Source organism: Nilaparvata lugens, chromosome 2 (assembly GCF_014356525.2).
Source record: "Nilaparvata lugens isolate BPH chromosome 2, ASM1435652v1, whole genome shotgun sequence".
In the NCBI taxonomy this organism is placed as follows: domain Eukaryota; kingdom Metazoa; phylum Arthropoda; class Insecta; order Hemiptera; family Delphacidae; genus Nilaparvata; species Nilaparvata lugens.
In genome coordinates this window covers 41,485,556-41,773,913 of record NC_052505.1, presented here as the reverse complement: position 1 = coordinate 41,773,913, position 288,358 = coordinate 41,485,556, and the positions used below count along the sequence as shown (strand labels likewise).

The window sequence follows — 288,358 nt, the reverse complement described above, 5'->3', positions numbered from 1 at the left end:
TTATAATAACTTAATTTTTACATAACAAATTTATAGACATTTTTTATCTTTTACAATAATATGTATAATGAAATATAACTACTTTTTACTTAACTATGTAAGTTAGTCTACTGTAATTTAACATTTTGAAAAATCTCTTGAACTGAGTTGATTCTAACTTACTGTACTACTTGTTTATTTTAACAATAGCCTAAGTAATTCTGTTAATTCTTGAGAGGAGCTGCTCATCTTTCTTTTATTATTTTCTTCTTAATTTACAAGTTTTTTGTTTTGTAGCTTATATGAATCACAATAATTTTTTTGTGAAAAAGTTGCCGTATTCAAATAAATTATTGTTGTAGAATTTTTCAAAGCAATAGTATTTTTTACATAGGCACACTTTATAAAAATATTAGTAACCTTTGTAGATTGTATTTTAAATAGCATTTTTGTGAACATTTTTAAACTAATATTCCTGCTAAAAGTTGTAGCCTAAGCTTAAAGATTGTTAAAAATCCTAATAAAATGCAGGTATAAGTAAATACTCTTTTAGTATTGAATAAATTTTAATTGTTTTAAACCAATATAATCTAATTCTTCTGTTTTTTTAATTAACTCTAATTAACGTTATTTTTTGTTTTTAGCTGGAGGTGTGGGAAAAAGTGCCTTAACTATACAGTTAATACAAAACCAGTAAGTTTCTAGATACTCTTGTAATGTAAGTTTCTAGAATCTCTTGAAATTTAAAATGCCTTCCTTTCATTTTTACTTTCCTTGTCCTATTAGCATATGTAAGAAATGAAAGGAAAGTATAGCTTTCCGAAAAAAATTAAGGTAGGCCTACCCCAATTTCTAAATTGCTATACGTTTCAAGGCCCACTGAGTCCAAGAAAGTGTCTTTTTGTTGTAAAAAATTGTCTGTATGCATGTGTGTGTATGTGTGTCTGTCTACACGATATCTCATCTCCCAATTAACGGAATGACATGAAATTTTGAACTCAAAGTCCTTACAATATAAGGATCCAACACGATCAATTTCGATCAATTTTTTATCAAATTTATATCTAAAATAGTCATTGATAAGCTCTATCAACTGCCTCAAGTCCTATATCTGTAAAAACTTCAGGTGCTCCGCCCCATTTATGCAAATTTGGATTTTAGATTCCCAATTATCAGGCTTCAGATACAATTCAAACAAAAAAATCCAAATGGAAAAGAGTGAGCATGAAAATCTCTACAATCATTGTCCAGTAACATTTTCACCTAAAATCTATATATAAAGGCCTAAAAGCGAAATGGCACTCACTCACTGACTGACTGACTCACTCACTCACTCACTCGCAGAACTAAAAATCTACCGGACCAAAAACGTTCAAATTTGGTAGGTATGTTCAGTTGGCCCTTTACAGGCGCACTAAGAACGGATTTGGAAAAATGTAAACTCTAAGGGTGGTTTTTAAGGGTTTAAAGTTCGTCTTTTAGCATGTATATTCTTCTTATTCCAATCTCTTAATAATTATAATTGAAATGTCCATACCATATGATAATAAAGAACTATAATCTAGAGAGACAGTTGTTCTGGTAACTAAATTAATAATTTTAAGGGTTGGCATTAAATTGAGTTGACTTTGTTAGGTTGGCACCAAGTTGAAGATTGACATGCATTGATTGATTGAAATGAAAATTGATTGGGCACTGCTACTTCAATCAGAGCTAATACCTGGGAATTACTAGCCGTCAGGCTCATTTCCAAAGGTATGCCCAAAATCTGCGTTTTTTTAGCGTTCACTCAGCTTTATCGAGAATAAATATACAGAAAATGCTCAAATTTAGCTCAGCTAGGGTGTAATAATGTTGCGTTAGAAGGAATTTGAAATAACGCCAAAAATTAGCAGTTTTTTGCGTTTTCTTAGTTCTTTCATCAAGTAATAGACAGATAATGTTCAAATTTGGCACAGAGGTTTAGCTAGGGTCTAAAAATTTTGTAATAAGATGACTTTGATATTTCATCAAAGATAGGCCCAAAATCAGCGTTGTTCCAACGTTTTTCACAGCTTTTCTGCGTTTTCTCAGTACTTTGACATTCTGATGGAATGAAGCATGCTCAAACGGAAAATGTAGGCGAGCAAAGCGAGCCCGCTGATCTCATTTTTGGACGATCCAGTCGAGGTCCAGGGGGCGGAGCCTCCTGGCTAGACGGATATGGCAAGCGAAGCGAGGCTGACGGCTAGTTGAAAATAAGCTCGAAATTCGAGAGAATATGATTATTCAATAGCAAACTGTTGGCAACTGTTCATTCTATTAAATCATTTACTATGAAAAGATAGCAGACGTCGTGTGTCTCCAGAGTTATTGTCCTGTCACCAGCTGGCTCAGGTCTTTGAATAGTAGACTTGAGATTCGCGTGAACACTAGCGTCAGGTGATACATTTTCATAACGACAAGGAAAGTTGTGTGAGTGCACCAGATTTTTTACTTTGAACTAGCGTATAGCTGAATTAAAATTAATACTTTACTCATTTTACGTAATCTTAACAGTTTCTGTGTTTCAAGTTACAACATAATTCCTAGGGATTTGTCACAATCTAAATCAAGCTTAGTTTCAATTCAGGAAATACTTAAATGGTTTCGGGTTTTACTTGTCTTTGCTAAGCAAGATTATTAACAAGGTGGTTTCAGGACCACAGGGAAGTGATATTGAATTTCAACCATTCCATTATAACCACAATCGTAATTAAACATTACGATAAAATAAGAAAACTGCGAATACAGTGCCCAAGTATATGAATTAATTTTTTTTTATTTAGGCCTATTCTTGATTCCATAAAACGAAAATGATGTTGAGTACCAGCCTCTTGATGTATTACATCAATTGTGATTAAACACTTCATAAAATACGTTGCCGTTCTCGATGTTTTCTCAATGATAAGTTTTAATTTTTACGATTTATTGCGTACTCAAATAATAATCTCTTAGATATAAGTATCTTCCTAGTCGCTTGAAAAAACTAAAAAAGTATTATAATTTTCGGTAAAGAATGTTTGATGCGGAAAGAAAATGCTCTGTTAATATTCGCCGCCTCTTTCTCCCATCAGAGTATATCTGGTCCACTCAATACGTCAATTAATATTATTTTTCTGTTTGCTCAAGTCCATGCAGTTTTGTCATAAAGTCAGGAGAGATTCTAACTTTTGTCAAATCACCATTTATTCTAACTTACATTTTCAAAAATTCGACTGAGTCATTGTCAATATACGCGTAGTAGAACCGTTCCATAATTGAATAAAAACACAAATATGTTGTCAAATTTTACACTGTTCAGTGTAGAATTTGACAACATATTTGTGTTTTTATTCAATTACATTTTCAAACTAATCAACGTACTCTTCAAAATACTAATATAAACCTAATCTAATACTAATATATATATACTAATCAAAACCGCAATCCCATGTAAGTTGATTCATGGGTCTTATAAATAGCGATTGAAAAATTTGGATCTTTTATTCTTCAATAATTTATAGGCTAGGATTATAAAAAGAATTATTGATAATATATATAAATGGTCCCTGCTGCTACAATTGAGTCTCTGTGCGTACTCTGTGGTCACACGACCGTTGGATTCAAAACTGCAGTCTGTGCTCGGTTGAGAAAGGAGACTCAGTCTCCGAAAATTTCCCCCTTTTCTAATGTAAGTCTTTAAGTGTTTTCAATCTATTTATATCGTGTCTCCTGTTATGTGCTATATTTATTTATTTATATACTGTGAACCCTCAACATAAATGATAGCTTGGGGCTCCAAACCTTCTCGTCGCCTTATTCACTAAATTTTTCTAGCGCTCAAATCCCAAAAAAATGTGTCTACCATATTCATTTGTAGTCATTATACGGGTCGCCGCCAACCTGTCTCCCCGACAACTAGTCTCCTCGCTATGTTGATCACAGGCGTCAGTAAATCCCCTGGCAAAATATACTTTTGCCGTCAACTAGTCTCCCCGACAGTAAATCCCCTACTAGAACGAAGGAGCTTAGTTGTCCTCACACGCTCACGAAAACTAGTCTCCCCGACAGTAAATCCCCTGCTGGATAGACCTATGAGGGGTCTGGTTGTCGTGATCGTACCCGACAACTAAGCTCCCCGACAGGTGATACCCTATTAAACATTGAAACCAGCTTGAAGCGGGCGGGGAAGTAGTATAATTACAGACACTGGTTCACACATTCTATGAATTAGATTATTAGAAGAAAATCTTGTTGATGTTGTCGCTTCTATCACTGCAAACATAAAATTGAAAAAATAAACTATTTCTCTTTCCGAATTCAACTGACTTGGAAATGTTCCTTATTAAATTGGCAAGCATTTTCAGAATGAGTTTTTACGTCTCGCAAATGATTCCTGCATGTATGTATAGAATATAACATATCATCAAGCAAAAACTCTGATCTATTGTTTAGTTTTCAACTTATGGCATTCAAAACTTTAGATTGAATCTTTATACTCTCATATTTTTGTTTTTCCATGTAATGTAAATTGTAGCAATAATTCTACTTTGATTTGTCACTGTTCTCTTTTTAAAAACGATTCATTAATTTGTAACTACCAAAGTTAATCTTCATTTTTTAATATGGTATTTTTTACTAATATGAAATGTAAAGGGTTGTGTGGCAGCGAGTCCTAACTTCGACCTTAGTAACTTCGACCCCGATAAAGACGGGTTCGGTGAAGACAACCAAGCTCCTTGCACTCTAGCGTCAACTAGTCTCCGCGACAGTAAATCCCCTACTGGTTCAGAGGGGACTAGTTGTGGGGACCGTAGACGACAACTAAGCTCCTCGGACGCTGACGACAACCAAGCTCCCCGTCAGTAAAGCTCCTCTCTCAGGAGCTCAGTTGACGCCGTCAGTAAATCCCCTCGAAAGTGGTTTTAAAAGGAGCTTTACTGTCGGGGAGCTTAGTTGGCGCGTTCCCTATTTTACATATTTGACTGTATTAACGTAATTCTTTGAAATAAATATAAAACCTGCTAAAAAGGAGCGCTAACGTATGTGTTTGCTTAAACCCCTGTGATTTGATTTAGCCTACATCTTCAATGACTGTCATCAGGCTTCCCAAAGTATTTACATATCTATATATATATATATAAATTCGAAATGGCACTCACTCACTGACTAAGTGAATGAATCAGTGCCAATTCGCATTTGTATAATACCGGGTGAGCATAAAATATTGAACACATTTCATAGGTGAATAAAAAAATAACAAATGAGTGTACTTACATGAATATTGATTTATTGAAAAGCCAATTTCAAATAGTTTTATTTAGAACACATGAAAAGTTCAACAAATTTCTACATGAGCACCTTTTGTTGCACGTAAAATATCTAGACGATATTCAATTTCACGCCAAACATTGTCGATTATTTCTGAAGTGATGTCCTGAATTACGGCTACAATTCTTCGTTTTAGTTCGTCAATATTACTTAGCTTCGTTGCATACACCTTATTTTTGACAAATCCCCAAAGGAAGAAATCGAGTGGTGTAATATCAGGGGATCGAGGAGGCCAGGAAATCGGTCCATCGCGGCCAATCCAACGTTCAGGAAATTGTTCATCCATGTAATTTCGAACATGTAGACCCCAATGTGGAGGTGCCCCATCTTGTTGGTAGTTAACATTTGGCTGTCGATATTCGATTTGTGGTACTGCATACTCTTGTAGCATGTCAAGATACGAAGCACTAGTCACGGTAGGCTCGGCGAAAAAGAACGGGCCGATAACGCCATATGCAGCCAACGCACACCAAACATTAACCTTGGGGCTATCACGTTCAACCTCTTGAACAACATGAGGGTACCCCAAATCCGACAATTATGACGGTTAACAACACCGTTGACATGGAAGGTAGCTTCGTCAGAGAAGATAACCTTTCTTAAAAAATCATTATCTTCTTCAACTTTGTTCAGAATTTCGACAGCGAAATTGTACCGGCGTGGTTTATCGTCTTCTTTAATGTTATGCAACAATTGAATTTTGTACGCATGCAATTTTAGGCGTTTGTGTAGCACTTTCACAATTGTCGACTGCGGTATGCCAAGTTCTAAACTCGCACGACGAGTCGATTTACTTGGGCTTCTCAGAAATGCTTCCCTTACTCGATCGACTACTTCCTCGGATACAGTAGGCCTGCCAGCACCTTTCATGTGCAAAACATTTCCTGTGTCTTTAAATTGTTGATACCAACGTTTAATGAAGTTGTTAGAAGGAGGATCACGGCCATACTCTAAACGAAAACGTCTTTGAACAGTAATAACCGATTTGCTTTCGTGAAACCACAGAGCGCACATAGCTTTCTCCTGCACGGTAGCCATTGCTCAACTGAGGCACTGTCACCCCCACCATTGAGCCGACTGTGTTTCGATGAAGGTCATCACAAATTATAGCAGGTACACCAACGTTTGCCACAAAAATAGGCGCGCTACTATTATTTGATATTTTTTATTCACCTATGAAATGTGTTCAATAATTTATGCTCACCCGGTATAACATACATACTTTGGAAAACATTTCTGAAATAAATTCATTCTTGAGAGATTCAGATATATGAATGTTTTGTAAGCTCTCTACATCATTTCTATCTCAATTTTCAAGGAACTAGACTGAAATACAATAATTATAATATCTTAATAAAGTCTCCAATTGGGAAACTACTTAATAATATTTTTTATTCATTGTGATGAAATTAGATTTCTTTGTCCTGTGGCTGTGCTTCATAATACAAATCAACCTGTTATTGAATCAAGACAAAGTATCTTTTGATTTTTTGACGGAAGGAAGCAAGCGCAAATGAAAAATGCTGGTTTTATTTCTGGAAGATGCAGTCGGGGGTCCAGGGGGTGGAGTCCCCGGTCGGGACGGATAAGGCGAGCGAAGCGAGTCTGCCGGCTAATATTAATATAAACTGAAGGATCACATCCCATTCCGTCCAATGTTCACAGTGATAACTGCACTTATCCAAGTTCTGCACGTTTCTCCCCGAAAAACTTCTCACTTCTTGAATCAATTGTCTGACCCTTAATAGATGCATGTTATTAAATTGGAGCTGATGAAGATGAATAGTTCAAGTCTAATGAAGTCATATATGGAAGCCAAAGCAGCAATTCTCTGTAATGTTCCAAGAGTCTAAATGTTATATGCAAATCATTTATAGAAACACAGTGTTAAAATGTTATTGTAGATAAAATTTGCCTATTGCAATATTTGAGTTTTAAAACACTATTTAAGTTCATAATGAAATAAGCGCAATTTCAATTATGATCATTTTCTTTTTCAGCTTTGTGGACGAATATGACCCTACAATTGGTGAGTCACTTGTTCTGTTTAGACACTTAGATGCTATCCAGTTATTAACGCGTGTATTTGGGCTTGGCACTTGCTGCATGCATCATATACTAATTGTATCAATTGAGTTGAATGGCCTATACAAGTTTATCATATTTGTTCATCGTGCCTCAAAATAGGTAGTCTGTTGGACATTGAAAACTGAATAGTATCTTTTTAATGTTTGATTCATTATTGCCAATGTTTTGGAATTCTATGAAAAATATCACTGAATTATTCGAATGAACTCCTGTTTCTCTATCTTTCCATTCAACTCAGCTTTGATAGTTTGAAAATTTCAATACTACAAGTGTGTTTATTATTTATTATTCAATTTTAAATATTATTATTCTATTCATTTTTTTTTTGAATATTTTAAACAATATTTTATTTGAAAGGGTGCCTTCCCTTTATTTATTTGTCCTCCGTATTGCATTCTTTTAAATGCTCAATTATCGTTTTTGTTGATTGATTTGGAGGTCATTTTAAACTCACGTTTTATTGTTGTCAATTTTCTCAACAATCTTGATATTATGTTCTGCTAAAGAATACAATTTGCGTCAATCATGTTAAGAATTGAATGTTTCATTTTTGAAGAAAAATTCTAAGGATCTTTTGATGTTTTTGACAGAAGCTATTAAAATTGAGATGCAGTGATCTTAGCGAATAGTATAAATGAATTTTCTGGAATGTATTTGAATGTTGATCATTCATTTTTTTCGTGCGAAAACAATTAGTTTTTTCTCGAAATCAAACTTGTTATTTTAAAATACTGTATCAACTGCAATGCCATGATGAATTGATTTGATATTACTTCATCCAGTGATATTCATCATACTTCACCACCTAGTGATATTCATCATATGTATTGGTAAGAGGTATTTTTATCAAATTTATTGTAGCTCACTTTCAAACTTAAACTTAAAGTAAAAAGTGAATGGTCACTCTCATCTTTACGAAAAGTAACGTTAAAAGACCGAATTTGAGTGAAATGTCCTCAATGTGATTCTTATTCCTAGAATAATACGATAATTTAAGGTTGTCCAAAGGCAAAAAAAACTTTCTACTGGTGATATCTTTCAAAGTTTTTCGATTTGTATACTATCAAGCTATCAAAATGTAAAAGTTCTCTCAGGGAAATTTTCTCAAAAATAAATATTTTCAGAAAATGTTTTTTTTATTCAATCAACAATAACCTACTATGAAGAATTTATTCACAAAAAGTAATGATCGGAAAAAATGTTTTCTTAAGAAATTTTTTTTATTTTGATAGTATAAAAATCTAAAAGCAAAAAACACTTACATTCTTTGGTGTGGCGACGGCCGTTTCGTGCTGGTATTGAACATTCTCAAGCTCGACAGAAACTAAAGTATTTAAGGTTATGAGGGTGAGTATTTGGTCAGAGTGGGGGTGGAGGGGAGTTTTGGCGGTTGATGGAGGTGGATTTAAAAGAGTTTGTCGAACAGGGTGTGGGAAGAAAAGTTGATATGATCATTGAGAATATGGTTTTGCTGTTGTTTGGTGTATTTGTATATATCAAACTGTTCCAGTACATCTAATTTTCTGTTTTTGTGGAATAGTGGAGTATTTCAAGGTTATTGTCTATGTCAGGGTGTGTGTGGTCAGTGGAGATAATGTGTTCTGCAAAGGTGGAATGGGAGGAAGGGTGGGTAATGACTCTTGTGTGCTCTTTGAATCTTAAGTTGAAATTTCTGGCTGTTTTCCCATGTAGAATTTACTGCAATCTGTACAATTCAGTTTATAAACTCCTGGTCTATTGTGTTCTTGTTGAGGGGTGTTGTGTGGGGACAAGAACTTCCTGAGTGAATTTGTGGTTCTGTATGCAATCTTGTATTTCATTTTCTTGAATGATGCCGTTTTTTTTTTTTAAAGTTTTACTGTCAAGGTATGTGAGAGTGACGAATGCTGTGTGAGTGTCAGTGTTGTAGCTGTCAATGTTTTGCAAATTGTTTTTGTTGTTTTGAATTTTATGTAATACAGTAGTTTATCAATCATTGAGGGTTTGTATCCATTTTGTTGTGCGATATATTTTATTGTGTGCAGTTCAGTGTTGTAATCTGTGGTTGTCATTGGGATATTTATTAATGTGTATAGCATGTGGTTGTAGGCTGCTAGTTTGTGTTGGATGATAGGGTGGTTTGAAGTGCAATGGATTGTGGTGTCTGTTGTTATGGGCTCTCTGTATATTTGAATGTTTTGAATGATTGGTTCTGTTTTGTGATGGTGATATCCAGCAAATTTATGCTGTTGTTGATTTCTAATTCAAGTGTGAAAGTCAAATTTGGGTGTATGCTGTTGAGATGGGTGTGTAATGTTTTAGGCTGTCTTTTGTTTTCCCTGTATAGTATTAATATGTCATCTACATAACGGAACCAAGTGAGTATTTTATGGGATTGGATGTTTGATTTGGGATCATGGTTGTGTAGAATGTGTTTTTGTTCCATAGTGTGAACGAAAATCTCTGCCAGTATGCAAGAAATGGGTGATCCCATAGGGAGGCCATGGGGTTGAAAATAGAATTTACTATTGAATTCAAAATAGTTTTGTGAGGTTACAAGTTTGGTGGGAGTTATTATTTCTTGCATGATGTCCTGTGGGGTGTTGTTTGATTGTAGCATTTCTTCAAGGTATTTCAGTGTCTCTTGTATAGGTACATTGGTGTACAGATTGGAGATGTCAAATGAAGCTAATGTTGAATTATGTGGAAACACTCAGGAAGTTCTTGTCCCCACACAACACCCCTCAGCAACAACACAATAGACCAGGAGTTTATAAACTGAATTGTACAGATTGCAGTAAATTCTACATGGGAAAAACAGCCAGAAATTTCAACATAAGATTCAAAGAGCACACAAGAGCCATTACCCACCCTTCCTCCCATTCCACCTTTGCAGAACACATTATCTCCACTGACCACACACACCCTGACATAGACAATAACCTTGAAATACTCCACTATTCCACAAAAACAGAAAATTAGATGTACTGGAACATTTTGAAATATACAAATACACCAAACAACAGCAAAACCATATTCTCAATGATCATATCAACTTTTCTTCCCACACCCTGTTCGACAAACTCATTTAAATCCACCTCCATCAACCGCCAAAACTCCCCTCCACCCCCACTCTGACCAAATACTCACCCTCATAACCTTAAATACTTTAGTTTCTGTCGAGCTTGAGAATGTTTAATACCAGCACAAAACAGTCGTCGCCACACCAAAGAATGTGAGTGTTTTTTCACTTTAAATTAAAATACTATAGTTATAATAATAGTGAAAATAAGATGGATAACCAACAAGGAATCTAAATAAAAGCTTTGAAAAATATCACCAGTAGAAAGTCTTGTTTAGCCTTAAGATCATATTCATATATTTAGTTTGTGATTCATAATTTTGTTAAATTTTTGTATTTTTCAGAGGATTCTTATCGTAAGCAGGTAGTGATCGACGGTGAAACATGTTTGTTAGATATTTTAGATACCGCTGGTCAAGAAGAGTACAGGTAAGTTTAAATATTGAAAAGTTGAATAATATAGTATACAGTTATATATACTTGATATAAAGTTTCTTGAATTTAACCTTTTACAATCAACATCCACCAAATTTTTCATCTATTTGAAATGTTGGTATTTCATCAAATCACACTTTCACAACAGTAGGCATAAGTCATACATGTTTTCAAATACCGGAAGCGATCTAAGGCACTTAGGCCTACCGCACAGTAGACCCACGCTAATCCTCGAAAAACAACCCACGCCTTGGGACGTTTTGTAAACCATTCCTATAGAATTTTTCATAATCAATCAGCTGACAAGTGGATTACTGTCAACGCAAAGTGAACCCACGGTAGCGTGGAACATGGCTACCTCGACAAAAGCCGAGTATAGCCGAAAAAAGCCGACAGAGTATAGTTTGTAGGTATAAATAAAATAGTTTATACATATTGTAAGACAAAATTAGTTGACACCTAGGTGCATATATGAATGTGAATAGTTTATAACTAGTAGTTCTGTGAACAGTAGACCTCGCGCAGTTATAAACCACAGCCTCCTCTTATACTGTCTATCAGAGTAAATCCTGTCTATATGTCGTCGGCGAGATATATGTGTGAAATGGCTGTTGGGGTTGGTGTATCAAAAATGCAAACATCAAAGGCTAATCTCCTTCAAGACATACTGGCAACAGGTCAGCCCGAGTTCAAAGCAGAGAAAGTTCGAGAGACAATACTATGTTATTTTAGTTATCAATTGCATGCAATCAATAGTTCATTTAATAGTGCATAAAAATCGCATTCAATGAGGCATGCAATTAATAGTCAACACAGCAGCTGTTTTTTTACCAAGTTACATTGAGATATTGAATCGCATGCGTCATGGCATGCAATTTATAATCCACTCGACAGCTGATTTATGATGAATAATATTCTATAGTCTGATTTTCACTAATATTGGCGTATGAAGGAGGCTCCTTTTCCTTTTATATTGTTCTTGAAATTCATAATTTCCAAAAGCCTTGTATATACGTCGACGCGCAATTTAAAAAGGAACAACATTATTGATGCCACATTAGATTAATCGTCCTTCATTTTGAAAAGGACTTGAACATTTTGTTATTATGTGTGATTGGAATTCTCAAAGACATATTTTGCATACTTATATTATCCAGTTCTACCTCATGATTAATTTGAAGTGTTGTACGTCGCTGAGAAATATTTGAATTTGATGTCAATGTTTTTCAAATATCGTAGAATTAAGGGCTTGTTGAAATACTAGTTTGGTTTCTGTTAGTGGAAATTTCCTTACGAGAAGGTACCACCTAGTCTTGATATATAATTAAAGCCGCCAATGTGAGTGACTGGGATGAAACCTCTTGGTCTTATCTGAGTAGAACCCGGAACCTCTGGATCTAGACTGCTTTGCAATCACTTAATCCAGAGCCTAATAGGTATAAGGATAGGTATAGGATAAACCTTCTACGTTATATTTTTGCGTAAAAAATTTGCCAAATCAATTTGGCAAAAGTCAAACTTTTTTAAGTCTGTGCAACAGGCTAAAAAAAACTTCTTACTGGTGAGAACGTTTTTCGATCTGTATTGGCTATTAAGTTATCAAGGAAACAAAAAAAAGTTTTCTCAGGAAATTGTTTTTCTGGTTATTTCGTTTTGAGATATGAGCGCCTAAAGTTCCAAAAAATGACCAAAAATAACAACTTGGAGTCATTTTCAGTAATTTTTTAAAATCGAATAACTTCCTCAAAAATTTATATTTTGACGATTTTCTATTAACAATGTCATAAAGAATTTCAAAATTATAAAAATATTATCCACAAAATTCCATAAATTTAACTTTTACCGAATTTGAATTTTTGTCCCAAATATTTAAACTTCAGGCGCTCATATCTCAAAAAGTAATAATCGGATAAAATTGTTTGCTGTGATAACTTTATAACTTGATAGTATACAAGTCGAAAAACTTTAAAAAATATCACCAGTAAAAAGTTTTTTTAGCCTGTTGCACAGGCAACAAAGGAAGAAAATACTCGTATATGACGTGCGTGAAAAAAACTCTATATGTTTCCATGTTGCATCTGTGCGAAAACCGGGAAAATTCGAAAGTATCTTTACTGTAGATGTTGAGGTGGATTCAGTTTCTACCAAAGTTCATTGCTCTTATAATATTTATATGAAGTGGAAAAGTAAATAGAGCTAGAAAAATTCCTGAACGTCAAATAAACCTCAACATCCGTAATAGGAGTTTACTTGGATATTCCCTTGTTTTAGGATCGTTTGAATTTTCAGGTTATACAGGTAAATATGATTTGATTTCCACAGTGAGGCTCGGTATTTAAATTATCTTCTTTGGAAAGTACTGGATGTTAGAGATATGGTCCAGTCACTATAAATACATTGGTGCTTGCAATATATATTTTAATTCTGATTTTATAATATATTATTTGGATACTTGAGAGAAATCCAGAACCAATTTTTTAATTGGTTCAAAAATTTCCTTATGCTAAATACATAGTGGTCCAAAAATGAAGTGTAGTACGATGAGATCCGAGTATTGTGTCAAAAGTTATATGTTTGAGATTTTGATTCTTGAGATGTCCTTATACGCGCCTCTTCACTAGGAAACACTGAAATGAAATGCACCTAACGGGTGATTCTCATAGAACATAATCTCATGAACTTATGTCAATGTGCAAAATATCAATGTGAGGACAATGTGGTTGGTGATGATGGTCGAAGCTAAAAATTAGGTGTTTTCACAATACAAGGAGCATTGTTTTCAGGTGTTCCTAGAAATCTATATGAGATAGAGCGCTATACCTGGTCTCAGATTTGTAGAGCACAAAATTACGCCCAGAGGGATTTTGTATTATACAGTTAAATGGTAACTAATAATCGGAAGTTATTGTTGATCAAAAACTAAAATTCATTAAAAAAATTTTCTTTACATTTTACTAATTTAAAAAAGATTATAACTCAGTACTCATTGGAGATAAAGAGTTCAAAACGATCTTATTTTATTCAAAATTTTATAATCTATAAAAAGGCGAGTGCAAATTTTTCTGTCCGTTTAGTGGATTTGGCGGTAATAGCTGAAAACTGAAAAATGAACCGAAAATATGGCACACTCTGTATATAGCACAAGGAAATTTTGCATGAAAAAATTGGTTCTGGATTTCTCCCATGTATCCAAATAATACCTTATAAAATCAGAACCACAATTCTAAATTGCAAGCACACACCCTTTTTATATCTATATTGACTGGACTAATATGAATTATGTTATAGTGGAACCATTTCTCCTGTCTGATTACATTAATTATTTCCTCATAAGTCGCTGAGTCTGGACTGGACTGAAGAATTTTCTATTTCCAATTCAGGAATGATCTTGTATGAATAGATATCTCAGGGAAAAATTGGCTTGAACAGTGAAACTTCAGCAATCAGTTACCTATATTTTAATCAGAATAACTTCAGATCATATTCGTAATTTTTTTCAGGTATGATTGTTGTTCGGATTTTTTAAAGAACAAGAATATATTAATCAGTAGATGAAAGATGGAGAATAATCATTAATGTAAACATTTTAAATGTAAAAAATAAATATACCAATGCAGAAGTATACGGCTTCTTAAGAGTGCACTGCGCGATAGCAGTCGGCTTCATCTTCTGATATTTTTCATTCAATAATTTAAGCAGAAATATACTACTACAAGTTCAAACATTTTTCAAATCTTAAGTAAGGTAATATTAGTAAGAAGTATTAGGCCTACACATTTTAAATGGCAATAGACCCGCTACATTGTATAATTCATCCTTTTTTTGAGAAGATCAGATCTGTTGTAAACTGTTGGACGTGATGTGTTTCAAAAAGAATGCATGATTTTACGGTTTTCACATTGATCTTATGGGACTATCCTAACTGCTTTGGTCGACTTCTACTGCAAAACTGTTGGGTACGAATACCGATTAGGCTGGGGGATTAGGGGAACGATTGTTGTATTGAATGGAATGCTTGCAGAAGAACTAAACTCAGTCTATGTTGATTCTTCTAAAGACTTTTTCTTATTATTAAAAAGCTTGAAAAAGAAATGAATAATTTTTGGCAGGTTAGCATTAGCATTTTTCGATAAAAGCACTGTTTTAAGCTCTTAACTAAAAACATTATTTTTAATTGCTGTTAGTATTTTTCTTTATTTGTCCTCAAATTTCCGCTTGTGGTCATTCTATTATTAATCATATTTCTGATTTGTTTTTTAGTGCCATGAGAGACCAGTACATGAGGACTGGAGAAGGGTTTTTGTTAGTATTTGCAGTTAACAATGCAAAATCATTTGAAGATATAAGTAATTATAGAGAACAAATCAAAAGGGTTAAAGATGCTGAAGAAGTACCGATGGTTTGTAAGTATCTGACATAATACATTTTTTTTAATCTATAAAATAGCCTACTTTGAATTATTTATTAAACAAATCAATCAGACCTATCATCTCATCAAAGTTAGGGTACGATTGCATTGCATACAAACTCGCTCTAGTAAATGATTGCGTGAGCACCAAGAAGTGAACAAAATGATAATAATAATAAATCATTTTATTTGTACACGGTATTACCATACAAATGAGTTGGGTATAACAACTTCAAACAATGACTAAATTATACTACATAAACAAAACGTTTGACAATAGATTAAACTAATAACATGAGCATACTAATAACAATTATAAATTTGCATACAACCACGAACAATGAAAGTACCCACATTACAATCATTAAACAATATTACTACATTGAATTAATTGCTACATTTCTATCGAATAGAATCGTTATTGATTATGTAGCCCTAATGATTTCAGAGACCAAAGCATCCTTCCTTGCCAGTGCCTTTGTAGTATACTGATAAACATGTTCAATTCTCTCAACATTAAAATTAGATAATAAAACCATTATTTTATCAACTTTCTGAACTATGTTATGAACATGATTTGCAATGTACTGAATCCTGAGGTTTCATAAGAGGGACAAATAAGATGAAAATGCAGAGTTGTTTCTAAGTGTGATCCACAAGCGGGACATATTTTCTGCGGGTCATTTTGATACCTCTTACCATTAATTTGGATGAATGTACTTTTGCTGATAATCTCAATTGTGTTACTCACTGAATCATTCGAATTTGATGCTGAAAAGAAAGCTGTTCTCCCAGTACCGTATCAGAATTGAACATCCTATACAAAGGAGACATTTGAGAATTGTCAGACCTACATCCATCCTCTTCTATCATCTTTACTTTACTTTACTTTACTTGTTCGTCACAATTACTGAACTGCATTAAGGGAGCAACGATCCCGCAGTATATGACACCTCAAAGTTTAATCTAATATCTACCATCCCTCCTATTTCAACACTACAGATCCCACATAACATACATCAATCAAACACTATTCAACAAGGAAGTCTGCTAACCTGTACGGACACAATACAATAAGGAATTCCCTGAGTGTTTTTTTTTTGAACTCCTTCAAGCCATCAATTTCTCTTATGTGAGATGGGATTGAATTAAATATTTTCATTCCCATATAAAACGGGCCACTCTCCAGCAGGCTTAGTCTGTGATGTGGGTAAACAAAACCTCTAAATCGAGTATTATGGGGATGACTCACCTGGTTCTCCTCATACATTCGTCTATTTTTAAAAACGAAGATTGCTAAATCTAATATATAAATAGCAGGAGCCGTCAGCAATCTCTTTTCTTTAAAATAAGGTCTGCAAGAGCGCATTGTATTAATCTTATAAATTATCCTAATGGCTTTCTTCTGCAGTATGAATATTCCATTATTCTCTATACTTTTTCCCCAAAAAATAACTCCATATCTCATAACTGACAGATTTTCATCCTCCCTGAATGATTATAAAATCATGTAGTAAAATCACATCTGTTGAAGTTCCGATTTGATTCGATGCTTTTATTATTAGATATTTTCTTCTATGGTAAATTTCAGTTCACTTGTAAACGGTTCACATGATCGCGCGGTGTTTGCTGCAACACATGCGTAATCATTCACTCGCGCAAGTTTTTACTTTACTTGCCCTATTGCCGTAGGTAAGGAAAGTACGGTATTGCTTTCTGAAGAAAATTTCATTTTTTTCGGAAATTTATAGCCTTAATCATTTTTCATTCACAGTCCATACAGTTTTTGTGAGAAAAGGTGTAGTTTTTTAGTGGAGTGTAATAGTAGTTTATAAAACAGTTTTATAATAGGGATCTTTAAAGCCCGAGTTAGATGTAGAGTTAAGACACAAGTGAGCAAGCGTAGCGAGTTCTCTGGAGTACAATAGATTATGTTATTGGTCAGATCAGCTGATTTCAAAAGTTTTCAACACTGGATAATCCTGCATTGTGATTGGTTGATACCCCATTGCATAATGTTCAAGTTGTTGCATAAAGTTGCATAAACATTAAAGCATTGTTTTGAAAATCAATTGCAAAAAGGGAACTCTTAAGGGGTTGATTGTAATAATTTGCAATCATTGATTTTGTAATCAGTTTACTTCACATTATAACATGGTCTTAGATAAAAATATTTACATAACCTTAATTTGAACATTTTATCAAAATTAGGAAGATGGGAAGTTTTGGACTCTTATTAGTTAGTTAACTAGTTAAGTTAGTTATGATTTATTATTCAGTTATTCAAGTTTTAATTTCAGTATATTATTTCATGTTTCATTTTAAATAGTATCGATACTGAGATTCGATTGTACCTTTGGTGCACTCAAAATAAAGTGTTCCCATTGTTTGAATAATACTTTTTATAACATTCACTTTATATAAATGTATCAATCTTATCGTAGTTTTTTTCAGATATAACAGTACCAATTCTTCAACATTGGGTACTTTATTTGTTTTTATTCCTCAGTAGATATTCTTAATTTGATAATTTTAATAGATTGGCAGTTTTGGGTAAATGTTTTTGCTTCAATTGTATATGGTTATAAATAAACATGAATATTCAGTTGGAAGGGATGGAAATAACCTAATTTGTCATAAATTTAATTGTCATATGCATTAATCTCTTGTACAATGTGTTTGTTGTACTCTTTTAATTAGATTAGAATTTGTTTGGAACCTGTTTTAGAATTTCAATTAGATATTTAGGACTTGATTACTAATTTGTGTTGTATTGAACGTTTCAGTGGTCGGAAACAAATGTGATTTGCCGACTAGAGCTGTTGAAATGAATGTAGCTCATGACATTGCCAAGCAATATGGAGTGCCGTTTGTTGAAACTTCAGCGAAAACTAGGCAAGGTGTTGATGATGCTTTCTACACTTTGGTTAGAGAAATTAGGAAAGATGTAAGTATTGTCTTGAACTTCAGTAGATGAAAATTCAGTTATTATAAGTGTCACTATTGAAGCTGCTATATCAAGTTTTGGGATACTCAGAACCATCAATGTAATTTCTTTACAAATATAAACTAGTTAATACTGAAACTGTTATCTAGTTTTTATCATTGATGTAATGAACAGTTTTGGCTTAATAAAATTGAATTGATACTTGATGTAAAGCTCTTGCAGCATTTAACAAGTCAAGTGATCATTTTAGTGGTGGAAAAAGTGAAACCTTATGGTTTTCGGTCATTCGTTTTAGTTTTATGAGAGGATTGTTTTTTTTTTTTGAAAATTTATTGTCTGTTAACGTTTAAGGGGTGGTTTGTAATATAAGGTAGATAAGGGCGTTTGAAGATCATCCTACATCAACACCAAAAACAAATGTCATGACGTATTGAATATCGAGAAAAATTGGTGGCTCATAATCAATACTAAAATAAATAATTACTATTACTATACTTCGATAGGTAATTTTAAAAATATATTAAAAAAATAAAAAACTCAATTTTTTGGTTGAAAAATATCAACTGTTTTATTTGGTGATTGACAAGTAATTTCAACTATTAGGTTTTGTAGAGTAATAAATTTTAAAAAAATATTTCAATCACTTGATAGCCTTATTCAAAACTTATTAGAATATGAAATTTATTAGAATATGGCACAGTTGTACAAAAGCCTGTTAATTTTTAATCATGATTGAATACCACGAAAAGAGAATGCTTTTCCGTGAATAATTGGCTCTCATTGCATTTAATCACGATTAAAATTTAACAGGCTCTTGTGCAACCGGGGTTAAAAAGGTTTGCATGAAAAGTCAAAATATTTCATAAACTACTAGCTGGCAGGCTCGCTTCGCTGGCCTTATACGTCTAGCCAAGGGGCTCCGCCCCCTGAACCCCCGGCTGGATAATCCAGGAATAAGATCAGCAGGCTCGCTTCGCTAACCTGCATTTTTCATTTGTGCTTTCTTCCTTCCATCAAAAAGTCAAAAGAGACTTTCAGGCTCGATTCAATCACCAGTATTCTATTAATTAGGCTATGTAGTGCAGGGCTGTTTTTTTTAATTTATTTCACAATTGGTTCAAAGGTCTAACTTGGTTAGGATATTATGAGAATTATTGTATTTTAGTTCTTTGAAATTTGAAACAGGAATGATATGAAAAGCTTACAAACATCCATATCTAACCGTATCACGTATGAATTTGCTTGAGAAATGTAGAAAAATGCTTTGAAATAAAGCATATGTTTATATGTTTGCTTGTTTTAATGCTTAATGAAATACTTGAGAAAAGAAACGCTCTAAAACGCTTGGAAAACGCAGTAAAAGCGCCTATATTTGTCGTATCTTTGGCGTAGTTTTGAAGTCCTCCCAAGACAAAGTTTCTAGACCCTAGCTGAAATTCTGTTCCTAATTTGAACATTTTCCCTCAATTGATTCTTGAAAAATGTGAACAATCACAGAAAAACGATAAGGAACGCAAGAAAAACGCAGTAAAACGGCGTATCTTTGGCGTAATTCTGAAGTCCTCTCAAGACAAAATTTCTAGACCCTTGCTAAACTTTTGAAGGGAGAGGGAGAATTTGGGGGTTCTAGCTCTACTTGGCTACATGCTCCTACAAGTTTAAAAATCCACACTGCTTGAAAATTCATTTTTGTACACTACTTAATGATAAGTGAGCTGTTTGGTTCCAGGATAGTAATAATTGATGATATTTGTTTGTTTTTTGTAATTTTTCTATTCCAATGGTTTTTAATATTATTGATTTTACTTTCGAATATTGGACAGATTTCGTGATATTTGGTCTTTCTTCTTCAAAAAGTGTCGTTAAAGCTTAGTTCCCATTCCGGCAATTGGCAATACATAACAACACGCGAGTTGTGCCAGCTTGTTGAGCGATTTTTACAACTTTTCGCCTATTTTTCCCATTTCGGCGCAAACTGCATGAAAGTGGGTGCAATGAAAATATGTAAAAGTAACCACAACTTCCTATTTTTTTGGTACCTATTTTTCGGAAATCTGACTTTTGCGTTTTAGTAGTTGGGGGTGCCAGGTCCAAAACTGAAATCAGAATCTTTTTATCTCTATTCAAAAGAATGTTAGAATTTCAAAAGAAAAGAGATGAGTAATCAATTGCGAAATAGGAAACGGCAACAACACTTTACGGCAGATTGGGCTGTCGCAATTGTTGTGGAGAAACTGCCCAGTTGAAATGTTGTAGACCGTTGCTACTAATTCGAACATTAGTCATGATGCGTTGAATTTGTAGTAATGGAAACAAGGCTTTTGTTAACATTGAACATAATAAATCCCAACAATCTAGAAATAAATTGTTTAGATGATTGAATAGATTGTTAATAATTTTCAGAAGGAACAAAGAGGGAAGGAGAAACGCAAAAAGCCCGGCAAGCGAAGAAAGCACTGTCACCTATTCTAACTCGTGGCCAACAGCAGTCGTCAGCCTCGCCTTGTCCAGCTAACGCTTTCTTCTTCCATATATTTTGTAATGTGTCTACTTTTCACAGTTGTACAGAATTGCATGCAAAACTACTTGAATGCAACTCGTGCTGGAATACGAACAAAATGCCCCAACATTAAACTTGGCCGGCTGGGCTACTCATCACTGCCAAGATAGCACTGGTCATACCTGGATGCATCTTGATTGTGGACAACTCAAATAAGATTAATGATAGGTATTTTGGCGTGAAATGATTTAAGTGAACAAGTGGACTCATAGTTCTTTTATAACGACGCATTTGGTATCACATTACTAGCTTACAGCTCTTTTTATCGTCTTTGTCATCATAGTATTTAAGTACTTGAGTCGGCCAAAATGTTGATGAATACTAATGCAATTTTACTATCCAGTTATTGTTAGATAAACAAATTGTAATTATATTCTAATAAATGATGACTAGCCTAGTGGAGGTGAATAGACCCTAGTTAGGGACTGTGCGTGTGAGAGCGTGCAAGCGCTTGTCTCCATATCGTTAGTGTACTTTTACGCACACTCTGCACATTTGAGAACCAATATATTATGTATAAAATATGTACAGTTTTTTATAAAAATTATTATATTCTAGAATTATTTAATGAAATTGTATATTATAATAATGTATATGATACAGTAGATGATTGATAGTTCAAATTTGTTCAATATCCATCTACAAGAGAATATACAAATGTATTCTGCGTTTTAAATTTGATCATTTCGATGACAATTTTTCAAAATGCCTGATCATTGAAATAGTTTATTTTTAGGATAATTATACTTTATTATAATCTGGTTTATAATAATTTTAGCTTACGTTTTAGAATTTTATATGTAAGTTAAATAATAAACATGACGAAATTTGTACAACTTTGTTTTTTAAAGATTTTAAATCTTATTAAGTTTGAGAAAACCAATGATGAGCCTCCTTTGTCGATATTTTCGGTTGCCTCAAATTCTCATAAGTCGAGGTAAGTAGAGAGTATTACTACTTACCTTTGTGATTTTCATTCTTCTGAATAATTACTAATTTTTAACTAAGCTATAATTAATATTTTTAACTGAGAGATTATACAAATCTATTCTATTTTTCTGTAAGTTATTAACGTTAAATATTCAGAGTTGCTAATTATTCTACAACTTTGGAAAGCTCAAAGTTGCTTTCTTGTATTTTTTGTATTGTGTTGTTATAATTGTGTTTTCCATAATCAGAATCAACCGTAATTAAAATGAGTAAAATTTGTGAATTTAAGCACAAATTTGTAGGTACCGTAAAATTTATATTTGCTACTTAGTTCATTTTTAATTGTTATCTCCCTACATAAACATTTTATTTTTAAATCAAGCTGTGCTATTGCGTAGTACATCATTTTTGTTATAGATTTTCTAATTTTAGAGTTTAATATATATATATTTTAACTTATTACTGAGTTGGCTATATTGTCTTCATCTATTTATAAAGAAAATATATTCCATGATTTTAGAAACTCAATAATCATTTGTGTTTCCCTTGAATCTGTCTATTACTGTAAATATTTTTTTCTCTATTGGTGATCCTTACCATAACTATTTCTAGATGTTTTAACATCTAATTCATTGTCGATAATTGTAAATTTTGAATGTTCTAAAAACAATGGGGTTTCTTCCCTTTAGGTTTTTCATAGCATGGTGCATCAGTACGGCATTCACGCACAAACAAAAACACACCTTTAAAGGTGTGTCCACACATGCCAAAAAGAACCTCAAACAGCTCAGTGAACCGCGCAGCGCACCCTGCAGCAAACCACTCTGCGAATTTTCCCAAAGAAGTTGGTCGTGGTGAATACTTTACGATTCCAATAATGTAACATCTGTTCTGTTATAGTAGTTCATGCAACGGTTTTATCATGAGTATTTTGATTACGAGTAAGATGTAGGCTAAGTTAAGACAGGAGCGAGTCAGGCCCCGGGCTATAAATGGGCAGACTGGGCATTTGCCCAGGGCGCCAAATTTTTGAGGGCGCAAATAAGAGATTAAGAAAATAATTTAGAAAATCAAAATACCAAATAAAAAACTGTCACAATATTTTCAAAAATACATAGAACAGAACATGTAAATATAATACAGGCTACCGGAAATTTAAATAGTAAGATTCATGAGAATTATAAGCTGATATCTCTTTTGAAAATTTAACTGATATGATTTAAATACCATAATCTCTGCTCTTGTTCAAAAAGAGTCACAGAAAGAGACCATACCACAATCTGCGAACAAACTTTATACCTCCTACCCTAATGACATGAGAAGTGAATTTGAAAATGAATGTCTGCACTTCAAAATGTATGGAGAACAGGAAGAACTAGGTGGAATCCATGACGTGTTTGAATAAATTATAGAACATGGATTGAAGTTTACTTTCTCAAATCTTAAAGTAGCTGTTGGAATGTTTTTCTAAGCAGAGCAGTTACCAGAGAGAGGATTTTCCGCTTTGAATAGTCTGAAGAATGTTAAGAGGTCTACAGTTTTGTTTTTGAAAGAAATGATCTTGTTATTCACTTCATAAGATATGAGTGACATATTTGCACAACAGTCGGTTAAATTTTAACCGTGATTAATTCCAATCAATCCGAGGCGATTTTGAAAAGACGGCTTCTCTGATTGGTTCTGGTGAAATTAATCACGGTTAAAATTTAATCGGCTTTTGTGCAACAGGGCCTCAGATTATTTGCTTTTACATTATAGTAATAAGGGGGGCGCCAGTAGAGCATTTGCCCAGGACACGATTCACCTAAGCCCGGGGCCTGGAGCGAGTGTCTTATGTATCCCACTAGTGCTTTATAGACCGAACAAAACCGTTGCATATAGGCTAGCGAGAAAGTTTCTCAAAAATAGTTTTAATTACTTTTCCAATTGCCAAACGTACTCGGAAGAACGTATTTTGGGCTCTGAGGAGTTTCAAAGTCAAGGATAGCGGCTGAATATTGTGCCACCATTATGCTATCAATAGCTGGGATCAACAAAAACAAAATACAGAACGATTGAAAAATTCAGCAACTGCAAGCCACATGATTATAAATAGTGAAAATAACAACCTTGCCTCGAATAATCCAAGCAGTGTTTCATTACAGCCTTTCTAGATACAATCAGCTGCTTGCTTTTGAAATAATTCAGTTAAATTAGGCCTATCTTGTAATGCTAGCCTTCAGCATACAATTTGGTACACAATGCATACCATGCAGCCGCTCTCCTAACTTTAAAATTCCTTGGAGACCAAAATACGTTCTTCCGAGTACGTTTGACAATAATTGGAATAATAATTTCAATTATTTCTGAGAAACTTTCTCGCTTTCACCACCTACTTATTTTTTGAAACAAAAAAGTTTCAAGCATGTCGAAAATTCCATGTTTCCTGCTCGAAATGTCTCTACATTGACGAACATAATCATTAATTAAAAAATAACTGTAGGTCGGATAAAAATTATCCAGACACCAATAGAAAGGAGGCATTCTCTCCGTTAATTTGATATCAAATTATTACGCATTACGACGCCACATGATTCTGAAGAGAAGTGATATTTAAGAGAAAAACAAATCTTCGCGATGTTTCCAATTTTCATAAAATCCAAATTTCCTTTTAATCCTTCAAACCTGAAACTTTTTTAGCACTACTAGGATATCGGGGATGATATTCTACATCAAATATTCTGACGTTGAATTGTAAATTTGAGAAAGTTGCAATTTTACACGAATTTGCAACCTTGTAATTTCTTCGGATGGAGGGCCAAGTCTCAACTTATTTTACACAGACTATAGGTGCTTTTCGAAATACAAGGAGCATCTTTGTCAGGTGTAGGCTACATGGAAATCTATATGAGATAGAGCGCTCTACCTGGTTTCAGGTTGTAAGCACAGAATTACGCCCAGAGGGATTTGGAATCATACTTTCAAATAGTGACAATATTGTTCATTAATCACAGCAGTAGGCTAGACCTGTTTTTTCTATATCCATGTTCACTGAGGAAAGAACAAAGTTGAATTCAAAGAACAAATAAGTTATTCATTCTTGTTTTCTGTGCCCATGCTGTTCCGTATCTAGCAGTTTATTAGTTTAATAAAGTTTAGACACTTACCAGTAATTAGTGAAGTGGCAATTACGTGTAAAAGGGGCTTTTACCTGTTTTTTAAGCATCCTTGATAAATCTCATTGGGATATCATCATAACCTGCTGACCACATTGGTTTGATTGAATCAATTATATTGATCGGGACTTCTTCGTCAATTGTTTGGCAAATGAGGTTCATTTAAGCCTGTCATATTTTGTGTTTTGTCAATTTGCGTGCTAGCATTAGGCCAGTTTCACACGGCAGAGACCTCGCTCCTGGAATATCATATTACGGAAGATCATATTTCATATTTTGCAGCTCTCCTGTACTTTCACATGGGGATCTTACGAATAAGCCGACAGATCTAACAACTCCGCCGACGTTTGCTCAAAGTATATGACTCATCACTTTTTCTCAAAGTCTAACTTCCTTAAAAATATAGATAGAAGATTTCTGATTTCGGATTTGGATTCAGCGACCCCAAATTCTTTTAAGCGTAAGTCCCATTTTCAAAAATACCCGAAAACAAGGGAGTTATAGCTGTTTTTAATATAGCTTTCCATTATCATATGATTATATAGTACGTACTAAGATAATAATACTCCTGCCTCACAAAGGGGCAGGCAAAGGTTTTAAGAAGTTTTTGAACACCTGAGAAGTTTATACATAAACATTTTCAATTTTTAAAAGTTCTAGTTTTCCAAAAAAATATTGAACTATGAAAAGATGAATCCAAATATGAAATCATAAATCATCTCCACTCATCACCCAATAAAATAGGAGGAAAAGGAATGTTGTACAGTAAAATTCACTGAATTTCAATTGTCATTCAACAATCCAATTTATCAGGTTCAAATCGTTGAATATCACTTTAAATTCCCAGCAATTATTGACTATTTCTTTTTACAATCAGAAAAATCTATTATGAACATACAGTATAAACATTGTGCTGATCTGAATCGATCTATGGTAATAATAGGAATTGAAAGAATAGAAAATATCATGGCATTCCAAGTAGTGATGTCTGTGTATTAGAACTGCTGAGTTGATAATGCATACTGAAAAAAGTCATGAATAGCTCAGACCAACCTGGCCTGTGATGAACCTGTATAAACAATTCATAGAATTCTTAGAATTCATAGGAACGGTAAAAAAATCAATTTTACGAAAATCGATGTACATGTAACTGGATTTAGAAGATCAATACGATAATGTTCTCTATCACAATTTAATCATAGAAATGTTTAAGTGAAAACGTTGGGCGCAAACCTTCTGCCATGAGGAGACAAATACATTTATGAAAAGCTTGATAGCTTGAATAGTGATCTGATATTTATTACACGTTTTTATTCTAAGACATAATATGTCTTAGACTAATTTTTAATGTTTCTTCAATCGGCAGGAAAACTTTGGTTTTTCAAAGTTATCTTACTCCCTTATTTTGGGGTATTTTCAGAAATCAAGATAAATAACCTACCAAATTTCCTACACGAATACAGTGTAAGTTGTATTATAATAGCTACAGTACTTACGTACTGTATAGTACAGTACCTGTTCGTTTTTACCGTATAATTATATGATAATAGAAAGCTTTATTAAAAACAGCCATAACTTCCTTGTTTTCGGATATTTTCGAAAACGGGACTTACGCTTTAAAGAATTTGGGGTCGCTGAATCCAAATCCGAAATCTTCTATCTATATTTTTAAGGAAGTTAGACTTTGAGAAAAAGTGATGAGTCATATACTTTGAGCAAACGTCGGCATAGTTGTTAGATCTTGCCTCTGCTTGCCTCGAGGGGAAAAGACGTGACAAAACGAGGTTCCTGGATAGGAGTCACCATGTGAAAGACACGATTTGACTCAATGTACTTCGACAAAAAAACGTGAACACTGTTCAGTGTTCAAGTTGCACGTCTCCTATCGTGTGAAAGAGGCCTTAGTCAGATTAGGAATGCTTATCAACCATTCCTATAAAGAGAGTATTTCAGCATATTTGTGACTTCATAATATACATTACATATGTATAAGGATCCTCTATATCTCTATCGTTTTAATTGAGTACAATATTATTGCAGAATCTGTCCTTTTTACTAGCGGTCCGATTGTTCACTATTTGCCAGGTTGTTTTGTTGCTCCCTCCACCAAAGTCGCCAAATCACTGCTATCATTCTTCAATCTCAGTCCGCAGAATGTATCGCCATAGGTTGTTGGGAAATTGGAAGATGTCATTTTACCGTTATTTGCCTCATATCATCCAAAACAGCTTGTTCATTAGTTGCTTTACATTTTTCAATTGACGATATATAATTTGAAAATCATACAATATAAGTATAATAATATGATAAGCCTCTCTCAAGTACTAATCCAATAGTAACTAACTTCAGTTTCCAAGAACGCGGAACTCGGAATGCCTGACCGCTCCCTGTGAGCAGAGCACGCACCCTAAACAAAAAGCTGTACCTGGTCTATAATAAGTTGAATGCTGGGAATTCAACAGTTAAAGGAAATCAGTAATAACAGTACTAAGGCAAGGTATAACTACTATTGTATTTTTTTATAATGGATTATCAGAAACAAGTAATATTATGACTAATCATGTTTGAAATCGGTTTCAATATTAGAATTATTTAACAGGCGGCCACTTCCATTGGTTAGGTGGGGGATCAGCGATGAGAGGCTCCCATGGCTTCCAAACGAGCATTTTCCTAGCCAATTGCAACTCATTATCAGCCTGAATGACCAACTCTTCTGCTTGGCCACAGTTTATTTTGGACTCCAATTCTGCCACATTTGTTGTCTAAGAACAAAAAGAAAACATTACGTCAAAAAATAAATACCGTAAATAAATCTAACAATAACAAATTAGCGTAGTAAAAAAATCATCAATGTTGATATTATGTAAAAAATAGTATGATTTGCTTTGGTGCAAACGTTATGCGAATTGGTTCAGTATATAGTTCCCAGTGGATGCCATCAATATTGCTAACGTTTTTCACAAATATACATTATAAATAGAACATCCTATCATTTTTATCATCCAATTCATCATCCTTGAATATTGTATTCAATTACTGCATAACAGTATAGTTACTATACTATAGTACATTCAAAATGAGAGCTAACTGAGAAATATGAACTGTAATACACAACCAATACATAGTGGTCATTTTTTTCAACCTCCGATCAGATATTATATAACACAAAGCATTAGAGAGCTTCGGGTTCACCAAGGTGAGTAGTGTGTCCTCCACACCAAACGCCTGTGATCGGCCCTGCTAGATCCAGAAACATGGCCGCCTCAATCCCTCCAAACTCATTTATTTGTCAGCATAATAACAAATAAGACCAATATTAATCAAAATAAGCATATATACAGAATAAGATAGAAATTAACATTATACACCATATATACTGAATGATACAAAAATATATGTTGCATCCCTTTTTAAGCATAGCTTGTGTTGAGGGATGGTGTGTCTCTAAAGGCTTTGAGTAATTGTATAATTGTTTCCAATAATGTAATTATTACCGGCAGGTTAACGCGTGCTACACAAGGGTCTATAGTATAGAATATTTTGAGACTAGGCCCTCCAACCAAAAAAATTACAGGGTTGCCAAATCGTGTAAAAATGCAAATTTCCAGATTAACGTAAGAATAGGATGTATCCCAGTAGTGATGAAAAAGTTTCAGGGTTGAAGGATTAAAAGGAAGGAATAAAGGATTAAAAGGTTGAAGGATGAAATTGGAAACAACATGAAAATTTGTTTTTCACTTCTCAGAATCATGGGGCGTCGTATTGCGTAAGAATTATATGAAAATATCAGGGAGAATGATTTCTCTTTTCTATTGAGTGTCTGAATAATTTTTATCTGATCTACAATTTTTTTATTAATGATAATGTTGAGACATTTCGAGCAGAAAACATGAAATTTTCGACATGCTGGAAACTTCTTTGTTTCGAAAGATGAGTGTGTCTTAAAATCGAGGAAGTTTCTCAGAAATAATTAAAATTATTTTTTCAACTGTCAAAAGTACTCGAAAGATCGTATTTTGGTCTGCAAGAGATTTTAAAGTTAGGAGAGCGGCTGCTTGGTATTCATTGTGTACACAATTGTATGTTAAAGGCTGACAATTTACAAGATATTTGACTGAATTATTTCAACTGCAAGCTGCTGGTTGCCATGAGGAAAGCTGCATTGCAACACTGTTTGGATTATTCGAGGCGAGGTTGTCATTTTCACTATTCATTATCATGTGGCTTGCAGTCGTTGAATTTTTCAAGCGTTCTGTATTTTGTTTTTGTTGATTCCAACTATTGATAGCATATTATGGTGACACCATTCAGCCACTATCCTTGACTTTGAAACTCCTGAGAGGCCAAAATAAGTTCTTCCGACTACTTTTGACAGTTAGAAAAATAATTTCAATTATTTCTTTCTCGCTTTCTTCACCCACTTATCTTCTGAAACAAAAACTTTTCTAGCATGTCGAAAATTTCATGAACAATAAACGAAGAACAGTCTCCAGCTCCGAATTTGACAAATCATTAATAGAAATAATAAATGAATAGGAGCTTATACTGTACCCTGGAGTACACCCATTGAAACGGCCAATTCTGGGCTCACACCCCACCAACTCCGACTTTGTGTTCTACGATTTTAAAACATGGTGTATTGCTAGCCAATATTGTAACTCTATGGATTATTGTTATATAAGAGCAAAATCATTTTATTTTGAGTTTAATTTCAATCACTATTATTTTTTAAGGTGCATACAGACGTGCGCGCTTCGCTCATGCGCACCTAACAAACTTGGCAAAATCATTTTGTTGCAAGAGGCGCGTTTGCGCACTTTGTCGCATACTGGGATAACTTCCAGAATGGCCTACTGCAGAAACCAGACAAGTCTAAAAAATCGGAAATTGCTTTTATCATATTTTCTGATTCTCAAGACCACGATATGTTGAATAACCGCTAAACCAGACATCTGCCATCTATAGTATAGGAGTAAAGCCATTTTTAAACTCACTGTTACTGCAGATAGCAGTCATGTCCTGGACATGTCTGCCGTCTGCATTTAACTATGTATGAAGTGGCTTATCAGATACAGTAGTTCATGCTTGCTTAATCCAGCCTGATAAACAGTTGATAAATCATTGTTCAGTTCAAACAACTAATATTTGATGATTGAATTTATTAAACTATGTATGAAGTGGATAATCAGATAGTTCATGCTTGCTTAAGCCAGCCTGATAAACAGTTGATGAATCCTTGTTCAGTTTAAACAACTAATATTTGATAATTGAATTTATTAAATTTCTAACCAAAATCTTATTTCATAAGCATGATTAGTAAGCTACAGTTTGATAATAGTAGCTCAACATTTTAATTTATTTTATTAATAAAGATGTGAGATTTGGAGGTTGAAGTTGTTGGAAAACAAACTCGTAAAAGAAAAGTGTTTTAAATGCAGCAAGTTAGAAGAGGAACATCATAAAAACTGCGAAGGTTAAAGGAGATGAGCATGTTAACTGGGCTGGACGAACTACTAAAGCAAAGACACTCTCTGAAGAGAAAGCTTACTATGAGAAAAGGCCAATAAATGTGAAAAAACGGAAGACTTGAAAAAGACGAGATTGTACATCCCTGATAATGAGAAGAGTTTCTGGTATGAAATCTTTCTGTGGCCAACTGAGACTAATGTTGCCGATGAAGTACCTGACTAATGACTTGTTATGGTCTGTTTCATGAATATTTCTATTTCATTATGTAAAACCCCATATTTCCAAATGATTTCAACTCTGTAATTAACTCGGAAAAAATATTAGAAACTTTTTCTTGCATTTTAAACTTTTTTTCACATTATTACCGCAAAAATCAGATATATCCACAAAACAAATACTAAACAAATTGAAAAATAATGTAAAATAAGTGTACCTGTCACAAAATTACTTATCTACCAACCAATTATGTGTCATATTTTTAAAGAATTTTTATAAATTGTGCTTAACAAGAAAAACAGTTTTTCGTCTCTTCTGAAAAGTTAGTTTTTTGGTATGATTTCTGCAGTGGACAATCATGGGAACACGAAATTGGAAATATTGAGTTTCTGATATTCCTAATTCCGCGTTTCCGTGACAGCTAGTTGAAGCTATTATTGTGCATCCTTTCGTGCAGGCTGTTTTGTAATATGTTACATTTGATAGAAAACAGATTTAACTTTCAAGACATAAAAGTAGCATGATAATAGTGGTATACAAATGGAATGGAAATTGTAAATGAGTGCTCATTCCTTCTTTTATACCTTTCATAAAATTATCATTATATAAACTTGGAATTATGAAGTTCTTTGAACTTATTACAGTTTTAATCATTTATATTTAACTTACAACTAAATAAAAAACAACTGTTCATTAATAGCATGTAATTGTCATTTGATGTAATAAAGACAGATATTTTTTAGTAATTTAATTATTTTTTGGAATATTTCCCTTGAATTCCCTAAGAATACTTTAACAATCATAAATTATATTTTACTAACCATATTTAACCATTATATTGTCACTAACCATGAAAAAAACCTTCGATGAGTCCGGGTTTCCAATAGTAGTAATTTCAGATTTCACTAAACCGTGGAGAAAAGCGAAATCAAAAGCCCTTGGTTCAATGTTGGTGATTGGTTAAAAGTTCAATTCCAAGTTTAGTTCAAACTGTATTAATTTGGAGAAATCGACCCTCTAGCTCTACGCTTAGTCATGGGATTAAATCCCACCAAGAACATGGTTATCTATCTGATTTCATATTACTGACGCAGGAGCTGAGGCATCATCCAGAAAATAAATTATATAATGTCTGGATATACTTACACTTTTAACAACATCCAAACGTGTTTTTACAATTTCTTCGGTGTGCTTTCGGTATGCAGCATTTTCAGGCATCTTGGCAGTGACTGAGAGTATTTTTGAATAAATAGAAGTCAAAATTTTGTGAGGCTCATTGAGAACCTTCATACCAGTTAAGCCTGTGGTCTGAAAAAAATGAATGAAATCAACATTTATATCAATTGATAAACTAGTTATTGAAAGTTTCATTTCCAGTATTAAAATTATACAAACATGTTGTAGAAGACAACAATGATATCTGTAACTAAAATAGTAAGAGATGGTAAGATCTTTAATTTTCCATAAATCTATTACCAGCCTTCGAAACGGATGAATTTTGATCAACAGTTCACTATAGTTACATAACTATCATAACAATGCCGCAGGGTTCCACCTTAGAACCAACATTTATAAGAATAACCTGCAAGGTAACAGAGGATGAGCTCTTGAAGTGTTAAATGTATATAGACGATGTATGTCCAAATGTCATTACTGATTTCAACATCAGAGAAACTGCTTCAGAAGAAAATAATGTGAGTCTCATTGTGGATTGGTGTAATGTTATAATAATTTGTAATGTTATATGTAAAAGAAATTTTATGATAAATATATGTTATTTCAAGACATGGCTTGTACCAATTTTAGGAAAAACAAAAACTTCATCACTGATAGTTTGATTGGTGTAGAGGGTCTGTCAATTAGGGATCACAAAAAAAATATTTTTGTTTCAAGATTCACACTCACTACAACCTGTGAAAACGTGTCAGAATTTTTGAAGAATAGAAGAGTTAGTGATCTAACAGTTAAGAAACTTGTTTCAAATTATCCTGACTCTTATGCTTCATTCAAGGTTGGTGTTCCTGAAAGTGAGTTTGATGTTGTGTACAAGGCTGACTTTTGGCCAAAAAATACCTACATTGCAAAATATTTTGCAAGGAAGCTAAGTGGCAACAACAGTTTAAACTTGAAGACCACCCAAAGAATAGTCAATACTTAGTTAATAGTTCTCTTACTCAGTCAAATCGTAACTGTGAAGTAAATTTAAATGAGAGTAGGAAATCAAACTTGTAATTCATTGGAATACTCAAGGCGTTATTAACAAATAAGATGAACTTTATTGTCTTTTGAGCAAGTATAATGTTGATATATTTTGTATCTGTGAACATTTGCTGGCAGTGCATGAGCTCTCTGAACTCTCAGTGATGGGATATTACTGTACTAGTGCTTATTGCAGACCTTCTGGGCGAAGAGGTGGAACGGCAATTTTTATAAAGAATGGTCCTGTTGGTTCTGAGATCTCCTACCTCATAGATATGTCTGTTCAGCGGGTGTGTGAGATTTCTGCAGTTTTAATTGATGATCTAAATATTATCTGCATTGAAGTTTACAGAGTTCCAGAAGAGAGTAATTTTGAAAACTTGATTGATATTCTTTGTAGAATGCTGGACTTGCTCAATTGCAGGAATAAATCCAATGCTTCAGTCATCCTCTGTGGTGACTTCAATGTAAACATATTGGCTCAATCTAGTTATACTGTGATATTGAATAATTTATTACATAGCTTTAATCTCAATTTGATAGTCAATGAAGTAACGAGACCTGCCTATGTTGGACATGAATTAGGTTCATGCATAGATAATATAGCTTCATCTATTCATAGGGATAGAATTATTTCTGTAAAAGTTGAACCGATGGTAGTCTAGGATCATTTTGCCATCATTTTCCATGCTATGTTGGATCTGGATTCTAAAGTAACTTATGATTCTAATTACAAGTTTCAGAGTTCTAGGAAAATTATAAGGCCATTGACGTATTCAAATATTCCTTTATTCAAATCGCTGATTATTATGATTAATTGGATTGAGATCTATTCTATTGATTCTTTGGAGGATAAATTTATGTTTTTCAATAGAGAATTTTTAACTGCTGTTGAGCTATGCTTTCCTGTTAAGAATGTCAAGTGCAAGAAAAAAGCTGCTCCTACCTGTAAATGGTATAATGATAATATTAGACAATATTAAAGAATGACTGTTTGCTTATGTATGAGCTATTCAGACAATCAGATTTGGTTCATTACAAGGATAAGTATAATTTATTAAGAAACATTATAAAGTGTCAATATGAGCTATAAGGAAATAAACTAAGGTTTACTAAGGTAATATAGGTTTACTAGGGTAATCAAGGTTTACTTTCTAATACTAATAATTCATTTTGACACTTGATTAGCCAATAACGGTAAAACATAAAAGTGTACTAGTGATTCAATGTAATAATTATAAAGCTATCAAGTAACTCTGTAGAAGTAAAAGAAAAGTCTTATAATTATAATTGTAGGATCATTTTTATAGTTTTGTTGATTTCTTGATCCATTCTCGAACAATAACAATTAAAATTCATTCAAGGTACCTATATATATTTTTCAAAATCCAATTGAACTTAGCAATCGTAAAAGTATAATGAGGTCATTGCATTTATCTCTGACTCGCTTTTAGGTTTATTTAACATTTTGTGGTAGCAATGCAATTGGATGTTTATCAGAGTGATAAAAGTGAGTTTCTTTATGAAGTAGAAATACATCTTACAATACCCGAAGAAACAAATACTATCCTCCAATTCAACGTATTTTTTTCAAATAAATTTGGAACGTAGGCTCCCATAACACTCAATTTAAAAGTTATTCTTATATAATTACTGAAATCCCAATTTCTTCCATGCCCTGAACCCCGAAGAAACAAATTTCATATACTAGAACCCCTGCACTATACGAATGCTAATATATTATGTTCGCATTATTCAGCAACATTACATTTGTATTAATCAATACAAAAATGGATCTAGAGCCTATGTCAACTATAAATTAATCATATCATGCCTAATATTATTATTTTTTGATGGTGTTCACTTGTGAACATTGTAATGGGAAGACATTACATGTTTGAAAGTCTATGGGTGTATAAGTTTGTAATGCTTTATACAAATTCTGCGGTTTAATCTTGTATTATATGAAATTGATTAAAATGAAATTTTGTTATCAGTACGTAAGCTCAGTATTGCGCTAGAACTCGTAGAGAACGGACGTATAGTGGAGTAGTAATAGTGTAGTGTAGAAGTAGTGAGTCAGCAGTTTGTTCGCGATTAATATTTATTAATTAATTATTAATTCATACAAAAAGTACATCATAAAAATTATAGGGAGAGAAAAAATAAGGTAGCCTTGTGCTATTCCTCTCCCAAATTTATATAAGGTTACACATAGTCCAAAATACGTTAAGTCTTGTAGTTGTTCACTTCACAAAATTTTCACAATGTAAATTTTTAAATTTAGATGTTTTAAAACCAAACTTAGTAATAAATTTCACATTATTATCATTAAAATAATAAATATTCACATTTTAATGAAATAATTTTGAAGGCCCGAAAATCAAACTTAAATTTAATAAAAAGTGGAACAAAAATATTGCATCGAGTATCGGTCGTCAACCGCGGTATTTTATGCAAGCAAAGCGACCTGCTTTTCGCGGCGGTAATATAGCTCCGTTCGCGTTTCCGTGTGCGTGAGTGTTGATTACGAGTGCTGTTTGACATGTATGGTAGCGAAATCGCACTATGTCCGACTTAGTGAAGCCACCAAGTTTTCCTGCATCAGAGCAAGAAGAAAGGGAAGCCACTAACGAGAGCATGGACACCAACAACATGGAAAATACACCAGAAATCCAGTGTTCACCGGATCAATACATAAAAGCAAATAAACTCAAATCTTCAGCCGAGCAGGTACTTTTCATCGCCTGGAAGGAATATGATGAGAAGAGGAAGGAGCTAGAGAGAAGCAACGCCGAACTCTTGCAAAAAATGCAGGATTTGGAAAAAAGATTTCTCAATATTGAGAAAAAGATCCATAGCCCACAGCCTACTAGCTCAGCAGCCGAGAACTACTCGACAAATGAAGAAGAATTGGCTAAATAAACTGAATGGATCAGAACTCGTACTAAGCGGGCTACCAAGAAGAGGAAGCTTAGCACCCCATCGCCAGAAATCAAAAATGAGTCTGCAAAAAAGAAGCAACAAAATTTGAATAATAAAATCACTCCTGTGGAAAAACCAATCAGTGAGGAGGAGAAGAGGAAGAAGAAAGAAATGCCACCACCGCCAATCATTGTGGATGGTATTAAGAATCTGAATGTACTTCTTACGAGTTTGAAAAAAGTGTCACCAGCTGACAAATTTAGGATTAAACTGTTAAGTAAAGAAACATTTAAAGTAAATGCAGTTGATTCGGAAACTTATCGGAATATTACCAGAGAATTGATTAAAGATGGGCTCAACTGGCACTCCTATGAAGATAAACAGTCGAGATCAATAAGAGTGATGATTAAAAAGCTTCATCACTCTTGTAGTACAGAAATGATTCTGGAAGATTTGAAAGTAAGAGGATTGTAAGTTCTAGAAGTTGTAAACAAGCTGAGGTGGAAGACAAGAGAACCATTAGATATGTTCATGGTATCATTCAGCGCGGAAGAAGATATAAAAACAGTATTTGAATTGAAAAATATACTTGGCTGTAGAGTGGAAGTTGAAGCATTGAAGAAGGCCAATCTGATACCGCAATGCAAACGTTGCCAAGCATACGGCCACACTCAAAAATATTGTAACAAGGAGCCTAGGTGTGTTAAGTGTGCAGGTAAACACCAAACAAAGGAATGTTCGAAACCCAATGATGCTCTACCAAAATGTATTCATTGCGGTGAAGCACAGAGAAGAGCAAATAATCACCTCACTACAATCTAAATTTCAGAAGTTAGAACAGAGTAGACTACTGAAATCCAAATGATTCATTCACTAAAACTAATGGAATGGAACGCAAATGGATTGTTACAACGGCAACAGGAGTTCTAGACATAGAAAAAAATAGATATATGTCTTATATCTGAAACTCACTTTACAAATCAATCGTTTATCAAATTCAAAGGCTTTAAGATCTATCATGCTTTACATCCCAGCAATGTCGCAAGGGGTGGGAGTGCCATCATTATCAGAGACAATCTACAACATCATGAAGAAGTGAAACATGAGAGTGATAGAATTCAATTGATAGGTGTAGCAGTTCAAGCAGTAAATTATCACTTCGTTGTTGCAGCTATTTACTGTCCTCCCAGATATTCCATCAGAAGAGAGGAGTATTCGACATTGCTTGATATGTTAGGAGAAAAATTCATTCTTGGTGGTGATTTCAATGCAAAGCACGTGCATTGGGGATCGCGCTTAACAACTCACAAGGGAAGACAGCTCTTCGAAGCAATGAAAGAGATGAGGTGCGAAGCTCTTTCAACTGGTAAACCAAACTACTGGCCCACCGATACGAGGAAAATCCCAGATCTCATAGATTTCTTCCTGACAAAAAATATATCAGTTAATTATTTGCATTTAGAGGATAGTTTCGACCTTAATTCCGACCACTCACCCATCATTATGACTCTGAGTGATTCAATTCTACGGAAGGAAAATACTTGTCCAGCGTTAGCAAATAGCCGCACTGATTGGGATGGCTTCCAACAGATGCTGGAGGAGAGAATAGAATTGAACTCACCATTAAGGAACGAAGAACATATTGATCGGGAGTTGGAGAAGTTTGTGACTGATATCCAACAGGCAGCATGGTGTAATACCCCACAAATCAGAAGAAGAACCACTGGAAATAATTACCCTGCGGAAATCAGAGAATTGATTGTTGAAAAACGAAGAGCTAGAAGGAGATGGCAGCAATCACGTTCCCCCCAAGACAAAAGAGTTTTGAACAATTTAACTCAAGAACTAAGGAGAGAGATTCAATGTATCAAGGAAGAATCAATTAATAGTTACTTGAGAAACTTGACAGCAGAATTCAGCACGGACTACTCACTCTGGAAGGCAGCTAAAAAAATAAAACAAACCATTCAACAATCTCCTCCTCTCAGAAAGCAGGACAGACAATGGGCGAGGAGTAGTGATGAAAAGGCACAGACATTTGCAGATCATCTTGTAAACGTTTTCCAGCCAATCAACTCAGGTGAAGACGAAACTTTAGAAGCGGATGAGAATATCTTACAGCCGAATCAAGAAATAATGCGGGTCACAGTAGAAGAAGTGAAAAGAGAAATAAGAAATCTGAATATCAAAAAAAAACCCTGGATTTGACATGATAACCGGCTCAGTCCTCAAACACCTACCAAGGAAAGCAATAGTGAAATTAACAAACATTTTGAATGCTTCTTTCAGACTAAAATTCGTACCAGGAATATGGAAAGTAGCAGAGGTTATAATGCTACTGAAGCCAGGTAAAGAGCCACATGAAGTATCATCATATAGGCCAATATCATTGTTACCGGTCCTATCCAAGTTGTTTGAAAGGATTTTACTTAGTAGGCTGAAACCAATAATTGAGAGACAGCACATAATTCCAAATCACCAATTTGGCTTCAGAGTGAAACACTCAACAATAGATCAAGTGCATCGGCTTATAAATGTAATAGAGAAGTGCTTAGAAGAGAAAAAAATTTGCTCAGCAGCTTTCCTTGATATAGGGCAAGCTTTTGATAAAGTATGACATGAAGGTCTCATTTTCAAGCTCAAAAAAGTGCTACCTAAGCAATATACAGATATATTACAATCCTATCTCACTGACAGATACTTTAGGGTCAGGCATGAAAGTTCATATTCTGATTTGAAGGAAATTAAAGCAGGAGTTCCTCAAGGCAGTGTTCTGGGACCAGTTCTTTACCTACTCTATACCAGCGATATTCCCAGCCTTGATGAGAATACTACAGAAACATTTGCAGACGACACAGCCATATTATCAGTAGACAGTAATATACATATTGCAACAGAGAAACTACAGAGATCCATCAACAAAATTCAAGATTGGACTAGAAAGTGGAGAATGAAATTGAATGAAACAAAGTCGATTCACATCAATTTTACCAATAAGAAGGACCTGCCCATACCAATAACTATCAACAACCAAGTTGTACCATATGCTAATGATGCCAAGTATCTAGGTATGACCTTGGACGCAAAGCTTCGCTGGAAGGCCCATGTCAAGAAGAAGAGAGAAGAGCTTGGAATCAAATATAAGAAGCTGTATTGGCTGATCGGAAGAAACTCTGTCCTTTCAATCCGAAACAAAGTACTTCTGTACAAACAGATATTAAAGCCAGTATGGACGTATGGTATACAACTTTGGGGGTGTACCAAAGAAAGCAACATCAATATCATTCAACGTTTTCAAAACAAAGTGCTAAGGAACATTGTGGATGCTCCTTGGTATGTCAGGAGCAGCGATCTTCATAGAGACCTTCACGTCGATCTGGTGTCCACCGAGATCCAGAGGCATGCGGAGAGGCACGAGGGGCGACTGCACCAACATGACAACGTCGAGGCGATCCAGCTGCTAGACAATGGAGGGTTGGTGCGGAGGCTCAAAAGGAGGAAACCGTTTGAACTAGTGTAGTGCTTGTTCAAGTAGTGTCCAGTGAAAGAGCAGAGCAGTGATTGAGTGAATCTAGCTTCTATAGTGCAGTCAATAAGTGTACATATTAATTAAACAATAGCAGTAAGAGTTTCTAATGAGAAATTCACTGTTCAATTTTTCAAGTAGTAATTTAGGATAGAAAAAATTAGCTCATTAGTCTTTAGACTAGATGGCTATGGTATTGACCAATAGAAAAAAAAGTACGTAAGCTTATAGTGTGTTATGATCTAATGTTTTCGAAATTCAAATTCATTTATTTGCCATAAAATAATACAGATTGATAAAATAAATATTTTAACTTACAAAATGGCACTACCGGCAAAGAAAACTTGTGCGCCGGCAGTGAGTTTGAGCAACTAGGTACAGCAAACATGTCAATAGAAAAAAAGAGCTAATTCAAACCACTAGAATAAATAAAACTATGGAAACCAGGTCACATCTCAATACTTACAAACGATAAGACAAAGTAACAAAATCATAGTTTGATAGACAACTTTCAGATAGTAAAGGGGGAAATAATTTGAATAAAACATGATAATAAAGAGTTGATGAAAAAATAATTATTGTTCTATTATACTTATTCAGAGAAGATTTACAGGAGAACTGACAGTTCAAGAGGCAGTTTCGATGATTTTCAGCAACCGTTCTTGTAGGATTTTGTTTCTTTCTATAGGGTTAATGATATATAATTAATTGAATAGTTCTAATCAATTCCTATTTTTACATTCTATTAGTTTATTATAGTGTTCATATAATGTACTCAATAATTTGATTTGAATAATTTGATTTACTCAATGACTACTACTCATGATTTGTAATATTATTATGATTATGCTTCTGTTCAAGTAGGTCTAAACTAATCAACTTGCATTCAAAAATAAAAGGAACCCAATCTATATTAATAATTTTTTTCATTTAAATTTCTTTATATGAAGAAAATAGAGAAATTTTCAACCAAATTTCAATCTAAAAATTAAAGTTTATTTACCTTTCTAAAACCTAACAAGTATAGTTACTGTTGATGTTTACAATTTTTCCAAAATTCAATCTGCTACTTTTGAAAAGTACGGTACCGTAATGTAAGAATTGAGCTTGTGTTTTGTTTCAATAATTGTTGATTCCTCCACAATCAAGTTCAAAAGAAAAGATTTTAGAAATATATGAAAAGATTTTTTCCAAGAATTTCTATAACATTGGCTTTCAAGCAAAGAATAATATAGGCCTACTGTAATACAGTAACCAGTCTAATTCAGTATAGGCCTACGTGATGTTCTCTTGTACGCTTCACTATCAAAACTACTTCCCAAATAGTTTCCAGCATTAGCATTTATAACTATGATGAAAATCTCAAAAATAATATTCTTCATAATGAAAAACAGATGTCAGCAAACGTTTTTTCAACTTTTATAACGTAATCTATACAAAGCGAAATGGCACTCACTCACTCACTGACTGACTGACTGACTCACTCGCCGAACTAAAAATCTACCGGTCCAAAAACGTTCAAATTTGGTAGGTATGTTCAGTTGGCCCTTTAGAGGCGCACTAGGAACGGATTTGGAAAAATTTCCAAAGATACGACCAAAATGTGCGTTTTTCTAGCGTTTTTTTAGCGTTTTCTCAGCTTTATCGAGAACACAAAATGTTCATATTTAGTATAGAAGCTCAGCTAGGGTGTAATAATGTTGTGTTATAAGGAATTCGAAATAACGCTAAAGATACGCCCAAAATTAGCGGTTTTTTGCGTTTGGGTGATTGAATCGAGCGAGGTACTTCGACTTTCTGATGGAATGAAGCACGCTCAAATAAAAATGCAGGCGAGCGAAGCGAGCCCGCTGATCTCATTTTTGGACGATCCTGTCGGGGGTCCAGGGGGCGGAGCCCCCTGGCTAGACGGATATGGCGAGCGAAGCGAGCCTGACGGCTAGTAACTGAATAAAATTTGTGTATAGGGGTAAACTGAACATATCGAAAATCATAGAGAAAGGTTTTCCAAAAATGTTTGAGCAAAAAACGGTAATATATATTGAATTATTATCAAAATACAAGCGATATAAAAGGACCATGAAACTTTCGGTTGTCATCTTGTTTTCAAGGTGTTTGCATGTGATTTCGACTTGAGTTCTGGACTTGTTGGTTGCTTTTTGCAGAGACAAACGAATATTCAGAAGACTAGAAGAAATATGATGTTCTCTTTGCTTGTTGCTAGTTCTAGCAGACAGACAGACAGGTAGACAGACATTTCAACAATTGATTGGTTACGGTCATCTGCAAACTAGTAGGAATGGTTGATGCCTTTGTATTTGCACTTCTATTCACTCACTCACTTTCTCTCCTAGCGCTCTCGCTTCTCACACTGTACTGTTTTTAGCAGAGAGTATAGAATGTTAAGATTCAATCCTCACTGGTTTTCAGCCCTTGCCTGGCTAATGGGATGGGCTTCCAGAGCTGACATCGGCCGCCTCTTAATAGGCCCAGGACTGATCAAGGATTAGTCTAGTGATCAGCCCTCAGGACAGACTTCTAACCTGACCATTCTATGAAATTTTCATGTGTACTATTTATTCCAGTTACAAATATCCTCAATTTTGAGTCTGAATGATATATTATACACAATTAGTGTAAAAATATAGTTTCAGCTTGTTTTTTCTTGTAAATACATTAGTAAACGTGTCAATTTGGCCTTTCTGATTTGCCCAGTTGCCGCATGAAACGTATAATTAAGGTTATATGCCTACTGAGTTATTTAAATCATGATTAAACTATATCATATAGACATTACATTTAGGTACCTGAAATGCTGAACTTCAATCATTTAAGTCACTGTTGAGTAAACAATATATTGCAAATCCAGTGTTTTTGATTACGGCATTCAATAACATCTATTCTGTATTCTGTTTCTAATTCATCAACGGCATTCATTGAAGTTGTTCTACAAAAATGTGAGTAGAGATGTTTCGGGGAGTTGAAGAGCTGAATAACTTTTATTGAAGTGTAAATATTTATGTTTCAAACCTAATGGATACATTATTGTTTTGGAAATATAACCTTAGTATCAGTAATAAGAGTAACCTAACCACAAAAGTAAATAAAGATATAAAAATACTTGATTCCTTGATCATAAATATGGTCGATAAATGTTTCCAATGTCTTCCAGTTAAAAATATACCGGTAGGTATCTCACACATAAAAAATCGTTCATGATAACTTGAATAGAAGTAAAATACTGATATTGAATACTATCAAAACTTCTTGTCTATTTACTGTTTGTTATTCAATATCTCACGGTAATAATCAGCTGTTTTACAAAAAATCCCAGCCAGCAACATATTCAGGTTTACCAACATTTCTTTTACTTTGCCGCACTCTACCGTCATAAAGCGTGTTATCTATTTTTCCTACAGATACCTTAAAAAGTGACCATTTCTGCACTGATTGCAGGCTGCAAAGAATCACTTTTCCGCTCTAGTGTGCAAAGTATTACTACTTTGCGTACTCCAGATTTGCAGCATGACAACGCAAAATATTTAGTAGGTTATATGGAGCACCAGTGCAGGAAAATAAAAATTAAGTTGGTAACAATGTATGTGGTTAGATAAGAATCATCAATGGCTATATGGCTACATATTTATGATAAAATCCCAATCTAGAAATCCAAAACAATAATAATGTTTATCTAAGTCATAATTAAATAATAACTTCTCATCATATTTAATAATAAATAATGTTTCTTTTCTATTGACAGTAATAATTATTTCAACTCCAAGCAATGAGAATGTAGCAAACACACATTATGAAATTCGAATTTTCAGGTTAAATAATTACCGTTTGAAATCCATGTCAATAATATTAATAAAATAACATTCGAATATACTACAATAAAATATTTTCTGTTGTCTATGTTATTTTATAAATATTTTTTAGTTTACTTATAGTATTTTTCGGTAATTCTAGTTAACCATAAGTCTAAATATCTGAATACTGTTTTTAGCTGAATGAAACGAAGTATGATTCTTCCCGCTAGGTCGCGCGCTTGTCGGTTCAGCCATCCCAATGAGCTGTTGGCGTGTATTTTGAATGTGAATTTTTTGTTCTATCTGTATTTTTTCTGATTCTTGAATGAATAAAAATGAGAACTTTGGCTGAGAATTTTCAACTACAATTGAATTATTACTTTTTAAATGAATTAAGGTTGTTATTAATATCAGCATCACACACACAAGCATTTGATGGATTTCAGCCATCATTTTACCCATAATTACCCACTTTTCATATTCAATGGTAACTGTAGGAAAAATTTAATGTGAAATATGTGTGCAAAGTTCCTCTGCTGCACTCGCCTACGGCTCGGGCGTAAACGTTTCTTTCGGTGCAGCAAACTCACTTTGCACACTAGTTGCACAAATAACTATTGTGTTATGTTGCAAATTTGGAGTGCAACAAAGTTTTTGCCGCACTCAAATCTACATTCCCGCACATGTGCGAATAAGGTATTTTGTGTACTATAATTGATGCGGGAATGAGCACTTTTTTGGGTAACTGAAGGGAAATGATATTTCTTATTATCTTGACATTCACAAACAAGATAATCCTGTATTAAATTATTTCTCTTTTTCATGTATTACTGTTGAACAGGTGTATAATTCTATATTATCTCTCAGTGATAGTGCTTGTCTTGACGTTTACTATTTAAATTCATGTTTTATGAAATTGGCTGCACCATTTATTTGTGAGGTTTTTTGTTACCTTATTAATATATTAATAATATTTGTATTAAGGATGGTGTATTCCTTTGTTGAAAAAAGGTTCATCTCTGAATTACAACAATTATAGGCCTGTTTCCATTATTCCTATAATTTCAAAGATATTTGAGATGGTACTCTATAAGCAAATCATAAGCTTTTTTGAAAGTAATTCACTGTTCACAAATAGTCAATTTGGATATAGATCTAAAAGAGGTACTCATGGTGCTATATCTGAATTCATGAAAAACTGTATTAACTAGCTGGATGATAAGAACAAAGTTTCTAGTAGGTTTCATGACATGTCAAAGGCTTTTGACACCATATCTCATGAGATTCTGGTAAAAGAACTCCAGTTTTAGGGGTTTGATGATGTGTCTATTAAGCTTATGATTTCCTATTAAGGTGATAGATTTCAGGCTTCTTTCTATAAGGGTTCTCTTCATCATTTTTTGAAGGTTCAGACAGGTGTACCTCAGGGTTCCACACTTGGACTTATAGGTACTCTTCATTATATTTATACTAATGACTTGCTAGCTGCTATAAGTAATGGAGATTTTAAGGCTTTTATGTTTGCTGATGATGTGGCCGTTCAGATTAAGAGTGAAAAGATTTTTACCAATTTGAATGTATTGGGGCAGATTAATACAACTATTGAGGACTGGACAGCTGCTAAATTCCTTTGTCTCAATAAAGATAAGACCCAGTTGTTAGATTTTGACTTTGGTTGTGAGACATATTTTAGTTATGTCAAACTTCTTGGCATCACATTGCAGAGTAAGGTGAAATGGGAAAATCATATTTTTTCATTGGGTAAGAAAATATCTAGATGCATTTTTATGTTATGTAGCCTAGATAAAGAAAAATATTGTTAGCATTGATGTGTTGGTAGCTGTATATCATGCTTACATTCAGTCACACCTGTTGTATGGTATTTTGGCATGGGGGAGATACCAATATGAAGAAACTTTTTGTTTGTACAAAAAAGGGCCATAAGGATCATTTGAAAGTAGATAGTAGAGCACATTGTTGACCTCTGTTTGAAAAACTAAATATTATGACTGTTTATGCTTTGTATGTGTTTGAATGTCTGATGTATACCAGAAAAAATCTATCCATCTTACCCATGAATAGTAATATTCAAAATCATTTTACAAGACAAGCAGAAGCACTTAGATTAACACAGTGCAATTATCATTCAACTTTAAAAAGTTTTGTTGAATTTGGAAAGAGGTTATTTAATAAACTGGCTGCTCATATTAAAATATGTGACATTAATAGTTTTAAGGTTTCTGTTAAAAAGATTCTAATTGACTGCTGTCCATATGGTTATGAGGATTTGTGGTGATGTCTTTGTATTTTCTTAACTGTGATATACCTGTTTTAAAAATGTTTCTTATATTATATAGAATTTGCAGATCTTTGTCTTATTTTTGTATATATTACGATGTGACTGTGATGACTATTAACGTTTATTGTTAAATTTTAGAATTTTTTATTGAATTGTTGACTATGTCTTGCATTTTTGTTAAAGTGTTCTGACAATAAATGAATCTTGAATCTTGCAGTGAACTTGACATGAAATTGTATTAATACTTGTCGTTAGCAATAAATGGATTTTTATTTTTATCAGAATGGCATTTCAAATAGACAGATCCTTCTTACTCAGGGAATAGAATGGGGGGTTAAGTAGTTCATATCGAAGCATTCTCTTGAATAGTTTTCCTCTGAAAGTATAGAGTATTTTCAGAATGAGTGCGTCTGGGTAGCCGCACTCATGTGAATGGCTGTTTACATACATACAACACTCGGAATAGTCCTCCGATTGGCTGAGCATCAACTGCTGCTAAGAATTAGCCAAGCTAAGGACAATTCTGAGTGTCGACCAAAAACTGGTAAGAGTGAAAATGTTGGTCTTGAATCAAATAGTAGTAAATCAAACGAAACATAGTAGTAGTCATGAATTTGGCCTCTTGCTTGGATTAAATGGAACCAACTTCTTAGAATCTACCAAAGAGTAGAGTACATAGTGACTTAATTTTTTAACAGTGGCCAATAATGTTCCCGGTGTATTGGAATGATGCACATCACTCTTTCTAGAATATGATCACATTGGATGCGTGTATGTGCAAGTACTCTTCAGATCATGCATGAGCCAACAAACATAACCTGGAAAGAGCCATTGAAACTCGTTGTGACTTGGTGTATCCACAGTTTTTATTGGTTTAAGAAATCCTACTAAAAAATGGCAATTTTTAATTTTGGTATTTCTCACTGAGGAAGCAGTTTCAAATGTAATTCTGTACAGATACGTATTTAGGTGTAAAGTCAGTTACCGGCATCATGATTTTTCAGGAGAGCAGAAACAAAGTTCAAAAAATTCTGTATGAAATTTATTATTCATTATTAAAAATATTGAAACGCTAATCGTTGTCCAACATATTTCTTCACATGTTTACTGTGGCTGCACTTTAGTATATGGGCCGCGGAATCTAGCATTGAGACCTACATAGATCGATAGAGGAGATCAAGATGAGATCAACCATGTATAACATTGTTGTCGATTTCCAAGGATTAGCTGAAAAAACATGGCGGAAAGTTCAAAATTTTTATATCAATTTTTATTCTTTATAATTTTTTATGGCTACAATATGTTTTAAACTAGTGCAATCTTATGTAAAAATTGACGAGGAATACAATGAAACTAATTTCAGGTTCGTAGCTTCAGTAGTTTTTGAGATATTGCAAAAAAATTGCGAAAAAGGGCAAATTTTTTGTTTAAAAGAGGTGAACCTGTTTTCATGGTGAATGATAGGTATTTTAAACTATTGGATTTAGTAGAATGATAAATTCTAAAGAAAAAATGTCCAGTCACTTGATTGCCTAAACTCAAAATTGTTTGAGATATTTGGGCAAAAAAATATTGTAACTCCATTTTTGCTACCTAGGAAAAACTTAGGTTAGGAAAAGCTTAGATTGAGGAGAGCTTAGGTTAGGAGGAGCTTGGATCAGGAAAATCTTAGGTAGGGAAAAGATAAGATTAGGGAAAGATTAGGTTAGGAGAAGCTAGGGTCAGGAAAAGCTTAGATTAGAGAAATCTTGGTTTAGGAAAAAAGCTTAGGTTGGGAAAAGCTTAGGTTAGGAAAAGCTTAGGTTAGGAAAAGCTCAGGTTGGGGAATAGCTAAGGTTGGAAAAAGCTTAGGTTAGGGGGAGCTGGGTCTGAGAAAAGCTTAGGTTGGGGAAAGCTTGTGTTGGGAAAACTTCTATTGAAAAAAGCTTAGGTTAGGGAAAGTTTAGATTAGGAGAAAGCTTAGGTTAGGAAAAGCTTAGATTAGGAAAAGGTAACATTGGGTAAAGCTTAGGTTTGGGGAAGCTGGGTCTGAGAAATCTTAGGTTGGGGGAGCTTTGGTTAGGAAAATTTAGATTAGGAAAAGCTTAGGTTAGGAAAGGCTTAGGTTAGAAAAAAAGCTTAGGTTTGGAAAAGCTTTGATATAGGAAAAATCTAAGGTTAGGAAAAGCTTAGATTAGGAAAAAGCTAGGATTGAGAAAAGCTTAGGTTGGGGGAAGCTAGGTTTGGGAAAAGCCTAGGTTAGGGGAAGCTTGGGTTAGGTAAAGCTTAGGTAAGGAAAAGTTTAGGTTTGAGGAGGCTGGGTCTGGGATAAACTTAGGTTAGAAAATGCTTAGGTTAGGGAAAGTTTAGCTTGGAAAAAGCTTAGGTTAGGAAAATCTTAGGTTAGGTAAAGCTTGGATTAGGGTAAGCTTAGGTTAGGAAAAACTAGGTTTAGGAAAAGCTTTGGTTAGGGAAAGCTTGGGTTAGGAAAAGCTTAGATTGGGAAAAAGCTTAGGTTAGGAAAAGCTTGATTCAATTCAATTATTTCTACAATCTTTTAAAGCTTCTAAATTTCATTGAAAGCTGTATAAAATGTGATCCTCAATATCGGTCTGCACTATGGCTATGCAAACATATTGTGCTCTTCTAAAGCTAAAATACTACATTTTCTTGTATTTTTTTCCATATGTTTTAATAACACAGGCCTACAAAAAAATTTTTTTTGGTGCCCAAGTTTTTGAGCTGATTATTACTATGTTTGAGGCGCTGAATTTAAATATGAAACCCATTTTTTTCTATCAGCTATACTTTTTTAGATAAGGCATAATCATATAGAATGAATATATAATTACCCGAAAATTAATTAATAGTTGGTTCCTTCATTGTTAGCATGTTCTCAATGTTTCTTTCAATAGAATTCTATACAACTTGAATAAAATATACTCTTATTTATGTATTATCATAAATATCTCGGAATATTTTCATCTCAACCAATGTTTTATTGTAACAGATGGCAGCGCAAAAAAGTTCATTTCTTCAGTAAGCTACCAGTTCAGCTTACAATGTTACTATATCAGATACTATATCATAGTTTATATACCAATGCTTACTGTAGTACAGCTGAGTTGTTAAACTAACCTTACCTAACTAGTGCTGCTATCTATGGGTGTTGCTTTCAGGTAACCTTTCAGCTTCAACTCTGATTGAGGTTAGTTGCAAAGTTCTGACTGTGGAGGCTTGTTGTTTATTTACTTTGTGTAGTATTCAAGTGCAGATTGAAGATTTCATTGAATAAACTTCATGTTTAAATTGTTGTGTGCTTTAGATTGATATATACTAAGACTGTGTGACTGTGTTGTAGTGGTTAAATATGAGTTCCAGTAGAAGAGGTTGTATAAATCATTTCAATGTGTTTTGCTACATATGTGGTGAGTATACATTTAAAGAGAACAGAAAAAGTGTCACAGACTTTATAAAGAGAGCATATCATGGATACTTAGGTGTCAGACTTGGTGACCAGGAAAAATCATGGGCACCTCATATTGTCTGCAAAACGTGTACAGAACATTTATGACAGTGGACGACAGGAAAAAGGAAAAGTCTCAAATTTGGCATTCCTACGGTTTGGAGGGAACCGAGTAATCACATTGATGACTGTTATTTCTGTCTAGTGAATATCACTGGCATCAACAAAAACAACCACAAAAAATGGAATTATCCTGATTTAGCCTCAGCAAGACGACCAATCCCCCATTCAGATGAAGTTCCAGTTCCAACGTTTCACCAGCTACCAGAGCTCTGTGATGATGAATGCACCGTGGATCTACCCTCTGAAACTTGTGATGATAGTGAAAGTGATTTTGAGGGCACATCATCATTGCCTCAACGTTTCAACCAAGATGAGGTCAGTGACCTTGCCAGAGACCTTAATCTTTCAAAAGAAGCTTCAGAGCTACTTGCATCAAGACTGAATGACAAGAACTTGCTGGAAGAAGGTACCAAAATCACATTTTATCGTACAAGGGAAAAAGATCTGTTGCCCTTCTTCTCTCAAGAAGACAATTTTGTTTTCTGTCACGATATTAAGAGCCTCCTGGAAAAAATGGGTCTTCCTGATTATTCTCCAGATGATTGGCGCCTATTCATTGATAGTTCCAAGCGGAGTTTAAAGTGTGTTCTTCTACACAACGGTAACAAATATGGATCAATACCAATTGCTCATTCAACGAAAATGAAAGAGGAATATGATACCGTAGCTTTGGTATTGAAAAAGATCAAGTATCATGATCATCAATGGGTGATATGTGTGGACTTGAAAATGGTGAATTTTCTCCTGGGTCAACAAAGTGGATACACAAAATATCCTTGTTTCTTGTGTCTGTGGGACAGCAGGGACAAAAAAAACCATTGGGTGAGAAAAGAGTGGCCTGAGAGAGAAAATATGATTGTTGGGCAGAAGAATGTTATCAATGAAGCTCTAGTTGAACGAGAGAAAATCATCCTGCCTCCACTGCATATTAAGCTAGGCCTAATGAAACAGTTTGTAAAGGCTCTTGATAAAAATGGACCATGTTTCGCATACATTGGAAGAAAGATGCCTCAGTTGAGCACTGAAAAGCTGAAAGCTGGTATTTTTGATGGACCACAAATAAGACAGCTTATGAAGGATCCTACCTTCGTCAATTCCATGAATGAATTGGAAAAAGGTGCATGGACATCATTCGTTGAGGTCGTAAGACATTTTCTAGGCAAGCACAAAGCTGAGAACTATGTTGATCTAGTGAACAATATGCTCACAAGCTTCAGAAAGCTTGGCTGTAACATGAGCATTAAAGTTCATTACTTGAACAGTCATTTGGATCGGTTCCCTGGGAATTTGGGAAACACCAGTGAAGAACAAGGCGAAAGATTCCATCAGGACATAAAAACTATGGAGGATCGCTATCAAGGAAGATGGGATACTCATATGATGGCAGACTACTGCTGGAGTATGAGAACAGACTGCTCCAAGAAGCAACATTCTAGAGTGTCACGAAAAAGAAGCTTCAGAAGTGTTGAGTGACTTTACTATAGAGATCAAATAATACTTTTCATTAAGATCGGGTAAAGAGATGAGTGAGGTAAAGACAGGTTTTTTATTGTTTCTGCAATTATTTCTATAGTTTATTTTTTCCTTTATTGACCTACAAAATAAAAGAATATATAAAAAACCTGTGTTTGATTTATTTGTGTATGCTTCATTAAGGTTACTAATATTGCATAATATAGGGCATATAGGAAAAACATAAAAAATTGAAAAATTAAAAAAGTAGAGCTGTTAGAAAAAAACTAATGACATATTTGAATTCAGCGCATCAAATACATATATAATCAGCTCAAAACACTTCGGCACCAAAACCACTGTTGGGCTGTGTAGTCTATTAAAGTTTTTAACCTCAAATCTATTTGAATGAATTCCCTGTAAAAAATCCAATGAGATTTAGCCAATTTAGTAGTCACTGAAAGTAGTAAAAAAAAATTAAATATGAGAATTGTAGAATATTGAGTGTGCAATTTTTTTTATTTTCCCAAATATATTATCTCGAACAATTTTGAGTTTAGGCTATCAAGTGACTGAACATTTTTCCTCTAGAATTTATGATTCAGTAGTGTTCAGTAAGCTTGAGTGTGTGCTAATTACTGTGGAGAGTGTGTGGTGAACTGTTTTTTCCATGACTACTGATTTTCTGTGTTGCTCTCTTCGAAATATTGATAATGATTGATTGTTAACCTAAATCTCTGGGTCATACAAAGTAGTTTGAAAAGTTTTCTATCGGATTGGGACTGTTGGAACTTGTTGCTAATCACGTCTGCTGCCGGTTATAGCGAATGAATGGAATCAGCTGATGGCAAGTTGTAATCTTGAGGTACCGTTAACAAAACAACAACAACAACAATAACATTGAGCGTTTGACAGATAGCCTGTGACTCTCTCTTGTTTTTCGAATTAATATTTCTCATTTCAATTCTTTTCGTTATTTCTTTGGTTTGCGACTTTTATCAGTTCCTTCACTAAATATTATTGAATATTTAACTTGTCACTCTTAACTAACTTTATCCTTAAAATCAGGAGCTTCCTTATTCACGCCTTGAATGCTCTCTAGGCAACCCCTTATTTTCCTTCTCATTTCTCTTTTTGTCTCTGCGTGATCACAACTTTCGCAGACTGATAGAATTTATTGCTTGGATTGTGATAGAATACAAAAGTCTAAATAATAATTGAATCTTCTGTTGATAATTATCTTTATAACAGATATCATGTCAATTTACATTTTTGAAACGAAAAAGGGAAAACAGGGCATAAAGGTGGATGGATTCAGCTATAGGAGGGGTAATATTTTATCTAATGGTCATATCTCATGGCGCTGTTTGACAATTGGATGTTCCGCCACGGTGAAAACTGATAGTGAGATGAAAAAGGTTACTGGAAGTTCTGGATCTCATAAGATCACGTGATATGGGTGTTAATACACCAAATATTAGAACGGTTAGGGATGACGACACTCAAAGTATTCGTGAGCTGGAATTATTACAACAAAGAGATGACCTCATAAAATATGTACAGGATTTAAAAAATGAGGTAGATCAGTTAAAGTCTGAGAATTTGAGTCAAAGTCAGGACTTAAATGGGATCATTGAGTCACTCAGGGATGAGAATAACTCTCCAACGGGGAGATTACAATCAATGTCAACTTCTATTGAAGCGCTGGAGGCAGACAATGTGACTCGTGAGAAATGAGAGAGTGTTGGATCGGGAAGAGACAAATAAATGGAGGTCTCTCTATGACGAATTGTTTGTTAAGTCGGGAAAGTGTGTGAATGATCAATCCAAGAATTTGCTGGGAACTAATAAGATTTCAAACAAGTACAAAAACAATAGTATTCCAAAGAACTCAAATATTGGGGGTAAGATAAAAATACATTACTTTGCTGACAGTCACGGAAGAAATGTCTAGAGAATTCATCAAGAATGACTACAACTTTACTTCTTTTGTGAAACCGGGAGCTAAGTTTCAGGACGTCTTGCCGAATGATTTTGAGTTTTGGGGAGAAGGACTCTGTTGTTATTCAAGCCGGTTCGAATGATTTTAGTAGTAATGAGGCTAAGAATGTTCTTGTGGCTCTGAGGAGGAGTTTGGCGGCTCTCTACAAAACAAACGTCTTTGTTCTCTCGATTCCTCTACGTTATGATTTGGCTGACTGGTCGTGCGTCAACGTGGCAGTAAGGGAGACGAATAGTGAGATTTTCAAAATCTGCAATCTTTACTCTCACGTGAAATTCATAGGCATTAGTGATATAGGACTTGGATTTTTCACAAATCACGGAATGCATATGAATAGGCTTGGAAAAAACTTGTTAGTGACAGAATTATCAAGTACGTTAAAGATCATTTTTCAAAATCGAATTTGACTGCACCTATTTCTCTTCCATGTAAGGTCAACCTCATATCATCTATTGAAGTTTTGGAATGCACAAAACAAAGCGTCTCTTCTAGTATTTTGGCAGATAATTTAAACTCTTAGCAACTGACAATGATTTATCATCTGCAATTATTACTAATAGTGAAAGGACTGATAATATTAGTAAAAATCTAGATAATAATAGTTCTAATATTACTAGTAAAAATCTAATTGATTATGGAGTAATGACAGACAACAGCAATAATGATTTGTGCTTAATTCACTCAGAACTCATTAGGCCTGAACCAATTATGACTAATAATGAGGTTAATTTGTTGTCTTGGAATTCACAGGGTCTTATTAATAAAATTGACTATCTTGAAATAACTGCTAAAGAAAATAGGCTGGATGTGATTGCAATCAGTGAGCATTGGATGAATGAAGAGGAAATGAATAATATTAGTATTGGAGACTTTAGAACAGGATAGCATTATTGTAGATCAAGTCACATCCGTGGTGGTGCTGCTATTTTTATAAATAATTCATTTGTATTCAATGAACTGAAAAACATACAAGATTTATCAGTTGAAATGATTTGTGAGGCTTGTGCGCTCAAGATACCTGAAATATTTGTGATTGTTTTGTCTGTCTATAGACCATATAGTAGGGATGTAAATAAATTTAATAATTTTCTAGTCATTCTAAATCAAATGTTGAGCTTCCTGTTTACTTATAAAAAATTTAATGTTATTCTTTGTGCTGATTTTAATGTTGATTTTAATGTTCAGTCTAGTCAAAGAGATGATCTGATTAATTTATTAATAAGTTTTAATTTGCATGTAACTACGCATGAGATTACAAGGCCTAATGATACAGGTGGCTCATGCATTGATAATATTGTAACAGACATTCATCCATTCTAGTAGATAGGAAAGCAAGATTGTTTACACTGTTTTTTCAGATCACTTTGCTATAGGCCTTAAACTAAAACTAGAAAATGATAATAATAAAATTTTAAACAAAGAAGTTATTTTGACTAGAGAATTAAATAAGAGCAATATATATATATCTTCCTAGAAAGTCTTCAACAAACAAATTGAATACAAGTGTATGAATTGACAGATGTCATTGATCAGATTCGTGAGTTCCAAAAACTATTCATGTGGGCAGTAAATTTGGCTTTCCCATTGCGTAAAAAAATAAAAGCAAAAGTAAATAGAAGTAAAAATAACTGGTACAGTTCTGAATTACGCAAGTTGAAGAGTAAATGTGAAAGTCTGTATTATTTACTTAGAAATTCTCCTAGTGAAGAGATGAAATAAGAATACCTTAAGTTGAGAAAATATTATCGCTCTGCTATAAAAAAGCTAAGTTAAATTATAATAATTCAATAATAAAAAATAGTAACAATAAGACAAAAGCAGCTTGGAGAATAATAAATAATAATATTAGTGTTAATTGTAAATCAGGTAAAAATGAATGCAACATGACCGAAAATGAAACTAACAGGTTTTTTCTAGATAAAGTAGAACAACTTAGTAGAAGTATTCCTGAGAGTAATCTCAAGCATGACTATTATATCAACAAAGTTCCTAAGCCAAAGGTTTGTTTTGCGTTTAAAGACTTCAAGGTGGAAGAGGTTTTTGCAGCAATAAATGATATGAACAATTCCAATACTCTAGATATCTATGGATTAAACTCATTCATCTTGAAATTGGCAGCTCCAAATATTGCAGAGGTGTTGACTGTAATCTTTAATAAGTGCTTGAGCCTAGGGTTGTTTCCGGATGATTTGAAAAAAGTCAAGTTAATACCAGTTTATAAGAAAGGTGTTAGATCGATTATTGATAACTATAGGCCGATATTTATGTATAGTTTACATAATATCAAAAATTTTTGAAAAACTTCTTTACGCTCAATTAACAGCTTATTTTGAACATAATAGACTACTCTCTGATAACCAATATGGTTTTAGGAGGAATCGTAGTACAGGCGACAATGTTTTGAGGCTTGTAAAAGAAGTAATCAACGATCTGGAAAACCATAAATATGTAAAATTTAAAAGTTTTGATATGACCAAAGCGTTTGAAACTGTTGATCATACTATATTATGTCATAAACTATCTTATTACGGGTTGAATCAATTGGCTGTTGACCTTATTTATTCCTATCTTACAAATAGAGTACAGTATGTTTTAAAAAATGGCGAGTATTCTAGAGGTGGAATAGTCAAATACGGCGTACCACAAGGTTCCATTCTTGGTCCACTGTTATTCATTGTTTATATTAATGATTTGCCTAATATTATTAACTCTTGTAATGACGATAGTGCTTCGTATTTGTTTGCAGATGACTTAGGTTTGAAAGTAGCTAATAAGAATAAGGATCATTTGTATTCTAACATACTGAATAATACCTCTAAAATTGAAGATTGGTGTGCAGCAAACAATTTGAGCATTAATTCCACAAAAACAGAGGATATAACTTTTAGCTTTGACAGAAAAATTAATGACATAAACTCAATTAAGTTTCTTGGCGTGAAAATTGATACCAACCTGACTTGGAAATGCCATATAACATATATTTATAAAAAAATCAACAAGGGCATCTTCCTTTTACGTAGATTATGTAATATTGTAGATATGTCTGTTCTAATGAGTGTCTACTTTGCCCATATTCATAGCCTTTTGCTATATGGAATCCAGCTGTGGGGCAATGGCTCAACTACTGACATCTTGTTTAAATGTCGAAAGAAAGCAGTAAGAATATAATTTGCCACAAGGCTCCTCGTACTCCATGCAAATCATTATTTATTGAACTCGGACTATTAACACTGCCATCTTTGTATGTATTGTCATGCTTGATTTCAGTGAAGAAAACTGAAAATGAATATGATGTTAACTCTAGGATACACCAACATAACACTAGACATAGGAATAATATAAGAGTCGAGTATTGCCAATTTACAAGTTCTCAAAAAAACTGGCAATACATGTCAATAAAACTTTATAACGTTTTGCCTGAAAATATCAAAAGAATGAGCTTTAATAGTTACTGTAAATATTTGAAAAAAGTACTGGTCAATGAATGTTTATATAAAGTTGATGATTTCTTTGTAATAGATTTTGTAAATTGATGTTTTCTGTGTTATTAATGACGTTGTTGTAACATTTTAATGTTGTTTGACAATAAATAATTTGATTGATTGATTATACTAAATACAATAGTTTTAAATATCTATCAATTATCATGAAAAAAGTTAACCCCTTTTAAAGCAAAAAATTTGCACTTTTCTGCACATTTTTTGCAATATTTAAAAAACTACTACAGTTACAGCCCTGAAATAATTAGTTTCATTGGATTCCTCGTCAAATTTTACATAAGATTGCACCATTTTAAAACATATTGTAGTCATAAAAAATTATAAAAAATAAAATTTGATATAAAAATTTTGAAATTTTAGCCATGTTTTTTCAGCTAATCCTTGGAAATCGACAACAATGTTATACATGGTTGATCCCGTCTTGACGTCCTCTTTCGATCTATGTAGGTCGCAATGCTAGATTCCGCAGCCTATATACTAAAGTGCCCCCTTTACTGTGTCCAATAATGGTTTCTCACATATTGACATTTTTTATATAGGTGTAAACAAAAAAAGGGACGACTAATACCCTTTGTATCAAAGTATTTTATGACTTAGCCCTTTTTGATCTTGATTTGAGTTGACTTGTATCATTTTTACCAATACCTATTAGATTTATTTCCACCTTTCAAAGGTTATGAGTTAACTTGTATTATTTATAATATTAAACATTAATGTTTTTTTTAGATTTATCCATTTTACCATGAGAAAACTCTGAAACAATAACTTACCACTTACACTTAAGTTATCTATACTAAAACAGAGCAAATTTTTCTGAATAAGGACATGTAGAAAAGTCAAAATCGACATTTTGTGACTTAAACTTTTAACCCCTGACTTGACTTTTTACTTATCAGTACAGAATTTTATTTTCATAAATCTAAAACATACCAACTTGCGACCAGCAGCAGCCATTTTAGCTAATATTTATATTGAACCAGAAATTATAATTTTTGCACTCCAACCGACAATAATAATATTAATACATTTGAAATGTTAATGACCTACAAAATAATTAATTAACCTATAAAACTTCAATATTTTTTGCAGTTTGTCTTTGTACCGCAGAAATGAGAATGAGAAGAGAAATGCACAATCGCAAAGACAGCTGGTTCAAAGTCAGCTGTTTCCTGTCTATTGAAGACTGAAATATTAAAATAACTTGGTGGAAGGAAGGTGTGGAGGAACAGTTACCTATGCTTCCCATGCATTGGAAGTGTAGTGCGTTCGGCCATCTTGGCATACACACCTTCAAGCGCTATTATTTGAATTCTTATAAGCAAAAAACAGATTCAATCTTGAAATAGTTCTCTTACTTAACTTCCAACAATACTCGATCGTTCACTCTCATAAAGAGACGTATATTTTCAACATATTATTCAAAAGTAATTTTTTTAAGTTAACTAGACATTAATAGTAACCTAAACTTAAACGTAATTTTGTAAACAAGTAAAAAATCTTAGGGTTAGCAAGCCAGCGCTTAGCCCACTCGGATACGGTCACTCCTTTAATGACTGTAATAAAGCAATTTTGAGGATTTAGTTAATATTTTTGGTCATAAAATGTAAAAAAAAGCCTAAGCCTTTTTAAAAACATTCCGGTATCAAAAATAACGCCAATCAAACCAGCTGTTAGAATGATATCTGTTTAGCTGATATCAATCAGCTAAATAGGTGGTTTCGTTGGTCTCTTGTGCACTCCAACAGCTGATATTGTCAATTGTGGTTGTCATTTAGCAAAGTCTAGGTGATGTTTTTGAAATCAAGAGACAATAGATGCATTACATCAGCTGGAGCTGACAGTAGGTTACATCAAGTAGAAAAGACCCACGAAACCGCCTAACTATTTGCCTATTATCCTACTATTATTATTTGCCTACTATCAAGTATTTATAAAATGTATAGATTTTACATGAGTCTACAATGTTCATGCATGCACATGAAACATTTAAGAGTTCATCAGAGGCTAAGCAAGCATGTTCAACGAAAATCATGATGGTTCTAACTGAAAACATGAATATAACTTTGAAATATTGGATTAAATTCTATTATTTTACACATAACTGGGTTAGAGACTAGGTTAATTAAAAAAACAATTGGGTGAAAAATAGGGATGCATGTATTTGCAATAATATACATTATTATATTATATATTTTCTACTTGTAATGTTCTACAAATTACATTTTCAAACTATACAGAATAAGTATCTTTGCTTCTTATCAAGTTCTATTTCAACTTAAAATTAGAATGAATTTTATAATAAAATACAAAAATTCATACATTCTTACATTTTCAATTGATTAAAACTAAGACACAAGTTGAATGTTGTCAACTTTTGATTAAAACTACTTTTAATTTTTGAAAGTGAAAATTAGTGAGTGTTGGAAGTGAATAATCTTGGACATATCCTAGATTCAGAAATTCACTGTAATTCAGAATCAAGACGTTTTAGACTTTTGTGCCTTATCTAGTAAGTGTTTTTGTATTTCCTCAAATAAATAAATAAAAAAGTCGACCATTCAAAATGTTTCTAAATAGCCTACTTTTTAGCTGAGATTCTTGATTTCTTTCAACTTCATATTCAGTTTCTATGGTAGTATATTAGAAAAAAATCAGGGGTTAATATTTTCTAATGTACTATTATAGACTCAACAAATACCACGACTTAACTAGTGTAGTGAATACCAATAAATAGTCTAATCAAATTACTGTAACCTTTATACATATTAACTTGTGCATAAGGGTATGGTTACAGCTGGAGCAAGCTTGCCGTCAGGTTTCCTTGCTCCAGGTTTGATACAATGTTAAACTTTTGGAGCCAAAAACATGCAGCACGTAAAGTTAAACATTGAATCAAACCTGCAGCAAGGAACCTGACGGCAAGCTTGCTCAAGCTGTGACCATACCCTAACTTGGATATTACAACCCTTGAAACGTTATTAAATGAGTCAGTGACTGTCTCTTCTTCCTGCAGTGTGACAGGTCAGCTGTCCTCCTAGCCAAGTAATGTAGCCGAATATCTATATACTTGACTACAATGCACTTAAGTAGATTGGTCAAGTGGCAGGAGCCAATTTCTTGTTCAGTACAGTGAACTGCAAGGCTATCAAATATAGCAGTATTCACACATTTCTTCATTACTTTGGTTGCCACTTGATTCACATTCAATTTGGTTACCCTCCCATCTGATACTAATCGGCTATCACAACCCTTAGTAACAAAGTAAGCCCTGAAATATTTTTCAGTAAGCCTGCAAACTGCAACTACATCGTCTGAGGGGTGAATTAATGCACCTTTACTTTTAAAATGAACAAGGCCAGTATTTGAAGTTTCTTTCTTCAGAGAATTAGAACATTCACCACACAAAAGCTTCTTCATCAAATACTTCACCACAAATCCTCCTACATATTCAACTATATCCTGAGATATCTCAGATAAAATCAAATCCTCAGGAAGTGAAGCATACAAATGATCAAAAAGAGGATCAATTGTGGCATCCTCATCAAGAGATCGCTGTCTCTCTGATGTTAAGTTGATATTCATCATTGGATTTGCAGTAGGAGGAGTGGCAGAGCTTGCATGTAGAATGTGGATGCTTTCCATGGGAATAAAATTTCCAGATTTCAAATCTGAAAGTTCTGTGGCAATGATATTTTTTTTCAATGCACTCACAAACTGGATGGCCGTTGGGTTGTTATTCCAACCACCTTTGGATCGAATCTTGGCAAAAAGTAGCTCAAGATGATCTTGACTTATTTTGTACATAGGAATATACTTCAACACTTTCTTATTTAGAATGAGTTCTTCATACAGCCCAATGGTACATAAAAAATACAGACAACAAAACCTAAAAATCCTATTTTCCTATTACTAGTTATTACTTGAGAGCCATCAACATTTTTCAATTTCTTAATGTAATCAATTAGATAGAGCATGATTTCCTTATGTGATTCATAGTTCTCTTCACATAGGGCCTTCTTCCCAGCAAATGATTTGACTGAACGTGAGTTCAGGACATCAAACAAAAAATTGAAATGTCTCAGGAAGATGGCTGTGGCTTCACTCTCTTCAAACCCAGCAATCTGCTCCACACGACAGTAATCAATAGCCACTGAGACCGATTCACTCAGCGTTTGTGCAGCCAACTTCACCTTCATCTTTTGGTCATACCAATTAATATGACCTTTTGTCAATTTATTTGCAACATGCAAGCCCTCAGCTTCCTGAACATTGTACAGTTTTTCAATGAATTCAAATTTTATTTCTCCTTCACTGCTCAGAAGGATCTTCTGACCAATGGTATTTCTGACTAATTTCAGCATGTGACATGGGTCCAGAAATACGAATACCTTTTCACCAGTGTCTGGGTGCAAAAAAAGCCATAAATAGACTATTTTACACTTATTGTGAAACTTTGAATTTTACTCAAAACTCAACTGCTTCAACAACTAAGAAAAATATAAAAATTTGTAGGAAAATTCATAATATGGAAGAGAATATTCTACCACTCTTTCAATCAGCATTCATTTTTGATGCCATGCATGAATTTCATAATGAGTATTCAAGCAAAATTTGATAAATGAAACGATAAAAGGAAGAAGGAGGAAGGCTTTACTTGGAGGAAGGCTTCCTTCCTCCAAGTAAAATAAGGTCCAAGAGGAGAAGGCGAACCAAGATTCGAAGGCGAACTTTGGTGTCACATTGTAAAAATTTTATATCAAAATCCTTAGCATAATCAATCATTCAACTTCAATTTATTTTGTCCACTCAAATAAATTGATTCAATCGTCAAAATATTAACCATTATTTTTTTATATTATTTTGTCATTGCCATCTCGATCATACTGTTAACTGTTCCAAGGAGGATAATAAACTGTTCCAATACTCTGTTACAGAATGTAGTATCTGTTCCATTTCCAAATATTATGGAAGTTTTACTATGGAAGTTTTGAATAAATATTAGCCTACAAGCACTACAGACCTTCACCTTCCAGTCTTATGTTTAGTTAGGACCTTATTATGTGATGAAAATGGAATTTTATTTAGTATTATACTGTCAAGTATTTGGTGTAAGTGCACGTCCAGTGCCAACATACCTATTATCAAATTTTTGGTAATCCTTTCCTGTACTTAGTATCCTGTTTACTAATTAAGTGTCCAATACCAACAATTAAACTTTCAAAATCGTCACTTGACATTCTTAAAAAGTTTTTTACACTGCCATCGCATCTCAATTCTCCCGTCAAAGGATCTGTATCATCTCGATTCAAATCATTTAAAAGATCGCTGCCGCTATACTTTGCTCTTGCCTGCAATGAAGGTCGAACCCAGTATCTTCTCGGTTTTTTACATTTTGATAAAATAACACACGCTGCCGCAGCAAGAACAACCTCTTCAGCACTCGACATTCTACATACTGTCTGATTTTCTACATACTGTAAAGTTTAGTTGCAAGTTGCAGGTTGCAGACCTAAAAACAAACTATGTGCCCAGGTTGCAAGTACAAGTTGCAGACTTCCATCGGCAACTAGCGTCTGCAATCGAAGTTGGCAATTTTTTGTTGCCAACTCCGGTGTAAACGCGGCTTTACTTGACTTTAAGTAATCATGTAATTCTCTGGTTCCAATAACATTATAATAGAGTCCATTCGATTCATAAAGAACTTCAAATTCATCCATGATGTTTGTTTACGTTCAGAAAGAACAGAAAAAGTAATCGGTGGAAAAAAGCGATGAACAGATCAGTGAACGAACCGGATGTGACGTAATTTTTTTTGAGTTAGAACGATCAGTGCTTCGTTCAGAGCCACGTTCACTCACCGATTTCATCGTTGACTCACCGATCAGTGGCTTTGAACTCAACTGTAAATGCGTATGAAAGATGGGAAGTCTATGGAACAAAATGGCGACTGCTTGTACCCAGTCTAAAGCACGTGTACCCGTGCCTTAGGATTATGTCGTCATACACCAAAGTTCTATCTGGTTCTTATGACGTCATAAGGACGGTCAGTTTGCAGGACGGTCACTTTGCAGGTCGGTCAGTTTGCTGGTCGGTCAGTTTGTAACCCCCCCCACCTAAGCTATGTATACTATGTATAATCAAAAATCCAAATCCATAATCCAACGGCAACAAACCGCATACTTGTCAAGTGTTGTAGTGGTTGTTCATTATTCACTTTAAATATATTTAGAAATGCTTTTTGAAGCTCACAGTATTAATGCGGAACATAAAGATTTAATACATGATGTCGCTTACGACTTTTATGGCCAACGGATGGCAACGTGCTCAAGTGATCAATTTGTTAAGGTTAAGTATTCAAACTTTCAATTTTATAGGCTAACGTTACTAATTACGGTACATTTGTAACCGTCAATTATTTCTTTCATCATATTATAGATATTGGAATTATTGATAGATTAAATTTCAAGTCACACACATTGAGCCTAGAATATTCTGCAATAATATTTTTAAGGTACTAGGGTAGGTTAGGGAGGTTAGGTTTTTAGCTCTTAAATGACATGTTGTGTTGATATATTTAGAAATACAGTACCTAAAGAGCTATGATAGTGCTACATACAAAATCGATAATGAGTAAATGTTTAATAATTAAAAAATAAAATTGTATATGTGACTAATTACAGGATAGGAAATTCATGTCTGAACTACTGGTCTGATTAAGGCTAGTTTTACACATATTCGGTTGTTTTGTTTTCTGCAGATTCCTATAAGTAAAACGGTAATTCGGTATTGAATAGAAACCGCATAGAACCGAACGTTCACTAGACACTAATAAATTCCATCAAGTTTCAAATTCGTTTCACACACTCTAGCGAGGGGCTACTTTCACACACATTCGTTTCGGTTTGCTTTCTGTACGTTTTCGGCCAATTGTGAAACGCTGATTCGGTTACGAATAGCAATCGCATAGCACAGAACTCCCCCTCAACACGAATAGATTTTATGATATTCGAATTCGTTGCTCTTGCTAGGAAACAAAAATTCTTCCAGACACGCTTGGTTTTTGTTTTTATTTTAACCTAATACTATGATTATCTGTTTTAAAATATTATGTGTCAAAATCATAATATATGGTCAATTCATTTTAGTTAGCCTAGTTAACTGGATGTCTTTTTTTCGCAATGAATAGTTTGCTAAAAAAATTAAAAGACAAATTAAAACTTGGGGAGAATTATTATTATTTTATTTTCCCATAAAAATTACATGATTTCATCTATGGAAAGAACAAACAGATAGCCTAAAGGTTATGTAACTTACCTTAAAAACGAATGCTTATCGTAGGAGCATTAGGCCTTCAGTTCCTATAATAATGAAACAAAAACTTGGAATAGTGAAATAATACATCATTTCAAAGAAAATTGAATGCTCTACAAACCTACGATAAGCATTGATTTGTATGATGCATTATTGGAGAGTTATAAGCCCTGAAAGAGCAAAATATTGCATAAAAACCTGTTATTTTAACTATTGCACACCTCCAAGAGAGAATATCTGGGGAACTGTTGGGAATATTATAAAACTACTCTAAACAAAAAGAGCAGAAAATTTATCAAGCTTCATTTTTAAATACTTTTACAAAAAGCTGAAACATGCAACTTTTAAACAATCCTCATATCCTCAACACATGAGTTAGGAATGGGGACTTTTGATAAATTCTCCTCCTGACTAGTCTCCCAAAGCCAAAAATTGTGTACAAAACATCCCTCCAAATTCTTTAGTCAATTGGTCTATTGTTGAAAAACTGGAGATCCACACTCAACACTAAAGCTGCTGCAACAGTTGTAGGGAAAAGCGTTAAAGTGTGAAATTATAAATCAAATTGATGAGAATTTAATGCCCTATCTATAAGCTCATAAACAGCATGGATTTTTCTGATCGATGTTTAAAAAGTTTTAAGAGCAAAAATATAAAAAAATTGGAGGCAAACAAGTTTTTTTCAAAAATTATACACCTTCAAGAGCGGATATCTCAAAAACTAGAAAAGATATAGAAAAAGTAGTGAGATGAATATTGTAGGAATGGTGTCAGCTTTAATTTTGTATAAAACAGTAATATCCGTAAGGTACACAGTTTTTTGAGTAATATGCGAGATACCTAAAAATGGAACAATTGAACCACCTCCACCCCCTTAGCAGAAGAAATAGAAAAAAAAAATGGTGGCAAACGTGTTTTTTTTTCAAAAATGTCACACCTTCAAGAGCGGATATCTCGAAAACTAGAGGAGATATGGAAAAGTTGTAGAATCAATATTGTTGGAATTATATAAGCTTTAATTTGTTACATGACAGCCAAGTCGTTAAGAATCATAGTTTTTGAGTTTTATGCGAGAAACCAAAAAATGGTACCTTTAAACCACCCCCACCCCCTTAGCACAGGGGTTAGGGGTTGGGACTTTTGATATGTTTACCTCCTTACTACCCTAAACAGAATTGCGGGTTTAAAAATTTTCTTCCAAACTTTTCCTTGACTGGACTATCAATATCATCCTCAATTACCAGATGACTACGAAGCGGTTTAATAAACTTTTTTTTTATCCTGGCATTCCTCTATCTCTGCTGGTAAATGGTTATAAAAAGTTGTGGCCAAAAAGAGAAAGAATTTTTTAAAAGCTTTCAATTTATTGAAACTCTATCATCCTCAAAATTTATTTTTTTCCACTTCTATCGGAGAATTTTTTTGAGAATGTTTTGTAAATATATACATTTCTTATTGGCAAAATATTTAAAATAGAATACATTTTATTTCACTTGCTCAAAATGCAATACAATATGAATATAATTATAGTACCTACATGGTATATATTTATGTATTATACAATATTATTACAAAGCATTGAAAAAGTATATATTACATAACTAGCATATTACTTATATGTTTATAAAAAAATAATACTGTAAATTTATAATTTGACGAATATTCGATATGAATATTCATATTATATTTTAATATTTAATTTGATATGAATATTCGTAAATTTTTCAAATTTCTGGAAAATATAAATATATTATATCAATTGACATTGCACAACCATAAAATAATGAATTATATGCATATTGATGCAAGTGGAATAAATACTAGCTTGCAAAGTGAGAGAAATATCACTTGAGTGCAAGCAGGTGTCGTTTGGTTCTTCAAGCGCGCGCGCACACACACACACAGACACTTTCACCCATTACAAAAATTATAAATGCCTAATAGGACTTAAATTTTGAGGTACAAAATTATTCAAAGGGTGGATAATCAAGCTCAATGCAGCACAATAAACCATTCCTCATCATTTGAATGAGCTTCGAAAAGCCAAGGCTTCAGTTTTGATTTGAATCTTTTGAAGGTTCTCAAATTTTTAATTTCTGCAGGCAGAATATTGTAGAACTTCGGCCCAAGAAATAGAAAGCATTTCTGAAAGAGAGTACAGCTTGCTTTAGGGCATCTCACCAATCCCAGAGTTATCTGCCGCGTTTGCTGGGAATGGTTACTCTCAATCATGGGCTGACCATAGCTTCCACTCATCCTGTAGAATAGAGCTAGGACATTGAAGATGTACATATGTCTGAGAGGCATTGCATTTATCCGCTTGAAGAAAGGGAAAGAATGTGTTTGACTGAGAACTCCAAATATAACTCGAACTGCTGATTTTTGTAATGGAATTATTATTGATTTGAAGTGAGAAATGTATGTTGAAGCCCAGCTTCTAAACAGTAGCAAAGTATGCTCCATTCTTCTTTTATTTGAAATTATTCTGATGAATGATTTTTGAAGAATAATTGTTGGGCGTAAGGTTGTGAAATATGTCCCTCCCCATAATTCCATTCCATTTTCGAATTTATCAACACATAGTACAAGTATCTCAATAATTTCAAATAGCATACCGAACGTAACATAATCAAATATTCTTATATATTTGATCAACTTATTTTTCAAGAATGAAACATGTTTCTTCTAATTTAATTCTCAATCCACCTAGGTATTTAATTTCATCAAATTTTTCCAAGTTGAGGCATTCGCATTCATCCGAATGAAGTGTAAAGTACAGGCTGTGATACTTGAGTGGTACTGCGAATACATGCTTCTTTCTAAGATAAAAAGTGTTATATTTAGTCTAAGGACTCATCACCATTAAATTAGTTGTGAACCACCTTCTGAGGGCATTCATGTCCTTTTGCATTCTATCTTGTAATTCTGGTAAGGAATTAGCTTTGTAGAAAAGAGCTGTATCGTCAGCAGAAGCAACCAATACTCCATGAAATGATCCATTACATAGACTATTCAAATATATAAAAAATAGCAATCCAGATGATACAGAACCCTGGAGAATTTTAGTTAGAAAGTACTCACATTATTTCAACAACTGTTCATTTCGTCTAAATAGCATAATTTTTATTGCAGGTATGGGACCAAGATGAACGTGAAACATGGAACTTGACTGCGACTTGGAAAGCACACAGTGGCTCAGTGTGGAAAGTGACTTGGGCACATCCCGAGTTTGGACAAGTACTTGCTACTTGCTCGTTTGACAGAACAGCAGCCGTATGGGAAGAGATAGGTTTGTTCATTTCAATCACTATCTTAAGCCTTGGCATCATCCTCATAAAACGTCAATAACTTATTGACTCATTAGAATGCTTAGTGATAATTTGGTCTGCTACCAAACCTGGTTTTTTAACCTGGCTTGCTAACCACCTTTTCTACTCAGTTGGCGAATTTTTTGAGGATGACCTACTGGGCTTGGTCTAGTCAGGCTGCCATCTTAATATTTTAGTTTTGTGTGTACCGTATATATTTATTAAATTCATGTCACGACTGCAACGTATCCGGTTCTGCTGGCATTGGTGAAGAAGGAGGTAATTCAGGTAGCATTGGATTCTATGTTGATTATATTAGTTGAACATTCTAATGCTGATTCAACGTAATTTATATAATGCTATATTTTATCAATAACTAGTCTAGTCTAAGAAAAGTTTGGCCAGTAATAAATGTAACTTTTTTATTTTTGTTACGGTCAACTTAGCGCCCACTAGCAGTGGCGGGGACACTTGATTTGATATTTGAGTTCTAGAAATTCCCAATTCTGCGTTTACAACATGCAATTGGAAAGTCCACAGATGGACAGTCAGAAGTAAACATGTAATTGAAAAGTAACTTCGAGCTGCTGTGTCACACTAAAAAAATAATTGAAAAAGTAGAAAGGATTCTCCTGTAGGAATTTCCCCAGTCTTCCCCTCAGGTAGGCTCCTAGCAGAACAGAGCAGGCAGCTTGTTGAGGATGTTGACTGGCTGGTAGGCTAAGCTGCTCTGATTCTCCCCAATCTACAGTATGTGAGGTTCAGCATATGCCTGTTCCTAGTCTCATGCTGATGAAAGTCTTCTCAAGTAGACATAGCATCTAGGTCAAGAGAAGCTCTCTGCTCTCATAGCATACCTGAAAATGTAGAGGTTGAAGACCGTCAGAATACGTTCCCTCACAAATTGTGGCTTGATAACACAATGTGCACATCATTCCCACTTGTATGAGTGTGTGTCGCACTTCAAAGTGTGTAAGAGTCAAGTGTAACTATGCAGTCTTGAGATTTTCCCCGGCTGCTTGGTAATAAAAAAAAATATTATAATCTATTGTCTACAGTATAATAAAGGAAAGAATCGGCTTAGACATGTACGGGATCGGAAATACATGAATGACGCATCATCACATCTGAACTACTGAAAACTGATTTTGCATGAAGATTCTGAATTTGTGAGTCCGAGTATGGACATACGTTTTTTCATTGCTATTAATCAATTAACTATAATTTAATAATCAAAACAAATTTATTCAATTTGTGATTCAAAATTTATGTAACTATAAAAGCCCATAATCTCCATGTTAGTCCGTAGCTTAGTTAGTAACGAGCGCAATTCTTAAATCAAAGATTGCGAGACCTATCAGTCATTTTTTTCTGTAAATTTTCAACTCAACAAGATTATCCACGTAATTTTGAACTCAATGGTCAAATATTATTATATTTTTTAGGTTTTCTGGAAATAAGGAGATTTCATTTTACAACACCAAATTGTTCCCGGTGCAAAGCACAATTCATCTGCTAGTGAATAATAATAGTAATTTAGGGAGTGTTGGTGATGCTGTTGTAAACGGAGGGGGCTGTTTCTTCTCTTCTATAATATTTACCAAAATTATGCTATCAAATCATCTACCGGTATTTGAATCCTCGATTGGTTGGGAGCTTTTAGTGTATTCGTTCATTCAAATGCACAGATTATCATCATTATCATAAATTGTCACCTATTATAGCAACTATAGTAACTACGACCCAGGAACTTCATTGAAAATACTTTTAAAATTTAACCTCAGGTTTATTGAACTAATCAATACTAATTAATAAAATCATGTCTCATCTCAAATGTTCAAACAAAATAAAGTGATTCAGCAATTGATTCACAAAAAAATATTCAATTCCAATCTACACATTTTGGGAACCTGCTAACTTGCTGCATTTAATTCGGGCCTCGGTCATTCTATGTAACTAAATTTTGAGTTATATAAGAAAACAACAAAAGTTTGGCACTCACCATTTCAACAATATTTAAACTTTACTTTTGAGAACACATAATCCAAAACTCAATGAACTCAGACGTTATGAAACTCACTACACTCTACTTAAATTCACGCACACAATTAACCTCTTAATTTTACATCTACTAATTCTATCTAATTCGGACTTTTACTAAATCAAAATTACTGATTACCGAAAAAACGTTTTAATTTGTCCCTCTGGATGGGTAACAGACCCATTCAGAGGACCGAGGCTCGCACACCGTTACATCATGTTTTCCCGGTTACGTCCCAATTCGAACTGAGGCCTTTTCACTGAAAATTATTCCCCCTCCACGAGCGTTGAGCATAACTTCCAGTGGAAAAGCCAAAGCTGCAAAAAAGGTCAATGGTCGTACAATTCCCAAATACAGTAGCTTTTTCGACAAGAAATTGAAACTGCATTTGAAAAATGCACGAAAATTGCTTTAGTTTCGACAACTAAGCAACAAGTTAGCAAATTCAATAAACATGGTCAAATATTCTCACATTAAAATCTGAAAGTACAAATCAAAGTTCATTCCAGTTCAAAAAACTGAAAAATAGGACACAAAAAACAACTACGATATACCCACTCAATTTCACACTATTACACTGTAAACAATTCATTACAAATAAAAAATTTAAGGTATCGATAAATTAAATTAAGGTATAAATTTATAATATTGAGAACATAAGTAGTATAGGGATTTATTTTTCTCAAGAACAGGAAAAATTTGATGAGATGTATCTGTTTAGTTGGCGAAGGCACAGGTGTTGGCGAGCGGGGAATGAGACATTGGGTGCGGCGCACCAATCTGGTGGACTCTCGTACATCGGTGACGGACGTCAAATTCGGGCCGAAAGCTCTCGGCCTGCTGCTGGCCACCTGCTCGGCTGATGGCGTCATCCGCATATATGAGGCGCCCGATGTCATGAACCTCAGCCAATGGACTCTGCAGCACGAACTCTCCTCCAAACTATCGTTGAGCTGCCTCACTTGGAATCCATCGTTTTCTAGGTAATGCCTTTAATGCTCGACTTAATACCCTTAATTATTTGTTATTGATTGATTATAATATACCTGACTTAATTTCCCTAATCAATATAATATTGTAACTATAGCAGGTTTTCATATGGATTGAAACTTAATTTCTGGAAGAGTTTGTGATATAAATCTTTCAAGTGATTGCTAGCCGACTAATAGTTGACTCAGCTGCTATTGGCTGTTCTGGGAATCAATGAGACAATGGTTGGGAAAGGGCGTGTGAGAGTTGATCTTTGTTTTGAGTTGCAAGAGCGATTCACAATATCTACTTAACATCATTGTCCTAAACTAAATTGAATAAAATCACAGTAAGTAATTCAGTGTGAATGGGATCATTGTGAACGGCAAATAAGAGGTTTTGTGGAATTATTTAATACTAGCAGGTAACCCGTGCTCCACAAGGGTCTAACTAAAAACTTAACCTACTGAAATCTTGAAGAATTGAAAATAGGTCTATAATCATCCTCGGTAAAATCTATATGCAAAATTTATCTATATGAAAAATTTCAATTTAATCAGTTCAGTAGTTCAGATGTGATGATGCGACATTCGTAAATCTCCTTTCCCCTACATGTATAGGCCAATTATTCCTTTATTAAATTATAGATTGATATATAGATTTATTAGTATTTTTGAATGTGATTATACGGTTTGACATTATCGATGTGTGGTTTTCGCCATTCATTTTTTCTTTAAATTCTCATATGACAACCTTCCAATTTAAAAAAATGGAAGTTGGATTTAAGATGGAGGTTCCAGGATGGAACCGTACAAATTTTGATGCGACAGAAAAGTAGTTATTTTATTCGAATAAGATCACCAATCAGACCTACAGTTGAATTTCCCTTTTAAAAGAAATATTCAGCTGTTTCCATACTTTTCACCAATCCTGTATATAGTATAGATATGGGAAAAGAGGATATATAGATAGAAGAAAAATGAGAAGATAGAAAATAAAGCCTTTGAATACACTACTTTATGCATGACCACTCACAAGAAAACTTAGGAAAGTATTTAACAAACTGGAAGCATGACGAATTGGAAACTTGGAAAACTGGAAACTTGACGTAATGAAATAAATGTCTTATAACCATCCTCGGTGAATTAAGAATCCATATGCAAAATTTCATGATAATCAGTGCAGTAGTTTAGACGTGATAATGAATTTCTTATCTCGTACGTTTGTAAACCAATTCTTTCCTTTGTTATATTATTTATAATTTTTACAAATAGTCCAGTCAAATGGTCGTTTTTCAGGAAACAGCCCCGAAAGAATTTTTCTCGACGGCTCTATTTGTATTTTGGGGCGCGGAATTCGAATCTGAAATTTGCTGACACGCTAGAGGGCGGCTTCACCCCCAAAACCCCCAAAATTTCGGACTTTTTCAATTTTCCCATTTTATTTCGTAAACCTTGAGTTTTTCAAGAAAAATCATTCTTGACGAAATGAAAGATAATAAAATTTCCAATAAATTGAGTGGTCGCGCAGGATTATACTATTTTTGGTTCCGGAGCTACGAATTTTCAAAAAAGGGGTATTTTTGAGGGGTTTTCAAAATTATGCAAACCTACCAATTCTACCCTATACAACTTGGATATTTTTCTAGTATAGATCCAAGTATAAAATCACCCATCACGTGAAAGAACAATTCATTATGAACAGGATTCCTTAAGAATTTTCGAATTTAGTAGTGGTGGGAGGGGGAATAGACCCAAAAATAGAAAATCATGTCCTACAGCCAAAATACAAATTTTTTATTATAATACCTTTACAAGGCCTTCCTAACAAAAAATACATATTTCGGCTGAAATCATCTTACGAGGGTTATTTTCTATGAGAATCAACCGTTAGAAACATTTAATTTCAGTATTTCGTAATGGGGGGGTATAGGGACATAAGGATATGTCAAGGATCAAAACTTTAAACACTCATAACTTTTGACAGAATGATCAGATCTCCTCGTACTACAGCTCATTCTTCTCAGCTCGTCAAGGTTCAAAATCATGTATCATAACTGAAATTTGATGAAAAAAATAAATAAATCCTCCTTTAGTGTATTTTAGCCCCTATTTAAATACACAGAAAAATTGCCAATTTCTATATTCAAAACTGTGTATCTCGGTAACCCGAAATGATGAAAAATGGTACTTGATCTTGATTTGAAGAACAGAATCTCCTCTTTCATGTGAGGTAAATGAATTTTGTAAAAATATAATCGTGAGGTAAGATACGTTTGATTCAAAAATCAATAAATTTGCGATATTTTCCTCATTTTTACAGTCTCGACAGTTTCTCTATAATAAACAGTCATGCAAGATGTGTTTTAGGCAACGTAGCTTATAGAGCATGTAATTCTCTTCCATTTGAGACCAATCGCAAGTTTCTATCATGTATCTTACTCGTTTTAGAGACTCTTGAATAACAGTAAAATTGCAGAAAAAATGAGGAAATGAAAATAATCATTTTTTCAATTAGCTGTAAATTTTGAACGGTTTTGAAATCAGAAAAAGATCAGAAAATCAGATTTGTGGGAGCGGAAAGAGGAGAAAATTCTCTACAACCTTGACTATTTTTTCGATTATTTATCTGAAGTGTTTCACAAGATACGCAACTTTGAATATGCGAAAAATTTTTGATACGTTAATCATTTCCACAAAACCGTCGAGAAAAATTCTTTCGGGGCTGTTTCCTGAAAAACTACCATTTGACTGGACTAGAAGAAACACTGATCGGGAGAGAAAAACTAAGGATACTCCTTTTACTATTTCTATCCCAAATTTAGATAACATTTTATAAGTCCGAAATAGGGTTAGGATTTTACTTTTCTTATATTTCATGGAATATAGATGAGTCATCACTTTCATACGCTCACAAGCACCAACCTTGTTATTGTTGACTTTCCTTTTGAAGAACAGACCTAAGACATTCTCATTTGAAACACTATGTGTCCAATTTTATTAAAGTTCAGAGTTTATCGACTCCTGTTGCCTCAATATAGTAATAAAAATAACCAATTCAAGTAACAACGAGCCTTTCTGATTCTTCTTGTACTTTTTTGTACTATTTTCATGATTATGACCAATGAAGATCGAAATTTTAAGATAGCTCTTGCATATAGTAGCTATATAGCTCAGTATATCACAATGTCGGTAAAATTCGATTTGTTTCATATTTTATTTACAACATTTCTGATTAGTATAGATCAATCACGGGGTTTCTACCTCAAACTCGTATTAGTAATATTATTATTACGTACTCCAGTGTCAAAACTTCGAAATCTATGCTACTCGTGACAAAATGAACGATCCGAAACTAGATTCAATTTTTCCTAAGAAGTGAATAATGCCATTCATCTTCGCCATTCGCCATTCATTTTCATTGTTGTTTAAAGAGTGTTGAATCAACTCCAGAATTAATTTCTTATTACGGTACTCCCAAAATTATTCTTGTTAATGGCTAGTTTGTTAAATGAACAATTAAATTTTTAAGTAAAAGTTATTTTCTCGAAGCTACTATTCCATTGTGGAACATGTATATTCGCAGAAGATGTTTTTCCTGTTGTTATCGATATATCCCTAATATTAGAGAAGAGATAGATAGATATATTTCTTGATCCATGAAACATCTAGAGATGCATAAGATCACGTCAAATATTAGAACACATAAATAATAGAGTACAAGTTATGCTTATATGGTTTCAATGGTTGTAAAGCATCACAGGTTTATGCTGGATTCAGGTAGCTGAAAAAATTCTTCAACATCATAAAAAGGGTTTGAGCAGAGCCACGTATGTAGTTTTTTTTTTTTGAACTGGTTCCCATGTCTCTAAACTTGAGGGGCAATTTATTAAATAATTGTCTACCCATTATCAGATGACTGGACCTTAGCCTCTCCAGACGGACAAAAGAAATGTTGATGTCATGCCTATGTCGAGTATTTATCCCATGAACGTTCGATCTAAATTGGAGCGTTTCCCTACATTTGTGAGTGTGAACAAGGCTTCTGAATGTATAGAGATTCACCACCGTAAGAATGCCAAGCTCAACAAAAAGTGGCTTACAGTAGGCTAGTCTATCAGCTCTACTCATCATTCTGATTGCTCTCTTCTGCATTATCAATACCTCTCCAATCTTGGTTGTGCATTACACCAGAACATATCCTAAAATCGACTGGAACAGAGATTGTGAAGTTGTGCTCCTGGGGGGGTTATCTCTTATGATAGAGTCCCACGTTATGAAGCTATTGTGAGAAGTTGTGGATTGCAATTCCTTCACAGATAATACAATGTTTCTGGTATTTATAAGAGCAGTCTCTAAATTCCCTCTTTTGCGAATAAATTCACAAAAAATTAAGGCCTTCCGGCTCGCAAAATTACTGGGTTCAAACCTCAGCTCTAGCTCAGTGGTAGAAACATGAATTTTATAAATACAAATAATCACCATAAGGTTCAAAGACCAGGGATTGATAATTCTTACCGCTGCTTCTATGAAATTCTTGAAGAATACCAGTAAGGAAATTAAAAGAATATTTGATGACTGATTATCAGTAACCATGTACCACTAGAGAATAATCAGGACCAACTATAGTTGTTTCTAGTTGATTCTTAAAACGCTCGTCGTGAATACAAGTACTCACCAATATACCCTTTCAAAATTCCTTAGAACTTACAACGCCAGTTCTTGAAGCTCTCTGGATCCTTATATGATATAACTGGAACCTTATTAATATAATTTCTTAATATATTTGTTCTGGCTGATGAAATGAATATCATCAAAGGATGATAAATATTGAGTGCTCTGAATAAGGTTAATATTATTTGATTCTATGATTTTAAGTGCTGCTAAATATTTGTTGGTACCAAAACAGCTCAAACTATATAACACGAGATGGACTAGGATAAAATAAATTTCTACGATTTGTATGCTGACATAAAACACAAAATATATTCCCACAAAAAAGATGTGCATAAGATATTCGATAAATCTATAATTCACTTAAATAATCTACTTTTAAAATCTGAATAATTATCACAGGCTTTGCTAATATTCACAATAATGAGTTTCAAATTCATAAATATATTATATTTAATACTGGTACTTAGACTTCCAATCAATACAAAATTCTACCAATAAAAACCTGTTCGGTCTATAAGTTTGATATGATATACTTGGTTCAATTACAAAATTAATATTTAATAAATTAATATTCAAACATGAGATCTCAGGGCTTTTAATATGAATTCGGGCAGTGCATGGAAGTAAGCTTCCTACATATAATAAATAAATTTATAAAATGTTCTTGTGAACTATGTGATATTGTTCAACACGTGGTGACTCTTAATTTTAATTCAAATTAATAGGAATAGCGCTTTTTTATTAATTATTACCCCACTGAACGTAGAAAAATGAGCTCATTTGGTTTGACTTATCACTCACTGACTGAAGTTCTAGATGTCCTCGTGGATTGAATTAATTATTTCCAATAATTAATTAGGTAGGCTCCTTTTCGTCACTGCTGGGCTAACGCGTGATCCAGATTTTTATAAGTTTCTTTCGAATTAAAGCTATTTTTATGGGAATCTTTACAATTACGAACTCCTTGACAGCACTGAGTTCACAAACAATTAACATTCAACAAACATACATTACATTTAAAAAGGGTTTGGCTTAATAATTCATTAAAAATTTTTTAAAAGGAAGAAGAAAAGACCCTAAACTCCATGTGCATCCTCTCCGGTCAGGATCTTAAGCCAGAAGAAGGAGGTTTTAGAAAAATTTTGCTTCTTCCTAGAATAATTCTGTAAGCTACTCTCTGATTGGCCTTCAATTTAATAGACTCAATACAATTGGTTGCCTTGGGAATCAGGGCTTCCTCGGCTTTACAATAGAAAAAATTAAATAAAAGAAGTTTTCATACAAATATATGGAGTGTTTATCTTAAATTGAATTCATAAATAAATCGTAACATACGATTTTAATAGATAATACATTTAGTTTTTATATGAGTTTTGTATACTCTTGATTTATCATGCTTTTTAGATTATAATAAATATTTATATAGAAATAATAGTTATTTGTATTTCTACACATCGACTTCCTTTAGTATACATAATATATCCTTTATGAGTGAATTTTATATGATTCAACCGTCATATGGGTTGATCGAATAATCAGCTGATTCGTTCAGTATTGGTTCTAATAATTATCGATTTATCCAAGATCGACTAATTCTTTTCAAAACGTAAACAAGTAACTCTAACCTCAATGTTCATGCATTTTATTTTATTTTTTTGTAATCCGCCAATAATAATTATGCCGCTTTATAATTTTTTGATCTTACCAATGGGTTCTCATAATTATTAAATCACAATAATACATGTTTTCTTATCGTTGTTGATAATGCTATTACTCCTAATCGCTAATAATACTTGATTTGAGTTGATTTACTCTTTGGATAGGTCTAACCTTCTTTCCATTTTATAGTTCTATTACTTTTATTGGCTCATTTAAAAATATTTGGTGGTTTCAAATTACCACGTGACAAGATAAGTATGAAGATTTCACATAGGTACTCAAAAGGAACACATGACATCAAACGCAGCAAAAGGAAGTTCACTCGAGACAACCTGTCCAAAACTGAATCAATATGAGGAGCCCACGACAAATCCCTATCCACAGTCAATCCCAGAAATGTGGCCTTATATTAGAAATCAAGGGGTCGCCCATAATATATGGTTTTAAACTGAAGACAACTGACTGTGTCAATAGAAAACCATTAGCTGCAAACCAATCAGATACCCGTCCTATTGCATTATTGGCCCCTTCAACAACCGTCAGAATATCACGAACATTATTTCATCCGCATAAATAAATAAATAAATAAATAAATAAATAAATATATATATATATATATAATATATATATATATATATATATATATATATATATTGGCATCCACATTATAAGGCAGGTCATTTACAGCTATCAAAAAAGCAGGGGCCCAAGAGGATCAATGGCATTGGTTGTTGATCTTCCCCTACTTAAACCAAATTGGGAGCCTGTGAAGATGCCCTTGTTCTCCAAGAAAGAACTCAGCTGCTCTTAAATGATACACTCAAAAACTGTAGCCAAGACAGGGATGAGTGATATTGGCCGTTAGTCTGCCGGATCTTTTCTGTTTCCCTTCTTGAAAATTGGACACTTTCGGGCAATATTGAGAAAATCCGGAAATGCTCCATCCTTGAAGCAGGCATTAATGCAGACTGATATGCAATATGATAGATATGCTATTGATGATGACAGAGGAGATAATTAATTACTAACGACTTGCTATGTTTTCAGGCAACATCCCCCAATGCTGGCTGTCGGAAGCGATGAGTCAAACCAGTCTCTCGGCAGCAAAGTGCTCATTTACGAATACAATGAGAACTCGCGACGATGGGCGAAAACCGACTCAGTGCCGGGCGTGACGGATGCTGTTCACGACATATCGTTTGCTCCGAACCTGGGTCGCAGCTTCCACATGCTGGCCATCGCCACCAAAGATGTTCGCATCCTCACTATCAAACCTAGACAGTTTGTATTATTTTTACACTTACATACTCAAGAATCATATTAATATAATACGAAATAATAATTCGAGCTTATTTATTAATAGGAACTTAACTTCTTTACCTACAAGGTATATATTTTAGCTTATTGAATTTTTGTTGTATTCAATAATTTATCCTTCTATTTTTGCTGCTCGCACCATACGCATAAACCTACTGAAAACTCATCGTCAAATAGTTGTTTTTTGGTTGATAACCGTTAATTTATTTTTTTCTACAACTGCGCGTAAAAAAAGAATTTACTCAATTCTCGTAAAACAGCTTATTTCTGAGAAGAATCTACTTTCTCGCTCGCCAACCATCCGCGCATGCGCAGTAGATTTTCTTTACGCTCGGTAATCATTCGCGCATGCGCAGAAGAGTTTCTTTACGCTCGCTGATCAGCTGATGGTAAGCAGCTCGCCAAAAGGTCAGATCTTAACCTAAAAAGTTGGTAATTGTAACTCCGCCGATATAAGTAATTTAACAGGTTTGGGCAGTTTACAAAAAAATTTTGTATGTAATTCGGTCTACTGTTCACAGAACTACTAGTAGGATAGGATAGGATGGCTACACTCAGAAATCAATCAGCTGATTTATTTCTGAGTGTAGCCATCCTATCCTATCCTACTAGTAGTTCTGTGAACAGTAGACCTCACGCAGTATTCTCATCCACATGTACCTGATTGAAACTATAAACCTTATGGAAATACAGCAATAGACTGGCTTCTCCATACATCTGTGTAATCACATGTCAGCTGATTTATGATGAATAATTCTATAGTCTGATTTTTACTCCAATATTGGCGTATGAAGGAGGCTCATTTTTCCTTTTATATTATCCTTGAAATGCAAAATTTCCAAAAACCTTGTATATACGTCGACGCGCAATTAAAAAAGGAACATACCTGTCAAATTTCATGAAAATCTATTACCGCGTTTCGCCGTAAATGCGCAAAATATAAACATTTAAAAATTTAAACATGAAGAGAAATGCCAAACCGTCGACTTGAATCTTAGACCTCACTTCGCTCGGTCAATTATATTAAGCGAGCAATTTCTGTATATCTGTTTATATTTATATCTGGTTATATGTTCAACGGATCTCGAAAACGGCTCTATCGATTTTCACGAAATTTGGAACATAGTAGGTTTATGATATAAAAATTCGATTGCATTAGGTCTCATCCTTGGGAAAACTCGCTGAACGACATTAAAAGGATAATTCATGCTTGGCTGAAACAGCTGGGACATTCGTCGTCTGTGGATAGTAAAAAGTGAGCGAGTGATTCTGTGGAAAATCAATATATCGCATCCCCGAAATTCATAAGTTGACGTATAGCCAGCTGTAAAATATAAACACGATAATTTTAGAGAATTGTGTTCTGTTTATCAATAAATAAAAATAACGAGCGAAGCTCAATATTAAGCGAGCAATTTCTGTAGATCTGTTTATATTTTTAATATCGTGGCACCGACCTTAGCTAGTTATTTTTATTTACTGATAAACAGAACACAATTCTCTGAAATGATCGTGTTTATATTTTACAGCTGGCTATACGTCAGCTTATGAATTTCGGAGATGCGATATTTTGATTTTCCACAGAATCACTCGCTCACTTTTAACTATCCACAGACGACGAAAGTCTCAGCTGTTTCAGCCAAGGATGAATTATCCTTTTAATGTCGTTCAGCGAGTTTTCCCTAGGATGAGACCTAGTGCAATCGAATTTTCATATCATAAACCTACTATGTTCCAAATTTCGTGAAAATCGTTAGAGCCGTTTTCGAGAGCCGTTAAACATGAATAACCAGATATAAAGATATAAAAATAATCAGATATAAAAATATAAGCAGATATACAGAAATTGCTCGCTAAAAAATTATAATATCGGGGGTCCGAGCTTTGCTCTGGAGTGTAAAAGCATAGAACATTTTTGACGAAAGATTAATTTATAGTTTATATTTATTTATTTATTCATTTTCTCAGTCGTACAATTATTTTTACAGTTATATGAAGAGGCACAACAGGCTTATGCCCAAAACTGTCCCTTTTCAAATTTATACTACAGTCCAAATCAAAATCTAGGTTAAGCTACTATCACTCATCAAAATAACAATTTATTCACACTTCAAAAATCAAACACATCATCAATTATTACAAATAGATACGGTATACTATGTCTTCGATTTAGAATGATATACTATGTTTGCTACAATATTTGTTAATATACTATGTACTATTCTACACTAACAGTATCTAGTTACTATTTTAGACTTTCTGAAGTAAACATGTTTTCTAAAAAAAGATAAATAAACGTAAATAAGTAGTGTTTCTTGCTGAATTGTTAGTCCTTCCCCAATCATTTTAAATAATTGTGTTCCGTTTATCAATAGTCAATAAATAAATAACGAGCGAAGCTCGGTGCCCCGATATTAGTATATTAACAAATATTGTAGCAAATATAGTATATCTATTTGTAATTGATGATGTGTTTGTTTTTTGAAGTGTGAATAAATTTTTATTTTGATGAGTGATATAGTAGCTTAACCTAGATTTTGATTTGGACTGTAGTATAGATTTGAAAAGGGACAGTTTTGGGCATAAGCCTGTTGTGCCTCCTCATATAACTGTAAAAATAATTGTACGACTGAGAAAATGAATAAATAAATATAAACTATAGGCCTAAATTCAATCTTTCGTTACAAATTTTCTTTGCTTTTACACTCCAGAGCGAAGCTCGGTCCCCCGATATTGATACTAATATAGACATTCAAGTTCCATGATGGCTAAGGCTTATAACCTCTTCATTGGCGACAATATTTTATGTATTTATTGTTTTGTAGTCCCATATAGTCTAGTCATCGGAGGGTTAAAAAGGAAAAGTTTGGAAGACAATTTTTGACCCCGCAGTTCTGTTTAGAGTAGTAAGGAGGCGAACATATCAATTTTGCAACAATTATTTGACAATTTGAGGGGGAATTTCTGGAACACAATTTTCGAATTTGCAGCTCAATTGGGACAAGCTCTAGGAGGCAAACATAGCAAAAGTGCGCATCTGTAGCCCGTCTGTTGAAGGCAGAGAGTATAGAATGTAATAGAGCTGCCTTCCCGTAGAGTGGAGCGTGCTCGACCCCCCAACTCTGGTTGGACCATATCTTCAGTTCTAATAAGAACATTGCAACAAAATTAATTTCCATGTTTTTCTTACATAATCCCCTACAATTTCATTCCATTTCCATGTCTTCCCTATAATCCACTATAATACCTTTTTATTTTAGTTGCAAGTGTTTGGTAGTTATCAGTGTGCAAGCTAAAATGGTTCAATATTCAACGTTTGCAATATTTCGGGTAAAACCTATCTCAATGGGGGCATGGGACGGTCAAGCTAGAACAATACAACTGCGAGACCCTTTGGCAGGTAGATTTAGCACATTTTCGACCCTTGTGCAATGAATCGTATTCCCCCATCCTGTTAAGTTTAGTGACGTTATTCCACACTTGGACTTTTACTGCTGGATTCCCATTTCCGTGTTCTGTACAAGTCCATCAAAGTTATAATTTCCAACTACAGTATTAGACAGTAGCTCTGTAGCTCTTGATGTAACATGGAGTTCTTGCAGAGCTTATCAAGATGCGACAAAGATCTAAACCGTGAAGGCATATACCAGTTTTTATTGATGTACAATCGAATTGCTAATCTAAGGATATTATGTTCGTCGTGTAGTAAAAACCAAAAACCCTGCAATTAAATGGTGTGTCTGATTATCAAACAACTAATTTCCTTGTGCTAATTGATATTTTTTAAACGATACATATTATGTCGAGTTGTAAGTTTCGGCCAGAGTGGTGGATTTTGGAGTAGGCTATGAAAATATATTTTATGCTACTAAACCTATCTGGATGGGGGCATTTAGAGATCTATTGTTCGATATTGGTTGAGCATTGACATGGGTTGACAGTTATTGTTTTCCATTCAACCAGCGTTGAAGGAGGGGTATTGTTCTCTCTTGACCGTTCCATGCCCCCATCCAGATAGGTTTTACCCAATATTTCTATTCTCTTCAATAGGCTAATTATGCAATCTTCAAACAACAAAATGTTCATAATAAAACTTCTAGAACACAGGGAAACTTTCAAATTGATATGTAATCATATGTACTTAATGATCACAGAACAACAGATTGTGCGTTCAAACGAAACTAATAGCTAATAGTCAGTGATGGATCACTGTGACTCTGCTCTAAAACTACATTTCACCAATATTATTCTATTACCTCTATATAAAAATGAATGTATGTTTGTGTGTTAGTTAGTTTGTTTGTTTGTTCCCTATAGACTTGAAAACTACTTGACAGAACGGCATGATACTTTGGGGATATGTTGTGTGAATATTGGGGATGGCTTCTGACCAGAAATTTCAATTAGGGGGCTAATATTTATTAATTATTAATACATTTTACAGCCCCATGTTTACGAATTTGCCGGATCGGCTACCGAAGAACGGGAAGATGATAATGTTTCTAGATCACAAAAAATTAGCCCACTTTTTCCAAGCCTGAATAGCCGAGTGCTAGAGGTTCAAATCCCGTCACAGTCAACTTTTATTGCTCCAAGTTTTCTACTTTACTAATTTTATTAATCATCATGTGTGTAATCATAATGTTCCTATTAAAGTTTTATTTTTCAATATTTTAGGTTGGACTTCTATTAGAAGCCGTTTCCCGTATGTTCTTTTTTGACATGCGAAAAAGTTGATACACATGCTATGAAAAATGAGTAATGAAAGTGTTATTGATTTTAGAAACGTTCAATGTGTGAAGAAAAATCCCATCAACAAGCAACATCTACAGAGAAAATTAATTTCTTTATGAAAGTAGAGAATTTAATCTATATACATCAAAATAAATGTCTGTATGTGTGTTTAATATTGCATGAATTATACAGTTTTGATGTATTAATAGTATTTAAAAGTTTATAAAGTTATAGAATTGGAATTGATATTACTGAAAGTCGCCGTTACTAAAGGTTGGTTTTGAAACAGCTATATCTAATATTTAAATTGAATTCAATTGTATCAAAATAGGCTAGCGCGCTTCATTTTTTCCTCCTCTTTCAAAAAAAAGTAATTCAATAACTTCAATAATTACTGATATAACTGGGGTAGCTCACTGACTAGAAGTTTGCCTTAATTTCTGCCAATTGATTTGTATGTGAAGATATGAATAAGTGAATTTGAATGCACATATACAAGTACCGTGTAAGAACAAAAAATATAATATATATATATATGGTACTGGTTCTTACAATATTATGCCCGGTTTGTTAGACTCCAGTTAGTGTGACATGAGATACATTGACTTTTTGGCGATAAGAAGTTCGCCGGGCAAGCTAGTAGAACTATGAAAATATAATGTAAGCTTAATTGATATTCCAGTTGTATTCAGTTCCTGAAATATGATGTATTCTGGCCAGGCCACACTCATTAATTTAATGATTTTTCTTACAGGCTTTATTTACATATAACTTATTACATTAATTTTACATTTAACGCATCATTCAAACTTCACAATACACACATAGCTCTATAGGTATATAGATTCTGCATATAGTTGAATAATATAGTCCGGCAATATTTTTATTGACCTTTAAAATGAATAAGTTTTATCAGTTTCTGTCTGATGTTCTGTTACTGGATTTTTTTCACGTATATATTTCTTAATCCTTATTGAAAAATATATTTTCCCTATGGACTCATTGAGCCAATTTTTATGATTATACTCTGTTTCTATTGAGTGATGATATGATTCTTCAAACAAACTGATATTTAAACAACGTATTGGAAGTTTGTTGGTATAGTACTTCATATTGCTTTGGAGCATGACATTTGAAGAGGCTATTTTGAAAATTGTCTCGCACATTCTACAAATTATTCCTTTTTCGACTTTCTAGGAGAAAAAATCATAGTTTGACAAAGGCAAATCTATAAATTATTTTTTCTATGAAATGAGTAGTTATATAGCTGAAAATCAAACAAATTCGGAATCAAGCTGGCGATGAATAGTGTAGAAAAAAACATATATAAATACAGTACATATGTAAATCATGTATAATAGAGGAAAAGGTGTCTGTGAATGAATATGTCAACTCATCAAATCCATTCTACCATTGATAGTACAGTTTCAAGTAATGATGATTTTATTATTTCGGCTCTTCAAAGAATAGGCATGTTGTTGTTCTGTGGCCACCAAGTATGTATTATTATGTATCAATGGAAAGGTCTTTTCATGCACTACAAATTCTATTCATAACATTTTCAAGTTGAACGCTTGCATAATTGTTCATAAAATGAAATGGGAGTATGTGCAATCGTTAAATATTATATTTCGATTTGTACATGGTTAACATGCAAACACTGGCAGCTACGATGAAAAGGTATGTGGCTTTATTTTTAGGTAATAATGTGAGAAAGCCATCGAGATAAATTTATGTTTCAATATTCTCATTAGAACTAGATATATGGACAATTCGCTTAACGCTCGCAATATAAAGACTTGAGACGGCTTAGGCGAGGTATCCAACCAGAGAGTTGGGGGGTCAAGCAGCACGCTCCTGCTCTGCATTCAACTATGAGCAAGGCAGCTCTATTACATTCTATTCTCAGTGGTTAGGTTAGGTAAGCAATCGCTAAGTTGACACTTTTTGCAAAGTTGAAAACTTCACCCCTCACATTGAAGCTGTAGGTTTTAGGTATTCCTCCTTATACGGAATAGTTAGGTATTAGAAGGCATTGCAGTTGACAAATTCCTTTTTCCCACAGTTACCTTGAAAAGTGACCATTCCTGCACTGATTACAGAATGCAAAGAATCACTTTTACACTCTAGTGCGCAAAGTATTACTTAGGTTATATGGAGGATTAGTGCACAAAAACAAAAATTAAGTTGGTAACAATGACTGTGGTTAGATTTAGATAAGAATCATTTCAATGGCTACCCTACATTTATGATAAAATCCCAATCTAGAAATCCAAATCAAGAATAATGATCATCTAAATCATAATTAAATAATCATCATTCACATATTCTCATCATTTAATAATAAATAATAGTTCTTTTCTATTGATAATTACTATTTCAACTGCAAGCAATGAGAAAAGTAGCAAATATACATTATAAAATTAGAATTTTGAGGTTAAATGATTACCGTTCGATATCCATATAAATAAAAATAATAAAAAAACATAAGAATACTACAATAAATTCAATATTCTCTGTTGTCTATGTTATTTTTATAAATATTTTTTAGTTTACTTTGAGCATTTTTCTCGGTAATCTGAGCAAAAGTCTAAATTTGTGAATCCTGTTTCAGTACTTTTTAGCTGGATGAAACAAACTTAGGTACGATTCTTCCCGCTAGGGCGCGCGCTTATCGGTTCAGCCATCTTGCAGCCATCCCAATCAGCTGTTGGCATGTATTTTGAATGCGAACTTTTTGTTCTATCTGTATTTTTTCTGATTCTTGAATGAATAAAAATGAGAACTTTGGCTGAGAATTTTCAACTTCAATTGGATTATTAATTTTTAAATGAATTAAGGTTGTTATTAATAACAGCATCACACACACAAACATTTGATGGATTTCAGCCATCATTTTACCCATAATCAACAACCACTTCTCATATTCAATAGTAACTAGGGGTATTCACAATGTTGTTTTAGCCAGCTAAAGTAGTGCTATTTGATAACTCTGGATTGTGAACGCCTCATCTAGAACCATCTGCTATAAGCTAACTGCTGTAGCGATCCAAGCGGATAATTTGTGTAACTTGAAGTTAGTTTGAAACTTAGACCAGTTATAGAATAGACAAGCTGGGAAGTCTAGCCTCTGAAGCCAACATCTACTGCCTTATCGCCCTATCGTGACGTCATCATCGCATAGAAAACTTTTAGATTGTGTCTATTTCAGATGAAAGTAAATTATTATTAAATTTATAAAAATGGTAAACTCCCGCTGCGCTCCCACTGAAATAGACACAATCTGCTATGGAAAACGATGTAAACAAACTCTACAGAAAAGTTTTCTATGCTGACGTCACGATGGAGCGATATGACAGTAGATGTTGGCTTCATCTACTTTCAATATGAATATACAATGGGGCGTGTCTATTCTATAACTGGTCTACGGTTTGAAAAAGTAAGATTATAAACATATGGCTGCCGTATTAGGAAAAGTTTAATGTGAAATACGTGAGCAAAGTTCCTCTGCTGCACTCAAGAAGTCATTCGGGCGTAAACGTATCTTTCGGTGCAGCAAACTGTCACTTTGCGCACTAGTTGCACAAATAACTATTTCAATTGGTCTATTGTTGCAAAACTGAAGATTTTACTCTCATCACTAAAGCTGCTGCAGCAGTCGTGGGGAAAACTTGCTTTTTTCAAAAATGTCACACCTTCAAGAGCGGATATCTCAAAAACTTGAAAAGATGTAGAAAAAGTTGCCAGATCAATACTGTAGAAAATTATCTAATCTTTTTGTATACAATAGCCATGTCCGTAAAATGCACAGTTTTCGAGTTATATGCGAAAAACCAAAAACTGGTACCTATGAACCACTCCCTAACCACTTGGCACAGTTGGTAGGGGTGGGGACTTTTGATATGTTCACCTCCCTACAACCCTAAACAGAAATGCGGGGTCAACACTTTTCCTTTCATACCCTTTTTTGAGCATCCATTGCCTGGACTAATACTGCAGTTGTAGAAAAAATTGTAAGTAATTCGTACGTAAAACGTCTTTATTGCTTTAGAGAAATTATCGCGCTCCACTAGGTGTCGCGCTATAACTGTTTCGCTCAAGCTATAGAGTCGCGTTACATGCTCTTGATACATAAATAGCTATTACAATCGTATTATATTTGTAATAGACTATTTGAATGTTGTACCAGGGACGTGGTTTTGCAGAACGGCCAGCCACGATTTGACATCCAAACAGTAGCCCAGTTCGAAGACCACTACTGCACAGTGTGGCGAGTCTCATGGAATGTCACTGGCACAATTCTTGCTTCTTCGGGAGATGATGGCTGTGTAAGACTGTGGAAGTGTAAGTATGTCTCCAATCAAAATTCAAATTTTAATGTTGTATCAATCATAAAAACCACTTGAGCTTTAGACGTGGGTGAAAGAAGAATCGGGAAGGATGATTTGATAGATGACAACATCTTTAAATGAATTCTGAACCAAAGAGAGGCGAGTTTTAAATTCATAGATGATATTAAGCGGATTCTGCTTCTCAAGTGGTCATCCGTTCAAGAAGAGTATCAGGCGCATGCCTCTTATCAGCCAAGCGCTTCCATTGTGAATATTTTATGGTTACATCTCGATTACTCAAGTATCTTCATTGTTTCGAATTGATTACAACTCTCACTCGTATCATATTAAAATAATAGGTAATTAAGGCTAATACAGGGCTGCCTGTATTACCTGTTCGGGCATTCGAAGTTTTTTTCTGTGGAATTGTATTAATTTCATGTAATTGTACTCACTTCTTCTTCAATTAAGTTTTTTCATCCAATTCAGTTGACTGTTGACAAACAAGTATAAATTTTCGCTGAATATTTTGATCTTTATTATTCGAGAGAAATATTGAATGTTCGTCCAAACTAAAGCTTTTATTCCAATCAACTGTAAAATAATATGCGAATTAAATTATGTATAGTTCTACAAACGGCATGTTAACCATAATTTGAAGAAAACATAGGTACTAATACATTTTTCATACCTCGTTAACGATCATATCTCGATAACGATTGGGGCTCAAAATGAAATGAAAACGGCTCAAATCAGCTCAAAATGAGCTCAAAACGACGGCGTTGAAAAAGTTTGAGAGTATTTCAGTGGAGAGCCACCTTAATTGTATTTCTCATGGGATAGGGCTCTCTGCCAGGTTTGACTGTTACTTCAAGCCAATCGTTTAAGTAGCTGTTTTAAGTGAAGCTATGTGGCCGTAATTCAAGCTGGAGTCTCCCCGTTTAAATGGATACATTTTTCAAGCGTGAATCCAAGAAGTTCCACAGAGTAGCAAACAGATAGCGCAGTAAATAATAATAATAATAATAATAATGTTCGTATGATTTTTTTTGATAAGGGGTCCTTGACGTCAGTTTCATCTCGCTGAAGTAGGCTATATAATTTAAGCCATCAATGGGTCTCACTGTATATCAGCCTGGACCGACAGTTTAACGCGCCCATCCAATAACACGGGAGTGATCTGGCTAAAAACTTTTGTTCATATACGGGTAGCTTGAACCCGGAACCTCTAGTATGCTATGCAAGCACTAAATCCACTAGACCACGGATCAGCTCTTTTCTCTATTTCTATTCTATGATTTTAATCGAGATGTAAAATACCTGTGCTTTGCTTGTGCAAGAAGAGTTGATTTTTGATTGTTGTGATATCTGTTTGCAGGTAACCAGATGAACAGTTGGAAGTGTGTGTCGGTGTTGAAAGGCGATGGCAGCCAGGCGAGCACGATGGCAGGTGCTGCAGCCAGGCGAGCACGATGGCAGGTGCTGCACCCACGGCGGCTGCACCGGCGGTCACCTCATCCGCTCCATCCAGGTATTTTAAGCTGGGCAACATCACCCATCCAAGTCAAGTCCCTTGGCACTGACCATATCCATGCATATGTCAAAACCTTTTGGATTCACGTTACATCATCTTCACACAACTGTTCTAGGGCAAATTACCCACTTGTAAAAGTATTTGAAAATCGAAGGACTTTCTCATTGGACATATTTCACACTCACGTTACCGATTACAAGTCAATATTTTGATATCTCATCAAAGTAGTAGTAGCAGCTAGATTGAGACTGATAATTCACGTTGGCCTTCATCTTTTCAAGAAGCTCAGAGTTTCCAGTATATTACAAAACTATATAAGAGGGTTCCTGATGTGTTGAAAGGACTTGTTAAGGTGCGTACAGATTTGAATGCCAGGAACATGCGCATTTCACTTTTTATCAGCTGATGCTACACTTATTTTAAATATGTACATGTACATATCTGATGTGTACCTTACTGTTTATGAACAAATACAGATATAATCAGCTGATGAAAATTGAAATGCGTCTGTTCGTGGCGCTCAAGTCTGTACACAGCTTTAGAACTTGAGTTCATTTTTTCAATGGACTAGAAGTGTTGAAATAATGATTCTGTTGGAAACGGTAGCTTAGATGAAAAGAAGTGAATGTCGACATCCACAGAATCTTATTTGCCAATTCATAAGTTATTAGTACTAAGACCGATTCATATTTTTTCTTATCTAGTACTACCTTTTCTCAATCATGTTTCAAGAACCTCCTTACTTAAGTAAATTGGGTTCTTATATGAAACGACTGTTAAAGTTTTTTCTTTCCCACTCCTGTTACAGTCGTATCAGGTATTATACTAAGTAGCCTACGTCTTCCATTGGATGAAAATAGAGCCAAATATTTACATATCGATTTTTTTAAAATTTGTTTCTCAATCTGGAATCCTTGTCTGATAGTACTAATGATATAACTTTAATTTTTGATAATCTGTTATATAATACATATTATATTCTTCAGAGCTTTCAAAGAATTTCGTCAATTGAAAATGTTTTAATCTCATCAACGAATCAATATAGAATATTATAGTAAATATTTTAGATTTCAAGAGCTAACTTTAGCAACAATTGAACAGAATAATTGCATTATTACCTGATTTACAGTAAAATGTTATTGTATTATTTGTATAGTTTTCATTACTATTTGCTATTTTCGACATATTACTGTTTCAAACTGAGCTGTAGCTTTTATAAGTATCAATGATTTCATCTACGATGATTTCAGAGATTGACTTATTAATAATTATGCAATACTTCACAGCTTTGTTTGTTGGTCGATATTTATATTGATCCTATTCAAAAGATTACATTTCCAACCTTACCTTCCATAGTCGTGTAGCATCAATATCTTGTCATATCTTGATTCATCTTTAAAATCTGAAAAGTTATCTTATTGTTTGCTATTTATTATCAATATGAAATTGAAAAATCTTTCACTGAATTTTCTCCCGATGTATTAATCAGAATGTAAGATTATTCTTTCGTTTGATTTGCCACTACACTGCCAATACACATTATGTAGATTTGTAGACCTGATAATGAACATATCGAGTACATTATTATTGTTCATTATCTGTATCATCAATTACAAAAGAACTTATTTTCATACACGTCTTTAGAGAGACCACTATTGTTTTTCGGGCCATTAGTAGATTTTGCATGATTTTTCATTTTATAGTTTGTATTTTGAATGTTGAAGTAGGTGAGTGTTATGGAAGGTACTAATATCTCTGTAGATAACTAAATGGTAGACATTTATAATAATTTTAACAAATCTTTAGCATAATAACTATTATGTCATTTTTTTCCGTAGAAGAATCGCAGGTGTTTAATGAACTTCAATTTTCACTAATGCTATCTTTGAAGTCAATTAAATTTTTAGAAACCTTCTAAATTATCAAGATTACTCCCTTAAAGATCAAACCTTCGAATGGAAAATTTGTATAGCTTTGTTCAATAATGATATATTTCCTTGGAAATCTTTATTTGAATACTTGCAGTCATTCCTTTTATTAACATCATAATTTTTATCGGCATTCTTCTTATTTCTGAATACTTTTGAAAACGCTGTGTTATTATTCATACCATTCTCCTATTTATAGCACTCAAACTCATCATCTAAATATCATCTAATGTAATATAAATAATTAAATTAATATAAATTTCAATTCACTTGTTCGAAATAAAATTTATCAAAAGCTGTTGATCCTTAGGATGTACCTAACCTATCCAAGGTTAGAAAGCTGTTGTTTAGCCAGGTACCATTATCACCATTAAAAAGTGACATAGAGCTCTCAATTTAATTTTAGCTTATTTTATTGCGGTATTTATTATTTACAAAACAAAACTGATGTTCAAAAAGTAGTTATTCTATCCATTGGTCACTTTAAAGAATGCCGAAACCTTTAGGCCTATTAAAAGTATTTATATTTCATGCAGTATAATAATGTTTGAATTATAATTAATCATCTACTGATTCTGATCATTATTTTTTCAATTTATTAGCTTTTAAGCTAAGTATTTTAAAACATTCTGCTTGTCATTTTGTTTACATGAATGTATGTTTATAGAATTAAATTTATCATGCATTTTGTAACTATTGGAATTCTTATTGTAGCAATAGTTCCCACGCATTAAACATACCAGGATTAAGTTGAGCTAACACAATAATTCAACGTGATATTTTCTAAATAAGTTATCAAGAAAAATAATTATTGTGATCTGTGAAGAAATAATGCAATATTAATTAATGGGCTGAATAAGGGAAATTTTATACTTGAGCACAAAGGTTGCCGGACCTTAGTTTCAGCCCCAAAATAATAATACTATTTTCTTGAATTAAAAAAAATATCGAGAATTTTGCTCGCACTGATACCATTACTTGGTATTCATACTGAGTGCTTATGTTTAAGTGAATTTGGTATGAAACTTCTTCACGTTACGTTAATTAAAATATTTAGAAAGTAACTGAAATTAGTTACTATCTAAAAATGCTTAATTAGCTTTTCTGGCAACATTTTCAAGTTCAACATTGAAAAGTTAATTGATGGATCAATGTTTAGCATGTTTGGTGAAAGTTTCATATTGCAACATAAGCTGTCTGCATGGCATTATTTGTTTCCATTGTTCATTGTTAAAAGTAGAATTGGTAGTGAAATGTGTTGACTGGTTCTTCCTTTCTCTGTTATCAACATATTTGTCTTTGTCTCTATTGTGGAAGGGTTGTATATGTTATCACGCTATGCTTTGATCTTACAATAGGAATTTTTTGAAACTATTATCTCTCAAAAAACCTTCTCGTAAGATGTTTAAAAAAACTGTTAATAGATCCTCACGCCCACAACTGCGAATTGCATGATGGCGACAGGAGCGGGAGAATTTTCAAGGCGTAAGGCGTGGTTGTGTTGAAAATCGTCGCCTTCATGCAATATTCGTAATGGTTTGCGCAAGAAAATGTATCACACATATTTCTTATTTTTGAAGTTTACTGTTCTAGTTTCAAGTGTTTTGCTTGGTCAAATCCATTGGAAAAATAAAATTCCCATTGCTTTCTAGACTTTACTTCTTATTCAAAACTTTCCATGAATAAGAATTATGATGGTTTTAGAATAGATGCTAACTATGATATTTTATACTCTTTTTGACATTCATATTCTCTTTTGTTGAACAATTCAAGGCATGAAACAATGTAATGCCAAACTTGAATAACCCCCAAAAGAAAATGCTTTTTTTGTACTGAATGAGAATATAGCTTTATTATATTTTATTTTTTCCCGAAGTGAGACAAGAATAAATTTTTAAAAGCGAATTTCACTTCCAAGATTCGGTAGAATCCTTTCAATATTTATTTCTTGGAGCTATAAATGTAAAGCGAATTTCACTTCCAAGATTCGGTAGAATCCTTTCAATATTTATTTCTTGGAGCTATAAATGTAAAACATTTTGCCTCTTTGAAGAAAGAGTTTGAAATCTATTCAAGAAATTGGTCTATTATTGTAGACCAATTTATATTATTCCACATCTATAGTTCATTTAAAGTTATTAGGATTGATCTATATTCATCTGCTTGGCCTTAAAAAACAAGTTCTTATGTAAAGCTAAGCTGTACAGCCAAGTTTTATTCTCAAGCTTTAAGGTTTATTGATTAGCCTAATTTATTACTGACAACCAGTACTATTTTTGAAAACTCAAAATGCGTGATAAATCCTTATTTCGTAGTTGGTATCACTTCTCCTGAAGAGGCATTGTCCAGTTAATGCCAATATTAATAGTAATCGTGTCCACAAGTAGCGGTAGTCATGCGTACGGGGACAGTAGCTGCTATTGAAGCGTCCAGTATCCCATCACACGTAGACAGAATGTGGACAATTACTGGCCGACATTGAATATTAGACATACTGTCGCTGTCTGCAGAGGTATATGAAGGTCTTGTGTTTTTGTTCTATCTTGATTATCATTACCTACTACCTATTTGAATGCATCAAAATGCCCTCGTCTTCATCTATTTATTCATTTATTTGGACCGTGCTGTCAAAATCTTTCCATTGAAATCCTGTCAAAAAGATGTCCATATAAATCTTTGGGAGAGGAACCCAACTATTTATCTCTCTATTTACCTCTAAATTGAGTTGGAAAATAGTCCATATTTTTATCGGTTCAAGATTATTGATCTCTTTTATGTCTATTCACCTACATAGTTTTTTCATGCCAGTAAATCAGGTTATATTATATCTTATTGCATCTGGATTTGTTATTTCCAGAATATTACACTATTGCAGTTAAAGTGTTGTCCTTTTCTAAAGAGATCTGGATAAATACCACTTTTAATTCTGTACACACTAATTAATACTGTTTCAATTCCTACTTCTATCTCAAGTATTATTTTTGCCTCTTGGATAAAAGAAGTGTACTTGAATACAAATCAATTATTTTCCAAAGTAGATGAGCTCAGTCAAGATTTCATACTTTTGTCATTATTGTCAGTAATTTTAATAGATATTCTGTTTATTTATCTATTCCCTTACACGTTTATAATTCATTTATTAAAATTGTATTTATTTAGCTAATCTTCAATTCATAAATGTGTTCATGCATGCACAAAAGTCACTTTAAATATACTATATTATAATATATATATATAATATATATATATATATATATATATACAGGATACACACGACACGGATAGATTAAAAACACTTGAAAACTTACATTTAAACGAGAATTTTCGTTTATGTATATATATTCAAGGTTGAGTGGTGGAGAAGACAAATCTCAACTCCGCTTAATAAAGAATATTTTCATAACATTTAAGAAAAGAAAGGAAACTTTTAGATTTTAAACCCTATTAAATACTTTAATCATGAATACTTGATATACAGGGGGAAGAACAGGCTTTGCCTGTTGATCCTCCACCAAATTATAAAAAAATTGTGTTGTGTACGTACTGTGTACAGTAAATTGTTCCAGTTCCAATCGTAAATAGTTCCATCACATGACTAGTGCAAAATGCTCCCATGGAACGCCATTTCAAAATCGTTGGTTAAAGCTTTTGGCGCGCACTTATAAAATTGATTTACAACAAAATGTGTCGTTTACTAGCTGCGTGAATGAAGAAAGGCGTTTTTACAAACTTACCGTCTAGAAAAGTGTGCATTCATTACTTTTTTCATTCCATCACTCTCAAAATTTCTATAGAGAAAAATTCATTTAAAGAATGGTTATCAAACATAATTTTGATGGTTATGTATTCTATGGCTATGCTATGGTAAACAAGCTATCAGCGCATGCGCAGAGAAGCAAGCAGACTACAAATTTCAATCGACCAATGGGATAGTTGGAACTGTAACAATTTACCACGCTTCGACTGTGGGGCAGGAACTTGGAACTGGAACTGGTTTCTGGTACAGAATCTGTCAAAATTCTTCCCATGGGACGCGAAACTTTTTACCTGGTAAATTGTGAATCGGACAATTTACCACATTCTATGTAGACAGAACGGGCCCATTGAATCAATAAAATACTAACAATCTAGGTTCACAGACAATGAAGAAGAGCCTTTAAAAGCATATTACCTGATTTCAAAGTTTAGTGCTACCCAATGAATAGCATCCTATTGAAAAATGAAGGAAGAATTAGGTAATGTAGTGGTGTGTTGTGGTGTTTGTGTGAATAGGAAGGTGGCCGAGCCGGTGCCTTTGACCAGCCTGTGGCAGCCTGCCGTCATCAAGGGCCGCTTCACCAAGAGGACGTGGATCGGTGCTGACACCGCCCCCGCCCCCGGCTCCGCCCCTCCGCCTCCCAGAAAGTGAACATTCATTCAGTTGTACTCGTCATTTATTGTGCGGTTGAAACGCTTCTTTAGTGAGATTCACTATGTCAGCATTTATTATGAATGGGTGAATCAATGCTGACTATTTGAAGTGAATGAATATCACTATAACTTAATTTTGACTACGAACTTCTGCTTAGTAGTCTCCTACAGTATTTTTTTGTGCAAATCGTGGTAGAAACCATGGGTTATAGTTGTGTAGTTTTGTGCTCAGCATACTTTTTACTACTTGAATTATTGATGAATTGTTTGAGCCTACATGGAGCACTTGTTTGAACCTGAATGAAGCGTTCACACTCTGATGTTGAGGAAATCGTCAATGTAACTCAGAAGCAAATCCTAGTTTACATTTCCGTGAAGAATAGAGTTTTTAATATTTATTGATTCATAATGAAAAGCTTAGAACAGATGTCGATAGTTATTTTCCAAAGTAGATGAGCTCAGTCAAGATTTCATACTTTTGTCATTATTGTCAGTAATTTTAATAGATATTCTGTTTATTTATCTATTCCCTTACACGTTTATAATTCATTTATTAAAATTGTATTTATTTAGCTAATCTTCAATTCATAAATGTGTTCATGCATGCACAAAAGTCACTTTAAATATACTATATTATAATATATATATATATATATAATATATATATATATATATATATATATATATATATATACAGGATACACACGACACGGATAGATTAAAAACACTTGAAAACTTACATTTAAACGAGAATTTTCGTTTATGTATATATATTCAAGGTTGAGTGGTGGAGAAGACAAATCTCAACTCCGCTTAATAAAGAATATTTTCATAACATTTAAGAAAAGAAAGGAAACTTTTAGATTTTAAACCCTATTAAATACTTTAATCATGAATACTTGATATACAGGGGGAAGAACAGGCTTTGCCTGTTGATCCTCCACCAAATTATAAAAAAATTGTGTTGTGTACGTACTGTGTACAGTAAATTGTTCCAGTTCCAATCGTAAATAGTTCCATCACATGACTAGTGCAAAATGCTCCCATGGAACGCCATTTCAAAATCGTTGGTTAAAGCTTTTGGCGCGCACTTATAAAATTGATTTACAACAAAATGTGTCGTTTACTAGCTGCGTGAATGAAGAAAGGCGTTTTTACAAACTTACCGTCTAGAAAAGTGTGCATTCATTACTTTTTTCATTCCATCACTCTCAAAATTTCTATAGAGAAAAATTCATTTAAAGAATGGTTATCAAACATAATTTTGATGGTTATGTATTCTATGGCTATGCTATGGTAAACAAGCTATCAGCGCATGCGCAGAGAAGCAAGCAGACTACAAATTTCAATCGACCAATGGGATAGTTGGAACTGTAACAATTTACCACGCTTCGACTGTGGGGCAGGAACTTGGAACTGGAACTGGTTTCTGGTACAGAATCTGTCAAAATTCTTCCCATGGGACGCGAAACTTTTTACCTGGTAAATTGTGAATCGGACAATTTACCACATTCTATGTAGACAGAACGGGCCCATTGAATCAATAAAATACTAACAATCTAGGTTCACAGACAATGAAGAAGAGCCTTTAAAAGCATATTACCTGATTTCAAAGTTTAGTGCTACCCAATGAATAGCATCCTATTGAAAAATGAAGGAAGAATTAGGTAATGTAGTGGTGTGTTGTGGTGTTTGTGTGAATAGGAAGGTGGCCGAGCCGGTGCCTTTGACCAGCCTGTGGCAGCCTGCCGTCATCAAGGGCCGCTTCACCAAGAGGACGTGGATCGGTGCTGACACCGCCCCCGCCCCCGGCTCCGCCCCTCCGCCTCCCAGAAAGTGAACATTCATTCAGTTGTACTCGTCATTTATTGTGCGGTTGAAACGCTTCTTTAGTGAGATTCACTATGTCAGCATTTATTATGAATGGGTGAATCAATGCTGACTATTTGAAGTGAATGAATATCACTATAACTTAATTTTGACTACGAACTTCTGCTTAGTAGTCTCCTACAGTATTTTTTGTGCAAATTGTGGTAGAAACCATGGGTTATAGTTGTGTAGTTTTGTGCTCAGCATACTTTTTACTACTTGAATTATTGATGAATTGTTTGAGCCTACATGGAGCACTTGTTTGAACCTGAATGAAGCGTTCACACTCTGATGTTGAGGAAATCGTCAATGTAACTCAGAAGCAAATCCTAGTTTACATTTCCGTGAAGAATAGAGTTTTTAATATTTATTGATTCATAATGAAAAGCTTAGAACAGATGTCGATAGTTATTTTCAATGAATATTGTAGTGGTACAGTACTACCAACATTGATGATAGCTCAAACTTTCTTCGAAATGTTGATGTTAAGCTTAGTACTCAAAACCATGTGCATTGAAACGATTTGTTGATCTTTTAGATCGTGGAACTTGAGCAAAACCATTTTAGTGTGACTGTAAGGGGATATTGGTCTCTAATACTCCAAGTGCCGGTTGCACAAAAGCCGGTTAAATTTTAATCGTGATTAATTCCACGAGAACCGTCCTATAAAAAAGGCCTTCTCTGATTGTTTCTCGTGAAATTAATTACGGTTAAAATTTAACCGGCTTTCGTGCAACCGGCACTATATCTGCTAAAATCGTATCATATTAGAAATGTTAGCAAAAATGATCGGCTCAAAATAATTTTGAAAGTATCATAAGTAATCTCATTCCTCACATTTCGAGCTTCATTTCATTCAAGTAACGGCGCCATTTGAAATTCTCAATTAATTATTTATGTATTATATTTTGTGAAATTTCTCTGTTATAGTTAGAATAAGAACGATGAATTACTTTCAAGCGCAAATAATTTTCAAAAAGCAATCAAAACAAACCCATGAATAATAATAAATTAAGAGCTCCTGATTTTGACTTTTTTATAGGACATGTGTATTGTTAAAATATCTCTACCCAGTATTATTTTATTTCCATAGAAAACGTATCTATTACTTACGGTACCAAAAATCAATTCCTGCCATCAATATTCAACATCAACTATTCTGTTCTATAGATGAACATCAATCATGATTCCTGAATAAATAATATGAGGAATACTTTCAGAACATGGTTCAACTAATTTTTATTCAATATCAAGGTAACTGTATTTTTGTAAGATAATTTTACATATATTTGTGAACTTTTAAGCTCATTTCGACAATCGATTGAATTCAGATTTTTAAATAGCCTTATTCAAAACTTAATATTTGTTGGATTTAACTTATTCAAGTTTTAAATAAAAATTATTTACTGTATTAGGTATTTGAGTTTGTAGCGTGAATATTGATTTTGTAGAACTTTTCCATAATTGAAGAGACTTGAAATGTTGTAAAAAATCCACTTTATTTAAATAAAAATTGATATTTTACAGGAGCATGCTTTCGTGGCTACTGCAACTTACAGCTGCTGATGATGTGTGAGCACACACGAAAGCATGCTCCTGTAAAATATTAATTTTTATCTAAATAAAGTGGATTTTTGACAACATTTCAAGTCTCTTCAATTATTTGAGTTAGGTAATAGATTCGATCTCAATGCTTTTGAGTATCATGTTCTTTTATAGAAAAAAATAGATTAAATCACGTATTCTTTAAAAACGGTTAATTGAAAAACAATTATTGATTTATGATTTTCAGTTTCAAATTACTATTAATCATCTATTGTTTCCATGAAACCTCATTAGGCTGTGCAAGAGGCTAACAACTTTTTTGATTTAGATGGCTAACAACTTTTTTGATTTAGATACTATCAAGTTATAAAAAATTAGAAGATTTTCTCTGGAAATTTCTTCTGGTTATGATTTTTTTAGATATGAGCGCCTAAAATTTAAATTTTTGAAACATCATTTCAAATTCGGTTTAGAATTGGATACTCTTTCCTGAAAATATAAATTTCAAAACTAATAATAACACAATCTATTTTTAGCCATTTCTTGGAAATGGAATAAGTTTCTTAAAATCGGTATATTGAGGAATTTTTCAAATTCAATCAAAATTATGAGGGATGTATCCACAGAATTTAATGAATTTATAACTCTTACCGAATTTGAAATGATCTGTTTCAAATATTTAAACTTTAGGCGCTCATATCACGAAAAGTAATTAGGCTATCAGAAGAAAAATTATGAGGAATTATATTAGTTTAATAACTTGGTAGTATCAAAATAAAATACTTGAAAAAATATCACCAGTAGAATTTTTTTAGACCTTTGCTCAGCCTGAAGGCTTGTTTCACACTTAAGCCTGGTTTTCATTAGTAGAGTTAGTGGTAGAGTTCCCTAGGCAAGTACTAACTTAGTGTTAGCATATGGCCCTTAAGGTACCCAATTTAAACCGAATTACCGTTTCAAACTTATCGGAATAGACTGAAAACAAACGGAACGGAGTTGTATGTGTGTGAAACTAGCCTTAACGTTATAATTGGTAGATGTTCTATTTTGGTACATTACTAGACTTATAAGAAGGGTTGTCTTATCTGTGTTGCCACGCAGCTCTGCCTTTGCCTCATGGCAGGGGTACATCCGCACCGTTCTCATTGAGCCAATAAATACTAGTATACTGTTAGTATAGACTGGCCCTATCGCAAAACGCTGCGTTGCAACACACCTGTGTTTTACGTTTTAAACAATAATTTCAAGTGAATAGAAACGGTTCCTTAATTCTATCAAATAATCGTTAGTATTCATCATTTTAGACATTCATTTTCATTAAAAAAAAGTATTATTGTTGCTGTTTCGTTTTGTTACAAAATCTGTAGATATTATAGTCTTATATTGTAGAGAATATTTAACAATTTAATCAATGTGAATAAGTGTTCATCACACTATTTTCATACTGCTGTTTATATTCAGTTTTAATAAAAATTCTTCACAAAATAAACAAGTTACGTATTTTGAATTGCTTTATTCCAAAACTGATACTCAATTTCAATTAATAACTTCGTGAAATAGATAATATAAAAAACATTTCAACATTACTATTTATCATTGGTAAATAAAATATGAAATGGATACTGAATAAATTTTATATAGCTAACCATGAAATTTATTCATTTTTAAAATGTTCAATATTTATGTACAATATTATACATTTTCTTAATTTTTTTACCTTGTTATTCCATGGTAATAATGAATTTTCTTTGATGCAAATTTGATTAATAAAAGTTTTTTTCAAGTTGCATTCTTGGTTGAATTGTAAAAATGTTTTTTCCTACAGTTACCTTGAAAAGTGACCATTCCTGCACTGATTACAGAACGCAAAGAATTACTTTTCCGCACTAGTGCGCATAGTGATTACTTTGCGTACTCCAGATTTGCAACATGGCAACACGAAATAGTTGGTGGGTTATATGGAGGATTAGTGCACGAAAACAAAAATTAAGTTGGTAAAAATGACTGTGGTTAGATTTAGATAAGAATCATTTCAATGGCTACCTACATTTATGATAAAATCCCAATCTAGAAATCCAAACCAAGAATAATGTTCATCTAAATCATAATTGAACAATCATCATTTACGAATTCTCATCATTTAATAATAAATAACAGTTCTTTTCTATTGATAATAATTATTATTTCAACTGCAAGCAATGAGAAAAATAGCAAATATACATTATAAAGTTCGAATTTTGAGGTTAAATAACTAGTAGTTCTGTGAACAGTAGACCTCACGCAGTATTCTCATCCACAAGTACCTGATGTCAACTGTTTTAAATGTTAACAAACTCAGTTCACGTTTGAATTTGTATTCCATAATATGATATAATTCATCCAGTTCCGTGATGATCTTTCTATCTGATGAAAATTATTTTTTTAGAATCAAAAATATTATAACTTCTCCAGCATTATTTAGTTCATTTGTTTATTTTTATTCACCTATCAAATTAGTTTTTTCGAATGTGAGGATATTGATACTGATGGGCACGCATAATAATACCATGACTGCAAAACAAAATATTGAAACCAAAAACCTTAAAGCTGCGATTAGACCAAATTTATTAAAAAAATGTTAATAACTCAATCCTTAAAGATTAAATTAGATTGAACATAACGTATCATACACATGATGAACATATGTGTTTGTCAACTTCCGTTAAATATAATAGAATCTATAAGGATTAAGTTATAACCATTTTGTTAATAACTTTGGTGTAAACCCAGCTTAAAGATGCATACCTCTTTGATGTCTTTGATTGAAACTATAGACCTTATACAAATAATACAGTAATAGACTGGCTTCTCCACACATCTGTGTAATCACTTGTCAGCTGATTTATGATGAATAATTCTATAATCTGATTTTTACTCTAATATTGGCATATGAAGGAGGCTCCTTTTTCCTTTTATATTATCCTTGAAATGCAAAATTTCCAAAAACCTTGTATTTACGTCGACGCGCAATTTAAAAAGGAACATACCTGTCAAATTTCATGAAAATCTATTACCGCGTTTTGCCGTAAATGCGAAACATATAAATATATAAACATTTAAACATTAAGAGAAATGCCAAACCGTCGACTTGAATCTTAGACCTCACTTCGTTCGGTCAATTACCATTCGATATCCATATAAATAAAAGTAATGAAAAACATAAGAATACTACAAAAATATTCTCTGTTGTCTATGCTATTTTTATAAATATTTTTCAGTTTACTTTGAGCATTTTTCTCGGTAATTTGAGCAAAAGTCTAAATTTCTGAATCCTGTTTCAGTACTTTTTAGCTGGATGAAACAAACTTAGGTACGATTCTTCCCGCTAGGTCGCGCGCTTGTCGGTTCAACCATCTTGCAGCCATCCCAATCAGCTGTTGGCCTGTATTTTGAATGTGAATTTTTTGTTCTATCTGTATTTTTTCTGATTCTTTAATGAATAAAAATGAGAACTTTGGCTGAGAATTTTCAACTTCAATTGTATTATTAATTTTTAAATGAATTAAGGTTGTTATTAATAACAGCATCACACAGACAGACATTTGATGGATTTCAACCATCATTTCACCAATTATTACTCACTTTTCATATTCGATGGTGACTGTAGGAAAAATTTAATGTGAAATACGTGCGCAAAGTTCCTCTGCTGCACTCAAGAAACCATTAGGCACTCGCCTATGGCTCGTGTGTAAACGTTTCTTTCGGTGCAGCAAACTGTCACTTTGCGCACTAGTTGCACAAACAACTATATCTCACCACCTTACTAATAGATGGTACGGTTAGAGAAGCATTAAAAATAATATGGTTTTAAATTCTCCAAAACATTAATTATTATTATTATTGGAGTTTACTTTTTCAAATGCTGTTACCATACCATACCCTATGGCGCTACAGCCCTCTGTGGGCCTTGGCCTCCGCCACGATTCTCCTCCATTTCGGTCGATCCTGACACAACTCTCTCCAGTTTCTCACTCCCATCACTCTAAGGTCCTCCTCCACACCATCTATCCATCTCTTTCTTGGACGACCTCTCCTTCTAGGTCCATCTATTTTTCCATTCAGTGTCGCTATTGATTATTGAAGCTCTTTGAAGCCTCTCATTATCCATTCTCCATACATGGCCAAGCCATCTTATTCTCTGGGCCTTGACAAATCTAACAATATTCTCACCCTGCAGTGCTTCCTCTACCTCTGCATTGCTCCTTCTCCTCCATGTATCCGCTGCTACCCTTACCGCACCAAAAATTTTCCTGACAATTCCTCTCTCAAATACCCTCAATGCCTCTTCGTCTTTCTTAGCCATTGTCCATGACTCAGAACCATAGCATACAATAGGTCTGATCAGATTGAATGAAAAAGACTAAGATATTGTCAAAAAACCACTGATTCATTGAAATTAGAAAGACCGGTTTCGGTTATTACACCATTGTCAATCTCTGATAAACTCATATCTGGTAAACTGGAGTTTATCAGAGATTGACAATGGTGTAATAACCGAAACCGGTCTTTCTAATTTCAATAAATCAGTGGTTTTTTGACAATATCTCAGTCTTTTTCATTCAATATGAATAATTACCACAATATCAACTTCTCAACTACACAAAAAGTGAAAAAAAGGTCTGATCAGAGTTTTGTAAAGCCTCATTTTACTATTTTTACCTAATACTTTTGATGTCATTAGTCTCTTATTTATATATATATATATTATATATATATATATATTATATATATATATATATATATATATATATAATACGTTTGAAGTCCACAAACAGCAGATGTACATCCCTGTTATACTCTGTACATCGTTCTAACGCTTGGCGCATGGTAAATATTTGATCGGAGGTTCCCCTCCCTCTTCTGAATCCGCACTGATATTCACCTATAATTTCCTCTGCATATATTGAAATTCTGTCCATTAATATGATTGAGAATGTCTTGTAGGCCAAATTTAGTAGGGTTATGGCTCTGTAGTTGCAGCACTCCTTCTTGTTTCCTTTCTTATATATATGGGGACAATGATTCCAACATTCCAATCACCTGTCATCACTTCCTCTTTCCAGACTTGGCAAATCAGTTCATGCAGCTCCCTGCTCAGCCCTTTTCCACCATGTTTTATCAGCTCAGCTATTATCTGGTTATTTCCTGGAGCTCTACTGTTATTGAGTCGTCCAATAACACTCTTTACTTCATCATGAGTAGGCTCTTCCACATTAATTTCCGGTCCAAGAAAGGTTCTATTTTCTTCATCCTCATTTCTCTGTTGTTCATTCAGTGCAATCTCAAAATATTCCGCCCATCTATCCAACACCTTATCTTCCTCTGTCAAAGCATTTCCATTCCTGTCATTGCAAATATTCAATTTTGGCTGGTAACTTTTGGTCATGCTTCTCACTTCCTCGTAGAAGGCTCTGTCATCTCTCTTCTCTTGCTAGGCTTCTATGTTTCCCAGCTGTCTTTTTAATGATTCTCTTTTCTTTCTTCTACATGTTTTGCTGGCTTCTCGTCGGCTGTCCCTATAATTTTCATAGTTCTGTCTTGTCCTCTGTAGCATTCTTTGCCTGTCTTCATTTCTTCTTTCAATCCTCCTTCGGCACTCCTCATCATACCACTCTCCATTTCTCGTTTTAGGCTCTTCACCAATAATTGTTTCTTTAGCAGCTTCCACCATCGCCCTTTCCATGCCCCTCCAGTGATCTTCCACAGAATGTCTCCAAGTACCCTGATCAAGCTTTTCCTCCAGCCTCTGTCTGTACCTCTCTCTTTCCCGAGTAGCTTTCAATTTTTCAGAATTCCATCGGATTCTTCTTTCGTTCTGACATTTGTTGGTTAGACAGTCTTTCTCTCACCTTAACTCCAACTAGGAAGTGGTCTGTCTCACAATTTGGTCCTCTTAGTGTTCTAACATCAATCACCGATGATGCATGTCTTTTATCAACTAGTACATGGTCAATCTGATTTACCTGATCACTTCCCGGTACAGACCAAGTTCCAAGGTGGATTCTTTTGTGTTTGAAGTAAGTACTTTCAATGATCATATTACAGGAGGCTGCAAACTGTCCCAACATTCTGCCATTATCACTTGTTTCCTCATGCAATGAAAATTTTGCGGCCACATCCGCCATGAAAGTTTCTTGGCCAACCTTAGCATTGAAGTCTCCTAATATCAGTTTCATATCATATTTTGGAGACTCTTCTACAGTTTTCTTCAGGATGTCATAGAACTCTTCCTTATCATCATTACTTTTTTCTTCAGTGAGTGCATGTACAGATATTATTGTGATGTTTCTTAGGCGACATTTAATTCTCAATTTACAAATTCTACCAGATACAGGGTCGAATGCTAAAATGTGCTTTTTTAGTTTTTTGTTTATTATGAAGCCTGTTCAGAACAGTCCTGTTCTAGTTTCCGGTCCACTATAGTACATTGTAAAGTTCTATTCGTCAATTCTTCCTTGGCCCTGCCATCTAATCTCTTGCAGAGCCACGATATCCAAGTCAAATTTAGTCATTTCCTCTGCGATTTCCATCATTTTACCTGGTCTAAGCATAGTCTGAACATTCCAGGTTGCCAGCTTCAGATCTTTTTTTGCTGCCTTCTTTGCCCTCCCTGCGCATCTTACAATGCCATCTCCCAATACTGTCCCCTCCTGGAGATCCGAATAGGGGACTGTTTTACCTCCAGGAATATTTGTTGCATCAGGACCTGTCATTCTAAGGATCGCCGTTTGGCTTCTTTAAAATTTGTTTTATACAGTGTAGAGTCTTAACTTCTACGACCAACCCTCAATTTGGAGGACCAGAAAAGGAAAAGGAAAAGAAGAAGAATATGGCCAAGGGAGGCCGACAGAAAGAATAAAGTAAGAATGGCACAAAGCTAAGTCAATGGAAATAGTGCCATTCTAGAAATTTGAAAGTTCCAAAGCATATAGAAGAGAAGAAGGGAGAGGGAAGAAGAGCTTTGGAAAGGGGAGCTTTGGAAGAGTTTTTTCAAATGCTGTTACCTATATTTAAAACAGTGTCAATTGATTAACCATGTATTTTCTATTCCAATTTTTTTTATTCAGAGACGATGACACATGAATCAATAAGGCTTCCGCTGTTTATGTTTGACTTATTCAAATCACTTGCAATGCAATTGAATGCAGTATGAGAGAATATTTATTATCAGAGAATAATTGATCATTGGAATTTCCATCGAATAAGGAAAATTATATTCATAATCATTTTTATGATTACGGTTACCGTACTTAGAATTTAGACATCCGTCTCCATCACAACTACACAATAGCCTTCATGTAGCCTAAATGCTTATAATTTAATACATTATCAAAACCGTATCACTTCTAAAGCATGTTTGACGTCTATGTACAACGCCAGTTATATTATTTTAGATTAGCTGAAGTTTTAAATTAGATAATACAATGTCAGAAAATTTTCATCTGAAACTAGATCATGAAGTTTCTAAAAATAATCAACGATAGACCTACTGAAACTCTCCTTCTGGTGAGATAAACACTATTTGGATCATTGTTAATGAATCATTCACAATAGGGTACCACATTGGGATGACTGATGCTTTCATACGCGCATCCACAACCACCTCCGCTTCGATAGATATGTTGTCGTTATCTCATTTTCTAAAGCTCATAAATAGTTTTATCCTCATTGCTTCCATTTCAACTTTTTGACCAGTTTACATGATCTAGTTCCAGCTTACATTTGTTATTGTAATTTCACTTTCAATTACACTTACTTAAACGTTTATTGCATTTCCAATCCATAAAATATCATTTCAACTGAAAGTTGTCTGGGGCAAGTAAGGGAAGCACACTATGTCTTACTGGAAAATTATCGCAAGGCTGTGCATTTCAGCAATTATAATTTTGTCAAAAGCACAATTTTCTATATCAACAAATGAAAAGGTTCAATCCAAATCTTCAAACATCGTTAGTCTCTTTCATCCAGGTATGTATCACATTACGGTATTCAATAATAACTGAAAAGTAATGAGTTATATTGATTATCATCAATAGTTGTTATCATCACTGTATAATATTATATTTTATTTCTAGCCAAACAATATGCGATTGAGAGTTTGTATTATGTAGTTATAATTGATTCAATCAAAACTATGTGCTTAACCAGAAAAACTTGTCACAATAAATAACTGTCACATAAAACGTTTTGGATTTCGAAGTATTGATCTATTTCTCGATTGAGTCTTAATAATAGTTGATTTATATAGTTTATCTGTGTTAAAAAAACTTCATTCCATTCATTTCCCATGATTTTCTATATCCATGCTATGATGGACCAGATAGGAAAGAATAGCATCTGTAAGTTGCTAGATTCTACCACATCTAAGAAAAATAAAATCACTATTCCAATTTCATTGAATATATTCTGATTTGAAGTCGTACGGTACTTTATGAGATGATTTTCTTGGATAACTATCAGTTTTTTAATTTGCAGATTCATTGTTGAGAAATCACTTGGAAACAACTGAAGAACCATCTGTTGAGTTCACACCAGAAGAGCCATTCCATCAGCCTAAACCAACAACAGGTAGACCAGTTCATAGACCGACTAGGAAAGGCGCCGCCCAGCTATATTTCGGTAAGTTGAATTACAAATAGTAGAGATCGAGTCACGGGAACTTGTAGAAATGGAAACGGTCTACAACATTTCAACTCAACAATTTCTTGCGCCAGACTAATGTGCCGCACTGATCAGGTCACTCATTGATAGGATGGGCACCTTAAACTTTCGGTCCCGGCTGAGGTATGACAGTCGTAAGGCCCATTGACATTGTTCAAAACATGAATTTAATCATATAAAAAAAGGCCCATATACTTCTGTATTCATGTTGCGAACGTGTTCGCATGTTTACACTTGTGATGGATAGCCAAAATTGTATAGCAAACTGCACGGTGAATTGTAATGGAGGTCGCACTTTTAGATGTTACAGGACATTTATACAGTTCACAGGCCAAAGCAACATAATAATCTATCTTCTATTTCTATATAATAAAAGAGAGTAGGGTTGTTTTTGTTCGCATCAAAACATGTTAACTTGTGGATTGCATACCGGAAAAACGGTTATGATTTAGATCTCTAAATTTTACACATAGATTCTAAAAATATCAAAACCGTGTACCTCGAAGTCCAAATTTCAATTTTCTTTCTAGATTTTTCAGAATTAATGTTTAAATTTGATTCATGGAACATCATATGGCATACCTACATTGTTGTAGATGTGTTTGTATAAAGAAAGCTCATAGAGAAATTGATATGCTGGTTACAATGTGTTGTAACAATATGTGTTTCAATACAGGAAGCTCATGTTTCGATACCGGAGTTTTGATACAAATGCTGGCAGCTTATAGCGATTGTGATAATATTATATTATTGTGAGTTGTTAAGTTTTGAATAACAACATTTTATTGATTCTCAATATTTCAAATTTTCGGAAAGCTCTTTTTGTCATCTTTAAATACGATATTAAACACTAAAAATCATCTACCATACAACACTACCGCCGCCGGTACGAGCGGTGAGTTAAATTATGTAAGAGTTTTGATTTTAAATGAAATCAATACAATAATATAGGCAACTTACTATATTATTTTGCTGACAAATTCCTAAATCGGTTAAATATTGACAACTTTTTCTTAACATAAGAGATGTTTTCAAGTATGATGAAGGTTAGGCACGGTACCCTATGTAGCCTACTGAAATCCGTGTATCAGGATCGAAAATGTGTTGAACCCAATTGAAGAGCTATATTATTCAGCTTTTTGAACAAAAACATTTTAAATAATACGTGTCGGATTATTTTGAACAAAGTGCTATAAATAATCATTTTCTAGCTATTTTGGGGGGCGAATTCAATCGCAGTCCAAAATTTAACAGCATATTTGAATATTGCCGGCAATTTATTTGTATCACTTCATAAATAAATGCAAAAATTAATGGATATCGTTATGAATCATCAGACAGAAACGAATTGAATCTTTTTTAAATGAAATATGCCACATTTATTTCCATTCTATCACTGAAAAGATAGGTAGGCTACGGGATGACACAAACTGTTCCAGTAAGAGTAAGGATAATGTGATGGAGGCTATTAAGGTTGTTACAAGACAATCCATTCCAATAGCACTTGTGGGGTAAGGGTAATGAGCTCGGCTTCAAAGTGAAAGATACTAGGTTCGAGTCCCAAAGAAGTTTCAATTTTTTTGTTCTCAATTTTTTCCCTCAAAACGTACTATTATCCATATAAATAAAAATCAAGCCTCAAATTTTGACGTTCAATAACTTTTTCATGTATGCGCCGAATTTGATGATTTTCTTAGTTGTGCTCATTATGTTTAGGATCAGGTTTATGGCCTATCAAATTCATAATCCGACTTCAGGACTCTTTCCTACGGCCCTTCAAAGTTTACATGTAATCCTTATGAGAGAAGATTTGTGAGCTGGCCTCACACAGAAATAAAAATCACCTGTTATAATCATCGTGTCATCCAACAGCCATCGGTAGATCTGTTTTTCTATTCTTTCTTTCTACTGATTCACAAAATTTCAATTCTAATAATAATGTTTAGATAATAAACATGTTTAGAATTTTAACATGAGTATAATTTGTGGATTTAAGTGAAATTTTTAATATTTTTTTGTGATTGTGAAGGAAGATTTTGGTTTGGATTTGTATTTTGAAATTAATTAATCTGATAAATCCAAAATTATTGTAGTACATACATTTTTTGGACTCAAAATAGTTTGTGAATTAAGTTATTATTTACATAACCTCTAGACCGTGTATTCCAAGCAGTTTTGGGCGAATGCCTGTTGTTTTTACCTGCATTGTATCTATTGTCTATGAATAAATGAAATGAAATGAAATAATGCCGCGGTGCGAACGACGTCCAAACTTGGGTCGTAGAATTCGGAATGCTGTAAATTTAGAATATGAACGGGAAAATCAGCAGCAAGGAGTTATACCATTCAATTCCCCAGCAAGATGCATTTAACTATATTTAAAAAATACAAACTGCTGTACAACTAGCACATAGGAAGTCCATATTGAAATATAAAATACTTATTGATGAATAATTTTCATAAAAATATAGTGCATCAGATTAAGCAAAGACAAAGCACACCTGAGGAGGCGCGGCTTGGTGATACAAAGTGTTGATCTTATGGAGATTGCCTTATTACACTGTTCCACACCATGTCCGAATCAGTGTGTGTGAATTCTTCCATTCAAACAAATAAGCAAGAAGCACCTGTATGCAAAATGCCGCATCGCGCCTCCTTAGGTGTGCATCCAGCTAAAGTTAGATGCCAGATACACAACTATTCAACTAGAGGGCGAGACAACATTGACTTTCCCTACTCTAGATTGGCTAAGCTGCACACTTGCTACCCAATGCGCGCATTAAAAATCTACAATGGACTTCCACTGCATGTGCGGGAGCTGGAGGTGAGAGTGTTCAAGAAAGTGCTCCGAGAGAAGCTAATTAACCTCCCTCTCTATTCTTTGAGTGAGGAGGAGATTGTATGTTTTGTCAGTCTCTTCGATCGGCCATCTTGAAATTATTGTTAATATTTGAACTTTTGTGTTTTTATTAATCGACAATGTCTTTCCGGTATATACACTGGTCACAGACAGAAGAAAAATTGAATTGAAAAGTTTGTCATGAGATGCATTAACTGTTTGGCGGTACGAAGTTCGCCGGGCCAGCTAGTACTATAATAAAGGAAGTAACTGGCTTATACATGTACGGAATAGGAAAATTATGTTTGACACATAATGACGTTTTAACTACTGGACTGATTAACTTGAAATTTTGCATATAATATATGCAATATATTATATTCTTAATTAACCGAGGATGGTTTTAGGCCTATTTTCGATTCTTCAAGATTTGATTACATCAAGTATTCAATTTGTCATCCTTCCAGTTGTTGTAAGGAAGCAGCAGAAAATTTCTTTTAAAAGGGAAATTAGAAGATAGGTATAATTGAGAATCCTATTCGAATAGTAAAAACAGGTTTTCCGTCGCACTCAAATTTTGTCCACCATTTTTAAACCGCCATTTTGAATCCAACTTCATTTTTTTAAAATTGAAAGGTGGTCATATGATACAGGATCTCAAGAGAAAATATGGTGAAAACCGCACATCGATATCTCAAACCTCTCAAAAGGTATTCTAATTCAAAGATACTGATCATCCATCTATCTATCATCTTCTATTCTATAACGAGGAAAGAACTCGCTTATACACGTGTAAACGATAGGAAAGTTACGCATCATCACGTCTGAACTACTGAACTGATGTACTTTAAATGTTGCATATAAATTCTTAATTAACCGTGGATTCTTATAGTCCTATTTTCAATTCTTCTAGATTTCATTACGTCACGTTTTCAGTTTGTTAAGTTTCAAAACAGACCCTTGCGAAGCACGGGTTACTTGCTAGTATTATATTAATAAAATTTGCTGAATTTGTTTCAAGAACATATTTTACTATGTTATGAGTCAAATTATATTTTAACATTCCTTAAATTTATACGGTAATGTTATGGTGCGGCCATGCCAACATGACGATCATAGATTACATAGGGGAATATTATTAGTAGCATTCGTAAAATGTGTATCCTAAGTCACCGATGAATAAAACACTATTATACATTGTATATGTTATATATTTGAGTAGCCTACTGTATTCTAATCTCTATTTAATATTCTAGGAATCTATTTTATTGGAGCCGACAACTTCCTTAGGTGATAGGTGTTATATGCTATTCCAACCGTTTAAGGAAAAATTGGTAGCACGGCAAAATGGTACGCCCTGGTGTGGGACTGAATCACCACATTTGTTCCAAATGTTACCCCTGTGGTGGGACAGAATTACAAAATAAATATATCCCAAATGGTACACCATGAAATCCCTGGTTATAAAAATTATTAGTAGGATAGATATCTTGATAGGTTATGAATGGTTTGTTGCTGAGTGGGAAATCAGTTCAAGAGAGATCAAGTCCTAATGAATATATTATCTGTGCAGACTAGCAAAATGGCATACAATATGAAAAATATTAAAATTGATGATGAGTAATAGCTGCCTTAACACAACTGTTTGATAAGCAAGATGCTAAGTTAGACCAAATGTTTAAAAATCAAAATGCTAGATTTGATGAGTTAAATGCTAAATTTGATAAGCAAAATGCTAAGTTAGACCAAATGTTTAAAAATCAAAATGCTAGGTTTGATGATATGAAGCAAGAATGTACTAGCATTAGACTAGAGCAGGTTAGTATAAACCTTCTATTGAAAGATGCACATGAAAAACTGAGTGACAATCATGAAGATGAAACAAATTGAAGCATGATAATAGTAGTGTTAAGATACAGGATCAACTCATTCAAGTTTCTGACAATGTAGGCCAAGTTACTGTTGTTGAAAAAGTCAACCATAGTGAGATAGTAGAATTGAGTAAAGAAGTAGGTAGGGAGTTGTCTTCATCGAAAGTCAACTATCAAGAAAGTACTATTGCTACATGGAAGGTTAGGAAAACAGTAAACAAATCGTATGTTTCTATGGATCAGATTACTACATCAAAAGTTAGGAAGATTGTAAACAAAGTGAATGATTACATGAGACAGGTTTCTGTGGAGGTTAGGAATAATGTGAACAAAATGAATGTTGCTTTGAGTCAAGTTGATGAGTTCAACTTTCAACTGAGAATTGAAAAGGTGTATGCAATGCACTCTCAAGTGAACATGACGAACTTTTATAGGCAAAACTGCTTGGTTGAAACTAATGAACCCATGAATAATAAAATCATGTTCTTGAAGAAAACAAAACGCAAAGTCTCCATTGATGTGCTAGTATTCAAAGGTTGTTTCAAGTTGCTTATTTACAAGATGATGACAGTGAATCACATGATGAAAGGGTATTCCCCAACACACAATGATTAGGAATCCTGTGTCATGCCGGGATTCAGAATAGCAATGACCGTAAATACTACGTATGGTAAGAGTCCATAATTGTATCTTTTTTCTTTCCTGTAGCCTATTTTCTTGGCCCTTAATCTTTTCAATTTTCGATTCTTTCCTGTCTTTGTATAATATTCAGTAAATTTCTTCTATGAAGCATATCTTAACCAATCTTGTCCATAGTCATTTAAATTTGTAATTTTTCTGAAATAATTTTGGAAGTTGAAATAGTAGCTTATTTCCTAATCTTTAAATTGTTGATAAAACTTAACTTTTCTAAAATCTATCCATTGTTGTGTAAAGAATTGTGTGCTTGTGACATATTTTTCATCATGTATCACTTATGTGAAGTGTATCAATTTTGTATGTGTTGTTTTAGGGAATTTATTTACCCAGTTTTCTTTCTCTCTTGTTTGTATTTTTTAGGGAATTTATTACCCATATTTCATCTTGATCATCTTTGTATCATAATCTTGAAATGTTATACTTATTATACAGTCTTTAAATTTTAAATTATTTTAAAAAATAATTGGTTCAATTTAAAACGTTTTGTTATATTATTAATTGAAATAAGTTTTTGTGATTGATTTTTTTTTTTAAATTTTAAATTTGTTTGTTCTATAAATTTTGATATGATTGATTATCGTTTGAAATGGATGCTGGAGTGTATGTAGAATTTTTAGTGGGGTTGTTGATTAGAATTTTGCTGGTATGTGATTGTTTTTTGAGATGGAAACCCATTATTGCCTAAAGAAGGAATAACAGAGGTTATGACTTAGAGAGGCAGTAATGAGATAATATTTTTGTGTTGATTAATAATGTTGATTGCCATAGATGCAAAATGATGATTAATTATGAATATTGTTTGCCTTTGAAGCAAAATATTATTGATGTTTTGGATGGTTTCTTGTTTAATGATTGATAGTAAAGTTTTGTCATGAAATGTAGTTTGTGTTTAGAACATTGAAAAGTCGAAATAAACTATAGTATCCAACAAACGATGATTAACAATATTAAATAATTTGCTTTTTATACAATTTTTTTGAACAAAATTAAAACTAAATAATTTTGAAACCTGAATGATAAATCATAAATGTGAAATGAACATGCTATAAATGAAATGTTATATTAAATAATAATGAAATGCAAATATATTATGAAATGATTGAATAGAAGACCAAATGTCTGAAATTATTGAAATATGTATTGAAATTAAATTTTTGTTGTGTTGTTATGATGTTTGTTTTTACAATTTTGATAATGATACAGGGTGTTATGAAATTATATTCTATTTTGAAGAATGGATTAAAATTTTGATATTTGAACAGTGAATAGATGAAAATGAATGATTTTTTTTTTTAAATTTATCATTGATATGTCCATATTTCACAATTTATGTATTGCTGACTGTATAATAAGATGTTAACAAATTTCAATTTCATATATATTTAAAATTAATTTTATGTGTATTAGATTGTATGGATAGCCTAATCAAGTTTTTCTTCTTAGTTTATAAGCATTTTAAGATAACAGGTACAGCACAGACATTAACATTGAAATAGTTATCATGTGAATCTCGAAATCAGTAACAAGTGAACGCCATGAAGAGTGTTAAGAACATTTGGGTGATTTTCAAACTAGTGTGACATAACTACGCCAATATCTACGCCTAAATCTACGCTGCGGCCTACACTAATAACTACGCCAATAGCTACGCCAATGCCAAGATCTACGCCGATGCCTGTGCTGATGCCAACGCCAATATCTACGCCGATGCCTGTGCTGATATCAATGCTGCACCAATGCCAATAGCTGCGCCAATGCCAATGTCAACACCAATATCAACACCAATAACTACGCCAAAATCAATGCTGATGCCTACACTAATAACTACGCCAATATCAACACTAATAACTACTCCAAAATGCCAAAATCTGCGCCAATGCTGCACCAATGCCAATAGCTACGCCAATACCTGCGCCAATGCTGATGCCAACACCAAAATCAACGCCGATGCCTGTGCTGATATCAATGCCTGCGCCAATGCCAATAGCTATGTCAATGCCTGCGCCAATGCCAAAATCTGCGCCAATGCTGCACCAATGCCAATAGCTACGCCAATACCTGCGCCAATGCTGATGCCAACACCAAAATCAACGCCGATGCCTGTGCTGATATCAATGCCTGCACCAATGCCAATAGCTATGTCAATGCCTGCGCCAATGCCAAAATCTGCGCCAATGCTGCACCAATGCCAATAGCTACGCCAATGCCTTCGCCTGTGCTGATGCCAACGCCAAAATCAACGCCGATGCCTGCGCCAATGCCAATATCTGCGCCAATGCTGATACCAATGCCTATGCCTGTGCCAATGCTGATGCCAATGCCAAAATCAATGCCGACACCAAAGCAATGCCAATGCTTATTGCTGACTCTGTATCTCAAACTTCAACACTACTGCATTACCTGGAGGTAATTGCCATCCATGTTCACATTCACAACTTTGAATTCAGAAGAACAGTCACAGTATCATGAAAGAATTGATTCAAAAAATCCTCTCCTAAATTATTCCTGTATGCAGAACTCTAAACCTTGAAAGCTGAAATATCAAAAAAAACCAAACCTTACCTAAGTTAATCCTCACCTAAATTAATCCTGTATGCAGCGTCTATCTCTTTTCCAAAAAAATGAATTACATTGTCATTTCAAGCCTGAAATGTACATTGTATAATTACAAATATGATACAAAAGTTATGTGACTCTGTATTGAATTTGGAATGCAGCCGTATACTACAAACATGAAGGAATGCTAACTGAGATGTCACCTGTATCGAGTTTGGTATGCAGCAGTCGACTACAAGTATCAGCCCAACACTACGTGCATCCAGATCAGCCCAACACTTAACGTCATCACATTGGAGTCACACTTAACTGAAATCATACTGAGTGCCTTAACGGACTGTTTTCCAAAATGTGCATCAATAAAATCAACTGCGTAAATAGTGAAAGAAATGAACATTTTTTGATTTATTGAAATTTTATGTGAAAATTAAATGTAACAATTCATCAATTCATTTAAAAAATAATAATAATAATAAATTTTTCATTCAACATACTAAATTTTTTTTATGCAATAAAAATTAAATTTTTCTATCTATTAAATTTATGTGCAATTTCAAAAAACTATTCTTTACATATTAAACTTTCTGTGAGATATTTTTCTTTAAACTATAAAGCTAAATCAAAAGTAATATTGATATTCTACATTTGAGATATTGTTTGGAAACATATAACAAACGCTATTGATGAATAATTTTCATAAAAATATAGTGCATCAGATTAAGCAAAGACAAAGCAAACCTGAGGAGGCGCGGCTTGGTGATACAAAGTGTTGATCTTATGGAGATTGCCTTATTACACTGTTCCTCACCATGTCCGAATCAGTGTGTGCGAATTCTTCCATTCAAACAAATAAGCAAGAAGCACCTGTATGCAAAATGCCGCATCGCGCCTCCTTAGGTGTGCATCCAGCTAAAGTTAGATGCCAGATATACAACTATTCAACTAGAGGGCGAGACAACATTGACCTTCCCTACTCTAGATTGGCTAAGCTGCACACTTGCTACCCAATGCGCGCATTAAAAATCTACAATGGACTTCCACTGCATGTGCGGGAGCTGGAGGTGAGAGTGTTCAAGAAAGTTCTCCGAGAGAAGCTAATTAACCTCCCTCTCTATTCTTTGAGTGAGGAGGAGATTGTATGTTTTGTCAGTCTCTTCGATCGGCCATCTTGAGATTATTGTTAATATTTGAACTTTTGTGTTTTTATTAATCGACAATGTCTTTCCGGTATATACACTGGTCACAGACAGAAGAAAAATTGAATTGAAAAGTTTGTCATGAGATGCATTAACTGTTTGGCGGTACGAAGTTCGCCGGGCCAGCTAGTACTATAATAAAGGAAGTAACTGGCTTATACATGTACGGAATAGGAAAATTATCTTTGACACATAATGACGTTTTAACTACTGGACTGATTAACTTGAAATTTTGCATATAATATATGCAATATATTATATTCTTAATTAAGCGAGGATGGTTTTAGGCCTATTTTCGATTCTTCAAGATTTGATTACATCAAGTATTCAATTTGTCATCCTTCCAGTTGTATGGAAGCAGCAGAAAATTTCTTTTAAAAGGGAAATTAGAAGATAGGTATAATTGAGAATCCTATTCGAATAGTAAAAACAGGTTTTCCGTCGCACTCAAATTTTGTCCACCATTTTTAAACCGCCATTTTGAATCCAACTTCATTTTTTTTAAATTAAAAGGTGGTCATATGATACAGGATCTCAAGAGAAAATATGGTGAAAACCGCACATCGATATCTCAAACCTTTCAAAAGGTATTCTAATTCAAAGATACTGATCATCCATCTATCTATCATCTTCTATTCTATAACGAGGAAAGAACTCGCTTATACACGTGTAAACGATAGGAAAGTTACGCATCATCACGTCTGAACTACTGAACTGATGTACTTTAAATGTTGCATATAAATTCTTAATTAACCGTGGATTCTTATAGTCCTATTTTCAATTCTTCTAGATTTCATTACGTCACGTTTTCAGTTTGTTAAGTTTCAAAACAGACCCTTGCGAAGCACGGGTTACCTGCTAGTATTATATTAATAAAATTTGCTGAATCTGTTTCAAGAACATATTTTACTATGTTATGAGTCAAATTATATTTTAACATTCCTTAAATTTATACGGTAATGTTATGGTGCGGCCATGCCAACATGACGATCATAGATTACATAGGGGAATATTATTAGTAGCATTCGTAAAATGTGTATCCTAAGTCACCGATGAATAAAACACTATTATACATTGTATATGTTATATATTTGAGTAGCCTACTGTATTCTAATCTCTATTTAATATTCTAGAAATCGATATTATTGTTGAAAAGAATACTGTCACCAAGTAACGGTGATTGACTTTTAATGTGCTATTATATTTTCAAGAAAGATTCTATCACTTCCAAACAACAGAGGAATCATCTGATGAGGTCACAACAGAAGAACCATTCCATCAGCCAAAACCAACAAACGGTGAACTAGATCATAGACCGACTAGGAAAGATATTGCCCTATTACATTTTCGTAAGTTTAAATACAACTTAGGCTTACTCATCTTCACTGAAAATAAATTGTAAGTTTCACTGTAAACTTGGGTTATTGCAGCATTAATTTTTGTTTCATTCTCCAAAATTATTCAAAATTGATCTATTTTAGAGACTCTAAAATCTCGAGAATGATTGGATTCACAATAATTGTAATAATATTATAATAAAAATTATTTTTATTTATTCTCATAGTTGAAAGATAATCCTATAGTACCCTTTTTCAATTTTTCTGTGATAAAATACAAAAAAAAAATTAAGATCGGATTGAACATCCGAAATTACCGTAGTTTTTGTATTTTATATAAAAAAGTGTTTTGAAAGAAGGGTATTATGGGATTATTTTTTATGAAATACGTTATTATTGTCTTAGATTTGAAGAGATTGTGGTTTGATTTAGATTTGTGTGATTGTTATAATCAATGTTGATGATGTGGGGTTTTTAATTAAGCGCTTCTTTTAAATTGAATGAAACAAGCTGTGTATGAAATATTGATCAGATCCATTTCTCGTTTGGATGTTCTATCAATGCCATTTTAAATAAATTTACGATGTGATAAATTTTATGTGATAATATGCATATGATAATGTTAAAATGGCCGCCTTAATGACTGCGTGGTCAGGTAGGGACCCGATAAGTTCTTTTTCCCATTAATCGGCTTACAAATCGGGCTAAATCTCATTGATGGCTCGAGTAATGTTGACTTTGGACGTTGATGGTCCACGGCTTATCGGCATAGACATGTGACTTAGCATAGTCACATAGTCACTTAGCACAAGAAGGTTCAGCGTAGTCAAAACGATCTTGTTGACATTGCCTCTGATGCATGAAATAAGCGTTAATCGAAATCTCACATTCAGAATGTCATTTGTTATGTGCGCTGTCTGGCACATTGAATCATTTTGCTATAATCGCGTATCGCCCACACCCATATCGCTCACTGTGCTAAGGGGGTGGGGTTAGTTTGAAGGTACCATTTTTTGTTTCTCGCATAAAACTCAAAAACTATATATCTTAAGGACTTGACTGCAATAGAATAAACTAAAGCTTACATAATTTCCTACAATATTAATTCTACAACTTTTTTTATATCTCCTCTTCTTTTATCCTCTAGTTTTCGAGATATCCGCTCTTGAAGGTGTGACATTTTTGAAAGAAACACGTTTGCCACCAATTTTCTTCTATTTTTGCTCTTATAAATTTTTAAAAATCCATGCTCATAATGAGCTTATAAGGCATTAAATTCCCTTCAATTTGATGTATAATTTTACACTTTTACACTCTACTAATTTCCCTACCATATATCTTTTGCAGCAGCTTTAGTGTTGAGTGTGAAATCTCCACTTTTGCAACAATAGACCAATTGACAAAGGAATTTGGAGGGAATGTTTTAAACGAAATTTTTGACTTTGTAGCTTTGTTGAATCTAGTTTGGAGAAGAACATATCAAATGTCCCCATTCCTAACTAATTTGCTGAGGGGATGAAGGTGGTTTAAAAGTTGCATTTTTGAGCGTTTTGCTTCCACGCTCATATCTTGAGAACAATGCGTTCAACAGACATAACTAACTATTCACAAATGAAGCTTGATAAATTCTCTACACTTTTTGTTGAGTGGAATTTTGTCAGTTTCCCAGCAGTTTCCGAGATATTCGCTCTTTAAAGAGTGTAAATGTTAAAATAACAGGTTTTTATAAAATGTTTTGCTCTTTCAGGGCTTATAACTCTCTAACAATTCATCTTAAAGTGTCAACTCAGCGGTTCCACACCTTAAACAGAGGGGATAAAGATAAGCACTTTTGCTATATCTACTAGGGATGGGTATCGATACATCGATGTTTAGAAACATCGATGTTTCAACATCAAACATCGATGTTTTTCACTTTCGATGGTTTTACCTAGACATGGGTCATTCGATGTTTTTCCCAACAAAAAGGAATTTTTCAATCAGGCTCTCTGTACTTTATGTGAGACTGTTGGATACTCTTGAAGATTTACATAACTGTGGCCCTTGTCAAGGTTAGATACCTATTTATAATTGAATAAGAGGTCGGATTTTTCGTTTCTTAGGAAGAAAGAGTTTTTCTTATTACAAGTGCTTTCCTCAACATACGTTTAATACCAATTATTAATGTAGCTCTGAAATAGAGGTCCTCGTATTGTATGGAGTGTAGATAGCCATAAAAAACACCTCTATTCATCCATTTTTGCAACAATAGACCAATTGACAAAAGAATTTGGAGGGAATGTTTTGATCAAAATTTTTGACTTTGTAGCTTTGTTTAGCTTTTTTTAGCTTTGTCTAGTTTGGAGAAGAACATATCAAATGTCCCAATTCCTAACTAATTTGCTGAGGGGATGAAGGTGGTTAGGGTGAAGGGAGTATCACAAAATTCCACTCAACAAAAAGTGTAGAGAATTTATCAAGCTTCATTTGTGAATAGTTAGTTATGTCGGTTGAACGCATTGTTCTCTAGATATGAGCGTGGAAGCAAAACGCTCAAAAATGCAACTTTTAAACATCCTTCATCCCCTCAGCAAATTAGTTAGGAATGGGGACATTTGATATGTTCTTCTCCAAACTAGACTCAACAAAGCTACAAAGTCCAAAACTTCGTTTAAAACATTCCCTCCAAATTCCTTTGTCAATTGGTCTATTGTTGCAAAAGTGGAGATTTCACACTCAACACTAAAGCCGCTGCAAAAGGTGTAGGGAAATTCGTAAAAGTGTAAAATTATACATCAAATCGAAGAGAATTTGATGCCTTATAAGCTCATTATCAGCATGGATTTTTCCCGTCGATTTTTAAAAAGTTATAAGATGAAAAATAGTCTTCCCAACTTTTCCCTCTATAGCCTTTCCTTGACTGGACTATCGGATATTTTTTTATAAAACAGTTCAATAATTTTTTTAGCTTTTGGCAAACATACCGAAGAGTGAACCAATTTAACTTGTTACTTCATTTATACGGCCGAAATCAATTACCAAAGTTAGGAAACCCTGAATGGAAAGCTCTGTACTCTCAATTGCTATCTGCTGAACTCCTTGAACTTCAAATAAAAACGTTATTTTTGTCGCTCTATCTAGGTAGCATATTAAGCGACTGAAAAAGAGCATATTTGATATTGAGTGTGATATTATATTTTACAGAAAGATTCTATCACTTTGAAACAACGGAGGATTCATCTAATGAGTTAACAACAACAGAAGAACCATTCCATCATCCTAAAAAAACAAAAGATGGTCTGGATCACAAAACGACTAGGAATGACATTGCAGGTAAGTTTCATAAATAATATTCATGTCCAACACTTGTTACTTAATTATTCATTTCCACTGAAATGCATGTGAAACACAACAAATTGTTTTCAACTGTTTTTGAAATCTCCTACCGTAAATATGAATTTACTGATACTCTAATATCTTTAATAAAATATTTTCGGCTCTAAAATTAAAAAAAAAATTTTTATTTTTGTTTATGTGAAATTGTTCCGAGAAAAAGGCTTTCTTTTCAGGACTTCATAGGTTATGACACTGGGTTTTGCAGCAAGGCAGACATCCTTACAGGATCTCTCTGTGAGAAAGCCATATTAAGCATTATAATAATAACTCTCACATCCTTAAAATTATAAAATTCACTATTTGAATTCACTTCTTATAGTTCTGAAGAAAATCTGGTTCCATTTCAATTTGTATGCTGGTTATAATAATTATTAAGTAATTCTTATATTTACTTTCTTATTTAATTTACGTTTGCTGAACTTGTCATAAATACCTTGTTTCTGTTGAATTTGTTTTCTGGATACCAAATTATGACTAAAGAAGCTACTCTTGTATGAAATAATGTTCAGAAATATTCAGTCTATATTAAATATTTAGTCAAATTTCGAATTAAGAAAGGGTTGATGTATTCTCCAACTTGTCAAAGAGATTTAATACTTGAAATTCTGCCATTAAGAATGAACTTTCAGTCAAGTCTGGAGCCAACCATTCTCGGTCATAGACAAATCATATTATTAATATCCGATGCAATGTATGGTTTTTATCATTATGGATTGTCGTACATTCATCGAGAACGCAACGATTTTTTGCATTTTCAGGTGGATCAGCAGATTCCCTGAGAAACGACACTTCATCAGATCCGAAATGCGTGTATACAAAAGAAGAAGCGTATTGTCAAAGGGTGCTTATTATAGCAACTCTGCTAGTCACTTGTACAATCATTGCATCAGTTTTTGTAAGTTTTTTCTATATTTTTCATTTAATGTAGTAATTATCTCTGAAATTTAAGACATTTCTCTACTTTCAAGATATTTATGTTATGCTGAACTACCATACTATATAAATATTGAATTGTTGAATATGGCGTGCTCACAGTAACATTCATCATATTCATACAGATACACATTAAGGATAAGTATGTAGCTTGGAGTATATAGCTTGGAGTATATACGGTAATTCAGATGGATAGCTTCTCCAAATGATGATGAGACGAAGAGCTGAGTGAAATATATTTCCAATCAAGGTAATTGGAATGTATTTATATGCATATTACATAAAGTTTTATATACAGGGTTTGGCAATGAAGTATGGATGATTTGGAATAGCTGATGCTAGTTACATATTCATTTTTGAACGAACACCCCTCCCATTTTTTCTAGTATGTTCTTTGGTTGTTGTCATCTTGATAATATCAAGAGTTGAAAAAGTTGAACATTTATTTAGTAGACTACGAAAAATAACATATGTTAAACGTAGTTCGTTTTTGTCCATACTCTCATGAAGTCGTTTTAGAAGTTATCCTTACTCTTCTGAAGCCTTGCTCGTGCTATTGGTCGAATTTCTTGTGTCTCACTGGAGGCTTCAATGTTCGGTGGTTTGTTAATGTAATCACAAGTTTTGAGGTAGCCACCTAAAAAAATAGTCACACAGTGACAGGTCCGGTAAACGAGGAGGCCACATCTCCATTCAACGAAATGAGGCGTCCACGGAAGATCTGCCTTAGAGAATTCCATAGCTTCTCTCAATGAATTGTATTGTGGAACCAAACAGTATCGAGGTTAATATGTCGCATCTCCTCAGTTAATGCAGAAGAAATCACGAGCATTGAGCATTTTTAGATAACAATCTGAATTTAGAGTGACGTTTTCTCAAAAAGGGCCAATAATGAGTCTAGTGAAAGTAATGTGATACCAAACAGTCAATATTGGTCTATTGATCATTTGATCTATTGCTCATTTCTGCGAAAACATCATCTTTATCTACCAACGTTTGATCCATGACACATAAGACAAGGTTATCTCTTGAACGACACTCCATCATCAACTTCACACAACGTCCATGTATGAACGCCATTTTTTAAATGTTTTTCTTACGTAATTCATGTTTCAATTTTCCCCCTTTCTAATTATCAAATTAGCAACATCTGACCTACTGAAATTCATCTACATTTTTTCATCTCACCTACTGAAATTGAGTAGTCTATCGTTTTAAAATGAGCATGTATTATTACAAATGAGAGTATTATGAGTAAGTATCTGTATATCTTCCATACTTCAATACCCAACTCTATATTTACCCTGTTTCCAAATTAAAAATATTTACCGGTTTTGCAGGCATTATGACTACTGATCAGAAGTGTAAATCAATACTTACTTTTACTTTAGTTGGCTCTACAGTCCTGGGTGGACCTTAGCCTCCTCAACACAATGCCTCCAATCGTCTCTTCTCTGGGATCTTTGCCACCAGTTGTTGGATACGCCCAGCACACGCAGATTACCTATCACATCATTTATCCATCTCGTTCTCGGTCTTCCTCTCTTTCTCGTCCCCATCATTTGTCCATCCCGCAGTCTGAGTTGTGTCCTTTCCATATTCATTCTCACCACATGTCCAAGCCATTCCATCCTTCTTGCCTTGATAAATCTTACAATATTTCCTTCCCCTATAGCCTCATCGATTTCGCTGTTAAGTCTGGTTCTCCAAACCCCTCCATCACATAGTGGTCCCCAGATCCTTCGATACATCTTTCTCTCGAATGACTTCAGTGCTCTTTCATCCCTGCTCAGCAGTGTCCATGTCTCTGCTCCATATGTCACAACCGGTCGGACTAACGTCTTGTACATTTTTACTTTAGTTGCTCTTGATACTATTCTACTCTTAAAAATCCTTTGATTTGCAAAATACGCTCGATTGCCCATCATAATTCTGCTAGAAATTTCTTGGCTAGTCTTATTGCCGGCTGTCAGTGTAACTCCAAGATACTTAAACTCGCTGACACCTTCAATGCTGCAATCATCTGATAGTATCAAGTTGTCTACGCGCCTTCTTCTTTCATTTGCAGACATTCTCATATACTTAGTCTCTCCAATATTAATTTCCAGACCCAGCTCTCTTTCATTGTGCTGAAAATCTCTTTCAAGTGAAAATCAATAAAGTTCACATTTCGATGAATGTGATGAATAAAAATTCACTGTTCCAATTTATCTTCAATTGAAATCTCTGAGACCTTCGGTTCTGATCGGTCATACTGGGTGCGGCAGGAAGGGTGGATGTTTTTAGAACAGATAGTATTCTGATTTGGGTAGTCGGATTGGTCCAGCTGAAGTGAACATGTGTTCGGTAGATCATACCATTTTTTCTAGTCATTGTTTAATCGGCATCATGGATTCGTGGAATGTGCAACATCGTGTGTTTACTTACGACAGTTTTGTGCGTAATAATGAGAGTATCATTACAGTTCAGCGCGAGTTTCGTCGTCATTTCAATCTTGCGAGAAATGAAAACGTTGGGTTTTCATTTTACGTTGGGTAAAATCGTTTCGTTCAGTAGGAACAGTAATGAATAAACGACCACCAGGGGCTCATCGCACTGTACGCACTCCACAAAATGTGGAAAGAGTTCGGCAAGCCATACTCCGTAGTCCTAATCGATCTGCTAGGAGACATTCTTCTGAACTGAACATCAGTGATCGGTCAGTAAGGCGTATTTTACATAAAGATCTAGGATTTCATCCCTACAAAATGGCCATGGTTCAACAATTGAATCCTGGCGATTTTGTAAAGCGGCTGAATTTTGCTCGAGAAATGGAGGCCATATTTGACCAAAATGAAAACATCATTTTGTTTACGACAGATGAAGCACATTTTCATTTGAATGGTACCGTTAATCAGCAGAACTATCGTTATTGGTCAGATGAAAATCCAAAATTAATGCATGAGAGACCATTACACAGTCCCAAGGTGACAGTTTGGTGTGCTGTGAGCAGTATATTTGTTATTGGTCCATACTTTTTTGAAGACGACAACGGGACCACTGTAACTGGAACCTCAGAACGTTATAGACAGATGTTCACTGAATTCTTCCTTCCTGAATTAAGAAGGAAACGTATTCCTATCCGGCAAGTATGGTTTTAGCAGGACGGGGCGACAGCTCACACAGCAATAAATTCAATGGAAGCAATTCGGGCTGTTTTTCGTGGTCGCATCATTTCTCCGTTTGGTGACATTGATTGGCCTCCTTGTTCTCCAGACCTGACCATGTGCGACTACTTCTTGTGGGGTTTCCTGAAGTCACGTGTTTACCAGCATAAACCACGTACACTTCAAGAACTAAAGGGAGCAATTCGTGAGGAAGTCGAACAAATTGGCAGGGCAATGTTAGAAAGAGTACAATCCAACTTCCGAGAGCGGCTTGTAAAGTGCATTGCTGAAAACGGCCGTCACCTGTCAGATATTGTTTTCAAACATTAATTTTCTAAAATTGTAAAATAATGTGAATATTGTTCTGTAAATAAATGTTTTTTTATGCATAGGTAACGACATATTACTTTTTTGAAAACCGTTCATCCTTTCTGCCGCACCTTGTACAAGCTAATTATTATCTGTCTATCTTTAAAAGTTATTTTTTGGATTTTCAATGGCTTAAATCGATTTTTCAGATTCTGTGTCTGCTTCAATACCTCCACCTTCGGAAGTACACATTCTACATTAATGACGGAATTCTACCACATAATGAAAAAAAATCTAATTGCATGCCTTTGAATGATGTGAAAATGAAAGATGTGCCGCTATGATACGAGATGAACAAGTAACAGAAGATGAATCTGACGGATTCGCACTTAAGCTTATCAGCATTATTGACAACTAGTTAGCTAGTACTAGTATTTCACTAGAACATTGACAATTTGGTAAGAATTTGTCTAAATGTCTGTGATAGACTAATATAATTCATTAGATGCTTCTATAAAAATTATGCCGTGATAGGCCTATTTGAGCAATGTTGTTTGTTGATGAGCAGTGATAATTTAGGATAAGAGTGCAGCTTATGACGAACGAACATTTTGTGGATGAAGAACTCCTTAGAGAGAGTGGTCAGTGTATTTTATATAGTGTTCTTCCATTGCTTTATAAGTAATGGACGCAGGCTTATGTATTTTGTATTATAGTTTATTTTTAAACAGTATTAGTGTATAGGAAATGTAATTTATTTATTCATAAATAAAAATAAATGTCTTACTGGTTGTTAGTTGTGTCATCTTTGCTCATCAAATGATTGATTTTGCTTTAGAAAATCAAGATGACAATATAGTCCAGTCAATATAGACATAAAAAGGGGGTGTGCTTGCAATTCATATTGTAGTTCTGATTTTTTAATATATTATTTGGGTACATAAGAGAAGTCCAGAACCAATTTCTTCATGCAAAATTTCCTTGTGCTAGATACAGAGTTGCCCAAAAACCTCGTATTTTCGGCTCATTTTACAGTTTTCAGCTATTTCTGCCAAATCTCGTAATCGGACAGAAAAATTTGCTCTCGCCTTTTCTTTAGATTATAAAATTCTGAATAAAATGAGATCATTCGGAACTGAGACGCAAGAAAATTTTGCATGAAGAAATTGGTTCTGGACTTCTCTTATGTACCCAAATAATATATTAAAAAATCAGAACTAAAATATAAATTGCATGCACCAATGTATATAGTGACTGGACTAATACTGTAATAGCGAATCGCACATTACCTCTAAATTGTACGTTACTTAATTCTAGCAAATTGATACCGTATTTATTTTTATCGACTACCATGTTATAATGTAAATCTGTTTCATTTTTCTAATGTAATTCAGTTTGTCGAGTTCTTATTTTGTCAAATTTTCAGTTTTTCAAGTTTCCAGTCCATCAAGTTCTCAGTTCATTAATTTTTCAGTACGACATGTTTTAATTTTGTCAAGTTTTCAATTTGTCTTGTTTTCAGTATTTCATTTCAAGTTTTCTGTTCTGTTGTAGATTTTTACCTATTGTTATTTCAATCTCTTACCATATAAACATCGGCTAGTTGGCCGATTTCTAACCTCATAACAAGTCAGCAATGTGATATTTTGTTTGAATGATCGTAGATAAAATATTTTATACAAAAGTTTTATATGATATTTAAAGCACTCGTGAGATGTTCAAGACACGCGTTCGCTGGCTAAACTCACTACTTGTGTCTTGACACTCCATATATAACTCGTGGGTTAAAGATCCTTATTATAAAACTGTTGTATAAACTACTATTATAACAAGAGAGTAGTGTGTCCAGTTATTAATTCATCGAAAAATGACTTTATGAATTGAAAATATTATTCACATTATGTACATAATATTTGTATCTCTCCCCTCTCTCAACAAAACTATCAATTTAATATATCAACAACATAACGAATAAATACTAGTATTATGTAAGTTCTCGTTCCACTTGATTGATAAATCTAGTGTTGTTAATATTATTAATCAGTCATTCTTAATTCTGATGTCAAGTCGATCGGATTCTGCAAATCAACAGATTGATGATATTCGATCTCTTCTGAAAAATGAAAGGGAAGAATGAGAATTCAAACATAAAGTACTCAGTTGAAATAATTAATAAATTCAATATTGGCCGTATTCATACATTATTCAACGTTTTAGCGTCTACACGACACTTATGTTTTCAGATTTTTATATGTTGTAGAAATAAAAACTCATTGACTGTTAGCATACCTATTAATTTTTTGAAAGTCCACACTTTACAACAGCTCATTGAAATAAACTTCTTGTTTTAAATAATTCTCAGTGGCCATTACCATCATAGTATTAAATTTGAGATAACATACTAGACCTTTTTTCACTCAAACATACATAATATTGGAATTCTCAAAATATTCTCTAAACTTAGTAGCTATGACATCACTATCATCAAGCTATTTTCTACTCCAGAGTGGTTTTACCATTCACAGAATCAGCATAGCCTATATAATCATTGTTATTCATGCTCAGGTTTCAAGAACTACTTCAATCCAATTTTTCCGAGTAGTATGTGTAAGTAGCTCTACCATTTTGAAGTTTTCACTTATTGATTTAATGTTTGGAAAACTAAATTATTGTTATTTAAGCTATTTTCGTACTTTAAATATGAAATAATTCAGTATTCAACTTACTAGACTTGGACATTGTTGTCAGCTGAGGGGCGAATTGAGCAATGGAAAGGAGCGGTGCGTTTCTTTCGACGCGTGACTTTCTAAATTCCCCGATACTTTTCTGCATTTGGTTTAAACCTGCACTGTACAGGTACTCTTTTAATGGAGCATCGTCTGATCCAAAGTCCTGAGAAGTAATGAAAAGTTTCATGATGTTGATAGTTATTGTTAACAATTTGTGAACAAATAAAATGCAATTAGAATTCAAATTTATTTTATCAAATTGAAAGCAATAAATAATAATAAATACAATGTATGAATTATAAATAATAGATGAGTAAAAACACAATAAGATTCCAATCAACACATAGATTCTTGAACTAAAAATAATATGTTTTCAATCTGACAAGGAAAAATGCAAAACATTTTTATCATCACAAAAAGAAAAATGTTCGTCAATGAGATAAGAAGAGAGAGAGAGAAAGAAGTATAAAAGGAGAAAAAGGAAGAAATAATTTTTTGAAAAGGTATGTATACATTACCGTCAAACCGGCTAACTTGGGACAGTAGTCTAACTTGGGACAGTTTAACCCCTCCCCTCCAATTCCAACTTCCGAGTTCTGGCATTGTGGATTTGTTGGGAACACATCATTGAAAATATTTAATAACGTTTCGAACATTTGATTAACAGCTTAGATACTTTTTTAACTGTCATAACAATCTACTATTTCCAACCTAGAAATTGAGCCTTTAATAACTTGTATTGTGAACACTCAATTATTACACACAATTATTCGAATATTTTACAGTTAAAGTATTTTTATTATGAATATGAAACAAATTATTCAAAATCTATTGTCACAAGTTAGCCTTCAACCACTCAATTGTCAAATTACAGGCAAATAGTATTGGTGTCCCAAGTTACCCAACCTCTGCGGGTAACTTGGGACACCATATTTTTTTCAGAAAAGGTTGGAATAATAATGACATTGAATGTATATATTTAAAGTATTATTAGAGACCCAAGTTTTGAGCACAGGCGAAATAAACTATTAAAATAATAATGGAACTGAATTTCAAGTCAAAGTTGAAAACTGTCCCAAGTTAGCCGGCTTGACGGTAGTTTTAAATTACTACAAGGTGATAATATTGAATTCATCTTGCAATTTTATCCAATCCTCTATTACTTGTAAAGTTGACTTTGAGATCCTGTTCACGAGGAAATTTTCCGGAATACAATATTATTGATTAATTTATGGCATTATAATGATCGAATTGCCTCCTACACACATTCAGGTCTGTTCGCGACACAGCAAAAATAGTAGGCGAATTAATTGAATTAATAATTATGTCATAATTCACTTTGAAATGAACTTTAGATAGGTATAGTGAGATCCCCGTTTAAAAGTTAGCATCTTAGTAGCATTGGTTTGCTGTTGTCTGTCATTAGACGAAACAGACAACGCGATGCTTCTGCAACTCCGCACCATTGCTGAATGACCAGAAATTATTGTTGTATGTTTGTAGAAATATGATGAACTACCTACCAATCTCAATTATACAAGTGTATCATTTAATGCCGAAAAAATATATTTTCTTGATGTAGAAATATGTTTGAAATAGAATTGACCATTATTAACAAGAAACAACAATTAATATTTGATAAGATATGCTGGAATGACTATAGAGTCACAGCTTTCTTGAATAGGAAGGAGGTGGAAAGGAAACGTGACAACTATGCTCTCCTATGAAATAGTGAAATCTACTGACTTTAAAACGTGAATCTCACTATCGCTACACATTCATGAGATGTGTGTAATCTTTGTTATTGTACGCTGAATGATCTGATCCATCAGTTCGCGATAGAATGTGGAATTCATTATTGAACCTCAGTATTCCTCATACAAAAGTTCTGTATATTACAAGTAAAAATCGAATGAAGTTTTTATAATAATTGTATAAAAATCGATTAGTGAATAGAAAGCATAATGGCAAAAGCTTATTTCTTCTACTACTTTTGAACAGAATTGAGCACTAACTGTTCAAATCTGTGAGAGCTCTCTGTTAATAAACTGCCTTGACCAATAAATTTCATGTAAACGATGAAACGTTTGAATTTCATTTCGTTCATATAATTCGTTTAGTACCGGTACCATAACAATACTCGTACAGGTCATCTTATAATGGTCTTTGAAATTCAATTTCAGCTTACAAGTGGAGATTTGCTATGAAATATGGAACTACCAATCAATTACGAGGGCTATTCAGGAAGTAACGAACGTTTTGAAATAGAAAAATAAGTTTTAATGAGACAATAATTATTGTAATATATAAATTTGAAAGAGCAGAAAAATAATATTTTCTACATAGTCATCAAACAGATTAAGGCTTCCTTCGTCATAGAATATCGCCGCTTGTGACTTCAGCCACTCGTGAAATTTACTTATTAAAAGCAGCGATTTTCCTGAATTTTTTGATCGGCTTTGGCAACCAGTTCATCTGTGACAACGCTCGATCGTTTACTCTTCTCCTTGCCATGAATGCTAGTGCGGCCATTTTTGAACTGTAGGCCTACCATCCATTTTTGAACACTATCTCCGGACCAACTTTCATTCATAACGTAGTTTCCGTATACTTCGCACAATTGACGATAAATTTCAACCGGTTTTTGGCTAACAGAAACCTTATTACTGATCTGACCACACAACTTGCGGGATTTTCAATTGCACCACACATTTCAAACTTGAATGCTGCATCAATATGCGCTTCGCAACCTCACTTTTACTGGTACAGGTGGAAAGCCACTGAAAAGGAGAACACGTCTGTACTTGAAAGTACATGATTGGCGCGTATCTTGTAGCGTCAGACAGAACGTTTGTTACTTTGTGAATAGTCCTCGTATGTACAATGGGTATTGAGGAATTATTTTCTAGTTACAATAATTACCTTGCTCTTATGAATCTATTACCCAAATATTATATCAAATTCTAGAGGAGCTCGAAATATCAAGCATTCATTTCTTAGAATGTTATTAAGATAGAAATATAGAAAAATATACTGACCAAGCATTTACCACTGACGCAAAATGCTCTCCTGGAAAGGTCACCTCTGCTGCAGTCAGTTCCGAACGGAAAATGACCTTCCTCGCCATTGACTAGGTAGAATCTATGCAGGACACTATCATCTTGGCAGGCCAGTCTGCAAGGCCGATCTGAATCATCTGCAATATCGATTTAAACATAATAATGAAACGTCCAATCAAGCAAATTCAATAGACTCCTGTGATATTTACGACTAAAAAGATCCGAACTCAATTACTTAGTAATTAATATTATCAATTTACTCGTTTACTTGAAGGGCTAGCCAGAGTCCATTCTCATTATTTGTGAAAAGTACTGCTTTAATGTTTGGACAAGTGTTCCTTTGAATAATCATATTTGAAAAAAATTGTATATGAGAATTACGTACATTGATTCATTAATTAAGACTCATACTCACATTTTGAAACAATCTATTTTTAGATCACTTTTTGAAAACGTCTGTTATGGATTACTAACCAAGTCAAGCAGTTGAGAAGAAAGAGGAAATTATATATTTTTTCATTGTGGATAATGTCTACATGAGCATTTAGCCAATTAATTTAAAAATTTGAAAAATAATTAAAATTAAATTGTTAATTTGTATACTCAACTTTACTTGTAACCACAGATGCATTGCTTATCACTTTTTCAAATGAATCGTGAAAACTTCACCATTGAAAGACTGTGAAATATTACGGTACATTTTTTCTCAATTAAAATCGAATCTTCAATTCGAGATCTATAAAACTTGATAGTAAATATCAGAGTAATCAATATGCGGACAACTTTTTAACTGAGAATTTATTGTAAATAATTGTGTTGCACGCACATTCCATGGTATCACCGAAACTGAGTTAACAGAATTAACAGATAAATAGATCATTATAAATTTAAAATAACAGTTTCGAAATAAAGTTTTATTGAGAACAAATGTAAAATGTAAATTCTAAACTTGTAATTTATAATTTTTTGGAATTTAATATCGGTGACGTTTCATGACGTCGACACTGGTTTTGAGGTGGGGCTTTACTCTTTTCTTGTTAGGGCTTCTCTCTAAAAAATGATGGCTGGCTATGTGTTCTAATTTTGTGTTCTTTTGAATATTTTTCTGTTTAATTGAATTTTTAATGTTTTAAATTGAGTTTTGAACAGTTTTATGGTGTTCTAATTTTGTATAAAATTGTTTTGTGTGTCTACAAGCCTTTAGCCATTGTTTTTCAACTATATAAATGGATAAGTATTTAGCTTGTAATGATGTTAGATGCTTAAGTGTGTAAGGTATTGTTTTGTGGATTTGTGTTGTATATTGCCAAAATTCTTCTGAAGATTATAAGTTGGATTGCTCTGAAAACTGGATTTCTCATTCATAAGCAATAGATCCATTCATAGTTTATCAAGAATCTACCATTTTGGAGCCGTTAACTTCCTTTAGGTTAATAGGTGTGAAATGCTATCCAACCTATTTAGGAGAAATTGGTAAACTGTGACCTTACATAGTAAGAGATGATCTCAATAAAGGGTGTTTCAAACTTGAAGAGATAAGTACAGGTAAAATTATGAGAGTCAATCAATATATGATGAAGAAATACCATCAGAAAGCACACAATGATTAGGAATCCTGTGTTATGCCGGGATTCAGAATAGCATAATCGCTATGCAGTGTATGGTAAGAGTCCATAATTGTGTCTTTTTTCTTTCCTGTAGCCTATTTTTCTTGGCCCTTAATCGTTTCAAATTTCGATTCTTTCCTGTCTTTGTGTAATGTTCAGTAAATTTCTTCTATGATGCATATCTTAACCAATCTTGTCCATAGTCATTTAAATTTGTATTTTTTCTGAAATAATTTTGGAAGTTAAAATAGTAGCTTATTTTCCTAATCTTTAAATTGTTGATAAAACTTAACTTTTCTAAAATCTATCTATTGTAGTGTAAATAATTGTTTGCTTGCGGTATATTTTTTCATTGTGTATTACATATTTTAATTATGCCTATTTTTTGTCAGGTATCATATTAGGTAACTAGGTTTTTCAGAGCAAATTATGTCCCATTTTCTCATTTTCAGTATATTTTTATTAAATATATACTTCCTTTTGAAAGTTTAGTACTGACATTTAGGATAGGCTCTAATTAATCTTTCTCTTCCTTGTATTATTTAGGAAATTTATTTACCCAATTTTTCTTTTTCTCTTATTTGTATTTTTTAGGGAACTTATTTACCCATTATCCATCTTGATCGTCTTTGTATTGTAATATTGAAATGTTTGTACTTATTATACAGTCTTCAAATTCTGAAATTATTTAAAAAATAAATGGTTCAATTTAGAACATGCTGAAATTTAATCTTATGTATAAATTCTTTTGTTATAATAATAAAACTTCAAAATTTGAAAGTATTAGGTAATGAATTGTGTCGCCATGTATATGAGATGTTCAATATAAATGAAAGTTAACTTGAATAATGATTTCATTAAATAAAAACGTCTTGTCATATTATTAATTGAAATGAGTTAAAGGTTGAAATTTCTCTTAAGTTTTTGTAATTGATGTCTTTTTCTAAATTTCAAAAAACTGTTTGTTCTATAAATTTTGATATGATTGATTATCGTTTAAAATGGATGCTGGAGTGTATGTAGAATTTTTAGTGGGGTTTGTTGATTAGAATTTTGCTGGTATGTGATTGTTTTTTGGGATGGAAACCCATTATTGCCTAAAGAAGGAATAACAGAGGTTATGACTTAGAGAGGCAGTGAGATAATGAGATAATGAGATAATATTTTTTGTGTTTATTACTTATGCTGATTGCCATAGATGCAAAATAATGATTAATAATGTTGATTGCCATAGATGCAGATGATTACTTATGAATATTGATTGCCTTTGAAGCAAAATATTATTGATGTTTTGAATGATTTCTTGTTTAATGATTGATAGTAGAGTTTTGTCATGAAATGTAGTTTGTGTTTAGGACATTGAAAAGTCGAAATAAACTATAGTATCCAACAAACGATGATTAATAATATTGAATAATTTGCTTTTCATAAAATATTTGAACAGTGAATAAATGAAAATGAAATTATTTTTTTATTAAAATTTTGTAATTGATGTCTCCATTGAGTTTGAGGAAATTTCACAATTTATGTATTGCTGACTGTATAATAAGATGTTAACAAATTTCATTTTTATATTGATTATATACTTGTGAATAATTTTCATGTGTATTAGATTGTATTGGTAGCCTAATCAAAATTTTCTTTTTAGTTTATAAGCATTTTAAGATAACTGGTACAGCGTGGACATTAACATTGAAATAATTATCATGTGAATCTCGAAATCAACAACAAGTGAATGCCATGAAGAGTGTTAAGAACATTTGGGTGATTTTCGAACTAGTGTGACTCATTAATTGACTATCAACGCCAATATCTACGCTGATATCTATACAAATGCCAATGCCAATATCTACGCTGATATCTACACCAATGCCTACGCCAATATCGATGCTGTTGCCTATGCCAATATCAACGCCAATATCTGCTCCGATGCCAATGCCAATATCTATGTTGATGTCTACGCTGATGCCTGCGCCGATGCCAATGCCTGCGCCGATGCCAATGCCTGCGCCAATGTGCCAATGTTGATGCCAATGCCCACGACAATGCCAACGTCAATGCCGACACCAATGCATACGCCAATGACAATGCCAACGCCTATTGCTGACCATGTAACTCAAACTTCAACACTACCACACTACCTGGAGGTAATTGCCATCCATGTTCACATTCACAACTTTGAATTCAGAATAACAGTCACAGTATAATGAAAGAATTGATTCAAAAAATCCTCTCCTAAATTATTCCTGTATGCAGAACTCTAAACCTTGAAAGCTGAAAATATCAAAAACCAAACCTTACCTAAATTAATCCTCACCTAAGTTAATCCTGTATGCAGCGTCTATCTCTTTTCCAAAAAACAAATTACATTGTCATTTCAAGCCTGAAATAAACATTGTGTAATTATATGATACAAAATTCACGTGACTCTGTATTGAGTTTGGTATGCAGCCGTCTACTACAAGCATAAGGCAATGCTAACTGAGATGTCACCTGCATCGAGTTTGGTATGCAGCCGTCTACTACAAGCATGAGATAATGCTAACTGAGATGTCACCTGTATCGAGTTTGGTATGCATCAGTCGACTACAAGTATCACCCCAACACTACGTGCATCCAGATCAGCCCAACACTACGAGTATTTGGATCAGCCCAACACTGATGTCATCACACTGGAGTCACACTTAACTGGAATTCATACTGAGAGCCCTAACAGACTGTTTTCCAAAATTTGCATCGATAAAATCAACTGTGTCAATAGTGAAAGAAATGAACATTTTTTGATTTATTGAAATTTTATGTGAAAATTAAATGTAACAATTCATCAATTCATAAAAAAAAAAAAATTATTCAACATACCGGTACTAAATTTTTTTTATGCAATAAAAAATTGAATTTTTCTATCTATTAAATTTATGTGCAATTTCAAAAACTATTCTTTATATATATTAAACTTTCCGTTGAGATATTTTCCTTCAAATTATAAAGCTAAATCAAAAGTAATTTTGATATTCTATACTTTGAAATATTGTTTGGAAATGTATAACAAATGCTATTGATGAATTTTTATAATAATTTTCAATATTATAGGATGACATGTAATGTTTTTATAGAAAATTGTTACTGTTCTCGAATTTAATTTCAACAATTTCCATTTGTTTCAATGTAATTTTTTCTTTAAATTTTCAAACAGTAAAATTTTTTATGTCAAGAGGGAGGTATTTGTAATATTACATTTTTTCTCGATTAAAATCGAATCTTCAATTCGAGATCTATAAAACTTGATAGTAAATATCAGAGTAATCGATATGCGGACAACTTTTTAACTGAGAATTTATCATAAATAATTGTGTTGCACGCACATTCCATGGTATCACCGAAACTGAGTTAACAGAATTAACAGATAAATAGATCATTATAAATATAGAGGATATATAAATTTAAAATAACAGTTTTGAAATAAAGTTTTATTGAGAACAAATGTAAAATGTAAATTCTAAACTTGTAATTTATAATTTTTTGGAATTTAATATCGGTGACATGTTCATGACGTCGACACTGGTTTTGAGTTGGGGCTTTACTCTTTACTTGTTAGGGCTTCTCTCTAAAAAATGATGGCTGGCTATGTGTTCTAATTTTGTGTTCTCTGAATATTTTTCTGTTAAATTGAATTTTTAATGTTTTAAATTGAGTTTTGAACAGTTTTATGGTGTTCTAATTTTGTATAAAATTGTTTTGTGTGTCTACAAGCCTTTAGCCATTGTTTTTCAACTATATAAATGGATAAGTATCTAGCTTGTAATGATGTTAGATGCTTAAGTGTGTAAGGTATTGTTTTGTGGATTTGTGTTGTATATTGCCAAAATTCTTCTGAAGATTATAAGTTGGATTGCTCTGAAAACTGGATTTCTCATTCATAAGCAATAGATCCATTCATAGTTTATCAAGAATCTACCATTTTGGAGCCGTTAACTTCCTTTAGGTTAATAGGTGTGAAATGCTATCCAACCTATTTAGGAGAAATTGGTAGCACGGCAACAGTTGAGTTGTGGAGAGTAATACAAAATTATACCTTTTTTAATTAGTTATAAAAATTAGTGATGCATTATCTCTATATGATATAATGAGTCCATAATATATTTTTATTGATTGTACCCCAGTTACCCGCAGTGATGACATGCATTCAAATTAGCAAATATTGAAGTTACCTGCGGTTGCAGAAAGTTGCATGCCAAGTCCAGACAACCTGCGCACTCTTTGGCTGTATTTTGTACACACTGTTGAAGCGTACTCTACAGGTGTTTGCGAACGTCCACACGACTGTTGATAAAAAATTGGTAAGTTGGTAAACTACATAAAGGCTACTAACCATTTCGTATTCATATACATATACTACTTACATACAAAGAGCAACTGAGTGGTAGCGAAGCCATTGTAACTTGAGTCGCTCTCTCACAACATACCGTACATAGTAGATTGGTAATGTTTTTAGTGATGTGACAGCAACGCAACTAGCAAAAAAACGTGAAACTTATGGAGTTGCTCCAGTTTCTGTCTCGTTGCTATTACATGGCTAATCTCTGTACTCAAGTAATAGCATCAGGGCCATAGATTTTAGCTGTTGCTTTAAACTTTAATAAATGCAACCTTATGTAAAACTTGAATGAACTTAGCTTGGATTAGATTTTTATTCTTACAAGCGTTAAACCATTGAGAAAAGATAGCATTAGAAGATATTCCATGGTAGAGGTAGGTAGTTCATGCTCCTAATTTCAAGCCGATTTTTTGTTAACTCAAGCCGATTACTGTCTGTTACTGTGTCTATTATTATTGTTTTGGCCGGGTGAGAGTATAAGAACAGCACGGTATGAGATACTACCAGCGTCACACACATAGCTTTACGCAAAAGAACTACTAGGACTATCGGCTTGAGTTAACAGTGAAATTTGCAACATAAACGCCCTATACCATGAGGAATATCATCTTATGCTATCTTTTCTCTATGGTTAAATGTAGATGGTGCATAAATTATGTCCCTTGATTATATTGATTTATTGCAGGATTATTTAGTTTATTTGGAGATTGATCAGTTCACCTTCTGTTTGGGTTGACACAGCTGTACACTGATAGTTGTGTTGCATTTCCTGCAAGGTCGCCTCTCGACCACTCGAATGCCGGAGCCGGGACTGATGCAGCTGTGGAAGCAGTCGGAGGTTGGCATCCACGCGGAGACACTCACCTCACGTCGCTTGTCCCTGGAGAACAGCGGCGCAATGGGACACGACTCGCGCGACAAACTGAACACGTCTTCCTCCCATTTTCTCCCGTCGTACTGGCAGGTAAACTCCTGCAATCATAAAATTTGAAATACATGAAAAAATTGATAACATTTGAAAAATGTTTTGTGTAATCAGTACTTTCATTGAGATTTTTATGAAATTATCATTTTAATGTTTATCTTCGAATCAATATGGGTTTTCATATATATATTTTTTAATTTTACTGCAATAAAACCTCGATCAGAGGTGACCGCCACTCAATATTATGCCACCATAAAAGTTTTATCGAAGGACCGTGAAAATTTTAATAAAAATGAAATGTATAAAAGTGATCGTTTCGAAGTCGTTCAATCTGCAGTATTTCTGTCTTCAATAATTTTTTATTAACTTACATTAGCCCATTATTTACTGTACCTGAATGTATTCTGAAATTTCATTTCTGTCCCTCAACTGTCTATATATATCCAGCTCACACTCCTGGTTCTGAAGGTGAAGAACGATTAATAGAGGTATTATTGTACCTACTTCTCCTCAAAAATGTTCCTACTTGTGCTATTCCTTTGCTAAAATAAAGTATACATATAATATTGCTAATAAAGTATAAATAATATTAATCTTGACAAGACGATAGTAAGTAGCAAGTAGGTTCTTAGTATAGATTTAACAGGAAATTCAGGTTTCATTTCTCTCCCATTTTATATCAGCTACTCATTCTCAAGTTTCATTTCAGCTATTCATCATCTCTATTGTAATCTATCTAAATTATTACAAATAGAAACGTTTTTACTGAATTATCATTCATCATCACTTGGTTTTAAAATACTTGAGAGAGTAACACAATACATCTTCCGTAACGTTCATAATGGGTGCGTGGGCGGAGCGACTGTGGTTCGATGGAGGAACGAGGGCGGTACGAGGGCCGTACGAGGGCGGAGCGTGCTCGGTGCGGGTTGGAAACGCGAATATGTGTACGCAGCTTTACATTAACATACTAAAATTTTTGCTCGAGTTTTGAAAATATCGTTACTGTACTATTCCAATCATCAACATCAACACCATTCGAAATTCGTCAGACTGGAAGATTCATCTTGAACCTCCTAGTACACAATGATCATTATTAATTGAAGCTCTTGTCGAAGCCCTAATATCACACTGTATATTGTATTGCGTGAATGTCCTGAATGTATGGAATATTTCTTAAAGTTTCAATCAAGCTGGCGTTTCAGAGATTACTAAACCTTCTAATATGCAAATATTCCCACTTTCAATACGGTAGCAAAAACTGATGAAATTATTCAAAAGTGTAAATCCTTTATAATCGTATTCAGAGAAATTTTAATAGAAAATTGTTGATCAGTTTACTTGACAGACTCCACTGATGCAGAACATGGGCTTGTGGGCTCGGTGAGTGCGACAGGTGGTACCATCTGGGAACGACCAGCCTCTGCTCTTGGAGCCTCCTCGCCTCTTATAACACCACACTGTGCACGCTTCTTTCGCTGTTAAAACCGATTAATAACAATTCATAAATTCATTCTTAGAGAGAACTGAATTACCATAACAACATGAATCACTTTAGGTGAGCTAGATGTTTCTAAAACATAACATTTATTCATTTGAATTGAATATTATACTAAATAAATCATATTTTTTTAACTGGCTCTACAGTTATTTTTCACTTCATCTTCTATATTTATAAAATTCTTATCTCACTGACTCACTCACTCACTCACTGATCACGATTTCTGGAAAACTACTGGATGGATTGAACAAAACTTGGAATATAGCTTCCTTATACGTCCTAGGTGCTCACTAAGAAATCTTTTGGCGATATTTCAACTATAAGGGTGGTTTTTAAGGGTTTAAAGTTCGTCTTTTAGCATGTATACTCTTCTTCTCTCAATCTCTTAATTATAATTTAAATGTCCATATCATATGTTACTATAGAACTATAATCTACAGAGAGTACCTCTTCGAAACAGTTGTTAACTGGCAACTAAATTAATAATTTTGTCATGTTGGCATTAAGTTGAGATGACTTCATTAGGTTGGCACCAAATTGAAGAACTGATTAAAATGCATTTATCAAAACATTCCTGGGAGTATAGATCATTCTTATTTTTCATAAAACGAACTTTTATGACGGGTGTTGCTTCTATCAATTGATCCTATTCTATCAAGACTAATTTTGTTTGTATATCCGTCAGATCGCGAAAACTGCTTAAACAATTTCAATGAAATTTTAATATTTCAGTATGATATATGGATGGTATTTTTAAAACTTCAGAAGTGTCCGTTGTGGAATCTTTTTGGAAAGAATGAGGAAATTCGGCCAAAATTTAACTTGAGCGAAAGAAAGGGGTTATTATTTATTAAAACGGCCAAATAGCTCTTGTTGCTTTTCCAAATGTAAAAATATCTTCCATATAGAAGTAAGGCGCTTTTCCCATGCATCAATATTATTCCCAAACATTGATTTTTTTACCAAAGAAAATAGAAGGTAGCTTTCCTTAAAAATATTGGAGAATATGCATAACAGTTCGTTGACTGTCAGTATTTCTCATTAATAGCATAAATGCTCCCCATTCAAACAATGCTGAAACATTGATGTGAATCTTACTATAATTTGGTTACTTTAGATGAGATGAAGATAATGTTGATGATCGCTACTGTTTCAATTTCAATCATGTTTGACATTTTTGCTTTTGATGCCAGCTATTATTATTATGTGAAATAAGCTCTCATTGAATGAAATCATAATAATGGAAGTCAATTATACTGAGAAATTAATCTCTGTTTGAACATGTGTATTTGTGGATATGTATGTATGTATGTCGGACGGATCTCGAAAACGGCTCGAAACGACTTTGATTGAATCAGGAATATAGTGGGTTCGCGACAAAAAACATTATTTTGGATCATGTCTCAAATTCGCTGAAGTATCTTGAGAAAGGATTATTGGTCTCTCAGGTAGCAGCTGATCAGAGAAAAAGTTTTCCATAGTCTGTTGGAAACGTAAGAGAGTGTGAGCAAATGAAAAAGATTATAATAGCTGTAGTTGTTACCAAATTTGGCGACCTTATTTTAAAACATTGCAGTAGGCCTACTCATGGAACTGGAACTGGAAGAATAGGTTCAGAAAGTGACCGGATGATAGCAAAAGAAATTTAAAATCGATCTCTCCAAACATATGGTAGTTGAATGTAATTTTCATCGTGAGGTGATAGAAATGTGACTAATTTCTTCAGCTTCTGTTGTATTGGTTCCTCTGTTGCTCTATGTTTGTAAGCAGCCATGGCCTTGAGAGAGCCAGTTGCCTTCTATTAAGAAAAACCCTGATCTGATTAATTCTCATGAATTCAATCCCGATTGAAATTGTACATGCTTTTGTACGCTATTGGGCTTGATATTTTCATGTTTCAAAATCAGCTAAAAACTAAATCGAAAAAAAACATAATATTCCATCAGCTGCTCCTATTATCTTTCATGATGTCATTACATGACACAAGACAAAACTATTGATATTGATAGATCACAAGTAAATACTAGAGTTATCAATTTAGATAAAGATAAAGAAATTAGATAAAAATGAAGTAAATAATGATAAAATGAATATTGAAATTAAATTGAGTTACATGTTAGTTTACATCCAAATTTTCATCCCTAAGGTTTTAGTTTTAAGCTAAGATTAAATGAAGAAATCATTTATAATGATAGTCAATAATCAAAGTGATTGAATAAACTCCAATCAGATTTATGCGAATTCACATTGAAATGATCCCACTTTAATATTTATGATAGTAAAGTTTGGGACATGAGAAATAAGCCACAATAAATTTTATACTAACTATTATAAATGGACTCTTATGTATGAATGGTTTTCCATGGAAGAAAGAATTAGTGGATTGGCTGATTTTACACTCTTGGATAAGTGAAACGAAAAGTAATCGACAGGCTATGCCAAAAAATTCAGAATAAGCAAGAGATCCATGGATACCAGAGTCATCAAATTCTGAATCAACTTAATTTGGAATTTAATCTTCAATTGCATCAATTCTACTATTCTACAAAATCAATTAGGTAGGCTACTATTCTACAGAGCACTTCCAACACATCAATTTATTATTCGAATGATTTGACCTAATAAATTTTTATGCCAATTTGTGGCCTAATCTCAAAAACTATTATAACAATTTTGATAGAATTTAGATTTTATTTTTTTCACAAAAATGATCTTATCTTTCGATTCCCGTAGCGAAGCACGGGTGCCCTGCTAGTTGAATTATAAAAATTGTTTGATAAAAATATAAAATTATTTAAAATATATAATAATTTAATAAAAATTGATAAAAATATAGTGATCATAGTTCATACCATTTAGGAATACACACACTTTTCAATTTTCAGTACTTGCTTTCTATCTATATTCTATTGCTGATAATTCCCACACACTTTTTTATGTGCTTGATAAAATTGTGTAATAAAATGAGATGGTGAAACGTTCATGACTACTAGCAGGATTCAAACCCTCGACCAAGTAGCACTAGCAGTCTATCGCCGGCCAGAAGTGTTCTGGTTAATAAAATGATGAATTATTCTCATAGTAATTGATATCTATTGATTTTAATGATTATTAATTATCGAAAACTCACCATCTGAACTTATCCTCTGTAGACCGGTTCCAATCAAGTCCTTGTCTACCTCCTTTGTCCGGATGCATATTTCATCAGCAAAATCTCTTATTGTTGTTCTAGGAACATTTGCACACTGAAAATACTTGGTTTATTAATTCATGGAAAATCAAATCACAAGAACCATGCACTAAAATCACAACAAGAACTTACCATAATAGTATTCCATTTATAATATCAATCTATTTGAAAGTATACTGTAGTTGGTTTTCAATTTACAACAACAATTTAGTCACAGATAATTTTTTATACGAATGAACAAATTACTTACAAAGTTTCAATCAAATTGTAGGTTTTTTATAAGTCTCCTTTCTAGAGAAAAGGCAGTATATATGTTTTTATAAATTTCAATAATTCTTATTATAAAAAATGTCTGTCTAAAACGGTCTCACTTATTGAAACTCCTTTGCCATAATTGTTCCAACATGAACTAACAGATTGATTGGAATGAAAAATAATATGATGTTTTCTCACCTGCATTGCATTACATGTTTTGTATTTCTTGTCATGTCCAACACATGGGTCTCCACCGTTTTCTGGCCTAGAAAATAGGTTTATTCGATAAAACATACTACAAAGGAAAGAAGAAAATATTAGTATTGAAATATACATGAATTTAAGTATAAATAAATATTTCATTGCTCTTCATTCAAATCATAATCCGTGTTCGTTCTTAAAGTTTTTCACAATAATATGAAAATTCACTTTCGAGTTGATGTAAATATACGAGTATACTCTTCATGCGAAGAAGGCTCTGATGCTGATCTTGGCATCGTGGAGATCCGGGAACAAAACACACAGCATGCTGATTGACAGCATGAACTGAATGTGCACGTCATTGGGTGAATAAACTAGACAGTTTTGAAGAATCTTCGAACATTTCTGGAGGACAAAAATTAAACCCATATCAAGTGCAGTGCACTGCGTGATATCGCGTTGGAGCCATCATAAAGCTTCTTGATTTCAATAAATAGACTATTAATATTCCAGATGGAACCATTATTGTTTATTCCAAGATTCAATTAATTTCAAGATCAAAGAAAGACTATGTACATTGTCAATTATCAATGATAAAGGCTGATGATAAAAACGTTTAAAATTTAGACTTCGTAGTTGTGTATAATTATATAGGGCTACTTAATTTCTTATTTGTAAAAAAAACACCATGGTACCCTTTTTTATAACTTTTCAATATAAACTATCAAGTTAAAAACTTAGTTCTAAATTTGAAATAATGTTTTCCAAAAACTTAAGTTTTCAATTTGTTATTTTATAGTAAAAAGTTATCAAAAAAGTACTATGATGTTATTTTACATAATAGAATATAAAATATTTCATTCATTGGCCACTATAATTTTATTTTTAGAAAGGATAAATTTTAAAATGAATGTTTTGCTATAATACAAATTGAAAATCAGTTGTTCAATCTAAAAGAAATAAATAAAGAACAAATTGAAATTATACAACTTACAAGAAAGTATTAGAGAAAATTCTTCTCGTAAAATGTTGTATATCTATAAGAGTTATACAGTACAGAGTATTTTTTTAGTTCAGCAACAGATTGGAAATATAAAATTGATGAATAGGCTCATATTCTCCCAGTATGGTTGCTGTTGAGATGTGATCCGGGTACAGTAATAGATTTCAAAATATACAAGTACTGAATACAGTCAGTATGTAGATGACACTGTTGCAGTAGTTGTATCACCTTGGATTGTTGCACTGTCGTGAGGCAAACATGACTCCGGTGCTGCCAGCAGTCAGAGTGCCGGCCTCGCCGTGGAGGCAGCCGGACGCGCACTCGGAGAAGGGCCCCCACTCACTCCAGCCGCCCGCCACCGGCTGCTCCAGGGCCTGCAGCGCCGACAGGCCGTGAGTGATACAACGGCCACTCCTGCACCACTGCAAACAGGTCACGTCATTCAAAGGGACAGCTTTGTTTTGCAAAGAAGGAAGCACATCTCAAGTTGAGTGCAAGTGGGCATCAACTAGTGAGCCCTCAAAGAGGGATTGAAAGTTTTAAGTGATCTATAAAAACATTCGAAAGCTATTATCGAACATATCAAATCCACAAAATCCGAACAAAACAAACCCACAAACGGACAAAGACTTGAGAATCTAGGCACTCGTTACGCTCGTTCAATTACTAACTCACTCCTGATGTATTTACTTGATTTTGAATCGTGGAATTCAATTTGATTGATGTTAGATTCCTTTCAATGTACATTGAAATAAATCCCTATAAAATACAACTTTGTTTTAATTAGGGATTTTTTTTTTAAATACACTCCTCCTCAAGTTGATTAGAGAAGGACGTTCAATTGGAAGACCATGTTTCATAAAGTTCCCTAGTCCTGTAATAGGCTTACTCCCTTCAGCTAGCTGACTTGGAGATTTTCATTGGGTACAAGCATAGAGTGAAGATACTGTTTAATCCTATTCAATACCTATTTATTTGTCCCTGGTACAAGCAATGCTATAAGGAATCTCTTCCTATATCACAGCATCTTGGCTTGAAGCAGGCACCACATAATCCAATTAGATTTTCACCATCGAGAAATTATAGAAACGAGAATGTTAGGCCTACCTCGTAGGTATCAGTCAAATTTGTTTCAACTTATTTGCTAGAGATAAATTTGAATTTTATTAGGCTAATAGTCGAGTAAAGTCAATTCTTAAAGAATCAATTTATTGAGATTAAAATATTAAGATAAAAATATTGAATGGTCTACTTCTCGAAATTACTTGTAGGAGAGACTTTCTGATTAATATTTTGCTGGTCATTAATTTGATTTTTAATGCGCCATTTATTCTCAAGAAGGCTAGAATGGAAGGGAAGATTCCATAAAATCTCATTTGTTTGAGATTTTACTTTATTTCGAATTTAATGATTTTCATGTTGGATGGAAGAAAATTTTCATATTGTAGGAGCGACTTAGTTCAGATTGTGAGAGCCACGTTATAGATTACAGAGCGGAGAGCACGTGGAGGGAGAATATATAAATTATAAATTATATTATTTTGTTTAAATCTGTCGAGGACAGTGTAGCTGCTCACCTTATTTTTGCCACATGTTGTCCCTTCCAGAGCGGGATGTGAGGTCCACGTGTAATGATCTCTACTGCAGTGCAGGTCTCTACAGATGTCTTGGAGTGGCTGTGTGCTGGCATGTAGACTTCCTTCTCCATATTTCAGGGCACCTGTTCAAAAGACAAGATAAGAGCTGCAATTCCAATAAATTATTCAGTAGCCTACTTTCCCGAATTTTCTCAGCTTGTAAATAATTTATAAATTTAACATTTTCTATTGCAATGCAATTGCTCTATTATTAAAATAATTTATCTATAAACAATCATTCGTAATATGGAAGTAAATAGTTCATGAATATGATATTTTTCAATGCAATAGCTCTATTTAAATAATTCATTCATTAATACAAAATCACTCTTATTATGAATCTGTAGCAGGAAGTGGGAGTCGTTCTTCTACACCTGACAACAATTAATGTAGCAGGAAGGGAGTGTTATAATTATCTCCTTTGCCTCACACCTATGATATCAATGTTTAACGGACCGGTTTTACAAAATTCCTACTCAACTATTATTTGGGTTATACTGTTGTTATCAAATCTCTTTTTGAATTCTTGGTTGATTGGAAACTTGGTGATCCGTTCATTCAAAATGGCCAGATCATCATAATTAATTATTTGTCACTTCCTATATTTCAGCAACTACAATAGCATGAAGTGTAAACATAAACTCTTTACATAAACCAGAGACCCAATTTATCTTGAAATTAGCCTACTACCATTTAATACTCTGAATGGGCAGGAGCCACATTTAGTGGCCAAGGCTTGTAATTATTTATATTTCTAATTTTTACGCTTCCATGTTTCGATTAGAACTCTTTTTCCACGGAAAGATTTCCTCTCCCTTTGGCAACCCGGCTTCTATACGAGCGTTGAGCCCAACTTTATAATGGAGCAGCCAAAATGTCAAAAAAGGTCAATGTTAGTACAATTCCAAATACAGTAGCCTTTTTGACCTGATATATTGGAACTGATACTTGAAAAATGCATGCACGAATCACAATATTTTCTATAACCAAGCAACTAATTTCGACTTGTGTTCGAATATAGTTATTTGTGCAACTAGTGCGCAAAGTGACAGTTTGCTGCACCGAAAGAAACGTTTACGCCCGAGCCGTAGGCGAGGGCGGAATGGCTTCTTGAGTGCAGCAGAGGAACTTTGCTCACGTATTTCACATTAAACTTTTCCTACAGTTACCATTGAATATGAAAAATGAATAATTATGGGTAAGATGTTGGCTGAAATCCATCAAATGTTTGTGTGTGTGATGCTGTTATTAATAACAATCTTAATTCATTTAAAAATTAATAATCCAATTGAAGTTCAAAATTCTCAGCCAAAATTCTCATTTTTATTCATTCAAGAATCAGAAAAAATACAGATAGAACAAAAAATTCACATTCAACATACACGCCAGCAGCTTGTTGGCTGAACCAAGCTGCAAAATGGCTGAACACAACAAGATGGCTGAACCGACAAGCGCGCGACCTAGCGGGAAGAATCGTACCTAAGTTTGTTTCATCCAGCTAAAAATTACTGAAACACGATTCAGAAAATTAGACTTTTGCTCAAATTACCGAGAAAAATGCTCAATGTGAACTGAGAAATATTTATAAAAATAACATAGACAACAGTGAATATTTATTGTAGTATTGTTATGTTTTTTATTATTTCTATTTATATGAATATCGAAAGGTAATCATTTAACCTCAAAATTCGAATTTTATAATGTATATTTGCTACTTTTCTCATTTCTTGCAGTTGAAATAATAATAATTATTATCAATAGAAAAGAACTATTATTTATTATTAAATGATGAGAATTCGTAAATGATGATTATTTAATTATGATTTAGATGAACATTATTCTTGTTTTGGATTTCTAGATTGGGATTTTATCATAAATGTAGGGTAGCCATTGAAATGATTCTCATCTAAATCTAACCACAGTCATTGTTACCAACTTAATTTTTGTTTTCGTGCACTAATCCTCCATTTAACCCACCAACTATTTTGTGTTGCCATGTTGCAAATCTGGAGTGCAGAAAAGATTTTTTCCTACAGATACCCTGAAAAGTGACCATTTGTGCACTGATTGCAGGCTGCAAAGAATCACTTTTCCGCACTAGTGTGCAAAGTGAGTACTTTGCGTACTCCAGATTTGCAGCATGACAACACAAAATAGTTAGTAGGTTATATGGAGCACCAGTGCAGCAAAATCAAAATTAAGTTAGTAACAGTGAGTGGGCTGCTATAGTGAGCAGAGGTGCAACGAAGCACAACGCGCTAATTATTACTATTATATATTATAACCAAGGACAACAACAGCACAGTGCCACCACAGCACACACCACACAGCCGCCTCGCCATTCAAACACTACTACATTATTCAGGCAATTTTACCCATAATTACCCACTTTTCATATTCAATGGTAACTGTAGGAAAAATTTAATGTGAAATACGTGCGCAAAGTTCGTTTGCTGCACTCAAGAAACCATTCCGCCTACGGCTCGGGCGTAAACGTTTCTTTTGATGCAGCAAACTGTCACTTTGCGCACTAGTTGCACAAATAACTATTCCCGCACTAGAGCGGAAAAGTGAATCTTTGCGTTCTGTAATCAGTGCAGGAATCGTCACTTTTCAAGGTAACTGTAGGAAAAATCTATTGCAATATCCACTTACATTGTTGATCGGCACCAAATCGCTCTCCTGGAAGTGTTCCCTTGCCACCATGGTCCAACTGATCGGAGGATGTACTGTGGTCCATCAGACACCGTGATTGTGTTGTTCTGAAATAATTTCAAAAAATTGATAAATTTTGTTCAGAATAAGAAAAGGTTCTTTCTTCTCACCTACGGTAATTTTTAAGAGTTATCATGTGATCACTAATCAAGAATTCACCTCCAGAATATAAATTTTGCTAATTTGATTTTTAGCATCATATTTCTCAACATGAGACTTTTGAATGAACACATCAAGTACCCTATGCTACTCTTTGGTACATAATTAATGTTGAATATCTCAAACTTTTCATACAGCATTTGACGAATTCCCAAGAATCAACTGTTTTCCTCCTACCCAATTTAATACAATTAATGAGATATTCTCTTCAATTATATGTTCACTTACAATCTCACTTGAAAAAATTCTCGTATTGGAGGGTACGTTATCAATATTACCTGAGGAACTGCTCCAAGTAGCGTTTACTGCATGCTGACCATGTAATTTTTCCGCTACCAAGCGTTGGAGACATCAAGTAGCTTGCTGGATCACAGTTGTTCTCTGCTAAGGGTCCATCATGACGCATTCCCAAGCTAGAGAAAACATATTTGGTGGAAATAACTCAATTTGTGTGATTGAATAGTGTGATTTCTATTAATAGTGATTTTAATGTGAAGTGAATAAGTGAATGAAGGATAAAAATAAAAATTGAGACATGTTTCAGATTATAAACAGTTTGATGACGAAAATAATGCAATTTTCCATTACCTACTTGATATATTACCCATCTAAAAAGTCTGAGGCTGACAGTTACAATCAAGTGGGGATAGATCCTTCTACTGTCTACTCGAAGATTAACACAATGCTAGACGGCTGATCACAGACCAGGGTGAAAGATATAAACATATATAGAAGAGCATAAGAATAGAGTGAGAGATTAACAACATAATCTCCATAAGCATATGCTCTATAAGAATACTAGTTGCTCCATGAATTCATTAGAAAAATTTCATTAAATAAGTTTGAACTTCAAGCAAGTTGAAATTTGAATTAAACCTAGAAAGTACACAATGAAAAGAAGAGTTATTCACTTTGTCAGTGAGTATATTTCATAGGATCTAATTGAGAATGGTCAATTTATTTTTTCATACCATAATGTTTTCTATTATGCAAAGTGTTTTCAAAATACTTACTTATGACCTATTTCATGAGCAACTACATAGACACTTTCAAAATGTCGACCCTCGTTCACAGTGCAACTGCTGGTTGGAGTGCACATTCCTGCCACTGGTGCCAAACCTACAATAAACATGTTCAGCTTCGATAATTATTTCATAAAATTCATGGAATTCGTAAAAATTCGTCATGCTACTCATTATTGTTTCTCCAATTAATACTGCTTATAAAAATACTGATATAAAAAAAATATTGTTGAGAGTTTCTGACTCAGAGAAAATAATCAGAGAAATGTAAAGTTTTATATATTTTTTCTGAAATATTTGTATGATGATTGGCAGCGGTGGGAGAGACAGTTTCCACTTCAGAAACCTGTTATATAAAATAGTATATTTCGCACCTAGAGCAGAAAATGAGATTTTTCCGGCTCGAAATCAGTTTTCAAGTCCGAGGCCGTAGGCCAAGGACTAGAAAAGATTGAGAGCCGGAAAACCATTTTGCCTGTGGTGCGAACGATATTTTTTGCCACACTACAGGTATTGCTGACAAAATAAATAAAGAATACTTGTTATTGTACCTATCTCTTGATTTTAGTGGTAGAAGATTTGCAGTCAGGATTTCAGATTCTTATAAAATTTCAGTTGGAATATCACGGGCTTCATCATCTTCAAGCATTTTTGAAAATTGGGAATGCGCTAATCAACAATAAATAATTGAATAAGAATGGTTGCAAAGCGAATGCTGAATTAGTTTGATTCGAAATTCGAACTGAAATCATGGCGACTTCAGCTGATGAAGAAAGTGGACACTCACCCGATCTAGCGGATGACTTATTAACTACGGACTTCCAAGCGGCTGGAAAGAGAACACTTTCTGGCCTAGACTGGAAAAGAAACATGTTTCTTACATCAGATGAGAGTCGTCTGCAAACAAGGTCTTTCAGATCTATGTAGGGACTGGAAAACAGCAGATGACTCTCGTCTGACATAAGAAACAGGTTTCTTTTCTGGTCTAGGCCAGAAGTGTCCTCTTTCCAGCCGCTTGGAAGTCCGTAGTTAATAAGTCATCGGGTGAGTGGCCACTTTCTTCATCAAAGTCGCCATGATTTCAGTTCGAGTTTTGAATCAAACTAATTCAGCATTCGCTTCACAACCATTTTCATTCAATTATTTCTTGTTGATTAGCGCATTCCAAATTTACAAAAATGCTTGAAGATGACGACACCTGTGATATTCCAAGAGACATTTTAAAAGAATCTGAAATCCTGACCAAATCTTCTACCAAATCTTCTACCACTGAAATCAAGAGATATGTATGATAACAAGTATTCTTTATTTTGTATTCTTTATTTATTTGTCAGCAATACCTGTAGTGTGGCAAAAAATATTGTTCGCACCACAGGCAAAAATGTTCTTCCGGCTCTCAATCTTTTCTAGTCCTCAGCCTATGGCCTCGGACTTGAAAACCGATTTCGAGCCGGAAAAATCTCATGTTCTGCTCTAGGTGCGAAATATACTATTTTTGAAAAGTGGTAGCAATTTTCAAATTTTTTCAACTCTATATATGACTTACTACTGTTTATGAGCAACTATTTGTTATTTCAACAAGATCGTTGATAAATTCGTTTATAAAATATTATTTGCCTCTTGCTGGTAAGGTAGTAGTTATTATTTTTCTTTTGGAAATCAGAGAGCTATTAATAAATATTTCAGAGACTGGGATCAAGTATGCAATCATCAACAATTAGGTTAAATGTTCGTATTGATAAAAATAATATTGACAAAAATTTAATAATAACAAATTTGAAAAATTAATGACAAAAAATAAAAAAATGATTATAGTCCAGTCACTATATACATTGGTGCATGCAATCTATATTGTAGTTCTGATTTTTCAATATATTATTTGGGTAGATAAGAGAAGTCCAGAACCAATTTCTTCATGCAAAATTTCCTTGTGTTAGATACAGGGTGGCCCAAAAACCTCGTATTTTCGGCTCATTTTCGAGTTTACAGCTATTTCTGCCAAATCTCGTAATCGGACAAAAAAATTTGCTCTCGCCTTTTTTTAGATTATAAAATTCTGAATAAAATGAGATCATTCTGACTCTCAACAATACATTCTCCATTTTTCGACCGAATTTGACTTATGATGTATATGATTTTGGACCGTGTTGACGAGCCAAGAAGAATTAAGTGTAGTACGATGAAATCTGAGCATTGTGTCAAAAGCTATGAGTGTTTGAAATTTTGATCCTCTAAGGTGTCCTTAAGCGCGCCTCTACACTAGAAAATACCGGAATGAAGTGCATCTAACCGGTGATTCTCATAGAACATAATCTCATGAACTTATGTAATTGTGCGAAATATCAATGTGAGGACAATGTAGTTGGTGATGATGGTTGAAGCTGAAAATTAGATGTTTTTCACAATACAAGGAGCATTGTTGTCAGGTGTACCTGGATGAGCGCTCTACCTGATCTCAGATTGTAGAGCACAAAAATACGCCCAGAGGGATTTTGAATTATACATCTGAATGGTAACAATCGGTAGATATTGTTGATCAAAAACTAAAATTCTTCAGAATTGATTTTTTCTTCAAATTTCACTCATTTTTGAAAAATCATAACTCAGTACTCATTGGAGATAGAGAGTTCCGAATGATCTCATTCTATTCAGAATTTTATAATCTAAGAAAAGGCAAGAGCAAATTTTTCTGTCCGATTATGAGATTTGGCAGAAATAGCTGGAAAATGAGCCGAAAATACGAGGTTTTTGGGCCACTCCGATCTAGCACAAGGAAATTTTGCATGAAGAAATTGGTTTTGGACCTTCTCTTATGTACCCAAATAATATATTAAAAACTCAGAACTACAATATAAATTGCAAGCACACCCCCTTTTTTATGTCTATATTGACTGGACTATTATAATTGATCAGGGTCATAGAGGGAATATGGAACTGCTAATGATATTGACTTAAAGATTAGGGTGTAATATTACATTTTTTCTCGATTGGAATTGAATCTTCAATTCGAGATCTATAAAACTTTATAGTAAATATCAGAGTCATCGATATACAGACAACTTTTTGACTGAGAATTTATCGTAAATGATTGTGTTGCATGTTCAATGGTATCACTGAAAAAACAAACTCTGTAAACTGGGTTGACAAAATTAACAGATAATATAGAGATGATATATAAAAATTTAAAATAATAGTTTCAAAATAAAGTTTTATTGAGAACAAATATAAAATGTGAATTCTAAACTTGTAATTCATAAATTTTTTGGTGACGTGTCTGTGACATCGATACTGATTTTGAGATGTGGTTTTTGTCCTGACTTGGAGCTTGGCTTCTTTCTCTCTAAAAATATGGCTGGCTGTGTGTGTTGTAATTTTGTCCTCTCTGAATAATTTTCTGTTTAAGTGAATTTATTAATGTTTTAAATTGAGTTTTGAACAGTTTTATGGTGTTCTAAGTTTGTGTATTTTGTTTCTTGTGTATACAAGCCTATAGCCATTTTTTTCAACTATATAAACTGGATAAGTATTTAGCTTGTAGTGACCTTAGATGCTTAAACGTGTAAGATATTGTTCTTTGTGTATTTGTGTAGTGTATTGCCAAAATTCTTCTGAAGTTTATAAGTTCATTTGCTCTAAAAACTGGATTTCTCATTCATAGGTGATAGATCCATTCATAGTTTATCAAGAATCTATTACGTTGGAGCCGATAACTATCCTTAGGTTAATAGGTGTGAAATGCTATCCAACCGATTTAGGAAAAATTGGTAGCACGGCAAATGTTACCCCTGTGGTGGGACCGAATTACAAAATAAATATGTCCCAAATGGTACACCATAATATCCCTGGTTGTAAAAAATTATTGGTAGGATAAAGTTTGATGAATTATGAATGGGAGATGCTGCTGAGTGGGAAATCGGTTCGAGAAAGTTCAGGTTCTAATGAGTAAATATTTTTTACGCAGTAGCAAGATGGAGAACAATAAAAATAATGAAGTTTTATCCAGTGAAAACATTCAAAACTTAGATGATGAATCACAAGATTTAGACCTAACCTTAAACAACGTTTCAAATGTAACAATTCATGAGAAAGTAGTAGAAATATCAAATGAAACAAGTATGGTAGGAGCTAAAAATGATACAAATCTTATAGCATTCCTAACACAAAGGTTGATGAGCAAAATGCTAAGTTTGATGCTAGGTTTGATGATATGAAGCAAGAATTTGCTAGCATAAGACTAGAGCAGGTTAGTATAAACCTTCTATTGAAAGATGCACATGAATCATTGAGTGATAATCATGAAGATGAAAACAAATTGAAGCATGATAATAGTAGTGTTAAGATACAAGATCAACTCATTCAAGTTTCTGACAATGTAGGCCTAGTTACTGTTGTTGAAAAAGTCAACCCTAATGAGATAGTAGAATTGAGTAAAGAAGTAGGTAGGGAGTTGTCTTCACTGAAAGTCAACTATCATGAAAGTAATATTGCTACATTGGAGGTTAGGAAAACTATAAACAAAGTGAATGATTACATGAGACAGGTTTCTGTAGAGGTTAGGAACAATGTAAACAAAATGAATCTTGCTTTGAATCAAGTTGATGAGTTCAACTTTCAACTGAGAATTGAAAAGGTGTATGCAATGCATTCTCAAGTGAAGATGACTAACTTTTGTAAGCAAAATGGCTTTGTTGAAACAAATGAACCCATGAATAAAATTATGTTCTTGAAGAAAACAAAACACAAAGTCACCATTGATGTGTTAGTATTCAAAGGTGTTTCAAGTTGCTTATTTACAAGATGATGACTGTGAATCACATGATGAAAGGGTATTCCCAGCACACAATGATTAGGAATCCTGTGTTATGCCGGATTCAGAATAGCATAATCGCTATGCAGTGTATGGTAAGAGTCCATAATTGTGTCTTTTTTCTTTCCTGTAGCCTATTTTTCTTGGCCCTTAATCTTTTCAAATTTCGATTCTTTCCTGTCTTTGTGTAATGTTCAGTAAAATTCTTCTATGATGCATATCTTAACCAATCTTGTCCATAGTCATTTAAATTTGTATTCTTCTGAAATAATTTTGGAAGTTAAAATAGTAGCTTATTTTCCTAATCTTTAAATTGTTGATAAAACTTAACTTTTCTAAAATCTATCCATTGTAGTGTAAATAATTGTTTGCTTGCGGTATATTTTTCATCATGTATTACATATTTAATGATGTCTATTTTTTTTCAGGTATCATATTAGGTAATTAGGTTTTTCAGAGCAAATTATGTCTCATTTTCTCTTTCAGTATATTTTTATTAAATATACTTCCTTATGAAAGTTCAGTACTGACATGTAGGATAGGCTCTAATTAATCTTTCTCTTCTTTGTATTATTTAGGAAATTTATTTACCCAATTTTCTTTTTCTCTTGTTTGTATTTTTAGGGAACTTATTTACCCATTATCCATCTTGATCATCTTTGTATTGTAATCTTGAAATGTTTGTATTTATTATACAGTCTTCAAATTATGAAATTATTTAAAAATAAATGGTTCAATTAGAACATGCTGAAATCTATTCTTATGTATAAATTCTTTTGTTATAATAAATAAACTTTAAAATTGAAAGTATTAATGAATTGTGTAGCCATATATATGAGATGTATTAATGAAAGTTAACTTGAATAATGTTTTCATTGAATAAAAACGTTTTGTTATATTATTAATTGAAATGAGTTAAAGGTTAAAATTTCTCTAAAGTTTTGTAATGATGTCTTTTTCTAAATTTTAAAACTGTTTGTTATATAAATTTTGATATGATTGATTATCGTTTGAAATGGATGCTGGAGTGTATGTAGAATTTTTAGTGGGGTTTGTTGATTAGAATTTTGCTGGTATGTGATTGTTTTTTGAGATGGAAACCCATTATTGCCTAAAGAAGGAATAACAGAGGTTATGACTTAGAGAGGCAGTAATGAGATAATATTTTTTGTGTGATTAATAATGTTGATGACATAGATGCCAGATTACTTATGAATATTGATTGCCTTTGAAGCAAAATATTATTGATGTTTTGAATGATTTCTTGTTTAATGATTGATAGTAAAGTTTTGTCATGAAATGTAGTTGTGTTTAGAACATTGAAAAGTCGAAATAAACTATAGTATCCAACAAATGATGATTAATAATATTGAATAATTTGCTTTTTATAAAATATTTGAACAATGAATAAATGGAAATGAAAGTATTTTTTTTTCTAGTGAAAATTTGTAATTGATGTCTCCAAATTTCACAATTTATGTATTGCTGACTGTATAATAAGATGTTAACAAATTTCAATTTTATATTGATTATATACTTAAAAATAATTTTCATGTGTATTAGATTGTATTGATAGCCTAATCAAAATTTTCCTTTTAGTTTATAAGCATTTTAAGATAACAGGTACAGCACGGACATTAACATTGAAATAATTATCACGTGAATCTCGAAATCGGCAACAAGTGAACGCCATGAAGAGTGTTAAGAACATTTGGGTGATTTTCGAACTAGTGTGACTCATCAATTGAATAACAACACCAATAACTACGCCACTATCTACGCTGATGTCTACACCAATAACTACGCCAATATCTGCTCTGATGTCAATGTCAACGCCAATATCTACACTAATATCTACACCAATAACTACGCCAATATCTGCTCTGATGTCAATATCTACACCAATATCTACGCTGATGCCTACACCAATACCAATGCCAATAACTACGCCAATATCTACACTAATATCTACACCAATAACTACGCCAATATCTGCTCTTATGTCAATATCTACGCCAATAACTATGCCGATGCCTGTGCTGATGCCAATGCCAATATCTACGCTGATGCCTGCGCCGATGCCAATGCCTGCGCCAATGCTGATGCCAATGCCAATATCAACGCCGATGCCAATGCCGACACCAAAGCATACGCCAATGACAATGCCAACGCTTATTGCTGACCTTGTATCTCAAACTTCAACACTATCACATTACCTGGAGGTAATTGCCATCCATGTTCACGTTCGCAACTTTGAATTCAGAATAACAGTCACAGTATCATGAAAGAATTGATTCAAAAATCCTCTCCTAAATTATTCCTGTATGCAGAACTCTAAACCTTGAACACTGAAAATATCAAAAAACCAAACCTTACCTAAATTAATCCTCACCTAAGTTAATCCTGTATGCAGCGTCTATCTCTTTTCCGAAAAACAAATTACATTGTCATTTCAAGCCTGAAATGTACATTGTATAATTACAAATATGATACAAAATTTATGTGACTCTGTATCGAGTTTGGTATGCAGCCGTCTACTACAAGCATGAGGCAATGCTAACTGAGATGTCACCTGTATCGAGTTTGATATGCATCAGTCGACTACAAGTATCAGCCCAACACTACATGCATCCAGATCAGCCCAACACTACGAGTATTCGGATCAGCCCAACACTAACGTCATCACACTGGAGTCACACTTAACTGAAAATCATACTGAGTGCCTTAACGGACTGTTTTCCAAAATTTGCATCGATAAAATCAACCGTGTCAATAGTGAAAGAAATGAACATTTTTTGATTTATTGAAATTTTATGTGAAAATTAAATGTAACAATTCATCAATTCATTTAAAAAAAATAAATAATAATAATAATTTTTTATTCAACATACTAAATTTTTTTATGCAATAAAAAATTGAATTTTTCTATCTATTAAATTTATGTGCAATTTCGAAAAACTATTCTTTATATATTAAACTTTCTGTTGAGATATTTTCCTTTAAATTATAAAGCTAAATCAAAAGTAATTTTGATACTCTATACTTTGAAATATTGTTTGGAAACATATAACAAATGCTATTGATGAATTTTTATAATAATTTTCAATGTTATAGGACAACATGTAATGTTTTTATAAAAAAATTGTTACTGTTCTCGAATTTACAATTCAAAATTTTCCATTGGGTCAATGTAATTTTTTCTTTAAATTTTCAAACAGTAAAATTTTTATGTCAAGAGGGGGGTATTTGTAATATTACATTTTTTCTTGATTGGAATCGAATCTTCAATTCGAGATCTATAAAACTTTATAGTAAATATCAGAGTCATCGATATACAGACAACTTTTTGACTGAGAATTTATCGTAAATGATTGTGTTGCATGTTCAATGGTATCACTGAAAAAACAAACTCTGTAAACTGGGTTGACAAAATTAACAGATAATATAGAGATGATATATAAAAATTTAAAATAATAGTTTCAAAATAAAGTTTTATTGAGAACAAATATAAAATGTGAATTCTAAACTTGTAATTTATAAATTTTTTGGTGACGTGTCCGTGACATCGATACTGATTTTGAGATGTGGTTTTTGTCCTGACTTGGAGCTTGGCTTCTTTCTCTCTAAAAATATGGCTGGCTGTGTGTGTTGTAATTTTGTGCTCTCTGAATAATTTTCTGTTTAAGTGAATTTATTAATGTTTTAAATTGAGTTTTGAACAGTTTTATGGTGTTCTAAGTTTGTGTATTTTGTTTCTTGTGTATACAAGCCTATAGCCATTTTTTTTCAACTACATAAACTGGATAAGTATTTAGCTTGTAGTGACCTTAGATGCTTAAACGTGTAAGATATTGTTCTTTGTGTATTTGTGTAGTGTATTGCCAAAATTCTTCTGAAGATTATAAGTTCATTTGCTCTAAAAACTGGATTTCTCATTCATAGGCAATAGATCCATTCATAGTTTATCAAGAATCTATTACGTTGGAGCCGATAACTATCCTTAGGTTAATAGGTGTGAAATGCTATTCAACCGATTTAGGAAAAATTGGTAGCACGGCAAGGGTAATAAAGTTCTCATTTTTTTTTACAAATTATTCAGTTTTCGAAAGTAGTTGGTGAATACCTGACGCTCTATCAATATACCAATTGGATTGTTATAGTTTTTGACAATATGCAATTTTCATCCAAGTGAATAAAAGCTAATAATTGAATAAAAAAACTCGAAGTTGTCACAACCACAACTCCATTGAAATATCGACATTGTGTTTCGGTTGTTAAATCGTTATCAATAATCTGGTAAAATCAAAAAATATTACCAGGGATTGATAATGGTGTAATCAATGGAGCCATTATCTTGATATTTTAATAAATTTGACGTTTTTATTCTTATTCAATTATCTTCATAATTACATAACCAAATTAAGGTAGTGATATACCTTACCAAGATATCACATTCGTCACTAGTCCGGTACACCAAAAAAATGATGACATACAATATTTTCACTCACCAACTACTTGACTGCTGAGTTTGCCATTTTTGCTGAGCACATAAAGATCGAGGCCAGTCAGTATGAGTGCATGATCCCAGTGAAGAGGGTCGGAGTCCGCAGGAGGATTCTCCAGTCGCTGCCAAGCACAGAAATTGTTGAGAAATCGGTCGATGTCGTGTGATCTTGTGAGACCAGTCGGATCAGCATGTAGAATTTCCAGTCTCTTCATTACAAAATTAACAACTCTACCTAGAGATGGGTCATGGTACAGCAGTTGAACCTGGAATTCCAAAAAAAATCTGTAAATACTCTATTGAATGTGTAGAATCTAAAGTGAGGTCCACGTTATAATGACAGTATATGATGTAATATTACATTTTTTTCTCACATTGGAATCGAATCTTCAATTCGAGATCTATGAAACTTTATAGTAAATATCAGAGTTATCGATAGACAGACAAACTTTTTGACGGAGAATTTATTATCGTAAATGATTGTTGCATTGTTCCATGGTGTCACCGAGGCTGGATTAACAAAATTACTAGATAAATGGTTTATTTAAATAGAGAATATATATATAAAAATTTAAAATAATAGTTTCAAAATAAAGTTTTATTGAGAACAAATATAAAATGTGAATTCTAAACTTGTAATTTATAATTTTTTTTGGTGACGTGTCTGTAAAATTGACACGGCTTTGCTCTGTGACTTGTAACTTAGTTTTTTCCTGTTCTTTCTCTCTCTGAAACTAATGGCTGGCTATGTGTTGTTGTAAATTTTTGCTCTGAATCATTTTCATTTATGTGAATTTATTAATGTTTTAAATTGAGTTTTAAACAGTTTATAGTGTTCTATTTTGTCCATATAATTTGTTTTGTGTGTATACAAGCCAATAGCCACTGTTTTTCAACTGTAAACTCGATAAGTACTTTAGTTTGTAGTACCTAATTTTAGATGCTTAGACTTGTAACTTATTGTTCTTTGTATTTCTGTACTATATTTTCAAAAATTCATCTGAAGATTATAAGTTCATTTTGCTCTGAAAACTGGATTTCTCATTCATAGGCGATAGATCCATTCATAATTTATCAAGAATCTATTACATTGGAGCCGACAACTATCCTTAGGTTAATAGGTGTTAAATGCTATTCCAACCGATTTAAGGAGAAATTGGTAGCACGGCAATGATCAACTTTGGTATTGCTATCCTTGTCTATCAACCGACATAGCCGGTGGTACTATCCTTTTCGAGGTCCACAACATTGACAATAATGTTTTTGACAGTGTAGAAATATAATTAATCAATGCAGAGAATTGGCATCGCTATTCTTCTATCTTTATCCACTGCCATTATAACGTGGACCTCACTATAGAATTATCGATTTTATTGTAATGGCCTTTTCTGGAGAAAAACATGTAAAGGCTACATAAAAAATGAATGGACATAAAAATGACGTGCACATGCTTGGATGCTTGAAGCCAAATGTGTTCTTAATTCTCTTGAATAAATATTTTTCACGAATGACTTTGATTGAATGATTTTTTACGAATGACTTTGATTGAATCATTTTTCACGAAATCCTCTTCCTGTACTGGTTAAATGTAGAACATATAATTATGATAGCTATCCATTCACTTGAGTTGATAATTTCTATACATATCAACAGATTTACATTTTGTAATAAGAAGTTTTGTAGTTTTTTTAGGTTCCATGCCGCCTTTGAATAAATAGTTTGGTATCACTTGTAAATACAAGTTTAGAGTGATTTAGAATCAAGCTGGAACTGTAGATTTATTCGCCAATTATCATAAATCTTATCGATTCCATCACTTATGAATAAGCATGAACATTTTCAGTTCAATGTGATTTTTTTAATTTTGAATATGTTACTCGAATGATGATAAATCAAAAATATAAGTCTACTCTCTCTATATTTAAATATCAAACTGAAGATTCTGGATCGATGGGTTTGATACAAGTTAGTTTTGAATAATACATTTTGTATTGTGCAGTATTCTATATATTATTAGTGTTGTGTCCAAGTATTCTTATAACTCCCATTGTTATGGACTAAATGAATAATGAATAATGCATAATTCATACTGGTATTTTTATAGGAAGTTCCTTGTAGAAATCGTACTTACTGCATTGACCATTGCAAGGACAAATCTCACCAGCTCTTTCTCAGTGTCAGATGGGAAGTTGATGGTCATGTGACGAAATAGGTCTCTGTCAACAAACACAGCCGTCTCCACATACACTGGTGATAAAGTCGATACCATCCTACGTCTCCTATCTAGCTTTCTATATTCACTGTAATTGATCTCTGAAAATTTTGAATCACCCAAAGACAAAGAATCTTCACAATGTTTACTTTGGCTTCTCCTAGGATCAACAGGCTGTTCAGAACTGAATTCACTTCCAGTTCTCACATTGCCACATCTACTAGATAATTGCTCCCTATTTGTACTAAAACTATTATCACTTGAATTATTTATTGAATTCTCGTTCCGAAATTTTGATACACTGTCTATGTTATTTGGCAGTAATGATGGCTGATTGAAAAAATGTCGGAACCGTTTCCAGCCTAGATCACTGTTCGACTGCAGTTTTTGGGCTGTTTCAGTGAATTGCTGTGTATTTGATGAGTACTGATTTGTTGCACTTGACATCAAATCGTGAGAGCACTTGTGCTGTGGTAGAAGTGTCTTTTGCACTATGATGTGTGGTATATCGGTGGATCGTTTGTGTAAACGATTAGGCAGAGGATTGATCACAAAATAGTCGTAGTTTTCCATCGTTATAATTCCTCTCTGAAAAAAATTAAAAAATATTTAGTGAGAATTCAAACTTGAAATTTTTGATCAGGTTCCTATAGTAGGTAGAATTAATTGTACAATTAAATTCTAAGATTCGTCGGATGAACAGAGAATAGCCTATCCTTCTCTTCATAGAATAGAATAGAGAAAACGTTTATTGAATGAATAAGCAAACCTTAAAGAGGCTGCTTTACAAGGAGCCTCATACTTAGAATAAAAATACAGGATTTATCCAATGCATTCACAGAAGCTAAGAGATCAGCTAATATGAGAGAAAATGAATTATTGAAAACTACATACCATAATCGGTTATTGGTTTGTTGAATATGAAGGCTATTCATTAGCAATACAGATTTGATAAAAGGTGCTGTTGTAAGAAAGAAGCATTTTATTATAAAGTAAAAACTAACATTAGTTTCAATATTGCTACCGGTATTTATTTACATGTTTTCAATATGCAATTGTTCAAATGTTCAATATTTATATAATCACAAATAATTCTTTTGAAATTAATTAATAAATTATCTATTAATGGCTCCCAGGTTCTCTAATAACATTATTATATACATTTTTGTCATAGATTAAATTTATCAATTTGAAGAGTCTTAGATTGTCTTGATGTGCAAGATAACAAAATCAACTCGATTACATTCTATTTTATCGTACAAATGTTACATTATTATTGTGTGATTGTCAGAAATAAGAGAACATGCAGCCTCCATCTACTGCTCTCATGCTTGGCAATACAGTAGTGAGCCCTTGATGTGTCTTCTCATGGTCTGAACATCCTAATAAGTGAGCGTTATGATCTTATTTATTGAGACAGCTGAAATGCAAATTGCATATCGGCCATAGTCGAAGCTATTTGTCTGTGCATCCTCTACTCTTGACCTTCATACTGGACAATGAACAGACCAGAGGGCAAAGTTCCGGCCAGAGGAAATGGTTAATCAGAGCACACATATCTTCAATCTTTTCCATTGTTTTGAGAAGATGATAGCATCACGGAAGATGGAAGTTGATTACACAAATGCTTTTGCATGCGAATTTTATAAATTTGGACCTTATCTGGTCCACATTGTTCCTGAAGAAAGATCAGCTTCGCTGATGGAGCTAATGTGGCTAGAAAATCTTCTAGAAAATAGAATTCCTTTGAGGAATTCCTAACAATGTTCCATCTCTATAGACTGGAATCACAACAGTACAATATATTGAAAGGAATGGATTATCTAACAATATAATGTAATATTCAATTAAAGAGAATCTCCAGTATCCTAGTGGAGAGTCGCGCTTAAGGACACCTCAAGGATCAAAATTTCAAACACTTATAACTTTTGAAACAATGCTCAGATTTCATCGTACTGCACTTCATTATTCTCTACTTCATTGAAATTTGGCCTTTAGTACAAATTATGATGCATAAATTTGGACCGCCTCGACGAGCTGAGAAGAATGAAGTGTAGTACGGTGAAATCTGAGAATTGTGTCAAAAGTTATAAGTGTTTGAAATTTTGATCCTCGAGTTGTCCTTAAGCGCGCCTCTCCACTATGAAATACTGAAATGAAGTGCATCCAACGGGTGATTCTCATAGAACATAATCTCATGAACTTATGTCAATGTGAAAAATATCAATGTGAGGACAATGTAGTTGGTGATGATAGTTGAAGCTGAAAATTAGGTGTTTTTCACAATACAAGGAGCATTGTTGTCAGGTGTACCTGGAGATCTATATGAGATAGAGCGCTCTACCTGATCTCAGATTGTAGAGCACAGAAATACGCGCAGAAGGATTTTGAATTATACATCTAAATAATGGTAACAATCGGAAGATATTGTTGATCAAAAACTAAAATTCATCAAAATTGATTTTTTTCTTCAAATTCCACTCATTATTGAAAAATCATAACTCAGTACTCATTGGAGATAGAGAGTTCCGAATGATCTCATTTTATTTAGAATTTTATAATCTAAAAAAAAGGTGGGAGCGAATTTTTCTGTCCGATAACAAGATTTGGCAGAAATAGCTGAAAACTGGAAAATGAGCCGAAAATACAAGGTTTTTGGGCCACTCTGTATCTAGCACAAGGAAATTTTGCATGAAGAAATTGATTCTGGACTTCTCTTATGTACCCAAATAATATATATTAAAAACTCAGAACTACAATATAAATTGCATGCACCAATGTATATAGTGACTGGAGTATTCTCTGTAATTGTAGATCTAAGTAGCTCTATCAAAATACTTGATAAGAACGTAATACATTTAGGCTAGATTATTTATAAATTTTTGCATAAACACTGCGGTAACTGTAGTCTATTTACTTCATCATATTTGTTATTTTAATGAAGTCACAAAGTGTGATAGAGTTTCCGATGTTTCATTCTATAGTTCGATTATTAGATAGGTTATTTCATAGTTTAAAGTTTATTGATATGTTGTAATGCTACTGCTCAAAGATAAAGAATGTTTCCATTCTATTCAAGTTTTGGTGTAGTCTCCTTGCTTCCTTCTATTCTTTAATTTGTGAGGCAAATTTAAATTTTGGATAGTAAAGTGAGGTAGAGATCCTGATGTTTCATTTTATAGTTTCATTATTACAAAGTATACTTTATAGTTTATTGATGTGTTGTAAGGCTACACTCAATAAATAAAATACATCTTTCAAAAACATTTTCTTCGAGGAGAAGATGAATAGAGAATATTTGAATGGTCTCCTGGCAGACAACCTTTCTGTTTAAGTCAAAAATTTTGTCTTGTGTTATTACATTTCTCATATTGCAATCATTTTTTTTTTGTCCACTTATATAATTCGTTTAGTTTCTAGACATGATTGTAGTGTATGATTTTATTGTTTTTATTGAGGATAGAGGCAATTTCCATTCTATTCTGATATTTGAATAGTTGAGTGTACTACCATTCCTCCACAGACGGCGACAGCAGCTCGATGGGGGGCAACGCCCGTGTAGTAGCAGTCGGTCTCAATGAGATCGGGCGCAAGCAGAGAGGTGCGGTTCTGCCAGCGGCTGAGAGCCACAAAGCTGGGGTCCACCAGACCCTCGGCTCGCGCCAGGTGCACACGAAATCTGCGCCTAATGCTGCCTCCCGCCTCCACATCCAGTGTCCTCTCGCTCTCACCTGCGCCTCTCTTCTCCCGCGCAGGCCTCGAGATCCGCGGGTAGACTATTGCAAAGTTCGGATCTGCGCAACACGTAAATTTAACTATGTTCATCACTCAAATCGTTTCTAATTTACTTTCAATAGGGAAATGGTACTATAATTTTTCACTATTTCAATAAAAAAACGATCGATTGTTCCAATAATTAATTATTAATATGATACCGTAATCACTATCTATAATAATATTTTAAAGAGAAGAATAATATGGCTTATGTAGGCCTACGAGAAAGGACATACACGAATGACGCATCATCACGTCTGAGCTACTCGACTGATTAACTTGCAATTTTGCATTAAGATTCTGAATTTTCTGAGGATTATCATATAGGCCTATTTTCAGTTCTTGAAAATTTCCGTAAGTCAAGTTTACAATTCGTCAGGTTTTAATAAATATACGTCAAGTTTTCAGTCTGAAAATTTTTCAGTTTGTTAAATTTCCAGTTCGCGATATTTTTGCTTAAGTTGTTATCTATCTACCTTCAATGTTATACTATTGGCTTATGAAAGGATGCTGGTTTCTATACCAATCAAACTATTTTTTTTTCGCTGAGAATTTTCAACTCTGATAGAGGAGATTTTTCACGTAATTACAACAAAATTATAAATTATTATTCTATTTTTTATGTTTCCTTGACACAAGTAGATTACACTTTACAATACAACATCTTATCCGGTGCAAAGCACGGGTTAACTGTTATTTAAAAATAATATTAAATAAACTCCGTATTTAGAAGTTTCACTCTCTCGTATTCCAGTCGGTTTGTATTTGTTGAAAGTTTACTCAAAAATTGTATCTATCAGTAAAATATGAAGATGGATCACCAACAATACATTTAAGTCAATATTGACTCTATATTAAATTGTACTCTCAATTTGACACGTCTAATGTGGTGTGGGTTAGGAATATTGAATTACCTTAATTTTGAGATTCAATAATTATTCTTAGGTGAGTGACTGTCTTGCTCCTTACATTACCACTCAAAAAAATGAATTAATGAGAACAATTATAATATAGGCAATAAAACATACTATTTCAAAATACTACTACGGTAGTGTTGTTGATATTATGTATGTATGTATGTATGTATGTATGTATGTATGTAATGAAGTAATTAAAACGACGATAATATCTAACTTGGTGAATTACGAAGATTGAACACAACAGGGGATAATCCAACAGCTCACAATCTCAGACAAATATAAAAGCATGTGGTATTCTGTTTGGATAGTAACAATAATATTATTCCTGTGAATAGAATATTTTTATGACAAGATAGTTTTATGACACATTACATCAACATGAGTCCAGGCTCTTTTCTGAAATAGGCTACACTAAAAAAGATAAAACCCCCTTTCTATAAGAAGGTTGTTTAGTCACTATGAAACAAAATAATAATAATATGGCTAATAAAAAAGAAACCAATAGACAGCTTATATGTTACACCAGACACTCTGATAAAAATTGCTCAGAACTGATACAGCATGTGTAGCTTATAGATAATGGAGTAAGCCTGAGCGTAGAAATAAAGCGCACGTGAATAGCAGATAGTACAGCAAAAGCACGTACCGTATTTTTTGTTTTAAAAGTAAGTTAGGTAGTAAGATTATTCAGCTCCATTACCTACAATTTTTAAAGTTGATGTGAATATTAATATAGTGATGTGATACAGTAGGTACTGTAGAAGTTTCATAATAACCAATGTACCTAGAATACATTTCTAGGTACATTGAATAAAACTATTAACTCTACTCAACATTTTCATGCTAAATAATTCATTTAGACACGTGTCTGTGATTGCATTTTTCCATGTTATATTGATATTTTGTTACACGACTATTATTTCATGGAACAATTCTCTCCAACAGTAACTGATGTTAATAATTTAGATCAAGCCAGAAACTGATTACTGGTGTACAACATAATAATTGTAGAACCTACTTGATGTGTTCTCATCAAATTCCGCTTAGTTGGAGAACTATGTAGAGGAAACAAACATTTTGAAACAGCATTAAAACCCAGAATTTTATCACTTGAGGTGAAGAATTTTTTCTTATTGTACTTCAAGATAATATCTATGAACTTAGTGAACTCAAAACTCTAATAAAAAATAATAAAACTCTAAATAATCATAAATATGGTAAGCCACTTGAATGAATTAGAATTTGAATTTGAGATAAATTATTTTTCAAAAATGTAACATTAATACAGTATTGTATGGTACTGAAAATTCAAGAAAATCTCTGATATCCAAGTTTAAAATTAGAATTGAATAATGTCAACAATGATTCTATCCAAATTACTAGTAGTTTTGTGACGCAGTTTTCTCATCCACGTGTATCTGGTGTCACCTGTTCACCGGCTTCTCTAGAAATCTGTGTAATGTATGCAATAAATAAGTATCCACTTATCAGCTGTGATTGATTATGAATATAATTTTATAGTCTGATTAATCCTATCTTCAGAGTAGATGGTATAATAAATATAGTGATATCGGAGTATGGGGGAAATTACTTTTCCTTTCATTTTATCCTTAAAATGCAAAATTTCAAAAAACCTTATGTATATACATCGACGCGTAGTTAAAAAAGGAATATTCCTGCTAAATCTCATAGAATTTTATCAACGCGTTTGCGTTGTCGTGTTTAGCCGTGAGATAAATGCGTTCATACATACAGACAGACGAAAGAAAACCCGAGTTAAAACATAGACCTCACTGCGTTCGGTCAATTATAAGTTGAAAAAAATTGAACCTCTTGCTTTCATAAGATGAATAAAATTCAAATTCAGTGAACCGCTGTACCCTACACATACATATTACGAAAACTGAAAAATAATATTACTTTTTACTTAATTCGTCTTCCTCATTTAAAAACAAATTCTTCAATCACATTTTTTGTTACCCAGGTACTGTAGAATGTCACCTTCACAGACTATGTAGTGTATTTTGTTACTGTTTAAAATTTTTTTTTAAAGTCAGAATTCAGTGATAGATGGGTAAAATCAAAGACCTTAAAGATTATCTCTGGGTAAAATTGACCGTAGAGTACTGAACCACAGTCCACAGCGTACATTTAAAAGGTCCCGCTCAAAGTGTCTGCTACTGATCAAAAATATCATGTTCAAAACTTTTTTCATTCCATCTGGTAGGCTTTACGTTTTGCAATTTTATGAACGTTCTCTTTCGAGAAAGTTCTGCGCAAGTGTAACATGTAAGTTTAAAGTTGGGGAATAGTTAAGGAAAACTGGAAAGGTGAATGTTTAGTCTCGTGAAAGATTAGAAATAAGGTAAGATTAGAATAAAAAAATGATAATAGGTCTAGTATTATTTAGAATCATTTAATCATTCCAGAATTAAGATTAAAACCAAGAATTTTGTTACTGTAGTTGGCAAAATGTCCACCTGAAGCGCTGAAGGTTATACGCACTTAATTTTCTCGTTTTAGGGTTCTAAATTCAACAAAATAGACATAAACATCAATCAACTGTCATGTCATATATTCAAAATAACGTGGCAATGTTTTTGCAAAGTGTATTTAATTTTATTTTATTTCTTTCTACTTCTTGTGGTAAGTACAATATACCATACTTCCAAACTTCAATATTGCTATCAATATTTAAAAATGAATACTCCTATTCAACACGAGATGAAAAACTTAGGCTATGGTAGGTGGACAATACATCAAAAGGCGTACTAATTCACTTTACATGAAAGAGAGATTTTGCAGTACAATTATTCAGGTCACTGAGGAATCAGGCTGGTGCTTGAGCTCCTAGGGAACTTTTTCCTGAGTTATTTTGAAGCTTGTTTCTCGCCCCCTCAGGAAGTACTGGATCCCCCAGTCACGGGTGCTGGTTCTAATGGTGAAGGGAAAAACCCCCATCCAGGGAAAACCATAGCAGATAGCACACGTGTTGACTGTGTGTTCCGTCCCTGGAAGTAGGTAGTCTGGATTTTGGGGGCTGGGTGAAGGCCCCAGACTATTGGAGATTGGAGGTTCATGGTTCGACTGAGTCACCTCTGAGGTCTCCGTCACTGGGAGTCTGTGGAGTTTCGGGGTTAGCCAGTGAGAGACCAGACTACGGGTACCCCGTCTGGTAAGTTATGTGAAGTAGCAGGCATGTGAAATTACGTGCTTTTTAGCGCGTGGTTCAAAATAGACTTGGACTTGGGTAGCGCCTCCGTCTCTGGAAGTAGCATCATAGCATCTCGAAAAACCCCTCTCACTGGTGCTTCTTTCCGAAACGCTCGCGTCCCCATTTGAGCATCTGTGCGGTGGACGTGCAAGCGCCCACCTAGGAGACTATGCGATTGGGGAACACGAGTACGGTATTTTTCCTGGGCTTTTGACGAGTTAGAGGATACGTCCGGGCCCCGACCAGGCCCACGTACCGCCGAAACGGCGCAGTGCCCCGACCGAGGGTGGACGGTCAATTGGGATGGTTCCACTGCAATGCAGGCTTACTCCTGTATGATACTCGCCTATCGACTTGGTAGTGCCGATGGGTAGTAGTTCGCATGTCACACCTCACGGGATATTCAAAAAGCAAAAAGGTGCCCACTTGGAGGTGTGACGTTATGTTAAGTGTGGCGTCGTGGCTAGAACCCTTACTACAATTCAAGACAAAGTACCATTTTTTAGGTTACCGAGATGCACAGCTTTGAATATAGGAATTGGTAATTTTTCAAAATATGGGTTAACATTTTGGAAATTTATGTTTAAGTACACTCAAGAATGAATTTTCAATTTTATGATCAAATTCTACATAAATGATACGCCTACATGATTTTGAACCGTCTTGACGAGCTTGACGAGCATGAGTTGAAGTAGCCTATAAGAAAGTCCGATCATTGTGTCAAAAGTTTAAAATGTTGATCTTTGAGACCTCTTCACTAGGAAATTCTGAAATTAAGTAAGGTAATTCTGATAGAACACAACCCTTGTATAACAATTTGATCCAAAATATTGATTTGATGAGTTAGAAAGGACTTAAACGTTATTACAATAAAAAATGTGTATTTGGGCTGTGGGACATTGCTTTATATTTTCGCTATTACTCCACCTCCCCCCTATACTAAATTTAATTTTGAAAAAATTGATAAATTGTAATTTGGCAAAGAGTCTTGGCTTACACCTTCAAAATTTCTGAGGATTCTTGTTCTAAATTAATTGTACTCTTACATGATTTTTTATGTGATTTTTCATAATCACTTTGTAATGCTCCAAGTTGAATAAATTGCATAGAGTGGAAGTAGTGAGAGTTTTCTGAATTAAAAATAATCATTGAAAAATATGATATATATGTGATCATACCATGATAAGTGATTTTTCATCATTACTTTATAATGCTCCGAGTTGAATAAATTAGGTAGTTGAATAGTTGAAGTTGTAAATGAATGAATGAGTTGCATAGAGTGGAAGTAGTAAGAGTTTCCAGAGTTTGAAAAAACCTACCGCTTTTGTGAAAAGGTAATCTGTAGGACATGGTGTTATATTATCGCTAGTACCCCTCCCGTTTAAATTCAAACTAGAATTCAATACTAAATTTCAAAATTTCTAAGGAATCTTGTTTAGAATTAATTTTACTTTCAAATGATATGTGTTTTTTCATCTTTAATTTATAATACATTAAGTTGAAAATGTAGCATAGAGTGAAAATTTCCAGAAAAAAAAACTTTGAAAAATACCCCTTTTTTGAAAATCTGCAGCTTCAAAACCAGAAATCGTAGAATCCTGTGAAAAAACTCAATTTATTGGAAATTTTATTTTATTCAATATTGCAGGTAATACTTTTTCGAAAAATCCAAGGGTTTCGAAATAGAATGAAAAAATAGGATAAGTTCCAAAATGTGTGTGTTTTTTGGGATGAAGCCGCCCTCTGGCGTGACAGCGAATTTGAGATTCGAATTCAGCGCCCCAAAATACATTGAAAACCAAGATAAAGTATTTCAGGGCTGTTTCCTGAAAAATGACCTTCTGACTATATTTCAATTTATTGACCGAGAGTAGTGAGGTCTTCGTTTTAACATGACCGGATTCACTTTTCACTGCTTTCTGTGAATGTTGACATTCTAACAAGGGCATGACATTTTATTAGTAGACACCGCACGAAAATAGTATGAACATTAGAAGAACTAAGAGCTGAAGAGCTCTTATTTGGCAACGTTGCATGTACTCTTATATTACTATTTTCGTGCGGTTCACTCGAGTATGGTAGGCAAAACCACTGATTCAGAAGTAGAAGTAGAAGAAGTAATGGTTGATAAATTACATACATTTATTTACTTTCTTTCCACTCCTCTATATAGACACATAAAATACTGTAAACTTTTGCTCAAATAAATTGATATCACTATCGTAAAAACTTGAGTTAGCAAAATTTCTTATTGATCAATGGTGTAACAACCGAAAACGGTAACTCGATTTTTAATAAATCTGTGGTAGGATAATATCTAGTATGTTTATTCAGTATGAATGACTACCACAATATAACTTCACAAAGAAAGTATTGTGCCAATCTTAAGAATTATTATTTCAAATTATTTTAAAACTAATCTTTCCCGTATCAGGGCGGTCTTCATCAACACTTCAACTGACTCTTTATAAATGATTTGCCATTATGTTAACTTGTAATTTACCTTCCAAGAAAAACTGAATTCTAATCAATCATTGTGTGACAGTTATATGGATAATATTGTTATGGGTCATATTGCTTTGAGGAAATAATAAAAAAATCTCAGTCCATCGTCTATCTTGTAGGTTGATTTTATGGAGTGGTACCTATGCCATTTTGATTTTATTGGAGTGGCAGCTTAAGGGCAGGAAACTGTTCAAAAATCAAAATTGACTAGGCTACTAAACGAATAATCTCATTGACGTTTGTCATGAATATTCTTCAAGTCCCTTTGCCACTTAAACTATAAAAACTTATATGATTTGATAAGATGTTTAATGTGCTTGAGCCGACAGCACCCTTTGTCATTTCAATCCCAAGTTTCTCTATTTCTTGCTTTGACCATGGATGCTTGATTAGGTTTTCGAAAATTCAGCTTTCACTGATAAAGTAAGTTATAGTGTGCTCTGATCCTGATAGTTCTGATTTGAAAAATAAATAATTGGCAACAAAGTAAGAAACAAATGTATGTCTCATATACTTCCCAAACTAATTCTTTCCAAAATGGCAGTCATCGCTTACTGGAGTAAGACATTCCATATTATTTGACAAACAAAACAGTGTAGAATGTAGGCTATGGAATAAGAAATTACAAATCTTACATCAAGCTGAATTCATATACTCAACTCATATATAATTTCTCATACTTGCTTCTTATTGTTTGTTTCTTTTCAAATCGGTCTTTTTGTTTGATTAGCAAAACGTTGACTACCATAGCCGCGAACTCAACTTAGAAATAACTCTGTGTTTTTTTGACAATTTCTTATTTTTTTCATTCAATATGAATAATTACCACAATATCAACTTCTCAACTACACAAAAAGTATAAATAACTCCATGATTTTATTTTACACTCCCAAAATTTCAAAAGTTAGGCGTCTGAAATTCTGAGTGGAGCAATGGCCTGTGTTTGAAATTGGACTACAAATAATGAACACTAAAATAGTTTGTCATTTCACAAGGATCTAACTTTGTACGTGTCGTAATTCAATAGAATTCTATTGGGTAGTATGCATTTTTCTAATGGTACGGTATGAATTTTGGCGGCACACCTCTATATAATGATCCATACATTAATTATCCACAAACGACTCCACATATCATTAATCTCCCATAATCAAACCTATGCAATCCAAACTTATGTATTCTAAAACTTATTGTTAACTCTCTTTTACTCTAAATAGGCGTTGCTTAATAATATCATTTCTCAATAGTGTAGGCTAATTCACAATAGAATATGCCAGTGACGTGAGTGATTCAAGTTTCCAAGTGATAATGTGCAGGAGAAGAAAAAGATTACCCACCTTTGTCATTAGCTGTAGCTAGCAGAGCGTTCCACTCTTCTGTTGTGAGTAAACTTTTCAGTTTCTCTTCAGTCAATCGCTTGATCTGAAAATAATAAATTTGACAGTAAGTATTTTGAAGCTAATAAGGAATTATTTGTAGTGGAATAAGTTACATTACAGAGAATTGATTTTCGAATCTTCTCCTGTACTACAGTTGTGTTATTGTTGGACCTCACTCCGTGCACTGTGGACCTCTCCCTCTGCAGCGGAGTGCACCACAATGAAGGGCTTCCCAAGCTCCATAGTAAAATTGTAGATTCCTTTGAAGTTTCTTATTTGAAATTTCAATAAACATGAAAATCAGAAATAACTGAATTTATTTTAATCGCTATCATATTCTTCTTGTTATAAATTATGATTATCTCAGTACTAGAAGTTGTCTCTCAGCATGAAAATTGATAATTTTTTCTTGATATTTCAATTGTAAATCCTAAACGAAAAGAAAATATTCTATAATGATAATTATAATAGTTGTATTCGTAAAATTTCATTCTAGTCGAGATTTTTGAGGGGATAAAAGATTGGAATGAGTGATGGTGTAGTAAATTGTGTAGGCCTACTTGATTCCGCTGGAAAATAATAATTGTCTACAGTTCACACAATAAACAAAGCTACAAAGGACTGTAGTTTGTAGTTTGAATTAGTCTTTTCAACTTAAGTTATTCAAAAAGTGAATTATATTAATAACTTATTTATATAAAAGTTAATTATATTATACTAAAGTTTATTAGTTAATAAGTGAATTTTAAGTTATTAAGTAAAGTTAATTTTTAATTATTTCCGAAAACTCGACTCTTACGCTGGATTCACATGAGGCGGATTTTGCCAGTTTAATGGAAATTTCCATAATGGCAAGGAAAGTTGTGTGAGTGCTCCACACCAGATTTTTTTGTTGATACTCAGTTTCAGACTGTTTTATATTTATGTGGCTTCTTCAATTGCCAAGTTCACTCTACTATTGTTTTCTTTCTGTTTGGTGGGTAAAATAATGGTTGTATCATCAACGTAAAGGATGTACCTTTTCTTATCTGTGAGGTGCTTTGGAAAATCATCAATATAAATATAGGAGGATCAGAAGTTCTAAGATTGATCCCTGTGGTAGCCTACTCCACTAGTAACTCTTTTCATAGATGATTGAATACTTTGTAAGTCGGCTAGAGCTGTATTTGTACTACACCCTTTCCTGAACTTGATGCTGGAAACATCAATTCATTACTCCCCAGATGGCTGACTAATTAATTGGTCATGAACTGTTCGTTCCAGAAGCTTTGATATGATGGGCAGGTTGGCTATTAGTCTATAACTAGTAGTTCTGTGAACAGTAGACCTCACGCAGTATTCTCATCCACAAGTACCTGATTGAAACTGTACTAGACCTTATGGAAATACAGCAATAGACTGGCTTCTCCACACATCTGTGTAATCACTTGTCAGCTGATTTATGATGAATAATTCTATAGTCTTATTTTTACTCTAATATTGGCGTATGAAGGAGACTCCTTTTTCCTTTTATATTATCCTAGAAATGCAAAATTTCCAAAAACCTTGTATATACGTCGACGCGCAATTGAAAAAGGAACATACCTGTCAAATTTCATGAAAATCTATTACCGCGTTTCGCCGTAAATGCGAAACATATAAACATTTAAACATTTAAACATTAAGAGAAATGCCAAACCATCGACTTGAATCTTAGACCTCACTTCGCTCGGACAATTATTTGGATCATGTGTCTTATTTTTCTCCATTCCACAAGGATGATTTTTTTTGGATTATCTGCACTGCTTGTTCCACTCTTTATTGACATGTTTCCAAATTTCTTTTGTTTTACTATCAGGCTGCATAATAATAAATTCTGGTTATTGTATGGGGTTTTCTTCTCTTTCTTACTTCCATTTATCATAATTTTTTTTGTCATACTTACCCCCCTCCACCACCAAAACACCAAACATTAACAATTCATCAGGTTCAGATATGAAATATGAATGTACTTCAATTTATAATCAGCTGATTTGGAAACATGCATCAACTCTCACTGGACTATAAACTCACTCTTAGGTAAATAGAGTATGTGGCTGTGGAGGAGGCACTCTGCTGTTTCATCCTCAACTGGACTATTTTTATGAAATGTACTCTAGTGAATACTTTATACTTTTCACAATATAACACTGTATAGCGTACACTTTTTATTCCCAACAATGACCGTTTTTAGCAATTAGCAGTTGGTCTGAATTCACCCAAAAGAAGTTAGCGCCAAATCATGAGTCTCATAAATTGAATCACCACCCTAAATATACCTTTTTTATTCCAAATCTATCATTAGTGATAATGACAACTTAGTAATACTCTAATTACGATCAAAAAATACCACATACCACTTTATAAGAAGGTAAAGGAAAAAAACATGGATTTAACGATTTTTCACAAAGTTTAAAAAAATAAAAAATTTCAACGAGCTATAACTCGCTTCCTATTGGAGATAGAAGAACATCTAGGGGATGAAAATTGTAGAGAATTTAATGCTCTCCAAAAAAGAATAGAACAAAAATATCGATTAAACAATTGGTTTTTGAGATATCGTGAAAAAACTGAAAAAAAGTACCAGTATCTCTTGGTTTTTAGGCTGCCAAAAGTTATGGCTTCAGAAATTTTGGTGGAAAACCATAGATTACTCTTACCAATACCCAAATGGACCGTTTAAAACAATAAAATCAATTACCTTAATTTTTGTTTGGTCGGGCCGCATTATAATGACTATTTGACTGGGCTAATAGATTTCTTTGCATCATTTCTGAAACTCCCACACTTACATGATTTGAAATATTATCAGAATACCCAGTACATTGCTATCATTATATATTTGATAATCCTGTGTTAATAATCATCATATTTAATAATCATCATGAGTCAACATAATTCATTTTATTCATCTACTTTTATTGTGAAAAATATGAGATTTATTAGCTGAATTGTAATTAATTTTTGAAACCTTTCAATTTCAAATTGTTCATTGTACTCTGGTAATTATGTAGCATATTTTACTGTTTGCTTATCATAGTCATATAATATAATAAAATGTATCTTCGTTATTTGCTTCTTTCCTGAAACTCCCACTCTTACATGATTTGAAATTACACCAATGCACACCTACATAATTCTATCAAAATAAACATAAGACTGTGTTCAATAGTTTCAATTAAACACAACCCTCCTTTGGACTGTGTACAAACAAAATTTGGGATTGGAATAATAAGGACTATGAGCCTGTTTTTTCATTCCCAATCATTTCATGACAGTTTATATTTGCCCTTGTTAAATAAATAAAAATAAATAGATGATACGCTTCTCTGAAATCTGGCCCAAAGTTATTCCCTTGCTTGTGAAAAGTTGACAATACTGAGACTACTGCAGTCACAAATGAAAAAAAATCTTTTCTTTATTCATATTCAACCTATTTCATTATTTTTGCTCTCAAAAAGTTAACAATGAACTGCTTAATAAAGGAAAAATAACGCTTCCATGGAATAAGACATACAATATAGGAATAAAATAGAAATTGAAACTGTGCAATGTATTTTTCCATAAGAGCCAATGTGCTACAAAATGACGAATCCCACAGCAATGCGGGTTGCCTATCTTTACCAGCTGCCTCATTTTCTTTGTGTTGCTAGTCCATTCCAGTTAGTATAGAGTTCAGTGGTTCCTTATGGAGTGGCCATTTTATGTGGTCTTTATGGCGGTACATTTGAAAATCCAATCAAATTCAATTTGATCATAACAAAATTGTTCATTTTAAAAACAATATTCTAGTTCAGATAATATGTGAATACAGGTTTTCAATTTTTTAATAATGAAATTTTAATAATAAATGCTTCAATTATTCATTTATTTATTATTAAAAATTGTTCTTATTCTTGTAACTCAAGGATTATGATTCAAAAGGCATTGGGACAAGACAGAAATATGCGAGGTCAATTTGAAAAAGAGTTTCAAGTTCCTGATCAATTAAATCTAAAAATCAACAATTCAGTTCCTAGTTGGAATCTAAATATTATTATTCTGTCGGAACAATTTAGTTTACTATTTATTTATTTATTACATTTCCAACGGTATACACCAATTTCAAAAGAATACAATCGTAACAAGATCAACAAAAATAACATGACAAATATAAATATAAATATGAGATACATAACATAGAGTCAAATAAGTAACTTAGCAATTCAGAAGTATAACAACTAATAACAGTAATATGAAATAAAATGTACACATATGCATTAGAAACTATCAGCACAAATTCAATGACTAAAGCAATAGCTAACAAAATATTTTTAGCAATAACAAAGGACACACAGTAATTCAATAGCAGCAAGTGCAACAATAGAATAATAAATATAACAATAACACAATAACACTAACACTATAACCAAACACAGCCAACTAATACAAATGATAACAAAATAATAAAAAAAAAAAAACAAAAAAGCAATGTAACAAGCAAATGGAAAGAAATACAATGAAAGCAGCCAGAGAACAAGCCCTTAATACATTTTAGCTCTGCAAAATAGAAAAACTATTCAAAGCCAAGCAATATCCCTTGAACAATATTACAAAATAACACATCATGTTGTTCAATCCATAATGATAAAAGTTTATAAATTTGAAAATTGGTGAACTAAGACCCCATAAAATGGCGATTTTGCAATGCATCACGGGACTGTGTCATGACCTGTATTTATAGACCTTGATTTGAATCAAATGCAATTTTGCATTGCAAAATCGACATTATGTGGGGTCTTTATGGTGGTACATTTGAAATATTCCAATCTGTTCACCAATTATCAAATTTATCAGCTGTTATTTTTATAGATTGAACAACATGATGTGTTATTTTGTTATATTGTTCAAGGATTATTGTTTGGCTTTGAATTGTAAAATAAATTCTTCCCAGAGAATACAGTAATAACATTTAGATTCCAACTGGGAACTGAATTGTTGATTTTTAGATTGGGAACTTCAAACTCTTTTTGAGGTTTGCCTTTTATCCCAATGCCTTATGAATCATAACAAGTTACAGGAATAAGAACAATTTTTAATAATAATAAAAAAGAATTATTGAACCATTTATTATTGAAATTCCATTATTAAAAAATTGAAAACCTGAATTTACATATTATCTGAACCAGAAATTGTTTTTAAAAAGCATAATGCATGATTTTGTTATGAGCAGATTGAAATATTTCAAATGTACACGACATAATGGCCGCTCCTTAAGGAACACGAGTGTCATGGTGTCCGTGAACTTGTAGTGCACAAGCCCAAAAAAATTTGAAAAAAATTGACAATAAACTACGAATTTTGTGTCGGCAGAATATCCAAAAATTAAATTTTGTACAAGCACAGTTTTTTTTACATGCATTTGAAGTCGCGGTCAAGGTCATTTTCCAATGCTAATTTCCCTATGCTGGAAGTGTGAACTTGTAGTGCACATGTCAGAAAAAATGCGAAAAAAATTGACAATAAACTACGAATTTTGTGTCGTCTGAATATGCAAAAATCGAATTTTGTACAAGCACCGTTTTTTAATTAGACGCTTTTGAAGATGGAGTCAAGGTCATACATATCATTGATTATTTCCCTATGCTGGCTACCTGCCAGCTACACTACCGCTCATGCAGGCAGTATATTATGCAGGCATGATAGTACGATTTGTATTACTTTGAATAAATAAAAACTGTATCCAAGTAGAAAAGATGATCTATTGAATCATCATCAACCACAAATGAAATATGCAAGCACAGTTTTCACGGGAAAATTTCAAAGTTCAAAATTTGTAATAGTGATACTATGGGAATTCTTGAATAATCAACTGCAAAAGTCAAGTGCATGGCATTTCTTCTGTTATTTTGGACTGAATGCAATGTTGAACATATATAGTATCATTTCTGATCTTGAATGAATTTTTTACAAGCACAGTTTTCACGAAAAGAAATTTCAAAGTTCAATATCAGTAATAGTGTTACTAAGGGTAATTCTTGAATAATCAACCACAATAAGTCAAGTGCATGGCATTTCTTCTGTTATTCTGGACTGAATGCATTGTTGAACATATATAGAATCATTCCTGATCAGGAATGAATTTGGTACAAGCACAGTTTTCACAAAAAAAAAATTCCAAAGTTTATTACCAGTTATAGGTATCCTCTTGGGAATTCTTGAATAATCAACCACAAAAGTCAAGTGCATGGCATTTCTTCTGTTATTCTGGATTGAATAGAATGTTGAACATATATAGTATCATTTCTGATCTTGAATGAATTTTGTACAAGCACAGTTTTCACGAAAAAAATTCCAAAGTTTGATACCAGTTATAGGTATCCTCTTGGGAATTCTTGAATAATCAACCACAAAAGTCAAGTGCATGGCATTTCTTCTGTTATTCTGGACTGAATGCAATGTTGAACATATATAGAATCATTCCTGATCAGGAATGAATTTTGTACAAACACAGTTTTCACGAAAAAAATTCCAAAATTTATTACCATTTATAGGTATCCTCTTGGGAATTCTTGAATAATCAACCACAAAAGTCAAGTGCATGGCATTTCTTCTGTTATTCTGGACTAAATGCAATGTTGAACATATATAGTATCATTTCTGATCTTGAATGAATTTTGTACAAGCACAGTTTTCACGAAAAAAAATTCCAAAGTTTAATACCAGTTATAGGTATCCTCTTGGGAATTATTGGATAATCAACCACAAAAGTCAAGGGCATGGCATTTCTTCTGTTATTCTGGACTGAATGCAATGTTGAACATATATAGAATCATTCCTGATCAGGAATGAATTTTGTACAAGCACAGTTTTTATGAAAAAAAAAATTCCAAAATTTATTACCATTTATAGGTATCCTCTTGGGAATTCTTGAATAATCAACCACTAAAGTCAAGTGCATGGCATTTTTCACTGTTATTCTGGAGTAAATGCAATGTTGAACATATATAGAATCATTCCTGATCAGAAATGAATTTTGTACAAGCACAGTTTTTATGAAAAAAAAAAATTCCAAAGTTTAATACCAGTTATAGGTATCCTCTTGGGAATTCTTGAATAATCAATCACAAAAGTCAAGTGCATGGCATTTCTTCTGTTATTCTGGACTGAATGCAATGTTGAACATATATAGAATCAATCTTGATCACGAATGAATTTTGTACAAGCACAGTTTTCACGAAAAAAGTTTCAAAGTTTAATACCACTTATAGGTATCCTCTTGGGAATTCTTGAATAATCTATCACAAAAGTCAAGTGCATGGCATTTCTCCTGTTATTCTGGACTAAATGCAATGTTGAACATATATAGAATCAATCCTGATCCCGAATGAATTTTGTACAAGCACACTTTTCACAAAAAAAAAATGTCAAAGTTCAATACTAGTTGAAGAACTCCTCATGGGAATGTTTGAAAAATCGACCACAAGAGTCAAGTGCATCGCATTTTTCATGTTATTATGGACTAAATGCAATGTTAAACATATATGAAATCCTTCCTGATCACGAATGAGTTTTGTACAAGCACAGTTCAGTGATTTTTCATTTCATTAGTCATTTTTCAAATAATGTTTATTTAATCCTTGACCAATATAGAAGGCTTAACCAATGGGTTTTACCTTCACAAACAATATTCTTATCAATTTATGTCAAAATAGAATAGCTTATTAGTCTTTAACTAGGTGCTTTAAAAATCAAGAAAAAAAAATTAGTCATTTTTCTTACCTTGTTGCCTGTGCTGTATAATGATGATTGAGAACTTAGTACATTCACCACTCCAGTTCCGATTATGCCTATAATGGTTAATCCTATATACAGAATTATTTAATCAACGTGCAGTCCATAACTGTCTCTCCACCAAATCAAATTGCTACTTTGACAACAAACTGTGGGCACGTTGGTTCATCAATTCTATGAACTTCAACAGTCTACTTGTCTTTTGGTTCAATGTTGATGCAATATGATCTCTTAAAAAAGAATTAAATGTTGATTAAAAAAATCGTTCAACTGAAAAAGAAGTATACTGGAACTTTTGAATCAAACTTTTGTATGTTTTGAAAAAAATTCAGTCAACAATTTTTTTTTTAACTGAAGAGGGGGCATTTATAATGTGAACATTCAAACTGCGCGCCACTCAATAACTTTACAAGTTAAGTGCAATGAATTGAAATAATGTAACCAATGTTATTATAATTGAATATTCATTAGAACAAATTAAAATAGGACTGAATAATATTTATAATATAACATGACCAAAAACATTAAGTAAACTGCAACTGCACAAATATTGAGTATATATGAAATGTAACTAAATTAATTCATTCTTTATTACAAACTTAAACCAAAAAACTAATATAAAAATATTCACAATGGATTATCATCTACTTTATCCTAATCAAAATTAAAAGAATTAATCATTTGTCATAATATGTTTTTTTCAATTTTGAGGTTAGAATGTCTTTTTGGAGGGTTTTTCATGGCTCATCCTTCTTCTTGTTTGAGAGCTGGTAAAGGAAACATCAATATTGTTTGGGGTATGAAATTTGGGTATGAAACCTATTTTATTTCTTATTCATTTAGTAGTTATAAGGGTCTAGTTAGTTTTTATGAGTCACTTCTCCTTTGTAAATGTGGTATTGAGACCTTAAATGATGGGATATATACAATTTCAATGCAAAATCATTCTTGTACTTTGGGCTAAAGATGCCAGTAGAATAAATACTATCATTGGAATCAATAGTTGTTTGTCATACCGAACCTCCAACATAATTTTTATTACATTATATAACAATAAGAATCATTTTCCCCGAACTGAATGGAACATTTCAGAAATACCTAAATGGTACATATCCAGTGTTTGGGTCAATAATTGTACCCGGTATTGTGAAAGAACTAGGTTCGGAAGAGCGCATTCCTCTTCAACTGTGGAGAGAGTAGGAGAGGTGTGCCACAACGTTTGTGGTTGATTATTCAAGAATTCCCCATAGTATGACTATTACTAATATTGAACATTGAAATTTTCGTTTTCGTGAAAACTGTGCTTGTACAAAATTCATTCATGATCAGAAATGATTCTATATATGTTCAACATTGCATTCAGTCCATAATAACAGGAGAAATGCAATGCACTTGATTTTTATGGTTGATTATTCAAGAATTCCCCATAGTATCACTAATACTAATATTGAACATTGAAATATTCGTTTTCGTGAAAACTGTGCTTGTACAGAATTCATTTGTGATCAGAAATGATTTTATATATGTTCAACATTGCATTTAGTCCATAATAACAGAAGAAATGCAATGCATTTGACTTTTGTGGTTGATTTCTCAAGAATTCCCCATAGTATCACTATTACCAGTATTAAACTTTGGAATTTTTTTTTCGTGAAAACTGTGCTTGTACAAAATTTATTCAAAATCAGGAATGATACTATATATGTTCAACATTGCATTCAATCCAGAATAACAGGAGAAATGCCATGCACTTGACTTTTGTGGTTGATTATTCAAGAATTCCCAAGAGGATACCGATAACTGGTAATGAACTTTGGCATTTTTTTTCGTGAAAACTGTGCTTGTACAAAATTCATTCCTGATAAGGAATGATTCTATATATGTTCAACATTGCATTCAGTCCAGAATAACAGGAGAAATGCCATGCACTTGACTTTTGTGTTTGATTATTCAAGAATTCCCAAGAGGTTACCTATAACTGGTATTAAAATTTGGAATTTTTTTTGTGAAAACTGTGCTTGTACATAATTTATTCAAAATCAGGAATGATACTATATATGTTCAACATTGCATTCAATCCAGAATAACAGGAGAAATGCCATGCACTTGACTTTTGTGGTTGATTATTCAAGAATTCCCAAGAGGATACCTATAACTAGTAATAAACTTTGGAATTTTTTTTCGTGAAAACTGTGCTTGTACAAAATTCATTCCTGATCAGGAATTTATTGAACTTTGAAATTTCTTTTCGTGAAAACTGTGCTGGTAAAAATTCATTCATGATCAGGATTGATTCTGTATATGTTTACAATCGCAATCAGTCCAGAATAACAGAAGAAATGCCATGCCCTTGACTTTTGTGGTTGATTATTCAAGAATTACTCTTAGTAACACTATTACTGATATTGAACTTTGAAATTTCTTTTCGTGAAAACTGTGCTGGTAAAAATTCATTCGTGATCAGGATTGATTCTGTATATGTTTACAATCGCAATCAGTCCAGAATAACAGAAGAAATGTCATGCACTTGACTTTTGTGGTTGATTATTCAAGAATTCCCAAGAGGATACCTATAACTGGTAATAAATTTTGGAATTTTTTTTCGTGAAAACTGTGCTTGTACAAAATTCATTCCTGATTAGGAATGATTCTATATATGTTCAACATTACATTCAGTCCAGAATAACAGAAGAAATGCCTTGCAATTGACTTTTGTGGTTGATTATTCAAGAATTACCCTTAGTAACACTATTACTGATATTGAACTTTGAAATTTCTTTTCGTGAAAACTGTGCTTGTAAAAAATTCATTCGGGATCAGGATTGATTCTGTATATGTTACAATCGCATTCAGTCCAGAATAACAGAAGAAATGCCATGCCCTTGACTTTTGTGGTTGATTATTCAAGAATTCCCAAGAGGATACCTATAACTGGTATTGAACTTTGGCATTTTTTTTCGTGAAAACTGTGCTTGTACAAGATTCATTCAAGATCAGAAATGATACTATATATGTTCAACATTGCATTTAGTCCAAAATAACAGAAGAAATGCCATGCACTTGACTTTTGTGGTTGATTATTCAAGAATTACTCTTAGTAACACTATTACTGATATTGAACTTTGAAATTTCTTTTCGTGAAAACTGTGCTGGTAAAAATTCATTCGTGATCAGGATTGATTCTGTATATGTTTACAATTGCAATCAGTCCAGAATAACAGAAGAAATGCCATGCCCTTGACTTTTGTGGTTGATTATTCAAGAATTACTCTTAGTAACACTATTACTGATATTGAACTTTGAAATTTCTTTTTATGAAAACTGTGCTGGTAAAAATTCATTCGTGATCAGGATTGATTCTGTATATGTTTACAATCGCATTCAGTCCAGAATAACAGAAGAAATGCCATGCCCTTGACTTTTGTGGTTGATTATCCAATAATTCCCAAGAGGATACCTATAACTGGTATTAAACTTTGGAATTTTTTTCCGTGAAAACTGTGCTTGTACAAAATTCATTCAAGATCAGGAATGATACTATATATGTTCAACATTGCATTTAGTCCAAAATAACAGAAGAAATGCCATGCACTTGACTTTTGTCGTTTATTATTTAAGAATTACCCTTAGTAACACTATTACTGATATTGAACTTTGAAATTTCTTTTCATGAAAACTGTGCTTGTAAAAAATTCATTCGAAATCAGATTCGATTCTCTATATGTTCAACATTGCACTCAGGATATAATAACACAAGAAATGCCATGTACTTGACTTTTGTGGTTGATTTTCCAAGAATTCCTCATAGTATCACTATTACAAATATTGTACTTTGATATTTCTTTCCGTGAGAACTGTGCTTGTACAAAGTTCATTTGTGATCAGGATTGATTCTGTATATGTTCACAATCGCATTCAGTCCAGAATAACAGAAGAAATGCCATGCACTTGACTTTTGTGGTTGATTATTCAATAATTCCCAAGAGGATACCTATAACTGGTATTCAACTTTGGATTTTTTTTTTGTGAAAACTGTGCTTGTACAAAATTCATTCAAGATCAGAAATGATACTATATATGTTCAACATTGCATTCAGTCCTAAATAACAGAAGAAATGCCATGCACTTGACTTTAGTGGTTGATTATTCAAGAATTCCCATAGTATCACTATTACAAATTTTGAACTTTGAAATTTTCCTGTGAAAACTGTGCTTGCATATTCCATTTGTGGTTTATGATGATTCAATAGATCATCTTTTCTACTTGGATACAGTATTTTATTTATTTAAAGTAATACAAATTGTACTATCACGCCTGCATAATATACTGCCTGCATGAGTGGTAGCGTAGCTGGCAGGTAGCCAGCATAGGGAAATAATCAATGATATGTATGACCTTGACTCCATCTTCAAAAGCGTCTAATTAAAAAACGGTGCTTGTACAAAATTCGATTTTTGCATATTCAGACAACACAAAATTCGTAGTTTATTGTCAATTTTTTTCGGATTTTTTCTGACATGTGCACTACAAGTTCACACTTCTAGCATAGGGAAATTATCATTGGAAAATGACCTTGACCGTGACTTCTAATGCGTGTAAAAAGAACTGTGCTTGTACAAAGTTCATTTGTGATCAGGATTGATTCTGTATATGTTCACAATCGCATTCAGTCCAGAATAACAGAAGAAATGCCATGCACTTGACTTTTGTGGTTGATTATTCAATAATTCCCAAGAGGATACCTATAACTGGTATTCAACTTTGGATTTTTTTTTTGTGAAAACTGTGCTTGTACAAAATTCATTCAAGATCAGAAATGATACTATATATGTTCAACATTGCATTCAGTCCTAAATAACAGAAGAAATGCCATGCACTTGACTTTAGTGGTTGATTATTCAAGAATTCCCATAGTATCACTATTACAAATTTTGAACTTTGAAATTTTCCTGTGAAAACTGTGCTTGCATATTTCATTTGTGGTTTATGATGATTCAATAGATCATCTTTTCTACTTGGATACAGTATTTTATTTATTTAAAGTAATACAAATTGTATTATCACGCCTGCATAATATACTGCCTGCATGAGTGGTAGCGTAGCTGGCAGGTAGCCAGCATAGGGAAATAATCAATGATATGTATGACCTTGACTCCATCTTCAAAAGCGTCTAATTAAAAAACGGTGCTTGTACAAAATTCGATTTTTGCATATTCAGACAACACAAAATTCGTAGTTTATTGTCAATTTTTTTCGCATTTTTTCTGACATGTGCACTACAAGTTCACACTTCTAGCATAGGGAAATTATCATTGGAAAATGACCTTGACCGTGACTTCTAATGCGTGTAAAAAAAACGGTGCTTGTACAAAATGTAATTTTTGAATATTCTACCGACACAAAATTCGTAGTTTATTGTCAATTTTTTTCAAATTTTTTTGGGCTTGTGCACTACAAGTTCACGGAGCCAGTGTCATGACCTGTATCTATTGACCTTGATTCAAATACCTGCTTTCAGCGCTCCAGGTGTGAGTTTTATCAACTACAACTACAAAATTCCTTATTCCACAGAGAAGAAAGAGAAGACTCCTCCTACTTTGTGCTTATTCCAAAACAGTAGGTAGTGGTATAGTCTTTAGTTGCAATCTTAGACCAGTTATAGAATAGACACGCAAGTCTAGCCTCTGAGCCAACATCTACTGCCATATCTCCAAATTGTGACGTCATCATCGGATAGAAAACTTTCAGATTGTGTCTATTTCAGAAGGATGTAGATTATTATTCATTAAAATGATAATCTCCAGCTGCGCTCCCGCTGAAATATACACAATCTGCTATGGAAAACAATGTAAACAAACTCTACAAAAAAGTTTTCTATGTGATGCTGACGTCACGACTTGGAGATATGACAGTAGATGTTGGCTTCATCGACTTTCAGTATGAATATACAAATTCTATAACTGGTCTAAGGATTGAACAACATGATGTGTTATTTTGTTATATTGTTATATTGTTCATGAAATTTTGTTCGGTTCTGAATTGTAAAATAAATTATCCCCACAGAATAATAATATTTAGCTTCCAACTAGTAACTGAATTTTAGATTTTCAAATTGGGAACTTCAAAATATTTTTGAGGTTAGCCTTTTGTACCAATGCCTTATGAATATCATAACAAGTTACAAGAATAAGAACAATTTTTAATGATAAAAAATGAATTATTGAACCATTTATTATTGAAATTTCATTATTAAAAAATCTAAAACCCGAATTTACTCATTATCTGAACCAGAATATTGTTTTTAAAAAGCATAATGCATGATTTTGTTATGAGCAGATTGGAATATTTCAAACGTACCGCCACAAAGACCCCACATAATGGCCGCTCCATAAGAAACACGAGTGTCATGACCTGTATTTTATAGACCTTGGTTGCAATATTGGTAACAATAATTTAAACTTCTTATTGTTGAGAACTTTAGTGAGAAGATTACCGGTAATATGAAAGATTGAAAGAAATACGTCGAAATTTTAGGGAAAACGGAATTTGCAGAAGAATGTGATAACTATAATATTTATTTGGAAGCAGAAGAAGTTACTTAGAATTTATTGCCGTCGAAATGAAAACTTCTATGCAAAAAAGAATATAAGGTCTTTTGTGTATAGAACAAGACCAACAAAATTGTAACAGTAAATGATCAATATTAATGTTAGTTTTTGTTTCTAGATTACCAAAAAACATTAAACCATCTTCTCTGTGGTCCAAATTCTCTATGCTAAAAAGTTGTTTATTATTGAAATAAAACATTGATCGTGATAAGTCTTCTAAAACAATTGCTTCCCTCAAGAAAAACTCCATTTGCTACAAGCCCAAAAAGTCCAAAGTGTTAACAAAGGAGCAAGTAATCCAATTCCTCATTCACACGCCTGATGAAATAAGTAAAGTAATCTTAATTTTTGGTGTATTTGGTGCCTGTTGTAGGGATGAGATTTTCTCATCCTCATGAGCCTCGTCACTGAAAAAGTGACCGCGTCTTCAGGCAGGTTGTCAATCAGCATATCACATGCATTTTGACGGACAACAAAATCGCGTTCAGTCAATTCTTGAACAACAGCCAATTCATAAGAATGAAATTAAAGGTCATCATGAAAAATTCGTCAAACAGTGGAGTCAGAAATTGCCATAGCAGCTGCGTGTTTGCGAGCCGAACAGTTGTGAGAATGCACAACTGACTGCCTCACTCGTCCGATATTTTATGGAGTTATGAAGGTTCGTTGAAGTCCATTTCTGGGTTTAGCGACACTTCCACTCTCCCAAAATGAGTTAACCCACGACAGAATCGAATGAAGGCCAGGAACGAATCTGTAAGGAGGAATATCAAATCGTGTGCGGAAGGCACGTTACGTAGAAACAAGTGATCGACCATTAAAAAAGGAGCTCTCAACAGCGAAGGCCCGCTGCTCTCTAGACCACAGCATGATGCCTACTTACTTGAGGGAGGATAACATTTAGAAATTCCCCCTCCAGATGCGACCCCTCCTGCCCCTTTAAACGACCAATTTACCGTGCAGAATTTTTTTCAAATAAATAAGTTTCTCTGGCGCATCTTGTACTATTCAATACAGAGCACATGTGCTAACGTAGGTGCTTGTGTTTCTCCAGTGTCAAGTGCCAAAGTAGTCGCTCAAAATTGTCCGATAGTGAATGGCCTGGCTTATAAATTCATGCTTCAAATCAGTATTTTAGAACTGGTGAAATTTCTATTGTTGGCAGATCAATGATACCTATCTATGGTAGAATGCTTTACATATCTTTCCACTGTGGAAGTAGTGGGAAGTAACTGTGTTATAGGAACAGAATAACATTCTGTTAGCGAACCGTTCATGACCTATCTTGATCGCGAAGATTACCCTCACTTTCATCGGAGGAAAGCTTTATTCAGTGGATTGCGAACGTCCGCTAGGAATGAATAATAATAATAATTGTGGTACCAATTACAGGAGTTTCGTAGAGCGTTGCGCGTTGCGTTTAGGCAGAAGTAAACGCCACATAAAAGCGTTCGCTGCTCGTCGGAGCTTCACTTTTGCTAAAGAGAGAAAAGCAGTGAAAGTTGTGCCAATGAGAGGGTTGCCGTTGCCACTAGACAGGCTCGGTCAAGCAGCAGTAGCAGACATTATTACTACTTCTGTCTGCCACTGGTGTTACCTACCTATCATAATTTGATCCTGCAACCGATAGTGGCAACGTAATAATTAGACGATTCAGTGATTAGAATGAGTCGCTATGGTTTTTAATGATCACTATGAATTCTGGTTGTAACTAGATCTCAGATTATGGAATGATACATACAATGCATAGAGCTTCTCACCGACTCATTTCGGTGAAACTGGAAGCTGCATCCTCTCAATTACAATCATGGGACAAAATTGATATTTTCATAATGAAGATTGATTTCCTTGTACATTATTTATATTCATTCCAATTTTAACAATAAAAATAGAGGAAATTGGTATTTTAGCTGAGGATAATGCCCGGATAAGCCTTTAGCATTAATAATACTTCTTTTACCCAGGCATAAGCCTAGAACTCTGAACAATTTGTCCCATTTCGATATAAATTAAGAAATATCTGAGTAATACATTGAGAGTGTTCTTTTCTAATTTTAGATTAAAATGAGGCCCAGGTAAGAAATCAGGTGAATAATGATACAAAATTGCTGGACTTGTGGTGTTAATCCTACCCAATACTGTTTTGATGCAGTAGTCACTTTAAAAACGATCCGAGATCGATAGTCTGAACTCATTTCATTGCCATGTACAATGAATTAGCGTATTCATCTATTAATAGTTCTCATTCATTAATAATTCATTTTTGCAACTTCATATTCTACCGTATTATATCCACAAGTCTATTTTAAGTGTCATCGTATCTTTGAGGTAGGACATAGCATTATATTTCATATAAAGCGTTACAGCATATGTAGGGTACATAACAAATTATTCATTACAATTACACCTTTCATACTTTCAAGCGATTCGATTACTAAATATATAGGGTAAATAAGAGATGTTGGCTTTTATTTCAGTTGGTAGCCTTGAAGCAATGACTGTCATTATGAAGATAGGGCTTATCATCTAACTCGAGAGAAGGTTTTTATTATTAAGATGATGTCCAGGTTTTTTCTTCTCCGCATCTTCTGTTTCTCTGAATTTATCTACTCATAAAAAAATTGATAGAGATGCGGCCATGAAATGCGTGCATTTCATACAAGTATCTTACAATTGTTTCAACCGATTAAAGTGACACTGTCTTGGTAATAAACACGTTAGCAATGTAATACCAAGTGAAATCTAAATGATTATAAGAATGTCAAGATCCCAGAAAAAAATATGAATATGGTAATTTAAGCTACGAATTATTTTAACAGATTGTAAATAATTAAGCACTAAATTAACGGTGACTTCCACGTATGTGATTAGAACCAGTGACTGGTGATACGGGAAAAACGACCCAATTAAGTTGGAATGAAAATACGGTTTTTAGGAGGGGAACTGAACAACGGGGCCGCACCATGCGTGACCAAGCCCTACTCTCACCTCTCACTTCTCACCGGCACTCGCAGCCCCACAGCAACAACAACAAAGCTGTTGATCCCACAATTAAAGCAATATGCATTTGAACAATGAACCACGATGATTGAGAGCTCATTTCCAGGTCAGGAAGCTCCTTCGCATTTTCATATAGGGTTGAGATAAACTTATTTAGATTATATTTATTTCATCGATTTTGCTTCTCAAATTTTACACAGTATGCTCTTGAATGCTTTTGGCACTTTTTAATTAATTGGAATATTTTAATTAAGAAATATCTAGAATAGGATTAAGATGTGTTGAGAATCGAACTGACTGTGATAAAGGAGATAATATTTTGATAGCGCATCCCCTCACCCTTCCCCTTAGCAAGCCACCAGCCAGCAGTCACCATCTCAGTCTGCCTACAACTTACGATGATTTTATGCACCAGTATATTGAACTTGGACACATATCTATTGCGTTGAAATCCTCATCTTATGTAATCCCTCACCATTGTGTACTGAAACCTACTAGTTCAACCACTCGTCTCCGTGTTGTCTTCAATGCATCCGCTCCCTGTAATGATGGTGCTAGATTTTATTGAATTTTCGTGTTAATAATGTAGTTGTGACTTCAGATATAAAAATGATATATCGTCAGATCGAGGTTCGTGAGCAAGATAGACAGTACCAACACATATTTTATCGTCCTTCCCCTAATGAGGACATGTGTGAATACCAGCTTAATGCGGTAAGCTATGGAATGTTAAGCTCTTCTTATCTCTCTCAACGCACCATACTTCAAATTGTGACCGACCACGGTGGAGAATTCCCACTAGCTGCTAATGCACTGCGTAATCACACCTACGTTGACGATATCGTAACTGGTGCATCCAGCCTCCAAGAAGCTCGTACTTTCATTCAAGAATTAAAACAACTCACCGCCAAGGCTGGCTTTGAACTTCTCAGGTGTTCTTTAAATGCTCCTGATGCCATCTCAGACCTACCTGATGATTTCATCGAGAATCCAAGATTTTTCTCTGATTCTTCAGAGAGTATAAAAGTTTTAGGATTTCAGTGGAATCCCTCTTCTGACACGTTCTCTTATCATGTTTTGTCGTTTGATAAGGAAATTACAAAAAGAGCGATTTTGTTGTACATAGCCAAGTTGTTTGATCCTCTTGGACTACTGTTATTTTTGCTTGCAAATATTTCCTAAAACTAGTGTGAATTTCAAATATAGAATGGGACACTCCGCTCACTGAAGAGCTTGTACACCAATGGATCAAAATTTACTGAAGAGCTTGTACATCAATGGATGAAAATTTCTGACTCTTTTAAAATGCTGTCTTCAATAAGAATACCTCGCCTCATTGAATCAATTAATGTGAAGGTGTCTCTGATAGGCTTTTTTGATGCTTCTGAAAAAGATTATGCCACTTGCATATATCTACATGTTGCTACTGATGTGGTATGTATGTATATACTGATTCGTATGTATGCACCTCATCATGTCTAAAACTCGCGTTGCACCTCTGAAAACTGTTACAATACCTCGTCTCGAACTTAACGGTGCTTCACTTCTGGCAAAACTTTACAATTATGTCTTAACCGCTTTATCGCTTACTGTGTCAACTGTACATTTGTATTCTGATGCTAAATTGGTGCTGACTCGCCTGAGGAATCCTTAACACCAAATGAAAATATACGTGGCTATTCGAGTGATTCAAACTTCACAACTCACTGCACCTCAATTTTGGTTTCATATTTCAACTGTTGACAACCCTGCTGATGCTGCCTCCCGTGGATTGTCACCTGAACAACTTATGAATCACTCACTGTGGTGGAATGGACCATCATTGTTGCACGTGATTCCAGACGAATGGCCACAAAACAAGACAGAAATGATTGATGATTTCAACTGTTAGAGTTGAAGCCTCCAACTTCAGTATTTGTAACTTCTGTGCTAGAAAAGTCTTACTTGCTTCAAGAAATAGAAAAATACTCTTCTCTCCACAAGACAGTTCGCATCGTAGCTTACATTAGAAAATTCATCAATAAATGTAAGCACACTATCCAATGAGGATACAATCTTCGCAGCCGTAGAACACAACAGGTCACCGTTTCAAATGCAATCAGTGCTGCAGAGTACCGCACCGCACTTTACTCGTTGGTCAAGTTAAATCAAGAGTTCTACCTCGCTGAGGCAATTGGACTCATACACAAATCAAAAGTGCCTACCTCTATGCTGTCATTGTCTCCATTCCTGGATTCTTGCGAGTGCATCAGGCTGGGCGGTCGCCTTCGGCATTCATCACTATCATATGATAGCAAGCATCCACTGCTATTGCCAAAAGAATGTCACTTGAGTAATTCGATCAAACCCACATGGATAATTTACATGTTGGACCTCGTACTACTCAGTCAATTATTCTGCGAAGATTTTGGATTATCTCTGCTCGCAGCTTAATCAGACACCGAATTCATTTATGCGTACGTTGTGCACGACTCCACTCTCAACCTAAGCAGCCTATAAAGTCTGACCTCCCTTCATTCAGAACAAATTCGGCGCCTGTCTTCTCAATAGTCGGAGTCGATTTCGCTGGACCTTTTGGAACTAAGGCCAGCCCTATCAAAAGTACAAAACCCAACAAGGGTTATTTGGCATTAATGTTTGTATGCCTAGTTGTCCGGGCAGTTCATTTAGAGTATGTATCTGAGCTCACTACCGATGCTTTTCTAGCGGCTCTTGATAGATTTGTCTCAAGAAGAGTTCTACCTAAACATATCCACTGTGATAATGGATAGAATTTTGTAGGAGTCTCACGTAAACTCTCAGAAATACATGAATTTATTTCAAAAAATCAAGATGAAATTCAAACGGCATCATCAAATTGTCAGATTGAATGGCACTCCAATCCACCTCATGCTCCAAATTTCGGAGGAATTTGGGAACCTGACATAAAGTCTGCCAAAAAATTGTTTAAGAATGTCATAGGAGAAGCCAGTATGACATTGGAAGAATACTCTACAATTTTTTCGCATATAGAAGCAATTTTGAATAGTCGTCCATTGCTGGAAAGTTCAACAGATCCAAATGAAGAAATGCTAACGCTCACACCAGGCCACTTTCTAATTGGTATGCCTTTACTACTACAAGTTGTTGAAACCTCAATAGATGAAAAATCTTCTACTCATCAGCGATGGGCCAGACTTCACCAGCTAACTCAAAATTTTGGAATAGTTGGTCTTCGGAGTATCTACAAATATTGATTCAGCGTACTAAGTGGCAAACGTCATCTTCGGCTCGTCTACAGGTTGGTCAGATAGTTGTAATAAAACATTCCAATACTTCGCCTTCAACATGGCCAATAGGCAAGATAGTAAAGTTGCATCCTTGGCGCGATCATGTAAGTGTCGAGTGGCTACTGTTCACACCGCATCAAGACACACTCTTTGACCTATCAACAAATTATTTGTTCTGCCAGTTGCTTAAGCGTAGTAACTGGACTCTCATGTATATATATATATATATATATATATATATATATATATATATATATATTAAGATTATCTTAATATGTGTTTAAAGACTGTAGTCTTTGGTGGGCGGTATGTTGAGAATCGAACTGACTGTGATAAAGGAGATAATATTTTGATAGCGCATCCCCTCACCCTTCCCCTTAGCAAGCCACCAGCCAGCAGTCACCATCACAGTCTGCCTACAACTTCTGTGGGAAACGTATCAAAACGCCGTCTGAATCGCCAGGTATTTATTGGCCGCTTGTCACTATTAATTAGGCTACCTATTTGTATTTGTCTAGACCTCAATGTAAAATCGCGGTCCTCCGTATCCCTCATAATCCACTAAGATGAATGTTTACAAATTCGAGAATGAAAATTTACGTATTGAAAAACTACTTATATAAAACAGCTTTAGGATTTGTGACTTTGAATTATTTCCTAAAATTAGTTCTAGACAAATAATTCAACATTTACATATTCATTTACTTTGAATATTCCTTAAGTGAGCTCTTACAGGATGAATGTCTTATTAATAATTAATGATTTGTTAGAATGTAAGACTACTGGGCCAGAAATAGCTCACCTAATTTTGAATGTATGAAATCTCGTTATTTGACTTGAAATATTTTTTCATAATATTTATTGAAGTTTACTCGAAATGAAGCATTCCAAAATAATGTTTAATTATTATATGCTCTATTCCAAAATTGACATATATTATGTTTTAGATATTTTTGAAGTGCCAAGAGCAGTAAAGAAGCAAATCATATTTCTTCGATGACTTCAGAAAATTGTTATATAAACATTATTTACCGCTCATGAATGAACCAGGAAGTAGTGGGAGGTTTACAATGCATCATTATTGCCTCCTATAGTAAGAGCTAAGGCGTCGGGTGAAACAATGTAGTCCAATTATTACTATCGAAAATTTTCAATTGTTCAACAAAAGCCCACAACAAAGAAAAAAAATGATGTGGTTAATTTAATGCAGCAGTAACAAACTTGGGAAAGCGAGTTTTTTGAGAAATAAGCATTTTGGCCTGAAGAAAAGACTCAAGTATTCTAGAATGCCCAGGCGATCCACATGGTTGATAGTTGAGTACAATAAGCATGGATACAAAATTATTATTAGCCTACTCACAGAATTTCCTTTTTTTATTATCATACGATTTTCTACAATAAAATTGCTCTTAGGTATGAGCCGTTTGCTCTGAGGCGGAACACTTTGATGGATTATTACTCTGAAAATACTCGTTCGTTTTGTATGAACAATACATTGATTGCTAGTACAATCATAACTGAAAGTGTTATATTATTATATGAACAATGACTTATAATAATCCACAGGTTTCTTCAATAAATTAGATCAATCAGATCTAAATAATGAAGCTATGATCGTTTTAAATAATCTTTTCTATTATTACTAGGGAATTGAGAAGTTAGTTCTATATTTCCCTCTTTTGTGCTCATAGTACCTATGCATTTATTTGCACTGAAACTCCTAATAAAAATTGATTCCTGAATCTTCAACTAAAAACAAACCGGTGTGAAATAACACGAAAAAATTTTATAAACTCTCAGTTTACTGCTGCTCAAAATGATTACTGTTTTTCTCAATTAGAGATATGCTAAACATTTTTTTTAGATTACGTCTTGGGGACCCCAGGATGGAGTATAAGACAAGTCAATTTACCATATAATATGCATAAGTAATATATATACACATATGGTTTGAATATAACTCGCAGTATGTACCTAAAAAAAAGGCTGTCCAGTTTATTTATAACATAGAAAATACTGTGTATTCATGCACACAGAATGTCAAGACTTTGAAACAAACCCACATATTCAGATGGAAAGGAACTCTTAGATACTATAAAATGTTCCATCGACTAAAAACTTTTTTAGTTGATTCTTTAATATTTTCATACTTTCCTGATTTTTCAATGTATTTGGTAGTTTATTATAAAATACCCTACCAATATAGCTAGGCTTTTTCTCAAAAAGTCTGCTATTATGGCTTTCTAGATAATAATCGGCTCTATGTCGTGTATTGTGATCTTGAATATTAAAATTTTGGGTTATACTGTTCATTTTCACATACAAGATTGTTTCGTAAAGATACAAAGAAGGTACTGTTAGCAGTCCAAGTCTTTTGAATAAAGGCCTGCATGACTCCAGTCTATCATTTATACATTCCATACACCTAATAGCCCTTTTCTGTATTTTGAAAACTCTGTCCAGGTTCTGTTTAGATGTGTTACCCCAAACTAAAATAGCATACCTCACATGTGACAATAAAAGACCGTGGTATGCTGTTAGGAGTAACTTTTTGTCTTTCAACCTGGAAAGTTGTCTGAGAATATATACAGCAGAAGACATTTTATCACAAATTACATTTTATTACATTATTTTCCACGTTGTAAAACATTTGGTAATCATTAACGCAATAATTAAGTATATTTATAATTTCCATTGATTAGTAGTAACACTACTACTCTACTCTCCAGTAGTAACAAACACTGTTAAAAGTGTGGCAAGTATTGACAGTAGGCCTACATATTTGATATACTGTCAACACTAGACAGTCTTGGTGGTCATTTACAATATCCATTTTTGACGGTATTGTGCTCATCTAAGATATTGTATGCGTCGATTTTTCAATCTGTCTGTCAATCTATTAATAAATATATTCGAGAAAAAGTTTGGTATTGGAAATTCTAGTTCAATATTATAGTATTGACACTCCTGTTTACTGTTAGGTATTTATACTGTACTGTAGGCCTACCGGTAATGCATTGAAATAGTACCGTACCTAATACGGTACCTACAAATACAAGCCTTGGGTTTTCGTAGTCGTAATATACATATATATATATATATTATATATATATATATATATATATATATATATATATATATATATATATATATATATACTGCCGTGCTACCAATTTTTCCTTAAACGGTTGGAATAGCATATAACACCTGTCACACTAAGGAAAGTTGTCGGCTCCAATAAAATAGATACTTGATAAACTGTGAATGGATCTATTGCCTATGAATGAGAAATCCAGTTTTCAGAGCAAATTAACTTATAATCTTCAGATGAAAATTTTGGCAAAAACACAGAATTATAAAACGAACAATAACTTATAAGCTTAATGATTTCAAGTAACTACGAACTAAAATACTTATCTAGTTTACAGTTGAAACACAGTGGCTATTGGCTTTACTACACTAATAGCGAATTTTGCACAAAAATTTATATAAACTTCAATCTAAAACATTAATAAATTCATTTAAACAGACAATAACTCAGAGCACAAAATTATACAAGCAACAGCCTGCCATTAGTTTCAGAAGAAGGTCCAACAGGAAAAAAACACAAGTTGCCAGTCACGAAAGACAACGCCCCCTTCAATATCGATCTTTACAGACACGTCAACACAAAATTATAACTTATAAATTTAGAATTCACATTCTACATCTGTTCTCAATAAAACTTTATTTTGAAAATGTTATTTTAAAATTTTTATACATATTCTATTTAAATAAACGATTTATTTAATAATTTGTTAACCCTGCCTCGGTGACATTATGGAACAATGCAACAAACATTTACGATAATAAATTCTCCGTCAAAAGGTTTATCCGTCTATTGATAACTCTGACATTTATTATAAAGTTCCATAGATCTCGAATTGAAGATTCGATTTAATGTGAGAAGAAAAATGTAATATTACAAATACCCCCCTCTTGACATAAAAAAAATTTTACTGTTTGAAAATTTAAAGAAAAAATTTACATTGACCCTAATGAAAATTGTTGAAATTTAAATTTGAGAACAGGAACAATTTTTTCTAGAAAAACATTACATGTCATCCAAAAATATTGAAAATTATTATAAAAATTCATCAATAGCGTTTGTTATATGTTTCCAAACAATATCTCGAAATATAGAATGTCAATATTACTTTTGATTTAGCTTTATAATTTAAAGAAAAATATCTCAACAGAAAGTTTAATATGTAAAGAATAGTTTTTTTTTTTTTTTTTTGAAATTGCACATAAATTTAATAGATAGAAAAATTCAATTTTTATTGCATAAAAAAAATTTTAGTATGTTGAATAAAAAATTTATTATCATTATTTATTTTTTAAATGAATTGATGAATTGTTACATTTAATTTTCACATAAAATTTCAATAAATCAAAAAATGTTCATTTCTTTCACTATTGACGCGGTTGATTTTATTGATGCACATTTTGGAAAACAGTCCGTTAAGGCACTCAGTATGATTTTCAGTTAAGTGTGACTCCAATGTGATGACGTTAAGTGTTGGGCTGATCTGGATGCACATAGTGTTGGGCTGATACTTGTAGTCGACTGCTGCATACCAAACTCGATACAGGTGACATCTCAGTTAGCATTGCTTCATGTTTGTAGTAGACGGCTGCATTCCAAATTCAATACTGGTGACATCTCAGTTAGCATTTCTTCATGTTTGTAGTAGACGGCTGCATTCCAAATTCAATACAGAGTCACATAAATTTTGTATCATATTTGTAATTATACAATGTACATTTCAGGCTTGAAATGACAATGTAATTTGTTTTTTGGAAAAGAGATAGACGCTGCATACAGGATTAATTTAGGTGAGGATTAATTTAGGTAAGGTTTGGTTTTTTGATATTTTCAACTTTCAAGGTTTAGAGTTCTGCATACAGGAATAATTTAGGAGAGGATTTTTTGAATCAATTCTTTCATGATACTGTGACTGTTCTTCTGAATTCAAAGTTGTGAATGTGAACATGGATGGCAATTACCTCCAGGTAATGCAGTAGTGTTGAAGTTTGAGATACAGAGTCAGCAATAAGCATTGGCATTGCTATTTGCGTATGCTTTGGTGTCGGCTTTGGCATCGGCGTTGATATTGGCATTGGCGCAGGCATTGGCATTGGCACAGGCATTGGCATTGGCGCAGGCATTGGCATTGGCGTAGCTATTGGCATTGGCGTAGCTATTGACATCAGCACAGGCATCGGCGTTGATTTTGGTGTTGGCATCAGCATTGGCGCAGGCATTGGTGTAGCTATTTGCAATGATTTTTGTTGTTGGCATTGGCGCAGATTTTGGCATTGGCGTAGCTATTGGCATTGATTTTTGTTGTTGGCATTGGCGCAGATTTTGGCATTTTGGCGTAGTTATTAGTGTTGGCGCAGGCATTGGCATTGATTTTTGTTGTTGGCATCAGCGTAGTTATGTCACACTAGTTTGAAAATCACCCAAATGTTCTTAACACTCTTCATGGCGTTCACTTGTTACTGATTTCGAGATTCACATGATAACTATTTCAATGTTAATGTCTGTGCTGTACCTGTTATCTTAAAATGCTTATAAACTAAAAAGAAAAACTTGATTAGGCTATCAATACAATCTAATACACATAAAAATTATTTTAAGTATCTATGAAATGGAAATTTGTTAACATCTTATTATACAGTCAGCATACATAAATTGTGAAATATGGACATATCAATGATAAATTTAAAAAAAAATCATTCATTTTCATCTATTCACTGTTCAAATATCAAAATTTTAATCCATTCTTCAAAATAGAAATATAATTTCATAACACCCTGTATCATTATCAAAATTGTAAAAAACAAACATCATAACAACACAACAAAAATTTAATTTCAATACATATTTCAATAATTTCAGACATTTGGTCTTCTATTCAATCATTTCATAATATATTTGCATTTCATTATTATTTAATATAACATTTCATTTATAGCATGTTCATTTCACATTTATGATTTATCATTCAGGGTTTCAAAATTATTTAGTTTTAATTTTGTTCAAAAATTGTATAAAAAGCAAATTATTTAATATTATTAATCATCGTTTGTTGGATACTATAGTTTATTTCGACTCTTCAATGTTCTAAACACAAACTACATTTCATGACAAAACTTTACTATCAAACATTAAACAAGAAACCATTCAAAACATCAATAATATTTTGCTTCAAAGGCAAACAATATTCATAATTAATCATCATTTTGCATCTATGGCAATCAACATTATTAATCAACACAAAAATTATTATCTCATTACTGCCTCTCTAAGTCATAACCTCTGTTATTCCTTCTTTAGGCAATAATGGGTTTCCATCTCAAAAAACAATCACATACCAGCAAAATTCTAATCAACAAACCCCACTAAAAATTCTACATACACTCCAGCATCCATTTCAAACGATAATCAATCATATCAAAATTTATAGAACAAACAGTTTTAAAATTTAAAAAAAATATCAATTACAAAACACTTTAGAAAATTTTAGCCTTTAACTCATTTCAATTGATAATATAACACAACGTTTTAAATTAAATCAATTATTTTTTAAAATAATTTAAAATTTAAAGACTGTATAATAAGTATAAACATTTCAAGATTATGATACAAAGATGATCAAGATGAAATACTGGTAAATAAGTTCCCTAAAAAATACAAACAAGAGGAAAAGAAAATTGGGTAAATAAATTCCCTAAAACAACACAAATTTCAAAATAAGTGATACATGATGAAAAAATATACCACAAGCAAACAATTCTTTACACTACAGTGGATAGATTTTAGAAAAGTTAAGTTTTATCAACAATTTAAAGATTAGGAAAATAAGCTACTATTTTAACTTCTAATATTATTTCAGAAAAAATACAAATTTAAATGACTATGGACAAGATTGGTTAAGATATGCATCATAGAAGAAATTTACTGAATATTACACAAAGACAGGAAAGAATCGAAAATTGAAAAGATCAGGGCCAAGAAAATAGGCTATAGGAAAGAAAAAGACACAATTATGGACTCTTACCATACACTGTGTAGCGATTATGCTATTCTGAATCCCGGCATAACACAGGATTCCTAATCATTGTGTGTTGGGGAATACCCTTTCATCATGTGATTCATTGTCATCATCTTGTAAGTAAGCAACTTGAAACAACCTTTGAATACTAATACATCAATGGAAACTTTGCGTTTTGTTTTCTTCAATAGCATGATTTTATTCATGGGTTCATTTATTTCAACCAAGCAGTTTTGCCTACAAAAGTTCGTCATGGTCACTTGAGAATGCATAGCATACATCTTTTCAATTCTCAGTTGAAAGTTGAACTCATCAACTTGACTCAAAGCAACATTCATTTTGTTGACATTATTCCTAACCTCCACAGAAACCTGTCTCATGTAATCATTCACTTTGTTCATAGTTTTCCTAACCTTCAATGTAGCAATATTATTTTCATGATAGTTGACTTTCAGTGAAGACAACTCCCTACCTACTTCTTTACTCAATTCTACTATCTCATTAGGGTTGATTTTTTCAACAACAGTAACTAGGCCTACATTGTCAGAAACTTGAATGAGTTGATCCTGTATCTTAACACTACTATTATCCTGCTTCAATTTGTTTTCATTTTCATGACTATCTTTCAATGTTTCATGTGCATTTTTCAATAGAAGGTTTATACTAGCCTGCTCTAGTCTAATGCTAGCAAATTCTTGCTTCATCTCATCAAACCTAGCATTTAACATAGCATTTTGCTCATCAAACATTTGGTCTAACTTAGCATCTTGCTTATCAAACAGTTGTGTTAAGGCAGCTATTAATTCATCATCAATTTTAATATTTTTCATATTGTATGCCATTTTGCTAGTCTGCACAGATAATATATTCATTAGGACTTGATCTCTCTTGAACCGATTTCCCACTCAGCAACAAACCATTCACAACCTATCAAGATATCTATCTACTAATAATTTCTATAACAGGGATTTCATGGTGTACCATTTGGGACATATTTATTTTGTAATTCGGTCCCACCACAGGGGTAACATTTGCCGTGCTACCAATTTTTCCTTAAACGGTTGGAATAGCATATAACACCTGTCACACTAAGGAAAGTTGTCGGCTCCAATAAAATAGATACTTGATAAACTGTGAATGGATCTATTGCCTATGAATGAGAAATCCAGTTTTCAGAGCAAATTAACTTATAATCTTCAGATGAAATTTTGGCAAAAACACAGAATTATAAAACGAACAATAACTTATAAGCTTAATGATTTCAAGTAACTACGAACTAAAATACTTATCTAGTTTACAGTTGAAACACAGTGGCTATTGGCTTTACTACACTAATAGCGAATTTTGCACAAAAATTTATATAAACTTCAATCTAAAACATTAATAAATTCATTTAAACAGACAATAACTCAGAGCACAAAATTATACAAGCAACAGCCAGCCATTAGTTTCAGAAGAAGGTCCAACAGGAAAAAAACACAAGTTGCCAGTCACGAAAGACAACGCCCCCTTCAATATCGATCTTTACAGACACGTCAACACAAAATTATAACTTATAAATTTAGAATTCACATTCTACATCTGTTCTCAATAAAACTTTATTTTGAAAATGTTATTTTAAAATTTTTATACATATTCTATTTAAATAAACGATTTATTTAATAATTTGTTAACCCTGCCTCGGTGACATTATGGAACAATGCAACAAACATTTACGATAATAAATTCTCCGTCAAAAGGTTTATCCGTCTATTGATAACTCTGACATTTATTATAAAGTTCCATAGATCTCGAATTGAAGATTCGATTTAAATGTGAGAAGAAAAATGTAATATTACAATACTCACTCTTATCTAACAAATCTTGGGTTTTAAACTTAGGCTGTGAAAATTCTCGTTGTTAAGCTGTGGCTGTGCTTGAACATTACTGACTCTTAGCCTATGGTACCTACAAATGATTTAGGTTGTTTTTATTATTGTGGCTCAGAATATGAGGCACCATCTCATCCATAATTTATTTCAACAGCATAGTTACATTCACCAAAAACGATCAATCCCTATTAATTTTTATTCGGCAAGATTGATTCGAAGTTTTCATCTTATGTAGGCCCTACAGTGTCTAACAAGAGACGATTTAACAGATCCAATCGTGCAGTGCTTGGACTCATCGATTACAGGGTTTCCGCTCTCGTGAACATGGTCACGCCTGTCCCAAGTAACCTAACCTACTGCATCCATCAATGGATCAAGATTAGTAGGCTAAAGAAAGCAGCCTTCCTACAGCAAGTACCTTCAGTATGAACTTGAATTTATAGGTATTGAGTTATATGTGCCTGGTAAAGATTGATATGATGGAAATGAGGTCATTTTAAATTTGGCGTGGAAAATAATTGCTGAGATAAACATTTTCAAAAAAAAAAAAATTTAATGAACTCAAAGATCTTAATTTTTTAAACAGCTCAATCTGATGAGAGGTGTGAAACGTGTTTCACAGTAGACATTCGTTTTAAAGTTTGAATGTTTTGTTCTTTATATTCATTGTTTTATCACTATCGTCAAGTTAAATAAATGAGGAAATATCATTTGTATAACCATTAGAGAATTAAAGTGATGGGGTAGGTTTTTATGTACACCCCAATAACCTTGGAAAAACTCTTCTAATGAATTGGATGACTGTAAACAAATATTTTCTGACAAATTCTATGGATCTGACATTCACTTATGACTTCTCATAGCCCCTCCCATTACTTACGTATGTGGATCTGGATGATCCCATGTAGAGTATGTGGGCACCATTCTCAGTTGAAAAGAGAATTGGTTCAATTTGCTCAAAGTTGCAAGTTATAAGTTTTCTGTGAATTCCATGTTTGGCCCATGCTTTTCCAACTCTAGTTGTAGGCCGTTAGTGTTAGTCACACTTCAACATAGCAGCATTGCGACCTTTTTCTCAATTTCACACAGTTTGATAAAATATTGTCTGTTGTAGCCTGTCTTGGCTACAGTCTACGTGAGGTGGGCATAGCAGACATGTTTCATAATATTATTACAGTTCAGTAAATGTCTAAATCATAACACTAATATTTGGAAACTTGGTGGACACAGGATGAACTTGCCAAGAAAAACTATTTACCCTCCTCATACGTGGGTATTACGTGGTATTCAATGAAAAATTTGAATGATTCCTCAACAATAATTAAATGGCTATCAAAATATATTGTAGGCTAACTGAGGTGTTGCCATAAGCCAATCAGTCAATATGCAATGCAATAGGAACAGAGTGCACATAATGTTGTAGAGTCAAAGTGCTTCAACATTCGAATGCAAAATGTCTACTTGTATTAAGGTCAGCAAGTCAATAATTTCATGATAAAGTATAAGAGTTTGTGAGAAAAAATAATAAAAGCATAGAACATTTATCGCTATTCGCAGAGACAAATACAATGTATTTTTTCTTGATTTTTATACCTAGTTGAAGACTAATAAGGTATTCTATTTTGACTTGAATTGATAAGAATACGATGTAATTGATCAAAAGCTTCTCTTATTACTCAAGAGTCTGCTGTAAATTTTGTTTATACATTTATTTGTTACATTTTTTCATCTATTCCCTCATTATATATTTTCCAATTTATTGTTGATTGAAGATGCTATAATTAATTTTGAAGTGATATTTGATAGTAAGCACTTCAATATCATGCTCCTAAACTTCTAAATCCACTCTCCTCCATTGTCCATTCTATTATTAATTTTTCGCAAATTCATATTCATATTACAATTATATGATTTTGATCACTGAATCAAAACAACTAACCAAAATGGAAGAGTAATAGGAATAAAACCATCAATATTTTACACTTGATTTGAAAATTATGTGGCTTCTCCATCTTCAGTTGTTGTCAACATAATAATTATTTTTCTATTTTGAAAATTAATATGTAGGAGTTCGGATGCTCATGATACATCTTCATTCGAGTTCAGACTCAACCACCAATATTTAAGTTGATGTCATGAACATAGCAACACGAGTAGGCTATTCAATTTCGGTTTTTTATGAAAAATCATGTGTTAAATAGACAATTATATCAATTTCATCCTTGTAAACTAGTACAGTAATAAATTCTATTCTCGAACTTAGGTTTATTTTCATGTTTAAACTAGAGTATCGGGTTTTTTATAGACCAATTATTATCTAAGTTATTTGTAGAAAACCGATTAGTTTATAGAAACCTATGTATGTATATAACCCACAACTCTTCAATAATTGTAATAAAAATTGTCTGAATTAAATTGTCGTTCATCGAATTATTCTCAAGTTTATCAAATCATTTTTTGGAGATACATCCGGAAGGACATAGATACATTCAAAGCATTCAACTTTGAATAACACTTCCTCAAATAAAATGCAGATAAATAATAATTAATATCATGCCATTTTTATTAATGACAATGAAATTTCCATTGCATCACAGCACATTGTAGCTTCAAGGGAAGTGATTGTTACATCAGTGTGTAACAAGACAAGGATAAATCTGTTAATTAGCGTTATGTTATTACAAAATACAGTGTGTGTGATCACTGTACGGGACGCCCCGTGAAGGCTTGGGCCTGCCAGCCACCGGTCTAATGCAATGGGGATGTGGCGCAGGCAGGATTCCAAGTGAGATTCACTTGAAACTGACAGCATTCCTCATAGATAACTCAAGTGCTTCTCATCCGACCAGTGCTGATAGTTTGAAGTGGATCTGACTGTAGAGCCAACAGACCGTAATCCAGACTTGGTGATGGGATAGGCCGTGCATGTCTGTGGAATATTGGCGCGCCGCTTGTAGGTCAGTGGGTGAGCTATCTTTGAGATTCGGCACACATGGTGTGGCCTTCTCAACACTGTCGACAACCTTCACAAGAATGTTTAGGATGGGAATCGTCCGCAAGTTCCGCTTATGAAGCTGATGTGAAAATTATGAAATTCTTTTGCTACAATGACTAAATTTAGTAATTTCTATGATTTGCCCATGATAATGGAAAACCAACAAGATTCAAAAGTGATGAAATCCAATAAATCAAACGAGCAAATAATACACTGTATTATTATACCGGTATTTCCTGTAAGATAATATCAAGAAGCTTGATAAAGTCCAAGCTACTGGAATCAGGCAAAATACATCTACTGTAGTCTTAACCAGTTTAAAAATGTCCAATGTCGATCAATTTTACGTCCGATTACAATTTCCTTAATACATGGGTCACTTTTTTCACCTCCAATCTCATATCATGACACAGAAAAGCGGTAGACGCGATTTTTACAGAGCTGACAGCTTATCATCCCCACCAATCGCCCTGTACCGTAATCGGTGCGGACGGATCCTCAATTGTTGTCGAGTTATAGACCCAGAAACATGGCCGCCTCACCTAAGTCTACCGCCAAGTAGTAGTTTTGTGACATTACTCGTTTTTGAAAGCAAAAGGCAAATAGTTGGATTGAATCGGATTGAATTTATTCACCAATACATATTTGTACAATATAATTACAAGAGTATACATTACAAATAGACATTTACCGTATTGTAACTTTAGTATAACAATGATATCAATGTAATATTTTGTACTGCCAACATAAGATTCCTTATGTGTTGGCAGATGTATTTATGTTGGCAGTTCAGCATAAATCTAACGAAGAATGATTCAAGTTTATGCAGGAAACATTATGAGTGATGATTTTGTGCGTGAATGGTGTCGAAAAATTAAAGACGTCATCTGAAATGAGTTCCGGAATCGACGTAATCCATGACAACTCGGCCTTATAGTGCTGGTGCAACAAACGGATTTACCAGCTAATCGAATGATATAATTTGGACCACCCACCATACAAACTTGACTTGGGCACTACCGGTATAGTAGCGTCACTCAAGACATGGCTTTGAGGGCAGAACTTCCAAACTAACGAGGAGCTCCAACAGAACGCCATACTTATAGCCCACTTGAACTCATTTTTAACTGTAGCATTTTATGAAGAGGATTTTGGTTGACTGGTCTACTGTTATGACAAATGGCTCGGCATTTTTCATGGTCTTTCTCGGTAATTATGTAGAAGAATAACCATAAGAAATAGTATCTTGTGAGAAAATCATTCTTTTATAATGGCTAATCGGAGGTTGAAAAATAACCCTCGTAGATATCTTAAATTGATGATTGTAAAACCAGACGTTTTTCAGCCGATGTGTGGAATAATAATGTAGGTAGCCTATATGCTTATTGGGGTGTTATACAGTGTATTATATGGTTGTTACAGACTTCACGGGGGTTAACGAAATTATTGTTCCCAAATAGTTCTTAATTTTGTCATTTTGTCCCTTTTCTATTCATTTCCAGGTATAGGCCTTATCAATTTTGAATGGAGCGGCCTGGTGTAGGCATAAAAATTATCTGTAGATGTGAAATCTTGTGAAACGCTTCTAGTTTCATTTCTCCTCGCCAGAATTAAGGGAACCAAGAAATGTGGAGAAAATTCCATTAAGCTATTTTAATTTCAAATTTAATAATCGAATGTGAAAAAACATTGACCAATCAAATTAGTTTCTTCTAGACTATTGAAATTTCGATGCTTTGTTATTGTTTTGCGAGCAGAAAATGATCCGCTTGTTTTACTGTTTTTGACCTACTCATCGATGGATGTACCTACTCTTGTAAAGGGGCAGGAAATGACGATTCAATTGTTATTCTCTCAAGGTACTTATTACTGAAGAATGGCCCAAATTGAAGCTGATAGTGTCATCATCGTTTCCTCGTACAAAAAACTATTGCGGCTTGTTTACTTCATAGGTTTATTGTTATTTCTAATTAGAGGTTTTCAGTCAACGGATAATCAGAACGGAATAATTGAAAGTTTTCATTCAATTGACAAGTTTGAGCTCGAGCCTACACAAGTAATAACTACTGATTTTTGCTGGCCGCTATAGAGGCTATCATTCTGTCGAAATCAATAATAGTTTTTACGAATCTCATCAATGAAAATCTATCTATTTTTGATTGCAATGATCAATTGAGATCGCTAATAATAATAATTTATCTGAATACCAATGGTTTGCATCCAGATGAGTTTATTATCTTACAATTTGATTTTTTTTAATAATTGATTGTCCCACTTCAAGTGTCATATTTTCAAACGGCACAGTGAATTTACACTGTATTGAAATCAGACTTGAACCAAACAATCTCTCTGTGATACATGACTAAACAATGTGGGTATTTAATAAGTAGGCCATAGATTAATTTTCAAGCTCAACCGAAAGTTTAGATGTTTTTGGGGGTTTAGAACGTCACATATTGTCTAAACTTTGTTTGATCGATCAAGTAAAGCCATGTATTCAATTGTTTCAATTTTTCTATGTACGCCATATTATTTGTTTCATTGGTCTCAGATTCATTTGGGCTGGTTAACATTATTGAATTTCGATAATTCGTAACAAGAAGATCACTTGATTACGTTAGTTTGATGGTATCATGTTCAGCACATTGATTCCTCTAGTCTTCACCATGATTTTGAATGTCTATGCTAAATCCATATATTTCTGATAATTGTTCTTGTTGACCGAGCGTAGTGAGGTCTATGTTTTAACTCTGATTTTCTTTTGTCTGTCTGTATGTAACGCGATTATGGCCGAACGCGTTGATAGAATTCTATGAGATTTGGCAGGAATATTCCTTTTTCAACTGCGCGTCGATGTACACCACAAGGTTTTTTGAAATTTTACATTTTAAGGACAATATGAAAAGAAGAGGAATTCCTTCATACTCTGATATCACTATAATATATAATATAATATAATATAATATATTTGAGGATAGGATTTATCAGACTATAGAAATATTTATAATCAATCAGCTGACAAGTGGATTACTCATTGCATGCATTACACAGATATCTGGCAATGTCTATTTCTATAAGGTAGGGTTTCAATATTTTTTAAGATGCGTGCGTGCCCATCAGTATCAATATTCTCAAATTTGAAAAACAAATTTTATAGGTGAATGAAAATAAAATGAAAAATGGTTAAATTAACTGTATAATGCTGAAGAAATTATAATATTCATGATTGAAAAAAATTGGAATAGTTGAGAAATATTTTTATCAGGTGGAAAGATTATCACGTGAACTGAGTTTATTAACATACGTGATTTTTTTATCTTGGAGAAAACAAAAATAACAGTTTTCAAGAGTAAAACTGCGTGAGGTCTACTGTTCACAGAACTAATAGTACGATCTTCTATTATAATAAGAGAGAGTAGGGTTGTGTTTGTTTGTGTGTTCGTTTGTTCGCATCAAAACATGTCAACTTGTGGATTGCATACCGGAAAAACGGGGATGATTTAGATCTCCAAATTTTGCACATAGATTCTAAAAATATCAATCTCGTGCACCTGGAAGCCCAAATTTTAATTTTCCTTCTAGATTTTTCAGAATTAATGTTTAAATTTCAATAATGGTACATTCGATTTCATTAAAAAATCTCCAAATCATATAGTCGAAATTAAAAAAGGAACATCTGTTTCTATATTGCTTTCTACCTGAAAAACATAGTTTTGAAACTTCGTTTTCCTGATGCAATGTTTAGGCCTACACGTGGCATGGATTATTAATTTTTCAGTTAGAACAATAATTTTTGAGACTAAGTGCTAAATAAACGTCTACAGTTTCATCAGTGCTGTATCGGCAATATGAAAACGCATGCAGTTAATATGTCTTTGAATGAAGGTGTTACATAAAGAAATCATATTCATCCATTTTTATTTAATTAAAATTTCAAAATTATTCGAGTCGTGGTAGAATGACTGACTCACTGTACAGTCGGTCGAAAATGTTAATATTGGAATGAGGGGTATTTTGGCAAGCTGAGCAAAAAAATAAGGTCATATGCACCTTTTCGTTATATCTTTAAAAATGAAAAATGAGTTTTGTGGGTTGTCAAAACTCCCTTCGAAAGGGAAACTATTCAACTTATTCTATCTTTTAGTAAAATAACAATGATCATCCATCCATGTATCATCTTCTATACTATAATAAAGGAAAGAACTGGACTATAAACGTAGCCTATACAGGTGTAAAGTATAGGGAAATTATGTTTGACGCATTATCACATCAGAACTACTGGACTGATTAACTTGAAATTTTGCATATAGATTCTTGCTTAACCGAGGTTGGTTATAGACCAATTTTAAATTCTTCAAGATTTGATTAAATCAAGTTTTCAGTTTTCAATTATTTGTCATGCTTCCAGTTTGTATGTAAGCAGCAGAAGATTTCTCTTAAAAGGGAAATTAGAAGATAAGTATGATTGGGGATCCTTTTCGAATGATAAAAACAGGTTTTCCGTCACACCCAAATTTTTTCCGCCATTTTTAATCCAACTTCTTTTTTTAATTGAAAGGGGTCATACTGATTTACTTGAAATGCAGCTTATAAATTCTTAATCAACCGAGGATTCTTATAGGCCTATTTTGAATTCTTCTAGATTTCATTACGTCAAGTTTTAAGAAAGACCCTTGCGAAGCACGGGTTACCTGCTAGTTCATAATAATAAAATTATGATAAAGGAAAGGAACATGTACGGGATAGGAAATGCGCGAGTTACGCACCATCACGTCTGAACTACTGAACTGATCAACTTGAAATTTAGCATAAAGATTTTGAATTCACCGAGGATGGACATAGACTTAATTCTGTTGTTAATAATCAATCAATTCTAATTGAATCAATGAAACAAATTCATTTAATTTGTGATTCAAAGTTTAAGTAACTATAAAAGCCCATCCAAAAAGGGCGTTCTCCAAGTGACTCCGTAGATTAGTTGGTAGCTAGCGCGGTTGATGTATCAAAGGTTGTGGGTTCGAGACATATCAATTCCATTTTATTTTGATGGATATTTTCAACTTTAATTAAGATTATCCACGTGATTTTTATCAAAATAATAAATAGCTAGAGACCCCCTGGTTTGAAGAATTCGCTCATGAACTGTTGTATTGATCTGAGATCCGCAAATTGTAATTTTACAGTGTTGGTGAGAATTATTATGGAAACAGCTGAATATATCTTTTACAAGTATGATTATTACATTAGTAGGTTCCATGAAAATCCTATTCCAATTGAAAAAAATCTTTCTGTCGCTTCAAAACTTTTGTCCACCATCTTGGATCCGTCATATATAGATCTAACTTCATTTCGAATCCAGCTTCATTTTGAATCCAACTTCATTTTTTCAAATGGGAAGGTGGGCATGTGATACATGATTTCGATACAGAATTTCAAAGGAAAATTAATGGCGATACCCGCACATCGATATCTCAAACCGTTTCAATGATCTCAACATTTGAAGGTACTGACGAATGTTTTTTTCCGTTAGTGCTACTCTAGATTTCTATTTTTGTTTTTACTAATAAATCATACAAAAATGAAATGAATGAGTACGGTACCTATACATTGAAAAATCAAGTGTTAGTGAAGAAGAAGAAGAGGAAGAGGGAGAAGAAGATACAAAATGTTGGACATCAAGGAGGGGATGAGCTACTATACAACGAAGCGACTGGCATTGAATAGAAGAGAGTGGAGGGCTGCTGCCATATAGAAGGACCTGCTTACGAGCAGAAAACTACAGACAGACAGTGAACACTAATAGTAGCTTCTACTAAAAATCAAGTGTTAGTGAATACTAATAGTAGCTTCTACTAAAAATCAAGTGTTAGTGAACACTAACAGTACCTTCTACTCACATTTTAACACTTTGAACAAGAAAATACTACAAGTAGTAGTGTTATTTTTCGCGTAAGTTAGAAACTGACAATGGACAGGCACACAGTCACAGACTCTAACGGAAGCGAGTTTATATAGAACTTATAAATTAATGCTGTGTATTATTTAGCTGAGATCATGTGTCGGCGCATAAAGCCGGTCTGTCTGACAGTCTGTGTGACAACTGCCAAATAATAGCATCACCTTTTTTCATGTTTTCTGGACATAAGGAGATTGCATTCTACAATACCAAATTTTCCCCAGTGCAAGGCATGGGTTGCATGCTAGTGATAAATAATAACAATGATATGATTTCGATTCAATAAGTTATTAAAATAATCTGATCATGCATGAATCATCCATGCTAGGATCACTGGAAAATAAGACGATGAAAGACTTAGACTGAAAGAAATAGAGGATTTATGAATTGATGTGGTTCTTAGTTGATGCAGGCCTATACAAAAGAATAGAGGAATAGTAAAATTAGATCATAGATGAAGATACAAGGTTTTTGGTTCGAGTATTGTTGTTCAAGGTTCAAGGATTACTGTGAGATTGCAGCATTTGTTTGATGGCTTTCGCTTGTAATAATTAGAGATGTGAGGTACAGTTAGAGGCGCGTAAGAAATTGGTCTGTTGTTCACGCATCCGATAATTTATTCATGTAACAGCTTGTCTAACTGTTTCGTGGGATGGACCGCTTGTTGGTAGGCAGGACACAGCGCATGCATATGATTTTTGTTGTGAACAACGAAGGTTCGAGAGCCGATAACACTGGTTTGTCGGTTACAGACCGATGCATCACTGCGGTCAGCGGTGCGTTAATCGTAAATGACTAATTATTATCAGGCCACAACCCATCGACTGACAGACGATGATAAACAGCGGCTAGATCATGCTCATGGACATAGTAGTATTGAATAAAATGGAATCAAATCAGGCTATGAGTTTAGTGACTATCGGGCTAGTATCAGTATTAACACAATTGGCTACAATTGCTTATGAGAAACATATTCTACTAAAAATTGGAATTGGCATGATGGTATTGTTTCATCGAGGAAATACATTTATCAAGATCAATAGAAAAGGAGTATCAATGTCATGATGTAGGTATATAATGTTTTTTTGTTCCTTGTAAGCACAATAAATTTTCTAATAAATAATTCAATAATTTAGAGAAATCATTACCCTATTAAATCAGGCTATGGATCTATTGACAAGTATCAGGCTAGTATCAGTTTATTTATAAGCTATGTCAATCACTCATGGGAGGAACCTTTTCGTAAACATTTCCCTTGAATAGTGAAATGTTTGCTTTGTTTTAAAAACGAAATAAGATTGTGAATATCGATCGAAATTATGTGTAGTATCAGTTGGGTTTTGTCCCCTATTAAGACAACTTTTCATTTCAATGTGGTATCGTTCATTCAAGTTAAGCGAATTCACAAGTTTTTTTTATTAATTTTTCTGTTCAGTATATATGATCACTTGCATCGGAAACTTCTGCTTTGGTAGAATAGATTCAAAATGAACTGGTGAAAGAATCTGGATACCTCAAGTTTACCTAAAGATATCTTATTAGTTTCGGACGAAATTAGTTTTGGATCAATTCAGTAAAAGGATTGGAAGGTCTCCAGCCTCCCTAAACCAGTTTCATCAAGCCTCTCTTGAGTACATAAACCGGAATTTTTTATCCCATTAATTGAAATTTTTATCTTGAATCTGCAATGAAACTACCTTATCAGCAATATGCATGCCTTTGTGAATCGTTGGTGACTGTTCAATACAAAAAAATTATCAGTCTATAGAGATCAGGAACCTATAATTACACTTGTAGATATTACATCGATTGCTTCCTAAACATTGATTTCCATCTTGAAGAAACCATACATCAATTCCCTCACAATCAAACAAATGATTAAGCTAAATGTCTAGGTTGGTTGCAATGAGCCTGAGCCAATGAGTCTCCTTGTGTCTCAAGGCTCCTACTTTTTCCCCCAACTGAAAGCCAGTGAAATCGGTCTCAAGCTGCTTCACTCTTCCTCGTGAGTTCAGAGCTCTTGTCACCCATCTGAACTCCTCATTTGTAATCTGAATGAGGAATACAGTGGGTTATTCCTGCTAAAATTTATTTTTTCAAGTTTGTCGTGATCTGTTATCGTAAGCAATGGAACTTTGCTTACAAAATATTACGTTGGTACTGCAATAGTCTTTTTAGAAAGATTTTCTTCTTATTTCCTTAATATCCTATTTGATAGACGGAAACGATATCTTCTGTGAAGAAACTTCAAAGAAGATCCGACTTGACCCTGAACAGAGCTGACATTTGAAGGAAGGGAAGCTTTGTGGTTTCTTTTATGTAACAAAAATGGATGAATGGATGACTGTCAATATTCAATTCAAAACTATTATTCCTAGGAGAGGTAGAAGGTCTAAGGCTGAGTCTGCTGTTCTCTTTTATGTAGTTCCTCATCATTTTGTTCTTTTTCTTGCCAGAATGAAGAATTGTAACGCATGATATATATTATAGTCTCTTTGGAAAAATCCTTAGTCATCATCGAGATACTTCCACACTGTATTTAATCGATTTTCTTCAGTTTTTATCAATTGAACTAGTATTATGTCTTCGCTTCGGTGGAAGAAAGTGACCTATACACAAAGAACAAACCTGTTGAACAGCATAGAAATGAGCTGTGAGATTTTGGTCAATTGATAAATTAGAACTCTTTAAAGTATTGCTATATGGACATGAAGTCGCACCCATACTTTACATCACAAATTGCGATGTCACAATTATTGTGATATCAAAAAATATAATAAGCATTCGTATTTTAAGCTCAAATAGATATAAATTGAGCTTGAATAGATAGAAATTGAGTTCATATTAAGTGATTAATTAGTCAATTCAATGACTGCATACTAGAAGAGGTATAGAATTCAAGTGATGCAGTAGAATAAGAAATTTCAGTAATTAATTTTGGTTGAATATTTAGAAAATTATTTATTTGGTGATACAATAGTTAGGATCAGTTAATCTTATTGTGGTGGTAGGGTGATAAATGTATAATGTCTCAAAATGTTATTCCACCACAGAAACAATCTGATACTCTCATCCGTATTGGAGGAAACAGTAACTATATGAAACATCATCAGACTCACTTTTGGAGCAACAATTAAGCGCCTGCAAGAATAATCAGCTTAGAGCACTTCTATTCATGATTCAACAATAATTCTCTTGCTTGGCAGTAATTAAAACTACAACTGTTGTCTTCCTATGTCATTAACATTGTCTTGATGATCACTGAGATTTGAATTTCCAAATGGATGCTTTCCATACATAAAGCTTCCAGGTACTTCCACCATTTTGATGATGTAATCTCACTTCATCTTGATCTTGTTGTCATTGCTACAATTGCGCAAAGTGACTGCTATAGTTTCTTCTTAATTGCTCTAGATTATAATTATTCAATACTCATCAACGCGAAAAGTGAATTTACATACACAGTATGTTCCTAGTTTTGTTTAAAGAAAATGAATTTTAATCCAGGCTCCTAACTTTCTAGATATCCTAAAATAATTTGTTAATCATTCCATTTGATTCAGTTGTCATCATATATTATATATTATATGATGACTATATATTATATTTTATTATATATTTTATACATGAATATATCATTCATGATTTGTATTTTTCAGAGTTCTCATATCCAGAAGAAGCTCTATTACTTATCTACAGAAATTCCATCATACCTTTCATCCATCTATATTCTATCCATGCACATTATGACAAGAAGCTCAGTTTTTATCATTCTGTTGTATCCTCAAGTTTGGAATTATTATCTACACAACTTTATCCAATTCAGGCTAACAAAATTTGAATTCGGAAAATTCCATTTTCTGTCATTTTTCTTTCAAGGATTATTGATATGAATTTGCAAGGACATTATTCTGATTCTATCAGACTACCGGATACAAAAAAGTAAAATTAATTTTGTTTTGTGAGCTTGTGTGGTACACGCTTTTTACGAACGTTTGTATCACGCGATGGTGTTTTGTTGGATTTCTATGAGCAGGATAGCGTCTGCTTTATTGGTTTGTCTGTTTCCAGAAATTATTAATTTCAATATATTAATCAAAGCAACAGTTCACTGCTAGAAATCTCGTTGAATAATAATATGAAGTCTACAAAATTTTCGCATATTTTTTATGAGCTTGAATACACTACGTATTGTGGATGAATACTAATCAGACGTTTCGGGCCTATTACGTCTAAGAAGTTGTGGTAACGGCCCACAAATGCATTCAATTTTGGATCACCTTTTATTATTCCTATTACAGTTTGAAGAGCAACAAGAGACTGATGGATCAGTTGTTGTCTCTTGACTTGAAATATATGAGAACAGCAATGAATGAACAGCCTCAATGGTCTTCAAAGTTCAAAGTAATATTCCTTATTGTTTCTTCAAATGGAGACAAACTGTTCTTCCTCACGCTTCTATTAAATTTCATCTCAGAAAGGTCTGTTCGCGTCGAACCCTCAAGGAGAACAAGTTTTATTGTCTTTCGAATTCTGTCTGAATGCTGTTCAGAAGAAGACACAGTAGAGGCGCACCAGCACACCACTATGCTTATTGACCCATGATCATGTCACTCTCGAAATTCGTAGCTCCGCTACTTTTACTACTAATATTCTGTTATGAGTGTTTGACTTTGACCTCTGTAGCTGTGTTTTGATGCTTTGTGCTCATCATTCCACAAGTGTCATAACCATACCGTAATATTTTTTCAGAAGGAACACGCAGTCTTAATAATGACTCATATTACAGTAATTTTCATGTTTTTTGATTGCTACCCTTTAAAACTCATCCTTGACACGCGATATGGACCACTATTCATTCACTCAAGTTCACTTGCTCCTTTTTTTCTCGATCATTTTCTCTCACCATTAAGTATTTTATGTTCATAGTATATCTTATTGGATGAATCATGATAACTCCACTTTTTATTCCTTCAAGAAACTTTGGAATTATCCTAAACCTAGTGCAAGTGCAATGAGAAGACCATTGGCCCTGTCGGCCATTTGAAAACCATTGGCTGCAATGACAGCCTGCGTTTTCTCGTCGTCCTGCATAAGATATAGTCAATGTCTCAGTATTATCGTTTTTATCTATTGATTACACTCCATGAATGAAAACAACAATGACCAAATTTTCCTAATAATAATTTGTAGTTCCTCAAACACCAAAATTCTTTGAAATCTCAAGAAGAGCTCCTTCAATCTCCGTCATTTTTAAAATATCCAAACGAAATTGAATCAGCCATTTGAAACTATCAGCAATAGTAGACATTTTCTTGATAGAATGATTTATTCAGATTTATTGTTATAAATATATATATATATATAATATATATATATATATATATATATATATTAATTTATTAATTTTTTTGTTGATTTGCTGTTTCTAGATTTTATTGTTATGATGAGTGTTTTTGGGTATGAATCCAGATAATTTTCCAATTTTCTGTTGAAAAAATGTATACATGAATTATCATTTTCAAAACTTTGGATTCAAAAATACATTGGAATGAAGGAAAGAAGATTTCAGGCGGATTTAAAAGTCAAAGAATTATTTTTGGATAATTATGATGATTCATTTCTTTGTAAGGCCAAATAGTATTTTGAGAATTAATTTCCAATTCGGTGAAAATTATACTTATCGCAAACTATGAAGCAATGCGTGATAAATTATCTTGCTGGAATCTGGTTGATTATATAGTTGATCTAACCGGTGTGTAAGGTTCAAGGCCAAAATGTCACTATTTTGCCTACGCACTAAACAAGCTTCATTCACTATTGTGATCTATGAAAACGAATTTTTATTCATCCAAGTAGAATAGGTTCTCTAGAACCTAGAGTATTCACCATCACTCCTTAGTCCAGTCAAGAGACATAAAAAGGGGGTGCAATTTATATTGTAGTTCTGATTGTTTAATATCTTATTTGGGTACATAAGAGAAGTCCAGAACCAATTTCTTCATGCAAAATTTTCCTTGTGCTAGATACAGAGTGGCCCAAAAACCTCGTATTTTTGGCTCATTTTCCAGTTTTCAGCTATTTCTGACAAATCTCGTAATCGGACAGAAACATTTGCTCTTGCATTTTTCCAGATTATAAAATTCTGAACAAAATGAGATCATTCGGAACTCTCTATCTCCAATGAGTACTGATTTATGATTTTTCAAAAATTAGTGAAATTTGAAGAAAAAATCAATTTTGATGAATTTTAGTTTTTGATCCACAATATCTTCCGATTGTCACCATTCAGATGTACAGTTCAAAATCCCTCTGGGCGTATTTTTGTGCTCTACAATCTGAGATCAGGTAGGGCGCTCTATCTCATATAGATTTCCATGTACACCTGACAACAATGCTCCTTGTATTGTGAAAAACACCTAATTTTCAGCTTCAACCATCATCACCAACTACATTCTCCTCACATTGATATTTTGCACGTTGACATAAGTTCATGAGATTATGTTCCATGAGAATCACCCGTTGGATGCACTTCATTTCAGTATTTCATAGTGGAGAGTATCTGGCACAAGGAAATTTTGCATGAAGAAATCGGTTCTGGACTTCTCTTATGTACCCAAATAATATTATTATTAAAAAATCAGAACTACAATATAAATTGCATGCACCAATGTATATAGTGACTGGACTACCTGCCACTTGTTACATAACAAGACTCTTATTGAGTATTTTACGTTACTCCCGTGACAATTTAAAAAAATAAGGATTCATAGTTTAGGACTTTTTATAACAAACCGTAATTATTATTAGTGTTACAAGATTATTAGTGAAGCTCGCAGGGATTTTGATGCGCTACTTAAAAGTTTAATACCCAAGTTTATAAGTATTTTCCCCCTGAATTGATAATCTTTAATTATTCTACACGGCTTGTTTCTGCTTCGATGGGGGAAATTAGTTTCCATGGTTCAATAATTTCTTCCAAAAGTTACTGCTTGGTATTACACGGTTCAAGAGAGTTTTGAAAATTATATTATTAAACAAGGTTTGGAACATGCTACAATATTTTTTATTTTATGGTCATCTCTTAGGAGAACATTATGATAAGAATAACATTATGAAAACGATGAAACCACTCTTCAATCATCTATTGCAATAATTGTTTCATTTTCAAGATAGGTTCTTGTATGAAACAAACCCAATGAGTTTTAAAAAATTAAAGGAAAAAACGAGGAGTCTTGTTTTACGCACTTCAGAATAAACTGTTTACTACTTTTTTCTCAAACAAAAACAGATTTTCACAAAATTTATACAATAAGTCTATATTTATTTCGTGTTTTCAGGAAAATTCAATTCTCTTTGAACGAGTTCATGGCCTTAGTCTGCATAACATGTGAAGAAACTGTGAGTTTTGTTGATAAACAACATATTATTCGTACTCGCGAATTATTGTTAAATGTGTGAACTCATCTTTCCTTTATTACTCTGCGTGTTAAATTATCATATTGTGAATTACTCTTCCCAGTCTTTAACGGAAATGCCGACCTACATCTAAAGAAAAGAGTAGAAAGCCACAACAAGCATTTTGAAGCTCGTGATTGTATCTTATGACCGTCGGCTTAGTTTGGGTAGAGAGATTAACACGTAGGTTTGTATAGAAATCATTTTGAGAGAAGGGGTAGAAATATTAATTAGTTATTCTCAATCAAAGACTAGACACTCGTATGGAATATAGAAATGCAATTCAAGAAGCAGCATAGTGTGCAAAAGGCAATCATTTCACCATTAATCTGGTTCTTAAATATTTTTTCAATAAACTTTTCGAAACTGCATCTGCATGTTCTAAATTATGATATTCGTCATGTTTAAATGCCATCTATATTTTTCACAGCTATCACATTCAATAACACCATGAAATATACATTATTCAGTTTTATATAACTCGCACTACTATTATGCAGACTGGTTACAGATAGAAAGGCCATTGCACGACCCTTTCCACTACATTACAGTTTGTTCAATTCATGTTCAATTGACATCCATGAATATTTCCAATTTCATGTATTAATTGATAATTTCAATTCCCATATCACTGATATGAGAGAAGAGGGATGTTATTAAAATTCTGAATTTAAATGTAATAATCATTCATCCGCTTTTACAACCCTCAACCCTCATCTCACGATTTCAAAACCATTGATGCGATAATCATAGAAAATCAAGTTATGATGATTTAATTGCTTTGAATTATTATTTCCATTACTTTTTTGCTGTGGATTATGCCCACATGAGCACTTTACTTGTGCTTGGGTAATGATTATGAGATATGAGTGAACCACCGGGGAGCGATTTTCAAATTCATAAATGGTTAGAGGAGTTCGGCTTCGCCATTGTGAAGGGTGTCCACCCTCAAAACGGGAGAAGCAGGTGGATGGAACACAATTTATCTCATCGATAAATTATCAGCGCAACCACGAAACCAATCGCTTTTCTAGCGATTGTTCTCTATTTAATTTTTAGTGGACAATACCAAATAATCAATATCTGTTTTGTTACATCTAAAAGATGTTATAAACAAAATATCAATTACTGCAGGCTTCTTATAATATCGTCCCAATATGAACTGAAGAGCATATTTACCAGATGTGGACATGAATATCTGCACTGTCCAGATCCAATCTTAATACAGGTTATAGGGATTATTCCATTCAAATTTCAATATTATATATCTGATATAAATAATTTCAATTACAGTTTTTCATTTTAGTGATATGTAATACTTTTGGCGCCAATCGCCTTGTGATAATACTCCGGATCATAAATAGAGAATATTCATGGAATGGAATAAAAAGTGAAGAGAACGATAATACTTGAAAGGAAGAAGGGAAATGAAAAATTGGTTTGCTGGGGAGCAGAGTTGATAAATGAGGGAGAATTGTTTGATGTTATCACGAATTTGATATCATGCTTACTGATGAGTGGAATCTTTGTGATTTTTTTTTCAAAAGTACTCACTCTATTGTTGAAAGAGTCTCGTTGAAAGGCCGCTGTAGAGATGGAGAAGATGATGGCAGCTAGAAGAAAAATAACTCCATGAGATAGCAGCAGCGTTCGAGGCCGCATGGCTGCTGGAGCAAAGGTACAACACAGCCCTACTTTGCACTCACATCCTCCACTTCCGAACGCGCTGCACTCACTAACGCCGCAACGCGGCAATGCCAACTGACAATGCACTGCTGTGCGCTGTGCGGCGGTCTGCCGTCACCAACACCCCCCCTCCACCCCACCACACCTCATTCATCAAAACTGATGGATCAAAGTATAATCCATTTCTCTGTATTAGGGTGGTCGGGCTTTACTGTTGCATTGACATTTTTTCAGAAATATATGCATACATATATATCATGTGACATACATAATATGCCACTCTCCTCATTCATAGAACCTGCAGTGAGGCTCAGATGATTCATGTGTTATGGTTTCATTGATCTTTCAAAGTAATTCACTCCTGACAATATATTATCATATGGAAAATATTGCATATGAATATCAATTTGAATAATAATTATTGACGAATTCAGCAATCAAATTGATTCCAATTATGCCCTTCTCCAAATTCATGGAAGCTTTAGGCCTGATATTAATACTGATGGATGATTTTCTCCAATATTTGAGCTTAATGAATTGAAATAATTTGGCATGATATACACAGAGTGTCCCACGAAAGGTGTAACAGCCGAAGACCAACGTAGATTCTACATAGGATTGGCAACAAAAAATGTCCAGTAAAATTTTCTTATATCGAGATATATAGATTTTTCGATATCTTTGTAAAACGTCAATAACTAGAAAACTATCAGTCAAAATTAGTCCAGGCAACGAATGCTCAAATAAAGGTATAGAGGGAAAAGTTTAGAACACAATTTTCAAGTCCACAGCTCTCTTAAGTATAGTAAGAGGATTAACATATCAAAAGTCCTCAACCCTAACCCCTGTGCTTGAGGGGTGGGGGTGGTTTGAAAGTACCATTTTTCGCGGAAAATATGCATCTTATGAACATTTGTATTCTATTCAAAATTGAAGCCTACAAAATTACCGACAAGTCTTGTACTTTACATTATTTCCATATCTCTCATAGTTTCTGAGATATCCTTTCTTGAAGGTGAGACATTTATTGAAAAAAACACTTCTGCCTCCAATTTTTTCATTTTTTGGCCTTATAATTTTTTAACGATTAATGAAATAATCCGTGCTGATTATGAGTTTATAGAGCATCAAATAATTTGATGCTCTATAAACTTATATATTCAATAAACTATAAACTATTATATTCAATTTCATGTAAATTTTCAGTATTTTTCGCATTCCCCTACGACTGTTGCAGCTGTTTTAATGTTGAGAGTGAAATTTACTGTACAGCAACAATAGATCAGTTGACAATGAAATTTGGAGGGAATGTTTGTAACACAATTTTCGACTTTGCAGCTTTGTTGACACTAGTTTGGAGGTTAACATAACAAAAATCCCAACGCCTATATCATGTGTTGAAGGGATGAGGGTGGTATGAAAGTTGCATTTTCCACTTATTACTTACATGCTTATATTCGTGCTTTCATTAATCGTTTAAAATTATAAGGCCGAAAAATGAAAAAATTGGAGGCAGAAGTGTTTTTCAAAAAATATCTCACCTCCAAGAGCGGATATCTCAGAAACTATGAGAGATATGGAAAAAATGTAGAGGACAAGACTTGTTGGTAGTTTTATAAGCTTCAATTTTGCACAGAATACAAATGTTCATAAGATGCATAGTTTCCGAGATATATGCGAAAAATGGTACTTTCAAACCACCCCCACCCCTTTAGCACAGGGGTGAGGACTTTTGATATGTTTATCCTCTTACTATCCTCAAAAGTACTGTAGAGTTGAAAATTGTGTTCCAAACTTTTCCCTCTACAATCTTTCGTTGACTGGACTAAAATGTAATTCCAAGAAGGAAGAAATTTCCAATTATATTCATATAATTTGTTCTTTTATTTGACGTTTTTGAACTTTTTATGAGTGTTCAAAGTTGAAAAAAGTACATTCGTCGAGTTCAAAGCCAAATTTCAAACAGTTTGAACACTCATAAAAAGTTCAAAAATGTGAAATAAAGGAACATATTATATGAATCTTATTGGAAATTTCTTCTCCTTTCCAATCATGTCCTTGGAATTAGATTTTGACTTATAGATCTCTAGTTATTGACGTTTTTCAAAAATATCGAAAAATCGAAATATCTCGAAAACTAAGGTCGATATAAGAAAATTTTACTGGACATCTTTTGTTGAAAATTTTATGGTCCTCGGCTGTTACTCCTTCCGTGGGATGAAAAACTACATGTCGATTTGCAAGAATCATTCTCATCCTTATTACCCTTGATAACAATAATGCAATTAAGAAGACTGCGTTAATTCGTCACCCTCTGCTGAATAAAATAATGAACCCAGAGTTTTTTGCAGTTGTAAAATCTTGGAAATAGAATTGCATACACATACAAACATTGTCTCTTTGAAATTAATTCATTATAGGAATTTTTATGAATCCTTTGTAGTGGACTATTCGACGTCTGAGGTCTGAGATGAATTATTTCAAGTAGTAAGGTGCAACAACGCTAGTGAGCATAGTTCAGTATCCTTCATACAAATAATAATAATAATTATATATTATAGAAATATAATGTGAAAAGTAACGTGGCAGTTTTCTTAAATCAAACCAAATACCGTACGTCGAATCTCAATTTGACTAGTAATAATAGAAGGTACAAACTGAATCTAAATAAAAGGTGTCCCACGAAAGGTATAACAGCCGAAGACCATAGATTCATCTTGAAATTGCAACAAAAATTTACCAGTAAAATATTGTCTTATATAGGCCTTAGTTTCCACGATATATAAATTTTTCTATAGCCTATTATTGAAAAACGTCAATAACTAGAAAACTATATGCCTTATGGTTGGAATGGGGAATAAATTTTGAATAAGACACATGTAATTTATTTCTTTGTTTGACGTTTTTGAATTTTTTAGGAGCGCTCAAACTGTTTGAAATTTGGCTTTGAACTCGACGAATGTACTTTTTCGACTTTGAGTGCTTATAAATAATCAAAAACTTCAAAACATAATTCTTTGAAGATCGCCCCAGGGCACAGCGGACCGTCGTCTGCCGTCCCTAACCTTCTATTCTCCCCAGGGCACAGCGGCCCATTGGCTGCCGTCCCTAGCCTTCCATTCTCCCAGGGCACAGTGGCCCGTTGGCTGCCATCCCTATCCTTCTATCCACTCCGGGCACAGCGGCCCGTTGGCTGCCGACCCTCCTGTCTATCCTTCCTCTTCCTACTATACTGGAGCGGAACCAAGGCCGTAAGGCCAATTCAAAATTACCTCGAAGTGGTGTCATCAGAGATGAGAGCGACCTTCATGCCTTCAGAAGCACCAGGAGGTGCTGTCCACGCCAGCTGAGGCACAAAGAAGTAAGAAGAGGAACTTCAACTTGCCTCCTTTCCCCGCCCACATTATGACTGAGCTAAGTCATCCAGGAGCAACACCTGGGTATCAATCACCCACCTCTGAAGCTACTCAGGGTGTAGCCTACGTGATAACCTATAGCGCTAAGTTGGAAATTTACGGCCCATACTTCGCCTACCTTTGTAGTCCGCCAAACCCTCTATTGAGCAAATTAATTTTTTCAATCTGTTCCATCCATACACCAGTCATTCTACTTAGACACTCTGAATTTAATGATAACAATTTCCCGGCCAAAAGAAGGTTAGTCAACCTAACCTACAACTACATACTGTTAAATTATAACCTCAAATACTGTAACTGTTCAATTATCTTCTTTTATTCAATCTTTTTAATTATTAATTTTCTTTTTATCGTATATTCATGCCCCTCCACGGAGCGAAATAGGCTACAATATATACCGACACAAGGTGAGTACTTCAATACTAAGAAATCGTACTCCTGGTTGAAAAATCATAATCTTGGTCTATTATCTCATGACTCAAAATCAATAATTATATATTTTCGTGTCCCCCCATGGAGCAGGATTTTGACACATGACGCTTCAACGTGGGCTGGATTTTGACATTATCAATAAATAAAAATAACGAGCGAAACTGGGTGCCCGATATTTATCATTGATTTGAGCTATATTATCGCTTGAATATTTTATTTCTATGGTAGAGCATCCGTACTAAGTTTCAGATTATCAGAAACACACGCAATTTTGAATATTATATTATTCTATAAAGCTTGGGAATCACTGTAAAACCTGAGAGGAGGAGATTAGCTGGAGGTTGGCAGGAAGGCATACAATACGGTACAACAAATGTCATAGTGAGGACTCACGAACCTGTCACTAGGATCAGACAGAGATAGTAATTTTGGAGTGAGCTTCTTCTCCAAATAATGACCAATATATTTAGAATCCAATAATTGTGCTATAGTTGGAAAAGATATTAGACCGCATAAAACAACAGACAGAATAGCAAATCCATGCGAACTGGGTCTCTGATAAATACTATGGGTTATATGATGGCATAATGCTGAACCAAAATAGTAAAATATTTCGAGTACCCAGTTTAATTCTAATGTTGTCTATATGATCTATTACCTCTCCTTGCGACGTTGACAGGATGAGAATACAGGATTCACTCCACCTCGGTGTGGTAGGCTAGAGGCAGTCGATTTTTTATTTGATTCTGCTGGATATTCCCAATCAAGTGATTCATTATTTGATAAGAATATCGACTACCATTTACCACCAGAAAAAATAATAGTCCAATGATAGATACTATACTCAATAATGTCTGACTATTGCGAAACAGGACGTGTCCTGCACGATCAATATGCGTCAGTCGAGAAAGAACGAATTTGGAGGTGTAATGAAGTAAACCCAGTTCAATGAAACGGTAATATGGATATATTCTGAAAGTCATACTTTTACACAGCAAATATTGAATAAATTAATGAACAGATTTTACAAATTACGATTTCTAACTGATACAGAATGAATATTGAGTGATAGCGGATTTAAATCTTTAAATTATAGATACTATGTGAAAATTTGGTACTCTTCGATTGAACAAAATGAAATGGATAGTAGCCCTTGGAAAGGGTCATAAACTGCACTAGTTAAAATAGGCAAAATAAGTTAATACAAAATTACAATTCAGAAAATAGAATAAATGAATAGTTAAAATTATTATCAGGGTGGGGTTTCGCCTAAGGAAAATAGACCTTTTGGCTAAGTACAGCGTGGATATTTAAATTTATTTAATACAATAAAAATCATTTATGATACCTTCATACCCTTAAACCTATAGTCATGACTTTTCTCAAATTGACAAATTTATACACTGTATAATTTTCGTAGATTAACGGGGATCCCCTTTTATATATTCGAATAACTTACGTGACTTTTGTTTCCGTTTTTTGTTTTTGAAGTATATTCGGCCGTAGAATATATTGTTCCAGCTGGATCCTTCCGCATGGCGAAAAATGTCGAACAGACCTCACTATTATAATTTCAGGGTTTGTTTAAACAAAATTGAAAAACTTAGTATCACGGATTATTTTAAGAACTTTAGAACAACTTTTTAAAACAGAAAGACAAAGATTGAATTACATTAAAACAGAAATTAAAGCTTTTGAACAATTAAGTATATGGACTAGGTCTGTATCCCACTGGTAATTTTTGCAAAATGGCCTCGAGTCTCCTTCTTCTAATTTCCACTTGAGTTTCTTCCTCGAATTTTATCTCGCCAAATTTACATACTAATTCAGGATTGGTCAGATTCTGTGACATAACCAATATGCTGAATGGGTGGTGTAAATGTGTCCAACTTTAAAGCTTTTAAATGGGGCAAAACTCCTGATTGTAGGTTGCTCTAAATTATCATTTAGTTCCATATAATTATAAGAATGTACAAATAAATATTAAAAATACGTCTATGGTGATATGCATTTGTAAAATAGCTTCAAAGGGTAGCTAAAGATTTTGTAGAACATAGACATGCTTTTATAACATAGAGTAGGCATATAAGAATATACATGCTTGTAATAATAATGGACATAATAATAATTAAATATTTCTTTTTTGTTTATATGGTTTTTTATATGTTAGAATATCGACCCTCAATCATCATATAATGGCTAAGCTAATTTATCTTCATATTTCTAACAAATACATCTGCATGACAGTTCATTAAATGAATATTTAGGCCCATTCGGCATAGAAATTAAAATATAAAAATGAAAAGATTGATATTATATAATTTTTATGATTGATCATAGTCGAACTGCCTTTTCAATTGGCTACTTGTTGACAATTCAGCTTTGGTCTGTTTTGGGGTTATGTTTTTGTTCAAATCTAACCTTCAAATATTGTATTACTGATCAAATTAATAAACATACGAACATATATGGTTTTTCCCGTTGATAAATTCCTGAAAGGTATATAATTACTGATTTATTTGTTTTATACTCTGTAGGTTAGATAATCGTCATTTATCTACCTCAGATAAGATTGTAGTGCTTTTCAGTGATGGAATTTATTTTGTTCTTATAACGGCCTATGAAGAAGTAGATTGATATAAGGGCTCTGATTTTTGTGCTAGACAATAATTATGGTATTGTCACCAATGCCACTCCCCACCATCTGACAAAGTGGTCAGCAGTGTAAGATGATACCAAGCGGAATCAAAAGCAATACTCTATCAGAATACCTTATGAATTCTATCAATTTATATTGCTGCTGCAACTTAATACTATGACCCTTGAGTTCTTCCAAATTGGATGCCATGGTTCTGAATAATTTTAGGTAAATCTTGAGAACGTAATATTTCCAAGGATTTAACAATCAATGCTGTATATCGCCGATTTATCCAACTTATCCATTGAAGAATATAGTTGTTTGATAATTTAAATAATATATCAATACTGGTAATAAAATAGACTATGACAAGATTGGTCATGCATGAAGTTAGGATCATAAATAAAGGGTACTGTACACCATTCAACAAATAAAAATATATAATTACATGAAAATATCAACGAGCAATAATAAAAAATATATCAACAAATATAAAAATAATATGAGAAAATATATATATATTGAAAAATATCACAGATAGCTCACAAAAGATTTTACTTTGCTTATTAGCATCAATTAATAAATCATGTGCTTCTCCAATCAGCATATACTCTTTCAATTTATATAGCTCAGTTGTCGACTTGCTGTTGCTTGTCGAATAAAATTTATGAATCTTGCTTCCAATAAATATGAAAAATATAAATATTAAAATATATCTCAGGGCTTGGGTTCGGCCTCTGGTGGAATTCAAATAAATCAATTTATCTTATGAACATGAGCTTCATAAAAATCTTTATAAATGACTGATAAAAAAGATAGTTAAGTGAGCATATAATATAATATATTGAAATTTAATAAATATTTCATCTGTGCATACTTAAATATTTAAATCTCATGAATTGTTCTTAATAATATTCCCTTAACGTTCTAATACTAATTTCAATATTAATTTTAATATTCAAATTACCCTTCGACGAGGTAGCTTTATTTTATTGTGATTATTTTGTAGCACTGAGGGCCCTCCTTAATAACTTTTTGAAATGAACTAACATGTCGATTTATCACAATTATGATGGTGATCCAGATTCGTTACGATGTCCTAGGCCTTTTCTGGTGGGCTGCTGTCGTCTTCTCCAATGGGTATATTTAAATTTAATGACTCATGTCATACTACAACCTCACTGAGTCTTATGAAATTTATTTTTAAATATACAAACAAAAGTTAACTTTAACGCAAAATTATTTAAAAAGGGATCTAGTCTTGTGCTCTCAAAATTGGTGGGCATCCCTGGTGACCTCTGGCAAGCAAGTGTCTGGATCTTCTCTCTATTCTTTTACAACCATAGTTCCGTCTTTTCAATTTACATAAAATTTGAATATCCACTCTCATTGGTTGATTTTAAACACTCCACTATGATGTGATTTAGTACTGTCAAATAGTCTGAACAAAACTGTCATATTACTATCCATTGAGTGAATATTCTAGTCTACATTGGTTACATAAATCTATACGTTCTATAAAGATTACAAATTTTTATGATTTTTAGAAATGACACATGTACATTTTAAATTAAATCGTTTTTACCGCCGGTCAAATACGGCATTGTGATTGGTACATCCCAAAACTGCATCATGTATTATTGCGCTGAATAAAGTTACATCCCATTTCCTTGATCTATTTTTTTTGTTTTTTATATTTTGTTCATGCTCGTTTTATATAATAAATATTGTGTTTTCTTAATCACTTGTTTGTTTACATTCATTTGGCATGCTTGCTTACTAAACCCTCTGATCCTAGTCTAAGCGAATGCAGGAATGCTATTTATATGCAACTAATTTGCCACAAGGTGTCTGGCTAATTCTCAAAATATACGGCTCGACCGATTACTAAGGTCGCCGACTAGTTAATATCAAAGAACCTAACCTCAAATATTATCTATATTATATTATTAAATAAATTGCAACAATACTTTTATTTTCATTTGGCTGTTCATAAGCATAGCCTTGAGAGCCGTTATTATCTAATCTAGACCGTTGACACTGTATCTGGTGAACAATTTTCAGCTTCTTGCTCTGAGACCTATCAATTTCTTTACAGTAAAATATTTTGGGGAATACCCAAATTATATTCTTACACACTCATATATCATGAAGCTATTTATTTGTTTTGAACTTTCATACTTTATTCTATAGTTTACAGTATTCCTAAACTCTCTCATACTATCGGTTGAAGTGTGCGGATGGGATTGTAGGTGGTTAAAAGTTCGAAACTCGGCTGTGAAAATTTATAAATGAACTGACTATGATATTATAACTGTTATGAGTGCGTGCTGATGGTCTATCGACAGGAGAAAATAGCTATCCGTGGACATAGTACGGGTGAGTCTGTTCCTTCACCTAAAATCAAGTACGAAATCAAAAAGGACCCTCAGTGGAAGCAAAAGTTTCACTAAAGTTCAAGAAGTCTTAGGTACCGTATTAAATACGTAAGAAAGTATCAAAAATTTCATACATGCTATTTTCTGTATTCAAAGTTATCAAGCAATGGTGTAGTTGAACTATCACTGTTAATATAATACTGTAATAAGTGCTAATAGGCCTATAATAATCTGTCAATAAGACTCAGTCAGTTATCAGACCATAATAACCCAATGAAAACGGGATTGAAGTACTCAATGGAAAACGCTAGAATCCCCCCGTAAATCATAATTCCGAAAAATATTCAGATTACAGAAAATTCATCCAATTAGCTTGGTTTGAATGAAGATTTCCCGTGGGCACATTAGAACCGAGCCCTATCTTATCACAGAAAATAGTCCATTATTGATACGGTAATAATTCTTATCTCACTTGTTTATGCTTGGTTCAGAGTGAATGTAATAGAGAAGTGACTAGAACAGAAAACGTTTGTTCAGCAGCTTCACTTGATATAGGGCAAGCTTTTGATTAAGTGTGGCATGAAGGTCTTCTTTTCAAACTGAAAAAAGTGCTACCAAAGCAATTTACAGATATATTACAATCCTATCTGACTGACTGATACTTTAGAGTCAGGCATGAACATTCATATTCTGACTTGAAGGAAATAAAAACAGGAGTTCCTCAAGGAAGTGTTCCAGGACCATTTCTCTACCTACTCTATACCAGCGATATTCCCAGCCTTGATGAGAATACTACAGCAACATTTGCTGACGATACAGCCATATTATAAGTCGACAGAGATATTCCTATTGTATCATAAAAACTACAGAGATCCATCATCGAAATTCAAGATTGGGCTAGAAAGTGGAGGATGAAACTAAATAAAGCAAAGTCGATTCACATCAACTTCACCAATAAGAAGGACCTGCCCATACCAATAACAATCAACAACCAAGTTGTACCAAATGCCAAGTATCTAGGTATGACCTTGGACGCAAAGCTTCGCTGGAAGGCCCATGTCAAGAAGAAGAGAGAAGAGCTTGGAATCAAATATAAGAAGCTGTATTGGCTGATCGGAAGAAACTCCAACCTATCTATCCAAAACAAAGTACCTCTGTACAAACATATTTATATTAAAAGTTGTGTTGAGAAACATTGTGGATGCTCCTTCGTATGTCAGGAACAGCGATCTTCATAGAGACCTGCACGTCGACCTGGTGTCCACCGAGGGGCACGCGGGGTGACTCCACCAACACAACAACATTGAGGCGATCCAGCTGCTAGACAATGGAGGGTTGGTGCGGAGACTCAAAAGGAGGAAACCGTATGAACTAGTGTAGTGCTTGTTCAATTAGTGTCTAGTGAAAGAGCAGAGCAGTGATTGAGTGAATCTAGCTTCTATAGTACAGTCAACGAGTGTACATATTAATTAAACAATATCAGTAAGAATTTCTAATGAGATATTCGCTGTTAAAACTTTCAAGTAGGGTTGAAAAAATTAGCTCATTATAGTCTCCAGAGCAGATAGCTAGAGTATTGACAATAAAAAAACTTGTTTTTGTTAAGAACTGTAATAGAATATATTACATTGAGGTCCACGTTATAATGGCAGTGGAGAAAGATAGGAGAACAGCGTTGCCGACTTTCTGCCTTTCCATTGCTTTCTATAGATGATAGCTGATAACGGTGTATCTGATGTGATATAAACTGTTCAATCTTGCTTAATATCAAGTACTAACCAATCAATTTATTTCAATTCAATTTATCAAAACACACAAAACAAGACAAAACAAAATGACAAAGAATCACAAAACAAATACAATAAAATGTTACAAATATAAAAAAACAATGGGCTTTGTGGTTCGGTGTGTTGGAGAAGAGAAGAAAAAGAGAGGAAGATACCCAGCCAACTATGGTTTCCCATATAATAGGCAGGTAAAGAAGAGAAGAGAGAAGTGATGAGAAAAAAAGGGAAGGGAGAAATGGGGTGAAGGAAGAAAAACAGAGGAATAGGTACGCAAAATGAAGGTAAGCGAGTCCACTGAAAAATGAAAAATCTGGTGTGGTACACTCACACAACTTTCCTTGCTCATTGAACTGTAAGCCTCATTCTTAAACGAGAATAATATTCAGGGGAATAACATAATGACGATTGGCGGCAACATATTTGAAACTACGATCAGATTACTGTATATGTGTATATATAATTGTTTCCAGAGTACTTTCTCCTTTGTGTAAATTGTGAAATTCGATGATTTTTTTCTAAAGTCGTCAAAACAGCTGTTCTACAGATGAAATATCTCGACTATGTGTTATTTTTATAAACTGCTCTACCGACCTACCTCATGCACGAGGAGGAGTTTACTAAGTCCATTTCTCAAGGATGGGGTGGACCCCATTAGTTTCCAAGGAAAAAGACTCATGCCAGTTGATAGAACTGATAGATAACTACAGGGTATATACAGGGTATGAATTTGAATTAAATCAGTCGAGTCATTTTTGAGAAAATCGTGAAAACATGGTTTTTTAGTAATTATCCGCCATTTTTCTCAAGAATATTACGGAGCTCCTGCAATTTTCCCAGAAATGAGAATCATGTCAGTTGATAGGGCTTATAAGTATATTTTGGTTTTTTAGTAATTATTGAATTTCTTATTGTCGGATCCTCATGGTATAAGGACCTTAAGTTTAAAATTTCAAGTCAATTGGTTAATTAGGAATGGAGTTATCGTGTTCACAGACATACACACACACAGACCAACGCCCAAAAATCTCGTTTTTGGACTCAGGTGACCTTGAAACGTATAGAAAACTTGAAATTGGGGTACCTTAATTTTTTTTGGAAAGCAATACTTTCCTTACCTATGGTAGTAGGGCAAGGAAAGTAAAAAACAATCCTGGAGCAGAAATCTTGAGTCTTTAGGTGCGTACCGATATACGCGCCGCGAACATGAGCAATTCACTTCTAATCAGCTGACTATATCTGTATTTTTACAGAAACGGTAAGATACAGATATAAAAAGCTTGGCATCAGCTGATTAAAAGTGAATTGCTCATGCTCGCGGCGCGTATATCTGTACGCACCTTTATATATCTAAATGGAAGAAGAAATTACTGTATGTCCAGTTTTTTTATAAACAGTTTAATTTTTCCGCTGAGAATTGTCCATGAGAAAGTGATTTGGAATAAGGTTTATTATTTTAGTACCTATGTAAATTAACTGCCTTCTTATATATTCAATATTAGTGTTATAGGTTACATATTTGTTAACAGAGGCCCTTAGATTATAATAATTAATTGTAGAGTTTAATGTGAGAGGAAAATCGGATCTATATTTTATTAAGTACTCAATTACGGTTTTTATGTATAATTGAGGTATAGCGATGACCTCAAAATCCCTAAAAACCATATCCGTTGGATAGAACCTGGGTTTGCTTGATATAGTTGACTAGTAGAGCATGATACATCATTTTCAGGTGGTTCGTATTAAGAATTCTGTTAACTTGGTAAAATTTAAAAGATAAATATCTTATTTTTTCACATATGTATTTAATATGAACATCCCATTTAAGGTTTTCATCAATTATGATTCCCAAGTAGTTAGTATTAGTGACTTTTTAATGGTGGGACAATCACAATTACCCAAGTTTAAATTGCACTGAGACTAGAGTCTCAAATCTTGATTATCGTTAGGCTGCCCTACTCTATTGGCAGAGAAAGTTGTGTAATTAGTTTTTTCAATATTTAAACATAAGGTATTCTTAACTAACCTCTAATACTATTTATACTAATCACTACCACTATAATTCTTATACTAATCAAATACTGCCATTATAACGTGGACCTCACTATAATAAAGTATCTATCTACTGTAGATCCACCCATCTACTTCTGTGACTATCTGCTATCTAGTTGCTGGAGCGAGAACTTCACTACGCAGTCCTCGGTTCGACTACTAGGTGGCGTCGTCTGTATTCATTTTTGTGTTTGAGCACGGACGAGAGAACACGGTTTCTCTCCTTTTTCTTCTGTGGTTGGAGTTTAGTCTTGTCTTTACAAACTCGTGTCTTCTCTAGCTCAGTCAAATACTGGAAATACGGCAACCTGACAAAATGAGAGATAGGGTTTGATCTCTCATATGATTTGGACCGTCATGATGAATCCAGATTTTCATCTATTTCTGAGGCCTTCATTGTGCTCACTCCCTGAATATGAAACCCTGCGATTTTTCGAACTCTCTTTATGTTTTATAAAATATTTCCTCTCTCAAGCTCCCTACTATGAAACGTTTTGAGGTCACCAACAAATAGATAATGATGATCAATTTCATGAAAATATAGATCCATGTCTTCATTGGTAATTTACATGTTTGAATTTGAATAACTTTCGAGTCGATATACTCGCGCTCGGCAGGTAGCTTTGCCCACTGCACCCCCGGTGCAGCAGCCTCTGCGCTTCACGCTCCTTCGTACTGTACAAGTGTACAGGGGTTGGCAGGCTTCGCTCGCCACATCGCCTTTTACAACTGTAAAGGGGCGGGTAGCAAACTATACAGTGATGTACACAAAGTAGCCTTTACACAGAATGATCTATATACATGAATAATGAATAGAGTTCATTGATATATGGAGTTTAATATCACTGTATATCTATACAGTGTACCATTGCGAATTCGCTGTTACAAGCATACATTTCTAGCTCTATCTGGTTTTTTAACCGCATACGAATATGAAACATTTCAAGATTAATCCACCTCATTAGAAACTGAAGTTAGTTCGTATCCAAGTGTATGATATAGCAGCTTTTTTGTTACTGTAGTACCAGCGGTTGGAGTGATACTGATGATATCCGATCACTCAGAATAATTGATAAGTGATGTGAATTCTACTGTATACTTGGAAGGATGCGCAATTTAGGCATAGCTAACAGTTAAGAGCTTTAAAATGACTTCCCGATGATCCAGAAGCCATCGCCCTTCTAAAACTATAGTATGGTTCACGTTAGAATGGCAGTTGAGAAAGTTAGGAAAACAGCGTTGCCAATTCTCTGCTTTGTCAATGCCTTCTCTCCCTCATTTTGTATAGGCCAAATAAGGACACAGTAATTCACCATTACCATTATCATCATTATCATTAACGCCATCATTATTATTATTTACGTTGGTCTCCCGCTTTCGCCTCTAATACTGATTCATCCTCGCACTCTGCGCGATTCGTCTTTCTAACAACCAAGTTTCAATTATGGGTTCGTCTGGGAAAAGATTAACTAAAGCTGATTCCGTAGCCCTGCTCTCATAAGTAAATCTGCCTTTAAACAGTTTAATTTGAATTTTCACTTATTTTCTTGGATATTCGATTTGCTTGTTCTCCCGGGATCTATTCTAAACAAGCATAGAACGCCAATCTTCTCTTTCAGATCACTTCGGAAATCTTCTTTGATTGTTCAAATCTTCCGATCTCTCCCAAATACTTGAAGCTTTTAGTCCGTTTTATCTGACCATAGTCCGTGTTTGAAAATTCTGGAGCAGTTTTACTATTAGAAGACATGTATTATGTCTTTTCAGAGATTTCCAGCCCGGTTTTCTCAGCTTCTTCTCTAAGAACATTTACCTGCTGTTCAGCTATCACTGGTGACTGCCAAAATCGCCAAGTCATCTGCAAAGGCCAGATAGTAAACAAGAAAATGATCTTTTCTGTTACCAATTCTTAGACCACTTTTAATTATCAACTCAACCAGCATCTCTCTCCATGATCTTATTACTTTTTCCAATGCGCAGTTGAATAATAGCGGCGATAAACCGTCTCCTTGTCTCCTGTAACAGTTTGGAAACTTTCCGAGAGCACTCCTCTGAATTTCATCTTACTTCTGGATTCTTTTTAGTGTGTGGTCGATTAGATTTTTCGTTATTCTGTCTAAGCCGAATTCCGTCTAAACATTCAACAGAGGCCCTCGATCAATGGAATCACAGGCTTTGCTAAAATCCACAGTTGTTACCGTGATGTTCTCTCCTATATTCTTGTAGCTGGAAAGTACAGCTTTTAATGCAAATATCTGTTCTGAACATGATCTTCCCTTCCTGAAGCCTCCCTGGTTCTCTCTCAAAAGCGGATCTACCTGCGGTTCAGCCCTATTATTCCTCCCGAAAGTATTTTGTAGGTGACTATGAGTAAAGAGATTCCTCTATAGTTATTGACATCTAATTGATCACTTCTTTTATGAAGCGAATGGATAAATGCAGTTTTCCATTCATCTGGAATCGGTTCACCATACCAGATTTTTGTATAAACTTCTGTATGATAATGCCTTCTATATAGAAGATAGCTGATACTGGTATTTATCTGATGTAATATTAACTGTTCATTTTAGTTTATTAGTGATATTACAAATTATTTTTTATTCGCCAAGTGAAAATATTTTTCAATGATTCAATAATGAAGTTATGATTGAAATTGAAAATGTCATTCATTAATTATATTTCTGAATTGCTAAAAAACTATCAAGCAACGCTTGTGGAGCTAGAATAGGTTAACAATATTTGCTTAGTCAAATGATAGACAAGGATAGCAACACTAATTTTGATAAAATACTTCAATTATAACGACATCTACCTCACTATAGATACATCCATCTCTCATTATCATCAGAGTAAGAATTCCTGGAAATACAATAAATAAATTCTGTAATTTACTTTTGTTTTTCTTTTCTCCGTTGAAAGTGAAGCGTTTGATAAATTTACTAATAGAGCAAGAAGTTACCAATAGAGCAATTTTACCAATATAACTATAGAGCAAGAATTCCTGAAATGCAGTAAATTAATCCTGTAATTCACTTTTGTGTTTCTCTTTCCAACTTTCAAAGTGATGCATTTGATGAATATACTAATGTGATACAATATTATTGTCACGTATAATTCTGAAAGGAATTACATATCTTCATATCTTCTTCTCCTCTAAGTACCGTCTCCATTGGGGAGGTTGGCAGTCATCATCATGGCAATTCTTACCTTCCTATAATATATTCAATTAATTATTTCGTGCGAATGACCCTCTACTTTATCGTGGAGAAATTTGTCCTACCTACTGGTCAGCTTCTGAACTCTCTCTGTAACTTTCTTGGGTGTTTGCATAACAAATTCAGTTATCTTTGAAAATATAGTTTGATTACATACAGTGTTTGCTGCATACCTTCACACTGCATAACTATAAGGTCCGCCACGTTTCCTGACTTTTGTCGTCCGCAATTCTCCTCTTAACGCACAGGGCACGACATCTGCCTTAAACGGACGGTCACTGCAAGTATCAGATGGTCATGCGCTTGTTCTATTTGAAACTAAGTCTATGAAAAGAGAAATAATGTATTTCACTTACTTTGCATGTGAGTTCCACCGAGTAACATGCTTCCTACTCTGAGTCCTGGTTGTTAACTCTGAGATTTATCTGTTACAAATACAGAGTAACAAACGACATTATTTCTTGAAACGAACTTTCCAATTCCCTTTCCACTTAAGTAACGAATATTCACAAGACTGTATTACAGCATTTACATTATCAGTAGTTTGAGAAAGAAAGGAAGCTTCAGCAATAACAGTAGACTCCGTTCATAATCTTGAAATGGATCAATCCCATGATAGTTCAGTTTTCTGAAATTCAGTTCAATTTTCGAGTATTTGATAAAATATTCATTATCGACAAAATAACGGAATTATTTTACTTATGGTAAATTCAGCAACTACTATTGTTCAATTAGCTTCCCCGTTTGTTTTTTTACTGAGATGCTGTATCTTTTTCTTACCAATTCAAATTGCTTAGTCTACTAGATTTTTAGCTTGTGGTTTTCTTTATAAAATAATCTTGATGACAGTATTATGCCTGGTTTCTATTGTCTCTATCTGGGATAAACAATTTCAACTATTTGTTTCTTATAAACTTGCGTTTATTCAAATCATATTTTCAGCTAAAAGTCTTTAGATGCGTTTAGTAGGAGTGGAGTTTTTGCCTCAGTGTGTGAAAATCTATTGGTGAGTGGAGATAGAAATTTACTGAATGGGTAATGAGTAAAAGAATCTTTAATAAGAGCTGTAGTCCTCGTAGGCAGGATCGTCTTATCGCAACGATCTAGATTGTGCCGTCCTACGTAGATTCGGATCTCACGTTGGAAGGGTGTCTGCTCATAACAGCTCTGCTAACAGTCAGTTCTGACACAAGAAAATTGAATCTGAACATAATAAGTTTGAGTAGTAGAGGAGGACTAAAATGTCCTTACTCCGCCAGATGAAGAATGTTTTCATTTCATTATTTGGATTCCATTATCATATTATTTTATTAATCTTATAGAACATCTTCTATATAGGTAATATAAGAGAGAGTAGGGTTGTGTTTGTTCGTGTGTTCGTTTGTTCGCATCAAAATATGTCAACTTGTGGATTTGCATACCGGAAAAACGGGAATGATATTTAGATCTCCAAATTTTGCACGTAGATTCTGAAAATATCAATCTCGTGTAGCTGGAAGCCCAAATTTTAATTTTTCTTCTAGATTTTTCAGAATTAATGTTTAAATTTCATTAATGGTACATTCGATTTCATTAAAAAATCACCAAATCATATGGTCGAAATTAAAAAAGGAACATCTGTTTCTATATTGCTTTCTACCTGAAAAACATAGTTTTGAAACTTCGTTTTCCTGATGCAATGCTTAGGCCTACACGTGGCATGGATTATTAATTTTTCACCTAGAACTTTTTTTGAGACAAGGTGCTAAATAAACGTCTATAGTTTCATCAATTCTATATCGGCAATATGAAAACGCATGCAGTTAATATGTCTTTGAATGAAGGAGTTGCTAATTACATAAAGAAATTACATTCTTCCATTTTTATTTAATTAAAATTTCAAAATTATTCGAGCCCTGATAGAATGACTGACTCACTGTACAGTAAGTCGAACATTTTAATATTGGAATGAGGGGTATTTTGGCAAGCTGAGCAAAAAAATGTCATATGCACCTTTTCGTTATATCTTCAAATGAAAAATGCGTTTTGTGGGTTGTCAAAACTCCCTCTGAAAGGGAAACTAGTATTCAACTTATTCTATCTTTTAGTAAAATAACAATGATCATCCATCCATGTATCATCTTCTATACTATAATAAAGGAAAGAACTGGATTATACACGTCGCCTATACAGGTTTAAAGTATAGGGAAATTATGTTTGACGCAGAACTACTGGACTGATTAACTTGAAATTTTGTATATAGATTCTTGCTTAACCGAGGGTGGTTATACACCAATTTTTAATTCTTCAAGATTTGATTACATCAAGTTTTCAATTATTTGTCATGCTTCCAGTTTGTATGGAAGCAGCAGAAGATTTCTCTTAAAAGGGAAAGTAGAAGATATGTATGATTGGGGATCCTTTTCGAATGATAAAAACAGGTTTTCCGTCACACCCAAATTTTTTCCGCCATTTTGAATCCAACTTCTTTTTTTAATTGAAAGGTGGTCATACTGATTTACTTGAAATGCAGCATATAAATTCTTAATCAACCGAGGATTCTCATAGGCCTATTTTGAATTCTTCTAGATTTCATTACGTCAAGTTTTAAGAAAGACCCTTGCGAAGCAAGGGTTACCTGCTAGTTATTTATAAACTTTTGTATTTGGTTATGAGCTCCTTAATCATTACTCAGTAGTCTGGAATCCACCTGCAGCTGTTGGTCCACTCATCTTTCATCATCCAACTACTAACCACGCACAAGCTCAGGGCGTATGTGGACTTCATCCTCACTGATAATACAAAATAAACTTTGTTCAATCGGGAATCAAATAGATTCAATTAATCAATCGATTACTGGTTACCAATTAGGTCACAATCAATTTACTTATTTATTTTAATTCGAGTTCCACCGAGCAACATATTTCCTACTCTGAGTCCGGGTTGTTAACTTTGAGATTTATCTGTTACAAATAAAGAGTAATAAATTACATCTCTTGGAACAAAACATTCCAATTTCCATTTTACTTTGATAATTTTTAAATAATATTGCACTATAATTTCACTTTTATGAATATTATAGTACGCTTGAAAAATAGACTACTGACCGATTCAAAGTATTTTTTATGTATATTTTGTAATGTGTAGATGAAGTTGTATCCACTGATGTGTAGTTAAAATACATACTCTTGTATGTGTTAGAGAAGCTCAAAATCTTTCGCCAGCTAAGGACTCAGGTCACAACTAACCTTAATTGAGACCACAAAGAGCTTACAACCTTGAATGAAATTCTTGATCTCAAATATTCATCATAGTCTTAAATGAGCTTCTTATCAATCAACCTCTTTTCTCTCTACAGAAATGGTTTTTTCCTGTATCCAGTGATAGATGATTTGGGTTAATATTGAACCTGATGTTTATTGGCATATTGAAAATAAGTGTTGCACAACTTTGTTGAGTAGGCTATTATTAGATAACACATGATGAGACTGGATTCAATAAAAGTATATTTATATACGCCTAGAATACTGTTTTGTGTTTCCTTATCTCCATTATGAAGATATAAAACAGATACTCTCACCTGTATCTTCTTCCTAATGTACAAAAAAATCCAGTTTTTAAACGCTGCCTTGAAGAGCAATTCTCACGAACAGGTCAATACGCATTCAAATGTTCTGTCTCCTCATGCTTAGAACTCAAACGGAACTTTTCCTTTTGTAAGCCACTTGGAGGGGAAAGTGGTGGGCTTGTAACTTGTGTATAGTATACTATCGCAACTGAACTAGCAATACTTTTGAATGCTATTTGGATAAGGGTCTTGTCTAACTTGGATTGGAGCTTGCTTCCTCGATTAAATAAACTCCATGTTCACAGGTGTAAACTGCAATTCTAAGATACTGTTCTGCTTAATAATTTGTTAGTGAGCTAAACTGATCCTATTTAAATTCTAGTTTAATGGAGTCACGCAATCCCTACAATTGGGTGTTTGAGAGGCAGCTAAATCTCGTTTCCAAATGTTTTAAAAAATAGCGCATGTAACAGGTCTCAGGTAATTTATATCCTAATTTGCTGTGGCCTACTAACAAACTCTCACTTATTATCAAAAAAATTCTGTAAGAGATCAATTATGTTCTAGACGTTAAAAGTCTAGACTTGAACATGCGTAATGATTCAATCGGTTTTGATCTATAAATCTTATTTAAATAAATTTTTACGAAATCCACTTTTATTATGTATTCACTCTTATTATAGTCCAGTCAATATAGACATAAAAAGCGGATGTGCTTGCAATTTATATTGTAGTTCTAATTTTTAATATATTATTTGGGTACATAAGAGAAGTCAAGAACCAATTTCTTCATGCAAAATTTCCTTGTGCTAGATACAGAGTGGCCCAAATACCTCGTATTTTAGCTCATTCTCCAGTTTTCAGCTATTTCTGTCAAATCTCGTAATCGGACAGAAAAACTTGCTCTCGCCTTTTTTTTAGATCAAAAACTTTTGAATAAAATGAGATCATTCGGAACTCTCTATATCCAATGAGTACTGAGTTATGATTTTTCAAAAATGAGTGAAATTTGAAGGAAAAATCAATTTTGATGAATTTTAGTTTTTGATCAACAATATCTTCCGATTGTTATCATTTAGATGTATAATTCAAAATCCCTCTGGGCGTATTTTTGTGCTCTACAATCTGAAATTAGGGAGAGCGCTCTATCTCAAATAGATTACCAGGTACACCTGACAACAATGCTTCTTGTATTGTGAAAAACACCTAATTTTCAGCTTCAACCATCATCACCAACTACATTGTCCTCACATTGATATTTCGCACAATGACATAAGTTCACGAGATCATGTTCTATATGAATCACCCGTTAAATGCACTTCATTTCAGTATTTCCTAGTGGAGAGGCGCGCTTAAGGACACCTCAAGGATCAAAATTTCAAACACTCATAACTTTTAACGCAATGCTCAGATTTCATCGTAATACACTTCATTCTTCTCGGCTTTTCTAGGCGGTCCAAAATCATGCATCATAAGTTAAATTCGGTCGAAAAATGAGAAATTTATTGTTGAGTTTACTTAAGCCAATATTCCAATATACAAAAAATTGCCAATTTCTATATTCAAATAATATTCTTATCACTCCCCTATCATTGAGAAACTTATGAAAGAGAGTTGTTCATATTGCAATTATTAATTACTGAAGAATGACAGACTGAATTGAATTTTTCTCTGAATTTAGCTTAGCTTATATTCATCCTAGAATTGAAGATGGAAAGAATATGGAATTCTGTGTAATTGATCGTACATCGCATATTTCCTGGATCAACAACAACTTTGAAAACATTAAATTCATCTTTGAAACACTGATCTAACCAACCGGTATCTTTTTTTTTAATTCAACACTTTTTACTGATTGATAATTTTACTTTTTACTACTACAACACTTTTTACTACCAATTGATTGAGAATATGTTGCAATGGCGGAATAATAAATGCTGCATGACTAAGCACATATGAATTCCGTATTGAGATGTAAATGAAAATATTGATTGTCAGATAAATTTCATGATTCACCAAATAAAGTCAAGTGTGACATGAGATACATTGACTTTTTGGCGGTACGAAGTTCGCCAGGTAAGCTAGTTCTTCTATATTTTTATCGAAAGCCACCTTCTACTTTCTTTGGTAAAATAATCAATGTTTGAGAATAATTGATTCATGGAAAAAGCGCCTTACTTCTATGGAAGATATTTTTACATTGGGAAAAGCAACAACAGCTATTTGGCCGTTTTAATAAATAACCCCTTTCTTTCGCCCAAGTTGAATTTTAGCCGAATTTCCTCATTCTTTGCAAACAGATTCCACAACGGACACTTCTGAAGTTTTAAAAATACCCTCCATATATATTATATCATACTGAATTATTAAAATTTCATCGAAATTGTTTAAGCAGTTTTCGCGATCTGTCGGATATACAAACAAAATTAATCTTGATAGAATAGGATCAATTGATAGAAGCAGCTCCTGTCATAAAAGTTTGTTTTATGAAAAACAAAAATTATCTATACTCCCAAGAATAGCTTTGATTGAAGCAGCAGTGCCCAATCAATATGTTCTCGATAAATGCATTTTAATTAGTTCGTCAACTTGGTGCCAACCTAATGAAGTCATCTCAACTTAATGCCAACCTGACAAAATTATTAATTTAGTTGCCAGTTAACAACTTTTTCGAAGAGGTACTCTATCTAGATTATAGTTCTATGGTAACATATGATATGGACATTTCAATTATAATTAAGAGATTAGGAGAAGAAGAATATACATGCTAAAAGTCTAACTTTAACCCCTTAAAAACCACCCTCAGAGTTGAAATATCGCCAAAATATTTCGTAGTGAGCACCTAGTATGTATAAGAAAGCAATATTCCAAGTTTTGTTGAATTCCATCCAGTAGTTTTCCAGAAATGAGTCAGTGAGATAAGAATTTTATAAGTATAGATAGATTCATTTAGAATTTGGAGTGGAAGTTCAAAACTTATTCTTTTGTGGCTGAACATACAGATGTTTCAATAAACAAATATTGGTTGAGTTCAAAGCCACTGATCAATTCCATCGGGTTTTTTTACGTTCAGTAAAAAACCTGATCACAGATTAGTGATCACAGATGAACCACAGAATGAAAAGTCGGCTAGTATCTTGGCGCCATAATCCGCCATCTTGAAAGAAAGTGTAGCATTGTAATACAGCAGTAGTTTTAATTTCTAACAAGATGATGCAGTCATGTGTCGTGGTCTTGGTACACTCAAATCTTGGTTAGATTGATACCTTCCGTTTTGTGTGTATTCTGTGGCTGAACGGTTGCTCATGAGTCATGACTGACATGTTTCCCCTGTTGATCATATTTTGTAAACAAAACTAGAACTTGACCTATTTCATTGTAATCAATTAAAATAGAAAACCATCAGGTGATTGGAGTAGTTTTGAATGCTTTGTAATAGTATATTTCGCACCTAGGGCCGAAAATGAGACTTTTCCGGCTCGAAATCGGTTTTCAAGTCCGAGGCCGTAGGCCAAGGACTAGAAAAGATTGAGAGCCGGAAACACATTTTTGCCTGTGGTGCGAACGCTGTTTTTCGCCACACAGAAAAATAAACAATATATATAAAATAATAATAATTGTTTACTAAGCACTTCTGAAAGCAGAAGTGGAAGGAGATAGCTCTAGCAAATCTGAAGTAATCTGAATATCAGGGAATTGTCCAAATATTTTTATTTTTTATTCTGATTTGTCTAAATAACCTAAAAGAATAATAAACACAAATGATGAAAAGTTTTTTGATCAGCTGTTTTAGCACACTTGAAATTTGGCCAATCTGAATGTCAACAATGCTTGTTGTCGCTGACTTTGGAAGTCTAGGTTAGAAGTTCTATCCTACTCTGAAAATCGAATTTGAATAGTTTATAACATCTCATTTGTATTTCATTCATCCAAATAAAATGATAGTATCTTATTGCAGAATACTTTATTCAATTCTAGAAGCATAAACTGATTCCGTTTCATAAACTATTTTGTAAACACGTTCACATCAAATCAGAATCAGCTGACTTCAAGGTTATTTTACAGCCCTAGGGACGTAAAAATTTTTCCGGCCTGGTCAGAAAACAATCACTTTCGGCCTCCATATGACGCACGAAAACCAGCTCATTACATCCAAGTGGGGCGAAAAATATTTTAAATGCTCTGTAAAATATTTTAAATGTTATTGAATTTATGTAATTATTCATATTGAATGAAAAAGACTAAGAAATTGTCGAAAACCCACTGATTTATTGATAATTAGAAAGACCGGTTTCGGTTATTACACCATTGTCCATCTCTGATAAAAGTTTAACACGTTCATCAGAGATTGGCAATGGTGCAATAACCGAAACCGGTATTTCTAATTATCAATAAATCAGTGGTTTTTCGACAATTTCCTAGTCTTTTTCATTCAATAGTTATGAACACTTTGGTGGTAGAATCGATCCGATATCTACCGGTATCACTATAACTGAATAGATATAAAATAATTTATGAGTTATGACCGCCATCTTGAATTTATCAATTATGAAAAATATACTCGTTGCTTTCTCATCAATATTCTTATTTGGCTGGTTGTAACGAAGAGATTGAGACCATTTTCAAGTCTTTATCTAGAAGTAGTCGTAAAAAAACGATTTTATAGTTCAGTTTTAATGATAGTTAATTGGCTCAGCGGTTAGAATGACATCTTAAAAAAATCATAACTCCAGAACAAAAGTTGATAAAAGCTTGAAATAAACGGGAATAGATCATAGATTCTATTTCAAAGAAGTTTTGTTCGTCACTTTATATGCAAAAATTGTCATTGAAAGTAGTTATTCAGAAAAAAGTCTTGTGAAAAAATTAATGTTTTTGAAAAAGTGCATTTTTGTAGGATAAAATCATGTTTTAGGTGGAAATTTGTAATAACAAAATTGGAAGAATAGTTCATTTTGATTCGATTCGCGTTTACTAGAGGTCTCTATCATGGATGATAACTATTCTATGACCGTTTTAATTAATGCTGGATCCGCCATTACGCGGCCCAGTCGCGACCCCCGAATGCGCATCAAGTGGTTTGGATATCCTGAGGTACCCTAGAATCAGAATATTTGGGTATGTTTCCATCTTCACGAAGTGCCCACGAAATCCCTTAAGTAACCAGACTGTGTGGGTACCATTCCTCATAATTTACCTATTTTTTACTTATTCATCATCGAGATTATTACTTGTTGTTTCCGATAACATCTTTTAATAAATTGGTTATTTTTTTGTATAAGTAATGTGTTTTGGGTAAATTCTTTGTTGAATTCGTATTTTCATTACTCTTTTTTGGCAATGTGCCTGTTGAAACACCACTCTCATATTGTGTGATTTATTGAAAATTCAATATTGAGTTGACTGATGATATGATGGAGAATGTACAAATCTACTATAAAGATGCTGTAGAGGCTCTAGCCCTTGACCTTCATTGGAATTATAATAAAAAATATAAACACTCTATCAAACAATTTATTTAAACGGAGAAACGTTTTACATTTTCAATTCATGAAATTTTACTAAAAACAGAGAAAAACATTGAATCCTATTTATTTTAGGAGTGCAAGAATGAAAGTTTCATACATAGAACCAAATGAAAATTTCCTACATCCCGTTAAATTTAATTCAATACACTTGACCTACGGTACCTTAATACTTGAAGTATCTCACTTTATGGATATTTCAATTTGAATTGAAAGCCGGTTGAGAATTATGGCATAGTAGAAAGTTAATTCATAAGCTTAGAAGAAATAACCACTATGAATTCAACTTGAGAACGCATCAAGGTTTTTAAACATTATCCAGGGTTGTTAGAGAGAAAACTCTCCATTTTTCCAAAGTTCTTGAATGTTCTTCACTTCAGTTAAGTTGTACGTCAAATTATATTGATCTATTCAATTATCATAATTACGTATAAAATATTGGTGTGTGATATTAAAAAATAAAGCATGATGATATAAGCATTATTGTCCTTTATAACGATATATCAGGGCGTTCTTAATAGAACAGCTCAATAGATGTCCTGCGCCCTGCCACATAGTTATTAGAGTAGGAAAGGTTGAATGAGATGAAAAGTTGGATACCGAAAGGTGAATTAGACAGATCTAGTGATGGGGATTCATGGCAGGGGACCTAGCAGAACACCTAGCGACTAAAAGCCTAAATTCTTACGGAAAGTAGGAGTGTCAAACATGGAAAATCGCTGTTGATTAGTTGATAGGTAACGGAGATGAGCCGTGGGAAAAGATGGTGTCCTTTTTTAGTAAGTTTATCACATTGATAGTCGTCCTTGCTCTGTGTCTGTCGACATCTCGAAACAACGCCTTCGGATGAGTAGTGCTATTCTGAACCTCACTTCTCAGAAATGAGCACAACTTTCTCGACGCATCTTATCCAGTTCTCACCAACCTATTGGCTCTGGCCTGTGAAGACGCTTCTTCCAAAGTCGCTTATCAACAGAGCGGCCTTCGTTTGTGTTGTGTCATCACACATCTGATCTGTTCTATTCCGAGCGTCTAGCAATCAGCTGTTTTAATAGCCTCTGTGTACCAAACATAATTCTGGAATACTTATTATATTTCTATATTTGTCTACACTGCGCACATCATACAGACCAGTGAAGGGTGCAAGCAATTTCTTGCACTAACGATGTCAGTGGGTAGACGAGGTACAGTAGTTCAAAGTGAACGTGATTGACCTATGCTTAGCAGCACGGCCGCACGTAGATTAATTTAAGTGCTTGCAACATACAATTCCAGAAGCGAATAACACGTGTTGATTGAAATAAGTTATTGAGAATTGGTTTTGCAATGTTAGAAGATGGACGTACTGAAGGTGGACTAGTAGTTTGTCCTCCTGACGCACTCCTCTGCATTCTTTAAATTGTAAATCAACTCAAAAGTTCTAGTTTTGAAAATGTCATTGAAAATTCCTTTCGTGCTTCTTGCTTTGATCCTGTGATAGGTTTGAGTAAGAATGAATAATTAAGAACACGTTTGTAATTGATTTTTACCCTGAGAATTTTGAAGATTAGATTATAATCCTCTATTTAAGTAGACTTAGATTACAATATATGCTGGCTTGAAAACCAATTGAAAAAAAGGAATATGACTAATTATGACTACTTATAAAATCATTTTTTCAGATTAAGAGAGATTGAACAAAGATCAGAATAAAGATGGAATGCAATTTGAATTGTGATAAAATAATATAATATTGTGATTTAACTGTATAAATCGGTGGAGTTATCGTTCGATATCAAAGAATAACCATTCCATTAACAAGGTACCAAATATGAGCATATTTGGTCGATTAGTTCTTGAAAAATATGAGTAGGATTGCGGAAAAACGCAGACTTGGGAAATATTTTCAAATCCGTTCTTATTGCGCTTATAGAAGGCCAAATTTTAAAGTATTTGGTCAACTGGTTTTCCAGTTCTTTTGACTATGAATTGATGAGTGAGTGAGTGAGTGATTCAATCAGTGCCATTTCGCTTTTTTATAATATAGATTATCAATAATGATTATGTCCTTCAGTCTTATTGACATGTTGTCGAACGAAGAATACTTGAGTATTCTTCCTTGAGGTTCAAAACTTTATCCAGTCATAGAATGATAGAAAATCAACAATAGGAATACTTCTATTGTAATCATTCTGAATCAATAAAATATAAACATTAAATTTTGGATTTATTGAACGTAGCCATGAATGTATGACATCATGCTAGTTTACATCATTCTTTGTTGCAAGTCGTGTGGAAGGTGACAATAAATAATTCTCAGTAGCTCTCAAAAGGTCATACAAAGGATGCTTTTCAACGACCCTTGACATTGTTGAATACTTTCACTGCTTTTTAACAAGAAAGTTTGAATTCTGAAGAATAATAACTATATATGTAGTTATCATTACAAAGTGTACACTTGATGGTACATTATGATGGCCTTCCTGTATGGTTAACCAACCAACACTTTCGTAACTTACATACTAGGACGTCGACCCTATGAATAGCAAAAATTCAAGTTCGTGGGTAGAAAGTAATAAATAATAAAGAATCAGTAAATTCTTCGGCTCCTCTTCCGCTCTCCAAACAGCTTGAAATTATAAATGCCAATTCATTAATCAAAATTTCTAATGTCGATGTTTCTTCAAAAATTAAACATGCATTTTGAATCTACTAATCAATTTTCAATGCTTCTATTATAACCGAACATTCAGCCAGTGTTAGTTCTTTGAATTTTGAATGTTAAATGAATAGTCAAACATCTTCCTCCTACTTCTTTGTAAATATAAAGATGACCTATGTGACCTAAAATCTAAGATGATTGAAGATAAATAATAGATCTTACATAGACTGGAGATAGACTTCTCATATTAAATTAATTTTATTGTGTATAAGGTCGAGTTCAAAATAAACAAACAATTCCAGATAACAGTATTTAAAATTGATAAAGTATTTTTTGCAAATTAGGTGTTGTAAGTAACATTTTCTGTGAGCTATTATTGATTTTTCTATAAGTTTACAAATTCTTCGGTTTGATTTTTCTTCAGTTTGAAAAACAATTCGAGATCTCGTGCTCTAGGAGAGACTGGAACCTCTTTTACTCTTCTTACTCCCTCTCTTATCCACTGAAACAAGAATTGTTTTCCACTAACACAAATGGCCATCACAGCGAGAGTTTAGTGATAGATAGTCCATTTCATTTTGGGAGGTGTTCATCACGATTATTCAGCTTCCGGCTGAGAGTGGTCCAGATGTCCATTGAAATTTTTCATTCAGCAAAATAGAGTTCGATCAAGCTGTGCTCACTTAAGATTTATTGGTCTCAGAAAAACAACAGATAGAGAAAAAAATAAACACCAGAATATTATATTTTAATCAGTTTTATAATTACCATGCTACACCAATCACATAGCCCATCTGAAGCTACTTCTCGAAATTAATGATATCATGGTAATTCAAAATGAATGTCCCAATTTCAAACAATATTATTATATTTATTCAAAGAAACGATGCACACGAACCAATTTCACATCAAATTACTCACACGAACAACACGTTTATGATGGTGTATTATGAGTATTCTATGTGCCCTCCTTATGAGGCTCGCTCATCTTCAAAAAATAGGGTCCTTACACCTTAGTTTGTAAAAATACATACAAAACGTTCACGTTGAGCGAATCTCGTTCATTGCGATGAGGTAACGTTTCATGTAAAACAATCGAAATGATGTTTGTATATGAGGAAACAAAAACTTTCATCAAGCAGTGGAGAATGAATGACATTTTCTGAATTGAACGTTTCTTGTGCTTTTTCATAAACCATGGGGAATCAAACCTACTTTTTTTGTAGATGTGCGAGCCTCCAAAGAAGGGCACATAGAATAATCATAATACACCATCATAAAGTTGATGTGTTGTGAGTAATTGGATGTGAAAGTGGTTCGTCTACATAGTTGTTTTGAAATGAATATAATAATTGTTTGTAATTAGGACATCCATTTTGAAATACTCTGTATTTGAATTTTGAATAATTGTTCAGATAGATTTTATGCATTGGTTGTGGAGAGTGGAAAATTTATAAAACTCTTCCACAGGGGTGCCTTCAGGGGGGAGGACGCGGACTGTGTCCTTAAAATTCTTGGGTGGAAGCGTGGTGGTAAGTTCCAAAAAATGGTCAGCAGTGTTTAAAATGACTATTGACGATATTTTTTGGTTCCCAGCTTATAGGGGTGAGGGTGGAGGCTGATTTTTTCTATACTTAGGGGGGTGCATCCATGGGCTTGGGGGAAGGGACACCACTGTCTTCTACATTAGAATTAATTCATAAGTATGTTGATATAATTCATCTAATTTTTGAAATATAGAATACAATACGTGGCTTTGAAAATATGACGTCATTTTGTGGGTGTAGCAATAATTTAATGGCCAAATTGCTCTTTCAACTAATTGAAAGCAGTACCCGTTCTGTTTTTCTCCATAAAATCGTCTGCTCCTCTTCATTTGAAGCTCATAAAAGTTTATTGAAGCCGCAAAACCGGTATGCTCTAAAACTCTGGAATCAGGCAAATGTGGACAATGCGTGAAAGTCAAGTTTTGATCATTAATCGGTGTCTGTGCTCTTTCATATTGCATAATGTGCCTGCACTGGATCATTTTATGCAAATATCCCTAAATGACGATATGCCTACTTTATCATAATATGATGTCATTGATTGAGCAAGCTAGTTGAGCTTGCAAACCAGTGAGTACAGTTGAGCACTCCAGTGAACCACTATTGAGAATTTAACATTTAACATTCTATATTCTCTTGTGAATCAATCCCACTCTCACTGACACCATACTTATTCAAACAGTTGAAAGCACAAACAGAACTGCAATATTTACCCACGATTAAGAATATTGAACATTTTCACAAGCTTTAATTAGAGAATGATCTCCGTGATCGATAATAATCACAACTGTTCATCAGAGATCAAACTTTCATTGACATTTGTGCAGCTAGTAAATATAAAATCCTATTATCCTAGGCTACTTCAAACCACATCTACTGTATTATCATTATTTTATTGGATAAATGATTGAATAAAGATTTGAATAACCATGAACTGCAAAGAGTGGATTCATCTTCATAATTTGAAGTATCATGCATATCATTTTAATTATTATCAGATTGATTTAGCATTCATTTTTTATACCTATACTCCACATCAACGGAATAGTATCTTCCACTTCCTTGTTGCACTACACGTTTATCGATAAATTTAATACTGCACTAATATCATATCTTCCAAAAAGTTTCGTGACCAGTCAGAAGTCAAAAGTACTTGTAAAAAGTGAAAGTGCTGGAATTGGCGGGACCCAAAATTTATGAATTGAACATTTAATTGAACTTCATTGAACAATTGTTTTCTGGATCACCGGAAAACGTTGCAAATCGTGTTCCGTTCGAGCGGACTAGGTCGTTCAGGATTTGGTTCAAATAATTTAATGTAGTTGAATGCGGCTTTTGCTCGTCTCAACGGCTGTGTAATGTGTATAATCTACTAAGCATCCTTTTAACCACATCAAATACAAAAATCGTGCCATAACAGCTACAAATTATAGTGAGATAACAGCAACTACACATTTTAAATTTTGGACAACAAATCAAGTTGAAGAGAGACAGGTGACGTAAACTTGCTCAATTCTCAAAGAGTGCAGCCTACCCTGAATTAAAGAGAGATTAGCAGGCACTGAACAGAGCATAAGTCACAATATATAGAAAACTGTATTGCTAGTGTAGCATGAGAGACGCATTATTTACATTCTCCTTGGACTGTTTTTCTCCTTTCACGCATTTCACTGATTTTTCTCAGAGCTGTCAAAATAATCAGAATTGTAATTGTCTGGGAGCCGTGAAATACAGTAATTGTACTTTTTAATGTACATCTTTACATTTAATACATGTAAAAGAAGAATTATAAGATCATATGAAAGAACGAAATATCCTATATAAAATACAAACGAGATTGTTTATTGTTATAGCATTGTATTCATAGGAGTTTTGGAAAGTATAGCGTTTCTGAGAGTCGATTACTTCATGAACAGATTAAATACAGAGATAAAAAAGGAAACTTATGTGAAACTAGTACCCCACAAACTGAAACCTCTCAAGCCTTGGATTACAACTGGACTAATTATTTCAATAAGGAAACGTGATCTCATGTACCAAACTCTTAAAAAACAGCCTTTCAACTCCATTCTAAAATCGCAGTATATGAATTATAGAAACATCTTAAATAATATGATTAAACAATGTAAATATAACTTCTATAATGATAAACTATGGAAATGCAAAGGAAACTCAAAAAAAATATGGGAGTGTATAAATGATTTACTCAACACTAAAAGAGAGACTTGTACGCCTAAGATTGAGTCCGATGTTCTTAATCACCATTTTGCACATGTAGGTGAGTTGTATGCCAATAAACTAATTAATGATAACCCTATACAACATACATTTGTTGATACTACAATTCCATCGTATAGTTCCTTCTTTTTGGCTTATACAGATGATGACGAAATATTGGCCACAATAAATTCTCTCAAAGGTAATTCTGCTCCTGGAGTGGACAATCTAACAGCTACTTGTCTAAAGAAGATTGCTCCCTCAATTACAAAACCACTCAAACGTATCATCAATAAATGTTTCGAGGTGGGTCATTTTCCAAGACAGTTCAAAGTTGCCAAAATTGTTCCTATCCATAAATCAGGTGATCCGTCCAACCCTACCAACTACCGTCCTATTAGTCTGATGAATAACTTAGCCAAAGTAATGGAGAAGATAATTAAAAAAAGATTATTGGGCTATCTGAATAAATTCAACATTATTAATGAAAACCAGTATGGATTCCAGCCCGGTAAATCTACAGAGGATGCCATCACCAGATTATTACAAATTATAACAAAAAACTTTAATAGTAAGAAAAAAACCATGACAGTATTCTTGGATTTAGCCAAGGCATTAGACACTATCTCTCAAAAACGACTTCTGGAAAAAATGGAACACCTGGGGATTAGGGGTAATATTATTCAAGAGTTACCTGTCAAATCGATCTCAGATACTCAACACAAGCAATATGAAACTCACTGATTTTGGTCTGCCGCAAGGTACTGTCCTATCTCCCATTTTGTTCTTAATCTATATCAATGATCTCCTTAAATTAAATATAAGAAATTGTAATATAATATCATTTGCAGACGACACTGCTCTAACTTTCACTGAAAACTCATGGGATGATGTAAAAATTGCAGCGGAAAGTGGACTCAGATTGGCGTTCTCTTGGCTTAATCAACACATATTAACCCTCAACACAACTAAAAGCGTCTTCATGTTATTTTCACCCAATTCCCTTACTCAACCACGAACAATAGACAGTATAAAAATCCATCGATTAAACTGTAACGACCATAGACTTCTTAGCTGCTGTTCTTGTCAGAAAATTCAAAAAGAAAAAAAGTTAAGTACCTGGGTATCTTGTTGGATCCACACTTAAGGTGGGATAATCAAATTAATAACATGTGTTCCAAACTAAAATTCCTTATCTACAAATTTCACCAAATTAGACAACTGAGCAATATAAAAATAGCTAAACTAATCTATTATTCGTATGCTCAATCCGCTTTTCAATATGGCATACGGGCTTGGGGGGAGCTTTGAATGCGCATTTCACAAAACTTTTCATTATTCAAAAACATCTTTTAAAAACTATTCTAGGCAAACCCAGACTTTTTCCAACAAAAGATTTATTCAGGGAGTTCAAGGTTTTAACAGTTCGACAACTTTTCATAAAAAATTGGTACTATATATTATAAAAAATAAAAATTTATTTGAACCTCGAGAATCTCTTTTGGGCTTGCGCCCCGCGCGAGACATTTTCCAATTGTCAGAATGGACTTGAATGTGTGTAGGAGACAGTTTTCTTATATTTCCAATAAATTAATAACCACATTACCTTAAATATTCTTGAAAAAACAAACATAAACCAAAGGCTTAGATCAGACATAGATAAATGGATAATAGCAAATAAAATCGAGGAAAAATTGTTTTAAATAAACTAATTTTCGTCTACTCCATGGTTGCAGTTGACTTACCTACCTCTTACCGTTCTCTTCTCCTTCATTCTCCTTCTTCTTCGTCTTCTTCTTTCTTCTTGGCCTTTTCCGTCTTTTCTCCTTCCGTTCCTTTATTTTTAGTATCCTCTTTATTATTAAGTACTAGTTTTTATTCTGTATTTTTTCAAGAAATTTGTTTTGGATCATTTTTGTTGAATATTTTTGAAAAACATTTATATTGCAACTCACACCTGCGCACAGGGTTTCTTTGCAGGTGTAGATTCTTATATATATATTTTTTTGTCTTGAAAGTGTTGTATATTTTTTTGAGAATCAATAAATTTGAATCTTATAATGAATGTTGTCTTATTATTCCATTTCCTTCCTTTATCACCATCAACTTATATCAAATTGAACAATTTGGGTCGAACTTCGAACCATATCATTCATTTCCTAATTTTGATTCAGTTCTCAAATTCACTAACAGCCCTTTTGGGCTTCTTATGGCTCAAAAACGGGTTTCGTGGGCACTTCATGAAGATGGATACAGACCCAAATATTTTGATTCTAGGGTTCCTCAGGATATCATTGCTCACTTTGATAATAACTCATCAAAAACTAATCGATCATGAATCAATTTGTCAGTGGCCCACGTCTTTCCTCAGATTTATCTGAGCAGGATAAATAACATTTATTCAAACAAAAGAGAAAGTTGAAATAACTCACAGTTCATCAATATTGATAGATCTGATGTCGATACATAATATAAAAGATACTAGCTGTTCGTAACGCAGGGTGACCTTATAGACCAACTCTATATGTTAGAGGAAGAGCCATAGGTCTCAATACAGCGTGATGGCTTATGGCTAAGTTGAGTAACGAACATAACCGACTTTTAAATCTTTTCTCACTCGTGCACTCTCATTTTTCCTGATAATACTTTTCTTTCTTTCTCTCTCAGTTAACACTATAGCTAGCTATTAGAAACTGTTTTATTAATACTACTGTCTAATTGAATAATAAATTATATTACGCAACTTTTCATTCTTTATTGAAACAAACTGAGCTTAGAGGTATATTACCGATACCCTGTCATTAGAGGAATCCATGAAAAATTCTTCTTCTCTCTCAAAGTTGTCTTTTTGAAGTTGTATGCTACGTCATTTACTCAAATTTTTACCTCCAAGTTTATTGTATAGATGGCTCTATTGAAATAATCACTTCGCGGTGATGAGATTATCTATGTGAAATTTAATCCTGACCGAAGCCTTGCGCACACCGATGCCGTTGCGGGATAATGGCGGGACGCAAGACAAAGCCAGTCAGGGGCTTTGAAATTATCTTTTCCTACAGTTTTCTTGAAAAGTGGCCATTTCTGCACTGATTACAGAACGCAAAGAATCACTTTTCCGCTCTAGTGCGGGAAAATGTTTTTCTGCACTCCAGATTTGCAACATGGCAACACAAAATAGTTAGTAGGTTATATGGAGCACCAGTGCAGAAAAATCAAAATTAAGTTGGTAACTGTGGTATAGTGTGGTATTATAGTGTTGTGGTGCACGTTATAAGAATATTGAGGCAGTGGACACCGAGGACAGCGACAGCACAGTGCCACATCAGTGACAGCCGCCCCGCCATTCATTTACTACTACATTATTCTATTTTATTTATTAATAATAAAATTACACAGATATACATTTGATGGATTTCAGCCATCATTTTACCCAGAATCAACCATTTTTCATATTCAATGGTAACTGTAGGAAAAATTTAATGTGAAATCCGTGCGCAAAGTTCCTCTGCTGCACTCAAGAAACCATTCCGCCCTCGCCTACGGCTCGTCTCTTTCGGTGCAACAAACTGTCACTTTGCGCACTAGTTGCACAAATAACTATGATATAGTTGAATGGTTGAAATTGTCCTGCTGCCGTCATCGTCCAGCGTCCTGCAGTTATCTCACATCGGCGAGGCTCAACACAACTTTTTTCGCAGATTGAGATGTAATCTTATTACTGTATACTCCATTTCTTGGAATACATCGACATTGGAAATTATTTTCTTCTACTTGTCATAATGATCTTCATCTCTTGAAGTAGGCCTACCCGCCTACTGCATAATCAAGTAACAATTTGTTTAAGAAAATCCCAACTCGAACTGGATTAATTACTTTTTACTTTCCTTGCCCTATTACCATAGGTAAGGAAAGTATTGCATTCCGAAAAAAATTAAGGTACCCCAATTTCTAAATTTCTATACGTTTCAAGGTCCCCTGAGTCCAAAAAAGTGGTTTTTGGGTGTTGGTCTGTGTGTGTGTGTGTGTGTGTGTGTGGTGTGTGTGTGTGTGTGTGTGTGTGTGTTGTGTGTGTGTGTGTGTGTGCGTCTGTGTACACGATATCTCATCTCCCAATTAACGGAATGACTTGAAATTTGGAACTTAAGGTCCTTACACTATAAGGATCCGACACGAACAATTTCGATCAAATGCAATTCAAGATGGCCGCTAAAATGGCGAAAATGTTGTCGAAAACAGGGTTTTTCGCGATTTTCTCGAAAATGGCTCCAACGATTTTGATCAAATTCATACCTAAAATAGACATTGACAAGCTATATCAACTGCCATAAGTCCCATATCTGTAAAAATTTCAGAAGCTCCGCCCCATCTATGCAAAGTTTGATTTTAGATTTCCAATTATCAGGTCTCAGATATAATTTAAACGAAAAATTTTGAGTGGAAAAGATTGAGCATGAAAATCTTTTCAATTAATGTCTTGTAACATTTTCACCAAAAATTGAAAATAAGTTTGAAATTTGAGAAAATGTGATTATTCAATTGCAAACTGTTGGCAACTGTTGATTCTATTAAATCATTCACTATAAAGAGATAGCAGACTTCGTGTGTCTGCAGCGCTATTGTCCTGTCACCAGCTGGCTCAGATCTTAGAAAAGTAGACTTGAGATGCGCGGTAACACTAGCGTCAGGTGATCAATTCTCATAACGGCAAGGAAAGTTGTGTGAGTGCGCCACACCAGATTTTTACAATAATCTCTATCATACAAGAAAAATGACTTCTGTTTAGATCATCTGTACTTTTTGATTGAATTTTATTGGAAAAATCTGGTGTGGTGCGCTCACACAACTTTCCTTGCCGTTATGAAAATTGATCAACTGACGCTAGTGTTCCCGTGCATCTCAAGTCTACATTTCTAAGATCTGAGCCAGCTGGTGACAGGACAATAGCGCTGCAGACACACGAAGTCTGCTATCTCTTTATAGTGAATGATTTAATAGAATCAACAGTTGCCAACAGTTTGTAATTGAATAATCTTATTTTCTCGAATTTCGAGCTTATATTCAATTTTAGGTGAAAATGCTACAGAACATTAATCGTAGAGATTTTTATGCTCAATCTTTTCCACTTGAAATTTTTTTGTTTAAATTGTATCTGAAGCCTTATAATTGAGAATCTAAAATCTAACTTTGCATAGATGGTGCAGTGCTCCTGAAATTTTTACAGATATGAGACTTGTGGTAGTTGATAGAGCTTATCAATGACTTCTAGGTATGAATTTGATCAAAATCGTTGGAGCCGTTTTCGAGAAAATCGCGAAAAACCCTGTTTTTGACAACATTTTCGCCATTTTAGTCGCCATCTTTATTCATTTTATTCATTTATACAATAAGAACATTATCGAAATGATAGGGAGAGGAAAAATAAGGTAACCTTGTGCTATTCCTCTCCCAAATTTAGATAACACATAGTCCGAAATAGGTTAAGTCTTGTAGTTCTTCAAATTTTCAGTCCTCAAGTATTTTCACAAAGTAGATTTTCAAATTCAGATGCTTCAAAACTAAACATTGGAGAAATATTTAACATTAGTTTGACTAAAATAGGAAATCTTGAATTGCATTTGATCGAAAATGTTCGTGTCGGATCCTTATAGTGTAAGGACCTTGAGTTCCAAATTTCAAGTCATTCCATTAATTGGGAGATGAGATATCGTGTACACAGACACAAACACACACACACACACACACACACACACACACACACACACACACACACACACACACACACACACACACACACACATACAGACCAATACCCAAAAACCACTTTTTTGGACTCAGGGGACCTTGAAACGTATAGAAATTTAGAAATTAGGATACCTTAATTTTTTTCGGAAAGCAATACTTTCCTTACCTATGGTAATAGGGCAAGGAAAGTAAAAAATTGTTCACTCCATGGGGTAAAATTGAATATCGACTATTGAATAGTCAAAATCGAATTATGAATATATTAATATTATATAGTGTAAACTTGAATTGTCTTGATCAGTAGGTTTTCAACAATAAATTGTTTACAACAATTAAGTACAGTAGGTTTTCAACAATATTCCAATTTTACTTGGTGTTGTAGTAAAAATTAAAAAGCAGATTATAATTTTTATGTGTGAATAATTATTCTCAGAAATACAATTTCTGCGACTTGATCAATTATTTGGTTTTTTCATTGCAAAAATGAGCAATTTTGGCCATCATCAAATTATTATATGTTATGAGTACCCTACTTGGAACAGAAAAAGTGAGTCTCAGTTTGTTATACGTTTTGATAATTTATTATAAAATCTGACAAGTCATCCTGTCAGTATACCTGTGGCTATTAGGTCCGTTAGCAGTATTACTATTCTACATCATTTCATAACCGCTAATGATTCTAAGTGGTTGAGATGTAACCTCCTAGCCAAGATATACATTTTTTATTAAAAAAACGTTTTTAGTTGAATTCATTCTTTAAAATAATTGAACAGCACTACTATTTTCAAGCAGAAAGCTACATAACAGACATTCACGTCATTAGCTTGTGCATTAGGAAAAATAGGAATTATTGTGAAACTGTGAAAAAGTCGTGCAGGCTACGATTTAGTAAATTGGAGTGAATATGTACCGTACGCATGTCTATAAGTACTTTTTATGATGAGTAGTAGAGTACAGTAGCAGTATATGTTGGTAGTAATAGCGACCACAGGTGCTCACACTCATCTGAGTTGCTATAGTATATTTTTCAATCAAATTCAGTAATTTGGTAAGTGGAATTAGAAAGGCATACACTTTTGTTGGTACCATCAATTGGAGCAATATTGAGGCACTTGGAGAGGCGCAAGTGATGAAAATGATTCTTCCTTTGTAGGCCTATCTGTACAAAAATTGATTATGCGAGAATATTGAGAATGGGATCATTGTGAGAGCAGTTACTTGAAAACCTTACAGACTCAATTTTCCACTATACAGAATTCAGATATATTCAATGTAGGCTGCTATTGGTAAGCTGTATGGACTATAAGAACTTTATTCAGCGTAAGGTGATGTGTGACTTTTGTTACTTTTATTACCATTAGATTGAAATGAAATTGTACTTGGTGCTAGCCTATTTTCTTTACATTTTGAATTTTCTCTGTTGGGGCGAAGCCACACGAAGCATTTTCCAGACGAGTCGGCAGGGCAGGAATCTCTCCGATAATTGATTATCAGCTGATTCCCAAACTCCAACCCAATCAGAGAGCTTCAGAGAGCAATCGGTGAACTTCCTCCTCTGCCGACTCGTCTGAAATAACGCTTCGTGGGGTTTGTCCCTAACAGAGAAAATTCAGAATGTACAGAAAAGCCAAGTGGGCTTCCACCAAGTATTTCACTTCTATCTAATGGTAATAAAAGTAAAAAAGTGATTATTTGATGATGATCATTATTATTTATAATTAGTGGTTGATTCACATCTCTAGTTTCCAAACTAATTGTTATTTATTACTTAACTATCATTAAATTACTATTATTTCTCAATAACCAATCTTATATTTTATGTAGATTCAAAGTAAGCAAGTATCTTGGCAGGTGGTGAATAATGTTTTCTCTACAGAACATCGACTGTGTAGGTCGTATAAACACGACCCATTCTCAACTGGATCTCATCGATGGAATTCGTGACAGATAGTTAAGACAGTTCGCAGTGATTGGAGAGTTCATCAATTATCAGGTTTCAGAGTAGAGAAGGATCTCACGCTGTTGAATAAGTCATCTAATAAAGGCTAATTAAATCAATGTAATTTGAATATTTTAATTAAAAACTGATTACATTTTATTGTGAAGGTCGGTTTTAGAATGTATTTTGTTTAATATTGATTTGTTGCTCGTTTCAAAACGGGTTCTGTACATTTTCTCTGTTTTTGGTGTTTTAGCCTCCATTTGAATGCTACTAACTAAACGTCGTGGTTAGGTAATTAATCTAGTGGTAGGTAAAGCACTAATCAGTATTTTCGGGTGGCTGAGATAATAGTGATGCGCTTGTTTCAGGTTAGTCGGGAAACCGGTTGAGATGATGGGGCGGGCGGCTCAGTTATGCAATAGCGGCTGCATTTTATTAGCAAAAAGCGGCCAAGTCGGTCACCGTATTGACCTATGACCCTCAACAAAGCTAAGAACAAGGCGATGGCAGGGAAGATGATGTTACCGCCGCGGCAGGAGGATGGCGACGAGAAGGAGGAGTGATGGGACGGTGAGAAGGAGGAAGAAAGTGCTCGCAGCACCCAACTGAGGAGGAAGCGCTGTGCCAAAGTGATGTGCGCCTTTCTGCCAGTAACAAGCCATGCTCTCCTGGACGCTCATTGCCCTAGGTACGTCAAATAATCGATGTTGGTCTTCAACAATAGTTTCCGGAGTGATTGGTTTTGTGTGCGCCAGTGATTTTTGTGCTGAAATTTTTGTGATTTTTGATTGAATTTTCATCTAACACAGCATAATTTGGAAACATGTTGTCTACGAGCATGCTGTGTCATAATTTTAGAGGTTTTCGGTAACAATAATATAAAAATAATATTATATCTTCTCCAATAATCTCAAAATATAAACTCGATTTATAAGAAACAATATTATATTGCTTTATCACTTAGTTGTGGTTAAAATTATGATTTGGAATAATTCTTTTTGATTAGATTTTATTGATTGGGCATTGGCCATCTTCAACTTCCTATTAACGTTCTAATCCATCTACAACTACTAATACTCGAGTAAGATTCAAGTTTTATCTTCTCCTGAGGTAGGTCATAAAACATTGTGCATACATATAACATATAATATTAGTTCTTAACTACTCTAGCCTACACTTAATCCTAATATAAGCCTAAACTTTCGAGTGAAGCCATATAGAGGAGAAATATAGTTAGAGTACATTACTATAATTAGTATATTACTATACATGTATATACTACATAGCAAAGTGGTGTGGTTGGTTTGTCTTACCTCCACGTAGAGAGTAATTTCATTATAACTAAGTGTGTTTCAAATTATTTCATATTTCAAGAACTTCAATGGCTTGCGAATTCCGGATGTGTTTCAAGTCAATTGACCCTATCTTTTTCTGAGGATGACTCCCAGGATCGTGGTTGATTATGACGTTCGAGTGGACCTACAGCTTCAGGCTGGTTTCAAACAGCTGAAAAGCAATTTTTAACTCACAAATTATATTCAGCTTCGTATAGAGATTCGGCTCCTCTATTGTTCATCCGTCAACGAGAGTAGCAGGTGCATTAATCTGAGCAATAACTTTTATCAACGCAAACGCGGAGCTAACTACTTCCCTAAACTCTCTCTACTTCTACTATCTTATTGATACTTCTGAATTTTTTTCAATTCTAGAACCTTCTTCTATATTTGAATGTAGAGACTAAATTGTTACTCATGTTTATCTCCTCTCATAATATTTTCGTAGTATCAAGGAACTCTATGTACCCTAAAGAACGCATCCAGAATCAAACAAACATGTAAGTTCTTTTGTAAATTTGAAAATATGAATCCAAATCAGATTGCAAAAATAGTTAGGGCGAAAAAACAGGAACAAGGGATGGAAGTTCCATAATTAATGTCATAATTAGTTTTGATGTTCATCAATTGCATTACTAACCCCTATGACTCCACTAACTATGTCTAGAACACAAATGCATAGGATTTGAAATTCAACTAGTTAAATTCATATAGTTATAAGCCCATCCTGGGATAAACTGGTATCCTCCATGTACAGTATGTAGTTGTTTGTTCAGCATGTAGAGTAGGAGGAAAAAACGATTCGATACCTTGAGTGAGCCTTGTGACAACTCAATTAACGGCACCGGTTATACTCAACGCCACACACCAATATTATTATAAACAATCCAGTTCACAACTTCCGAACGTTGTGTTTGAATGGCATGCGTCTTTGAAGAAGTAAAAGTGCGTTCTCTCAAGACTTTTAAACACTATTTCTGAAATGATCTTTGAATAATTAGGAAATAATCAGCACAATATAGGCCGAAATATGAGTTTTGTACTTCATCCAACAACTTTTTCGTGAGTTTCTCTGGTTAGCACGGCTGGAGTTGATATTTTTTAAATTTCAATAGATGAGGTTTTTTCGTCTCTTGTGAAGAAGTACCTATCTAGTTCAATTTACATATTTGATCTTTTGTAGTTATTCAATGGCGTAGCTCATGTAACAAAAATATCTGAATATTTGAATCAGAATCAAATCTTGTGGGGGTCCCAAAAACCGGTCAGTAGTGTTTAAAATGACTGAAAAAAGCGTTTCTGTAGGGAGATTGTTTTCTTTCAAAATTTAGGGGAGTGCATCTATTGTCTTGGGAGAGGTAGGTAGGTACCCCTGTTTTTTGAAATGGCAAGTAATTCGCAGATATAAAACCAAATACAGATTTGGCTCGAAAATATGTGATCACTGAACTATAATAATTGGTTAGAATGATAAGTAAGAATACTTCATGATGAAGCTACTCATTATAAGGAAGAGTGAAGAAATATTACATCTAATTGTTAGAGATATAATGATTTCTAATCGCAAATCAAAATCCATTTAATGTGTGATAACGTTTTGTAAATAGAAACTATTCTTCCCAGTCTATGTTGCCGTTATTCACGTAATTCATATCCTTCATTTTTTCAAACAGGCGTGTCCATACCAATCGTAGGCCCTACCTAATTTTTGTGCAATAGTAGATTCAATAGCTGAAGGTGTTGACCTCAATGCATTAACCTAATTGTATTCATTTATCAGAGATCACCACAATATCAGTAGTCCATTGCGAAACAAACTTTTAACAATAACATTTCTGTCTTTTCATTTTTGAAGCATCGCCTTCTATAAATTGTTCTGCTAAAAAAGTTATCGCCATCTATCCTCTCAAGCGTGAAAAATTCAACTACGGACTCCTCTCCGCCAGCTTCAGGAAGCAATGTGTTGGCAGTCTGTTTCGTAGTTCCCAATTTAGGATTCTTAGCAACATCCTGAATCATGCATGAACGCATAATGCAATGTGAAAAACGATGATGTAGCCCATTCGATGTTGAACTCTCACACCAATCTACTTTGTAAATCTCGTCGGTTCAATTAGACAACTTTCCCATGAATAATCAGTCATTATTAAAATAACTTATAAACTTGCGTTAGCTTGGATATCATAGTGCTGTAAGCTTTGACATATATGTATAATGTAATAGTAATGCGTATTCATATCAATGCTGTGTTAACGATAATATTTGAATTTAAATTCAATTTTATAATGGTTAGTTCCCATCATCATAATTTATCTGCACATAATATGCGTGTATTGCACACGATATGTGAATTGTCATTATCACCATTATGCTCTGTGAGATGATAACAACACTATGCACTTCTATTTTGCTGTAGCTTTCCCTTTGCATTTGATATCAAGTTGTTGAGTTTATTGAGTAGTGCATAATATGCAATGTGTGGATGGTTTTGTTTTCACCAGGAAGTTGAACTAGTTTAAAGCCTTGTATCATAAATTAATTAAAGAATATTTACCTACTTAATGCTTGTACACACCACTGCGATACGCATGACGGCGACAGCAGCGGGACAATTTTCAATCTGTGGTTAAATGTTTGGAATATTGTCGCCGTCGTGACATGCGAATCGCTGTGGTGTGCACAAGACTTCAGGGTGGTAGAGTAAGAGTGTTCAAAAAGGAGTTGAAAGTTTCTTGATTATGGTTTGAAGAAAATTCATCATTTGAACTCTAAAGTAATGCGGATAAATTGATTGAATGATTATGGCATATTAGTTAATACTAGTGTTGGTGTCGGAAGATGACTGAATATGAGCGAAAGCTCAGAAATGGACCAATATTCTATAGTTCACGGACAATAAACAGTCAATCTATCGGGTGAGTCTCCAGATGAATGCAGGTAGGCTATAATATAACCATAAAGTAAAGAGATGGAGATAAGATATCTCTTGGTATAGGGCGCTATTAAAATGGTAAAACATACTTCAATCATCATTGGAAAATCTTAAAAAAATTAAAACCCTAATCTAATTCAATTCTTTCTCAATCCAGCTTGAACGAACGTGCTTTGTTGCAAATTTATAATTGAGTAATTTTTTTCCATAAAAATGAATACAATAGAAAACTATGAATGTTCAGGGAAAATTATTTTAAATGGCTAGAAACACTGGAAAGTCTTGACAAATAGGAGTAAAAGAGGTCACCTAAGCTTATATATATATATATATATATATATATATATATATAATATATATATATATATATATATATATGTTGACCCTGCGACATAGCAAAGAGATCATTATTCAACAAATTACTCTTTAGTGTGAATGAACGAAATAAAACTCAGATTAGCATACTTTATAATGTTTAAAACCACATAATTTCATAAGCATGATTGCATGAATACGTAGGGTAACGATTATGATTCATTAAGGTGTGTACTGTAGACATCAGAGCTGCTCTACGAAAAAAAAACAGTGAGCGAGAAGAGAAGAAATAGAAATAGTATTCCGAATACTGCCCCATCCATTATATCGATGGTATTTTTATATTCACAGAATGTATTGTTCTGAAATGCTAATCAAAAACTATCAATATTCTTCCTAGCAACAAAGGATCACGCACGAATTTTGGTTGTTCAACACTAGAATCATCAATTTATGTTTATTATAATCTCAAGATCTTTGTCCTGTCACTAATATTACTACGTGGTATTATTAGTTATATTTCAAAACTTAGTAGTTGCTTCAAAACTCATATTCCTGAAATTTCTATTCAGCTTTTCAACTCATGCTCTTGGAAACTCAAAACTGAATAACTATAGTATCATTTCAGTTTAAGTGACTAAAGTTTCTCATCATTATTCCAATTACATTGTAAAAATTAGTTATAGTTAGTTTGCCCAATCTTCAAAGAATATAATACATTCCACTAATCGAAATTCATGAATAGATAGTTATTGTTCTTTATAAACATGAATAAATTATAGAATAAGGTTGTATAATCATTCCCACACACGTAATATATTGTAAAATCATACTGTATCAATCACAGGAAACAAGATCAGTCAAGCATCATTAGTAGAGTATGGAGAAATGATCTCGGTAATTTGAGCAATAAAATTGAACTCTTTAAACTTTTTTCGGGGACAAAATCTTATTTTTCACCCTGTAAATGTATTCAGAGTGAACAAACACCAATATTATTGGCACAGTATTGTAGTATATTTCTGAAGCTTCAAAATGACATCTAGATGAAGGCTGTAAGACCATCGTCTCGGCTGGATCGTCATTGGAAAAAGAGAAAAAAATAGGTACTGTATGCAGCGGAAAACACTCTTTTTCTCACCAAATGCCAATCCCAACAACTCTTTTTCCGATGACGCTCCAGCCGTGGAATATGGACTTACAGCCTCCAACCTGATGTCATTTTTAAATTTTGGAAATATTCTAAAACACTGTACCGATAACACTAGTGTATGTCCACTGCAAATACATTTACAGGGTGAAAATATGTATGTTTCAAGTCTTTGAAGTTGAATAAATCATGGAAAGAGTGGTCGAAATTAGACGATTCTCTTGAACATCATAGTTTGGTTAATTCTAAAAACTTTGGTGATAAAACCAATCCGATATCTATCACAATAACTCAATAACAAGCGATATAAAAATTTCTGTCAATAATGACTACCATCCTGAATTTTTCAATGAAGTCGAATATTTTTGTTGTTTCCATCATCAATATTCTTATTCGGCTTGTTGTAACGGAGAGACTGAGACCATTTACAAGTCTCTATCTTGAAGTAGTCCTAAAAGAATCGATTTTGTAATTCTAGCTAGTTACCTCATGCGTATGAAAAAACGCACTAGAAGTCATGCAGGGTTTTCTTTGGAGGGCGCTAGAGAACTCATTTTTCAACGTACAGCGCATGAAGATAAATCGTTCAAAAGTTAAAGAAACGCTCTGAATTTCATAGATTCAAAATTTCTCTGTATCTCTTGCACAAAAAAAGTTATAATGGAATGAAATTTGAAAAAAAGTCTTTTTGGGCTTTTGCAGGGTTATAACTAAAAAAATATTCGTTTCAGAGGAAAATTTTATATAACAATAATTGTAGAGGAAGATTTTAAAAATATTTTTGTCTCGAAAAACGGTTGAATATCTTGAACGGTTATTGAAATACAAGCGATAATATAGCAAAACCCTGGAAATTTTGGAGGCCATCTTGTTTCCGAGGTGTTAGCCTGTGATTCCTACTTATCATCATCACGATCTAAGTGGAAATTGAGACATCTTCCACGACTTGCCCAAAAGTGAGCACGGAATGACATTTGCGCCCGGACTAACACCTAATATCAAAATTACAGTCTACTTTTCATAATATCTCGTCAACTCCATCGTATTTCTCATAGAAAATATTTTGGAAAAGTGGAGCTCAGCTTACAGATCCAAAACACGTACAGGTTGCCAAAAAACGGCTTACGTCATAGATATGGAGACAGAACACACATTCATTCATCGATAAATCAATGTCTAATTAATGTTGTAATTTTTTGAGAGGTAAAGAGCCCAAAAGGAAAACCTCAAACCTACACAAACTTACCGATCGAATTTTAACAATAGACCAGTCACCAGGGCCGTTTCGGAATTTGATTCTGAACCAACTGAATCTTTTGTTCAATTATTCTTTCAAATTTGTATTATATCTCTTAATTCGGCTAGAAAAAATTTGGAAATAACATTGTGTCTGTCCGATAGCTAGTTTTGGCTGAAATTTCAGACTACTAGAAGTGGAATATCCTTGTTAGTTATTTTGAAAGATGCAGTAGATACCTTCCTTCACAAATTTCATTTATCACTTATACAACTTTTGATTTCGGTAATCATACCGCTTGTATAATAATACAGTTGAACCATGTAACTAGATTTGTGTATCAATGTGTGGACAGCATTATTATATAGAAATTGTTGATTTGGAAATGTCATGAAAATTAATCAAGTACAAGGAAGAAGAAAGGATAGTCATCATAGAATCAATTCCAGTCCGACTGAAAAGGTTGACTGCAAGATGAGTCAAGTGTGGGACTCGGTGTTACCAGTGATGCAATAAGATAAACTTCCAACTAACTTGTATATTACGCGTTTCTATTTCCACCCACCCGCCTGAAATAACAACTATCTTGTTAATGTGCATGTATAACTTGTTTGCTTACTAACCGATCTATGCTTTACTACTGAATATTTCCAGATCAACTTTGACACACTAACGGTATTGATGCCAACATCATTAAATGTCATTATTCTAAAAACAAGCATTTTAATTGGTTGTGGAGTGCCTTGAAATTACTTTTTCCTACAGTTACGTTGAAAAGTGGTCATTGCTGCACTGATTACAGAACGCAAAGAATCACTTTTCCGCTCTAGTGCGGGAAAAATTTTTCTGCACTCCAGATTTGCAACATGGCAATGCAAAATACTTAGTAGGTTATATGGAGCAACAGTGCAGCAAAATCAAAATGAAGTTGGTAACAGTGACTGCTGTGGCTGCCATAGTGAGCAGAGGTGCAACGAAGCACAACGAGCAAATTATTAATTAGATATTATAACCAAGGACAACGACAGCACAGTGCCACCACAGCACACACCACACAGCTGCCCCCCGCCATTCAAACACTACTACATTATTCAGGCAATTTTACCCATAATTACCCACTTTTCATATTCAATGGTAACTGTAGGAAAAACTTAATGTGAAATACGTGCGCAAAGTTCCTCTGCTGCACTCAACAAACCATTCCGCCCTCGCCTACGGCTCGGGCGTAAACGTTTCTTTCGGTGCAGCAAACTGTCACTTTGCGCACTAGTTGCACAAAAAACTATTTTCGGCTGAAGCATCATTTCTCATTTAGTCCTTTGCAATTCTAGTTTTGACTAGAGAACAAACATTCTCCATTTCTGCAGAATTTCTTGAACTCTTGAAAAACTATGATTTGTACACGTTATGGAAACTATTTCACAAGTGGCTTCACCTTATTCAGTGACGTTTACTAAATACATGACTTGAGGTAGACTGTAGAGGAACACAGATTTATAATTGGATATTCACCAAAATGTTATGTTTTATAATTCATCAACTTGAAAAAATAGTATACATTTTTCTTGAGTAAAAAATGGATTTTGATGAAATTATTATTAGTTTACTGGTAGCATGAAGGTGGTTTATAAACATAGATATTATAAAAACCGAAGAGAAAATGATTAGATTACACACAGAAAATCCATAGAATATCAGCATAAATCTTTATATTTAATGCACAGTTCAACCCTGAGATCTTAGTAACCACTGAACCAATCTTTAAGTTTAATACGTGAAATTGAAGGGGATAATGAGTAAGTTTGCAGGAATGCATTACAATTTATGTGTTTTTCCTAAGATCCAATCGTTATTAATCTTAATAACTTTTCCATTCCACACACCCAACCTATACTTGGCTGTAACGGCATTGTCGAATTCCATCAATTTCAAACAGCTGATCATGCGTATTAGTCCGGGTGCAAATGTCATGAATAAGGCACTCCGTGGTCATTTTTACTTTCCTTGCCCTATTACCATAGGTAAGGAAAGTATTGCTTTCCGAAAAAAATTAAGGTACCCCAATTTCTAAATTTCTATACGTTTCAAGGTCCCCTGAGTCCAAAAAAGTGGTTTTTGGGTATTGGTCTGTATGTGTGTGTGTGTGTGGGTGTGTGTGTGTGTGTGTGTGTATGAGTGTATGTGCGTCTGTGTACATGATATCTCATCTCCCAATTAACGTAATGACTTGAAATTTGGAACGTGAGTTCCTTACAATATAAGGATCTGACACGAACAATTTCGATCAAATGCGATTCAAGATGGCAGGTAAAATGGCGAAAATGTTGTCAAAAACAGGGTTTTTCGCGATTTTCTCGAAAACGGCTCCAACGATTTTGATTAAAGTTATACCTGAAATAGTCATCGATAAGCTCTATCAACTGCCACAAGTCCAATATCTGTGAAAATTTCAGGAGCTCCGCCCCATCTATGCAAAGTTTCATTTTAGATTCTCAATTATCAGGCTTCAGATACAATTTGAACAAAAAATTTTGAGTGGAAAAGATTGAGCATGAGAATCTCTACAAAATGTTCAGTAACATTTTCACCTAAAATTGAAAATAAGGTCGAAATTTGAGAAAATGTGATTATCCAATTGCAAACTGTTGATTCTATTAAATGATTCACTATCAAGAGATAACAGACCTCGTGTGTCTTCAGCCAATACCTACTAGTACTAAAGTAATAGTAGGTATTGCTTCAGCCCTATCACCAGCTGGCTCAAATCTTTGAATAGTAAACATGAGATGCCGGGAACACTAGCGTCAGGTGATCAGTTTTCATAACGGCAAGGAAAGTTGTGTGAGTGCGCCACACCAGATTTTTGAGTAACAGCCGTGGAAGATGTCTCAATTCCTTCGTTAGGTCTAGCATAATAAGGATCGTGATAATGATAAGTCGAAATCACAGGCAAACACCTCGGAAACAAGTTGGCCGCCAAAATTTTCAGGGTTTTGCTATATCGTTTGTATTTCAATAACCGTTCAGCCCTTTTTTTAAATGGAAATATCTAAAAATCTTCCTCGTTAAATCTTACGGATATTGTAGTATGATTATTTTGGAGCTTACAGATGGCTGAATTGATCCGATATCCTCGACATTATTAGAATTACAGACGATTTCTTGAAAATCGACATATTTTTGACGCCATCTTCTTTTTTTTCATGATGACAAATATTTTTTAAATTGCCATCATAGATAATCTCTTGCTACACATCATTATAAAGAGATTGATACCATTCCCAAGTTGAATTATGATCATGTCCATTTGGTAGAAAAAAGAAGGGAGAAGAATAATAACAACTTGAAAGAAATCTGACAACTTCTTTCAAGTTGTTATTATGAAGTTTATATTATTAAAGAAGTTGTCAGACTTCTTTCAAGTTGTTATTATTGAAGAAAAAGAAGATGAAAAAAAGAAGAAGAAGAAGAAGAAGAGGAAGGAGATGAAGAAGTGAAAGAAGAAAAAGAAGATGAAGAAGAAGAAGATGAAAAAGAAGAAGAAGAAGAGAAGAAGAAGAAGAGGAAGGAGATGAAGAAGTGAAAGAAGAAAAAGAAGATGAAAAAAAAGAAGAAGAAGAAGAAGAAGAAGAAGAAGAAGAAGAAGAAGAAGAAGAAAGGGAAAAATGAAGAAAAAGGGGATAATAATATTATCAAGAAGAATGAAAAAGAAGTGAAGGAAGAAGAAGAAAAAGATTATGAAGAAAAAGAAAAAGCAGGATAATATAAAATAGGCGAAGACAAAGTTTTTTTTTGTAATGAGCTTTGCAGCTTTGTTGATAAATTCTATACACTAAGTGGAATTTTGTGATATTCCCAACAGTTCGCGAGATATTCGCTCTTGAAGGTGTGTAATTGTTAAAATAACAGGTTTCAATCCAATTGTTTGCTCTTTCAGAGCTTATAACTCTCTTACAATGCATTATAAAAACTGATGCTTATTGTAGGTTTGTAGAGCATTGAATCCTCTTTGAAATGATATATTATTTCACTATTCCAGGCTTACCTTTCATTGTTATAGAAGCTTCAATGTGGGGGGTGAAATTTTCATTGCTGCAACAATTGATCGTTTGACAATGACATTTGAAAGGAGTGTCTGTGACACAATTTTTGACTTCACAGCTTGATTTGGACTAGTTAGTAGGTGAAAAAAGCAAAAGTGCGCATCCTTATCCCCTCTGGTGAAGGTGTGGAACCGCTGAGTTGACACTTGTTGAACCATGAAAATTTCACCCACCTACATTGACGCTGCTATAAAATGAAAGAAAAACTTGGAATAGTGAAATAATACATCATTTGAAGATAATTCAATGTTCTACAAACCTTTGATAAGCATCAGTTTTTATGATGCATTTTAAGAGATTTATAAGCCCTGAAGGAGCAACAAATTGGATAAAACCCTGTTATTTTAACAATTACACACCTTCAAGAGCGAATATCTCGGGAACTGTTGGGAATATCACAAAATTTCAGAATAATAAAGAGATCCATGGATACCAGTCATAAAATTCCGAATCAACTTAATTTGGAATTTAATCTTTAATTGCATCAAGCAAAAGCAAAAATAACATGATTACTGCTAGTTTGATAACTGTCAATGGGAAATATTAATTGCCAATGAATAAAGACGAGGTCGAATCGTAAGCTCCGCCAAATTTTCTACAAAGTTCGCTGCAATTAGATATTAGACTACTATTCTACAGAGCAGTTCCAACACATCAATTAATTATTCAAATGATTTTACTCAATAATTTTCATGCCAAGTTGTGGCCTAATCTCAAAAACGATTATAACAATTTTGGTAGAATTTAGATTATAAATGTTTCACAAAGATAATCTTATCTTTTAATCCTCGTAGCAAAGCACGGGTGCCCTGCTAGTGCTGCTTATAAATTCCTCATCAACCAAGGATTCTTATAGGCCTATTTTCAATTCTTCTAGATTTCATTACGTCAAGTTTTAAAATAGACCCTTGCGAAGCACGGGTTACCTGCAAATGTCATGAATAAGGCACTCCGTGGTCATTTTTACTTTCCTTGCCCTATTACCATAGGTAAGGAAAGTATTGCTTTCCGAAAAAAATTAAGGTACCCCAATTTCTAAATTTCTATACGTTTCAAGGTCCCCTGAGTCCAAAAAAGTGGTTTTTGGGTATTGGTCTGTATGTGTGTGTGTGTGTGGGTGTGTGTGTGTGTGTGTGTGTGTGTGTGTGTATGAGTGTATGTGCGTCTGTGTACATGATATCTCATCTCCCAATTAACGTAATGACTTGAAATTTGGAACGTGAGTTCTTACAATATAAGGATCTGACACGAACAATTTCGATCAAATGCGATTCAAGATGGCAGGTAAAATGGCGAAAATGTTGTCAAAAACAGGGTTTTTCGCGATTTTCTCGAAAACGGCTCCAACGATTTTGATTAAAGTTATACCTGAAATAGTCATCGATAAGCTCTATCAACTGCCACAAGTCCAATATCTGTGAAAATTTCAGGAGCTCCGCCCCATCTATGCAAAGTTTCATTTTAGATTCTCAATTATCAGGCTTCAGATACAATTTGAACAAAAAATTTTGAGTGGAAAAGATTGAGCATGAGAATCTCTACAAAATGTTCAGTAACATTTTCACCTAAAATTGAAAATAAGCTCGAAATTTGAGAAAATGTGATTATCCAATTGCAAACTGTTGATTCTATTAAATGATTCACTATGAAGAGATAGCAGACCTCGTGTGTCTTCAGCCAATACCTACTAGTACTAAAGTAATAGTAGGTATTGCTTCAGCCCTATCACCAGCTGGCTCAAATCTTTGAATAGTAAACATGAGATGCCGGGAACACTAGCGTCAGGTGATCAGTTTTCATAACGGCAAGGAAAGTTGTGTGAGTGCGCCACACCAGATTTTTGAGTAACAGCCGTGGAAGATGTCTCAATTCCTTCGTTAGGTCTAGCATAATAAGGATCGTGATAATGATAAGTCGAAATCACAGGCAAACACCACGGAAACAAGATGGCCGCCAAAATTTTCACGGTTTTGCTATATCGTTTGTATTTCAATAACCGTTCAGCCCTTTTTTTAAATGGAAATATCCAAAAATCTTCCTCGTTAAATCTTACGGATATTGTAGTATGATTATTTTGGAGCTTACAGATGGCTGAATTGATCCGATATCCTCGACATTATTAGAATTACAGACGATTTCTTGAAAATCGACATATTTTTGACGCCATCTTCTTTTTTTTCATGATGACAAATATTTTTTAAATTGCCATCATAGATAATCTCTTGCTACACATCATTATAAAGAGATTGATACCATTCCCAAGTTGAATTATGATCATGTCCATTTGGTAGAAAAAAGAAGGGAGAAGAATAATAACAACTTGAAAGAAGTCTGACAACTTCTTTCAAGTTGTTATTATGAAGTTTATATTATTAAAGAAGTTGTCAGACTTCTTTCAAGTTGTTATTATTGAAGAAAAAAGGGATGAAAAAGAAGATGAAGAAGAAGAAGATGAAAAAGAAGAAGAAAAAATACGATTATAAAGAAGAAGTAAAAGAAGAAAAAAGGAGAAAAAAAGAAGATGAAGAAGAAGAGAAAGGAGATGAAGAAGTGAAAGAAGAAAAAGAAGATGAAAAAGAAGAAGAAGAAGAAGAAGAAGAAGAGAAGAAGAAGAAGAAGAATAAAGGGGAAAATGAAGAAAAAGGGGATAATAAGATTATCAAGAAGAATGAAAAGAAGTGAAGGAAGAAGAAGAAAAAGATTATGAAGAAAAAGAAAAAGCAGGATAATATAAAATAGGCGAAGACAAAGTTTTTTTTTGTAATGAGCTTTGCAGCTTTGTTGATAAATTCTATACACGAAGAGAAAATGATTAGATTACACACAGAAAATCCATAGAATATCAGCATAAATCTTTATATTTAATGCACAGTTCAACCCTGAGATCTTAGTAACCACTGAACCAATCTTTAAGTTTAATACGTGAAATTGAAGGGGATAATGAGTAAGTTTGCAGGAATGCATTACAATTTATGTGTTTTTCCTAAGATCCAATCGTTATTAATCTTAATAACTTTTCCATTCCACACACCCAACCTATACTTGGCTGTAACGGCATTGTCGAATTCCATCAATTTCAAACAGCTGATCATGCGTATTAGTCCGGGTGCAAATGTCATGAATAAGGCACTCCGTGGTCATTTTTACTTTCCTTGCCCTATTACCATAGGTAAGGAAAGTATTGCTTTCCGAAAAAAATTAAGGTACCCCAATTTCTAAATTTCTATACGTTTCAAGGTCCCCTGAGTCCAAAAAAGTGGTTTTTGGGTATTGGTCTGTATGTGTGTGTGTGTGTGGTGTGTGTGTGTGTGTGTATGAGTGTATGTGCGTCTGTGTACATGATATCTCATCTCCCAATTAACGTAATGACTTGAAATTTGGAACGTGAGTTCCTTACAATATAAGGATCTGACACGAACAATTTCGATCAAATGCGATTCAAGATGGCAGGTAAAATGGCGAAAATGTTGTCAAAAACAGGGTTTTTCGCGATTTTCTCGAAAACGGCTCCAACGATTTTGATTAAAGTTATACCTGAAATAGTCATCGATAAGCTCTATCAACTGCCACAAGTCCAATATCTGTGAAAATTTCAGGAGCTCCGCCCCATCTATGCAAAGTTTCATTTTAGATTCTCAATTATCAGGCTTCAGATACAATTTGAACAAAAAATTTTGAGTGGAAAAGATTGAGCATGAGAATCTCTACAAAATGTTCAGTAACATTTTCACCTAAAATTGAAAATAAGCTCGAAATTTGAGAAAATGTGATTATCCAATTGCAAACTGTTGATTCTATTAAATGATTCACTATGAAGAGATAGCAGACCTCGTGTGTCTTCAGCCAATACCTACTAGTACTAAAGTAATAGTAGGTATTGCTTCAGCCCTATCACCAGCTGGCTCAATCTTTGAATAGTAAACATGAGATGCCGGGAACACTAGCGTCAGGTGATCAGTTTTCATAACGGCAAGGAAAGTTGTGTGAGTGCGCCACACCAGATTTTTGAGTAACAGCCGTGGAAGATGTCTCAATTCCTTCGTTAGGTCTAGCATAATAAGGATCGTGATAATGATAAGTCGAAATCACAGGCAAACACCTCGGAAACAAGTTGGCCGCCAAAATTTTCAGGGTTTTGCTATATCGTTTGTATTTCAATAACCGTTCAGCCCTTTTTTTAAATGGAAATATCTAAAAATCTTCCTCGTTAAATCTTACGGATATTGTAGTATGATTATTTTGGAGCTTACAGATGGCTGAATTGATCCGATATCCTCGACATTATTAGAATTACAGACGATTTCTTGAAAATCGACATATTTTTGACGCCATCTTCTTTTTTTTCATGATGACAAATATTTTTTAAATTGCCATCATAGATAATCTCTTGCTACACATCATTATAAAGAGATTGATACCATTCCCAAGTTGAATTATGATCATGTCCATTTGGTAGAAAAAAGAAGGGAGAAGAATAATAACAACTTGAAAGAAATCTGACAACTTCTTTCAAGTTGTTATTATGAAGTTTATATTATTAAAGAAGTTGTCAGACTTCTTTCAAGTTGTTATTATTGAAGAAAAAGAAGATGAAGAAGAAGAAGATGAAAAAGAAGAAGAAAAAATACGATTATAAAGAAGAAGAAGAAGAAGATGAAAAAAAAGAAGAAGAAGAAGATGAAAAAGAAGAAGAAAAAATACGATTATAAAGAAGAAGTAAAAGAAGAAAAAAAGAAGATGAAGAAGAAGAGGAAGGAGATGAAGAAGTGAAAGAAGAAAAAGAAGATGAAGAAGAAGAAGATGAAAAAGAAGAAGAAAAAATACGATTATAAAGAAGAAGTAAAAGAAGAAAAAAAGAAGATGAAGAAGAAGAGAAAGGAGATGAAGAAGTGAAAGAAGAAAAAGAAAAAGCAGGATAATATAAAATAGGCGAAGACAAAGTTTTTTTTTGTAATGAGCTTTGCAGCTTTGTTGATAAATTCTATACACTAAGTGGAATTTTGTGATATTCCCAACAGTTCGCGAGATATTCGCTCTTGAAGGTGTGTAATTGTTAAAATAACAGGTTTCAATCCAATTGTTTGCTCTTTCAGAGCTTATAACTCTCTTACAATGCATTATAAAAACTGATGCTTATTGTAGGTTTGTAGAGCATTGAATCCTCTTTGAAATGATATATTATTTCACTATTCCAGGCTTACCTTTCATTGTTATAGAAGCTTCAATGTGGGGGGTGAAATTTTCATTGCTGCAACAATTGATCGTTTGACAATGACATTTGAAAGGAGTGTCTGTGACACAATTTTTGACTTCACAGCTTGATTTGGACTAGTTAGTAGGTGAAAAAAGCAAAAGTGCGCATCTTTATCCCCTCTGGTGAAGGTGTGGAACCGCTGAGTTGACACTTGTTGAACCATGAAAATTTCACCCACCTACATTGACGCTGCTATAAAAATGAAGAAAAACTTGGAATAGTGAAATAATACATCATTTTGAAGATAATTCAATGTTCTACAAACCTTTGATAAGCATCAGTTTTTATGATGCATTTTAAGAGATTTATAAGCCCTGAAGGAGCAACAAATTGGATAAAAACCTGTTATTTTAACAATTACACACCTTCAAGAGCGAATATCTCGGGAACTGTTGGGAATATCACAAAATTTCAGAATAATAAAGAGATCCATGGATACCAGTCATAAAATTCCGAATCAACTTAATTTGGAATTTAATCTTTAATTGCATCAAGCAAAAGCAAAAATAACATGATTACTGCTAGTTTGATAACTGTCAATGGGAAATATTAATTGCCAATGAATAAAGACGAGGTCGAATCGTAAGCTCCGCCAAATTTTCTACAAAGTTCGCTGCAATTAGATATTAGACTACTATTCTACAGAGCAGTTCCAACACATCATTATAAAGAGATTGATACCATTCCCAAGTTGAATTATGATCATGTCCATTTGGTAGAAAAAAGAAGGGAGAAGAATAATAACAACTTGAAAGAAATCTGACAACTTCTTTCAAGTTGTTATTATGAAGTTTATATTATTAAAGAAGTTGTCAGACTTCTTTCAAGTTGTTATTATTGAAGAAAAAGAAGATGAAGAAGAAGAAGATGAAAAAAAAGAAGAAGAAAAAATACGATTATAAAGAAGAAGTAAAAGAAGAAAAAAAGAAGATGAAGAAGAAGAGGAAGGAGATGAAGAAGTGAAAGAAGAAAAAGAAGATGAAAAAAAAGAAGAAGAAGAAGAAGAAGAAGAAGAAGAAGAAGAAGAAGAATAAAGGGAAAAATGAAGAAAAAGGGGATAATAAGATTATCAAGAAGAATGAAAAAGAAGTGAAGGAAGAAGAAGAAAAAGATTATGAAGAAAAAGAAAAAGCAGGATAATATAAAATAGGCGAAGACAAAGTTTTTTTTTGTAATGAGCTTTGCAGCTTTGTTGATAAATTCTATACACTAAGTGGAATTTTGTGATATTCCCAACAGTTCGCGAGATATTCGCTCTTGAAGGTGTGTAATTGTTAAAATAACAGGTTTCAATCCAATTGTTTGCTCTTTCAGAGCTTATAACTCTCTTACAATGCATTATAAAAACTGATGCTTATTGTAGGTTTGTAGAGCATTGAATCCTCTTTGAAATGATATATTATTTCACTATTCCAGGCTTACCTTTCATTGTTATAGAAGCTTCAATGTGGGGGGTGAAATTTTCATTGCTGCAACAATTGATCGTTTGACAATGACATTTGAAAGGAGTGTCTGTGACACAATTTTTGACTTCACAGCTTGATTTGGACTAGTTAGTAGGTGAAAAAAGCAAAAGTGCGCATCCTTATCCCCTCTGGTGAAGGTGTGGAACCGCTGAGTTGACACTTGTTGAACCATGAAAATTTCACCCACCTACATTGACGCTGCTATAAAAATGAAAGAAAAACTTGGAATAGTGAAATAATACATCATTTTGAAGATAATTCAATGTTCTACAAACCTTTGATAAGCATCAGTTTTTATGATGCATTTTAAGAGATTTATAAGCCCTGAAGGAGCAACAAATTGGATAAAAACCTGTTATTTTAACAATTACACACCTTCAAGAGCGAATATCTCGGGAACTGTTGGGAATATCACAAAATTTCAGAATAATAAAGAGATCCATGGATACCAGTCATAAAATTCCGAATCAACTTAATTTGGAATTTAATCTTTAATTGCATCAAGCAAAAGCAAAAATAACATGATTACTGCTAGTTTGATAACTGTCAATGGGAAATATTAATTGCCAATGAATAAAGACGAGGTCGAATCGTAAGCTCCGCCAAATTTTCTACAAAGTTCGCTGCAATTAGATATTAGACTACTATTCTACAGAGCAGTTCCAACACATCAATTAATTATTCAAATGATTTTACTCAATAATTTTCATGCCAAGTTGTGGCCTAATCTCAAAAACGATTATAACAATTTTGGTAGAATTTAGATTATAAATGTTTCACAAAGATAATCTTATCTTTTAATCCTCGTAGCAAAGCACGGGTGCCCTGCTAGTGCTGCTTATAAATTCCTCATCAACCAAGGATTCTTATAGGCCTATTTTCAATTCTTCTAGATTTCATTACGTCAAGTTTTAAAATAGACCCTTGCGAAGCACGGGTTACCTGCTAGTGTATTATAATAACAACACTGTGAAAAATGAAAGAATGTTATCTTTGCTAATTTAGAGTGTTTTAAAATAGATAGTTGAAATTGATAAATGAAACTTCGCATTCACAATCCAGGACCTCCTATATAAAGATTTCCTGCACAATCCCTTTCGATATCAATATAACCAATTCAGTAGACATTATACCCGTTATCTGTTCGGTGAATTTCATTTCCACTTCCATTTATTATCTCAATACAGATAGCATACGATTAAAATGAAGATTGGTACCTATATTCAATATTTACACTTAATATTAACCTCTCTTGCACATTGTTGCATTTCAGTGATGAATATTCAATATCAAACAACAATATTGAAAGTTATTTAATATTGTTACACTTTCAATAATATTTCGGATGAGTCAGTCATACCTGATTATCAATAATCCAACGAAACTAATTGAACGTACATGTCATCCAGTAATTCTGCAGAAGAATTACTGTAATCAGAAGCCTAGTTGCGAAAAAACGCGGTGTGAAAGATCAAGGCTAATCAGTTTACGGTCTCTTACTTTCTAGTTCTGTGTACTCTGAACATTTCTCCGATTGCGTGCTTGTTGAAGAAACAACTACTTCACTTTCAATAGAGTAATCATCATTATTGGTTCTCTTGTTTAAATACATACATGTATGACATCTATCTCCATCATCATAATTTATTGTTTCATGAAGATGATGGTCCCTGATGTTTTCTGCAGCTCTTTCCTTCATAAAAATATTTTATTTAGAAGGTGATAATAATATTCTTCCTATTGTAATCTGAGCACATAATGTAATATTATTTTTAGTTCAAGGGTTTTTCTCTCAAGTACCACCTAATATTTTTAATAATTTTATAGTTATCAAAATATTCTTTGGTAATGGCCTCGCATTGAAATTATCATCCAGTCATTTCCATTGAGAATTCATCAATTAAAATCTACTGTGAAAATACCCCTCTTATGAGGTTGATTGTGATGTTGTAATGCTTACATTATTACATGCCGTATATGAAAGCAATCATTAAACTTATAAAAACATGAAGTGTTTGTGTGAGAATCTAGTCTGCAGCATACAAAAAAATGTTTTCTTAAACTGCCTACTTATCCAGGCAACGAATGCTCAAAAAAAGGTACAGAGGGAAAAGTTTGACCCCGAAGCTCTTTTAAGCAAAGTTGGGGGTAAACATATCAAAAGTCCTCACTCCTACCCCCCTGTACTAAGGTGGTGGGGGGTTTGAAAATACCATATTTTGGTTTTTTGAACATATCTCGAACAATAAGGGTCTCTTGGAAATTTTTGTCGAATACAAATTGAAGCTCACAAATTAGCATTCAAGTTTCATATGTAACATTTTTCCTATTTCTCTTTTAATTTCCTAGGTATATGAGCTCTCGAAGGTGTCACATTTTGAGGAAACACCCTTCCGGCCCTAATTTTTTTCATCTTTTTGGCCTTATAACTATCAAACGATTGATTGAAAAAATCGGTGGTGATCATGGGCTCATAAAGCTCTTCAATAATATTCTCTTCAATTTCATGTATTATTCCATTATTTTACGCAACTTCCTACGATTGTTGAATTTCGCAGCTGGATAAATTTCCTACAAGTTTTGTTTAGTAGAATTTTTTATGCGACAAAAATTTCCAAGAGACGCCTATTGTTGGAGATATGTTCAAAAAACCAAAATATGGTACTTTCAAACCACCCCCACCCCCTCAGCACAGGGGGGTAAGAGGGAGGACTTTTGATATGTTTACCCCCTAACTATCTTAAAAAGAGCTGTGGGGTCAAAAATTTTGTTCCAAACTTTTCTCACCATAATCTTCCGTTGACTGGACTATACAGCGTAATACTCGAAGAAGTTTCATATTCCATGAATGGAAATTGGAGCTATTTGTGTATAAATGTTCTGAAAACAGTAAAAGAAATAGGTACATGATAAAATAAAAAATTAGTACAATATAGAAATAAAAAATGAAATGTAATGATATTACAATGAGTATGTAGAAAGAGGTATAAGGCACGAGCTGAAATAATGTAAGGTACCGTATTCAAATTATTTTCCAATTGCAGGGCTCAACTTCCTAGCTTGTGCTGGTGCTGATGAGCAGAAAGCCGTCACATTGAACAATGTGAACATTGATCCAGCTCTACTTTTGGTAAGTTTTGTAATTTAATTTTCCAGCCATGATAAATAGGCTATTAAATTCACGATTGTATCTATTCACTCATTCTCAAATTTACTATTTAAGTATTATAACATGCTCTCAGAATGATATTAAAAGTTATTTCGTTCAAGTTCTTAGCATTGTATTTCATATTCATGTTGGCAATTTTTTTGAGTGTACCATATTGTGACCTACTTCGAATAGTAGATATAGCAGATAGTCTACTCTGAGTGATATAGTAAATGGTAGTCTACTCTCTACGGTAGCCTAGGTACGCTAAAAAGAAGATAAGTTTCACATTACCGTGAACTAATGCAATGCACATTGTTCAGTGCCGTAGCGAAGGGGGAGGTTTTCCAGGTTACACAGGTTACAACCCCTACCCCCATGAACTCGTAAAAGAGCCCCAAAAATCAATGATAACACCCCCTCATCAAATTCAACTGGATGAAGAAAGTCTATACGGGCCCACAATATTTTTGGTCAACCCCCCAATTTCAAGATCCTGGCTACACTACTAACATTGTTCACTCTAATCCAAGGTTCCCTTCTGTAAAGAAGTGCTGATGCATTTGTCATGCTATGAATAATAAATAATTTATTTGCTTGTCCATTTTTTCTATTCATTCATTTCAATTCTTTATTCATCCATATATTTAGCTGACGTGGGTCAATTGAAAGAGGGGTTCTTATTGCCTTAACTTTGCCCGCAACAATTGTAATCTGTGAATTGTAAGACATTTTTCAATATTTTTTATCTACCATGTATTTATTTATTCATTCATCTATTGGATATTAGATGGAGAATAGCATACTACGTTTGAAGTAGACGAAGTAGGTATTCGTCAAAACATCTATTCGTGAACTTATGTCATCAAGCATAACGTTATTGTATAACATTGGTTAGGTCATGTCAGAGGCTCTGAAATTGATCAGTTGCGACCTGAAAACTCTGACACCAGACCTGAGCCAGCCAGGTCACTCGATATTACTATTATTATTATTAAAATCCATATATTGAGAGAAAGGGATACTTTGTATAGACACTCTGATACACCAGAGGGCTTGGAAGCATATAAGAAATATCGTAACAAATTGAATAAAGATATTAAAAAGGCAAAGTGTAATTTTCTAAAAAATGAATTTCAGACAAACATTAATAGCATAAAAAATACTTGGTCATTAATCAACGTTGCCATGGGTGAACAAGAAAACACAAGTATCAGTTTCTGTTTTACCTGGAAGTAGAATGACACTTTTAATTCCTATACAATTTTATTCATTATTATTGGATGAATTCAGATTAACAGAATCTTTATAATATGTTCATATTACATTTTATTGATTCCTGCAGACTTTCTAAATCAATAATAATTAACGTGAAGTACTGTTCAACGATTTGAAACCATAAGTTATCATGTAGAATGACAATGTTAGCATGTCCAGTGAAGGTAGGTAAGACATATTCTTTGCGAAATTTGAATATTTTGGTAGTTCTGAATCTTCACGGAATTTTGTAAAGTCCACAAGATAGAAGAGTTGCCAAAAAAATCAGAAGATTTTTCTCTTCTAGCATCTGCTATCCTGACTGAATTTCATATTACATCAGCCAAAAAATGATAAATGAATGACACATTGTATGATTAAATCCCTAAAACAATTGGAACAAATAATGTACCTAATATTTGTTGATCAAACCATGGCCTAAAAAACAATTTCAACAATTTAAAATAGCATCTATCATTTGAGCTAGCTTCCTTCCGTCAAAAAAGGCTTTCAGGTTAGAATCACTTACCAGTTTTCTTTGAATTATATGTAGCGCAGGGTTGCAAAAATCTTCATTTTTATCAGAAATAATAAATATTCACTTGATAAGAGACGTGGTTAAGATATTATGAAAATTATTGTATTTCAGTCTAATAGTTCTTTGAAATTTGAAACAGAAATGATGTGGATAACTTAACAAACATCCATATCTAACCCTTCCAAGTATGACTCGAGAAATATAGAAAAATGCATTGAAACTCAATGAAAAACTTGAGAAAAACCCCTCTAAAAACGCTGTAAAAGCACCTATATTGGGTGTATTTTTGGTGTAGTGTTCAAGTCCTCCCAATACAAAATTTCTAGACCCCAGCTGAACTTCTGTACCAAATTTGAACATTTTCTCTCAATTGGTTCTTGAAAAGTGTGAGAAAACGTTAGAGAACGCTAAGAAACGCAGTAAAACCGCCTACCTTGGGCTTATCTTTGATGTAATTTTCTGAAGTCCTCTCAAGACACAATTTATAGACCCTTGCTGAACCCTTGTAACAAATGATCTGTCCATTAGTTCTTGAGAAGGCCTAGAGCGTTTTACGTTTGTCATGCATGGCTTGCAGGAGCACGAGAAACTGATGAACGGCGCACGAGCGGCGATCGAACGGATCACCAGTCAGCGGATGTCGCTGCTGCAGAAGAGGCAGGCAACAGCCAATGAGACGGCGGCGGCGGCCAAGCATGATGACGAGGAGCATGACGACGGCCAGTACCATCATCACCACGACCACGACCACGACCACGACCACGGCAAGTGGGACATCCGGCACTCGGTGCCCGGCGAGCCCACTGTTGACTACCCCGTCCTGGCGGCCGTCCCTAGCACCACGTTCACTTGCACTGGGTTGCCACAAGGTGCGACTCCGCTAACAGATGTGCCTCATTGCATTTATCTATAAAATTATACTTCAATTAGTGAAGTACAATCAACTTATACAATATATAGTTTTGAGGGATATGAAGTGAAATTTTGATTTGTCAAACGCTGTCAATTATTGACTGTAGTTTATGTGAAAAGACTGTACGGTGCCATTTTCTGACAAAGTAGAGCCTACTGTGTATTTTTAAACGGTGATTCTATATATTTGGATATAGGAAAAATCTATTATTTATTTATGAAGTCTTTACGATCATAAATTCATTTTGCTTGTCTCTTAAAGTGTTCAGATATTCAAAATAGATTTGACCTGCAGGATAGAGTACCTACTGAAGTGTGCTATTCATATCAATTCAAATTCATTCGAACATTTATATTGATCCAATTGGATGAAACATAATATATAGAATAACAATAATTATTATTTTTGAAATTTGTCATATATTGAATAAAAAGATTGAATATCGTTCAACCACAGATTTATTAGAAAGCAAGACACTGGTTTCGGCTTTTACACCATTATAAAATTTTTCCAGTCAACTTTGTCTTTATGAAGACAAAAATTACTAAATCTTTATGATAACTCCTCGAAAATAATCATTGTTAAACCTGGGTTTACTGATACTAGAATATAATAGCAAAATAACCTGAAATTGATAATGGTGTAGTATCTCGTTTCTAATAAATCTGTGGTTGGACAATATCGCTAATATTTCTATTCAGTATGAATAACTATCACAATATTACCTTCACAACTACTTAAGAAAATTGTCATATCCCCGTAGTAATTTGATTATGGATTAAAAACGTAGACTGTCAATGGTCCAGTCAATATTATAGAATATATATCAACAAATGTAACTTTTATTGATAATTTTTTATTTCTCGAGGCTTGAAATAGATTCAGATATAATAAAAAATTCTTGAAGTCAGCTCAATTTATTAAATTAAAATAGTAAATTAGCTTATTTTGTTACATCATAGATAAAATTTGAGATTGTAATTGTACTACTGTATTTCCATGAATATCTATGAATATTTGAATTATAATACATCCCTGTATTACGGTATATGTTGCAGGCTATTATGCGGATAAAGAAGCGCGTTGCCAAGTATTCCATGTATGCTCAACCCCTCCTCTCATCATCAAGTCGTCGTTCCTCTGTCCGAATGGCTCAATTTTCAGTCAAGAGCACTCAGTCTGCGAATGGTGGAACATGGTCAACTGTACCGGCGAGATTCGGCGACCAGATATACTTCCTGAGCCAGATATTGCAAATAAGATTGAAGCAAACGACACCAGCGCCGTCATACAATCATTTACAGATGATAAATCTATGAACTCCAATCAAGAACAGAATAAAGTGATAGAAACCGATCCGGGTGATACTGTTATGGACTTGGATGATAATGGTGGAGCCGGAATCCTAGCAATCACGAATGTAACTAGTCAGAACAATAACTCCAATAGAACAGTTTTTGTCTCATCAATGCTCAACGATTCTTCCCTGTATTATGAAGAGAAGAAGAAAGGCATGGTAGAAGCAGCAAAGGAAGAGAATGCTTCAAATGCAGCTGACAATAATAAAATGCAAATTGTACCATCGGTTGATGATACAGGTTACAATTATGAAGGTGCAGCTCAGAAAAATGTAAGTTTTTCCCTCGATGACTACTCAAGCTACAACAAATATGACAATAAATCTCAAATAACAACATCAAACAAAGATGAGTCAGGATTTAGTTTGGAAAATGTTAAAACACAGGGCTATGTATACGAAACTCCTAAAACTCCTCTAACATATCCAACAACCGTATCTACTCTCTACACTACTTCTACACCAGATTTTCACTTGGATTTTGACTTGGAACCCCGAAGATCTGACGGAGATGAAGCTATCACTAGTTTTGAATCCAAAACCAAATCTGAATCTCTAGATGCACCAAGAACTAATTTGGATAATCAACAAATAAACAGTATAAATGAAGGATTCTTCAACGCATTCACACCAACCACTCCTTCAACATCATATGATGTGGGCTATGATTACAGTCGGCCATCTACAACTTTCAGCCCTTCCAGCCCAACACATTCAACGTTCGGTTACAGTTATTCTCCACCAAGTACTGCATTCTCATACCCGAATGAGATAAAGCAATCGAATGATTTGAAGACACGTTATCAAGAGGATACACGTTATACAACAGCAAAGTTTCCAAGTAGCACTGTTTATCCTGATACTTTCAAAACACAGACACCGGCTGACTTTCCATCCACAACTCTTTCTCCTCCGACATTTAATCAGAGTCCTGATACAACATTTGGAGTTACTGAGGCGAGCCCACCCAATTATGATACAACACCAAGTCCTGTTCCAGAGAAAGAATCTAATGCAGGAATCTCTCAAAATATATTCTCCGGAATTGATTCAGCTGATAAAACATTCAATTTTAATTCATTGTCTGTTTCTAATGATGGGGGAAGTGGTTTAATAGATGTGGGGTCATCTGTTCAAACTCCACCTACACCTCTTGCTGATCCTTCCCAAAGTTCAATTACAGATTTCCCCAGTACAGGTGCAGGAGATGCACAGTCATTTTCTGCTGCTCCATCCCAAAATTCAAATACAGATTTCTCCAATACAGGTACTGGTGGTGTACAGTCGACTACTACTCCACCATTCAGAGGATTTAGTGGAGAACCCTTTTCAATAAAATCGACGACAGACTTTCCCTTTGATAACAAAGATTTGGTCAGTCAGATTTCACAGACCTTTGAAGACGAAAACGGTACAGTTATCACGAGAGTAGATTTTAAATTTGCATCTGAAAATAAGACGACAAGTGAAGAAACGAACTCCTTCGAAAACAAGACAGTAACACGAGTTATAACTTTACCTAGCTCAGATCTGCCATCAGATGATTTCCTGAACGAGCTGAATTCTTTGAGTCAAAGTGAGTTGAGAGTGGAACCTTCAAGTATTGAATTCGACTCCTCATTCAATCCAAACTTCATACCAAGCTCTCAAGACACCACAGAGGCCTCTCGGAAGGAGGCCTCGCCTGCTCGTTTCACAACAGCTACTCCTGTCGCTACTACTTCCAGGGATGAAAAACAAGAGCAAACTCCTTCAAAACTATTGATTCCTCTCAGTAACTACCAGGAACAGGGAAGCATTGAAACAAGCAAGAATTCAATTCCTAATGTAGAAGAATTTGGAAGCTTGGAAAGATATAGGGTTAAAACAAAGCCTCAAAACACAAAGTCACCAGCATACTATCCAAACAAGCAGGAATACAAGAATTTGAACAACTATCAGAGCCAGAATTTCCAATCAGCACAGGTAGCAATCACTCAAAGAACACCTACCTATGACTTGAAATTCAACAACGCTTTTGTAAGTCAGCCATATGCTTTTCAGCCATCTGTTCCAAGAAATTACCAACCAACACAAAATTCACAGTACCAAAATCATCAACAAGATAATGTGAATTTACTCAGTTACATTCTCAGAACTAATCTAGCTCAACAAAGTTATTACCCTCAACAAAGTTATTTTCCTCAACAAAATTATCATTCACAACAAAACTATCACGCTCAGCAACCTCTCTTCAATCCTTATTTACAAGAAGCGCGTTTACTTCTGAACAGTGGCCTGGTGAATAACCTGGATCTGACAAAAATGAACTATCTCCATAGCAATAACAATAACTACAACAGTGCACATAGCTTGAATTCTCTTTTCACCGCTAACAATCAAGCTCAAAGTTATTCTGCGCCTCAACAGCAGCATAAATATGAACAGAGAAGCTTCCAAGCTGATATCGTTCCATCAGTCAGTTTCGACTTCGATTCAAATGAAGGAATAAAAGAATTCAATCTTGCTGTTTCAACAGGAATCGTCAGGAGGAAAAAAAGATACATTTGAAAAATGCCATAAATTACTGCTCATATATTTGACTGAAAAACGCTTAATTATTTTGCTAGAAAACAAAAAAGTATTATTATAACTCAAGTTGGTTGTGTGTATATTCATTGTTTTAATAAAAAATTATATGAAAATGTTGATTTGAATTCATTTGAACACACTATAACTGCAGTTGATCGGAATGAAGGAATCTCGATATTTCTCAAAGATAAATGGTTCTATTCAAAGGTGCATACAGACTTATGTGCCACGAACACGAGCATTTCAACTTTCATCAGCTGATGCTATTCTTATTGTATCTGTATCTTACTGTTTCTATTTAAATACAGATTTAATAAGAATAGCATCCATCAGCTGATGAAAAGTGAAATGCTCGTGTTCGTGGCAAGTCTATACGCACCTTAAGGACCAAGCCGCATGAAGGCGTTTTCAGACGCGTTTTCGGGTTGGCGTTTGGGAATCAGCTGATACTCAGCCAATCAGAGAGTATCCTGCCCTGTTGACTCATCTGAAAAACGTCTGATTTAAAGAAACAATTAAGTAATCACGAAAATGCATTATAACATATTGATAAAATTTTACAAAGTTCAATAACTATTATGTTTGTTACAATTATAACAATAATTTTTGGGTATTTACCAAAAACTTATATTGAAAGAAATTGTCAGGTCTCAGCACAAGAAGCTGGAAAATGTTATCATCAGTTACGGTATCAATTGACTAGAGATAAGATGATAACGGCTCTCAAGGCTATGATTATTAACATCCAAATGAAAATAAAAGTCTTGCTGTAATTATTTAATAATATAATAATAATAATTAATGTTTGAGGTTAGGCTCTTTGACATCAGCTTGTCGGCTACCTTAGTAATCGGTCGAACCATATATTTGAAAATTATCCAGTCACCTTGTGGCAAATTAATTGCATCTAGGCAGCATTTGCTAAGACTAGGATAAGAGGATTTGTAAACTAAGCATGCCAAATAATAAATGTCACCCAAAAACGATTAAGAAAACACAAAAATATTTATTATATCATTGAGCAAGAACGAAAATAATAAAAAACAAAACAAAAAGATAAAGGAAATGGGATTCATTTTTATTGAGCGCATTAATACATATTACAGTCTAGGGATGTACCAATCATAATACAGTATTTGCTTGTCGCTAAAAATTATTTAATTAGAAATCTCCACATGGTCTTTATTAAAATTATAAAAATTGGTAAGTTGTTGTAGAAGCCACAAAACATTGTAGTTGAGATAAAATAAGAGTACAAATTGTAAATATTCAATTTTAGGTTAGTAATTTTTTTTTTTTTTGTATTATGAACTATTTGACAGTACTAAATTACGTCATTGCAGAGTATTTAAAATCTGCCAATGGGAGAGGATATTTAAATTTTATGCAAATTAAAAAGTTGGAAGTATTATAGAGAGAGGGAATAGGGGAAGACCGACAGCCCACTTGCTTGCCAGAGGTCACCAGGGACACCCACCAATTATGAGAGCATTAGACTGAATCCCTTATTCTACATTAAATAATTTTCTGCCAAAGTTTAAGTTTTGATTTATATAATTAAAAATAAAATTCATATAACTCAGTGATGTCGCAGTATGACATGAGTTATTAAATTTAAATATTCCCACTGGAGAGGATGACAGCAGACCACCAGAAGAGGCTTAGGACACCGAGACAAATCCAGGCCACCATCAATAATTATTGTGAAAGATCTACACGTGAGTTCAATAGTTATCAAAGAGGGCCCTCAGGGCTACGAATCATTTGCAATTTAATAAAGCTAGCTCATCAAAGGTCTATTTAAAAATCAAATTTAATATTGAA

The 288,358-nt window shown here is 33.7% G+C and overlaps 8 protein-coding genes and 1 long non-coding RNA gene across 12 annotated transcripts in view; 5 read left to right on the top strand and 4 right to left on the bottom strand.

The window, feature by feature from the left end:
* The window catches only part of LOC111054979 (GTPase HRas), a 23,060-nt gene extending 798 nt beyond the window's left edge, over positions 1-22,262 (top strand). Inside the window, exons 2-7 of the mRNA XM_022342118.2 lie at positions 624-672; positions 7,311-7,339; positions 10,804-10,888; positions 15,155-15,297; positions 18,089-18,249; positions 20,653-22,262. Coding sequence (XP_022197810.1) covers positions 624-672; positions 7,311-7,339; positions 10,804-10,888; positions 15,155-15,297; positions 18,089-18,249; positions 20,653-20,721 — 536 coding nt within the window. The 3' untranslated portion in view covers positions 20,722-22,262. The remainder of the gene's footprint in view (positions 1-623; positions 673-7,310; positions 7,340-10,803; positions 10,889-15,154; positions 15,298-18,088; positions 18,250-20,652) is intronic.
* A 3,782-nt stretch (positions 22,263-26,044) lies between these two features.
* Positions 26,045-27,378, top strand: LOC120349889. Its single transcript, XR_005570487.1, has 3 exons — positions 26,045-26,100; positions 26,836-26,838; positions 27,244-27,378. It is a non-coding gene; the product is annotated as an uncharacterized LOC120349889 (long non-coding RNA).
* A 7-nt stretch (positions 27,379-27,385) lies between these two features.
* On the bottom strand, positions 27,386-57,296 carry LOC111054974 (NADH dehydrogenase [ubiquinone] 1 alpha subcomplex subunit 5). 3 transcript variants are annotated; one of them, XM_022342111.2, is made up of 3 exons: positions 56,790-57,296; positions 31,726-31,887; positions 27,386-27,656 (listed from the first exon to the last, which is right to left on the bottom strand). In XM_022342111.2, exons 1-3 carry the CDS (start codon positions 56,811-56,813, stop codon positions 27,483-27,485), a joined length of 360 nt encoding a protein of 119 aa, XP_022197803.1. In that variant the 5' UTR covers positions 56,814-57,296; the 3' UTR covers positions 27,386-27,482. The 3 variants fall into 3 exon arrangements, with proteins under 3 accessions (XP_022197803.1, XP_022197804.1, XP_022197802.1); XM_022342112.2 differs by having other exon boundaries at positions 56,630-57,016; XM_022342110.2 differs by having other exon boundaries at positions 56,637-56,821.
* Positions 57,297-61,955: 4,659 nt separating this feature from the next.
* On the top strand, positions 61,956-90,360 carry LOC111058266 (nucleoporin SEH1). Its single transcript, XM_039421241.1, has 7 exons — positions 61,956-62,204; positions 66,303-66,459; positions 69,241-69,502; positions 76,871-77,104; positions 86,064-86,226; positions 87,592-87,643; positions 87,685-90,360. Exons 1-7 carry the CDS (start codon positions 62,091-62,093, stop codon positions 87,786-87,788), a joined length of 1,086 nt encoding a protein of 361 aa, XP_039277175.1. The 5' UTR covers positions 61,956-62,090; the 3' UTR covers positions 87,789-90,360.
* Positions 90,361-102,490: 12,130 nt separating this feature from the next.
* Positions 102,491-102,916, bottom strand: LOC120349620. Its single transcript, XM_039420078.1, has one exon. The coding sequence runs from the start codon at positions 102,914-102,916 to the stop codon at positions 102,491-102,493; it is 426 nt and encodes a 141-aa protein (XP_039276012.1).
* Positions 102,917-103,316: 400 nt separating this feature from the next.
* On the bottom strand, positions 103,317-103,706 carry LOC120349619 (craniofacial development protein 2-like). Its single transcript, XM_039420077.1, has one exon. It carries the CDS (start codon positions 103,704-103,706, stop codon positions 103,317-103,319), a length of 390 nt encoding a protein of 129 aa, XP_039276011.1.
* Positions 103,707-104,912: 1,206 nt separating this feature from the next.
* On the top strand, positions 104,913-125,245 carry LOC111058262. Of its 2 annotated transcripts, XM_022345765.2 has the most exons (6): positions 104,913-105,498; positions 106,006-106,149; positions 116,564-116,701; positions 119,873-120,001; positions 120,823-120,959; positions 124,662-125,245. In XM_022345765.2, the coding sequence occupies exons 1-6, from the start codon at positions 105,366-105,368 to the stop codon at positions 124,794-124,796; spliced, it is 816 nt and encodes a 271-aa protein (XP_022201457.2). In that variant the 5' UTR covers positions 104,913-105,365; the 3' UTR covers positions 124,797-125,245. The 2 variants fall into 2 exon arrangements, with proteins under 2 accessions (XP_022201457.2, XP_022201458.2); XM_022345766.2 differs by lacking the exon at positions 116,564-116,701 and having other exon boundaries at positions 104,916-105,498.
* A 1,075-nt stretch (positions 125,246-126,320) lies between these two features.
* Positions 126,321-219,954, bottom strand: LOC111048600 (A disintegrin and metalloproteinase with thrombospondin motifs adt-1). The gene is made up of 18 exons (XM_039421240.1): positions 219,752-219,954; positions 172,104-172,188; positions 163,864-164,147; positions 160,273-160,941; positions 158,146-158,407; positions 148,822-148,927; positions 148,087-148,221; positions 147,590-147,696; positions 144,875-145,017; positions 143,526-143,719; positions 142,292-142,358; positions 141,779-141,893; positions 138,489-138,625; positions 136,943-137,194; positions 136,056-136,167; positions 130,220-130,377; positions 127,179-127,344; positions 126,321-126,565 (listed from the first exon to the last, which is right to left on the bottom strand). Exons 1-18 carry the CDS (start codon positions 219,857-219,859, stop codon positions 126,489-126,491), a joined length of 3,177 nt encoding a protein of 1,058 aa, XP_039277174.1. The 5' UTR covers positions 219,860-219,954; the 3' UTR covers positions 126,321-126,488.
* On the top strand, positions 167,549-286,647 carry LOC111049950 (mucin-5AC-like). The gene is made up of 5 exons (XM_039421239.1): positions 167,549-167,693; positions 259,328-259,647; positions 279,795-279,880; positions 282,271-282,562; positions 283,665-286,647. The coding sequence occupies exons 2-5, from the start codon at positions 259,620-259,622 to the stop codon at positions 286,511-286,513; spliced, it is 3,255 nt and encodes a 1,084-aa protein (XP_039277173.1). The 5' UTR covers positions 167,549-167,693; positions 259,328-259,619; the 3' UTR covers positions 286,514-286,647.
* Positions 286,648-288,358: the final 1,711 nt, after the last annotated feature.

What these genes read in the sequence shown, in the direction of transcription:
- LOC111054974 (XM_022342110.2), bottom strand. Translation starts at nt 56,708, where the DNA reads ATGTCGATTTTGACTTTTCTACATGTCCTTATTCAGAAAAATTTGCTC. An exon ending in TTAGTATAGATAACTTAAGT is followed by an intron (nt 31,888 to 56,636) that starts GTAAGTGGTAAG and finishes CATTTTTTTCAG; the next exon opens with ACCACAGGCTTAACTGGTAT. An exon ending in GTTTGGATGTTGTTAAAAGT is followed by an intron (nt 27,657 to 31,725) that starts GTAAGTATATCC and finishes TTTTGTTCTTAG; the next exon opens with ACAACAAATGTGGCAGAATT.
- LOC111058266 (XM_039421241.1), top strand. Translation starts at nt 62,091, where the DNA reads ATGCTTTTTGAAGCTCACAGTATTAATGCGGAACATAAAGATTTAATA. An exon ending in AGCCGTATGGGAAGAGATAG is followed by an intron (nt 66,460 to 69,240) that starts GTTTGTTCATTT and finishes GTATCTGTTTAG; the next exon opens with TTGGCGAAGGCACAGGTGTT. An exon ending in TGGAATCCATCGTTTTCTAG is followed by an intron (nt 69,503 to 76,870) that starts GTAATGCCTTTA and finishes CTATGTTTTCAG; the next exon opens with GCAACATCCCCCAATGCTGG.
- LOC120349620 (XM_039420078.1), bottom strand. Translation starts at nt 102,916, where the DNA reads ATGACCAAAAGTTACCAGCCAAAATTGAATATTTGCAATGACAGGAAT.
- LOC120349619 (XM_039420077.1), bottom strand. Translation starts at nt 103,706, where the DNA reads ATGAAACTGATATTAGGAGACTTCAATGCTAAGGTTGGCCAAGAAACT.
- LOC111058262 (XM_022345765.2), top strand. Translation starts at nt 105,366, where the DNA reads ATGTCTTACTGGAAAATTATCGCAAGGCTGTGCATTTCAGCAATTATA. An exon ending in CGTTAGTCTCTTTCATCCAG is followed by an intron (nt 105,499 to 106,005) that starts GTATGTATCACA and finishes TTTAATTTGCAG; the next exon opens with ATTCATTGTTGAGAAATCAC. An exon ending in GACTAGGAATGACATTGCAG is followed by an intron (nt 120,002 to 120,822) that starts GTAAGTTTCATA and finishes TTGCATTTTCAG; the next exon opens with GTGGATCAGCAGATTCCCTG.
- LOC111048600 (XM_039421240.1), bottom strand. Translation starts at nt 219,859, where the DNA reads ATGCGGCCTCGAACGCTGCTGCTATCTCATGGAGTTATTTTTCTTCTA. An exon ending in CAACATGTGGCAAAAATAAG is followed by an intron (nt 143,720 to 144,874) that starts GTGAGCAGCTAC and finishes ACCTGTTTGCAG; the next exon opens with TGGTGCAGGAGTGGCCGTTG. An exon ending in ACAGAGGATAAGTTCAGATG is followed by an intron (nt 138,626 to 141,778) that starts GTGAGTTTTCGA and finishes CGGTTTTAACAG; the next exon opens with CGAAAGAAGCGTGCACAGTG.
- LOC111049950 (XM_039421239.1), top strand. Translation starts at nt 259,620, where the DNA reads ATGCTCTCCTGGACGCTCATTGCCCTAG. An exon ending in TTGATCCAGCTCTACTTTTG is followed by an intron (nt 279,881 to 282,270) that starts GTAAGTTTTGTA and finishes CATGGCTTGCAG; the next exon opens with GAGCACGAGAAACTGATGAA. An exon ending in TTGCACTGGGTTGCCACAAG is followed by an intron (nt 282,563 to 283,664) that starts GTGCGACTCCGC and finishes TATATGTTGCAG; the next exon opens with GCTATTATGCGGATAAAGAA.